Source organism: Apis cerana, linkage group LG16 (assembly GCF_029169275.1).
Source record: "Apis cerana isolate GH-2021 linkage group LG16, AcerK_1.0, whole genome shotgun sequence".
Taxonomy (NCBI): Eukaryota; Metazoa; Arthropoda; class Insecta; order Hymenoptera; family Apidae; genus Apis; species Apis cerana.
Genome location: NC_083867.1, coordinates 2,844,810 through 3,078,546, shown reverse-complemented (window position 1 = coordinate 3,078,546; position 233,737 = coordinate 2,844,810). Strand labels below are relative to the sequence as shown.

Genomic DNA, 233,737 nt, shown 5'->3' with positions numbered 1-233,737 from the left:
TAGAATTCAATAAGAAACAGATTTTTTTACTTCTATTTAATTTTATGAACTTTGATACTTGAATTAAATATACATATACTTACATTATATCTAAATATAATTCTAAAATCTTTGATTTTTTTCTTTTTGTACGATAATTTTGAACAAAGGATTTAAATTCTTCTATAAAATGATGGGCGATTTATTTCTACTATTTATGATATTATCATAATTTTATAATTTGAAATTAATAGTGTAACATAATATCAATTTTTTTCCAACACATTTACATTTCTTATAATTAAAAAAAATACTCTATAATCTATCTTTATGTATATTTATTTATATCCTTGATATTCCATAATATAATAATTTATCTCGTTCGTTAAACGTTACATAATTAATTTTTATAATAAAATGCACCTGCGTAATTGTAATCGTAAGAAAATATTTTATTACGTATTAGCTAAAATGTCAGGTCATCGAGCAGTAACCTGGATATCCGGTGATTGTAAGCACAAATGAAATTTTCTCATTAGATATACGAAAATATGAATTATATTATTAAAAGACATTTTACATCAGTCTCGGAATTCAATTTTAAATAATGTTATATAAATTGCAATATAATTATAATTATATAATTTTAAAACAATTTAAACAATAAACAATAAACAAAAAATATATTCATGCCCAACCAATAAATTAGATTAGAAAGATTGTTCTTCGTCTTTCGCGTGTAGAATTAACTAGCAAAAAAATTTGTCAAATATTAATTTCTAAATTAATATTTGATATAATTTTAATAAAAGATAAAAAGATAAAAAGATATCATCAAAAAAAGGAGAAAACAAATCTATTTTTAATAAATATTTACAATTCGTATTGTTTTGTAATCATGTATATGTATAAATGAAAATATGATATAAATACAAATAATTATTTAATGGAAGATTTGTTCACGATTTGTTTATCTAAGAGAACGTTAGAAAAATTATTCGAAAAAATTTCAATGATATTTAAATGATTATGTTATAAATTTTTTTCGAATGTGGCAATGATATGATATTCTGGCAATTATAAGCAAATAATTTCTGCGCAAGCAAACGAAAAAAAAAAAGAAAGCATTGTTTGTAAATGACAAAACCGCTGACAAGTGATAGGGGAGTAGGTCAAGGCGGAAATGTTCTTTACGTCTTCGATGACACGTAATTTCTTTTTATTCAATTCGAAATAAAATGCCTAACAATGGAAATAATTACTGATATGCAAAATTTAAAAAAAATGATTTTTCATATGATTATGAATTTTTTTTTTATTAATAAATATTACTAAATTCATTAAATAATTAAATATTCTTTGCTTTATTAATCATATCATTTACTTTTCTAATAAAAATCAATATTACAATATTATACCACACCTATTATAACGAATTACAAGAAATTTTTCTTCAACTTTCTTTTCATCATGCATCGATAAATATGATTATTCTCGCTGTTCCTTAATAAATCCTTGATATCTTTAAACAAATACACAAACATATGAAATATTACTATTTATAAAAATATCATATGTTAAATGACATTGAAATCAATAAAAAAAGTTATATTAAAAACTTGAAAAATAATGATTCTAATATTTTATATGATAAAAAAAATGATAAGAAAGTATAGTAATAAAGAATAAAACAAAGAATTATATACAAATTATATACATATAATTCAAATATTACAATTTCATTAAGAATAGAAATTGTCTTATATATTTTTCCAGCGAGTGATCAATATACAATGATCAATATACAATGTTAATGCGAACATTTTAAAATCATGCAAAAAAAAAAAATATGAAAATTCGAAATAAATTCTACAAAATAACAAAATAATAACCGATATAGAAAAGGTAATACATATAAAAGCATAACAAAAGTAATTATTCCAATTCCAATAAAAGCATTCGCACAGCTATTAATTAACATCGCGAATATCTGGCTGAGTAGGGGGTGACCGTAGAAAGGCCCGGTTATAAAAGAGATCGCACGAAGTTGGAAAACCAGTTCGGTGATGGTTCATCGACAAGAATCATAAGTGTCACATTTAGGTGGGTGGTGATTCTTTCTTCATAGAAGAGAAGATTCAATTATTTATTCGATAACGTTCCTCTATCTTTGAAAATATTATTGAAAAAGCATCGTGACATTACATCTTATGACAATAAGTGGTTCTCTCGTCAAGATTTATGAAAATATAATCTTTTTACTTTTAGATAATTTAACTGAACTATGTCTACGGCGGGACCGGAAATAGTAGCCGGGTCAATGGCGGCCGCCTCTGCCACTGGATTTTCCGCAAGCTCTGTGTTCTTGTCACTTCTCATTCCCGCTCTCGTTCTCTATTTTATTTACTTCCGGATCTCTAGGCGCCATTTACTTGAACTTGCGGATAAAATACCCGGCCCGCCTGCCTTGCCGTTGATCGGGAACGCTCTTGATTTATTTGGAAGTCACGATGGCAAGTAGACAGTTAATATTAACGGTATAAAATCAAATGTAGTTATTAACAATATTACTTTGAATTCATTAATTAATATATTATTCCGAGTTATATGTTAAACTCCCTAAGTTTTCACGATATCGATTTTTAAGATCTTAGGATTTTTATTCAGAGATTATTTTGTCGATTATTTACTTTGCAAAAGCAGGAAATAACACTGTTCAAATAAAATTTTCCCAACTCTGAATATACATCATTTATAATAGTAATTAAAATTTCGTCTTACATAACTTGAATCAATAAACTCAAATGATTCTTATGTCATGTATTGTATACACGAAGAAGAAGAAGAAGAAGGAGAAGAAGAAGAAGAAAAAGAAAGTTGAATAAGATTATGTTCCTTATCTCTTTTATTGCAGCCATATTCAGCACAGTGTTAAAGAAAGCAGAAAATTTTACGGATGTTGTTAAAATATGGATCGGTCCTAAATTAATAATCTGCCTGATTGATCCTCGTGACGTTGAGATAATCCTTTCAAGTAACGTGTACATCGATAAATCCACTGAATATAGATTCTTCAAACCATGGCTTGGCGACGGTCTTCTTATTTCCACTGGTAAGTTTCTTAATTAAAAAAAAAATTTTTTTTCCATATAACACCGTTTGATTATAAGAAATAATAATAATAATAATATAATAATGAAAATAAGATTTCCTTTGTGAACGATAAATTTTCACAAAGGATATTACATCCACACAGATAGAAAAATAAAATAAAGGACAATATTTTCGTAACAATAGATATTAATTGAATTTGCAAAAAATTAATTTCACAATGAAGATAAAACAATTTCACACTTGAGGAAAATATAATTTTATGATAAATTAATTCATAAGATAAAAGTGAGAACAGCGTACAGTGGAATACAAACGGTTTAAGAAAGAAAAAGGCAATCCTCAGTGAGAGCGAGAATAATCGGGTGAAAGAAACAAGATGCAGTTTCACGATTGAGTGCAGTTATCGTAACTTTCTCGCTGTCTAGATGACCTTTTTTTTCTCTCTTTTAACGAAACTCTTTAGGTCGTTTAATCGACTGCATAACAGGGCTCGACGAGCCCACGTAACAGCCTCGCGTGAAATAAACTCGCACAGTCGGCACGTGCATATTATGCGGTAGTATATTGCATCGACGTAATACTTTCTTCGTATCCTTTACTGCTTCCTCTTCAGCTTTTCATTTTTTTTTTTTTTTTATTTATTGAATTAGATTCACATGTACAGTCGATCACAAAATTCTTGATACGCGTGTTTTAAAGATTTAAAATTAAGATTTAATTTTTTTTTCGGCGAAAAATCTCATTGAGAAGATGAAATAAGAATTTTAAAATACAATGTTGCTTAGAGAATATTGGAATCTGAATATTTTATAGTTGCATTAAAATCGATGCGTCAAAAATTGAATTAAAAAAAATTGTTTCGTATGTAAAACATTATGTAAGTTCAAGTTAATCAAAAATAAAATTTTTATTAATTTGAGTAACACAACTTCGGGATATATAGAGACTTTTACGACTGGCAGTATGATATAATGATAATGATGTAATAAATACATGAAAAAATAAGACATGATAAAAGTTTTTATATCTTAATTTTCATATTTCAAAAAGATATTAATCGTTCGTTAATGCATAATATCAGCCAAAATTTTTAAATCATTTTTTTTTCTCTTCATATTGAATCTTCCTTTTAATTTTATTATCAATTTAACAGATTTTTAAAAAAAAAGAATTTTCTAAAATAATAAAATTCTAATTTATCTATTTAAATGCTTCTTCAAAACGAGTGATTTTAAATTTTTGACTGAATTGGCGTAACTATTATATTATATTTTCAAAAATTTCTAATTATAATATAATTAATATTTACTTAAAAGTTGATCATAAATACAGGTCAGAAATGGCGTAATCACCGCAAACTAATCGCACCAACTTTCCATTTGAACGTATTGAAAAGCTTTATCGATTTGTTCAATGCGAATGCGAGAAGTGTCGTCGAGAAGATGCGCAAAGAGAATGGGAAGGAATTCGATTGTCATAATTATATGTCTGAACTGACTGTTGACATCCTTCTGGAAACCGCTATGGGTGTCTCCAAGCCCACTCGGGACCATAATGCATTCGAATATGCCATGGCTGTAATGAAGTACGTATTCGTTTTTCCGACCCCCTCTTACGCAAACGTTTTCTTCCTCGGAGAAAGTTTGCTGATATTCCAATGTGCACGAGTTATAACCAGTATTACATAAGCACTGGAAATCGGATACATTTTTGTAATGTAAACGTAATGTATGTACATACGTATAATTCAAGCAAAGTTAAATTGCTTGTAGGATGTGCGACATTTTGCACCTCCGTCACACAAAAGTATGGCTTAGACCTGACTGGTTGTTCAATCTGACAAAATATGGCAGAAATCAAATCAAGTTACTTGAAATTATTCATGGATTAACCAAAAAAGTTATTCAACTCAAAAAGGAAGAATACAAAAGTGGAAAACGTAACATCATTGACAATAACGCCCAGAAATCAAATCAAACCGAATCAAAAGTAAGAATCAAACAAATTTTCATACATGTTTCGTATATTTAATTTTTATTCTAAAATAATTGATACCATTTTTTTGTAAATGTTAGACCAATAATATTGTAGTAGAAGGTGTTTCATTTGGACAATCGGTTGGTCTTAAAGATGATTTGGACATTGATGATGATGTCGGTGAAAAAAAAAGACAAGCTTTTCTTGATCTTTTAATGGAAGCCGGTCAAAATGGTGTTCTCCTTAGCGATAAAGAAGTCAAGGAACAAGTAGATACAATTATGTTTGAGGTAAGATTTTAACATAAATTGATATTCGACGTAATTATATAATATAATAATAAATTCTTATATAAAAATAAATGGAATATGTTTATGTTTTAAAGGGACACGATACCACCGCTTCCGGATCCAGTTTCTTCCTTGCAGTGATGGGTTGCCATCCTGATATTCAGGAAAAAGTAATTCAGGAACTCGATGAAATCTTTGGTGACAGTGATAGGCCAGCCACTTTCCAAGATACTTTAGAAATGAAATATCTTGAACGTTGTCTTTTGGAAACACTTCGAATGTATCCACCTGTACCCCTTATCGCTCGTGAAATCAAGACAGATTTGAAATTAGGTTAGTATCGTGAGATAAAATTTTTTTATATTTTCCACCGATTCGCATATTTTATCTTTTTACCAATATTAATATTAAACTCACGGTAATTTTAGCAAGCGGAGACTATACCATCCCAGCAGGTTGCACGGTTGTTATTGGAACCTTTAAACTGCACCGACAACCACATATTTATCCTAACCCAGATGTCTTCGATCCTGACAATTTCTTACCAGAAAAAACCGCGAATCGTCACTATTACGCATTTGTGCCATTCTCGGCTGGACCGCGATCATGTGTAGGCCGAAAATATGCAATGCTTAAACTCAAGATTGTTTTGTCAACAATTTTAAGAAACTTCCGCGTAAGATCCGATATCAAGGAATCTGAGTTCAGACTACAAGCTGACATTATTTTGAAAAGAGCTGACGGATTCAAGATCAGGCTCGAACCTAGGAAACAAGTAGCTAGTACTGCATAAAAGTACAAAGATAATATATGAATTATTATTTTAAATAAAAACACGATTGGTGGGCTTTTCATGCGGTGAATTGAACATATCATAATATATTTTATTATGCGTGTATATGGTTTTCGTTAAGCGCCATACTTTTTGCACATGCGTGAAATGCCATTTCGTAAAATATGGTTGTATTTATGTGTGTATATTTTTATCGGCCGTATAATGTGTATAGGCATATTTACTACTTATGTTAATATTTATCTTATGCAATAAATTAATTGCAGATATTGCATTGCGAAACCTGATCGCATAGTTATTACTATATTCCTAAATTCTTTTTATTTTCCTCTTATTCCATTCTGATTATTTACATTTTACATATGTTGTCAAGAGGTTAGAAGAAATATTTTTAACAATGACAGAATATGATGAAGAAAAAAAATACGATATCACGGAATTTTTAAAAAAGGATTATAAAGAATGGTCAAATACTTCGGAAAGTTATATTACAAATCCAAGATTAAAAACTTTGCCTCAAGCTCACGGAAAAGAAATATATAAGATTATGGACGATTTAAAAGCTGCATTACCGAACATAAGTCCCAGAGAATTAAGAAGGTTTTTATTATTGTTATTATTATTATTATATATACATTATTATTACTATTATTGTTATATTATATATAGATTAAAAATATAAAAATGAAAATAACATAAAGATATTTGTAAAGATGTTAACTGCAATAATTACAAATAGATTTTATACTCCGTTTCACGAGGCAATTCTTTGCGAACTTGAAGAAGAAGGATATCATATAGCATATAATTATATGAAAGAAATTTTAGATCTTGATGAAAAAATTGTAGAAAAGACAGTATTGATATCGTGGAAAAAACCATATTTGAAGGATCAAAAAGAATTTATACTTTTCTTGAAAGACGGATTAATCCAAACTGAAAAATGTAGAAGGGAAGGTACGAAAAAATATAATAAATAAAAATAAATTAATTCGTTTAAGCTTTTTTAAATAATAATTTTAAATAAATACTGATGATACAGTTTTAAATAAATACTACAGATGATTACATTGGACGAGCGATATCACTTTTAGATATGGCCCTATTTTTTCAAACAAAAACATGGGAATGGTGGTGGGTAACAGAACAACTATATCAAGCTGCTCTTTCAGCTGCAGAATGGATAGTCGATGATGATAATGAAACAATTACATTGATACGTTATTTATATGGTCGATTTCTCTTTTACGAATGTTAGTTAAACAGATCTTCTCATATTTCCAACTTCCTAAAAATATTATAAAAACTTTCTAAAAATATTTTCGATTGTATAATTAGTAGAAAAACCAAAAGAAGCTATAACTTACTTAGAAAAGGCGCGAAAAGATTCAAAAGATAAATATTGGAATGCGTCATATAAACTGCAAATAAAGCAATATTCCATCTTCGTAGAATGTAACATACTTCTATACAAAGGTCTGTTGATTTTAGTTCGCAAGATACGTCCTGAAAATCCTGAACGCGCTTTATCGTTTTGCATAAAAGCTGAAGAAAGAGCTTTAGATGGTAAATTTTATTAACTTTCATCGATTTCATATGATTATAAAATTAACAATAAATCATTTAAACGAAAATAAAAACAGCTCAAAACACTGAATATATGAACGAAGTTCTTTACGAGCTTGGTAAATGTTATGCTGCTGTAAATGACATGAAAAATGCGTTGCATAATTTTTCAAAATTATTGGCCCTTGCAAGAAGAATTTCAGATGCCGAAGGTGTTTGCAATGCGCACATGCAATTAGCTTTTACGTATAAGGTAATCAAATTGTTTTTTCCTTTTTATATTTCCACAAAAATATGATTGGCACTTATCTTAAACATATAGCAATTAAATGACGATAATTATACGGAAAAACATTTGCAAAAATGGCGAGAAAGCGCTGAGGATTTTGGTCTTATTGAAAAACTCGCCGATGCACATTATTACACTGGTGAACACTTTTTAAATCAGGTAAAAATAAACTGGAAAAAAATATGTTCTATTACTCTGCTTATGAATATTGTTACAATGATTCTACAAAAAGATACATATTCAAGAAATATATATACAAATCAAAAGATTATAATAATTATTTATGGTATTTGACTTTATCAAATAATAAAATTAACTAATATATTACATGGAATATAAAATATGGAATTAAAATAACAAAAATTTCATTGTTAATTTTTTCCCATAGAGAAAGTTACATCTATCTACTGGTCATTTAGAAACTGCTTTTAGCTTGTACAGTAGATTAGGCCTGTTTCACGAAGCTGATCGCGCAAGATGCATAGCAGGAATTTCTAAAGGTAATATTTTAAAAGATTATTTTTATATCTAGCATATAAACTCATATATAATGTTATGTTTACTTGATAAAAAATAACAAGTATGAAATGAAATTTTTCTTATGTTTTCACATATTGAAAATTATACACAATATTACTTAATTATATAGAAATACAATTATTATTTTCTTTTTATTTTACATATTTTAACATTTCTTAAATATTTATCTACACAAATCGTATCACGATATTGAGTACTTAATTACAAAGTATTGAAGTATAAGTTGTCTCTTATCTATTCTTAAATGAAATAGAAATTAAAAATCTCTAAAGTGTTCATTTATGTGTAAAAAAAATACATGTATGTTATATATATCTTTTTAAAGGGCAAGAAAAAATCGAGAAATATATCGATTTGTTATTACGATGTGGTGAATATGATCAAAACGCAACATTGGACCTTTGTCAATGGAAAAGTCACAGAAAACCTTTCTGGATTGAAGAAGAAAAAATAATCGGTAATCAAAATTGAACATTTACTATTAAATTATTATGTAATATTACAATGTATAACTATTTTTTTATACATATTTATGTTTTATTATTTATCAAAAAAATTTTTAATATATTCTGAATTTTTATAATTATTTTTATAATTATCATATTGATAATGTATCATATTAATGTATATTAATACATTATTGCATATATCAATATCAGATATCATATGAATCCTGATAAAATCAATTATAATATTTGAGAAATTTAAAATTTCATCCAAAAGCATACGACTTATATTTAGTTCGAAGTCTTTATTTTAATAAATTTTAATAATTATTGCATATTTATATTATGTACATATTTTTCTTCAAAAAACACTCCAATGACTGTCATACAATGGTTACCATTATACTTCTAAAATTTTTAATATGTAACAGATGTTTACATAAAATACTAAAATTAATTTCTTTTTTTTTTCTTATTTATGAAAAATCATACATTATTGATTAAATTTTGAATATGTGGATGATTGTTGAATATATATTATAAATGTATTATATTTCCACTCAAAAATCATAAGATATTTTATTTTTTGAAAAAACTTTAGTATTTGATAAAGATATACATTTTAAATTGCAGATTTTTTTTTATTATACTTTATATTTTCTTATTGTATAAAATATACTAGATTAAGTAATTTTTTTTCATACATTCTTTCTGTTTTTTACCAGTCTTGAACCGAATGTAAACTATTTTATGACTTTTGTGAGAGCATAAATTAAAATAATCTTATTTACTTTTGATTAAAGTTTTTTTATGATATTTTTTAGTATAGTTTTAATTAATAAAAAAAATAATGTGTACAAAATTTATATATATACTCGCTTAGATAATGAAAACATATATCTTGAAGAAATAATTAATTAAATACTCATAAAATTGTTTTTTTTATTGTCTTCTAAATTATTAATTATATCAAAAAATGTAATAGATGCAAATTTAAACAGAATGTATTTTTAATATCATATTATTTTGTATATAATAACATAACGATATAAATGATTTTGATAAATGATTTTTTGAAAAAAATAAAAAAAAATAAAAAATATCAAAATTTTTTTTTAATTTTGAAAATTAAAATGTTGATTATCTCATCGAATAATTAATCAATTATTAAAACAAGAGTACATTCTCTCGTTATTTGATTGAAAAAATTTTGTATAAATTATTTTTTTTTTATTAATTGCAACTATTCTGGGAACGTTTCGAAAATAAGAATCATCCTAATATATATATAAATAAAATCTTATTTACCTTGAAAAATATCATTTTATATATATATATTATAAATGTTTCAGATGTAAAGTCAGATTTGGAAATTGAATATGAAAACGCGGATACAATTTCATCTTCACTATCTTTTACAAAAGCTTAAAAATTTATATGTAACAATAATGCCAAATAAAATTTCTAATTATAGATTCATGTTGTACTTATCCAACTTTATATTTAAGTATAAAAACTTCATATCTTCTTTTGTGAATATGAATTGTCGCAATAATTTTTAAACAAGCAATTTGTGCACAGTCAAACTTATAAAAATATATATGTTATATTTTTCGAAAATTGATTTATATAATTAAACAAAAATAAATACAAAATGAAGATTAAGTTAAAGAAAATGTATTGCTTTAATGAACCCAATTTTTTTTTATAAAAAAAAAAAGTTTTAATAAATAGTTTTTTATAAAAAAAACTGTGTATTATAAAAAATTATTAAAATATATTATTATTAAAGTTATTAAAAATAAAATTTCAATCAATCAATTTGTTTAGTTCATTTTACATATGTATTAAAATTGTAACTTTCATGATGATTTTATATTGTAATAAGTTCATAGAATACAAAAAGTAAAATTTAATTATATCAATAATAATTATTAATAAATTAATTATTAATAAATTTCAAAAGATTTATTCCATGATTACATACTATATTTATGTGCAATATCTTATTTTTACTTTAAATTTTAAATATTTTACATGGTACTTATACCACTAAAAACAATTAATTATAAATTTTATCAGTTTTTAAAAATATATCAATTTTTAAAAAATAAATCAATATTTAATTTATAAACTTTTTAATAAAATTAAGAAATTATTAACGTTTAATATCTCCAATTATGAATAAGTAAACTTGTTTAGAATTTTCTATTCTATAAATATTTCTTAATAAAGAGATAATTAACATATAAAAATTTATTGCAAATATTTAGAAATGAGTTCAATTATTTTTATCTAAACTTTTAAACTATTTAATTATGTATGTAATATAACTTTCTTCCTAGCATAATGAAAATTATAAAAAATATTAAATATCAACATATATATGACATATTTACAACATATCAGATACGTCAACTTATAATCATTTATGTAATAATATGTTTTTAAATAATAATATATTTCTATGAAAAAATAAACTACGTATACAAAGGATATTAATGATTTGAAATAATTGAAAATTATTAAAAATGTATATTAAAATTGAATACTCTGTTTAAATTTAAAATAAGAATTGAATAATTATTCATTCTATTCTTTTTCTATTTATATAAATGTAAATTAAAAATATACAAGATATATTTACATATATATCAAACATCTAAATAAGAAAAACAAAAGAAAATGGATTTTTATATCAGAACTATACTTAATTTGTTATAGAAAAGTGGTAATAAATATACTTATGAAATTATCTCATCTATGGATATTACTCAAAATCGATTATATTGTCTACTTTGAGAGATGGCATATCAACAGTATTTTGTATTTCATGTGATATGTTTTCTAAAGTTTCCGTCTCGATAAAATTATTTCTTGCATCTATATCAATAGTTTCTTGCCGTTCTTCAACCTTTGCACTTGCTAAATCAAGTACTTCTTGCAATACTTCTGCTACAACATTAGCAGAATCGTTCATTAGCTCTTTTTGTGTTGAAATATTTAATTTAATTTTTGCTTCATCTATATGAAGATCGTTTTTATTTATTATGTTTTCTTCTTCCAATATTATGTTTGTTTCTAATTTTGATTCCTTTGAATTGAAATTATCTATTTTTGTATATATTTCACTTTCATCAGATTTTCTTTCTTGTATACATTCAAACAATTTCTGTTTTGTATTTTGTATTGAATCATTTCTATCATTTATTTCTTTTTTTTCAATACCATTTTGTTCAATCACTTTAAAAGGAGTCTGAATTTCATTTTCATTCATAGTAAATTCAACAAAATCTTCATTAGATTTACTTTCTTTATTCGTTTTAATTTCTTCTTCATTGTATTTCATTTCTTCTTGTTCTTTTTCTTTTTCAATGTGCATCATTTGTTCTTGCTCTTTTTCTTCTTCATTGTATATCATTTCCTCCTGTTCTTTTTCTTTTTCATTGTTTTTATTATTTATATTTTTCTTTACATTTTCTCCATCTTCAATATCATTTTCTTCTTCTCTTTCTTTAATGTCATTATTTTCTTTTTCTTTTTCTGTAATGTCATCATTTTTCTTTCTTTCCTCTATTTTAGTTCCATTATTTTTTTGGTCATTTATTTGTTTCTTTTCTTTATATTTTTCCTGTATATCTTCATTATTATTATATATTTTATTTGAATTTTTCTGTATTTCTTCTAATTTCATATTTTCATCAAATTCATAAATACTTTTATCAGTCTTATCATTATCAGTACAATTATTTTCAGTTTCTGTAATAATGTCTTTTTCAACTTCATTTTCATTTTGAATTGATGAAATATCAACATTTGTTTTAATTTCCATTTCCTTTTCATTCTCAATTTTTTGTATTTGATCATCGTCAAATTCTTTCATGACTAGTTTTACATCAACAACATCTTCTATTACTTCTTTTTTAGGAGAAAAAACATTTTCATGATTATTTTCATTTAAATTCTTTTCATCTTCCATTAATTCTTCTTCATCATCTTCTACTGAAATTATTATAGATTCAGATAGATCTTCTAAATCATTTACTGCTTCATTTGAGTTTGGTATTTCTTTTATGAAACTTTCGTCACTTAATTTTTGAATTTCTAATCTTAATTGTTTATAATGCGTCAATTTGTGTGTTAAACCTATCACTTTATTTTCATAACTGGCTCCACATTCATCACATACATATGTCTGAGTCTCAAATATATCTTTTTTATTATTTGATTCTGAAGATTGAAATTCATGAGACGTTAAATCGCTGAAATTCATGGAACGTTTTGCAAAGTTTTGGCTATTATTCCTTGTTTTTCGCAAAGATATACTCTCTGGTGGAGCGCTTGTAAGTCTTGTTCGCTTTTTCTTTGATACATCTTCGTTTGATAACGATTCGTCACTTTCATCTACATTTTTTACTATAGAAACAGTTTTAAAAATAGTTTTTAATCTTTTACGACTATGCTTATTGTCAACGTCGGCATCGGATAACGATAAACCAATTGCTCGTTTATGTCTTGTTAAGGTTCTTTGTTTTCTTTTTGCAGTTTTTGATACAGAAGAATCTGAATCTGAATTTTGAATACTATTTCGATTTCGATTCTTTTGCTTCAAATTTGACTCTTTTGAATTAATATTATTTATTTCTTTTGTATTAGATTTATGCTTTTTATTAGGTGTATATTCATTATTTGTGTTTTCATTTATATCTTTAATAGATCGCTTTTGACCTTGTTTTTCTATAGTATTTCCTATATTATCAAATTCTTTATTAGATTTATTTTCATTTTTTAAATCATTATCCATTATAATATATGTTTTATTACCTTTATCATCTTCATTAATTCTATACAGTTTTTTCGCTTTTATATCACTATCTTTTAATACATCTTTTAGAAAAACTGTACAAAGTTTGATTTCTGTAAGATTTTGTTGTTTTTGCTTTTCAATTTCATCCTTATGAATATTCATATTTTTCCAACAATTTTTACATACAATATTTCCTGTTTCATGAATCTTATACATATCATCATCAGTTTTAATAGAATCATGACATTTATTACAAGACTTTGATGTTATTTTTTTATTCAATTGATTTTGAGACCGTGTACGAGTCATATTGTCAGAATCAATTTCCCTTTCCCGTAATATGGATAAATTTACTCTCTTAGATTCAGTAATAGTAGTTTTGCGACTTATGACAGTTGTTTTTACCTATAAATAAACACAATAAAAATATCATGAACAATCTAAATTTAAAGGTATAATATAATTAATAAATTGATTTAATATTAAATAAAATACTTGTTTTTCTAGACTAGATTAAATATATCAAAAAGCAATAAAGATATAAAAAAAATGTTATTGTAAAAATTTTTTGCTATAATATATTAATAAATTTTATATAAATGAAAGTTTTCACAGATTATAAAATCATCTTTATTTTTTTTTTTTAAATAACATAACTATACCTTTATTTTTTAAGTAAAAAAATAATTTTGATAACACAAATCATTTATATATTTATATATACAAAAAATAAATTTTATTTTGTAATAGAAATTAATATTAATTAAACTTAAATATAAATCTTAAAAATAGATTATGAAATCTTTAAAATCCACCATTTACATAAAAAAAATTATTGCCATATTATGATTTCTTTTATATCAAAAAGCTTTTATAAAAATATTTTCTTAATATCTTTATCATTATAAAATATTTAATCAGATAAAACAAATATTATGTACATAATAAATCCAAATAAAACAAATATTATATATATGATAAAACATTACCTTATGAAAAATCAAATTATTTGTTTCCTTATTATTTGTATTATTGAATTTTATGGTATTTGCAGTTTCTTCACATATGTGTTGTAAATCCAACAACACATCTATTGTGTATCGACAAGATAAACATATAAATTTAAACTCTTCCCAAAATTTTTCAAACTGTCAAAAGATATAATTAAAAGATAAAAAATAATCATAATATATTACAATTAATAAATCAATATATTATTATTTCATACTTCATGATTGAAAAGCTTTCGTATTTTGAAAAATATACTTTGTTGCAAGTTTTTCTCTTTAACAAGATCAAAAATAAATTCGTTTTTTGCAGGTTCCCGACATAAATTGCAGCATTGTTTGCGGACATTTGTTTTTTGCTTTGTATTTCGTTTAAATTTTTTTATAAAAGCACTACATTGATTTAATTCATATGCACATTTATGACAAATTCTGGTTGGCAATTCATTTGCTTTTGGTACCTATGTAAATATGAATATTTAATATAACTAAAACATATAAAAATAAACTAAATTTTTAATTTAATAATTAAACAAATATATATATAAAAGATATATATATTATAAAAAAAAATAATAACAAAATATAAAAAATTACATAATAATATATTTAAAATATTCTAATTTGTAATTATTACTAGTATAGTTAGGAAATATTTTCATAAAATCAATATCACTTTTTGAATATAATTTAAATGTAAAATAAATATATAGAAGATTATAGTATTTATAAATATAGATTTACATAAATACATAATAACATAACATTGTAAAAAATTTAATATATAACAAAATTTATAAATTTTATAAAAAATATAGAAAATTTTAATTTATTATATAATATAAAATTATTTATATCTTGATAAATAGAATAATGTATAAATTTTTAAGTTATACATAAAATAGTATTCAATTTCATACTATAATAATATAAATTTTTTTTGTATAAAATAATTAAATGCTTTACTTAACCTCAATTATATTTGTAAATTAATAACTTTAAAAAATTAATATTACAATATGATTTTTTGTAATAGATTGGTTATAACAATAAGAATAGATTTTTTATTATATTTAAATATAATTATTGACAAATTAACTTAAAAATATCTCTTCGTATATTTACGTTATTTAATGTGCAAATATCGACGCACGCTCAGATTTGCTCCAGAAAATTTAATCAGATTTGAATATTCACTAGCAAATTAGTGATTTTAAGCACGCATTTTTTTATGTAAAACTACCTTAACAAGTGAGCAGATCTCAAATTGATCATAATATACTTGTTTATTATCCTCCGTAATATCCAAGAAAACACCACCATCACTTGCGCAAAGAAAACAGTATTGTTGTGACATATTAATATATAGAAATAAATGAACAAAAATAGATTATCTAAAAAATAAATACGTAATCATTAATTCCAAAAAAAAATATTAATTTTTAAGAATTCACAAAGTAACAAAATTTAGAGAAACGTAGTACATTGGCGGCAACCATACTCGAATTAAGATGGCGTACGGTGTAGATGCATCGTCGTCATATTATCAGCATTTAAATAATATACACGTACTCAACTGCAACATTTTAAATTTCAAGTATAAAATATATAATTAATGACATAATTAAATATTATATAAATTATTTTCTACTATTTGTTAATTAAAATATTCTAAAAATAAATAATTTTTTCATAATATTTTTTTTATTAATTTTACGATTTTAAATATACATAATGATTTTATTTCATCAAAAATGTGCGAACGTAAATATATATTTTGGTCAAGTTATTTATTTTATAATTATAAATTTTAAAAACATGTCTATCAAAAAACATCAATATTTTCATACTTCAAATTATTGTTCACGTTGGGATTGAGACCACTTTTGTAGTTGTGAAAGTGAAAATAGATCAAATATAGATTGATTTTGTTCATGAAATTCTTCAATACGAACTTTTATGTCATCTAATATTGACCTGAGAAATAAAAAAATATTGTTTAATATATTTCTCATTGAATAACAATTATATTATATTTTATCTATAATCACCTGAAAGATTCTGCCATGTCTTTAGAAAATTTGAAAAAATGTTGCATATACATATTTTTTATATCCATAAAACTTCTTCTAACAAGAACATTCATTTGTTCATTCTCTTGTTTTATTTTCTCTAAATCGGGTTGTTTAGTTGGATCTTTAATACCAGTCATTATACTTAATTGCTAAATGAAAAAAAATTGAATAAAAAAATAATTAATTTTTTGTTATAGAATAAAGAAGTGTCGCAATATAATTGCATTACAACAGAATATTTTCTTATTAAAATTACGCAATAATTTATAATGATGTTATCATAACAAATTCAAAAATCGCGCGTAAAACAGTATACATAAATACACGTGGTGGCGTGATGCGAATCAGACATATTGAGAATTTACAATAAACTTAATATATGATATGTATATATTATACATATTTTAAAAAATATTCAAGAACAATTATAATATATTTATATGAAAAGTGCATTATATAACATGAATAAATGATAAATAGTTTTAAAAGATTCATAGAAATCAAAGATTCATTTAATATTGTTAATTTACTGCATATATATACATACATATACACATACTGCATGTATATACATAACTAGGGCTTTTTTATACAAAACTGTCAAATATGAGCACCACTGCGATTGTATTTTTTTATAAATGATCAATTCAAATACGCACATGATACGCAATGCACACAATTGCCGATGGGCGCTCGTTTCTATTTTGCATGATCTGGACCATAAAGCCTAAATTATTACTGATTCAAGAAACGTAGATATCACTATAAAATCCGACAACGAACGCAGAACAACGCTTTTTGTCCTGCTTCGTGCGGTACTGATTTCTAAATTTAGTAATTACTCGTCTACAAATTATTGTTTTCGTCGATTTCGCCAGTCCAACATTAGGACTACTGATCGAACTCGGGGATAATGGTTTCTGCGCGTTCGCAAGTTTATTTATCGACGCGCGCAGTAAACGCGGGTAAAATTTTTAAATTTAAATAAAATAATGTTCGCATTAAATATTATAAAAATATAACTTATTCTTTTAACGATATTTCAATATAAAAATTAAATAAAATTATCTTAAAAATAACACATCTTAATAGATCTTAATTTTAATCACACATTCGACTCGTAAATAACTATTTGCATTATTTGTTTCTTCTTTGGTTGAATATTATTAGCGTTTACAGCAATGTCTCGAAGCATAGCTTCTACTGCTTCTTCCCAATCTTGTTCTTTCGTATCTCCTCGATTGAGAGAAGTTGACCATTTTAGACGTGGCATTGATATTACTGTTAAGACTTTTCTAAAATTAATAATAATATGACAAAATGTTTATTATTATAACAAATAATTTATATAAAATGATAATTACCTAAGATCTGAATGAAGCGCCGACATATCTCCACCAGCTTGTTCGCCTAACCTGCGAATAGTTTCTGCCAATGGTCCACTAAGCCTCTGCAATCTTCTCCATGATTGAGCATATTGACGTCTTACAAGTTCAATAATAGTGCTTGTCAATGCCAAACCAATCAAGATATAGAGAGTACATAATAATGTATACTTCGGTTTTTCTGTATATAAGTGACAATAGAAAACATAACTTGTAAATATATAATATTTCATAAACATACTACGCGTATACAAATATTAATATATGTAAAAAATATATAATAAAAATTATATGATATTCTAAAAACTGTTCAAAGTGATTATATGATTTAAGTAATATATATTTTAATACTTACTTGGTACCAAATCACCAAATCCTATCGTAGTCATCGTCACGAAACAAAAATAAAATCCATCAAAAAAATTCCAGTCATCTTCCCATAACATAAACATACCTGCCCCACAGGCGAGATACAAAAAAAGCAAGACAATTGCAGTAAACGCTCCTATATAAAGATCACATACGATAAAATATATATAAAATATATAATATCGATTATAAATATTTTCTTTTGATGCAAATATTTATAAATTAATTTATATTATAGAAAATATGAAAATAATACAATTGTATTATTTCGGATATTTGAATCATGAATATTTAAATATAAAATTAATTACAATTTCGAATATATTAATTTTATGTAATCGAACAAGTTGATCAAACTAACCGAGCGATCGTCTTCCAGCTAAATTTGTCGGAATGCAAGAGAAGGAAAAGTATAACGGAAGTTTTGATTTCATTGCCAAAGCGATCTTAACTACACCTCTGGCAAACAGTTTTCCCAAATCAGCTATTACTATTAAAGTCAAAGGTATACCAACGAAAGCAAACAAAATACAGAACATCCTTCCTCCATTAGTAGATGGAACAACATTCCCATATCCTTAAAATAACAAAAAGAGAAAAGAAAATAAATATCAAAATATTAAATACGTATTAAGAAATCATAACATGCACAATCTTAATCTTAATAGATATAAATTTAAATCTAAAAATTAGATATTTAATCATTATCCATTATTATTTTTTATTATTTATTTACCAATTGTAGTGAGAACAGTGCTTGCAAAAAAAACAGCTTGAAGAATACTCCATCTTTCAATTACAATAGGAGGCAAATCCGTCGTATCTCGATTTTCTTGATCGATCGTATCAGATACGAAAGTGATCAACAAACCGCTTTGTGCTGCCTCCTGGACCACTTGTTCATATTCACGTAATTTCACGCTAACCTGTAAACATTCTTTGTCATCGCATTCTTTGTAATTATTCAAAAACTGTTGGTATATTTCCAAAGATCGATTCGATTTTAGTCATATTCGTAAGATGAGTATTATTTTGAACCAAATTCAAGGATACCATTGATTGCTCAAGATATTGACTTACCAGCTTGCGCAAATTTGATACATCACTATTGTTGGAAACCGAATCAACGAATGAATATCTATGAACGCGTAAATTGGCGCGCAAAGCTTCCAAACGTGATAATTCTGCAGGAAGTTCAATATATCGAAAAACCTGTCAATGAAGATTAATATAATAATAATAATAATAATATAATCAAATTTAAACGAACTCATATAATATTTTTGTATTCTGATATTATCTTAATTCTAAACTTTAGAAATGACGTTATTTACTACTAATGACATTTAATACGCGTGTTTGTAAACCTCTTGAATCTCAAGTTTGATTGAATTGTTTTTCAATTTCATTTTATGTATTCTGGATGCTTAGTTTACAATTCAATAATATCGTTATTTTATTTCTATAAAAAAAGAATTATTTTATATTAATATATTTTTAATGATAATATATTTCTAACGAGTCAATTAATTTAAAAGAATATAAATTAATAATATAATATATATATATATATATACACACGCACACACAAATATTTAACAAAAAAAGTTCTGTACGATTATTTTAACAAAAAATCATACTGTACGATTGGTCAATTGCTAAAAATAAAGATACCACATGGAAATACAGATTCGCGTTGTTATTTCTATAAATATTACGTTCCATTTAAAGTTGCGTAAATAAATGGAAAATAAATGGAAATTTGAATTCAGATAGATGGTATTTAATAATAATTAACTAAATAACGTTCTTCATGCAAATCTATTTGAATATATTTTTAAATTATTTATAAGATTTTAACGCGCAATTTTCTCATCAATTGAAAAAAATTGTTATCCATCAACTTATATCTTTTAAATTTAATATGAAAAAAAATAGTGAAAAGTAAAATAAGTACATGTAATTTATTTATTTTTTTTTTTTTATTTTAAAAATATATTTAAAATTTAATTTACCAAACCACCAATTGCTGTATAAAGCATTAATGCAATTAAAAGTCCAGCATGACCAGCAATTGATTTAATATTTTGTAAATATTCCTTTCGAGAAAATCTTTTTTCTTCTATAACTCGTTCAACGTTTTCTTGGGTAAATCCCACAGATAAATTTGACTTTTTGATCGACATACTAAACTTAAATGCACACGTTTAGAGAACACGTAACTGCCTCCTATACTCAAGAAGAACTGATTGGTTTCGCCTGAATCTTCTACAATCACTTCGGTTATTTCGGTATAGAAGAGCGAAGAAACTGTAGTCGTAAAATTTCAGCCAGAATTCATTTTTGTCAAATGAGATAATTATTATATTTCATTAAGTGACATCTAAAATTTGCTCATTATCACATCTTCTTTTTTCATACTTGCATTGTATTTATTAAATTCATTCTAATTTATTATAAATTTTATTATATTATCTATAATATTTTATTTTTTAGACAAACATTTTACAAAAAAAATATTTCAATTATTTAATTTAATTTTTGATATTTCGAAATCTTAATTTTTTTATATCATTTATAATAATTTATTATAATATATTAAGAATTATTTCTTAAGATTAAAAATATTTTCTAATTTAAGTTGAATTATTGATAATATAATATTATAAACATTATTTTTTAATTACATGTAAATGAAAATTATATAAATTATGTATAATTAGGAAGTAAGTATAAAGAATATAGATTTTTATAAGAAAGCAATTGCACCCTCGATGCACAGTCGGTAATGAAGTATTATGATCAGACTACGATTACACTCAAATAAAATTTACAATAACAAAAAAGAATAAAAATTTATATACGAATAATAGTGAATACTAGATAATTGAAATAATATTTACGATGTTATTTGAAAATAAATATTAAGAGTTGAATAATTAGTTTTTGTGAGTATATCTTATAAATTGTATGTGACAGGTTATAAAATGTTATCAATAACAGTAAAATAAATTTAAAACAAATCAACTATTAAATAAAAAAAATATGAAAGTGCATAATTTTTAATATTGAGTAACAATATAACAAAAATGTTAAAATTTATAGTTAAAACGTAACGAAAAAATGTGTCATTTATTACATTAATGAAGCAGTATGCTATTTTATTTTTATTAATTATTATTTAATTGACTATAGTAAATTTTTTATTATTTAATTACATTTTTTTAATAATATATTGATATTTATAATCATATTGTTTTGATGAATACTTTTGAAAACAAATTTTTATATTTATCTTAATGTTAATGTATTTATGTATTTATGTATAATATATTTATTATTAATACATGTATATATAATTTTAGATCATGACAGCAGTGAAAGTTCATGGTGGAATTGATATCTTAAGACTTCCTGTAAATCAAGAGGAACATGTATTTCCACCATGGCATATTAAATATACACAATCGCATATACTCCATTCTAAATGTTCCAAAAATGAAAGTGGTTGTGGTGATAAAGATGCTGATGCCTGTCAATTTTGCATGTATATTAAATAAATTTGGTTATTTATAAAATTATAATAAATTCATATTACATAATAAATACTTTTGTAGTTTTAGCCATACTTTAGAACTACCACACATGCCGGATATGGTATTTCCAAACAATATATTGACTTTAAAACATCAGGATGGTGCATTCATACAATTTAATGCATTAGATGCATTAAAAACTGTATCAAATGGAAAAATTAATGTTCAATTAGCATGTGCAGAAGCTTGGAAAGAATCCAGGTAAAAATATATGTATATATTACATTTAATTTACACAAATTTATATATTAAAAATATTATTTTACAAGTAGATCTGATGTTAGTGAATATCTAGAAGAAAAAGTGAAACCATTTGATTGGACATTTACAACCACTTACACTGGTACAATATCTAATTTTGAAATTCAAGAAACTAATGAACGAATTGATGTAGATAAATTAAAAAGAAGGGATAAGATCTTATTTTATCATGATTTAACATTATTTGAAGATGAACTTCATGATAATGGTATTGCAGTTTGTTCTGTAAAAATTGTAAGTTTATGATAATATAAAACAAAAATAAATAATTGAATTCATTCTAATTTCATTTACTGATGTCAATAGCGAGTTATGCCAAATAGTTTTTTCATTTTATTGAGATATTTTCTGAGAATTGATGGTGTAATGTTAAGGATAAATGATACGCGACTTTATCATGAATTTGGTCAAGATTATTTGTTGCGAGAATATACATCAAGAGAAGCGAAGATTGAAGAAATACGTGTAAGCAATTTAATATTGTTGTATAATAATTTAAATTAAATTTTAGTAAATACTGATCATAATATTCATTTTCTCAAGTTAAGATATTAAAATAATTAATATGATTTTATTTTTTTTTTTTAGGCTCCACCATCACTTTTTATAGAACCAAGTGAAATAGCTCCATATTTGCCTTTAATTGGATATCATTATCATAAATTAATAATTATTTCACATAAACCAGAACTAGTCACAAATAATAAATTGATTAATGACACAGTAGCTGATAATACTACTGCTACAACTAACATAAATGATATAAATAATTCTGTTACTTAAAATTTGCACTTATATGTAAATATATTACAATTTGAAATAATCTACAATTGAGCATTTATTAAAAGAAGAAAATCCTTATACTTTAAATACAATACAATAATGCAAAAGTTGCTATATAACCACTAGAATAATATAAAACATTAAAAAAACATAAATTTCTTATTCAATTAACAGATAAAATTTTTTTAATACTAAACATATGAATGAAGCATTCATCAATTTTAAATAAACGCTTTTTGATAACATATTGAATATCATATTAATTTTTCCTTACTCTACCTCTTAAAAAATATATAATATTGTAATATTAAATTTCTAAATTTATATCATATTTTTCTATGATTTGGAAAAGGATTCATTTAGATGTTCATCATACCGTTTTCTGACATTATTATAAATCCATGAAAGCAACTTTTTATTATATTGTTGTTCAGTTAAACACATAATTTTAGTTGCAATGAAATTTATTTTTGCATGGGATATGTCTGTAAATGTAATTTCTGTCTTTGGTTTATTTTTATGCAAAAAGTCAAGTGTACAATAACCTAATGCATGTATATAATTACAACGTTGTATCTCTTCACCCAATGTCCCATTATTTGTTTCCAATGACCAGTTATATTCAAAAATCTATATAATAAAAAAATATATGTTAATATCTTCTTTTTTTCATGTATTGTGCTTCAAAACAAATTTTTCTTACTTACAGCTATATCATGTATACTTGTATTAGGAGGATAAAAAAATTTTGGTCTTGGATTTGGAAATTTTTTTGGGCATTTTTGATTTTTTAATATTTTTATGTTTTCTTTTACATTATTTGATAAATTATAATATTTTTTATCAATTTTTCTTCTTAACGCAACACTTTTTGCAAAAAACTTTTTATCATAAAAAATAGTAATGGTTCCTGTTCCATCATCAACTAAAAAATATTTCTTACAAATATTTACATTTACATGACAAAGTTTTTAAAATTATATATGTTACAAGAGAATATTAAATAATACTAAAAATTTTGATATTTAGAGTCAGAGTTATTTTACATTACCTTGATATCGGTAACATTTAGCATCTTCAGAATTACATACTACAAATCCCATAATATTAATTTTTCCTATTCTAATATAAGGCATATTAAGAGGATGAAATTTTATATTTTTACCTTCTAAATAAGGTACGAATCTATTCAATTCACATATTAAAAAGGGTCCATAAACTTTTATTTTATCTAAAATAATTTTTTGCATTTATATAATAAATATGTAATTATATATTTAAATTTTAATATATATTGTATTATTTAAATATATTTAAACATTATATTATTTATTATAATTTTTAATGTTTTTACATACTTTCTTTGTTTTCAATATTTTTATAATTGATCCATTCTTCTTTTTCGGATAAATATAATGGATAATCATAATCTCCTCTGATTGAAATAAAATCATCTTCAATTTCTTTTGGTAAATCTGTCCAATTAAATAAATCTTCTTCTGACATTTATAAAATATTTTTTAATATAAATATTTTTGATATTAGTTTGTTATAAATATAAAATTTTTAAAATATTCGTTGCATAATATGTAAATTAATAATACTTTTATTTCACTATATCTAATTATCATTTACAAAATTTAACATTAATAGATGTTTTTCTTCGCATAAAAATTTAATACGTTTTTACGGATTTGGCGGGAGAATTTTATCTGTTACCAATAAGAAAACATTCCACTTATTAAGATTGAATCTTTAGTAAATTTCAATATTCGACACTAGCGGGCGTTGTTAGTACAATTTAAAAATGTGAAAAATCTAAGCACTTCAATTTTAAGATATATGAAATATATTTAAATATTTAATTAAATGTTAATTTAAAAAAAAAATAAAATATAGTATAAATTGAAATAAAAAAATTAATTCTTCGAATTGTTATTAAATAAAAATAATGTAAAGAAAAGATAAAAAATTAACTATGTAATTTATAATCAAATACATAATGAATCTATAAATGAATAAATAATATAAATAATATAAATTGAAAAATAAATTATAAATTGAAAAATATAAAATTATAAGAAATGTGAAAAATTATAAATATCTTATTACTAAAACAATAATATTCTTAAATTATTCTATAAAAAAAAATTTAATTTTTTTATTTTTAAACTTTTTATCTTAAAGTTATATTAATGAAAATTTTTCAAATGATAGTAACAAATGATATTAAGTATTTATGAATAGCTGAATAATCAAAGAAACAAATTACACATATTTATTATTTCCTTCGATTGCAACCGTAATTGCTATTGCTAGTATTGTATCGTAGACTACCACGGATCAAGTCCCATGTGCATTGTTCCTTTACACATCGTCTGACCTTGGGAAGGTCACGCCTGTTATACGCACCTCACATTCCTCGAATCCCCCGCGTTCCATTCTTCACGAAGGCAAGGTTACTTCGTTAAGCAATAAAGACTGATTTCATATAGTAATATTTAATTTTTGTGAATTAAATTAAGTAAAAGTTAATTTCATTCTTAGTTTGAAACTAATTAAAATATGAAATAAAAATTGAATATTTTTATAGAAAAACAAAAAAAATTATTTAAGAGTAATTTCCTTGAAATAAATTAAAAATTTATTATTTTTGTTCTTAAAATAATTTATATATATAAATTAACAGAGAAAAATATATTATAATATTGGAATAGATTATAATTTTTAAAAATTATCAATTTTATTTTTATGCAAATATATATTATATATATATATATAAATAATTACATGCATTATTAAATATATTCTTATTGTTTTAATTTTTATATAATAAACATTAAAAATAAAGATATTGCTTTATATACAAAGTATAATAATGCGTGAAGATAACGCCAATTAACCCTTTCCTCGTGAAAAATTTAAAATATTTTAAAGTTTCCATCATAGATGGAAATCATTTGAAAATGTTTCCATTATAATCATTTGAAATTCGTCTTTTTAAAATAATTTACAAGAAATAAGTGCTTTATATATAAAATAATAAAATAAAAATATATAAAAAAATTATATTATAAAATATAAAATAATAAAAATTTCTTTGAATTTATTTAATTAATAATATTGAAAAAATCAATTGAAAAAAACATCATAGTTTCTAAACATGGCAAAGACAGTCTTTTCTAATTAAAATAAGAAAATAGAAAAAAAAGAAGCGAATCAATGATTGGTTTGCATCGTGACAATCGTATATTTATGCCTGTAAAAGAAACTTGTGCAAAAATTATTCAATTTTATAGCATAAGAAAAAATAAAAAAATTTAGACAGAACTAGTGACGGTGTTGAGATTCTCTCGAAATAATAATTCTTAATTAGCTTCGAACAAATTATGAATGATTTAAGTTGAATAAATATATATATATATATATCTATTTTTAAAGTAATTTCTATTTATATAACATTAAATTTTTTTCATACAATTACTTTTATAATTACTTTCATTTTTCTATTCATTATAAATTTAAAATATTATTCATATACAAAATTTTATCTATAATTGTATTATTATTATTATTAAATTATTAAATTATATAAGATAATGTAAAATAATGTTTATTTTTTATTTTTATACAATTATTTAAAAAAAGAATGGAAATAAATTCTTTTAGTCTTCTTTTATCTATACAGTTTGTCTAATTCTCATTAGTGATGAAGCAACATCCGTTTGCATGCAATTCATTATAGCATTTATTACAAATTCAATACCATTAATTCACGAATAATAATATTGAATTATTGCATATAAGATTGCAATCAATTAACAATGTGGTATGTATTAGATCGAAACAATATAATTTTACTGAATTTTCAATGAATTTTTTTTTCAGAATCTCAGAAAAAAATCAAGGAAATTAAAATACAAATGAATAAATTTATGATATTTAAAATAATTTATGTCTTATAAAAATGAATATCAAGTTTTTATTTATAAAATAATGTTTTTATTTAACAGAAAACAATGCATGACTTAATTACTTGATAAGTAAATAATTCTTAATTATAAAAGACTTCGTTTAACTTTTTTTTATTTTATAACATATACTTAATGAATACAAACAAAATACACCGATAATTAAATAATTTGTTAATTCATCTATTCTTAAACTTAAAATTTTATAAATGTTTAAAACATTTTTATTAATAATTAAATCATTAGATTGTTATCATTTTGACAAAAGAAATAATATATAATAAATATTTACGTAATCGATTTTCAAATTCATCACAAAATTTCTCATTCAAGAAAAGATGCCAGGATGCCAATACGATATTAATCTATTAACTTATGCTAAGAATAATTAAATTTTAAATATGCATAATATGTTTTCAAATCAATTCATATTCTAACAGTCAAAACGGTATATTTCATCAGTATTCATCGAATATCATCTAAAAATATAAAAAGATATATAGAAAAAAGTTCAAAGATACTTCAAAGTTTAACCTAAATAATTGTAAAATCAAACTTTAATAACTTTAATAATGATTTCATAGAAAATTGAATATCAATTAATATCGATACATTTATCGGCAAGAAACGAGAATTATATTTTTTAATTCTGTTGAAAGAAGTCTCGTGAGATGGTCGTTCCCATCACTGAGCATCACCTCGCACGCTACCATGATGCGTAGGTGTTTCCGGCCGGCTGAAGCACGGGCATCTACCCGATCTCTTACAAGCCCAAGAACGAAGAAATAGTAAGAGAGAGAATAGAAAGAGAGGAGAAAGAAAAGAAGAAAAGGAAGAAAAAAGAGAGAAAGAGAACGATCAGACGAGAGCAGTGTGAAGCGAGAGAAGAGCGAGTTGGCGAATAAGAGAACTAGCGAGCAAAGCGAGAAAAATAGAGTCTGCCAGCGGGTGAGCGAGTGGAAAAGCAGGATGCGAGTGGAAGGACGCCCATCGTATACAGAGGGACTGAGAGGAAGGGAGCAAGAGAAAGAGAGAGAAAGAGAGAGAGGGAATAGTCGGCCGGAAGCAGTTACTCGTGCGATGTAACGAAAATATCAGCCGTCCGTTTCGCAATCGGCCTACCAGCGTTCGCCGAGTTTAATATAGAACACTCGCACACCCTGTCGCGAAAACATCACGCTAACCCCGCTAACTGCATGCTATCGCATTTATCGCATCAGATCAAATAAAAACCCGTTTCGACTCTTTTTTATATGCGAATTCAATTAAAACTTCATCCACTATTAGTAATTAGACATTCGCATAAATTATTACACAACAATTTTTTAGGTTAGGGATGTAAGTTGTCAATCTACTCACATATATCTTCAATATTTTTTTTCGAAGTCGAAATAGATCGAACATTCGAATGTATCAATGAAATTTGATCGATTCCATCGTACGAAGCAATCCAGATTAATTTTATATCGAAATATTCTTTTTTTCGTGATTTAAATAAGAATCTGTAATAAGAAGTTTTTATGCATTTGTCATTTTAAATTCATTTTATTTTTCAATGAATCGTGAAATAAATGCTAATAAATTTCTATAAACTATCTCTGTGTAAAATAATTTGCTACGTTAAATCAGATTTGTATAACGATGCCTAAATTTTTTTCTAGTTTTTTCATAACTTTGATTTTTCTATCTACTATCCTGACATTTTTCCTATGAAAAATTTTATATTCTTCATTTAATTTTTTAGTTTTATTTTATCTCTAATCCTAGTCATTTAATTTTTATAAGAAATCGTATAGATTATATAAATTCGTGCAAATTTACCTCAAGAATTCTACGGTGAACGTTTCGAATGCTTCCGTTTTAATCTTCTATCTTCAATAAATCTAATTGATCATAAAAATATCTGGTTATTTCAAATATTATGATCGAAACGTCATATTTAAAATTTCTTGAAATTCTCTCTCCATCGATTTTCTTGAAAAGTTTATTGATGATTTGTTCGTGAGTATCATGCACATACTCATTCCATTCTCTTTTCCACCTACTTACCACATACACGAATAATGATCAATATGATGTTGATAGAAACGACACTAGAAATATCATGCAATTCTTGGAATATCGCAAGCATTCCACGAACACCTCTCTATCAGTCTCAATTCTTTCTTCGACCGCATTATTGGTTAAGATTTTTACGTTTCCGCGACGATGCGCTTCGAACGCATTCGTACAATGGCTGCTTCTATTTGACTCTCGTTGAGTGGCGCGTTCGACTGGCTACTCTAGTATTCCACGATTTGGTATATTTCCGCGAAAAAACTATCATAAGAGAATCGGATTTAGCATAAGTTTGACTATTGTTTATTCGCAAATGAATGGTATGAATAGAGACACTTTCTCGTCTCTCGTGTAGAAGTTTATGGAGTCACGTGATAAGTTTGTTTTCTTGTATTTAGGTCCATCTTTGTATCACGTGACAAGTTTATCTTTCGTTTGTTTCTTTTTAATGGTATTGTCATCGTGTCACAAAATCAAATTGAACCATAGACATTATCGTCCCGTTTATATTTATCGTTATCGGAATGCAATTGAAAATTTCTCTGAGAAAAGCTTTCTAAAATGCTCTCTATTATCCTTTCGTATTTTTTTTATTGGTCTTTATGTAAAGCAATGTGATAAATACTACGTAATATATCTAACGTAAATATTTTTAAATTGATTCATACATTATAAAATTATTGTTTCATATATACGCTTATCCTTGATATAATAATCAAAGGATAAAATTAATTCTTCTTAATTATAAAATATTATTTTTTATATTTTTTATTTCTATTTTTTAATATATAGTGAAATATTTTAATTTTCTGCGTTTTTAAATTTTAACAGTATTATATTTTTTTAAATCATTTTCACTTCAATTGTGTTCAATACTATCGATATTATTTAATTTTTCTTATCTATTATTGTCTATTATTCTTGTCACTAATATATATCAAAATTTTTCTGAATTATATATAAGATATAAAAAGATTATTTATTATTTAAAGAAAAGAAGATATAAAAATTAAGATATAAAAATTCAAGGATTGTAGTAGAATGAATAAGATTAGAAAGCCCTCTATATTTTAGATTTTATCTACAATTTCAATCAGATTAAATTTTTTATTTATCAAATAAAGATATCAAAAAGAAAATCCTAAATTTAATTTTTATATATATATATTGAAACATAAGATATTTCAATTAAGAATGGATAACATAAGATATTTCAATTAAGAAGGATAAACTAATTTTATAAAAAGGAAGTGAAAGGGTTAAAAGATATTTCCAATTTTGACTTCTTCGAACGTGATCGAATCATTCGTAAAGGTAAAGCAAAAGGAAGCCAGACCAATCTTTTCTCGTTAATGTGTTCGTTCGTGCGGAGAAGAAGGGATAAATAACTGGAGATAGTGATGGATTCAACACGTTCTGAATCTCTTTGAATCATTAACAAAGTTTTCATCGTTTTAAACGTTAAACAAAATCGATTTAGTTATCAATGTAATTTATTATTTATAAGTATTAATCATTAATTTCAATTCAATGTATAAATTTCATTAACCAATTTTAAAAAAATAAAAATTAAAAAATTTTTTTTCATATTGTTAATAAAATTTTAATATTTCAAAAACAATTTTAATATTCTACCCAATTTTTACTTCTATTTGTATTAAAATTAAACTAAAGTAATAACATCTTTTTTTCTATTTGTAATAGTCCGTTTAATATTCTAAAAAATATCCCATATATTATATTCTGACAATTGCTCTCTTCTATAAATTATTAAAAAAACTTATGAATTTATAAATATATTAAAAAATTATTATTCATTACTGACTATTAAAAGGAGATTTTTATCGGAGTTTTTCATTCAAAAACTTACAGCGGACGGAATTTAATACCCATCGCTAACCGGATGAAGCCAGAGGAAGGAAAAAGGGGGGAACGCGTACAGGTCTCCACATCGAAGGTGGAGTTGAAGGGTGGGGAAGAGGCCACTTCCGGTCACGTGACAACACTGGACCAACCAGCCTGCCACTTTCTTCTTATTTTCGGCTCGTTCTTTTTTCTCTTTCTGTAGTCTCCTCTCATTGGCATCATCTTCTTCTTGATTAACTTGAATCGTCATGAATCGGCTAAGAGCAAATAAAACAGATGATAGAACGTATTTTCTTATTTTTCTTATTACCATAACGAAATGGAATTTTCAATTATACGTATATATGTTCCCATTCATAATCCATTTCTGATTCTCGTGATGATCATATTATTATAATAATATATACAAGAATTAATTTCCATCAAATAAATATTTAGAAATCTTGAATTTCACGAAATTTGTGTTATTTTTTGTTTTTGTTTTATAAAAATTATATATACAGGTTAAAAAAGAGAGCGAAATTCGTGTAAGAAAAAAAAAGGAAAATAAGAAAATATTTGCTTACTAACTTTATTAACAATTGCCGGTATAAACTTGAATCTACTAACAATTAGATAACAACATGTGCGTCAACGCATTCCTATGGACGTAACGAATTCGCATCAACCGGAAGTAATGGAATTTTTCGTTCTTTTCTATTCTGCTGTTTCTTTTTCTTTTTTTTTTTTTTTCATTTTCTTTTCCGTTTCTTTTCCCTTCGTTTTGCCATTTATTTTATAGCCATCGCGATATATTATTATCAAATGTAGAAAGATCGTTCAGTTTGAGGCGAATTTGTATCGATCGTCCATGAGATTTGGGGGGGGGGGGGTTAATACACCGAATTGATATCTTTCCTTCTGGTATTTTTATACCACGTTATTTTTTTTCGTTTTTAATATCGTACGTCCATGTACGTAAGATAATATTTATATCATAGTTATGTCGATGCTCTGCAATTACAATTTCCTGAAGATCAAGCTTCGTAAAGGAAACCACACGGTAACGATCCTAATGCGATGAAAGCTCGTTCATTGTAGAAGAGATTGATCAAATCTAAATACGCCGATTTATGTCTATTTCTGTTTTTTTTTTTTTTTATTTATGCGCATTGCTCGTTCTAATCTTATATATATATATATTTTTTTTTTTTTTTGTTCAATGATATTAATTCTGATCTCATGATAGACTGAATTGTCTTTCTCTCGATCGTTTTTTCCAATCAACGATATATATTACGTAAAATGTATTTGCGTGTATCACTTTTTTTTCTTTTTTTTTTCCTGCTAATCTAAAGACTAATTTGGAGCGATGAAAAAGAATGCAAAGGAAAAAAGAATATACTTCGATTCGTCGAAAGTATTTGCATTCGAATATATTTCGAAAATGACCGCTGCCTAAGTACAATTCGATACTGTGAAACGTCGAAAGAAAGACATAATAATGAACGATACAGAAAAAAAAAAAAGATAGAATGTAAAAGACAAGATGATAAAAACAGAATCGATCGGATTTCTTGTCCTGTTATAGCCTCTGCGCATTCGATAAAATGATATTGCAAAGAACGACAGACAAATTTCTAAATCATTCGGAGAATCGAAATAAATCGGAAAGAATTTTGACTGTCCTCAAACTACGGTTTCTAACATGTTAAACAGAAATGCATAAATATATATGTATACATATATATATATACAAGTATATATACGTATGTGTGTATATATAATATTTATGTGCATATATATAGATATACATATATGCATGTATATATATATATATTTACAAGACATATACACACACAGAGCATATAGAGTTAATATTAATAAAAACTTACATTTTTTTCTTTTCGCTTGGCGAGACGCGCGCGCGCACACACATCGAACCACACATATACATACAGACGTGTGCGTAGGTATATACAAACATCAATGGGATTGTCGCACATTACTTTCTAATTAACATTGTAGCAAACTTCTTTCCTCTTGCATCGATTCATTCAATCGAATCTTAATAAACATTCAAAAACATCCAATTGACTTTTCTCTGTGAAAACGTTTCTGTGAAACACTTTCATCGTTTCTTTTGTTACGTAAAATATATTCACAACATGAACGTAATACACTAGTCAGGCTCAAGAATTGACATTTGAAATATAGAACGTCCGTTATAAGATCGGAATATGAAATTCTAACCTTATTTTATTTTTGGCAACAATAATAAATGAGAACTAGCAAAAGACTAATTAAAAGCTTGTATATTTCAAAAAATTTGTAACGTATTATCTCGGTATGATATTATGCACTTCACTAGCAAAAAGAATTTGCAATGGTGGGGATAAGACTCGAGCATACAGTATCCGCAACAAAAGTTCGAGTATATAATAAATAAATGTATAGTTTACTCGCTTGCTCAGATGGTATTATACGATCTTATCTGTAGATGGTGACACTTTCGATCAGTATTCTTATTTTGTGTATAAAATCTATTAGAAACAACCAATCAAATTCGATTGTCTATTCTTGAGCTTTTAAACTAGTATTACTTATTTACGTAAACGATTCTTGGCTGGTGAAAGGGTAACCCGATCAATGAATTTAAAATTATGAATTATCGATCAATCTCCGTTCTTTATGTACCATGCGTTCTCTTATTCCCTCAACATGGAAGAATAAAGGTACGAATGTAGACGCGTCACGATTCGTTTGATGTTCGATCTTTGTCGCCATATTGACTTTTCGATGATGATAATAATTTCGTCTCACTTCTCGCTACTTCTTCGCGATGAGCGAAGCCGAACGAGTAGTTTGAAGAATCATTGCTTTCGAACAATCGCTTTTTTCGTGACATATTTTCGAACATTTTGATTCCTTTCTTCTCACTCGTACCTTATGAACTTCTAGCAATTTCCTTTCTCGCTGTCGACTTCGTATGCATTTGCGATCAATGATATATGTTCAATCACTCGTAACGCTTTCGATATTTAAATATGCAAAAATGAAAAATGATATAGTTTTATAGAATATTTGATTAAAAAAATAATTTCAGATAAAATTTCGACAACGAAACGATCGTACAGTCAAAACAACGACGATGTGTGTCCTCGTGGAACATCGACAGCGTGGTACATTCTTCAACGATCAAGCTGCTCGAGAATGGAAAGTTAACACACCTTCGTTCGGTGAATTCCGTCCGCGTGGGAAGCGCTGTTACCGTGCAATTAAACGCCGTTGCGGGCTGCAGTGGCAGCTCCAACACCAAAGAATCTCAAAGGCGTTAATTATTTTCTAAATCTTGCCTGAGAAGTAGACTTGAACTAATGAGGAAAACGATTATCCCTGTATATACGTTAAGTCAACATTTGTTAAGAGAGAAAAAAAAAGAAAAGAAAAGAAAAGGAAAAAAAGAAAAAAAGAAGAAAAAGATCCAGTTAACGCGAATTTCCTTCGTCCAAATCCATTCTCCTTGTAAAGCAGAGAGCGGAGCCAATAACAGCATCAGTTTAGCAACCACCACGCATGCATGTATCGCTTTTGTCATTCCCCCGTTCCCTAACGAAACGATATTTAATTAAACTCGCACGACTAGATAATACTGGAAAAAAAAAAAAAAGAGAAAATTAACAAAATGGAAACGACGCCCGAATGTGGTATACTATATACGTACGTAGAAGAGATTTCAGGCGTGCGTTGCTCTTTCTCCCCACTCCCTCCTCCTGATCTGTGTTTTCTTCTCCTCACGCTTATGCCCCCCACGCAATTGTCCTTTTTCCATCTGCCCGCATTCTCGTCGACCCCATGAAGCACACCCACATACGCATACATACTTAACATACACACATAAACGCAAACGTTCATTCTTACAGATTTACAGTTCTCTCGCTCTCATGCAACCCGAACGCGCGTGCATTATCTCGATCTCGTGTCATATCACGCTCTCTAACGCTCGACAGGGCCTCGCGCGCTCGATACAATTCCAGTGTTAACGAGTATAAAAGCGTATACATCATATGCCGAGGAAAACATTCGGAAATACGGACAATGCTTCTTTTCAGAGCTTTCCTTCCCCCTGCCCCGCCCTTTCCTGCTTTCTTTCCCTCTTTCTTCCTCTTTACGGCCGATATTCTTTATGCGTTTCCTATCGCAGTGGTAAGAGACTGGAAATAATTTTTGCAAATAATCCAGTCGCGGCCTTCTCGTCTCGCCTCTTCTCCGTGTCGTGCTCCTCTTACTGCGAAACTTTATATATGTGTTACTTGGCAATTCAGCCACGAATAAATTAACCGTAGAAAAGATTTTTCTTTATACAAATATAATATACAATATACATATCTATAATCTAGGTGTAGATGCGCATACACGCGCTTCAAGTAGTAACAGCAGAAACGCGTGTATACGCGCGTACACGTGCTCGCGTTTAATATACTTTAGTGGTTCTTCTATTCACTCTCTCACTCTCTCATTCACGTTCCGCACATTCGCTTGGTCACGCTCGCACTTGTTCTCTGTGTGTGCGCGGTACTATTTATATATTCTATCGTGTATAGACCTATCTATACGTAAGTGGTATGTTTCTGCGTTAATACGCAAGCTCGCGTACCTTGTCATCTTTCTCGCCCTTTCTCCCTTTATCCTTCTATCATCTTTCCTACGCCACTATATCCTTTAGCATCATCTCCCTCCCCCGTGACACGATCTCGCGTTCTTCCATTCGTTCTTTCTTTCTTGCTCTCTCAATCTCTCTCGCTCGCTTCGCATTTTCGCGCGCGCATGGAAGAATAATAAATAAAACACTCGCGACGTTAGACGTACAAATTCGTCATTCTCGATTATCGTTTCTCGACTTAAATGCAACTCTTGTACTTAATGCAATTTTCGTTTTGCTCCCTCTCCTGTCGGATAATCTCTGTGCGTAGAAGAGCAATTTTGTGTCCCCCCTCCTACGTGAGAGATAACACTGCGGGTGTTGGTGTTACTGTTGCTGTATCTCTTCCAATTAGAGTTCCGGCGTGACAGGGTCGAGTAACCTCTTTTCCGGATCTCTCGAATCCCCGATATCATTCGCGATCGGATGATGTCTGTTTCCGGCGTTCCCAGTCGTGTTCGGATTACATCTGCATCCCTGGGCTGCGTGCCGAGCATAACACACCTCACAGGCCGCGACACATCCTTTGAACGGCCAGTAGCACAATAAACAGGGCATGACGAGAGTCAAGGCGCCAAGGCAGGCCCACCTGGAGGCTCGCCTATTTCCCGTACAGGAGCACGGCTCGTCCGCACAACTAGCAGCCGCCTCCCCATCGATTCCACCTGATCCATTCCCGTCTACGCAATGATAAAACAGTCCTTTCACGCAGCACAGGCAAGAAGCGTAATCGAGAATCGTGTCGGCGGAACAGAAACACTTGTTGTCGCACAGCCATTTGCTGGGCAATGGAGGCGGTTCCCGACAAGACTCGCAACGACATCTACCGCAGAAATTGCACATTATCGACAAACCGGCCGGATCATAAGTCCTAGAAGCGAGGCTGTTGGCCGGTTCTTTGGTGAACGAGACCGGCTGCTTGGTCACCGCATTCGGTGTCGCGGTGTTCGCGGCGATCGAGCCTGCGGACGCGGTCGCATTCGTCCCACTGCTCGCGATCAATCCACGAAACGCTTGAGTCCTGCTCGCGTGCAGCCGATGCGTCGCCGCGACGGACGCATCACCACCTTTCTGTCGATGCCTCCTATCGATTTTCGGGCAATCGGCACCGATCCCCCGTTTGCTCTCATCCTCGAACACTCGTCGCTCCTGTTGGTTGCTATGTTTGAACGGTGCCTCGACGTACTCGTTGATGGCTCTCTCTCCGTCCGGCCTGGGCACGGTCAGACTCACTTCGCTTATAGGACTTCTAGGTGGCGTGTCGTTCGATACCAATCCTCGAGCATTCGTCTCGCTCGTCGAAGTATCCACGTTTCTCGGTCTGCTTCGGAAGGTGTTCGAGAGCGGACTGAGCGGCGCTGTGACCAATACTCTCGGATTCGACGATGCTGTGAGAGGGGGCGCTGTCGAGGCAGTGGCAACGTGCACGCTCGGCAATCTTGGCGGAGGAAACGGCCGATTGTGATCATGGACGCGACCAGTGGTGGTGACATTTTGCTGTTGAACGGAATGCGCTTCTCCATCGTCAACGTTGCTGTTCGCTACGGCATCGGTGGTGTCGTTTATATTCGTCTGCGAGGAGGGTGGCCGCGAGAGCGGCGCGATCGCATTGTTTTGCGACATCGGCCGACCTCTCAGTTCAAGATGCTCGGCTTGACAATGCGCCGCTGTGTCCACGCAACGCTTCCGGTGCTCCTCCTTCTTCTTCGCCTCCAGCTCTTCTTCCTCCTGCCAGTGATTCGTGAAATTGATACCGTTACCGATCTCTGTGCTTCTTTCTGCTCCTCTTCCGTCACCTCCACCTCCGCCTCCTGGCCTAACTCGACTCGACGACGAGAAAACTCTTCTAGACGATCCTGTTCCCGGTCTCCTTGCTGTTTCTGGCGAGGATGGTGATGCGGAACGACCAACCGACAAAACCGACGATGTTGCCCGCTCGCTAGCCCATTGTTCGACAGCTCTCGGTGTGCTTGGACTCGATGTATGCTGATTCTGGTGGTGGTGGTGGTGTTGTTGCTGCTGCTGATAGTGAATTGATTGACTCGGGGTAGTAAGTGTCGCCTCGTTGATCCGCACTGGCCAGCCCGCGCGAGGTGGTGACACTCTCGACAAGGGCGTTCCATTAGCGAGGATGAGGCTCGGTAATGCTCCGCGTCCGCTTCCTCTCGCCCTCGCGACACGCGCTTCATCCCCACCTGAAACGATACCAGATCCGTCAGTCTTTCTTTCCCGTCCCTTTCTTTATCCGAACAAATCGTTCTCGCTTTCGTACAAAAGCGAAAATCGAATCTGTAACGTGTAATTCAGGTTATGTAATGTAATATTATTTTACATCGAAGCTTTTAGCGGTAAAAAGTTCATTAAATGCATATAAGAATCATTTCGTAACGTTTATTGTGCAATACGAGGAAATACGACTCCCCAAACCTTTCCTACTTTACCGAAAAGAATAAGGAGTTTTAAAAAAATAGAAATTTTTCTATTTTGAAACGAGGATTGAATGTAATAAAATGTATTTCGAATGTAATTCGATCGATTGATATTACGATATTGATTTTATATCAAATTATTAAATATATTCGTATCAAAACTTGTCGTTTAATCGATTCAAGAGTATTTCTAAGTAACGATAAAGATATGTAATTATAATTCAATTATAATTCATAAGATATTAAGATTTTATACGTAACACTATCCATCAAACGTAACCTTTATCTTCCTATTCATTTCGCGTCGGATAGACGACAACAATCTCGTAAGTTAACCTAACTTTCAGTCCGAAAGTTCTTATGCTCAAGATACAAGGCATGATTGTTTCTATCCTGCGTAAACCACGGAGAATAGGTAAGTGGAAGAAGGGATTTGAATGAACAGAGTCGAAAACGATATTCGGATCACACTAAAAGAGACACGAAGAATGTACGCGGCACTACCTACGTAGCTTCGAGATAGGATTGGTCTACGTGGGCGAATGCGCCGCTCGTGGGCGCTCGTGGCCTGAGTGCACCGTGGTTCTTGATTCAGTGGTCGTCGGCCCACTCGAAGCGCCTACAGTTGTGGAAGAATCGAGCGTTTTGTTCGAGCCGAGATCAATCGTGTCCTCCACGCATCTACCGCTTTGTGACAGCACGATTTACATCCGATTAGCCGATTAATTATTTTCATAAGAACATTTAGGAATATCGAGTCAAGGAAAAGTAGGAAGCGAGTCAGAAAAATTTGTTTTTCAATAACGAGAGAAAATCTGAAACTGGTTTAGAATTAAAACGAGAATTTTTCGTTTCATCGAAATTAGATAGTGCTCTAATAACGACATCTAGTGATTTATAATGTAAGCACGATCACGTGACTTTTGTGATTCTCTATAGAATATTCTATCTAGAATATTCTTCCTTCTCATCGTTGCAACCAAATCGTACGGATATGCTGCTTAAATTTTCTGTGCAAATGAAGATTTAATACATTATATTGTTATCATCTTTATTCCTAAAGCTGATATTTTACCGTATACGCCCAAATAAAAACCGATGCATGGATTTGACTGTATAATCACGAACTAAAACAAACTGTTGAATTATCTTGAATTTAATAATATTAGATGTATATGATGATCGCAAATCGTATTTCTTACAAAGACACGTTTTATCCATTTCGCAGGTATTGTTCTATTTTTTTCATATTTTTCCTTATCCTCTTGAATTATATTCTCGAAAAATTATCGCGAAATAGCGGAAAGCTGATGATATTAGATCTGGCTGGATAATACGTTCAATGTGCTTCGACCCACTCTTGAGGGGCATACGGAATCGAAAGAAACGACGTTTGCTCGCGCAAGACCATTCTCGCGACCTACACGCATCTCTCAACGTGCAAGATATACAATACGTCTCGTGCAACGATGCTCTTTACCTTGCAATTTAATCCTTGCTGTATAAACATATTTATGGTATTTTTAAAGCGCAAACACGAGTCTTTCACGCTCGATGCATTTTTTAGTGATAATTTTTAGAAAAATCTGAAAAAATTCGTCCTCAAATATCAAACAATATTTTTATAAACAGGGAGACTTGTTAAGAAGTTTGTAAAAATATATCCTTCGGTCTTGTAAAATCTATATGATTTTTTTTTACTATTAAATATTTTTCATTTTGTAAAAGGATAATGAAAAATTAATAAACTACGTGTATAATTCTTATACGATGATTTCTTTTATAGTTGAAAAAAAAAAAGAAAGATCAAAAAATGGAGCTCACAGAAAGTTTAGTATATAAATAAAATCAAAAATAAAACGATAAAAATTACAATACAAAAAATAAAACAATCACTTCTCAACTTTATACCAAAAATTCACCGACTTTGAATATTTTCATATCGAAATATTTTCTCACAAAAATGCGTCAATCTTTAATCATCCTTTTTTCCTTTTTTAGAAGCAAAATTAAATGCCAAATTCAACGAACCAAGGTTATCTATTAATCTTCCGAATGTCAAATTGATGTGAGAAAAAAACGGAAAAGATTATCGCTAAACATTGTATCAATTAAAACGAACCCCCTCTAATGAAACTTTAATGAAACTTCTAATAATAATCCTCGCTCCGTATATAAAATCATACGCGCTCCCCGCGCGATAAGCCTCGCCTCACTCACCCATGGCCGTGTCTCGAACCGAGTATCACGATGTACAGAGATACCGAACAATCGGGAGGATTCGAGGAAACGTATTGTGCGCGACTCACACGTTTCGAGCACACGTGGTGCGAACACCCACGCACACGTACGCGGAAATGCGCCGCGACACCGAAGACGCGCGTTCGTAAAGAGAGAGAGAGATAGGTGGGCAGGACGATTCAGAGGGTGCACTCGAAGTGAGGAATGCGCGGGGCCTATCACCGACCGACTGGCATAGGTCAGAGCTTTTAGTCGCTCTATACGCTCGAAGCGAAGATAAGAGACGTTTTGTGCATACCCGGTCGCCTCTCTCCTTCTCTTCCTTCCTCTAACGCGACAAAAAGGCGTTCCTTTGGTCTTTTCCTTCGTACATACCTCGAGAGATAGAGACTCATCCGCTAATGGATTTCTGGAACCAGCCGAACTTGTACTGCTACCGTCAACGCGATGATAACGCGAGGCGAATTTTCATTGACGTGAGACGCGACGCGGGTTAAACCCGGATTAATAATAATTGGGCGCGTTTCGAGTAATGAAGAAAAAGTAAGTAAATTGTTTCGGGCAATATTAATCGTGATTACGATAATGATCAATGATTGATGATGTCCAACGATTTATCGTAGCAAACGATATTTGTTCGCAAATTCATTGGCCACGCGAGATGAGATATTAAAAAAAAAGTGTGTTTAATAATAATAATAATAATTGAATTTTGAATTTTAATAACAAAACCAAATTCCTATAAATATTCTAATAATGATAGTAATAAAGAATAAAATGACTTTTATCTTGTACATAATAATTTAAATGCGTCTCGAATTATTTGTATCTTCAACAGGATGTTAGAAACAATATGTTGGTATAAATAATAATAATAATAATTGAACTTTGAATTTTAATAACAAAACCAAATTCCTATAAATATTCTAATAATGATAGTAATAAAGAATAAAATGACTTTTATCTTGTACATAATAATTTAAATGCGTCTCGAATTATTTGTATCTTCAACAGGATGTTAGAAACAATATGTTGGTATAAATAATAATAATAATAATTGAATTTTGAATTTTAATAACAAAACCAAATTCCTATAAATATTCTAATAATGATAGTAATAAAGAATAAAATGACTTTTATCTTGTACATAATAATTTAAATGCGTCTCGAATTATTTGTATCTTCAACAGGATGTTAGAAACAATATGTTGGTATAAATAATAATAATAATAATTGAACTTTGAATTTTAATAACAAAACCAAATTCCTATAAATATTCTAATAATGATAGTAATAAAAAATAAAATGACTTTTGTATATAATAATTTAAATACGTCTGGAATTATTTGTATCTTCAACAGGATGTTAGAAACAATATGTTGGTATAAATATCATCCGTGAAAAAATTAGAATTTTTAAACGAGGTTCCGGTCCAGATATGTTTTAATAACGTGCCGGAAATGTCCGCGATAAGATCGGACGTATTTCCTCGCCATGCACGTATATGTATATTTCCGTCCAACAAAATTATTTTTCGCTTTATTCTTCGACATCATATACGAGACGACAAATTTTTTTTCAATTATATCATTTAGATGGATATTATCGTGCATATACGAAGCAAACATCTAATTTATAATCCCTTCACGATGATGCAATTGAAAAATAATGATAATAATAATAATAAAAAATAGAAGCGACGAAACGGAAATGACTTACTGAAAATTCATGGGACTAGTGAAAATCCAGAAAAGAAGGTGGGCTCGCCCACGCCAGGGCCGATAGAATCCTTCTAAAGCGCGTACGTTAGTCAGAATGACGCACGCGCACCAACACGATGCCTTCGGAAAGGCGATTCCGTTCGAATGGTCGAACGGATCTAGGAACGTCCTCGAATTCCACCGGACGGCAGCTGTTTATCACCCTCTCATCGGTCACGTCGTGCTGCTCTCATTTCCCGGTCGTTAATATTTCAACCGTGAGCCTCCTCGTCACTGATATTTAACGACGGGAGTGGAGCACACGTTGCGATCGCCAACAAATTTGGACGAAAAGCGATTTTCTATATTATAATACGTATAACACGTATCCATAACACGCCTTTCACTCAACGACACCGAGAAACGAGGATTTACTTTCTACGAAAAAGTTTTAGTTTCATCCGAATCGCAATCTTTCAATTTATCGATCGTTCGTCGAAGATATATTAAAATCCGTATAAATTAGTTTTAAATTGACTAAACACGCTTCTCTCGATATATATATATCGCGCTAGAAACAGGAAGTGGTTGTGACGCGCGAAGACCAGGATGAATGAATGTTGCTTGACACAGAGGCGAGGAGAAGAAACGGTAAAATGTCAAAACCCGAAACAAACACGAGAGCTGCTGGCGAACGACTGACAATGAGCTTGCCGTGAACGAGTCGAGTTGGCTGGCTGGCGAGGGAAGAAGAAGAGAAACGCGTCGGCGATTGGGCGCAGCGTAAGAAGACGGGGGAGGGGGGGGCAAACAAGTTAGAGGAACGGCGGATGAGAAAAAGACAAGGACAGAGCGGGAACGAGAGGAGAGGGAGTGCGGGGGGGAAGAGAGATATACGAGCAAGAGGCAGTAGGACGAAACGGATGGGGAGAGAGGGAAAGCAGGAAGGGAAAAGGTGGGAAAGAAGCCATGAATGGCGACAGCCAGGCGAGGGGGATAGAGGACACAAAAGTAGAGAGAGCGAGTGAGAGAGAGACATAGGGGGGCGAGGGCCGGTCGAGTTCCGTGCACGGTATGCCATCTGGCGATATCGTGGCCAACGACTCGTTCGCAACACGAAGCTTTTTATGAATGGGCGGAAGCTATCATTGAAGCTTTAGATTGAATGAAAACATTACCTATGTCGTCACCGTGTATACCACCGACAGCGTCGGCGCGGCGACAGTGACGGTCGTCGGTCGCCACGCTGGAGGTGGCAATGCTTGCGCGGTGATTTTTTTTTTTTTCGTCCCTGTCAAATGTGCTCTCTACACGTTGCACACGCCTCCTCCTTCCGCGCTGTGGGAAATTTTTTTGTCCGCGCCGGGGGTTCGATGCGCCGTTCCTCGCGTTATCGATCGAATTTAAGCGTACCTCTCTCGCGTTTACACTCGACATCGACAACCAGTCACATTGGATTAAGGATTCTAGCTGCGTCACTTTACACGCTCGACGTCTACCGGCTCTTATATTTTTTTTTATTTTCTATTTTTACTCTTTCCTCTTCTTCTTTTTTTTTTTTTTTACTTTCGCGCATTTTCGATCGATTCTACCTTTCGGAAGATACAAATGGAACGCGAAAGAGACAATAGATATGAAGAAACCGTTATGTTTTAATAACGATGCCATTTTTGAAAGGAATCTCTAAGACTTATTAAGTAACCGGATTGCATATCGGACCACATGCCTTCGATCTTTCACTTAGCATTTAAGGTATCTGTCCCATTATTTCAGACGGTCTCATTAATATTAATTACTCGAGGCAATAAATCCTCACGCGTATTCCGTTATAATCAACTCGAAAATTATCGTTGTATTTGTTATTAATATTATAATGTCGTTACGAAATAAAGAGAGATCGGTAAAAATAATCTATTTGAAAATATTTAATACCGTTAACTTTTCACGTATCTCGAATCAGTTCGTATCAGTCGTTTCGATGTTTCATCTTTTAATTTTATAGTGCAGCAGGAAAATTGATGAAACTCGAACGATTTGTGAGAACGCAAAGAAAGCGAGGAAGAGAAATAAATTATTGCAATGAAAAATTTAGATTATATACGAAATACATATATATAGAAAATTTACAGAAAATAATTCTAAAGATTAAAAACGAATTTAAAAATTGGTATCCAAGAATATCCATCGATGCTTACTTCTTAAATTATGAGCAATTTAATTTTACGATAGAAACGTCTCTATCTCCGTCTTGCTTCGTTTATTTAAAGTTACATTATTTATAAATTGCTCGTATTAATTTTTGAAATCACTTTCTAAATTTTCTATTTCGCTTGAACATATACTTTTACAAAGATTGTCGTTGAATTTGATTCCAGAATCGAATTCTAATTGAAAAAAAAGAAAAAAAAGAAAAACAAATGTTTCTACACGATTCAAGAATCGAACGCGAGACAGATCGAAAGATAATAAAAGATCGAGGATTATCGCTGAATGAGTTCCAAGCGTATTATATTATCAATAAGTTAGTCTAGCTAGTCGACGCTATAGCATCGATTCAGTTGGCACATATAATATGCATAAGTGTAGATCATAGTACGACAAAGAAGAATCCTCTCGTTCTATTTCGTTTGATATTGTATTTGAGGTTGCTTTCGAGCGAGTAAGCTATCTCGTTCGATCACACCGGCACACGGGATAGAGAACCGAAGTCGAGAAACGACCAACCAACGAAGCGAGCCGAACATCAACGAAAGAGAGAGGGCGAGGATAGAAAACGGAAGGAGAGGAAGAGATAGGCCGTCTCGTTCTACCGCGTTACACGCTTCTATATTTATCCCACTCATTAATTCTATCCTCGTCGTGCACCGTTCATTCATTCGAACATCTGTCTCGCTCTATCTCACCCTACCACGCGCACCCGTCGATGTCTCGTCTCTCTCTCTCTTTCTGTCACGTACGTACGTTCATTCATCTCCTCTCTGTCCTTCCCGCTGCCCGTGTACTTTCTACCCATCGTTCGTCTTTTCCTCTTTTCACCTTATGTTCCCCCTCTCAATCACTTCTTCCTGCGCTCCACTCTCTCGCTTCTTTTTCTTCTTCATCCTTCTCTAACCTTCGTCCTTCTAGTTCTGGTTCGTTCACTCAGTCGCGCAACTAGCCACGTCGCTCCCACTCACTCGTAGCCCCACTACCAACACACATCCGCACGACAGATACCAGTAGCGTAACAATCGATTTGCCCGGTTTGTAGACTTTCTAAACGTTCATCCTACGATTTTCTTTCTACTTCTTTCTTTGAAAATCTTTTTTCAAAGATTCTAAACTCTTTCTCATCTTTTTATTCTTCTTCCAAAGCACAAAATATCGATTAATTTTATCCCAGCATTTCGAAATACGTATGAAAACTGAAGTTTTTCTTTACGTGACGCTTGAAAAATTAGATTTGATTCTAATTCCAAAAGTGTACGTATAACTTTTTATTTTTTGAAAATTAAGAGACGTATAATTAAAATTGAATATATTTTCGAGATTAAAAAATTTATATTAAATTCTCACTCTAAAATTTACGTAATTTAGTTTAGATATTGAATAGACAAAATCAATATTAGATAGCGGATATACCGTGCACAACGTGTAAAGGAAACGATTCAAGTCTGGCACGTTCACGCTATCTTTTAGCAAATTATACCAAGTATTATCTATCCGCAGTGCAGACCTGCCCGATCGTGTGTCAACGTAGATCATAGTTGCGTAACAACGTATTTCCGGGTCGCGGTCCTTGCAGTGCCGCACGAAAACTAAATAGCGCAGATAAAACGATATCGAAGTGTAATGTTTCTTTGGTGTATCTCGAGTGTCGAGCCGGCAACGATACCATTCGAAACTACATACGATATTACGGTTTATCGCTCTCACTATGTGTCGATGATTTTCCATTGGAAAAATTTTATTGGAAAATTTTTAACCTATATTTTACTTTTACGAATTATATTCTATCTTAATAATCGAGAAATTAAATTAAATTGAAGAATTAGATTAATTTTTTTATATCGGTGTGTTGAGGTATTGAAAAATTTTCACACCTATTTGAGTAATTATTTATGCCATTGGTATTAATTTATATTTTAATTCATTAAAGAAATCATTCGAAACGTATTACGAATTTTTCAACGAACGAGAAATGAAATTACAAAAAAAGTCACATTACGCGAGGTCCCGCGAATTTGATGATACGCTACTGAAGCGTAGAAAGACAAGCGCGCAGGAACGTTAAGCGAAGCGGGCGAACATCGAGCAAGCGCACAGCCAAGTAAACTTTGACGAAGGCTTGGCTCGTTTTCGAGCAAACATCTGTGCTCTAAGAAATTTCTATATAAAATAAATTCCGATCCGCATCCCTACCATCGGAAACAGCCTTTAAACCAAAAGATCTGCAAATTAATTACATCTAAATATAATTTTCAATTTATTAGTTTCTAATATTTACAACTATTTATAACTTTCCTACGAATACGATCTACATGTAATAATGATCATCAATTCTTTCACTTACACGAGGTTACATTAACTTGAGGCCCTTTTCAAAAAATTAATATTTATTATCGATTCATGTTTCAAACTTGAAATTTTATTAATTATCGAAAGCAGAAACGTTGAGAATTAATTATTAAACTTAGCTATTAATATAAAGACAAGAAAGATCCAAGCGTACTAAACTGTTATTGTGTCCATCGAAAGTATGCGTCAATACGTTGAAAAAATGCGAGGTTGCTCTAACGACGAAGAAGAAAACTTTTCGAGGGAAAGGAATGGAGTGCACGGCAGCGTTAAGTTAGCAAGCGTCAAAGCAGCCAGTTTATTTCGAGCGTTTTCGATTTTGAGAAGGCAGACTCGCGTGCCACTGGCAAAGCCAATTACACAATGGCTCGTAAAGGAGGTTCGTGCGAATTTCGGTTGAGATAGAGGCGCGCGCAAACAGTGCGCGTTCTGGCTCGTTTCGTTTTCGCGCGTTCTCCGTACCTCGAAATGAAGCACGGAAAACGGTTAAAAGTTAACAGGAGCGGGCAAGTTGACGGTGATCCAAAATATTTTTCTTTCAACGGGCCGTGTCAGGGTGCGTCCGTTCATAACGCTGACAAAATTAGATCTCCGCTCCGTCAAGTTATTTTAATGAGAATTCTACTTCTCGCTGTGTCAAGATCGCGCGATTCAACACATTGCGTACAGCATGAAATGCATAAAGCTACCGTGTCTAAAGTAGAGTGGGATCTAAAGAAAAATGTTAAATAATTCAAAAAGTAGATGATATAGTTACAATAATCACAAATACATGATGAAAAATCATAATTAAAATATATCCATATTTTAGCAATACGGATACGTGATAGATATGTATATAAAGAAAAAAAAATTTTTCTAACTTTCTCAAGCTAACGACATATCACAAAACTTTAATTTTCTTTTTAGTACACCATAATTGCTACGATAGAAATTTTTTATTTACTCGAAATGATAATGTACTCGTAATTTTTTACAATTAGTTTTCACTGTTTTTGATAATAAATAATTTTTTTTATATTTTTTTCATATAATCAATATTTAAATAATATTTTACATTTCAAAAATTAAAAATATTTTTTAATAAAATTTCACAATGTTACCGAAAACTATTTGACAGGGATAGTATTTCTACGCTTGGGATACGATCGTGTTTGACGAGCCAACTGGTAAAGCCACCGGATCGATTCTTATCGGTTGCGTGTCTTTCTCTAGAGGTCGTAACTTGTACGAGTTATCTAATATCAGGCGCACACACTGCATCCCAAACAAAACAAGCTATATTTCGGAAGAAGCGATTAAACTCGTGCGTTTCGTATCGCAGAAAGAAGGCCGGATTCCATTAAAATCTTCAACAGTTCTCGAGCAATTATCGTACAACGTAATGATAAAACGTTTTCTTCCTATCCAATTATTCTGCTATGAAACACAAACTGTTCCAAGCAATAAATTAGCAATACTAGAGGGGCATTCCTCCTATCATATCGAAATCGTTTCTCAGTTCGACGTCCTTTCAGTTGTTCACTGAAAACAGAAAGCGAAATGGATTTCATTCTGCGATGGTAAAGTGCTGCCCACTTCACGCAATTTAGTAGCGACTTCAGATGCTTGTTGGATAAGTGACTTTTGTGCCGTCATCGATACATGCTTGAAATAATCAATAAAAATCGATATCGAGTTTTGTTTATCTCATTTAACACGCTCGAAGCTCGTTCCGAAGTTCCATTTTCAAGTATTGAAGAAGTTTAGAATTCCGTAAAATAGTAATTTAAGAAAAAGTTAGGTTATAATTTTGACAGGATAAAATATTTTCTTGTGTATAATAAATCTAGAATAAATATTAATACTCGTAGCATTAATTTCAAACAAATAACAAAATTGGTAGAAAATTCAATGAAGCTGTAACAGAAAAACTATAAAATTATAAAAAAAAAAACTATAAAACTATAAACTAATTTCAAATTTTTCGGCAGTGTTCTTATAACCGGTCTTATAATTATAACATGCTCATCATGAAAACGTTCTTTTTGTCGTCAGACTCTAAACAAACTGCACAATTCTTTGGCAAAGACTTTCGAAATCTTTATAACCTTTTCTGATAATAATCTTGATAACAATTTTAAAATAATTATAATGTTATGAATACCGAAGAAAGAATGAAAGAATGGAATTCGAATTCACGAAGAAATTAATAATAATTCAATTAATAATAAAACTATTATGTATATTTTTTTATATAATTCAAAAATATATATATTGAAAAGATTACATAATTATAGATTGAAAGAATTATTGAAAATTGATCCGATTTTGAGAGATCAATAAAGTGGAAAGAAAGAAAAGTTAAGATTGTCTATTCCAAATTAATTATCTTTTTTATTTAAAATATATAAAATAATTATAATATATAAAATAAATAAATGAATGGTAATAGATTAACGATAAATCATGTAATCTTGCATCCCGATCAGAATTCTATCTCATAAGTTGGTCATCATTATCCATATTTTTTAGAAGTGGAATTATCAAATATAGTTTTTAACAAGCTTATCTAACAAAAACAAACGCGAGAAATATTGTCTCATTCTATCTTACCAATTTATTTCACGCCGAGACAGAATTCTTGGTTAAGACCCTGTCTTGCAAGTTGATCAGTTTCGAACCTAACCTATTCTAGAATGCAAGATTACTGTACTGTAAAAAGAGTTCATTATAATAAATGATAATAATGATAATTCGTTGATCAGATAAAATAACAAAACGAAAGAAACAATATTAATAATTTTCACAATGATTACAATAACTGAACACTGTTTTTTTTTTTTATATTTTGATCAATGCTTGTTTAAACTTGGATGTATAACCTGAATCTAGAAAAAGAATATAGATGGCATTTTAAATACAATATTGTCTTTTTCAATTGTTAATTTAAACCAAACATATTTGATAACATCTAGTACCTATATATATGAGCATCAATCATCAATCAAATAATTATTATATCGATTATCATTTATCAATAATATATTTTTTTAATTATTATCTATTTATTTAATTAAATTTATTTTTATAATAATAATAAAGATAATTAATTTTAAACAAACAAAATTGGTTTTTCATTTATTTCTATTATTTTTCTTTTCTTCTCAAGATTAGATCACTTTTTTTTAAATTTTGGTAATATAGGTATTTTTCAAATCATAGAATCACAAAAATATTTCGATAATTTTCAAGCTTTATATTTCAAATAAATAATATATTTTTAATATATTTTTATATTTCAAATAAATCAGCAAGAAAAATTTATTATAACAAAATATAAATTAATTTCATCTATCTTTTATAACTTCTCATAATGTTGGTAATACGAATAATCGAAACAAGGTTGGCAATCGTTGAAAGAACTATTCCGGGCCAATGATTGGTTAAAAAGCAACGGTTGTGTAACAAAAACAATCAATATTAATCTTTCCTTGTATTTTTCTTCTCTTTCCCTTTCATATAAAACAAGAAACATACGTTTAAATATTTAAATCAAAATATCATTGATTTATTCAACTCACGCAAACTCACGTTTCAAGAAATAATAACTCAAAGAGATTTAAACAAACACGATAATAATCTTTCGTATTTTTTGCGAAAGGAAGTTACAAAGTATTAAAAGCTTATCTTATTCAAAATTGAACATCGATCATTCAAGTTACACGAGAAGAGAAACAGAGAAAAGCCGAGGCGACAGCAAAATAACAAACAACCAGGGACAATAAGGAAATGAAGAAGCATACTTGCACCGCCGTTTTCCAGGATGTTGCAGCTTTTTGTCATAACTGACAGGGAACGCGCGCCCCATGCAGCGAAGACGTTACGACAGATGTTTGCCGGCCTCTGTTCAACTTCCCTTGCGAGCCAAACGGAGAGAGAGTTGGTCGTCGGAAGCTGTTTTGACTTCGCATGCAAAGTAGTAGCGGCGCGGAGAAACTTCTTGCTAACGTAGGAATTAATCGTTATATAGTACCTTAATACGATCGTAAATCTCAGATAACAAATCGGCTATAAATCGACCGTCACTATAAATTCTTATCGCGACGACAGCTTATCCGGATTATTAAATTTTAATTTTGCGCCAGACACGTTTTTTTTTTTACGATTTGTACGATTCCCAGGGAATTTAATTGTAAAGAGGCGATCTATCTATCGGCTAGGATCTTTTATTTTTTCCTCTAGATAACTTTTCCATAATATACATAGCAATTTCATTACCGTGCCGTAGCAATTTGATAATTTCACATTAATATAGCAATTTGATAAATAATATTTAAAATAATTTTTTGAATATATCTTGTGTTTCTTTTCATAACACGAAACATTTTTTAATTGAATTTTAAATCTATAATGGAATTATTGTTATTTGCCATATTTGTTATCGATTTACAATTTCATTGAAAATAGAAAGACAAATGATAAAAAAAAAGAGAGAGAGAGATTCCAATTAAAAAAATTTTTCAATAGTACGAAATAGATTAATTTCTAATGGAATACGAGAAAATTCTATGATATAAAAAAAATGATTTTATCAATATAAAAAAATGTAGAATAAAATTTATTCTAAATTTTCGAAATAACAAATTTTTTTTCTTCTTCAAACGCTTGAATTAAACTATCTCTTAATTCATTATGACTTGTTCTTCCAGAATAAATTACCTCAACATTTTAACAAACACGTAACAGAAATACTAGTAGATTGAAATCTAACCTAATAGTAAATTTTCAAAAACTTGATTTTCTTTTCAAAAAATGTATATACACACATACATATATATTTTAAAATCAAAAATTGAATGCCAAAAATTTTATCGATATTGATACAAGGAAACTATTAATAATTAACAAACGATGAGAAAATCTCGAAATGATGTTTCAAGAACAGAAATAAACAAGAGAGAGAGAGAGAGAGAGAGAGAGAGAGAGAGAGAGAGAGAGAGAGAGAGAGAGAGAAAGGAAGGAGCGAGAGCAACACCGGATATCCTTCAGACTGCGCCCACGCAACATGCATGCATGCACGTGTGCATACACTCGTATATTCAAGATGCACCAGAGCATCTCTCCGCGATTCAGTGCTGGCATATTTTTAAGCGTCGCTCGGCAAACTCGCCGCATCCGATTATTTATTCCCCCTTGGTGGCATTCCCGCTCGATTATCTCCCATCTTTTTGCCCACGGGAGCGTCGAACAACACTTTCGAAATTGATTACGAAAGGAAATAGCCCGAAAATATGACCAGAGTATGGGAGGGGGGAGGAGAAGAGGGGGAGGAAGGCCACGACGAGGGTTTTTCGGAGGGGGGGAGAGGCGAGGAATCGACTATGGGCCCAGCCACGAGGAGACAGATGCATCCGGTTTTCCCTGAAACGTATTACACGTTTGCTTCGCCCTAAAAACTCGGCAAACTTTCCTTTTTCCGATTCAACGAAATTCACCCATCTAGGGACTTTTTTTTTTGGACTGTTACGCTCTGCTCGCAACTGTTTTACCTTCGGAATAAAATCTATTCTTTCGTGCCGAGCAATTGCAATTAATCGTAATTTCTTATCGGAGTTAGGTGATATTGTTTAACGTATAAGTTAATCGTATTAAATTGAATTAAATTACGACGTGTTAATTGTATTACACCGATTGGACTTAATAAATTAACAATCGATTGATACTAAAGAAAAAGTTCCCACGAACAGTTGCTTAGTTTAATAGATAACGTTCTACTTTTTTTTTGCATTTTAATTTGTTGGTAATACAGATTGATCGATATATCGATCAAGTAACCGTAATAGACTTGGCGTGTAAGTTTTACCAAGAGAAAAATTCCCGAGAGTTGTTCGGTATCTCGTTCTAATTTCATTAGTACAGTTACTTTTAGTCGTTTATAATTTGAAATTATTATCATCCGTCGACAAGAAAATCGTCCTTGTTCCAAATTATAACAGATAAGTTGGACAGTTTCGTTTTTTACATAATTTGATAATAAATTTTCGATCGTAGAATATTGCTCGATATATGACGTTATTTCGCTTTTCGAATTTCCCGCCAATTAGAAATATCTGAATTTTCAATGTTTCCGTCTGAAAACAGTTTCAAATTTTCCCCAACTCTTACTTGGTCCCATTACTACTCTCTACCTCAGAGGTGAATATACAACAAGGGTCGTTTACAGTGACACCAGGTTACAGAAAGAAATTTCGAGGAACCCGAGAAACGAGTCATTTTCTTACAAAAGGCAAGGGAAGGACGAGAAGGGAGGATGGCAAGGGAGAAGGGAATGGAAGACAATGGATCGCTACGATCCCCTTCTTTCTCTCGTTCCCTTTGCTTTTCTGCCACCTTGTGTTACCTGTTCCTGTACCTGCAAACACCAGCGCCGGTCTCTGTTACCTTTATACCCGGGATCGGTTTCAAATTTAAAGCGCAATAAAATCATTGAGGGAAAGGTATCCCGGGTTGTATAGAAAAAGCACCAGGTTGGATGATTTACGACGGTGATTAACCCTCGAGTACCTCAGATCGCTAGAGAAAGATAATCAATCACCTGCTCTCGACTACGTTGCTTCCCGCTACCGAGTGTTAAATTATCATCTTCCTCTCGTCCTAATTTGCATAACCTTCCTGTATTTTCTTTGACTTTTCGTTGATTGATTTGCACTCGAACATTTAAAGGAAAATTGTAATAAACGTAGTAATGCGATATCAAATTCTGGAGCAACATAATTGACGGATAATGAAATTAATATTGAATATATTACAGAAAAATTTGTATAAACGTGACACGGAACGGTAGAACGAATAATAAAGATAGTCTTTTTCTGAAAAAAAAAAAAAAAAAAAATATTTACAAATCTGGGAATGATTTATGCGAATAATAATATTTAAGATACTTATCGATCGATGCATTATTTGATTTTCCATTGGTTGGAATCATAAACTCTGTCGATAAATACTTCTATTAAGAAACGTTCCAAGATATAGGGGATCGATTCTATTCTATGATCAAACGATGGAGAATCATACGAGGTAAAATATTATCGACGTTGAAAAGAGAGGGAAGAATGCAAGAAGCAAAATTTTTTTCAATTACAAAGATATTCGCAAGGCGGGAGGTAAGCTGGCTGTCGGCAGAACGAGAGAGCAAACACGCAGATATCGTCGGTGCAGGAGAAATGGAATGTGGACACCATATGGCCGGGATCTTCGCCCAACCACCCACTCGCTGTCGCCATCGTCGTCGTCGTCGTGATAGTTGTCGTGGATCCGATTCGTTTGCTCTCACCACGTCAGGGCGCGAATAACATTTGAGAGTAAAACTTTCGAGAGTTGCTGTCGAGACTATTCTCCGCAAGTGGCTGGTATCGAGAGTGACAAAGTTACCGTCAGACAATGAAAATTACCATCGGACAGTCATTCTTAATGCAGTATTCACGCAAAATAGAATTTTTTTATCTTTAAGAAATCTCTCAAATTCTATTATCTAAATAAATAAAGTTTTTAATAACAAAAAAATAACTTTGGATTCTACACCTAACCTAACTTTCACTGCCCGATAAATTTACCGTTGAATGAATTCCCTCTCAACACAATGTCCATTTATACGAGAAACACACCTTTGAGAATTTTACGCTCAAATATATTCGTCTAACCTCACTTTCAAATATAATCTTTTACACCGAAATATAACCTAATCGAACTTTCACTATTCAATTTCTCAAATAGTCGTTCAAAACGCAGTTACAAGAAATATTTTTAAAAATTTTACACTCAAATGTATTCGCTTATCTCCAAATGTAAGTTTAATCTAACCTTTACCGCGGGGATAACTATTCCCGATGTTGCGTCTCCACCGGTGAAGTACTAGATTCACGAATGTATTTGCACCCTTAACGCGTTTCTTCACTTCAACTTTATTCGAGAAGAGTTCGTTAGCAATTCCAGCGTAATTGTACGGCCTGCGGAATGGAAATTTATAGCCGGTATTACCACATTCGCTTTACGTGAAATCACCCGCTAGCCGGGAATTCTGATTGTGCATCTGTTTGCGAACTCGCGTCGTCCGCTACCATTTTACAACGCTTTGCTCGTTCGCTATTTGCCAATGGTTTCTTCGATTTCTCGACTCACGTATCGATTACGTTCAACGACACGTTCGATAAGAAATAATACGAATAAATTTATAAATGATCGTCAATACGTAACAGTTTTTGGCACAAAAATGATCGATTTATTAATGCAGATACAAATTTATTTAACTTTTATTGTCAACAGTGTGAATTGAGGTTATGTCGATCGCTGACTCGATTCGATCAAAAATGACCTAGTCAGAGATTGGTAGTTCAAGGAAGGAATACGCGCTTTTTACTAATTTGAAAAATATATAAAAACGAATGATTGAATTATTTAACTGAGATCCACAAAGATCAGTATCAAATCAAATATACGTATAACATACGTAAGTTTACATTTTTCACCATTTATCATTTCGCATATATCTATCTATCCAAATAATATAAACATTGTTTCTCTCTCTCTCTCTCTCTCTATATATATATATATATATATATACGTAGCATAAATTAAGGACTTTCCCTATTTATATTCTCGCCACTGTATATACAATATACTATGTACATAGAAACCTACGCACTGGCGACCCACACTCTGCCACATGTCGTGAAACGCGGACCCTCGTGTACGTTGAAAAACTATTTTCGACGCAAGCATTGTGTATAAGCACGGACTCCGGACTCCGCCGGAAACCTGTGTTTTACGTATGTAAACATATTGCCGCGGCCTACATGCGTTTCTCGATATTTATCCAACCGGCAGAAATTCTTCTCGTTAAGGGAATCGGTAAACGCCGATCTTGTATAATTTCCGTCCAACGCAACGTTATATAACAAAATCGTAAGAAATATCAATCTTTCGATCGAATTTGAAAAACGGAATCTTTGTGACGAGAATATATACTTAAAAAAAGTATGTGCACGTAATAAATAAATATTAATTGGGACCATGGCCATGCCAACTAAAAAAACAAGATAGAGATTCGTTATCGCATTTTTATTCCTTGGCGAGAGTGAGAGACAATAAGTTTGAGTGTAACAAAAAAGGACATCGACGTTCGACCGTTTTCTCACGCGATGTGCAAAAAACGCAGAGGCTCGCTCGACCGAAGCAATTTCAGGAAATGGTGGGGATGACCGCGTCTATCGAAGCTACCGTATTTGCCTTGCAATAGGATATCGTCGAACAAATTTACTAAATATTTCTCCTTCAGCTCCCGTAACGGAAAAAGTCGCTATTCCAACGAATCAAAAAGAAGATTAAACAAGACTAGAGAATTTAACAAATAATTTCCCAATCGTTTCGGTCAGATGGATTCATATATCCAAGATGACAGTTAAACATTGTGACTCGCTTATCGATATTAATATCGAATCGAATGTTTTTTCGAGTGACGAGGAATTATTCGTATCTACGTAGTTGACCAAGCTATCTAGGGAACGATATACGAACGATCGAAGGGGGAAAAAATGCAGAGTACAACAGTGTTAGTGTTGTTCTCTGTTGTGCAGCATCATTCCTCATCCAGTATATATCAACGTCGATCTTGGCTGGCATAGCATTCTGAATGAAACCACGTTCGAAACGAGCGTACGTACGAACGAACGAACGAACGAACGAACGAACGAACGAACGGACGAACGAACGGACGAACGAACGAACGGACGGACGGACAGATGGACGTTCTCGTGAGGGTCAACGTTCCCTTCCCTTCAAGGACGGCCAGAGAAAAGTCAAAGAACAGTCTCGAGCGTAGGAGCGAGACTAACCACGAGAAACGGTGAAAGGGAGAGAAAGAGAGGTAGGAGAGAGAGAGAGAAAGAGAAAGGATGGCATTTATTTCGGGAGGATGAATTTTCACGGAACTAATAATAGTTCGTAAAGTGGAATAGATTGCCCTAAATATTTTGTGATGTCCACTTTTAGACGGGCTGTTTAAACGTGGCGCGTTAGAATTTTATAGGCATTCGAGGCGAACACTTGTTGCTCTGCGAGTACGAGTACGAGAGATGATAAATTTTTCTCCCCATCTTTTTTTAGAACAAGCTTTGCGAAGGAAATTTTAATAACGTTTGATATATAATAATAGTAATATCAATAACAATATTGATTAACGAATCGGTTAAATATTTGAAACAGAATCCTACGACATCTAGAGAGAAGTTAGGTTAGGTTAGGTTATTGATATTTATAGCACCTCGAATTAATAATAAAATTAGAAAAACTCGAAGAACGGAATTTCTAATTTACTATTAATTTTTACAAATATAAAAAAGAGATTCAACGAAACAATAACGAAAATTTAACCGCTATTAATTAGAACGTAAAATAATAGCTTCGAGTTTAAGAAATTATTTCGACGCCATGTTATTTTCAAAACGAAGAATTTCGTTGGTAGAGGAGGCGATCTTGAAAATTTAACGGCGACACCTTAGCACTTAATACACGCGTACGTCGAGAGAAGTAGAGAGAAGAGGCAGATAAAGTGAAAACACTGAAATGCTTGCTTCTCGTTCTTAACTCGACAGAGGTCGCGCATCTCGATTCCAGCTCGTATTACACGGCTGTCATAGTGAACTGCTTTTATCGTGCTAATTCGTAAAAGTGTCTTCGAGATAAGGGCACGTCGTTCTCCACGATAGAGGGACGCAGCCATTTGGGTCAGATGAAGAGAAGTACGGAAAAACTCTTTCGAAACTCATTTCTTTCCAAATATATATACTATGTATAGATATAATCGGGACTTGAAATACGTAAAATGAAAGGCGTGTATAATTTCAATATACGAGATTATGATGTTATAATATATGATAATACTTTTTATTATTACCAATAATATATCTTTTCGATGAAACAGATCTCAAAAAAAAAAAAAAAAGAATTTTCGCTTAACAAAAATTTTATCCCAGGAGAGGAGATTAAGTAGCAATTGGAAAGCATGACTTTACTTAATGAATTTTAAACACGACTATCGACTACGAAGAGGATCGTAAAGATGCAGCATGGCAATCACTTACTAATTTATACGATAGATGGTACGGAATACGAATAATATAAATACGTACAAGACGAGTAAGAAAAAAGAAGAAGAAGAAGAAGAAAAAATCGGTATCGTAAGTAGAAATTGACGGGCTGTAAACGTTTACTTTATCGTCGTATTACGTAACCGATCGTTCACGGTTCGTTTATTCGTATAGCACGTATAATTCGTGGTCGCAATAAAAGTCCGTGCATCCGTGTATCATAACGTTGGCCCCGTGACAGTGACAATAAATTAATTCGCCGAGAGGCCAATTCGTTGAACCCTGAACCGAATCGAATACTCTAGTCGCCAATTAAAGCGGCAGCCTGCCTCGTATCTTCGTCCCTGCGACTTCCGGTCAATCTCCGCGAGCTGATCGCGACACACGATATCTTCGTGGCAATAAACTGCGTCAATCCTGTCCCTGCGCCGCTGCTGTAATTTTCGATGCGTCGCCGGGAAAAGAAAAAGGGGATGTCTCTCTATTTTTTGTATCAAAAATAATCAAATATATACTAAATATACACTAATCGGAAAAAAGAGAAATCAAGAGATCCCTTTCCTCTATGCTTCGAGATATTTTAATATTGTTTCAAAAATACTCATGTAATTAAGAAAAAAAGAAATCACACTTTAATTTTTCAATTCTTTAGCACGCTTGGAGAAAATAAGAAATATTTTTCGACGGAAAAAAAGGGGGAGAAAGATCGTTATAAATACAGCATTAAAACACCGAAGGAGGAAGGAGACCGAATCTCTGCAAGCAGACGCATAGATCGAGGGAAGCAGCGACCCAGCAAGAAGGCCGAAAAGAGAAGCATTAAGAGCAGAGAACGGGGAGAAGGCGAGCGATCAGCCAGACCGGATATGACGCGACAGCACATAACGATGATCGTAGATTGCGTTCAGTGCTTGTGCAAAAGCAGGCGAGCAGGAGCGAGTTGATGAAACGATGACGAACAGGGAGGGTAGAGCGCCGACGACGGAGGGACGAGGACGGAACAAAGGAAGGGGAAGAGAGAGAGGGACAGATGCCGGCGATGGGCGGGAGCGACGGAGACAGGGATAGAGAGAGAGGCGCGGCAGAGCGAGAAAGGAGATGAAAGACGGAGGAACGAGAGATAACGGGGTTGGCAAACACGAAGATAGCGGCTCGCGTTACGAAGAGACACAGGGAGAGGAGAGAATCTTATTTCAGCAAAGGATGATCCAAACAGTATCCAGTGAAAATATCCTTCTCCATATTGAACACGGAATGAAAAAGGACCCGCCTTGAAACTGTTTATTTCAACAATAATACGCAACCGTGTCCACGAACTCGTAATCGAATCGGGCTACGATTTGAAGAATCGTAATTCTTCGTTGTTGAAGATTCGTCGAGCCGTTGTTGTATCAGCGTTCTGCGAATATTTCAACGAGAGGGAAATCTAACAAAATAAACGTGCCGTTTAAAACCAATTTCGATGGTTATCGCGTTACACGCGTTATACGGAACTTCAATTGCAGGAACTTAGAGGCACTTGCGGTTAGCTGCGGATCGTACGCGGATGATTTGTCACGTACGTCGAAACGCGTGGAATGCGGCAACATTGTCGACGTCGCGTTCTTTTTCTCTTTTCCGACAAATTTTCCCTCTCTCTCTCTCTCTCTCTGACCGAAAATATCATCCATCGAGCTAATAATTTTTTCTTCTTAACAAACCGGAAACAATGGTTCGAGGGAACGCCTTTTCGGGAGGATGAGCGCAATTTAAATGGCCCGTTGATGGGTTAAACGCGCACGCGCGAGAACGTGCAGCGCGCGCCGCTCCTTTTATGACTTTGTTCATATTTCTTCGATTCGTTATTCTGGACACATGTCACCCAAGGACACGGCGCTTCGCGCCAACGTCGTCAAACGCATTTGCAACGTGTTACCGCATCGCGTCCTTTCTCCTCTTTCTTTTTTCCCTTCCTTTTCGGAATTGCGACACATAAGCGAGGTATTACGTAAGTAAAGGAGTAGCTCTCGAAAAACGGTAGCCTCTCCCCCTAAGAAGAAGTTTGAAAAGATTTTAGGGGGGAAGGAAATCACTTTGCCGTTTTCGATCGATTTTTACGCGCGAGTAAATAAGTAAATAATCTTTCAAAACTCGTGTTTTCGCGCGCCTCTTTCGAAATTTTGTAATTTTGTTGTATAAACGTTCGTTCATATCGTGGAATTTGATGCTATCGTTCGATTTGGTTTCTACATGTTTTTTGAAATAAGCTTCTGGATTTTCCAGCAATATATCGGAGATATAATGAATATCTTTGTCGCGTATCTCGAACGTACGTCGAATTATTCAGTAAGCGATGCAATCGTTGGAGAATATCGGAAAACCGCATTTCTGCGTCCCTTCTATCGAAAGAATGACAAACGCGAGCGGAATAACGATAGAGCCCTTCGAAGAGAACGACGGTTAAACGGGGGAAAAATTTAATTTCTCCCTTCTTCGTTCTTCGCCCGCAGTTTGGATGAATTGTTAATCTCAAAAACACGAATATGAACGTGGAAAGATGAATATTTCGTATTTTTTTAAACTTATTAAAAAAAAAAAAAAGAAGAAGAAGGAGAAAAGAAAAAGAAAAAATATTGCGTAAATATTCTCGTTAATTTAGTTTCACGATAAAAATGAAATTAAAAAAGTTCGAAAAGTTTAAAGTTAATATAAACAGATTATTACGTAAGACTACGATGTACTAGTTGTCATTCAAAAAGTTCCTGAATGAGAAATCTTATCGATTCATATGCCAGTTGAATGAAAAAGAAACGAAAGCAAAACGAGACAAAATTAGTTTCAATATCTCTGTCACAGATATAGCATATTAATCTTTCTCATCGATGAGTCGAGCATAGCGCCAGACAAGTCACCTACCTATGCGCCATGCGTGGAAATCATGGTTTCATTCATGCCAGACCGACGCTGCGCGCGTGTGTGCTCGTAAACGTGTGTATCTGTGTCACGATGCGCGTGAGCGTGCCGATATCTCGCAAGTCGCCGTGCGAACTGCCTCTACAAGTTGGCCTGAAAGTCTAGCACACCTTTTCGCTACACTCGTGCCAAGTTCGAACAACGAACTTACGCGGATGACAGACTACTATTCTTCAATTTTCCGTCATCGATTCCTCGATATCTCGAATCGATCGATACACTTCCGTCTTTCGACGGAGAAATATCAAATCGATTCGAAAAAATCACAATCTCACCCGCGATCATACGATTTCGAATTACGCATTCGTCTATTCGATAGATACCTAATCTACGATACCTAATCTAACGATATCAAAATTACGTGTCAGATCTTATAACCCAGTGTTCTGACTAAGCCGTTCTCGATCGAGAATTTTTTCCCCAAATATATTATTCGTAATCTCGATTCACAACTCACGATTGATCACGCGTTTTCTGCGGAAAAGAATCGTTCAACTCGGAGGAATAACCAACATGTGTTTGGAAATACGCAAGATTCTTCGAGCACCCGATAAATCGGAATATTTATATGCGAAAACCTTGCGTGAAACGTTCGCGCAAACACGCGGACGCATGCGCACCAACTCACCAGGTACGTCAAACGAGTGGCATTCATTCCTATTGCCATTCGAAGCGAATGACGCGGCTGTGTTAGTCGGTGTGAATGCGCGGCTCTGCGCATGCGCGTGTATTCCGATCGTATTCCGCACGAAGAGAGAGGAAACTAGCAATGAAACTAATTCAATTACAATCTCCAAGTTTTCGATCGATGCTAACTTTGATAAATCGTGCATACGTAATGTAAATGCGTTTAACTTTATGACAAGTTTAGAGAGAGAGAGAGAGGAGAGAAAGAGAAAAATTTAACAAGGCGTAAAGGTGTGTATAATCGAAAGAAGAGATAAATAATATCCAGTTAACGTAGGTCTGCGAATCAACTCCGGTAGAGATAACGCAAGATAAAGACCGATGTTTACTCCGAGTCAGATTTTTATTTTAACGTTCTACAAAAGTCATTTGACACGTCCACCTTCTCTTTCATCATTCCTTATCACCATTATCCAATTCATTCGAGAAGAATATCGACTCATTAGTGGATACGAGAACGATAAATAAATTGCAATACAAAATAACTGAAATTATCGAGAAATTTCACCGAGAAATTCATCATTCACGCCCGATGCGTTCGTAAATAGTTACGATAAGCTTTCTATAAAAGCATCTGCGGCTTGCCTACGAGATCGGCATTCCCATCAACGGAAGGAAAGCAAGTAACGAAGCCGAGTGCTCGAAGGAAGAAATACGAAGAATGTGTCGGGTGTTACGGACGGAATGGTGGCAGCGACTTTCTCGCAAACTTTCTACATCGGTAAATTTCATTCACTAGTCGGCTCGTGCCTTCTGGCTTGGCCTCTATGAAAGCGTAATGTGACTCAATCCACGGCGAGTCACGCTCGCTCGCTTCGATCGTCGATGAAATTACCACGAAGAAATCGTGTGACCTCGCTTGTTCTCGATCGCCGAGTCGATCGAACGGAAACAAGTTCATATTATATTAACTGGGAAAAGTGTTAAATTCTTTAAAAAATTCTGAAAAACGCATAACCAAGATACCTGATGCAGAATATTTCGTCGAACGAATTTTTAAAATGTCATTAAACAAATTTCAATAATCGTTCATTATTATATATTCTCCGTTTTTTTCCTTTTTTCTTTATATAATCCATTGATCGTGGAAAAGATTGTTAAACTCGATTCAAATGGCCATTAAAAATAAAATTTTCAGGATTCTAGCGTGCTGATATACGTATATATCAGCTCCTGAACCGGGATTAGAAATGGAACGAACAATAAACGAATAAGAGCGAGATCCGTATGATCTTTTCGAGATCGATTCTCGTGAAAGTAGAACGGATAATCGAGTGAGAATAAAAAAGTCGAATAACGGTACAAAGTTATAGACTTACCGTTTCGACTAGGGGGCCGTGGAGGCGCAGGATACTGGGGCGGCGTCAAGGGTGGCGGCTGCGGCGACACTCGCGCAGACGAGGAGGTCGTTGAGCCTTGGGAGGCGGACAGCGCCGATACTAGCGTCGTTGTCAGTGGCGTCGTCGACGTGGTAGTCGTCGTAGCCGCCGTCGGTGTCAACGGGGACGTGGTGGCGATGGTGATGGTGCGCTGCCCGATGTACCTCGAGGCGGTGCTGCTCGGGCTGTTGAACGGCCAGGGCGGGCGCCGCGGTGGCAGCACCGGGGGCGGCTCGTAGTCCAAGGTATCCACACTTTCGGCACTTCCGTTTCACCTGTATCCTTCACAGAACCGCAAATCTTCCGCTTTAGCTTTATCCCTTGCTCCAATCCCCGTGGCACGTGTACGAGCACGAACTCATCGGAGAAGCGAGCCGAGAAACTCGTTTTTTCTCTCTTTCAGTAGTCTCTTTCACTGTTTTTCGCGTCGTCGAATCCGCGAGCACACAACACGCGGTTCGAAAAGGAAGGGAAACGAGAAAGAAAGATGGGAAGTGAAGCGCGCGCACCGTGAAATCTCGAAAAATTGTTCACTTCTCTTCGCACTGGTCACGTCACAGCACGTAAACACATGCTCCGGTACGGATGTATACGTGTGGTAAAACGTATGAGAGGAACGAGAAACTTGCGAAAGCTACGGATTATCGGTACATTTCCATGGTTAGGAACGAAAGCGGCGAACGCGGCACAGTGACTCCGGCGTAGAGCTCTGTCAAGAAAAACATAAGCACGGGAAGAGGAGACGAGAACCGAACCGAGTCGAGTCGAGTCGTGGCGAGGCGAGACGAGACGAAGTGAGACGAGGCGAACTGAGGCGAGGCGACGCGAGGCGATGCGAGGTAAAGCTAGCCAAGACGAGGTGGGGCGAGGCGAGGCAAAGCGAGACGGGACGAGAGATGAGGTGAGGCGGCGAGGTTACGTGGAGAGAAGCGGAGGAACACGAGAAGAGGAAGCAAGCCGAAGCGAGACAAAGTGAGGCAAAGGGCGGAGTGTCGATGGAGTACTAAGGTGCGTGATGAGGTGAAGGAGGTGAGGAGAGGTAGAGCGAGGTGTGGTGAGGTAGGAGGAAGGGGTGGCGAGACGAGTCGAGACGAGGCAAGACAGGACAAGACCGGTGAATACACTGCGGACTCTTCTCGCGCACTGGGAACACACACGGCTCTCTCTCGTGGCAACGATGCGCGTCCGTCTCTCTTTCTTTCTTTTTCCCTTTCTCTTTCCGCTACGGGACGCCTGCTCGAGCGAGAGCGAGAGCGAAAATCAGAGAGAGAGAGAAGGCACGAGGGAACGACGATTAGCGTGCGCGGCCGAGAGAGAGAGAGCGCGAGAGAAAGAGAGTCGACGACTGAATCTCGCGTAGGCCGTCTGCCAGTAAACAGGCTCCTTCATTCACTGCTTATTTTATACGAGCGGCCCCCTATGCTCCACAGAAATAGCCACTTCACTCTGTCCTTGTCGTGCGCACATGCCACGGCCGGATATGCCTTCGCTGTTGGGTAGATCTCCTTCCTCTCTCTCTCTCTCCCCCTCGTTCCTGCCTCTCCTTTCTCTCACACTCTCGCATTCGTGTCACGCGGCTCGCACCTCGAACAACAGTACTACTGCTCGTCGTCGTGGAAAAGCAACGAGTAGGAGGTCCTCACCGACGTTTTCCTTCTCGCGCATCCTTCTTTCCTCTTCCTCGAAGCGTTTCTTCTTCCTCCGTGTGTCTTCTCTTCTCTCTCGTGTACGTCCTCGTGCGTAAACTTCACCGAGCTGGATGCTTGCCCTTTATTCTACCCTCCGTTATTCTTCCGTCTTCTGCTGCCGGCATACGAGACACTGCCACACTCTCTGCCACTGCTAGCCAGCACCCCGACGACGACGATGCCGACAGGTGCGTCACGATTGATTGCGTCGCCCCGTACTTTGACGACTGACTGACTGACTGATTGACTGATCGACTGTCAACGGGAATTTCACTGTTCTCGCGTGTTATAAAATTTCAAAGTCAACCAACCATTTATCGCGTCGTGTTTGTGCCTGAACGATCTAATTGTAGATATAGCGATCAACTTGATCGAACAACGTCGCAATCATCGCAATACAGTATTTTTCTCTTTCGCGCACATTACACTCATTCCTCTGAATGATACACGTTATTTCCTTCGTTATTTATGCGAGAAAATTAATTTCCATCGGTGATTCAAATAAAACAACTTTTACGTTGAATCACACACGCACATCACGATATCAGTTATGAAGACCACTGCCGCGATAAATCTGACGCATGTGTCCGTGGTTAAATAGCAGTAGTTGTAAGGGGTTCGCTTGCGTTCACTGATTTTCTCGAATGGCAAGCCTCCACTCGATTTCCCCGCGATGGCTGGCAAACTGCGCGTATACACACATAAGCGAACGCATACACAAGGAGTCTGGGTATTCGTGGCGCACGGTCCTCTCTTGCGTTAAGCAAAGAACGGAAGAGAAAGAGAGTCAGAACGAGTTGGATGGAAGAAAGAAAAAAAGAGACGAAATGACGAGACAGTCAAGAAGTGGGAGAAGCGTGAACGAAGACGAAGAAGGATTGACAGAACGAGAAAGAGAGAGAAATGAGACAGAAAAGAAGGAAGGGAGGAAGAAAGATGCATAAAGTGGGTGGGAGCAACGATCGTCGTGCAAGAGAGAGAGAAGAAAAAGTTCAGCTGGCCTCGGCGGCCATGCCGGTGTAGATCGTGCGAGCGCAGCCCAGGCACGTACTGTCCGGCTCGCAGGCCCACCACTCAACACCTCTATTTTCTCGCCTTTTCCTTCTTGCTCTCTCTTCTTCTTTTATTCTCTCTTTCTTCGGCACTTTTTTCGCTTTTTGCTTCGACCACGTATTCCTTCGGGCTTCGCAATCACGTACACGACACAATCTTTACTCTTACTTGTCTTTTCTAACCTCTCTTCCAACTTTTTTCACGTTCGCTCGTATTGCCGTGCCGGTCGATAGTCGAATCGATCTTCGAACCGCCGAGTTTCCATCGATTCTTTTCGTTTCGCCACTTCAAATTACACTCAATTTTCAATATAAAGTGTACACGTTTATGTTCTCGGTGAATATCGCACACAATCCAAATATGCAACCAATCGTGCAGAGATATGATTGTATACCGACAACTCTCGAACAGAAAGGTGAACGAACCTTTTTTCCTGTTTTTCACAGAAAATCTTTGCGAACACTCATCATTTGGTCTGCTTGACGAGAAACAACGAAATATAATATATAATAACGCGCACGCGTACACTACCGATCTCTTTTATTTTCCTCTTTTCCTTCTTACGTATAATATCGTCCGTTCTTTTTTCTCAATACCGTATACCGTTCGTTTTCACAGCAGGAGTATAATCGTGTCTTGTTTGAAGCCGAGGCCGGTTGCGCTCGACGCTGGTGTGGCGTTCTAGACTCTCTGCTTGTTACAAACAGCGGAGCAGCGGCCTGTCTGTCTGTGGGTGGGGTGCGCGCGATGCGCATGCGCATTCGATCATACCGAAAGTTGCATATGCGCGCGTTCACTCATACGTGCGTGATCGTTTACACGTAAACGCGTATACATACGTCGCAACAACCTCACCGCCACGAAAGCACAGTGACGCCTGCGATCCCCCTCGTCGCTTCACCCTGTTTCATCCGAGTATACCGTACCCCGCGAGCCAGCCGCGATACTTCATTCATGCTCGTATTGTGCGACCAGGGCTGCTTCTGTTCATCCAGGTTCCACGTACTTTTCGTCGTACTTTCGTACACGTGTACCGCGTCTAATCTACGATATATGATTACATTCTACTCTTTTTTTTTTAATGATATTCCACTATGCTCTACTCCTTCTATTTTTTCGATACGCCAATTATTAAAATAACTTTTGTTTCGCTATTGTCATTTTTTTCAATCAATTAATTGATAATTAATCTTACTAATGGAATATAATTTAAAAATTGAGAATTTTTGCGTAAATATAATCGAATGTATTATGTAAAAAAAAATGTAATTAATTAATTAAAGTAACAAATTCATCGTGGTATAAATTTTCGAAAACGAAATATTATTTGCGGAGAAACGACGAGTTAGAACATACTTAGGAACAATCGTTTATTAATCGAAGGATATCGAAGAGAATGATAATTCCGCTTGTTCGAATTTTCTCTTTGCTCCATGATTAAAAAATCTTCGTTCAGGTGATCGAACGTCGTAAAACCGATACCTTTCTCTGTACTACGGGGCTCTCCCACATGTCGGGGATACTCGGTTCTCTTCGTAAATGTCCGCCGACTACATCCTCTTTCGTCTTCGTCGTTCTTGTTTTACAACCTGTATAACCATCCTCTTTCCTCTGTTTGTCTCACTCTCTTCGTTTACACGTAAGTCCGCACCGTATCTCTGTGTTTGTGTCACGTTATTTATGCGGCCGTGTGTGCGTGTTCCTCCTCCCACTCCCTGTTGTAAGGCAGACAGTGAGCATAAACCAGGCTGTCCTTGTCGTTTCCATATCGGTTCTCTTTGTTTCACTCATAGTTGGGACAGCAGGCAGCGCAGCAGTTCGGGTATTAATCGGACACGCATGTTTCAAATCACGAGCGGAATATTGTCAAGATAAATCGACCGAACTCCTGTAAATAAAATTACCATAAATACACCAGGTTGCATCACGTCGCGCTCTTTCCCCTCTAGTGGACGATTTTTGTGGCTTGTTCCTGTACGTTCCAAAATCGACGCTTTTGTCCTCGAGTTTTAACTACGTTATCTGCCAAACGTTCCAGCGTTATTTGATCCATGCTTATATCAATGATTGGAGAAGAACGGTAAAAGGACAAGACATCCCATTTAATATATATATATCATTTTACGTGTAGAATGCAAGATCATAATAAAAATCGGAATAATAATAGAAACGGGAACGTACACAAGGATTGGTATAGAATTTTATGAAACGCATCGATAGTGACGACTCTTGGTACTTGGCATTAAATACAGTGAACCGGTTTCCATGCAAAAATGCCACTGTTCTAATCTTGAATGCGTGAAGCGGGACGTATTGAATGTGAACATATCGATTGATTTGCAAATCGCGTTTTTCGAAATTTACGACAGGGAATCGAGAATGAAACGCAGTACGACGAATAAATAAAGGACAAATTTTGAAAAAGTTGAGAAAAGAGACGACATTGAAGGGAGCAATGAAACGTGATCTAGAAACGCGACTTGCCAGACTCGTCTAATAATGCGGTATGCACCGACGTTGCTGCAAATCATGCTCTCCGCGCATGCATACGAACAGCTAGCCGAGAAGACGGTTCAAGGTTTCCACGAAATTATTCGTTTATTTCGCTGTTTAACGTCTAATCTGATCCATTTTGGAACGGTCAGAATCTGGAAGTGAGAACGAACCCTAATTTTTAATATCATTGAAATGTCAATGGAATATTCTCGTATTAATATTTCGTCGAAACAAAACATTGCTCTGTTCTCCAAAGTTCCGCGAAATTATTCTTTCTGCAAGTGGTATCTCGAGAGAGTTATAGATGCCATAAAAATGGAATGAAAATTAAAATCTTTGCGGTAAACATCAAGATAAACATCAAGATAAGACGAGTCGATCTTGACACCGATATATACATGTCTACATCTCTTGTGCAATATTCGACTTTTTGAGATGCAATTAATTTAAGCAAATCAGATCTAACCAATTAATCCAATAATTTTTTCATATTTTTTCATTGTCACTTTTTTTCACTAAATTTATAATAACATATATATATATATATATAATAAGGAAGGCGAATTTTTAATAATAATATAAATATATATTCTCTGTATGACGGGCGTGGCGATGCGAATCGTGTGCACTACTTCCCTCGGATTCGAGGATATCCGGTGTGGAAACGCTTCGTCCTACCTCCCCCTCTCGTTCCAACCGACGAATCCCCTCTCTTCCCTCTTACGTTCGATGATCACCTTTCCTAGCGTGGTAATAGGACGTTCTGACGTATCTCCCAACGGAGACACATTCGTCTCGTAATTTTCATCATGTTGAAAAATATTTACTTCATTTTAGCTTAATCAAATTTAACAAATATCGAGAAAATTAGAATACTTTTGAATCTATTACTTTACATTTAATTTTTGTCAGTATAAATTTTTAATGAACCGATATAAATAAGGATCAGGATCGTCTATCGTTATATTATTTTTTCAACCGTTCCAAAATGAACAAAAGTAGACGATATTTATGAAATGAAATATATAAATTCATCTGTGTAAAATTTTTGATATGTTCAAAAATAATCCACGATTTATTCGTCAAAGACTAAAGGGAAGTCGACAGAAGTAATAAATCTGTATATTTTGTTCTGAAATATCGTGTAAAACTTCTAATAAAATAACTTCTAATAAAATAGAAGCGTTACTTTTCTATATAAACAGGAACGAGAACAAATTAAGAATATAATGGTATTTTCGCATTGCTCCGATTTTGGTTATTTTTCGATTTCAACGATCGTAAAAAATTAATTATCTAATTAATCTTGAATCGTGAAGCTGAACATCAAACGACGGCGAAAGTTATCCTCATTCTCGCAATTTTATTCCTCCGCATTCTTATCTTTGCTCCATATTGTTGCCCGTCTCGTGACAGTTCGGTTGTTCCGTTCCCTTTACTAATCGTTCCGTTGCGAGCATGAGCTCGAACAAAAAAACATTATCCAGAGATTTTTTCCTCCGTGAAAACATAAAACCAGCATGTATGAATTATAACGAGTCACTGCTAACAATGAATAATTGAAAATGACAATGTGTTTGAAGATTAAATTAAGAATTGACCCTAGTAGATCTCATGAAAAAATTTTCATTGTAAAATACCTTGTTTTAGCTTTCTTTCATATACTAATTTATATTCTCAAATACAAACTTAAGTTTGAGAAAATCCAGCACAGGTTGCTTCGTTTCATTGCTCACAAAATAAATTAACCTAAAACCTTCACTATAATTATAACCTATATACTCTTCCTTACGATTATAACCTAAAATTCTCACTACGGTTATAAACCACCAATGTAAAGATTTAAGATTACACTCATTCGAAATTGAAAAAGTTATATAGCCAATCTTTTTTGCCTCGTATTCAAAATTACATAACCTTAATATCGTCTTGCAATATTGTGTATGTTTTACGATAGCTTATTGTGTACTTATTTTTGTATAAATTGGAAATTGGAATATCGATTAATTAAATTAGATCGAATTATATCAAACTTTCTTTGTGCATCTCTCGAGATATCAAATCGCGAACTGAGTTAGTTACTTTCAAGTTTGTCGCACGAAGGATCGAGCGCTTCGTTCTCACGATATCGTTTACACGGCAAGCATCAGCGCGATATAGTCGTGACGTAAAAGTCTTGAACCTTCAAATGGGGCTACATTAACGAATAGGCTGAGAAACACTGGTTTAGCCTATATTTAAACGGCGGCACGCCGCGTATCTTAAGCGCGTTCATTAATGCACTTAAGTGTGTACCACCCGTTTAACCTTACGCCTGTTTACAGTTCTCTCGCCTGGACGATTTGTAACCTACGACATACTAAGACACATTTCTGTCGTTCCTTCTCTCGTCTCGCTTGCTGGCTGACCTTGATCGAGTTGTTCCTACGAAAGAATGCCGCTATTGAAAGCACTGCGATATATCGTTGCAATTTTATCGAACGGTCATGGTAAATGACTCGGTACTCTTATCGAATTTAAAAATCTTGCAAATAAAAAAAAATCGAAATCGATGCAATGATTCTTCTTCGATTCACGAATTCTGCGATCAAAGGTAAAGCAAATTTTGGTTAAAAGCGTAAAAATTAGATCGAGATCGAATTCTTAACCTAACTTAATCGAAAAACTTTTTTTCTAAAGTTAAATTTGGAGAATTATTTAATTCTTTATTTATATCTTATTAAATGATAAATTTACTATAGTATAGTGTTTTTAATAGATTAACGCCAGAATTCCGTTATTAAACGAGAAATCAAAGAAATAGAATGATTGTAAAACCACATCAACGGAAATCAATTAGATTTGAAATGACATATGATTTTCGGTTACCAATATGTCAAGAAATATATCAATTCGAATTGAAAATGTATTGTTGAATCAAAACGAAGTCACGTGAAGAGAAATGAAACGGAAAGAACCCGGAGTCAAAGACACGAGCGAAGGGTGAAGTGAGACAAATGATAACGATACGACATTTTTCTGAGCACATGTAAAACTATCTACGCGATCTTTCGTGACCTAAGCTACGGATAAATACACGCCGTACATCAGTGAATAGTACTTACGTGCGCTAGCTAGACTGACTATACGGCAATCTACACTCACATTCAAAAATCATTAACAATCATTAATGGTAATATTTTAATTTCTTGGATATACATATTTTTATTTATAACGTATTAGTACATATTAAATAGTTTTATAAAATATTGATAAAATTTTCGCAACATACCTGAATTATTCTTGCGGTACAATCTTTTTACCGCAATAATTTCAATTTGTTTTGCTAAGATTTGTGAAAAATTGACTCTTTTTCTTTTATCATTATTTTTCATTCTCTTTTTTTCTCTGGACCAATTGCTTTAAAAAATGAAAGAAAAATTAATTGAAATCTTTGTTCGTATGATGAATCTTTCTATATATATTTGATGACAAATTTTATTTACTTATTTTTAATTTTTTATAATATTAAAAAGAAACTTAATATTTTTAACAGTCGTAATTTTTTTTCAACCATTGTTTTCTCTTTCTCATACCTTTTATTACGCAAAATATCAATACACATACCGTTTATAACCGTTTTTATTAATCTTGCTATTTTAGCTATTAATTTTTTCATTACCTTGCGGTTATTATTTTTCCAATTAGTTTGTAAAAGTATTCATAAATGTTTTTATGATTTTCTATATTCTTCTCGGATTGGTCTGATTACATGATCACATAAAGCAACATCCCACATCGTAAATAAACTTTTAATTATTTTAAGAATGTTTTAAATTTATCAACAAACGTCATTTTATGTAATAATAATTTGTATATCAATCGTTCTATTTATGAAGAGAAGTGTACATAATTCTGAAATGTTTCTTCGATGATTATAAAAATATCAATTTTCTTTTTCTAACCTTAAAAGAAATTGATTATTTCCGCGGAAAGGTCAATATTCGATCAAATTTAGTAAAAAATTAAATGTTGTATTTAAGATAATTTATTCGCGCAAAAATATAGGCTTTAAAAAAACCGAGAGCGACCTTGAAATTACCAAGTTAAAAGAGATAAATAATTCGATCGGCACGAGTCTCGAAGCTTTTCTATCAATTCCACATTTTTTTTTTTTACACATGTCAAGAATTTTTTTCTCTTTTTCAAATGAATATTCATAAAGCATAAAAAAAAAATAACAATTTGTCCGTCGAGGAAGCTAGTAAACAAACATCCCGCGATCACATGATATATGGTTAAATAGTACAGACCGAATTAATCAAGAATTATAAATATTACGTGAATGACGAATTTGAGGAAAACAAATTATATAATACTTTTCACAGACGATACGTAATACGCCATTATGATAACCACCGATAAATATATAGTAATGCAGTAGTATTCGCGACACTCGTGTTCGTTCGTCATTTTGGTGGGCTCGATATCTCGAAAGCTCCTTCCTATCGATTAAAGAACGATATATAGGTGGCGCTCGTTCTTAAAATATCGATACCGACGAGTTTAATATATTAATGCACTTCCAATGCGAAATCGGGGAACGCGATGCAATTATATTATATTTTTTACATCACAAAATTATCAATTATTTTGAGTATTTTTAATTTTAGAAAGAAACTTTGAGCAAATATAGTGTATCTTGTTTCGATTACTCGATTAAATTGTGAGAGGAGGAATTAGAAGAGAATCGAGAGAGGATTAAATATGCACTTTCCACGAAAGTATGATACATCACTTGCGAGGTCATCATTCCCATCGCTAACGCACACGCAGTCACGTGTATTGCGTATAGACGCGCGAGGACAACCTGCAGATGCATGAATGACTCGAAATGACGTGTGTTCATTGAGCGCCGCTTGGCGTGCCGACTTGGTGCTCTCGGTTGCTCCCAGCAAGGACACGACATATTTTCTGACTTGCGTAGGAAAAGATTCGAACCGACCGATTTCGATCGCGACTGCATTTTCGTAATCACGATCGATCTTTCACGATCATTTACGATCTATGTTTACAATTAAAAAATTCGATTAAGTTCATCTACGTCATTCTACAAAATATATTTAAATGTACACATAACCAAGAAATCTTTAAACTTTAATTTTCTCTAAAATATAATTTCATTTTATTTTATATTTCCGATTTATCTTTAAATCAAGAATTATTCCCTCGTGCTACGATTTCTTGTATAATCTTAATATCATATCTGATATATCTCTATACAATACTGACGAATTATTAAAAAGTTTTACATTAAAAACATTCTAGGACAACTGTTCAAATATTTTCATTAATCACTATTATATAATACATGTAAAATGAATGAAGCAAACTAATAACTAATAAAAAATTTGTTCCAAAGCTCGTGCCTATCATTGAACAAGTGTAACATCCAGTATCGATGATTCGGAGTATTAGCGAGGGATAGGCAAGGTAGGGCGGGTACGAGGGTGGGGGACGAGGAGAGGAGAGGAAGCGAAGGAAATGAGCGTGCACACTTACGCTTACGCATACGAGCGTGTAGTAAATGCGTACAGAGGCTGCATCGGTAAACCGATTAAACGACTTACATAAGTTCCAATTGGCAGAATCTCGAAGCACACGTAGATTCGATGAAAAGGAGATTCGTGTAAGGTCAAGAGGAGAAGCGAAGAAACGGAACGTCGGTAAGAGAGAATTCTGCTTGCCGTCTCGAAAATCGATGATACATACGGGCTGAAACGGAAAAAAAGGAATGTGAGTGCATTGCGCTCGGCGTTCGACGCGGATGCATTTCCTGTATGCATGGTGCACAAAATGACGATAGCCTCGTTTCGAGTTCCTTCGCTAATTATGTTTCAAATTTACCGATTTACTGGCGAAAAGGAAGTGGAACAGTTATACCTACCATTAAAAAATTAATGAGTCATGGTATCTCCTCGGAGAATTTTAAGTATTCGATGGTCATACATTGCTCGTCTTCCGGTATCTCATCATTTTTAACCTTTTTGAATTAAGAACGGAAATTATGTATATCGTTCTAATTTTTTTTTTCACAATTTTGCGATCCTTCCACTTTGAAATGTATATTATTAATCAAAAATTTAATAAAGAAAAGTAATATCAGAATCTATTATAAATGGAATTATTATAGATGCATATATAATAATACACTTGTTAATAATAAAATTGATAATAGATAAATGAAATTGGAAAAGGAATTCTATATTTTTAACCAATAATAATATATATGCATATTGTTGAAAATTATTCCACGTTCTTAAATAAATAACATTTGTTCCTTCTCGTTTCCTTAATAATCGATCAAGCGTTAAAATCAGTGTAATTGGAAAATGCAAGAGAATCTCATTGAATATCCGTTACGAACTTCTCTGGAACCTCGTGACACTGTAGGCAAAAACAAAAACAGGAAGAAGGTTAAACTGATACACTCGACCGCAAATGTCCGATCGATTATTATTTTTTTTTCTTGTGAAACTTGTGGTCTTTATTTTTATCGCGATAATTCGCTCGATTATCTTATACAAAGTGAATACATATACAAAACACGTGAGGCTCTCGTATATCTTTTTTTTCTCTTCTAATGTAACATCGTTTTACCTTTTTGCTCCTAGCTCTTATTTTTTCTTTCTCACATACATACGCTCTCTCTCTTTCTCTCGATCTCTCAGTCACTCTTTCATTCGCTGTTTTCCTTCTGTTCACGTATCTACACACCTACTCCCCTTTCTGTCTCTCTTTCTTCTTTTCCTCGCACGTGTGTTCTCGAACAGCGAAACCGGAAACACGTCGGAAACTGTATGCGAGACACGCTTCTGCTTCCACGAATCGATCGTGAGTACCGACACTCAGACGAGTTTGCCATTCGTGACAAAATTCGTCGTCATAACTATTATCGTATCATTCCTCCGCCTAACCTCCTAGAATGTATCTAGTTATAACTCATAATACAGTTGGAAGTTAAGATTACACGCACATTCATAATTTAATATACTAACATTGCAAAAAGTATTTGTTTAAACTTGTTTTTCAAATTATACGTATATTGCCACTACATTTATTATTGCACATTCTTCTTTTTGTCTCGTAATTAAATCTTCTCGATATAGAACTAATTATAGGGGAAAATTTGGTAACATACCTCTATTAACGAAACACACATTGTTTTAGTTGCGTAGATGGCGACACAATAAGTTCGAACATTTTTCAATCGTACACAAATATATGACAAGTATATGACAAGTGCAATTATTATTGAATTAGTGAGAAAGTTTCATTGGTTTTCGAATTTGACATGGATAAACAATTTCAATTTGTATATCATTAATAAATTCGTTTTATGAGAACGGTATTCTATATTTTATATTCAAAATATTCTATTATCTGAGGTTATAAATCAATGTTGATTAAACACAGGTGTAGTTTCAGATATAAGACAAGACAATATGTGTTTTGTTCATGTTATATAGATTAAAAGATATTGAAACACGAAAAAAAAAAAATATAATAAAATAATTAATTGTATTTGTTTTCTCATAATTTTCCTCTCGATGAATTTGAAAATAGAGTATATTATCCAATTTTCCCTTATTGTATAAAAGACTTTCATTCGATTTATATAAAGAAATATTGATTAAAACTTTAAATTCTTTTCAACAAATTCGAGAAAAAAATGAAGAAGAAAAAAAATAAGGAATATACATTATCGATCAAACGTTTGAAATCATTAACGTATTCCATAAAATCTAACTCGATATTTAAAGAATAGTTAGAATAGGTTAGAATTTTCTTATCTTGAAAAATTCTAAATGAACCGATATCTGTAAAATTAATTTCAATTTAACGATAAAATTAGAAGAAAGTGATTCCAAATTTTTGATCGATATTGTATAATCCTTGCTTGATCGCGATTTCATTTTAAACCAGCAAAGCAACTTTGCTAGAAACTAGCCCGAAAAAGACACGGCTTGAACACAGTAATCGGGTGCAAGGAAACCAGAGCGTGTGACGTAAGATCGATCGCAAAAACGGGAGGAATCGTTGCGGTCGAATCATCGCGGGAAGAGGAGAAAGAGAGAAGACGGAAGTTCCCTTTTCGTTCGAACAGCCACCGCCTTGTTCGCCTCGCGCAACCGCATGCGAGGTAGTATCGGACGAAACTCGTTCACTCGTCGACGGCTAGTTCAAGAGATCTAAGTGACCGGAAACTAGAAAACGCTAATAAGGACTTCTCTTACTTTTTTTCGATTTTTCTTCATCTTCTTCTTCCTTAGCTCTTGTCCGAGACTTTGTTGGGCACGAATCATATTTCGTATGTTCTCTATTATTTCGTTTTTCAAAACATTATATACGGGATGTCTCAGATTTTTCTGTACAAACATCGTCAGTAGATTTTATAATTAAAAATGAGATTAAAATCTAATGTAACAGACAATTCATTGATTCATTTCATTTAAAAATTGTATCAAAACTGAAATGAAAGATTAAGTACAATGATATTATTTCTTTCTTTCGGTTAATCGTAAGATATATGTAGACCGTTTGTATACTGGTTCGTTATATAACGGAAAACAATCAAGTTAACCTCACTTTTGTTTTGTTCCGTAAAGTAACACAAAAGACAACTTAACCTCTTCGATATGTTTGAACATTTCGTTATTTCTTAATTTCGATTACGCAGATACACATTTTTAAAATAAAATTACAAAATTAATTACAACATCGGATATAAAAAAAAAAAATTAGACAAAACGATTAATTAAAATTGCAACGATATTAAATTCAATAATACATCGATTACATAGATATATCTATAAAACATCTTGAAATGAAAATGTAGATATTGATAGTGTTGTACAACACATTTCATATTTTTCTTATAACTTATTAATAAAATATTTATAGATTACATTACGAAATATTTTTAAATATTGCTCTCTTATTTTTTTTTATTTTTTTATTTCTTTTTATTTTTTTTTATTTTTTTTAAGATTCATTAATAGCGAAGTTCGTACGGAAAAATCTGGGACCTGTAGACGTAATATTATTGGTTTCAAGGCCCCACTTTTCTCTCAGTTTTTTTAAATATCTTTAGGATATTATTAATTTCCATACATTACAAATTCTTGGATCCTAGATAAAAACAATTGCGATTTAGCTTTATTCTGTTTTTTTTTTTTTTTTTTTAGTTTCCTTTCTTTTCGTTCAGCTTTGTTTGACTCAATAGATAAATCTCGTCTTCTAATTTCAAAAATATTTTCCAACATATATATGCGATTTTTTTTTTATAACTACATGCAAACTATACGTATTTCTCGGTTGTGTGTTACACTATCGAATCTGCTATCGCGAAATCTAGTTTATTTTATTGTGACATCTCGATTTGTCATAATCGAGAGGTTACGTCCGGTTGATTAAGATGCGGTTAACTAACGACATTCAATTGTACGCGTTAAAAATAATTCAGTTATCTATGCACAACGATTCGCATTGATATTTAAACGGTATAACGTGATGAAAATTATTATTCCATATATTTGTTTCTTATTACACTATTATTGAATTAATTATTTTTTAATATATTTGGACATTTTTTTTTTTATAGGAACATAAACAGCATTTAATTAATGTATAAATTTACAATGCACAATAAGCGATAAAGGATTAAATAATGATCAAAGTTGAAAAAATATTTACCAAGTAAATTATAGGAATTTTTATATTTGCTTTATAAACACTAATAAGCTAATAATAATAATAATAATAATAATAATAATAAAATAAGTTAAACCCAAATATTTTTCGTTAAATTTCGCTATATAGTAGACAAGTGATTATAATGATATGATACAAATAAATAAAAATATATAATATTATAATATATAGTAATTATAATTATAACTACTATAATAATGTATATTACATATCATATTAATAATATAAGTAATGTATATTTATAATATAAGTAATTGTAAATAATTATAATAATAATAATAATAATAATAACAATAATAATAATAATATAATAGTACAATGGAAATAAATATAATTAAGTATTTTTGTTTCAGTGAAATTCCAAATGTCAAAAATATCCGTTATTTTTGCTAAAATAAAAACTCTGCGTACCGTTTGTATTTATCACGTATCGTGCACAAATCAGTTATACATATCATTAAAAATAAAAATTATGTTCCTATATAATAATGCTCAAATATATTAAAAACGATCAATGATATAAGAGACGAATATACACAGCAATAATGGCACGAGTCGTTCCAAATATTAATGCGAATCAGGTGGACAACATTTTGTATTTGTTGTTCCATGTTCGTTGCGTGTGTCAGCGGTGAAATCGGTGATTAAGTACTACAAAGCTTGAATCGTTCATCACTTGCTGCAAAGCTTTTCCCGAATAGAATCGCGCGGTCTCGTTCTCAACTGTTATCCACTATCTATATTAAAAAATAACCTTCGATGACTATATTATACGTGATTATATAAGATTTTTCCAACTGTTGATTTCGTATTTTCTATTGTAATATGGTACAGTGTCGCTGTACATTATTAAAACGGTATTAAAAATATCGACGAACATATATATATATATATATGTCTCGACAAGACAAAATAATTTTAAATACATCGAAATAATTCAAATCGAAATAAAAAAAAAAAAAAATACGGATGATAATCCCGCGTGATTTCTGGCTTTCAGCGAGTTTTCTCCAGCTTTATTTATCGAAAAAAAGAGGGATTTATCACGTGCAGGGGAACCTGAGAAAAACGTTTCGAGGGATCACAGGATGAAGAGAGACGTGCGCTGATTAATTGCGTAAGAGAAAGACAGAGAAATCAAAAAGTTCGACGTGTATATTACAATTCGTGTGAATGATCGACAACGAACAGATGGTACGTGTGCTTGATAATCGTAGCCCACATTTCTATGCTCATCACCCGGTGAACCCATCGATAATGGTTCGATTCTAGTTTTCATATCGTCCACCATGTCCTAGAGTATCTGGAAGAGCTTTTTCAGTTCGACCATCAATTGCCAATCCGTTTTCACCAGATCGTCCCTGAAGTATTCCTTGCAGGCGTCTATGCTCTGCCTGCTTATCTGTAACAGAGCCGATGGGCAACGTTTTTATTGATTAATCTCAACGATTTTTAATTTTTACGATCGAATTTTCTCAATTTCTGTAATTATGTATTTTTTTTAATCATCATGATCGAGATATTCCACACGTTATTTTGTAAAATTATAAAAAATAATTCGACCATTCGATTGTTAAATACTTTCAATCGTTAAAAAGAATTCTCTGTACATCGAATTTTTATTCATTAAACTTTTCTAAATTCGAATTAAAATCGATGTGTCTAAAATACGAACGAAAAGTTATCTTACGAAATACGGTTCGTAAGAGAAAATGAAATACTTTTTTTTTCGAATCTATATTATTATATCCTCGCGAGTGGATATAAAGAAAGAGCTGGGAGGTGCAAAGATATTTGTACAGGTTAGAAAATGGAAAGATCGTTTTAATCGTGTTCCTCTTCCTACGAATAATTTCCTTGAATCGGTTTTCGCGAGAACAGGCGCATGCTCGCGCACACGGTCCATTCACTAACGTAACGCTTTACAACTGTTTCCGCCCCCACTCCCGGCCGGAAGTCCCGTTTCATTCATGGATCGGTCACAATGGTGGTTTTACGCGGCTATTGAGGACGCCTGCCTCCCGCCACGCCCCTGCTGCTTCTCCCTCTCCACCTCGTTCTCACTCCCTCCCGCCCCTTTCGTTCCCTTACCTTTCCCTCTTTTTCTTTCCTCTCTCTCTTCTTCCTTCTCGTATTCGTCCGCTGCACGCTCTCCCTTTCTCTCTCTCACCCGTTCATCCCAGCTTTTCACTTCTCTTTCGCACGCGCGCACGCACACCGCGCAGCTCTTCCACCGTACAATTCTTTCCCTCTCTCTCTCGTTCCCATTCATGTTTCATAGCTTTGTCCTCGTCCACCGTTCTCCCATACGCCTCGCACCCTTTGTAACTAACCGTGCAACGTTGCACGAACGGCAAAGGGTCCTTCTCGTGAAACCTTTGCGCACGTTTTCCTATATTGCCTGACGATCGACGACGAGTTCGATACCTCAACACGTAAGTCGTATCTACGCTCCAGGTCAAAAATTTCGAATCATTTTTTTTTATATTAACTAGAAAGAATTTCTTTAATTTTTAATTCGATTATCCATCAAAAATTAGTACCATCGATAATAATAATTTTTAGTTAGATTTAAATGAAAGAATGTTTATTTCGATTGAAATTTTAATAACATTTGATTAAGTTTATGGACTCTTGGATGACACATTTCTTTCCAATTCTATAAAATCGATTCAAAGATACATACCACGATTATGTATTATCACATTAAATTTCGTAATCGAGGTTTTATATAACAGCGATTTTAAATTAGGAAAAATTCGGAACGGAGAATTCGAGAAGGAAAGAAACGTGGAAGCCGGGAAGGTCGAATTCATAAAATTGTCGCCCGACAAATCATCGTGGGAACAAGGTGATTCCGGGGAATCGATTCTACGAAGCAAACGGTAACGACGACTTCCGCTCGCCTTGGGAGCACACAAAGATGCCGAAGCCAGACCATGCTGTGCACGTATAGTGCTCGCACGGTTGTTGAATACGCGTGCGCGGCCGGAAAGTTCGTATAGAGATAGAGGAAACGAAATTGATGCTATTAAACACGGGAATTTTTGCTACGATACTCATCCTCGGCGATCAACTTTCTCGGAAAATCCTTTTTTTTTTTTTAATAATTGTGATATTTTTCATCCAATTGTACTAATTATCTTGAAATATTTCTGACGGAAAATATTATTAAGAATCATTTTTACGAATTGATTTACGAATTGAAGGGGACGCGATAATTTGACAATCGATTACGGAAAAATATATTTTTGAAAAGAATATGTTTAATCATTCAATAAAAATTATGTAATAAATTTCTAAATTTCATATAGAATACGAAGTTAGAAATTTAATTATTACTTTCTATCATTCACGAGAATAGATGTAAAAAGATGGGAAAAAAGTTAAAAAATTATATATTACTGCGCGAACACTCCCCCAAAATGTTTCTTCATTTATAGATTCCTTTTTACAATACTTATTTAATTTATTAATAATTATTCACGCGATAATAATATTCGAGGAGCAGAGAGAAACGCGACCGTCCTGCTCGGCGTCCGGAAAGCGACTTCGTTAAATCAATATTACGGATATCGATACAACCTTTCCCCGCGGTTCGAGACTATATAAAAGTAAATATTGAAAATATTATTTCACGGAACAGTATAATTCGTTCAGTATAAACCGATCTATGGGAACGGGACGCGTGTCGAGCACATTATATATCCGCTTCCATTAAAGTACGGCGATCGATTCGGTGCCGATATCCGAACCGGAAGGCGGAAAAGAAAGAAGGCGAGGGGAAGGAAGAAAGAGAAGGATGGGAAGTTCTGCGAAGGCCGGAAGTCGATGGTGGACGCCTGATCGCTGCCGGATGTGCATCTTCCTTTTTCGACCAAAGTCTTGCATACTAATAAGGATCGTTTCCGTCTCGCTCGTCTCTGATTTCGATGAAAATTGCAAAGCTGTACGGAATCGGCCGACACCAGGGGAAAAAAAAATATATATATATATGTACACTCTAGGGAATTTCATCAACGGCCGAGACCACCTGTCGATCGAATTCTTTCGAAGCAGCTGCTTCTCGAAAGCCTCGTAATCGGTCCTTCTTTCCTCGCGAGTAGCGATGGAATCAAGTATACGAATAAACGTACGATTTTTCGTTCGGAAAATTTTGCAATATGTGAAGCTATACGGAAATGGTAAGTTAGGTTAGATGTAAAAGGTGAAATATAAAGTATAAAATTGTTATTATTCAAAAGATTAAAAAATCAAGCATGTTATTGATTTATAAGAAAAACTTGTTGAATAATGAAATATATCAGAATTTCAAGTATATCTTATACAAATTTTTGCTTTGTTATAATTATTTTTGATTAATGCCCAATGTTAATAAAGATTTCTCATAAGCGATTAAATATTTTAAAATTATTAAATGGATTAGAAATTTTACGAATTTTATTAGACATTTGATCCCATTCGTCAAATCAATTTTCGTAAATAGTAAAATTGTAAAATCATAACTTTCCGATTTTTATAATTCGATTATAATTTGAAGTTCGATTTATTTTAATATCGAAATACTTGTGAGTATATTTTATTAGTAGTAATTCTATGAAATCTTTTGTTTCTCAAATTTAATTTAGATTTATAAGTATGTATTAAATTTTGATCCCATCACTACTCGTGACTAACCTCAACAGTGACTAACCTCTCATGCTTTCGCATTATTCCATACGATGTGCACAATTTAATCGCATAATAATTGATTATTTCAAAGTATCATCGAAATTTGCTAAGCGAACGATTTAGTTTGAAAGAAAAAGTCCAAAATTAACCTTTCTTTTTTTTTTTCGAATTAAGAAAACGAAAATTTTCGAATTATATCGAAGAGTTCGAAACAGTTTGTTCGATCATCGCATTCATATTAAGATTGTATTCCAAAACGAAAATGGTTCGTAAAAGTGAACATGTTTTAACGAAACAGCTTCTGTAAATGACGGATGAGAAATAAAGTTCTTTGAATTGAGCAATTGTCTATAATATTCGTGATGATATCTTATGTAAATCGTTGATTCACTCATATAAATATATTTGGTCGATGAATTAAAAAACATGAAAAGCTTACCTTGCTTACGACGAAATCCTTTTCATCGAAATGACGACCGAACATTTTAGGCGCTTCTCCGGGTATCGGCTCGATTTTCACGCACACTTCCTGACCTTTTCGCGCGGATTCCACAGGTTTGTGATTATATTCTATGCTCGTGACCACGCCCAAATCCACGAACTGTAAAATAAAACCAATACAAAGATTTAGAATTAGATACAAATATTTATAATCATTCTATAATTGGAGAGTTTAAAAGCCAATCGTATAACAGTACAAGTCATATTCTCTGAAAATAATTTAACAATTTCTTCATTGTTTTAACTTTCACTTGACAAATCAATCAACTATATTTCAGAAATGAATCAGAATTCAGAATTTCATTATTCGATAAAAATTTCGTATCGAACATTAAGAAAACAATTACGAAATTCCATAAAAATATTAAGTTATTAAAAAGATTACATTAAAGGTATAAATAACAAATAGTTTATTTGTAACAAAATTTAAATTGATAAATAAATAAGAAATGAATTAGTTATAACAAAATATACACTAGATACGTATAACGTCAATAGAATATTTCAATTATAATAATCTTAACCTAACTTTTCGGCGAGGAAGACGATATCGAAGTGTGACGAGCTGTTGTAATCCATAACAATAAAATCTAAGTTATTTAACTTTCGATGAATGCTTACAAAATATCTTTCAAAAATTTGCAGAATTTTCGATTTGCAATAGAAAGCGCGAAGCATACTGTGACAAGGTGAGAAGATTTCGAAAGGTTAGAATTTTTCACGCGCAGCTCTCCATACGCAGGCTGTTTCACAGCTTGTACCGGCGCTATCGCCGTGTCTTTTTTCCATCCTCGATCGGCGTGTGTCTCTTTGCGTGGGTATAGCTCCGCCTATGCATTCCTTTCTGCGACCGGAAGTCGAGAGAAAACCGAGTACCTGAGCATTGCGCGTCGTCAGGGCCGACTCGGACGTAGGTACGGTTTTCGTCGTGAATACCAGCGAGGATCGGTGTGGACCGAGTAGGTAGATACGCGGATACGTAGGTTGTTGGATACTGTGGGACGTTGTACACGCAGTGATCTACAAGTTTTGATTAAGCTTCGATTTGGGGTATCATCTCTTTTCTAAACTTTCTTTTTGCATTTTCCGATAATATTCAATGAATACAAATAAAACGATGATTTTGAATCTGGAAATAGATTGGTTCAAAGTTATCTAATCTAACCTAACCTAATTGGTATAACCTATTTAAGATATAATAAAAGACTCAAAAAATACGAATCGCTTTTGTTAATCGGATCGACGACGTCATAAGTATTCACATAATTAATCTTGAATTTCATCATTGTAAAAATAATCTTTTTTTCTTATTCAATTATTTGCAGGATACCTATAAGATGTCAATAATCTTATTTAATATAATCTCATTAAATCTAATCTAACATAATTTATACGATAGATTAAATATTGAATATTGAATATGAAATTTTAATCTTTAAATCAATTTTTAAATTCAAAATCAATATATTTTATCCTCTATTCATCGAGTATTAAAAGATATAAAATAAACTTTAAAAAAAAGTCTAATACCTTAACACGAAGTAGTGGAAATTTAGACAAAGTTTTTTCGTGAAACTTTATTTAATATCACGAAATCTTACGTGGAAGAAAATATATTTGTGAAAAAAAAATATGTATACGTATCTGGATATTGTTGAAACAAAACTAACCACCAGAGTGCACTAGTCTCGATACATGAAAAATAAAAGTGTATAGGTTACAGAAGAAAAGATTTTTATTTTTAATTACTTTTCTTATAAAATTGTCCTCATTCAAGTTATTTAGTGTTTATTTTTCCTATATATACATATATACAAATATATTTATATTACGTTCATTATAAAAGTGTTGTTTAACTGTTATTTTTTTTTTTTTTTTTTACATTACTATCTTCTAACCTCAACAAGAATGAATGTTCAAAAAGAAGATTCAAGGGGAAATATATATGTATGAAATAATAATAATATAAAATTATTATATTCGGATTTAAGAACACCGTATAGAATGGTAAGAAAGCTCGAGCATGTCGTTTAGAATCGCGTTATTGCCGTAACACACCTGCAGCTGCAAGAGCGCCAAGTGGGCGATAAACCCGGACGCAAGTTTGCTTGGGGACACGCGCAGATTGCCGCTTATCCTTTTTAAAGAATTGCGACTCTAATTACGGTAATTAATGATTACCTCCTCCGAAGGGTTTTAATCTATTCAAAAGCCTTCCTCGATGAAATTTTGTAACATCGAAAAGCTTATTTATAAAAGATGTTACTCTTATTGGAGAAATTTTATTGTAAAATGATAATATCTGGTAAGATAACCTTACTTTCTGTACAAATAATAATAAAAACAATAAGAACCGAAGAGATTTTTTTAAAGTTTTAAAAAATGATATTTTTGATATAGAAAAAGAACATCAAGGAGTAAAGGGATGAGACTGAAGCGAGGTCGAAAGAAGCAGAAGCAAGCATGGTATCAATCGATGGACAATGACCGGTCGTGTATTTCGAAACCCACGCCACGAAAGAGCAATATGCCCACACACACGCTTATAGTTCGAATCGAACCACGAGGTCTCTCGTTTCTTTATCCCTATAACATGCTCTCTCTCTCTCTCTTTTCTCCTATATTCTTCTCGTTCCTCCGTTCCTGGTTACTTTTATGGTGTTGTACGATCGTCCGATTTTCGACACCCTGCGCGTCCTACCGCATGCATTACCATATACAGAATATATATATATACATACAAATATGGTGCATCTTTAAAGAATTGATTTTAAACGTTGAAACAAATAAAAAAAATTGATATATATTGAAATATCGATTGAAGTTTATTTTTCAAATTATAACCAAGAATTTTATAAACTGAATATAATGATAATATTTAGGTAATATTAAGAAATTATTGCTCTATATGTATATTTTCTTTTTACTATAGTTATAGTTAGTTTGTTAAATTCATCGTTTCTTTTATACAATACAAAAACACTCTTTGTAATTAGTAAAACAAATTTAACACAACTTTTATTAAAGCTTTTATTCAAAGCAAGTGTATAAATATATCATATCACATATGTACAAAATTATAATGATATAATTGTATCTTTTTTTCTCTCTCTACCATTTTAATGATTCTTCGTATAAATCTTAATATATCAGATATTTTCTATTTTTTTTTTTCGATCCTGTTTATTTTCCATGCAAAAGTTCGAGTTTTTCTCAATCTCCTTTTATTTTATCTCAATGCAAGAATAGCATGTTAATTTGCCCAGCACCATCATCTTCAAGCTCCGTTAGCAATGCGACTGGAAGTAAACAGGTTTGGTCAATTGTTTTTTCAAGTTGGACTGGGAAATTGCCAAGCGTCTCGCGTATCGGGTAGAAGTGGAGGAAGATGGGAACACGTTTGGCGAGGATTCGCAATGTCTTCCTCGTCTTCGCGTGGGTTACCACGGATTCTTTTTCTTCTTTAAAGCGTTTCAGACTCTCTCGGGACACGTGGGAAGCCAGTCATGGGAAAACAAGAATTTCATAAAAATCAATTTATTTTCTTCTTAGGTCGGACTGGAACTTTGAATAGAAGAGATTTCACTCACAGTTAACGATATTATATATATTAAACAGTTTTTTTCGTCTTTTTATTATGCAAATCTCTTCCGTTTTCCTAACTTTTACGATCTTATTCTTTCAAAATATTTCAGATTAATAATTTTAACGATATACTTGTAATATTTATAAAATATATTTATATTTTTTAATTTTGTATATATTTAATATGTATCAAAATACTTAAGGTAACTTCTAATATCATTTATAAAGAACCGATTCTTTATAGAGATTGACCATTTTATTCCATTTAATTGTAAAATCTAATTTAAATTAATCAATTTAAAATTTTTAATTTTATCAAAACAAGAGGATACGTGTTTATTGGAAGAAAATTGAATAATATAAATGACTTTAATGAACGAATAATAAGAGATGCATTTCTTTAACATTGCTTGTAACATTGTAAATAATAATATTTTAAAAGCACAGTGTTGATTCGCTTTCTTTCTTTATTTTCTTTTCCTCTATCTATTCGTACTTTTCTTATATTATCTTCGTCTCATTTGTTATCGTTATGCCGGTCATGCATCGTGGAACGACACAAGATATATTCGGTACCGGTAACGAACTGTGCCACTGATTAATACGTTTGTCGCTTGATCTATCCGGTGATTAGCGTCATTCTTCCGGCCCGGAAATGACCGCTCGATGGCGTTAGGGCATACATATGTTGGTTTCGAAATATTTTCCTGTCGTAATAATTCGAAATTACCACGAAACATGCAAAAACGAATAACTTTTTTACTTATTTATCATATCAAATTTCCCAATTGAATCCCTATTTATTAATTTTTTAGATATATTTGATGAATCACTGTGCATTTCTCATTTCAGAATGATGAGTCTAACTTATCGATCGAAATGAAGTAATATATTTAACAAATTTAAATTTGCATTTGTTTATTTCGTAAAGTGACACTATCTCTGTATTAAATTTTTTAGTAAATTTAATTTCGTTCGTTTCATTGATTTCTTAACATTAGGATTTTTTTAAATTAAAATTGAAGAAATTAAAATTTATTTCAGTTTAGCATTTTCGCAATGAAATCGTAATTTATACTATTATTGCATCAATGCTCTTGACCGTGTGTGCGCTATAAGTATAAAATTAAAAGCGAGACTACCTGGCTATGTAAACAATGCCAAGTATCATTCCAAAACTATTATTAAATTATTTATATTCTATCATTGTTCTTCCTTTATTTAATTATTAATTAATTTATTTTATTTGGTAATATTTAATATATATTTTAACATCTGAAATCATTTTAATATTATATTATTCATTCTGTACAAATAAATTAATTTTTTCATAAAAAATTCAATGAAAAATACGACACGTGTCATCTGATGCGATCTCATTCAGCCAAATGTGCGTGATATTATATTAAAATAATTAATTTCTTTTCCAAAAGATTCAACGATGCAATAACAATATACAAAATTATTTTTGCTTTCATTCCACAACGTTACTTTCTTAGCTGCGCGCGCAACTTGATTCTCTTATTTACAATTGGTCAAGAAATGTGCCGCCGACAACGGTCCTAGTTCCTTGGACATACCGATTCGAAAGCCGGACATTCTCAATGAAATTAAGTTTAATAAAGTGATCAACTGGGGCCAACCCGACGTATGCCGAAGAACGTGTATCGCGGGCCAAATATGCACGTCACAATGTAAAACAGATTCAGAAACGTAAATCGACAATGCGCGCATGCGCCACGCGTGCGAAGGAAAGTAGGAAAATTTATGTCAGAACTAGAAGCGTGAATTTAACAATAATTATCAACGATTCTTCTTTCAGTTGTCGAACAGTTGTAAATGATTAACGGAGATAATCGAGATTAATCGTGAGTGCTAGACAAACGAGTTATATGTATCTCTATAGGTATGATTGATTTGATCGATTATAGTGTAAAAAAACTTGTCGAGCTATACGAGTTTTATTAAACATGAGAATTGTTTCGAAACTCTATTATGATAATTTTTACCTTTTTTTTTCGTTTTTTTTTTTTACGATTTTTTATTTAACTATCATTTTCCATTTCAATGAAAATATAGTACAAGATAAAAATATAGAGGTTATGTTTATATCTACGGTATAATTAGAAAATCTTTATAAAACTAGAATTATGATTATTTTTTTCCGTTTTGCTGTAAAAACTTTTACCAGTTGTTTTATTTATTATATGTTTAAAAACTTTTAGAGATTAAGCTAGATTACCACAAGTCGAATTCAGAATAATTCTACTATAAATTTATTTCTTTTTATTTAAATAAAAATTTCATCACAAATATCTTCGTAATAATGTTTTCCAATTTTTTTTTTAGGTTATGATCTTATAAAACATAAAAAAAAAATTTGTATTAAGTCTACAATTATACGATCATATCGTATGCATGATATTTGAAATAAAAATATTTTTTTAATTATTTTCATATTAATGTAAGTAAAAATATTTATTTGATTTTATAAAAATATATAATAAGTATTTCAGTTAAGCGTGTCTTCTAATATAAATTGAAACGATTAATTGAAATAGATATTTTCTTTAGTACACGTGTAAAATATTTGAATATTATTTTGATGAAATTTTATCCGCTTTACAGCAATTGCGATTATATCTTAAAATTCGTGTTTACATGTCGTGGAGTGAGTGATTAATATTTATCTAAGTTCATACGATAATCAAGAAATATAAAAATAAAAATATACTTTTCTATTTCATATTTTCCTTGTTAGATAATAATCAAAAAATATGATATTTAAAATAATTAAAATTTGGACACGAATTGAAATATTATTTCAATTTCATCCCGACAAAACTATTTCCAAAATGCTTATTCCGATAAAAATTATTTGAGCAACGAATCAAAACGCCCGTTTAAAAATTTGAAATAAATCGTATAAAATATTATTTCATTTAATCATATAAATTATATACAAATTATATCGTAAACATTTACATTATACAATTGAAATGGGTAAAACGAGTGTAAAATACAGCTATATTTTAAATTGTCAGAAAAAAAATTGTACATACAAACGAGTTTCAATTTTCAGGAGTTTCCTTCACGGAAGACGGATTTCCGTGAAAGATAATAGAATGGGAATGATGGAAAAGGAAAGAGAGCAGAGGAAAAATGAGACGAAAGGAGAATGGGTGTTGGCATCATACTCGGGAGCAGACGCAGCGCGGCGAGTGAACGCGTGAGACGGGAACCGGAAGTCTATTTTCGTGTCCCGCACCGATTTAGAAAGCTTTATAGTTTGTACGAGCCTGAACGGCTACAGCCAACGCATCGTTGATGTGGCTCGTTGCTTTGAGTGCATGCACAAATTGAGATTTGTGCGGCATTCTCTCTTTTCTCTCACTATGTAGATCCATCCCATCCAACTATTTACAAACATCAGCTCATTAAAGACAAAATAGTAAAATAATAACGAACACGTGTCAATTTAATAATCGCGATAACATCCTCAACATATCGATACCATTTTGTTTCATCTAATGGAAAAATTACGTTGTAGCTTGATAAATAAGTCTCGTATTTTTTTTTTTTTCATTTCTAGAACTAACTTTTCAAAAACGTTCTACTTTTATCCTTAATCTTGCGATATTAGGAAAAAGGGGCAGGAAAATTTAACGAATAGAAAAAAAAATAGAAAAAAATCGAATTAATATACGTCGTCCTCCATTCTCGTAGAATGTTCGATGAACGATAAAAAATTATCTCAAATTGGATCCACGCGTTATCGCATTCGTCACGGTTTCCTCGCCGCGAAATAGATATCTACGAACATGGACAATATATTTCAATGAACGCCTTGTCGATCAGTTGCGTAGATTGGCCACGTGCACGATACACCTTTGATCTATCGGCTGCTTAATGAGTGTCGGACGGATGAGTCGATGAATGAAATCCCCACTACGGCATCGATGTCCTTCCTTCATTCGCGACGAGCGCCATTCAATGAACAACCGTTTCTGAAAACCTTGACGGCTCTCTACTCCCCGTATCCGATAATACGATACAGTGCCGGCCAAAAATTTGTGCACACATACGGAACAATATGTAAAATATTTTTAAATTTTGATCGGTTAAACAACAAATACGGATTGCCACAGTTTTATTCACATTTTATATTATTTATTTGAATTGAATGTAAATTTTTCTTATTATTTCAAAATAAACAGAATTTTTGTAAAAGTATTCTTGATTCTTAGAATCTATAAAATTGTGTAAATTTGCGTTCAAATTCGTTTTTGATTAATAATGAAGATTAACAGAAATTGATAAAATTTTTGCGTTTTGATTTAATACATACAGTTATTTTTTTAGTATAAATAGTTCGAAATTAAATTATACGAATGAGAATAAAAATAAAGAACATACAATAATTTTATTTCTCGAAATAGAACAAATGGAAGCCACGAGACGCGCGGGACATTTAAATTCGATACATCGAGAAGGAATCCGGACATTGAAAACGATACGATAAGCATTCTTTTCTTAGCCCGTGGACGGGAAGAAGGAGGATCCGTACCGTTTCGTCAACTGGGCGATTATCGTCCAGTATTCGTCGTTAGCAAAATTAATCGCGAGCCCGGGTAAAATGATCTACTCGACATTGGAAACTCGACATCCGGCCAGACGCGTATCTCTCTCGGTCGTATCCTCGCTCTCTCTCGGCCGCCTTTCCTCCAACCTCTTTATCTCTCTTCCTCTCGCTTCTCTCTTTCCCAAGTTATTTCTTCTCTTTTTTTTTTTTCCTCCGTTCGCTACGATAGCAACGTTAACCAGCTGCCTACTTAGAGAAACAAGACAGAAAGAGGGAGAGGAAATGGGATGAAGGGAGAGGGAGAGAGCCGACAAGGAGAGAACGATAGAGCGAGAAGCGAGTGGGGATGGAGAGAGATGGAGAGAGTTGGAACGAGGCAGAACGCTCGCATACTAACGCATCGATGCCACTTACTCACCAACCACATCCCGTCTTTCGGCCTTCCGGCTTGTCTGTAACTTTCGTGGAAACGCCTCTGGCTTCCTTCCGGTCGTTTATCACTCGGTAGACGCTCTAAACGTAGATACGCTGTCCCACGTATGTTCATTTCACCCCCACCACGTTCATTTCTAGCTGTCTCATCACCCCCTCCCTTCGCACCAATTATTCTCTCTCTCTCTCGACGGTTCTCCTTTCTCTCTCTTTCTTCGTTTCTTTTCATTCCTGTTTTAAGATGGCGGCATCTCCTACGTTTACGTGCCCTTCTTCTTCACATTTTAACCTTTCCTCTAATATTAGGTCGCACGATTTTCGCCTTTTTCGCGCGTTCTATCGCGTTTAGAAGGTTATTTGAATGCCATACTTGGAAGGTAGGTGCAGTTGCACGGTTTATACGCTACGATATGTATTATAATTGCGCGTTAAATTTCTCTCGCGCGAACAGCTCATCATCTCGTCAACAAAATCGATAGATATTAGATACGAATAAATTTGTGAAAAAAATATTCTAGTGAATAAGAATTTACATTTTTTTTATCTCCCAAACCTAAAATCAATCATTTTACGTATCGGCAGAGAGGAGAATTACGCCTATTGATACGAATAAATAAAATCAAATCAAACGTAAGACCAATTTCATCGTTTCTCTCCCGTAAAATGAGAATTTTACGGGAACAGCTTGCATTATCTCGCTCGATAATGAAATCACGTTTCATATTCTATTTATTCGCGTTCATATTCGCGTGCTCGTTAATTAGCTTCCCTCGCGGTCCCGCTCGGCTAATCCGCTCCGACGTGTTAATTTTCCACTCGCAATCAACAAATTAACAAATATATTCTGGCGGTAACCAACAACCGGCGGAGAAGGGGGGGGGAGGAGAGAACATTACGAGGCCGGCCTTCCGCCGGAAGGGAACTCACACACCACGGAGTTTCTAGTTCCTGTCACTCCGTGGCGGGATATTATTCGTGGGGCGGCTCGAAAATCTTCCTCGCGTTTCCTTGATATAATTATCGTTGAACGTCGAACCCCGACGATCGAGCGGAAGTCGCGTTTAAATTCGTAATGCCGTTCCGCTAATTATGCTCTGACCGTAATCCCATTAAAATAATATCCAACGTTGCAACGTCCGTAAAATTTCGCGACCGCGATATTTTGATACTTTTGGAATTTTCTTTCCTTTTTATCGAAAAATTTGAATTCTTTCCACCGAGATTATGTTAAGAGGAGAAATTATCACTGCTCGAAAAAAGTTTTTTAACCGAAGGTGCAGTAAATTTGATGAGATTTAAAAATTTTTCCAAACGATCTTCAAAAATATCGATCAAAGGTATCGTAAAAAAAAAAAAAGTAACTTCAAATTCATAAATAAATACAGATAACGAGAGACTTGTGTTTCTTTTCGTATCGATCGATAATGAGGTAAAAATCTTTTTACGAAATGAAACTTTAAGCACCTAAGGTAGCATGTTGTCGAAGCTGTGATACGATAAAAGAGCCTTCCTCGTCTTTTTAGAGACCCTTCGGCTAGACAGCCTTCTTTTTTCACTCGTCTAGCGCTGTTCGAGTTTCCAGCTGTCGTGACACGACTTCGTGAAAGGGACTGAAGCATCGTCGACAAGGGGAGCGTGCTTTAACGAGACACGATCGATCTACCCTCGCCCGTATCTATTCAGCCGTACGAAAAAATACGATTCCAGGTAGACAGAATATGGCGAGATAACAGTATCACCCCTACATTTCGTCCTGCGATCGATATTGTCGAGCAAAAAAAATTCTGTCGTTCACTTTTCACGTGGAAAAATACGTCGAAATCTTTGGCTACTTTATCCACAATTCCAGACGATTATCATGAGATTTAAAATTCATTATATAATATTTAAAATCACGTATTATCATACCCAATTACAACGAAATTTCAAGAAAAAAATTTCTTTTTTATAACCTCGATAATTTGAATTTCCATAAGATTGGGAATCTTATCGCGGGGAAACTTTGGGTAAAAAAAACGTAGAACTCGAAATCCGTTGAAATTAGAACATTCTCCCCTTTTTTTTTTTTTTTGTGAACGAAAAATAAATGAGAAGAAGAGCGGAAAAATCTATGGAGAAAAAGCGTGGCGGGCATTAGGTTCGGGTCATCGAGCAAGAATACAGTGGCCGGCGAGAAGACGAAGAAAAGGAATGGCGGAACGGCAAGAAAACGGCAGGCTAAAAGAATCCGCCGGATTTCCGCTCGACGTTAAAGCGCCTATCGAGGCCGTTGCGCAACGCGCGTGTACGCCCGATAACGATGGAAGCCGTGGAAATGCCTTCTACGTTGTTCCACGGATTTTATCTACGGAAACCGATCAGATTTTCATCGATATATCGTTTAATACTCGTTAATTCCTAGAGATATCTCTTCTCTCCCTTTCTCTTCCCTGGAAATTTTGATCTAATGGTATCTTAATTACCGTCATTGGGATAACAATTTGTCGGTTAATTAACGATAGAAATTCGTTTGACGAAATTTCGAAAGATATAGGGAATATCTTTGGCAACGAAGCATTTTTACGATGCTCGTTTAATAAACATTTTAACTAATGTAAATAATGTAATGCTTAGACCAACGACGAAAATGTGTGTAATAAAATTTGTAGAAAATAAAAATATTGGAAGAAACCGTGGGAAAAATTGTGATTTCTTGTCTAGGTTTCATTTAAATAATAATTCAAACGAAATAATAATTGTTTTTAACTCAAAACAATTTTTTATATATATATACAATTTTATAAATAATAAAATATTATCGAAGCAACGATCATTATTTTTGAAATAATGTAAAACTTGAAAGAAAAAAAAAACGAAAAAAACCTTTCGAGTGATCTAATAATAATCATCGAAAGCGATTCAAACGAGTTCAGAACGTGCGAATCCGCTCGAATTCGCGCGATGCTTGCGGAATCACGTAGAAGGCGTGTCGTTCTTTTTCTAAAGCGAGCTTCGCATCTTCCTTTCACGGCACGCTGCTGTCCATCGTGTTCTTCTCGTTCGCGAATACACAGAGAAAGAGAGAGAGAGAGATTCGACACGGCGAGTTCAGAACTGACCTAAGCCAATGGCCACTCGTGATAGTCGACATCCGGTCCGGATCATCGTTCGTTAATAAAAAGTATAATAAAGACAAGCAGAGATACGGAACGAATCTGTTCGCCTATCATTTTATGCATATTCGGTATCTATGCCCGGTTATATAATCATATGTGAACGCCGAGATCGATTAGAACTCTGTTCTCTTGCTTTTGAAATGAAATGAAAATTGTCGATTATAAATAGACAATGGATTCTTTTTTTACATTTATAAATATATATATATATATATATATATATAGAAACGAGGGTGCGAACGAATCTGACGAAGGACAAAAATATTTAATCGTTATTACGTTTACGTAATTACAATGTAAATTAGAATGAAATAACTTCGAGTTGCTTGTCGTAAAATATCGAAAAAGAACTTGTCACGAGATGGACATGTATTGTCGATTTACTATTTGTTGAGCAATTAAATATCAATTCGTAGAAAAGTCGAAACGCAACGTCGAAAGAAGGGTAGGGCCGAAAGAAGCGTGTACGATTTGAAGTGGAGGACGCGTGGGCCAACAACGTGGTCGGAGCTGCTTTCTACGCGCGGGCGAGAAACGCTCGTTGCACACATAGGACGGGGTTACAGCTTACTTGCCACGAATTTTACGCGTTTCTATCACCCACATACGCTTCGATATTATTGGATCGAATAATTTATACTCCCATTTGAATTCGAAATCTAGACTCATAGGAGCAATGTCCGATCACTTCATCGCCTCTTTCTCTCTGCTCGGTTGATCGTTCTGCTACAACGATTTTGATTTTCAATCGATGTACTTCCGTTCGCAGAGAAGTTCACAGATATGTATCAAGAGTTTCGTATGTAGAGAATATGGAAATATATTGAAATAGATATGCAAAGTATATCTACTTAATTTTTGAAATATTATTTATTAATTGCACTTAGAGTAGAGATTTATTCAAAATTGTAATATTACGTGATACTTGTATAAAAACTATTTTTTCGTTTACGATTTCATCTTTGTAAAATGTTGGTACATATTTTGTCAAGTTTTTTTGAGGTTAGGGTATCAACTTAATGTATTTATAATGATTCGTGTCCAAAATAAGTGTTAAATTTTTAAAAATGAGATAAATTATGAATAAAATCTTTACAAATATCTCTATTAATTGTGGATATATAAAAAAGTGATCCATCTTCCTCAAAATTACTATTCTCTTCGTTAATTCATTTTTCAATTTTAGTAACTACCATTACTTACAAATCGATCAAAGTATCCAAAGACATTTAAGAATGGGAGTGTATGCTGATAAATTTCTCATCACTTATTCAAAACAATAAGAATGATTAGTGACGGAATATTATCGAAGATAGAATGGTAAGGTAACTCAATTTGACACAATATATATCGATCGGTAAAACATGTGTACACCGGTAAAACAGTTAGAGAATTGACGACAGAGATACAGTATGTATCACAATTCACAATAGATTGGCGTTCAAATTTGACGAAATAATTGAATGTTGTTGTCAAGTCAAATAATTGAATGTTTCTTAAACGAGCGCGGAGAATACTTATGTCCAGATAAATCAACTCGATTCCTACGCAACGAAAATTCGAAACGATTCTTGCGCAAAGAACGCGGCCATTCGGAGGGGCGAAAACCGTTTGCCTAATAAATCATTTCGGTTGGCGAGCACGGTCACCAGAAGGCGTGGGTGTACTTCACGAGAATATACTTGGAATTTTTGTTTACGGAGAATTTGCAGGCTGCTAATGGCATTGCTACGCCTACGAATTCGAGGCTAGGCAACCTGTAACGTTCACGTGCTACCGCGTAAGGCGAGGCAGCAAACGAAACTACCCACCAGTTTAACTCCTACGGGAAATGGAGAAGGAACTCGATCGTCGATGGGACCAGTTCGATAATTTCATCAAATTTTCCAAACGTTTGAAACATCCGCATCTCTCTATTACCTTTTAACTTTTTCACTGTGATATCTAGCTAAAACTGTTTGATATATACAATTTTTATTAATACGGAAACATATGCACGCGAAAGTTTAATCTTTTGGTGCGTTCTCTTAAAAAGAAATCGATATTTATAAGCGTCTACATTATCGACGTAACGCAAAGCAATTATTTAGCCGCCATATTGTTGTCAAATCACCTACTACAGCGACTGAGAAATCAAACAAAAGTTTATTTTCTTTCGAAAAAAAAAAAAGAAAAATGTCTTTTTAGAAAAAATATTATGGTCTATTTTATATTGACTCGGTACGAAAATTTGTCAATAATTCGAAATTTAGAAGAATTAATTTGGAAGTCATTGACGTTGGTCAATGAAAAAGAGAAAGAAACTGAAGAAAACTGGCTCGAGCGATTCGCGTGTTTGATCGAAATTCATCCATCTATCAACTGGATAAATGTATTTCCCTCGAACAAGTTCACCTACGCGCAGACAAATCGATCGTTCGACACAGAGAGCTCGAATCGCATGGCTCCTTAAGGATTCTGGCCCGAATTCACCGATAATCGTATTCAAAAGCGATGAGGAAAAGAAACATAGCATGTGGCAGAATTTTAAATTAATTCTCGAGACTGTCTCATGTGATCTCGCTCGGCGCGACAGAACTTCCTTTTCGATTTGTATGCTCGATACGACGCATTTCTAAGAATTTTTAATTCCAATTTCAGATTTTAACATACATTTTTCTCGCTTATGAAACGAATGAATTCTAATCGATCGTTATTTTTAGATTTTTAGAAGTGATAAATAAACAAATAAAAAAAAATTGAAAATATAGATAAGTACGCGTCTTCCAAGTCCCACGGTATTGTAGAGAATTAAAATGTTTTACGATATTTTTTATTGGAAATAAAATTTGTCGTTAAATATATTTTGTTTTTCTAAGACGTCGTATCGTTCTTTCGATATATCTCATTTTTCTCGATTTTGTCAAGTGTAGTAAAATGTATCGATTAAAAATTTAACATGCGTTAATCAAAATTTATGAAAAAAATAAAAAAAAAAAGTAGTACTCACATCTTTGCTGGGCACGCAAAGCGGTGTCCCTTCTTTCACGATCCCAGCCTCTACCATCACTCCCATTACGATAGGATCTCGAGAATTGAAGATGTACTAAAAAAGAAGAGGCGGATATTTTTCTTAAGAAAGAGAATATAAATAAAGGATTGATATAAATTATATATAAAAATAAAATATCTTGAAAAAAAAACTTTTATTTATGTTATTTGTATATTATTCAAAAGCTAAATTGATCACTTTCTCATTTATGAATTGATATTTAAAAAAAGTTTCCTCTGTAGATATATCCGTATATATTCTAATTTTATTGATTTTAAATTATATATATATGAATATGTTTTAAAACATTATCCATTATTTCCATTATTTACCTGAGGCAAAATACGAAGTTTGCAAGGGAACACAGCAATATGCTTGTTTTCGTCACGTTTGCGTTGCTTCAACTCCTCTCTATACGCCGTGAATTTATCAAAGAGATGGTAAATGATATCCGCTTGGAAAATTTTAACTCCAAGCGAGTCGGCCAATTCTTGAGCATCTCTTTCTATCTTTACATCGAATGCGAGGATTGTGGCATATCTGTAAATTGATCGGTACTACGTATTAGAGACGTGGAAAAATTCAAAAATTTCTTAATATATTTCTGGTAAAAATGAAACATTGCTGTTATCGTTTTTAACAAGAGTTTTAAAATTTATACCTTTTATTATATGTATATATATATATATATATATATAGACAAAATATGCATCATAAAAAGTACTAATCTTTTAAAAGAAACGTCTACTCACTGACTGTCATGCTCCAACATGATAGACGCCTTCATGACATCTTTTTTAACAACGGGACCAATACGAATTCCAGCATACTGCAATAGAAAAAATTGTAATTTTGAAATTAGATAGTCGAACTTAAAAAATCTACTAACAAAAAAAAAAGGGAAAACCAATTTGTAAGTACTCAAATATTATCCAATGATATGACATCACAATGGAGAAGATTACTATTAAATCCTTAAAACAAATTTCAACTCATCCTCTGATAAATTAGATTAATTTTTATTTCGTTGTTTTTAAAATTATCCCTATAGAAAACTAGATGTACGAATATTGTTTTGATCCAGTGTAACATCTTGCGTTTGCGTGGGCCACGTTTAAACGGGAACTCTCGATTCAGTCGCAACGGAGTTCCGTACTTGGAAGGAAAACAAAATATTAAGGTAAGGCATAAACCACTGTCACCGTAACATAAATACAGTGGAACGCTATGCGAATGTAAGCGCATGCGCGTGTGCGTGTCTGTTCGACCGCAAAAATAACTAGTGACGCATGCTGTCCGGATTCGGCTTCGCCGATGCGGCGAGACACGGCGACACAACGTAGAAATAAACGCACCGATACAAACAAACCGTCCCGCGGGATGTCCACGATTGTCGTGGAGAGGTCGAAACGAGTCCTTCAAATTCCCTAATAGATGTAAGTTGAAATTCGTTACATTTCTATTCTGACGATAATTTCTACGAGATATATTATTGACGTAAACATGCGAATTTCATTTCGAGGGAAAAATTATCACTCTCGAGTCTAATTCGAGAGAGAATATTTTTCTCTTTTTTCTTTTTTTAAGATAAAGTAATTAAAAATATTTTCTATTCTCTTTTTAACGAGTTATCGCCACGTTTATTGCGTTTGATGATCTCGTTTTTAATTAACGATATAATTGAGGCTTTCTAAAAAGTAAGCAGGATGAAATTGGAGGGAATTGGAGAAAGAGTAAATATTTATCACACCCTGTGTATCACACGTGTTGCTCCAAGACTTTCCTCTATTAAGATAGCACAACTTTCGAAAGATAATGTACGACTAATTGCTGGTGGATAAAACGATAAAATAAATAGCGTAACAGTAGCTACATTTACGAGCTAATTTTCGAGTTCAGACGAGCAACGGGTCGATAATCATTCATCGAAAGAAGGCGAGGAGGGGGTAGAGGAAGAGGCGGAGGAAACAGGACGAGTAGAAGAAGATGATACGTTGCCGAGAATTTTGTGAAGATAAGACGGGTTTTTAAGACTTCCGGTGCGTGGTCGCATTCCGATATTAGGACGAGATACCACTTTTTTCTTTTCCTTTTTTCTTTTCCTGGACCACCGAATAACCCATTAAGACGAGACCTCTTCTGACGTAAATATCCGTACATTCCGGCGTGCGTACGTCATTGTTTTTCACTTTTATTGTAAATAAACAACGTCATCTGCATTCTTATGCAATTCCGTGTAATTTAAATCCAATTCTTTTTTCCTTCTTAAATGATTAATCAACGAGATTTTGCTTGTGAACAATGATGAAATCCACGATGGATGAACCGACGAAAGAAAAACGCGGATCAATTAGAAGGCACCACCGCTCGATAAACGACCGAAATACCGGTAGCTAGTCATGTTTCATTGATGAATTGCGATACCATCCGGTGGAATAAAGCAAAAAGATCGGGTGCGGAGTAAAATCGATCAATAAGAGAGAGAGAGATGTAACGAGAATAAAAAGAGTAACCATGATGAAGAATCCAATATTAATGAAGTAATATAATTCGAAAGTAAGAAAGATTGTCGTTAAAAATGGTTACTAAAGAGAAAAATAATTTAGCAAAAACATTTCCGATCTTTTCTATCAATATTTTACACGATATTTTACACGAATTTATAAAGAAAATATATATATATGTGTATTATATATATTAAGAAAGTACTCGAAATTATTAATTATTAATATCTGTATAGCTTTTAAAGTATATATATAATCGTTATAATCGAGAAAGATTGGAATATAGAGAAGAAATACGCAAACAAGCATCGGAATTCGGAAATCGATTTTGGCAAGTAGGCCCCTGTTCGAACGGAACAGATGCTATCGAGAAAAGAGGAAAATAGAAAAAAGAACAAAACAAGAAAAAAAAAGGGAGAAAAGGCGGTGAATAAAAGGCGGAGGAACGAAGAAAGAGAAAGTGGCGGAGGGAAAGAGATAGAATTGACAGAGGAGAAAAGGCGGACGACAGATGTTGCCAACGAAAGAAAGCTAGTACAAACGAGAGGAAGTCGAGAGGAAGAGAGAGAGAGAAGTTAAAGAAGAAAGAAGGACGCTTCCGGCATTAAAAACCGGCTGACAGTGCACGGATCCTCTTCAGCCTCTTGTCACAACCGCGAAACGTTTGCCGAACAAGGAAACTCTAATTTATTAACCAACCCTTCGACAGTGAAATGAAATATCAAGGGAAGAAATTGAAACCGGGCAATTTAGAAACTGAAAATAACTTTTAACGTTCATCAATTCGAAGAATTTTCCCTTATATATAATTTTAGAGATTTTTGCGTTATTTTTAATCTTAAAATCGTTGCATTATATTATTAATTCATTAATTTATATTTATATTTTATGTATACCATTATCACTGTTATTACACGGTTATTCATTTGCCAAAATGAAAAATTTGTCTCGAGAAAGATAAGCAGCATCGAGTAATTTTCCACTTTCGTATATTAATTAAGCGGTAGAAATGAAATTCGATAAATATCTATCGCACGTAGCTAAGTGAAAGAAACGTGGGAACAACTGGTTGCTAATTGACATTGCTTTGCACTGCATTCTCCACTTTCATTTCACATTTTTCTCTCTCTCTTTTTTTTTTTTTTTACTTGTCCCTCAGTTAGTTCTTATTGTCATCGATTACCGGTTAGCTCGACGATAGATGACCCGTTCAACTTGTCGTTTCTTGTTTTAGAAGTCTTCCCCTCCCCCCAAAGAAAAGATAGTTGGTCGAACAACGTCGATTGTAAAATTTCTGTTTCAAATTTTTGCTATCTATTTTGAACTTTTGACTATTGTTTTTAAACAAATAAATAAAAAATTGTGATAAATATTCATAATATTTGACGACAATACTTGCGTTGACAAGAAACAAGTAAACCCTATCAATTAAGGATTTTGACATTTCGTTGGTCAACGTTGTTTATTTTCTCCTCTTTTCAGAGGCCGACTATAATCTTTGAACGGCTTCTCTCTTCATGAAAAACGTACGTATCGTAGGATGCCGGCACACGGCCGACAGAGCGTGCACTCGCGTGTCCGCGCTCCGCATATCCGCTCCCATGTCCTGGTATAGCTGCTTATATACCGCGGTTAAAAACAATGCGAGGAAACGAGCCATCTTTTCCTGCTATGGAAAAGGAGCGGAGAACTGCACCTCCGTCCGTCCGTCCGTCCGTCCGTCCGCTCATCACAAGTTCCATCGTGCAACGGAACGATCCGAACTACGCGAGAAATCGACGCGTTTCTATCAGGGATGAGTGGAAATTTGTGAATCCACGGCTTTATAAGATGTTAAAAACTCAAAATATTTAATTATTTCTTTTTTGATGAGATAATTGTGAATAATAATTAAGAAATAATTAATTTTTACATTTTCTTTTATAATATAATAATAAAATTATGAGATTAGGAATTATTAATTAAAATAAATTTTTTAAATATCTAAACATCGGATTGATGAATCGATTGAATTATTTATTTTTAATTAAATAAGAATAAATTTATATCATCATATTTCTTATAAATTATTCTTGTAAATTTCTAACAAACAAAAAGTTCAAGTAAAGAATCGGGAACTCGAAATCTTTTGAATTTCAAAAAATCTATAATATATATATATATATATATATACAAACATATTGCGATTTAAAACTTAAAGTAATGTTTTCTTATCCGAAAGATTTTTTTCGTTCGGGGAATAAAACATTAATTTCTACGTGGCTATATTACAAATAAGGTAAGTAATTATTAATCGATGCGCGTGGTATTGGCTTATTCCAAGAAGAATAGCGCGTGTCCCGGTTAAACTATTTAATTCGATCCTGCTTGCGCGCGCTTCTAAACAGGACGAGGACAGGAAGATACTGGACAAGAATTTTCAATTCGCCAACGTCAATCGAGCGGATATGCGTATAGTTCGAAGTTGAAACGAAATAATTCGCTTTTTAAATATTAAATATTTCGTTTCGATTGCAATATCGACTAAAACATTCGATTCAATTTAACATAACCTCAAATTCAATCACGATGAATTATGTTATTCGACTGTTTCGTTTCTTAATTTCGAAATTATTATATGTAATATCTAACAGAAATAAAGATGGAATTATTTTTCGTTACAGAATAATAAATATTTTATAGAAGAACGATACGATACGGTTCAAATGTAAATATTTCGATTTGTCGAATCGATTGATTGAAATATATTTCGAAACATCTGGCATAAGAAAAAAAAAATAAGAAGAAGAAGAAGAAGAAATCAATATTTGAATCAATAGAGGATTCCTTCAACGATATTTATGTCTCATCTCATAGAGACACAAACGTTTTATAAACCAACACACAGAGGACTACGATTCGAATCGTACGTCCGTCCGTTCGTCGATTCGTCCACCCACGGTGCTTTTGCTTCGAGTGTGGGCAGTTTCCTGTACGTTGGTCACGTATTCCTTTTTCCAGCCCACACGCGTTTGTATCTCTGTATTGAGAAGTCTCAGAGAAGAGAAGTCTTCTCAGAGAATCTCTATATGTTGTTAGTGAGTGAGGTTAGCCCCCCGTCAACCCCATGATTTTTCCATCTCTCATTGAGAAAGAGAGAACTTTTGAACGAGAAATACATAACGGATAAAGATATAAATAGAGAAAAAAGAAAGATAAAGAAAGAAAGAAGAAAAAAAAAATAAAAAGAAAAGAGAGGAAACTAGGCTACCTCTGGTCACTGCTACGGTCTACTCCCTCTTGCATGCCATATGTAAAAGCATACCCGCATTACCCGTAGAGTGACGAACCGTACTTACGACTGACTGCGTACGTGTATATGCGATAAACCTGACGTCACACGGCACGTGATCGTACGATATGGTGGGGGCAGCCCATTCATAATCCGCGGAAGGACAAGCTTAAGGCCGTTTCGGATGTTACCTCGAACTGAACCATCGTAACTATGTACCTACTATGTACTACTTTTTCTTTTTTTTTTTTAACGTGCAAACATTGAAGCACTGCTATTTGAGCTACAATCTAAATGCTCGAATAATATCAAACGAATTACGAGATTAGAATATACGCGTTAAATATTAAATATATTATCGTGCAAAAATTTAAAATTATTTTTCTACGTGCAATTACATTACACAATTTTTCATTAATTTTATCATTTGTTATTTAATTAAATATTAATATTACAAATATCATTAGTAATTTCACTTAATTTCATCGATAGATTTTTTATGAATAAATTTTTTAAAATTATAAAATTTTAATTTAATTTTTATTTAAGTTTTTAAGTTTAATTTAAATAAATTACTGATTCCAAATTTTTGAATAATAATACATTTAATTAATTGCTTCAACGAAAAAACTCCTTTTTCTTTCTATCTCATTATGATATTTTTTTTTTTAAAAATATTATCTTTTGTTTAATTATAATATGAATATTCACTTATATTTTATATCGCAATAAAAAAAATATTTAAAATGGATAATTCCTTAGAACTATTAATTCTATAAATTAAATCTATAAATTCAATTTTCTTTTTATCTGATTGAAAATTTTAATTATACTAATTGAAAACTAATAAACTAAATTAATGATATAATCATTAATTTTAAAATAGAATTTATATGATGAAAAATCGCGAATCATAAAAGACGCCCTATAGACCAGAAAATCTATAAGGCGTGCTCACGGATGTACAACACAGTTGATAGTACGATGGATCACGACTACAAGCATCATATGCGACCAATGAGTCGTATCCTGCTAAACTGTTAAGAAGGAAGTAGTTCGTTGTTGCTGTTCTCTCTTTTTCTCTCTCCTTTTCTATCTTATTCTTCCCTCTACACGTCTTTTTCTCTCTCATTTTTTACCGGTTGTACAGTTCGCTTTCTTTTTTATACTTTTAAAATTATTTTGCAATTCTTTCATTAAATGTGAAAATCTATTGAAAAATTATCAAACGAATACACGCGAATAGATGCAAGAATGTAATTATATAAATTTATAAAACAAATTTTTAATGCGTTTTAAGTTTTTTTCTTTTTTAAATTTCATTCAAAATTTTTAAATACGATTTAATTTATTTAATATTTATTAAATATTTTTGTTTCATTATATATTATATTCTTAATATTCTTAAATGATCTATAATAAAATAATATTGGATAAACAATAAATAAAACTCACCGGTATCTTGCTGCTTTTGAGAAAGTCCAATAATGCTTCAAGAGCACCCAACGTTGATGCTTGCACGTAAACACCACGTTCTGCAAGCCGAATATTACCGAGAGCACTTGACAACTCTTTTGCAATTTCTTCTTTTAAGACTTCCACTTCATCTGATTTTTCAGCCACTTGGAGATTCAATCCTATTTATAAAATATCAAATCATGTTTTATTTCTTCATATTACAAATATAGTAATACATGTATGTCAATATAATAAATTATTTACCTGCAATAGCTTTCTCTAAATCTTTTGCAGCAATTTTTACTCCTTGTGCGGCTTTTACTTCACGATGTTCAATATACGCATTCTATAATTCATCAATAAAAAAAAAAAAAGAAAAAATAAATAAATAAATAAATAAATAAAATAAAAATAAAAAATTAATATCATAGAATTATTTTTATATTAAAAATAATACAAAAAAGAAATTCAATCAACATTATTCATTGCAGAAAAAATTTCGAATATTTACTTTGACTCTCAATTCTTTAAGCGGTTGTGGCATAAGTAACGAACGAATTTGAGTTACTATAGGACCATCGGTACCCGCTACTATCATTGTTTCGCCTTCTTTCAACATTCCATTGACTAGAATACAGTCTATTGTAGTTCCAAGACCTGGTAATGCTTTCACTTCTAAAACCGTTGCTTGAAGCTCTTCACTATACATAAGTCTTTTAGCTAATGGACCTTGACAGGCATCAACTATTAATGATAGTAAATTGCCCATACCTTCACCTATATAAAAAATATTAAATAATATTTTAATGTTGAAAATTAAAATTTTTCATATTATATATCATTAAAAAAATTAATATATTGACTTACCCGTAATAGCACTAGTTGGTACAAGAGAAACGTAACTTCTAGGATCCGGATTTTCATAAAACAATGCAGCATTCAAACCTTGTTCCGCAAATTGTACAATAACATCCTTGGAACGTTTTTCAAATTCACGTTGTGTATTAATAGCTTGGCTTTTTACGATATCTTGAATATCTTTTCGATTCATAGTTTGCCAATCATACAATCTATAAAAATTATATTTATTTTATAAAATTTATTATAAAATATATATTTTTTATTATTATTATATATTTTATTATAAAAATTATCTTTATATTTATAACATTTAATTTATATATTATTATAGAATTGATTTTATATATTATACCTATCAATCTTGTTCAAAGCTACAATGAAAGGACATTTCTTCGTCTTCAGTAAATTAATACTTTCGATGGTTTGTGGCTCTAAACCATGCATAATATCAACGACTAATATCGCTATATCACACAAAGAAGATCCTCGATTTCTTAAATTACTAAAAGATTCGTGTCCTGGAGTATCTATTATCAAAAGTCCAGGTATTCTGAATTTCTTTTCGTCGAACTAAACAAAAATTATCAATCTTTTTATCAATCTTTTATTTATTATTTTTTATCTTTTATCCTGTATATAATATTTTAAAATAATTTTAAAAAATAACGTACTCCTTTCACGTGTTTCGTTGACTCTCGAATAGCATCGATAGGTACATTTGTGGCGCCAATTTGCTGAGTTATACCACCTGCTTCACCATCTTGTACATTCGTTCTTCTTAATTTATCAAGAATTTTTGTTTTTCCAGTATCTACATGACCTAGAACACATACTACGGCAGCTCTAAGATTATCTAAGGATCTTTTTTTTTCTGCTTCTATTCTTCGAACTTGTATTCGTTCCCTAACTCGTTCTTTTTTCCTTGCTGCATCTGATACTTTATCTTCTAATCCACTATCATCTTCACTTTCCTCAGTTTCTGATTCACTTCCACTCTCACTTTCTGATTCGCTTTCTGAAGATTCTTTTCTGGTTTCTTCAATTTGAGATTGCTTTTCTTTTTCAAATGAAAGAATTGTTTGTTGAATTTTTTCAGGAGTTTTTGACACATCATCTAATTTGTCTATAAAATTAAATATTCATTCATTAAAAATACATTTCATTATATACGTTTGAAAATATTATTTATAATTATATATTAATACCTTCATCTTGTTCATCTTCACTAGTTTCAGCATCCCATGAATCTTTAACGTCATCTTCCTTTTCTTCAGATTCTTTTGATTGTTGATCTACTATTTCTACTTCAACTGTATCTGCTTCTGGTACATTTTCTTCAATCTTTTCATCATCTTTTTCATCGACACTCACTTGTTGTTTTATTTTGTTTGGTCTTATACGAGTTCCTGAAAAGATGTACATATATTTATATTTCTTGTATATATTATTTTTTTGCAAAAGAATATTATAATTACCTGGTCTAGTTTTCTTTTCTCCTGCACCTGGTAAATCTACTAGGCCTTGAGCTTTAAGTGCATTGATCATAGCTTGTGCCCTAGCCCTATCTTGTTTTTGTTTTGTTGTTAGAAGTTTCCCTTCTGCCTTTAATCTTTCTTTTCTTTGCTTTTCTTTAAGCTTTTTTCTTTCTTTCCTTTCCTGTTCAAGTCTTAATTGCTCTAATCGAGCTTGTTCCCGCAATTCTTCTTGTCGTAATCTTTCTTCCTCTTCTCGTTTCAATCTTTCTTCTTCTTCTTTTAATTTCTTTAAAGCTTCTTGCATTGCAGCTATAGTCTTCTTTCCAGGACCTTTGCCTATTGCACATATCTAATTATACTAAATGTAGACACAAATTAATGTTATATCCTAACAAATATAATTTGTATTAATTTGCTACTTTAAAAAAGACTATGAAATTATTTATTACCTTTTTCTTTTGTTTCTTCTTTTCCACCTTTCTTTTTTTTCTTTTTACTTTCATCATTTTCATTAGATACAGAAACATCTACTTCACTAATATCCTTCAATTCTGCTGTTTTTGTTTCTGGTATCTTTATTTCTAATTCTTTTTTCATTTCTTTTTCTGCAGGTTTTTCTTCTTTATTTTCTCCCTTCTTATTCATTTCCTATCAAGAAAATATAATTTAAATATAATGAAATAATATGATATTTAATATAAATGTACAATAAACATAATAATAATTTAAATTACATACTGCTTTTTTCTGAGCAAGTTTTTTTTGTTTCTCCCTTTCTTTCTTTTCTTTCTTCTTTTGTGCTGCAGTTTTTACAGTACCAACTTCCATCTCATCATCAATATCATTTTCTTCAAGAAGTATACCAGTTTTCAACTCTTCTTTAATATCAATAATTTCACTTTTTTCTTTTTTCTTATCTTTTTTTCCTTTCTTTTTTTTATCCTCATCTTCAGGTTTTTGTTCAATTGGTTCATCTTTGACTTCTTTTTTATTGCCAGAATATTCCAATTCCAATTCGGCCAAAACTTTTTCGATATCTTCATCACTATCATTACGCTTTCTTCTGGCTATTTAAAATATAAAATATAGAAATACATTTTAATTTCATTACAACTTCAAATTATAATTTAATATAATATAATTTCTTCTTATATAAAAATGGTTTTTATTATTCTTTATAAAATATAATTCTAAATATATTACAAAAGTTCATAAATTGATTAAATTATTATATATATATTTATATATATATATAAATATATATATATATTTATGATACATATTATGATACATATACATAATTAAATAAAATTAAATTAAAAATATCAAAATAAACTTTTATGATATAATTTAAATATTGTAATGAAAAGATAAGAAATGTAAATGTAGCAATAATATTGATAAAAGTATATGACATTTTATTAATAAACACTTGTAGCTTTCACTATCTAATTTATAATTAAACAACTTTCACTTTACATGGTTATTAATTATTACATTTTCTAAATGTTTTTATAACATAATATAATCATATCATTTATAATGAATTTATATTTTACAAGAATAAAATATTGTAAAATTTAATATTAATTTTAAATTATGAAATATATATAATAATGCTTTAAAATTATAATCATTTTAAATCACTTCATAAAAATTTAGGAGTTTTTATGAGTATAGAAAAAAAGCAAACAAGATAAACTTTAATTTATCAAATTATAAATATTATAAAAAAACTAAAAATATATTATTATCGTTTCCGTATGTAACTCAAGAACAGTTAAATAGAGGTTAAGTGAAAGCAGACGACATTTATCACAAGAAAAAAATGTTTAAAGTTTAATTAAAAAATAAGCTTATATACATATTTGAAATATTATTATTTTATTCTTATTTAATGATACATATTTATAAATTTTATAACTATTTTTTTACCTTTCTTGCCTTTCTTCGGTTGAGATTCCTGCATCTTGATCTACTTTTAAGATTTTCTCTATGTACGTTCAGTTTTTTAATAGGTTTTTTATCGTTTCAATAATAAAATTTTTTTGAAATAGTTCAAATTTCACTTTTAAATATATGTAATTTCGAGATAATTACAACAAATAAATCTTAGGAAATCTACAAACCCTTATATATCTTTTAATCCGGTCTGCACAACTAATATGTGCACAACTAAACCATATATCATTACTTTCTTGTAAGATGCACATTACACAAAGATTAAAGTCAATTTCATACATATAACTAATAATTTACAAAAATAATTATTAATAAGTAAATATTCATTTCGTATTGTATTTTTCAATTTTTATTTATTAAAATATGTAATTTTTGAAAATATATTATTATATATAATGTAAATATAAAATAACATGAAAAATAAAATAAAACGTAGTTTACATGAGATTTTCAATAGCCAATCATATTGTTTTATTATTTTTTAGATTTATCTATTATTTATGTTTTAAAATAAATTATTTATCGTATTTATAATTAACAATTTAATCTAATAAAACTTAAACTTTATATTTTATATATAAATTATATTAATAATAATATTTTTGTTATTTTTTGTAATAGTTATTTTATGCTCAAATGCTAGTTAAGTATACACACGCCATCTATACAATATCTAATAATTTTGATAAAAAACGGTTTCGTTCTTCACGTCGCGACTAAAATGGTAAGTTAGTTATAAATGTAATCTGAAATACTTGAAAACATCTTTATATAAATAAAATATTAAAAATTATAGTTTTATTAAAAATTTATTAAATATAATTTTATGATTATTATTTTTTTTAAATAATTAAGTAGTAATCATAAATATTGTTAATATGATAGATTCATGTTAATAAATGTTCGAACATAACCTTCATGATAAAACATTAAAATCTTGTGGGATCGAATCAATAATTTTATAGCATGATTTTAATATTTTTTTTTTAAATAATTCATTAAATAAACATAAATATTATATATGTTTAATATATATGTGTCATGTTAATATTCGAATATAATTTTTATAATAAAATAAATTAAAATCTTTAGTAAAATCAAATAAATAATTTTTTAATATGATTTTGTTTTTTAATTTATAGTCTACACATAAAAAAAAGACCAGGAAACTTCGTGGTCATGTAAGCCATGGTCATGGACGTATAGGTATGATATTACAATATTCACTATAAAATTAAAAATTTATTTTAATAAAAATAAATTAAAAATTATATAACATTATATAACAAAATTAAATAATAAAACAATATTATATTATATTCAAGGTAAACATAGAAAACATCCTGGTGGACGAGGTAATGCCGGTGGTTTACACCATCATCGTATCAACTTTGATAAGTACCATCCTGGTTATTTTGGAAAGGTAAATATTTTTATTTTGTATTTTTATTATAATTAAATTATTTCAAATATTAAATGATGATATTGAACTTTATTTTTCACTGGCGAACTGAAATACTTTGATTGATATTTAATATTCTGATGTATTCTATCAGTATCAAATCAGTTTCTAATTAAAAATAATTTAGTAAATTTTTAATTAATCTTTATAGCTTGGTATGAGGAATTATCATTTAAGACGTAATACAAAATGGTGTCCAACTTTAAATTTGGATAAATTATGGACATTAGTTTCTGAACAAACTAGGCTTAAATATAAAGATTCAGAAAATAAAGTTCCAGTAATTGATCTTGTTAAAGCGGTAAGTTTAAAATAATAATTATTTCATTATTTATTTCATATATATATATAAATATATATTTATGAAATAAAAATTATATGCCCTAAAATTATTTACTATATTGCATTTACATTTTTATCATAAATTTAATTTTGTAGGGATATTACAAACTTTTAGGAAAAGGTCGACTTCCTAAGCAACCAGTTATTGTTAAAGCCAAATTTTTCAGTAAACTTGCAGAAGATAAAATTAAAGCTGTTGGTGGAGTTTGTGTTCTTTCTGCCTAAATATGCAAGTAAATTATATCACAATGAAACTTTTATAATATTTTATATTTATTTGTATATTTCTATAATTTTATAAATTAAAATTATATATTAAATTATAATTATAAATATAATTATAATATATAATTTATAATATAATTATAAATTAAAATATTTAGTGATGATAATATGAACGGGCGGTCGAAAAAGTGCGTACAACACTTAACGCTATGTTGATTGTTCTTTTTAACTGATAATGAAACTAATCTAATTTAGTGATATTTAAGATTTTTTTTAAATTAATGAAGATTTTTTTTATTTTTAGGAGCTCAAGTCTTGATTGTCTTAATTGGTGTGGTCACTGTGTATTCCAATAAATTTATATTCTTAATAAAATTTAATAACGAAAAAAGAAAGATCTTATAATATTTTTTAATTTTTTTTTTACATAATGTTTTTATATAATATTTTTATATAATATTTTTATTAAATGTAATTTTCACAAAATTCTTGTATTTAAAATTTAAATATTTATAGCTTGATTAATAGTAGTAGTAGTGATAATGATTTGATGCAAGTGAATAAATTTTATTGCATCTCTTAAAATTGCTTTCACAAGTGGCTGTTATTCGGATTAAGCCCTGTTAATTATAGAAACAATATTCAACTTTCAATCAGTTTTGCAATTTCAACTTTAATAATTCGTTTGCTTTTTAATTTTGTCGAATACAATTTTTCTTTGAATTAATTAAATATATTTAAATACATTTAAATACTAGCAAAAATATCGAATTATACGATTCCAATATCTTCTCTATGTTGTCCAATATCTGTTAATTATGTATCATTTATGTAAATATATTTTATATATTATATATATATATATATATATGAAGGAATTATAAACGAATACGTATGTAATATTTCTCATTTTCAATTAAATGAAAAAATTATTAATTTATATCGAATATATAGTAAATTAGCAAAAAAGAAAATGAAAAAATTAAATAAACTATTGCAATGTTTTTAGTTTTATTTACAAAAAAATAATATATTTAAAAAAGAAATTTAATATTCATTGATACTTTTTTATTTTATTTTATTATTGATCAAAAGATTATGCTATATGAGGAGGTGGTGGAGGTATTTGCATGCCTGTTGCTAAAAGAGCTGGTGGTGGTGGTACTGGATTAAACATAGGTGGTCTTGGTGGTGGTGGAACTGGTACCATAGGTGGTCCTAATCCAGGCCTTATTAAAGGAACTGGAGGAGGTGGTACTTTGCCAACTGAAGGTTTTTCATTTTTAAATGCAAATTGTAAAAAAAATTGTTTTGTATCTTTGTTCCAATGTGTCCAAAACTTGCCTTCTGCTTTTTCAACTTCTCTACTAGGAACCTAATATTATATTTTTATAATAATATAAAACATATAAAACGATAAATATTTAATTTATATTTATATTATAAAATAAACTTACTTTGAAAGCTATAGTTTCATAAGGCTCAGCAGCAAATAATAAATATTGCCATTTACGATCTGGTGGTTCAACTCTTTGTTCATATGCTGACATAAATCTATGTCTTGGAATAACATTATCTGCAACTTCTGGATAATCAACTTGAAATAATAAACTTTGCTGTCCTGATTCTGGATCTCGTTGTTTAGTTACTCTGTAACCAGGTCTTCCAATTTTTACAAATTTTTTTGGTTCTACACGAGGTTTTTCAGGTGCAAGTGTTTGAGGTGCTTCCTTTGCTTCTTTAGCAGCTCTTCTAGCTAAATTTGCTTGATGCTTTTTACCCTGTGTATGAGCCAAATAACTACCTTCATTATTGTGAAGAGTTAAACATAATTTACATTCATATGATCCTAAATGATTTTTCATAAAATATGGATCTTTGTTAAGATCAATAGTTTCCAATGCAAGTTGTCGTAAACGTTCTCTTCTATCTCGATTACTTTCTGACCAAGATGCAACACCTCCACCACCAGTTTTGCCTCCTGGACGATTTTGAAAATCCATTTTCGATTTTTATTTATGTTACTTTACTTATTTATGTTTAATATATATAAATAATAGTCACGATTATAAACAGTACAAAATCTTAACTGAATAGTTTACTACTAGATAATGCTACATTAACCTTTACTTATAATATATCAAGGCTGTTGGAACGTCAGGATAGGCAATATAAAGAATGTAATTAAATTACTAGAAAAAAATGGTTTTTTTTATCCTTTCATTATTTTTATTATTTTAAATAAAAATTTTTAATATTTAATATTTTTTATTTACATTTTAATTAAGCAATTTACAGAACTTTACTAATTTTTAAAGATTTCATTATTTGATTTTATTATATAATGGTAACTTTAATGGAATTGTTTTGTTATAATAAATATTATATAATTTAAATATAAATATAGAATGTAACAATTAATAAACAGCATGTTTCATACATATATTAATATTTATATAATAAGCATATTTTACGGAATCACAGATTGTATTTTACTAATGTTGGTAGAGAAATGTAATATATATATATATAACTATTTTTATATCGTCATAATATAGATAAAAATTAATTTTGCTCTTATTTACATCATATTTATGAAAATACAAAAATATAATACCTGAGAAATATAAATATATTGATATTTGTTAATATTTACACTATTTCAATGAAAAGGAATGAACATAATACTTCAGTAGTATTATGTATAATAATCTTCTAATGTTTAATAATATTGTAGACTGTAATTTCTGGAAGACTTTTTTTAACTATTGCATATATTTTTTTTAGAATTTGATAATCTCGTAAACTTTCATTAATGTATTAGCTGGAACATTTTCTTTCATTTCATTCTGTAGAAAACATTAAATATATATGTCATTTCAATTTTAAAGATTTCAACTTTTTAAGAAATAAAGGAAAAGAAAAATGGTTATGAAAATTAAACGTACAAATAAACAATATACATCTGAAAATAAAGTTAAATTTCAACATATAGAACAATATATAGAAATATTTTATGAATAATATATAAATATTTCATTCTAAAATATGAAATTATTTTTTTCATGTTTAAATAAATATTCTAAGTTAAATAATATTTTAATTTTAACTTTAAAAAAATAGATATTCATTACTTTTTTATCATTTTTCAAATATCACTTCATTGCATATAAAAATAAATAAATTGTAGAAATTATATTTGCTTAAGCACTATCAAAAAGAAACTAAATCTTGATAGTTTAGTTTTAAGCAAAGCACATTTGAAGAAATGTTTCATGTTTTTTCTCAAATCAAATTGTTTGTTGAATTATATAACAGAAATATATCAATTAGATTCTTCTTTCAAAAATTCAATATATATTGAATATGATGCAGCCTGTGCTTCTTTCAATTCTCTTATTTTATTTTCTAAATTTTTTTATTTGTTGGCATTGTGCATAGCATACACCTTTTATTAATTTACATTAATATTTTTCTTTTTCTAGTTTTCTTATTTTTATATGATTCTGCAAAGATGTTATTATATATAAAATTATTTTTATATAAAAGCCTATGCTCCTTCCAATTCTCTTACTTTATCTTCTAAATTTTTTATTTGTCGACATCGTGCACGGCATATATCTTTTATTAATTCTTTTTCTTTTTCTAATTTTCTTATTTTTATATGATTCTGCAAGGATGTAAAATGATTTTTATGTAAAATTACTATATTATTATTATTATATATTCTTACTTACTTCAATTATTTCGTTATTCGTAGTAAAAAGTTGCGGCGCATTATTAAATATTGTTTGACATGCTTGATCTCTTTTATTAATACGCCATCGTCTACATATGTCACATTCCCATGTATTAATATCATATAAAGTCCTTTGAAGCTTTCTTACTTCAGAATTAAGTTCAGTATTCTATAAAAATATTTTATTATTAATTTTAATTAATTTGATCAATTGTGTTTTTTAAGATTAGAAAAATAATATTATACCTACCTTTTTGCGAAACATAAGTAAAAGTTCTTCTAATTCTTTACATTTTTGTTGATAAGGAAAATTTTCACTTTGAATTTGAATTTCTAATGCTGCAATTTGTCCATTTTTTGATACTAATTGTAATTCTAATTCTTGAATTTTTTTTCTTAATATTTGACATATTTCCTCATTTTCAGTGGAATCAATATCAATCATTACATTTTCTAATTGTCTTCTTTGATTAAATATTTCATTTCTGCTACGTCTTCTTCTATTATTTTCAAAAGCAGGACTAGTAGATCTTGAACTGTTATTACTGTTGGTTTTTATTTCTAGTTCATTTTGATAATCATTATATTTCATTTGTAATTCCAAATTTTTTTTTAAAGTATAAAGAGTTTTTTCATTGTGTAATTTTGTATCTTCTATCTGTTTCATATTAGTTTCTATTTTTATTTTAAATGTCTCAAGTTGACATGTGAGATTTTTATTTTCTTCTTCTAAAATCTTTAATTTTTTCTCTAATTCATTAATCAATTTAGTTTTAGTTTGCTGGGTACATACTTCATCTTTCAAATTTGATATTTCTATATTGCATTTACATAAAGTAGTACTATATTCTATTAACTGATTATCAAATTGTTTCTTTTTAATAACAAAGTCTTTTATTTGATTCATATATTCGTTAATTTCTTTTTCTTTTTGTATTAATAATAATTTTTTATCTTCTAATTCTAATGCAATTTTATTTTTTTCTTGAAGAAGTACATCATATTTACTATCTTCTTGAGATAAATATAAAGTAGTTTGTTTAAATTTATATAATGATAAAGATTTTTTTATTTCTACATTTTCTTGAGATAGCAATTCATATTGATTTTTTAAATTAACTAATTCTTTAAAAGTTTTATTTTTACTTTCTTGTAATTCAATTATACGATTACTTGCTCCTTCCAAATTATTTTGTAATCTTTTATTCATATCCTTTAATTCTTCCATCTCTGTTTCAGCTTTTATTTTACTTGTACTATTTCTAATTTTTCTTTCTAATTTTGCATTTACTTGTTGTAATTCTTCATACTTTTCTTTCAAATTATCTAATTCATCTATTAAATTAATATTTTTGCTATTCAATTCATTTAATTGCTTATTTAATCCAATATTTTTTATTTCTTCCGAATTTAATTTATCTTCAATTATTTCAATTTTTTTTCTCTTTTCCATTTCCAATTTTTCTATTTCTTCTTTGTAGCGTTCTATATTTTCTTTTCTTTCTTTACTTTGTTTTTGTAGCATTTCATAATCTGGTATCATATTTTCAAGTTTAGCTTTATATTCAGATAATAAATCACATTTATTTTTTAAAAGTGTTGTAATATTCTCAATTTGGATTGTTTTTTGTTCTACTTCATTAGTTAGTTCATTATAAGCTTCTGTGAGTTGTTCAAAATCAAAAGACATTTTTTGAATAGATTGATTATTTATTTTGAGTTCAGAGGAATTTATTTCTATAATATTTTTTAATTGTTTCTCATTAGCTTCAAGTCCTTCAATATTATTTTTCAATTCTATATTTTTTGTTTTATAAATTTCTATAGAAGAAATTAATTCTTCTATTTTTTTTTTATATTGCTCTTCTTCAAATTTTATTTTAGACTGAAGTTCAATTTCTTTATGTTTAAAAGCTTCTTGCACTTCCTTTTCTCGTTTTTGTGCAATGATATCTGCTTCTCCTTTTTGTTGGATATCTACTTTGCATCGTTTGTCAAATTCGCTCTGCAAATTATTAAAATCAATTTCCATTACTTCTATTTTTTCTTTAAGTATTTCTTTTTCATAATTATTTTCTTTTAGAAGATATTCTAATTGATAAATTTTATCTTGTTGTTCCGTACATAAACGCTCCGTTTTTGTTAAATCAGTATGCAATTTTTCATTTTCATTTTCTAATTCTTTAGACCATAATATTACACGTTTTTCAGCATCTGCACTTTGTTGTCTTTTATCATCTAATTCTTGTTTTTCTTTTTCAAATAATTCTCTCATTTCTTTAATTACTTCTTCTTCTTTTAACATAAGTGTTTGCAAAAAAATAATGAAAATTTCGTTTGCAGTTTTATTTGAAAAGTTTAAAGAATGTATTTTACATTTAAGTGACGTTAATTCTCTAATCATACATTCTTTGACAGTATTTAACTCTTTTTGTAATCTCTTATTTGTATTAATTTCAGATTCTTTAATTATTGAATTATCTTTGGAATTGATTAATTGTGTTTCAAGTACTTTAAGTTTTTCTTTATATGTTTCTTTCTCATTTTCATTTTCTTGTAAAAAATTTTCCAATTTGAAAATTTTTTTCTCAAATTCTTTATGTAAATTTTCTTCTTTCTCTAAATCTGTCTTAAGTTTTTCTATATTTGATTCTAATTCCTTAACCCATAATGTTGCACGTTTTTCTATTTCTATATTATTTTGTTTTTCTTGTTCTAATCTATCATATTGCTGTTTTAATAATTTTAATTCTTCTTTATATTTATATTCAATTTTTTCAATTGAAATAATTAATTCATTTTTTTGATTACTTATTGAATCTAATTCCTTTTTTAATGATGATACTACTTCATTTAATTCATTGATTGTTATATTCAATTTACTAATAAGAATATCTTTATTTCTTTGATCCATTTTGAGATCTTCTAATTCTACTTCTAACGTCAATTTTTCAGTTTGCATTAATTTCTCTTTCATAAAAAATTGTTCAATTTCTTTATTCATATTTGATAATTCAGTTTCAAAAATTTGAGCTTTTTCTGTAACTGTAATTACTGATATTTCTTTATCTGATATTTCTTGTTGTAATTTTTCATTAATGTTTTTTAACACATTGATTTTTTCTAAAAAGCTTTCTCTTTCTGTTCTAAATTCCTTTTTCAATTCACCTATATCCCCTTTCACTTGATCAACATGATTTTGTAATTCATCAAGTTTTCTTTTATTTTTGAATACACATTTTTTCAATTTACAACCATCATCTATATTTTTTGAATCACCTATATCATGAAGTTTTTCAAGTTCGTCGCATTTTTCTTCATATAAAACCCATAATTCATCATGGTTATTTTTTAAAACCTGTAATTCATTATTTAAATGCTGAATTTCTTCCTCTACAGAACTTACATTCATTCCACCTATACAATTTGTATTTAAAGATATATCAGTTAAAGTTAAATTTAAATCTTGATTAGCTTTACGTTTTAATGCATCAGCTTCTGCACATTTACGATCAAATTTTTTCTGTAAATTTTCCAATTTACAATTTAAAATTTTTTCTTTAATTTTATGAGCTGTACGATTCTCATTTACAGTTTTTAAATATATGCATTGACTACAAGATGACAATTTTAAATCACTTAATTTTTTATTTAAATGAGATAAATGTATATTCTCGTTTTGTAACTTTGTAACTTTATTTTTCAATAATTCATTATCTTCTTCCTGCAATGTTTTCTTTACAATTTGATTTTTCTCTTTTGAATTATCAAGTTCTATACATAAATACATATTACTATTTATTTTTTCATTACGTGAATAATCAAGATCGTTTATTGTTTTCAATAAATTATTAGAAAACTTAGTATTTTCATCAGTTAACATTGTTATTTTTATTTTTAATTCTGCAATTTCAGCTTTTAAAATATTGTTTTCCAATCTTAATTGATCTATGTCGCTTTCATCAGAATTCGCATTTTTCATCAAATAAATTTTACTTTCCAAAATATTGCATTGTTCTTTTAATGTTTCATTTTCCTCAATTTTATTTATTAAGTCAGTAGAAAATTCATTGTTTTCCATTATTAAACATTTGTTTTTTTCTGTAAGTAATGCAACTTCATCTTTGTAAATGCAATCATGATCATATAATAATGATTTACTTTCTTTAATATTTTCAAGTTCTTTATTTCTTTCGTCAATAATAGCTGACAATTCAATATTTTCTATTTTTAGAGTATCAATTTTATTCTGATATTTAATAATCAATTGTTCATCATTGTCTTCTTCTGTTTTTGAACGAAAATTTTGTAATTGATTATTCAACATTTCTATATCAGTTTCTAAATTAATTTTTTCATCTGTAACTTTCGAAATACGTCCATAAAGTTCATCAATTGTTTTTTGAAAATTTAATTCAGTTTGTTCTGAACGTTCTTTTTCAGCAGATAATTTATTTAACATTTCCATATTTTCATTTGTCAACAAATAAATAGTTTTTTGTAATTCTTTTATATCCAATTTAAGGCTTTGAAAATCGTTTTTTATTTCATCTGTTTTTTGAACTTTTAATTTCGAATCTTCGGATAATTTACTTTTTTCTTTTTGTAATTCTATTATTAAATTTGGAGAACATTCAATAATTTCGTCATTTTTAAAATCAGTCGTAATAATTTGTTTTTTTACTTGTTTTACATTCTTAAAAAATAGGATAATTATTAAGAAAAATACTAAAATATATAAATGTAAATCATTACTTACATGTTTACAATCTTCACACATCAATTGTTTTTCTAAAGTTGTAAATTCTCGAAGTTCATTAAGATCTGTTGTCAAATCTAGAATATATTTTCGTAAAACACTTTTTGGTGTAGAAGGAGATATTTCATTGCTATTGTAAATAAGAGAAAAGTATTAAGCTTCAATAACTAATATAAATATTATTTATTAGTAAATGATATATACCTAGAAGTTTGTACAGAAGAATCTTGTTTTTCTGATTTTAGAAAAAAGTCATCAGTTTTAAATTTTATATTAGATTCATTACTTATATATTCATTTTCAATACTATCAGTTTCTTTGATTTCATAATCTGCTTCACGATCAAGTAATTCTAATTCAAAATCTGTAAAAGCTGTATGAAATGCTAAAAATATAAAAACAGAAAATATAAATTCTTAAGTAAGAAAAAATAATATGAAAGATAAATTGTATAATATAATATAATAAATTTACTTTGATCTACAATATCAATTGATTGCACGTTTTTTTTATATGTTTTTTCAGGTGATATCTCATTTATTGTTGGTAAGCAATTTTGAATATGTAATATAGGTAAATATTGTTTAATCATTCCAGAATTACACCAAGTTTGTCTTTTTCTAGACTTATATTTAATTGGTTTTTCATAACTTTTTGTGCATCCAGAAATAATTTGATTCTTTAACAATTTTATACGTTCTTCTAATAAATAATCAATCTGATATCTTTGTTGCAGTTTATTATATTCTATTTCTTCTATAGATGAATCTTCATTTCTTATTTGCTAATGAAATAATTTCAATGTAATACATAATAGAAAAATTTTAATATAATAATTATATATTATACTATATTATAATATATAATAATATCATAAAAATATGTTAATTTTATACATTATATAATTATATTTATTTTCAGATAAAATCATTTTTTATACAAACCTCTAATTCTGTTTGAAGTTTTTTTAATTGTTTTGTATAACGTATTAGAAGTGATGCATTAGATGTAATTTCATTTTTTTGTGGCTTAGTTTTGATATTTTTTGCTTGAGTTGCAAACCTAAATATTAAGAAAATATATTCTAATATATAAAACTTTGAATAATACTGTAAAAATAGCATACTAACGATAGAGTGCAATATGTTTCCTCTAAAGCAACAGGTATTATTGTACATATCATAGCTATTAAAGCATTGCCACTTAATGATGATTGAAGTAATTCTGTTAATTTACTATGATAATCAGCATGTTTCTGGAAATTTTGTGACTTATTTATCTGTGTAATTATCGATTCTAAAGTAAAAAGAGATATATCTCTTTGACATTCTTCAACATTAGTTGTACAATAACCTTTCTCAAAACCAGCAAGATCTATTAAACTTAATTGTGATACTTGTATAATATTTTTTGGATCATCATCAATTTCTTGACTTTCAATTATCTAAAAAGATGAAAATTTATTGTATTGAATTCTAAAAACATATTGTAATAATATATTATATATATATAATCTTACAATTTTAAATATGCTATGACTATATATATGTTCATTTCTATTCTTTTCTTGAATTTTTTTATTTTTAATTCCTTCTTTCATTATAGATAACATATAATTTGCAGAATTTGCAATTTCTTCTTTACATTTAATAATTATTTGTCCATTGTCATCTTTATATAATTTTAAGTCAACTTGATTTTTATTTAATAAATCATTTATCTTTTCATTACAAATTTCTAAATAAGATACTCTGAAAAGAATATAATACACAATTTATCATAATTTTTTAAAAAGGTTTAAAATATATATAATCTTCATACAAACCTTAATATAAATACACGATTAATGATATTTGAAATAGCATTAAATATATATTCAATACTAAGTGGTATTATCCCTGGATCTTCTGAAGAACCTATCATTGTATATGTTTTACCAGAATTGATCTGACCATAACAAAATATTGTTCCATTAAAACCATTCATAACATCATCAACAATAGGTTTTATAATATTATCGAATACATTACAATTTTTTGTATTCATATCAAAATTATAATCTGTAAATAAATATAAAATATATAGATATTCAAAAGATATTCAAAATTGAAAATTATTTTCTTTTATTATTTATTATTTATATATTTATTTATTTATATATTATTTATATATTATTTATATATTTATGGTAATTCTTTAAATAAATTAAATAAATATAATTAATTTATTCATATAATTTAAGATTGTTAATATTTAATCATTAAATTACTAAATAATTTATTTTTAAATTTTGAATAAATTTGAATAAAATCAAAGGTCATTAATAGTACAGTGCATTTTATATATTTATTATTCTGTTTTCTATTTAAATACAAATAAATAATGACAATTATACAGTATAAATATTTAATAATATAATATATTGACAAGTATATATGTAATGAATAATTATTTAACAATTATAAAATCTTTATATTTTGACTAATTCTTATTAGTCAAAAATCAATAATATGTTACTTAATTTAAAAAAATAAGTAGGTTATATTTTATTATAATTTCATTATAAATATTTTACTTTTCTATCTGAATTTAAAAATAAAAATTGAGACAACATTAGACCTGGCACGTACCAAAATGAAATTCATTATCCTCCAATTTTTTAGTCTCTTGATTTAATGAAACAATTGAATTTTCTTTTACAATCCATTGTATTGATAAATTTTCATCTTGTTCCTGTTCAATTAACGGTCTCAATTTTATTGCCACTTTAACATCGCTTGACATTTTTCCTTAATATTCCTATAACATTAATATGTTCAACGAAGTAGCATACAAATTTTGATATATGACCACTTCGTTCTTAATTTTTCTAATCTTTTCGGCTTTATTACATACCGCTTCACAGATTGCAACTGCCATTTGAAATGACGACAGCTTCAATACATATTTAAATTCAAATTTTCAAAAGTCCGATTGGTTCATATAAGCATGCAGTGCAATGTACGCAAGAACGTGATAAGACTAAGAATATTTAAATTTTATATGACAAGAATATACATGATAATTGTATGTTCTGGAATTTACATTTATATATATATATATATTTAATATATTATTTAATGCTTTTTGATGATTTTTTTTAGGATAAAAGATATTAATAAAGATTTTTTATAAAAAAATTATTATCTTTATAAATAAGAAAAGACTAACGAAAGGAAAAAAGTAAAAAGAACAGAAAATTATTTATTATATTGTTAATTTTTGATATTACTTTTATTTTTTAATCTTTTAATTGTTATTCATTATTTCAATTTATTATTACTTTACTTAATTGATTATCAATTCGATTCTATCGAATCTTTAAGAAAATGATATCGATAGCGGTGTCTGCTACTGTTGTTGAATGATAACGTCTGTTTATAAAGCATTAATTTATTAACGTAAAATAATATTATTGCATCTATTTTTAATTACAGTAGATTATTTTATAGATCTAATGTTACTTGTCATGTACAGTATTAAATATATTTTCCAGAAGAGCAATTTCTGGAAATTCACTCTATAAATGTTGAATAGGTTAGGGCTCAACATAAGATATTTTTAAATATTTCATGATATTTTATTATACTTTCAAAAAATTTTGAAAAAAAGTATAAATCTGAAATAAATATTATTTATTATATATTTATTAATTCAAGAAATGAACAATAATTATTGATTATGCTTTTTATGTTTTTAAATTTTTTTAAGACAAAAATATCATAATGGATCGTGGCAAGGCAGGAATTGGTAGAGGTGCAAAAAATAAGATTGCTCAGCATCCTTCTGATCTATTTGCACTTGGATCCAAAAGTTCACGTAATGAAAATTCTGATGTTAAAAGACCAGGTGTTATTCATTCTAAAGCAAGTAGTAGTTCTTCAACTTCTGGTAAATAAAATATTATTTTTTGATTTAAAGATTTAAACAAAATTAAACAAATTATTTGATGAAATTTATTTATATAATTTTTAATTTATATTAATAATTAAATTTATATAATGTATAACAAATTATGTAGGAAATGATAGAAAAAAGGAGTCATCATCAGGATCACTTCAATCTTTTCAATACATTCCACAAAAAAAACCTAAACTTGCAGCGCATGTTTCTCATCAACGACCACCATTCTCAAGTGCTGAAGCTTGGGAATTAGTAGCCATAGATAGTGATCCAGCAGATTTTGTTCCTATGGTTCTGGAAGCTAATGATAATGATGAAGGTGACAAAGTTATAGGAATTATTTGCGGTGCCATAAAAACACTTAAAAATCAGAAATGGAAACCTGATACATTGGTTTATATGGGATTATTGTATTTGGCAAAAATTCGTCCTTCTATGTTTTCAAATGATTGTATATTACATGCATTATCATCTCTGTTAAAACGAGATCAAGGACATAATTATAAAACAAAAGGAAATCCATTGGTTCCTGTACTAGCAGCTAATTTATTAATGAAAGGATTTCATGATAAAAGAAATTGGCCAGAAATTTTTGTTAAGGTTATTCATGAATACACATGATTTATTTCAATATATGTGTATATTATATATATTATAATATACATATTATATATATATGTGTATATTATATATATTATAATATACATATTATATATATATATGTAATATTTAATTTAGAATTAATTTTTCTTATTTTTTTTAGTTGTATATTGAAGATGCTTTAGGTGAAAGAGTATGGGTTGATCATGAAGAATGTAAAGGTTTTGTAGATAATATTTTAACAGGATTTAATACAAGGCATCCACCAAAAAGTATTCTACAACCAGAACTATCTGTCTTAACACCACGAGATTGTCATAGTCCATCTACAGTTGATGATGAAGATCCAGGATCTTCATCTGTACAGTTTTCTGGAGATAAAGAAAAAATAGAATTTCCTATTACCCCTAGATATGCTCATTGTATAGAAAATATAGAATTTATTGTTCTTGAAGCTGTAAAAGAACAATTGAATAGGCGGCAACCAGAGTCAATTACCAAGAATTTTTTAAAGTTACTTTCTTCAGCCTGTGGTTTTGTAGAAATTAGGAATATTGCTGTTCCAAGATTAGAAGTATGGTTACATAATCCAAAATTAATGAGACCTGCTCAGGAATTATTGAGCTATATTTGTTACAATTGTACTTCTCATACACAAAGAGATGTTGAAGTTATAAGTCAATTAGTAAAGATGAGATTAAAAACCAAAGCTGTAATTAATCTATATCTAAATGGTGTAAAGGAATTAATTGGCTTGCATCCTGAAAATTTATCTACTATTTTAAAACATACTATTTATAACGAATTATCTAATGCAAGAAATCAAAACAATATGCCAATGTTAGGAGTAATGTTTCAAACGTTACCCGAACAAGCGGCTAAATTACTTGCAGAAATATTTCAGGATTTATTAATGAACCGAGAAGATTATCTTAGACCTTTACGTGCTTTACTCAGAGAAATAGTACGTGTTTGTCGACACGATATTAATTTACTTACTTTTGCACGTACATTGATGTCCGAAAGACAGGATATAGCGCAACAATTGCTTAATTTTGAATTCAAAGAACGAGTCTTCATTTCAATTGCAGATTTATTGTGCTTATGTATGTTACTAGCTATCAGTCCACAAGTTAAAGAAGCTGTGGCATTGGCACAAAGAGGTGATAAAAAAGATATAGCTTTATTACATCAATTTCAGAATATGGTAGCGACAATACAATTCGAAGCTGTATTATGGCTACAGAATTCGGCGCCACAAATGTACGCCATTGGAAAAAATGAACTTCTTCATGCCTTACATAAAATTTTACTGCTTGAACCACCAGAGCAGTATTATAAATTAGATAATTGGCCACCCGAATCTGATAGAGTGTTTTATTTACGTTTAATTTCGGATGTTCCATTATTACAAAATACATTGTTAAGACTACTTCTAATTGGTTTTTCAAAAGTACATATCTATAGAAATTATTTATTTATTTATAACATATTTGTAACAATTTAAGTATTTTAGATTTTATGTTTTAGGAAAATGGTATTACTCATTCAGAAACGTTAGATCTAGTAGATCAATTAATCAGACGAGCGGCAGCTAATTCAACTGAAAGTTTTCCAACATTACAAGCTGATAAATTAGATATAATTGAACTTATTTTTAATTTGTGCATTTATCAACCACCAGGAACTATAAATATACCATCAAAGTATTTACAAATTTTAATTATATTATAAATTTATCTATTTTATAGAATAAAATTCATATTATTTATTTGTTTTTTTTATTTAGCTATGTACCACCTACTTTGGCAATATCAAATTTATATTGGAAAGGATGGATAATGTTATTAATATTAGCTGCTCATAATCCTTCTACTATTGGTGCTGTTGCATGGAAACGGTATCCTATCTTACGAACTCTGATGGAAATGTGTATCACGAAGTATGTTTAAATTTTTAGAAAAAAATTTAAAAAAAAAAATATTTATATATATTTCAGTAAATTTCTTGTCATGTAAAATTTTTTTGTAGCCATTTTTCTTATCCACCACCAACAATGGCATTACCGGAGATTATAGAACAAGAACGCTCTAAAGAATTACAAGTTGAAGCTATTGAGAAGCAAGAAATATTAGAATATGAATCTCATTTAGCTGCTGCATCAACAAGAATACAAATATCAGAACAAAATAGTTTATTATTATCACAATTAATGACTATGGAACCAACTGGTATTGCAAGGAGACCACCTCCAGCAGTATTAGAACAAATTCAATCATTAAATATGTCTCACAGATTAGGGCATTTGCTTTGTCGATCTCGCAAACCAGATTTTTTATTAGATATAATACAAAGACAACAACAAAGTTCATCTCAGAGTATGCCATGGCTAGCAGATCTTGTACAAAATAGTGAAGGATCTCTTAGTCAATTACCTGTACAATGTCTTTGTGAATTTTTATTATCTACCAGTGCTCAAGCTGTGGAGAAACAACCAAGACAACAACAATTATTAGTCCATCTTCAAATGTTACTAACTGATCCAGAACAAGATCGACAACATGCTTATGAAGTATTAGAATATTTCTTAAGAAGACTAAGCAGCCAACAAACTGGTAGTCGTCTTCAAGCAATTACAGGTTTAAAAATGGTACTTGGATCTATACCTACTGAAGAAGAATCTATGGATATAGATGGAGAAAATGAAAGGTAATTTAATACATTTTTTATTTCTTTTTTTTAATAACTTTTCTTCAAATTAAAAATTAATATAAACTGTTTCTTGTAGAGAAATCTGGCTTCTTCGTAAATTACCATCCATACCTCATTTCTTATCAGTACGATCTTTAGTTTCTACTGCTCTTCGAGGTGCGTGTCAAGTCGAAAATAATCCAGATCTTGTACATGCATACATATCTTATCTTGCTGCACATACTACAGAAGATGATTTGCCTGATTTAACTGATTTGGCTAATGAAATATCTCAATTAGTGGTTGAACGAAGTACAATTATAGCAGCTATTTTACCGCAACCAGAAATTGATAGTTCACAAGCTAAACAAACTTTACATGCATTCATGGTAATTTTTTGTAATTATTTAGAAAAAGCTCGATCTCCACGAGCAGAAGAATATACGTGGTCTGAGAGTCAAGATCAAATATTAGTACAATGGAGTACAGGAGAAGAATGTACTATGCATATTCTAGTTGTACATGCTATGATAATTTTATTAACATATGATTCTGATGATGATGTATTATTCGATGTTTTACTAGAAACATGGTTTCCATTAAATACAGAACCACCAAAAGCATTCCTCGTTGATACAAGTGAAGAAGCTTTACTTATACCAGATTGGTTAAAATTAAGAATGATTAGGAGTAGTGTACCTCGTTTAATTGATGCAGCTCTCAAAGATTTAGAACCACAACAATTGGTTCTTTTTATTCAGAGTTTCGGTATTCCTGTACCTTCAATGACTAAATTATTACACACGTTAGATGCTGGTGTGCAAATCGATCCGAGTTCAGTTGGCGAAGCAGTACTCGATAAAACGTATATGGCACAATTAGTTGAAGTACAACATAGAAGAGGAGCAACAGGTGGATTAGTTTTTGTACAAGTTTTGCAATTGATGGAACCACAATTACCTGACGAAAATGCGATAACCATTGGACAATTACAAGAGCCTTTACCTTTAAGTGCTATGGTTCAAAAACAATCTGTTATACAATCTTCTGTTAAAACGGATGTTCCACATTTAATCAATAGATTATTCATTGAAAATATATCAATGAATCAAAAAATGGATGCATATCGTCGATTACATAAAACGTTAGCAAAAGACTTACAGAAATATGCCAAAGAAAGTGGAGCTGTTGTATTAGCAATACAACATATATGTAGTGTACTAAGTTCAATGCAGGTTAAACAATTTTTAGCTTCGCTTGTACATATGCCACAATATTCTTGTACTTTAATGCGAGTAATATTGTTGCCTTTAAAAAAATCATCGACTTCTAAACAAGTAATTGAATTAGCTCGTAATATGTGTTTAAACTTGATACAATTAATAGGTGATGTAAAAGCACCAGTTTTATCTATTTTACGAGATTTTGCAAATGTGCAATTAACTAAAACACCGAAAAGTATAGAATTAACTATGTTGATGCAAAATCGAGATCCCGGATCTATTTTGGAAAGCACAGATCCAGTAAATTTAGAAGCAGTCGGACGTAAATTATTAGATATTTGTCTTAAACAACAAAAAACCGATGTTCTTGTTGAAGCAATGGCAAGATTATTAGTAAATGATAGTAATGAAGGTATTTTAAAACCACGAACTGGTTTACTAATTGATTGGCTAGCATCTGTTGAGCCGGAATTGATTGGAACATGTCCTACTCTTCAAATGAAACTTTTATTTGGAAAAACTAAGATAGAAATGAAAATTGATAATAATATTATGAGCTCACATTCATTTAGACCTTATTTATTAACTTTATTAACACATAGGGCGAGTTGGGCAACTTTGTACAAATGTGTTGGACATTTATTAGATAAATGTGATAATGGGTAAATAAAAAATAATTTAAAAAATAATTTAAAAAAATAATGATTTAAAGATAATAAAATATTATTTTTATAGGTATGATCCAACAGCTGTTTTAGATTTTTTGTGGGCATTAACTTGTAATCCAAAACTTTGGCAAGGCAGAGATAAATTCACACCAAAACATTATGTTCCAGAAAATATTTTACTATTACATGATGAACAATTATTAACACTTGTTGCATATATAGTTGCAGAAGCTGTTATCATATATAATTGTCAAAATAGAAATACCGCACTTGCACGAATGGATTCTCGCCTTGACTTGTTATTACACTGTATTTCTACAGATGATCATTTAGTAGCTAGTGTTGTAAAATATTTGGCTGAACGTATGATGAATGATGCAAAGTATGTTTATTTCAATATAAGAATTTTCTATATATTTTTTCTTGTAAAATTGTATTGAATTTTTTTTAAATATTCTGGTTTTTTATTTTTAGTATTGATTCTGATATGGTTCATCAATTCTTGTTACATATGTATATGAAAATACCAAAAGTAATATGTTATTTAGATACATTTCAAAGTAAAAAATTTGTTGGAGAAGCAAAAATCACAGAATGGACAGGTTCTGTTTTAGATTGTATGAGTCATTCTTTGTTAACTGCTTTAGCAGCAACACCAAGACAAAAATCATGGAATTCTAGATCTCAAGACTTTGAATTATGTGCTCGAAAAATGGCTGCTGTACATCCTATTTTAGTGTTACGACAACTTCCAATGTTAGCATCATCACTAATGGGAAGATGTTATTTGGATTTTAGTCAGTTTAGAACAGGTCATCATTTAAATCTTTTTGTACAAATAATGGGATTACTAGAATTATTACAACCACATTTATTTAGTGATGAACATCAAATTGCTTTGGAAGATACCTTAGAAAATTATTTTCAATGTTTTCAAGTATGTAAAGAAATATTTATATATTATTAATATATATCAAATTAAAAATTATTGATCTATTTTATTTTCAGAATTATGGTCCAGTAAAAGATCTCATACCACTCTTAAATAGATTTATTACATTACTGCAAGCATATATTTCTTATGATCCACAAAGGGCATTAAAATATTTACAAAAACATGCTCAGGTTCTTCAGTAAGTAATACCTTTGATCTTTTCTAATATATTACAGATATTAACTTACACTTACATATAGTGAATTGCAGGTACATTATCCAAATTTAGTTACACTTAGAACACTTGTATCAGGCATTCCAGTGCCAAGAGAAGGAGAAGATATAGAAGAGGTTTTAATTACTGTACCTCCTACTCCACTTCCAATAGAACCTATTATTCCACAGCATTGGCCATCACTATTAACAACATTATCTAAACTGCAAGGTGAAGGTATGATTCTGAAATTTGCTTTGATTTCTATGAACTTTTATTGTGATATCAGAATATATAAATTTTAATATGTTTTAGATGTATTTAGTGCTCTTCAAGAAATTGAACATTTATCATCTCGAAAACCTTCAGTTTTAGAAACTATAACAGATAATATAGCAGAATTACTTGTATCTCCACAAAGTAACATAAGATCTCTTGCTCATACATTATTAGCAAGAGCGTTAAAACATCGTCCTGCATCAAATGCAAATATCTTATCTGCATTTCAGAGGTGTTTGGATAGTTCCAGGGCTGATATTTTAATGTCAGCTCTAGAAAAGTTACCGGAAATTGTATTATGTATGCAAGGTATAATTCTTTTTTCTTTATTTTAATATAATATATATATATATTATATATACATATATATACACATATATTATATATATATTATATTATAATATAAATATAAATATAAATATAAATATAATATAAATTTTATTTAATAAATTTAATTTTACATTATATATAAATTATATTTTATTTCAGAACATGCTTTACCATTGATGCAGAAAGTATTTGAATTAGGAGTAAATTCAAATGTGAATACTATACCATATATAAATAAAACTATTGCTCTGTTAAATACACAACAGGGTTGTTAATATCATAAAAATTGTAATTTTATATTTTGTATACAATGAAATCAAAAATTTTTTATAAAGAGACAATGAACAATCATTGCACTTATTGTATTTTCTTTAGGTAATAATACATTTTTTATAATAAAATTAATTTGATATTATACACAAATATACATTTATAGTACAAGTACATTATAAATAATAACATGTACATAAATATACAACAGATTACAAAAGATGTATATATTATAAAAAGGCTTCAGGTGGTACATTGTTAACTGTGTACATATTCATAAATGTAGCAATAGCAGTCCTAATATCCCAGTTGGCATCTTCAAGATACTGATGACAAAATTTCATGTTCATTGTAGTCAATTCATGTAAAAATGTAAGCAGTTGTTCTTTTTCAGAAACACTAAACACTGTTGGAATAAACTTTGGAACGTTTTTTAATTCAAATCTTATTTCATTGTTTCCTGATAGATTAGCTGGTGTTCCATCAAGATAACACTGATCATTAGTAATGCAATATTCATTATCTTCTTTCTTCATAATTATAAAAGTTCTGTTGAAAAACATTGGTGGACATTGATTGACATCTCGAAATGAAAACATTCCTTGCACAGAAATTGCAAGATGGATTTCTCCTTCATACAATAAATCCACATGAAATGATTTGAAATGATGTATTGTAGGTGGTTGATTTTTAAGTGCAGAAATAATTTTTTCTGGACCACGTAATAAAAATTCTTGACACTTAGCATAATCAACAAATTTTAGTAAATTTCTATTTGTTACAAATGTTTTAGTCAATTGTTTATGAACATAATTTGAAACAGGTCCTAAAGTCATAGAATAGAGTGCATCTCTATCATATAAACCATTTATCACTTGCCTATCATCTTGATCATATAATGTAAAATAATGCTTTACAAATTGCTTGATTAAACAAGTGTTTGTACCATCTCTTAAATAATTACTTTGAATATTGGGAACAAATTTTTGTTCCATACCTATTACAATTCCATCCAATTTTTGTAAATGAGGAAAAATATTTTTTACTGCTTGGATATAATCATGACACTTATTATATTTTATACATAATGGATTTCCATCCAACCAAAGCTCACTTATTTTAAATTCACTAAAATAGCGTAAGTACTCTACATCTGCAATTTGATTATGGCGCAAATCTAATTTGGTTAAATGATAATTAAAAAATTTTTCAAAAAAGATAATGCTTGTGATTTGATTATATCTTAAACTCAATTCTCTAACAGGTAATCGTGAATCACGATTATTGCTTAAAATTCCCATTTTAGTACATCTTAAAACAAAATGCAATACTTTGGGCAAAGATATGGGACAATATATAGAGCTTAATGATTTTTCATTTTCAAAATCATCAAGATTCAATATTTTTTTTGTAGGTTCATATCTATAATAAAGTGCTTGCGCTATAATTCTATTAGGATTTAATTGTAAATTTTGAGAATCTGTATATCCTAATATAATATCAATGTGTAATTCTTGTCCATTTGATAATGTTAGACATAAATCTTGTTTCACAAGATTTTCAATAGCATTACAACTACATTTTGTCAAGAAAGTGCTTTTGTTGGGATTTTCTTCTTTATACATAACAGGTAATATAATTTCTGGTTCACAAGCAATAATAATAGTTCGTAACACTTCTGCTGCTTTGAATTGTCCTATGCCAAATAAAATGAACTTGTGCCATAAATCTTGACGTGATGCCAAAGCTGATTCTTGAGCATTAAATGATGGTTTAATATGTGTCAGACGTAATGGTTCCCAACTTATAATATTTTCAGTCACTTCTACATTTGCCATTATTCTGATAATACATGTAAATAAAATTGATTTATAATAAAAATTTATAATTTCATAAAAAATATAATTAAAATTGATAAAATATGAAATCACTCCATAATACGATCGCTTAAATTTATAAGATTTATTTATAAAACATTTTTAGAATATTAAATATTAATTATAATAAAAAAATTATGTATTTGTAATAAATAAATAAATACTATTCATATACATATTTGTTTAAATATATAACAAATTGATTAAATAAATTATTCTAAGTAAGAAAAATTATTTAATGGAAAAAATCACTGATTTCAATGATATATTAATACTGAGATTAAATTTATTTTACAGTTACAAATTTTTTGTTTGTAATAATTTTTTACATGAAATAATTTATCAAAATCATATATTTTTAAAGTATATATTTAATATGAAAAAACATATAAATATTTATTAAAATTTTTAATTTTTTAAAAATTTAGAAAATATTTCTTATTATTTAAAAAAATCAACTTTAATTTAAATTTCATTTATATTTTTTTCATGAAACGTCATATTTTTTTATATTAATTTATTTTTATTAATATAATAATTACAGCTTATTATTAAAATTAACTATTATATTATTTAAATATAAAAGAATTCTTAATTTTTAATTTTAATTTTAATTTTAATACAAGTAGATAAAATACACAGATAAAATATAGAATAGATCTACCTATATTTTATGAAATTTTATAACTCATGTGTTCTGAATTATCGATTGTACAAGAAATCATTTAAATCATAGACTACACAAGAAATATAGAATAAATTTAATATTTAATGAAATTTTGTGTTTCATACTTTGAAATATTGATCAAGAAATCATTGGTACCGATAGATAAGATATATAATAGATATGATATATTATTTATGATAAATTATCATTCTATTTTGAATCGATAATATCACATATGAAAATAGCAATATGTAGTCCAATTATACAATGATATGAAAATGCATTAGATGATAAAGTCTATTTTATATTTAATTGGTAATATATTAATTTAATATATTAAGAAAATAGTTAATTTGAGATGGCAGCACATGTATGACTCACAAATGGGTTGGGCGTTAAGAATCATTTTTTCATATATACATTGTGAATATTAATTGTACATAAAATAAATTTTTTCTTTTTTGAAATTGTTAAATATAATTTAATGACAGAATGACAAAGCAATTGTACTTATTTTTATTCTCTTTATATTTTATGTGTCAAGGTAAAATTTATAAAATTACATGTGTTTTATTTATGTCTATAATGATTTTTACTTTAAAAAATAAAAATATTATTTAAAATCTTTTTAAGAAGATCTTTTATGAAGAAATATAAAATTAATAGAAACATATTTATTTAATATTTTTGTAAAATTATTTTATAAATATTATTTATTAATATTATAATTTTTTATAAATTTTATAATATACAAATTAATGTATGAACATAATTTCATATTTTTTTTTATATATATCTTTAGTTATATATTCCATTCAAGAATCAAATCCTTGTCAAATTCCATTAATTATTAGAGGATCTTGGTTTTCATGGGAAAATGGAAGAAACACATTAACAGAAATAAATGCAGAAACAATGACTAATCGTGGAAAATGTGTTAATATGTTGGAAGAATATCATGTTAATTATACATTTGTGTTTCAAAATGAAGCATGTTATCATTGTGTTAAATTAATTGTAAGAACAGTAAATGTATTGGAAAAACTTGAAGGTAAAATAATTATAATAAATTTAAAAAAATAAAAATATATATATAATATATAAAATATATAAAATATATAATATATAAAAACTAATATTATTACTCTTATTTATATTTAGCATATTGTGTGAATTTGCCTAATGATATTGAGCCAACAGTGGAAAATGTATGTAGAGGATTACGTCCTGATCAACAATTAATAACATTATTTTCAGAAAATTATGTTCCTGTAAATTGTAGGTCATCTCTTGAAGGTGTTTGGCAATTTGCATATCAGGTATTTATTTAATAGCTGAAATAATAAATATATACTATATATGAAGGAATTTATTTATTTTTTTTTATTGTCATAGAATCGATTCAGATTTACAGGAGAATGTAATCATCCAGATGCACAAATTAAATCATGTCAAACTGCAGGAACACAATTCCTAATAACTAATCAGAAATTTAATATAACATATAAACAATGTCCTGGTATGAAAAATACTTTTGATGGAGGTAATATTATTATTTTTTGATTATTTCATTTGATTAATTATTATTTTTATAAAATTATATTACTATTCTAATTACTATTCTATTTTGTTTTGTTTTTTTTATTCTATTATAGTTGTAGAATATAGTTGTTTGGGAGATTGGTTTGTTGATAAAAATCATTTTTTTGCCGTTGCAAATACAAAAGAATCTAGAAAAGATGAAAAATATCGATGTTTCCTAAAAAATCGTGATGATGACTTGTTTATTGGAGTATCTATTACTGCAGAATGTAATACATTAAAAACAGTTGAAAAAAGTCCAGAACGTTTAAGAGTAACACCTGTTAAAGCAGAAGTGGTAGAGCCTGGATGTAGATTACCAGAAGATATGAGTGGACAATGGATAAATACTGCTAATATTGATGCAGATATATTTATTAATGAAACACATATAATTGAAACTTGGTATCCTGATGAAGGTCGTTATAGACGCACAATTTATGTTTGTCGCGAATCAAGAGACACCAGAGTGATGATGGCTAGATTAACTGTTGATGGATGGTATTGATATTATAAGGTACTTAATATATAACATAATTTATCAATGCTTAATTAATTTTTATTTTCAGTCAAAAAGATTATGTTTGTTTTGATTTTGTACCCCGGCATCATAATATTATTAGATATCGACGTGGCATAGCAGTTATCAAAGATGATTTTCATACAGTTTGTTCTTGGGTTCAATTTCCAAACAAAGAAGCTTGGAAGTATGACTTATTTTTAGGTCAGCATTAAATTATTTTATTTTATTGTATACTAAAATTATGCTTACTAAAATTTTCCATTCATATTTATAATGTCTTTATATATATATATATAGCTAAAAATCCCGTACCTGTACGTTGTCCAGTAGCTGGCAAATATATGTTTACTCAAAAAGGAGATGTTTTATTTGAAACCAGAATTTTAGGAGGCGTTACATTATCTCCACGTCCAAACATATATTGCAAACAAAATATTTCAGATTTTTCTGTATGTGATACTGACCAAAAGGAAATTGCTATTGATGAAACCTATTGTTTATCAGTAGATCATTTAGGAAGACCTGTGGATATTTATAGTGAGTCCAATTATTATAGAAATAAAACGACATTTTATATTAATTTCTAAATTCCTAGGTTTACCGGATTACAAAATGAAATGTATTGGATTTTGGAAAGAAAATTTAAAATCATATTTAATAACCTATGACGAATTAGATCCTTTCAGTAAATATCGTTGTTGGGTATATCAAAGAGCTGATTTAAATAAAGTTCTTATGTCTCAAGCTATTGGACCGTTTTGTGATCTTAAACAGGATGTTACAAGCAGTAATTATACTGAAGGTGCTGCAGTTGCATTAGAATTACAGGTAACAAAATGTTCTTGTAAATTTATTTAATATAATTCTATAGATGTTTTGTAATTAAATTTAGGAATATGAAAGAGAACGTGATCAGTGTCCAATGTATTTTGATGATGGAAGTAATCCATGGATCATAACTGAGAATTATATAAAAATATTTCATTATGGTAATGGAAGTATAAGGACTTCAGTTTCATATTTATTTTTATTTTTGATAATCAGCATATTTTACATATCTTTAATAGAAACATAATATAACATATTTTATTAGGATAAGTTTCATTTACAGATATTATTGATAATAATAATAATAATTAATTAGATTTATAGTTTTAATTAATAATTTTTTATTTTCATAAATTCCGTCCATTTTTTTATGTACAAATAATTTGTTAAACTTAAATAACTATATATAATATAAATATATTATAAATAATTATATATATATATATATATATATATATATATATATATATATAAAATTATTTAAATGCACTTATTTATTGTAATTATCTATTATAAAAAGATGTTTTTTATAATATTGTAATATAATGTTTATTGTTAATATTAAGTGCATTTAAAAACGTGCCTTATATTTAAAAATGTTAATGAAAAAAAAAACAATAAATTTTAGAATTTCATCCATATTTTATAATTTTTTATAATGATCTGAAATTGTTTATAAATATTTACAATAAAGCATAAATTTATATAAAATTAAAAGCTTATTTTTTTATTATTTATTATATTATTTATACTTACATTTTATACTTTATATATGTATATGAATAAAGTAAAAACAAAAAATTATATAAAGAATTTATTTTGTCCAGCTGACTTTTGGTATATCAAAATGTTCTGTTAAACTGTCTAAATGCCTGTTAAATTCTTCTACTCGTTGTTTATGTGTCATTGAAGCTTTTTGTTTTATTCGTTCAGTTTGCTGCAGATATTATGCAGTTAAATGAAATTATTTTAAAATGTAAAATATTTATTTAAATAATTGCTTACCATTTTTTCTTGCATTTTTTGAAATGCTATTTCAGCTTTTGTTCGTTTAATTTCTACTATTTTGGGTTTTTCTTCTTCTATAATTTTCGTCACTTCTACCAATTTCTTTTTTTTACCTTCTTTATTTTTTTTTCTATTTTTAAATAGATAATAATAATATTAAAAAATTAAAAAATTTTTAAATATTAATATATAACTTTAAATTATTCGATAATCAACATTGACATTGAATTTAACCTATAAATAGAATTCATCAAATAAATACATACTTTTTACTCACGCTTTGATCATTTTTGAGTTTTAACAGTCCTTTTGCTACATGTGCATAAGGATCATCATCGGTTGTTGATGGCATATTAATTTTTTAAATAAATATTTATTATTTAATATCACTACCAAATATCGGTTTTCACGTTATACACGAAACTGTGTATTTTCTGGAGACAAATCGATTCTCGACAATATGTATAATCGATTATATGACGTCAAGCGTATGACCAATAACATTTTTAAATTGAACAACTGAACATAATTCAAAATTTCGTTATCTATTGTTTTAAAAACATACAATATTTTATTTTTTTTTATTTCATATTAATGATAATAAAAAATTTTTTAAAGGCAAGCTTCCATTTAAAAAATGGATTACATTGTTTTATTCTTTTATATATATATATATATATATATGTGTATGTATATATATATATATATAGATGTGTGTATATATACATAACACAACTGTTATATTTTAAGGATCATAATAAATTGGTATAATATTGTTAATAATTCTCCATTAATTATACAAGTTTACTTAGCATCATATTCGTGTACATATAGCAATCAATTGTTCATAATCTCTATGCCGTGATCTATTAATCTTAATTAAATAGTTTCAAAAATGTGTGTGTACTATATGATAATTAATATTATTTTGCGCTTGTATTCATACTAACTACCATTGTATCTAGATTAAATGCTATTTTTTCTTCATGAATTTAAGTTAGAATAACAGCACTGTTACTTAAATTGATTATCTGAAAACACAATATAAAAAATTGTTACTTATTTCTAAGGTGCTTGCAGGATGTACATGTCTTGTTATCATTTGCATGAGCATATTTGGTTTAAGCAAAATTTCTTTGTTTTTTTTTGAACTTTCTATAAATTTATATATGATTGAACAGATAACAGCTAAAGCTTAGATTTAAAAAAATTGTCTACAATAATCAATCATTCAATCCAGAATAAAATCATTACTGAACACTCCCTTGCACATTTGATCCCCATTCTATCAATATCTTGGGCTTTTCGATAAGGATGTGTAAGAACATAAAATTAGTTACACGTATTAACGAACACCACTTCTAGAATGTGCTATAAGCCACTGCAATGTTATATCAATATTGTCTTTTTCTTTGCATGAAATACTATAGCAACAGATTTCACGATCTTGAATAGCTGATAAATTCCTAAAAAAACACAAACTTATTATATATTTATTATTTGCTTATTATTATTATTTCTTTTTATAACAAACATACATTCTTTCTATGAGTCCATTTTCATCCAAAGCATGTGGTAAGTCCCTTTTATTACCTAGGACCAATACTGGTATACCAGATAATTGAGGTTTATCTAATAAATTATGTAGTTCATTGCGGCTTGCTTCAATTTTTTCAGAATCAGCTGCATCTACCATATATACTATTGCATTTACTCCTCTGCAATATCTCTCCCACATAGACCTAAACCTTGGTTGACCTCCAATATCCCAAACTTTTATAGTTACATTGCCTTTTGTTATTTTACGCATATTAAAACCAACTGTTGGAATCATATCTTCACTGAATTGTCCTGACTGAAAAAAAACATATTTAACAAGAAATATAAATATTTGTTTAATCATAAAAATTAAAATAAAATAATGATAAATACAACATAGACAAAAAACCTGCTGAAAACAATAAACCTGTCTCTCATAAAAAAAGATTTAATTTTTTTATTTTGTTTATAATTTTAATCTAATTATAATTTAAAAAGAAAAATATAATATTATTTTTTAGAAAATTATTGTAAAAATTTCTATGTTAAATTTCTATATTAGGGCGGATACAAGGTTTACATCGATGACAAAGTTATCTTAAATGAAATATGGAATCTAACCAAACGATGCACGATTCTTTTATTATACTGAATTATAATAATTTATTGATCAAGACATTTACATTCATATATATTTTACTTCGTTAGATAAAAAATAAGAATAATAATCATTAAATCACAGTAACAGAAGTAAGCTTTCGTACCGCTATAACATTCACGAAGGTGGTTTTTCCACTATATTGCAAGCCAACAAGGGTGAGTTCCATCTCTTCTTTCCAAAAGAGGGATTTAAACCAATCCAAAATTCGATTAATAAGAGCCAACATTTTTTATTCGATCGGAGGAAATCCAGCTCCACCGGTAGAAAGTGCACTTAAAGTACGCCGCTCACTGACTTTGACATGTAGTCATTTGCACTCGAATACGACGTCAGTCCGTCAGCTCCAAAGGTATGTACCGCGCTAGTCAGTGACTGGCGCTGACTAATTGCGGCACACTAGTTTATATGAGTCACAAGATACTATACACGAATTTATCTTATGAGAAAGTAATATCTTACATATTAAACAAGTTTATTGTACGTGATAGCAGATGATAGTCCAGTGATCTTGACAGTTCAGGCTTTGACATGCCAGCAGAAGATGTTACAGCGATTCTCAACTTGATGTTATTTACTTTCGATTAATTAATAATTTAGATGATCAGAATATTGGTGACTATTTTTTAATTTTTAAAATAAATATTAATAGATATTTATCGTATATATATATATATATATCGTATATATATGATGAATAAATATATATTATAAATGGTGGAATATATAGTTATTTGTAATTATATAAATTATCAATTTTTTGAAAATGGAGTTAATATAATAAAATATGCAATAAATAATTTTAAATTCATGAAATATTTTTTATATAATTAAAAGATTAATTACATAAGAATATATAAATTTATTTGATTCAATAAAATTTTCTATAATTTATATTTTTAATAAAAAAAAGATTATTTTATTGTGTGTATGAAATCATACAAAATATCATCACATTAGAACAATAACGAACAATAATTCGTTATTGTAAATATACGAAATGATTGCGACAAAATTAATTTGTGGCAATTTCTATGTAATTGTTGGTTCTTAATTTTCAATTCGATTTATTAAGAACAAAATATTATTTGATTATTATCTTAAAGATTTTTAATTTTTTTTCAGAAGTAATTATCAGATAATGCAATATAAGTTACGTTTTTATTTCTATACTATTGTTTCTAAATAACAATTTATTAATTGAAAATTGATTGAAAATTATTGTCTAAACAATAGAAATAAATATTAATTATGAATGTATCCTATATCTGTGCTACTATGCAAATGTTAAAAAGAAAAAATATTTTCTTTTATGTTGTGATAGTTTATACAATATATTATACATATATATATATATATATATATATATTTGAATCAATTTATATTTCACAATTTTTAATTTTATTAATATTATATTTATAATAATATCAATTCTTTTATTTAATTCTTTTATTTAATTATATAAAATCGTGATTTATGAAATTATATTAATTATTTAATAATTACACAGAGATTATTGTAATCTCTATTATTTATGCATGAGAAATAAGAATACAATAGAATTAAATCCGTTGTATATATATATATATATATATAGTACAATTGTTGTATATATAATTTTAATTATATATAATTCGAAAGGATTAGATAGATTTGAGTTCTAAAAATAGTATTTGCATTTTATTTCATATTTAATATGTTTATTTATTTGAATTTATATGTTATATTTCATTATTAAATTTAATTAATCTATAATTGATTTAATTCAATAATTGAAATTTGAATAAATAATAAACAATTTTCTTTATTTTTCACAAAAAAGATTAATTGCATGAGCACATGTTAAATTTAAATTGATAAATTTTCTTTTTTTCAAATTATAATATGGTTGATAAATGAAAAAGTACTCGTATTGTTCTCGAGTTCTTTAATCAAAAAATATTGATACGAGATTGCATAATTTTTCGTTGAATTAACGAAACATTTGTAGTAAAGTTTTAAATTATTCTTAACTCAAAAGGAATTATAATTTGTATTTTTGTATCGTTTGTTTAAAAAAAATGAACAATTTTCAAAAGTGAACAATTTTTCTTCAAAAAAAGAACTTGAGAATAATGATTATTGCTTAAATTTTCTAAAAATGTTATGTACATAGCCGCGATTACAAAACAATCATTAATCTCGAAGATTATTTTCATTCCTTTTTTTTAACATTTTATTCGTAATATCTAGATGTAGATTCGTATATAAATTATTATTATGCGCACGTTGATTCACGTTACCTGCCATTACATTTCTTCTCTTTCGAATTCTTCTTTGCTTATTCGATTTTTCTCGCGTGGCACAATACGTGATTATTTCAATTTTCTTCTTTTTCTTATGACAGTACAAAACTATCCTATCTATGTACAAGGTATACGAAACGTGCAAAGCGAACGAAACACAAAGTGAACATTTTGTGCGAACCAATCGTATCATTATACTATCCAATTATCTCTGTGATACAAAGTTCAATAATCATATCTTAATTGCTCTGTAATTTTATAGGTAAATATACAAATAATTTCTTAAACAAATTAATTTGAGGTTCTCTTTCAGAAAATGTGAGCAAGTATCGATGAAAATATTACATTGTGCAAATATGCGAGGCATGCAAAAAATTTTATATTCAGAAAACATTTGATATACGAGTGATCTTTGTCACAGATCTCTCGGATTACAAGCATTCGTTTAGAAAAATAGAAGTATGTGCTAGAATAAATTTGTGTGGAATTAGGAAACTTGATCTTTATACAAGAAAATATAAATACTCAATAGATTTTCTTAGTTCTAACAATAATTTCAACAACGATGACTTTGGAAAATTTGATTAACAATTTAACCCTATATAATATTATTTCATGTACAAAAAAAATGATAAAAAATCTCTTGATTAATTCGGCTTGTTTGATGACGCGTTCTGAGTTGAAACCTTAATGTCTAGATTACAAGTGATACGAAATATCTTGATAATCACAGCTTTAACATTAATGTGATCGTGTTACAATATAAAACGCGATTTCTTGCTTTTGATGAATTTTTGCTGACAGATCATTATCAGAACATTCTAGATATTAAGGCACATCAGTTTGCTCACAAGGCACGAATGACATTACTCTCTTGTTCTTTCAAAAATTGAACGTTCGGTAATTAATAATATGAGTTTCCTTAGCTTTGCGCGACTTCGCGATGCCTATAATAATATAGTCGGCATAAAAGCCAATCAGTGAAAAATCTTAAATATCTATAATATCGGTTAAGCATCTTCAATTAAATCATTATAATTATTTTCTTCGTTGATTAGTTTAATTTTTATAGCTTAAATGTTTCGTTTAATAATTTCTTAATTTATTCGCATATATTATTCTTTTTATTTTGTTTTTTGTTTTTTTTTGTTTTTTTTTTTTTAGTTCAATTTCAACTGAATGGCTTTTGAGTCGAACATATTAAATAGGTGATGTATTTTATGTACAATGAATATGTTACACTGTGTGTACTGCTACCGCGCAGATAAAATGTCTCTCAAAATCGAATGTGTACGCCAACGTCTTATATTGTAGTAAAAATAATAATTTTTAAGCAATAATTTATGATAAATACCCTTTATATGCGAAAATAAAAGATTCGCAAAATTTCGAATATTTAAAATATATTTAAAATCATAAGGCATGATGTATGATCAAAAAACTCAAATCAAAAATGTTTATAAAAATACACGTTGCATTAATTATCTTGTTATAATGTTCTTGCAATTTTTAATTATTTATAAAATTCCATTATATATATATATATATATAGGATGAGTCATTAACATTAAAATTTAAAATTTCTCCTATACTTTTAATATGAACAAATTTTTCTTTTTAACTTAATTACAATCCTGAACGAAAGATTTTTCTTTATTGCAAAGTTTGTTCCTTCATAATTGGCACATTTTTTTTTTTTTTTTTTACTTATAACAATTCAAATTAAAATCGGAGAAATTTTATATTCCAATATTAGACGATTCATTGTATACGGGTATGAATTTAAACCCAGTTTCCGCGGCATTTATATAACCATGAAACTTGGCATGAAAGTGCGTAGATTGTGTTTCATAGATCGGCCCAATTAAGGTCACGAGTTCTGGAATAAGTAATAAAGTATGAATTTTCTAATACTCGCGGGATCCTGGTAAAATGCAAAAGAGATCTTCCCGAATTATATAATAAAATACGGTCGCTGGCATTGTTACATAATTTAATCCAAGACTCACCGTTAACTCTCTTATATAATTCCTTGTTTTTATATAATCTTAGAACCGCGCGTAAACCGATGACAGTAAAAACATTTTGCGGATTGCTATCGTCTTGGTATATATATATATATATATATATATATTATATATATATATATATATATATTTGAACATTATGTAAATAGAAAAATGATTTTTAACAATGTTTATAATCTAATGAAAATATGAGATTACAATAAAGTCAGGTAATTTCACCCGAAAAACGTTCTCATTAATAAGAGTGAGAATTGTTCGTTATTTATGTAGATGTCGAAGATTGCATTTTACTATTGAATTTCATTATGGTCAATAAAAAAAAAAACAATTATCATTCTTCGATTATCGCTCTATATCGTAATATCTCTATAAATTATCACAACGATGTACATTATGAACACTTTATGTAATTTCCCCTATATTTTTGTCCAAAGATCTTATCAAAAGTTTGCAAGTCTATGCGAATTACAATTAGACGGCGGCTTTCTTTCTCGCATTCGAAGAGAGAGGCAGAGGATGATTCGACAACGAAATTATCTCTCGTCGGGCATGGTAAATGTACATACAGCGAACCGAAAAAGAATCACGAATACCTGAATCAGGAGGCCCAGGGATCCGTGACATTGGAGTCGTAACACATCCGGGACTACCTTTGTACATTGATTCGTATCACTCTTTCCCTCTTACTTTCTACCTCCTTTCACGAATACACGCAAACGCGATCGCAGAGTAATTTTGTACTCAATGTTTTCTCCACTCGAACCCGAAGGATCATTAGAATGGAAGGGCGAAGGAACGAAGCCCGGATGCGACTCGAGGAATCGATGAGAAAAGACGAGATGAATTTGATGATGGCTACAACGTAGCGTGATCGGGTCACTCGGTCGTTGTGTACGATTTCCTAAGATTGAGCTCCGAGGCGGCTAGGCTGTCGCCTTTCACGTAATAATCGGCCGCGTCTCTTCTTCCGGACGAATTGCCCATTGCTCCATTCGTCATGCCGTTCGTTTGATGATTCTGCTGATGATCTTTTTTCATGCCGTTCGTGATCGTTTGTTTCCTCTTCTTTTGCTGGTAGCTTTGCTGGTAGAATTCGTTGAACAGGAAGAAGAACATAGTTGCATGTAAGCCGATCCACCAGACGAATGCCTTCGGATAATTGCAGTCGATGAAGAGTAATTGGAACGCGTGGATCATTACCGCGACAAATTGGATCATTTGGAAGACGGTCAAATATTTTTTCCACCAAAGATATGGTTGTAATTTTGGACCCATCGCGGCCAACAGGTAATACGTATACATCACTATGTGAACGAATGTGTTCAAGAGTCCGAAGAAAGTAGAATGACCGCCTAGAAAAAAATAATTAAATGACAAGTTTGTGGCATTGAATGTTTATTACACGTACGATATAATATATATATATATATATATATAGAAAGGTTAAGTTTTCTTTTGAAAATTCTTTTCCAAGTTATTTTCTTTTTTCTAAATTCTAAAATCTTTGCCATAATATTTTGTTCATATATTTCAAAAGTTATACATAAATATTACTTCATATTTTTACATTCGATCAACTTTAAATTGTATAAGTTTGTTTGAATATTTAATCCAATCTGAGCTTCTTCAAACGTTTATTGTATTTATTTTTATTTGATCAGTGAAAAATTTTAGATAAAACTTTTGATGCAATTAATATTTTTATCGAGCTCTATTTATCGAGTACTATTGGAAAATAGTAAAAAAAAGGCTTACCTGGTGTGAATTTAACGCCAAACCACACTGACATTGGCATGCAACCATGGTGAATAACGTGCAATATTGACACATGATCGTTCTTCTTCCTTAATACAAAGAAGATCTACAAAGACGATGATCAGTGGATAAATTTAGAATGGGGGAATAAATTTTTATGAGACGAAGTATTCGATCTATTCCAATCTATAATTTTTACATACCGTGTCCATGAATTCCGTAAATTTGGAGAAATAATACCACCAACAAGCGTGCACCATCTGCGCTTTGAAAAATATCGATTAGATAATCACTTTAACGTTGCTCTTGACACGAATATGGTGAAAGATACAAATCCTTGGAGATATAGCGTTATCTTTTATATTCTATTTTTTTAATAGAAGATTTTTTCGTGATGATGAAAAATATGATATAATTATGATGAAAAATATGATATAATTATGAAAAAAAAAAAAAAAAAAAGAAAACTATAAAATTTTCCAAAGATTTGCCTTTGATAGGTTTGACGTCGATGAACAGTCGTAACTTTGTATTGTGCATCTGTGTAATCATGATAATCAATGTAATTGTCGTCGTGTAAGTGGTGTCTGTTTTTTTAAATCTTTGTTTTCTACTTGTTAAATGGCATTAATTGCACGAAGCATTTGTTTCAAAGTATGTTAGTTCAAATTAACTACAATATTTTCAAATACTACAGGAAATTTAGTGGCATATAGGCATGTGGCATAATGTTAAAAAATAAATAGAAATAGAGTAATACTAATAGAATAGAAACTACTAATAGAAAAGAAAATATAAAAATTTTCAATCATCCCAGAAATTTGTTAGAAAAATTCTCATAAAGGCAATGTTAAAAAATACATTGAATGATTATATTCGAAATATATATAACATTTGAATCATTAAATTTATGAATTAAACAAATTTTTAAATTTAGAATTTTGAAATATTTTTATATCTTCAAATTTTAATAATTATTTTATTTTAAATTATAGTTGAAATCTGATTTTTCGATTGGGAAACTATTTCTTTGATATTATAAATATTATTCGAAAAAAAAATTTATTCGCAGAATTTTCCCTTAAGAAATAAAAATATTTATCGCTATTTGTCCATTTCAGAAATCTTTTTCATTTTTTTCAAATTTATATTATCGAATTCTTTCCAAAATTTTCTTAATATCGTTATATAATTTTAATATTATAAAATTGCGAAAAATAGATGAAAATAGAAACGAATATTTTTATTTCTTAGAGTAATATAAAACGAAAATAAAGTTTTTTTTCTTGAATATTTACTACTTATGTAAAAGAAATAGCACTTTAAATATAAATTTTAAAACTAATTTCTCTAAGTACTAATTTTATAAACAAATATTTGATTGAAATGTAAGAAAATAATATTTCGAATAAATAATTTTTACCTTAGCATATTTTATAATAAAATATCGAAATCGTACATTATATAATATAAAAATATATGAAAAGCTTATAATTATAAGCTAAAAATGAAATTTCTGTTTTGAAATTTATTTTGAATTTTAATTATTTTTATTCAATAATTTTTATTCGATAACTTAACTATATTATTGATATATCGATATTTATCTCTAGTCTAGGGGCCGCACCTTTTGTATCCCCCACTAAGAACGATCCTAAAAATAATATTTTCAAGTAATATTCGATTCAAGTATTATTCAACGAAATAATATTTTTAAAATATATATATATATAACATTTGCTCTTAGAAACATTCTTTTTTTTTTTAATGCCTCAATTAAAATTTTCTTCCTAATCCTGTAATAATAAATAATTCATTCAGTTTAATCGTGTGCAGTTAATAGAATGCAGAGACTGTATTTAGTGTAATTTTTGCGTGTTAATGGGGAATTTCACCCACCCTTAGTACTTGGGGTCGATCACTGTAGTCTACGGGTTGGCACCTTAGAGAATAGTCGCCAGTCAGCCATCCGGACATTCCTATCTGCAACCACAACCGCCCAGAGGCCATTCTCCGATCAATGAAAAGAATAAATAAACGAAAGAGAAAGGCGCAGAAAAGAAAGGGGGCGTGCGCATGTGCATAATTCTCATAAGAAAAACTAATCGTGCTAAATGTTGTGATAAAATAATTGGACGATCGTGTGCGGTTAAGACAAAAGATTAAAAGTATTCCGTGAAGTTATCCTTTAATGCACCTGTTGCAACTCCAATATAATATTCTTACCTATTTTTATTTGTTTTTTTTTTTCTTTTTTTTTAATCTTTTTCCCCCCAAAAGATTTTCTCCTTAGAATCAAAGTGATTAATTCACCTGGATATCGAGCTCGTGTAAATCGTTTACCGATTGAACTCTCGATATCGATGGATTTGATGGAAAAAAAAAAAAAATTTGAAAATAGTGATATCTTTGTGCATGCAAACATGCTAAATTATACATATATTTCATTAGCACAAATGAAGGATGTGATTGTGTGCGATGAGGGAAAGGAAGAGACATGTACCAAAATAAATATATTTGTGGGATATTTTTGGAACATCGATTCCCAGACATTAAAATAAATACAAAAAATAATTTATTAATTAAGTTATAAACGATTTTTAAATTTTTACATTAGCAAGATAGAGGCAATGTGACGAAGAAGATAAAGTTGTCTCTATCTTATCTCATTTTATCCAACTTCGATTATTTGTAAGTTATAAAAATTGTAAGTTTAAAAAAATAAATAATCAAAATTTTTGTATATTAAATTTTTATATTCGTTTTGATCTCTAGAATCGATTTTCAAGAAATATATTCCAGAAATATATGTAATACCTTATATAAAGATATGAAAATAAAGATAAAAAAAAGCAACAAGCGGAATAGTATAATTTACTCTTCCTTCAAAGGCGGTTTCCTCCCTTGGTTGGCTGCCTACAAAGCATAAGATAATTTGCATCATAGCACAAATTCTTCAATTTCTACAATCCATGACCCTTAAAAATGTACTTCTAATCGTCGAAATATGCGTATACGTTGTTACTGTATTAATTTTAATTCATAATCAAACAAACCAACCATTGTTGGCAATCAATTAATCATACACGTAATATAAATTAGAATCATAACGGTGTAAGTTGTCAAATTATTTTCCAGAATCCAAGAAAGAAATTCAAGATACTTTAAATTTAGAAAAACGATTATTTTTACACACTAAATCTGGACAATTAAAAGCAATTAATTTTTTTTCTACTTAGAAAATTAAAAAATAGTCACATAACTTTATTTCTTTGTTTTACACTTATACGTATACGCATATAAAAATCGTTAAAGAATAAAATTTAGCATTTGTTGAGGTCCGTCTCGTTGAAATGGCGGTCCAATGATCCATCTGCCGAGGAAACTATAAATACCAAAACTTACCCTTATCGCGATTGGATTGTCGCTATAGTCCACAGGTTGGCAATGGAAACTATAATGGCCCCACCATCCGCCCATCAGACTCTGTTTTTTTTTCGGTTACACAATTAATGTTTTATCTTGCACCTTTTTTTTTCTGCGTTAATAGGAAATTAAACCGATCGAGTTCGAAATATATATATATGTATATATATCTTTATGAAATAAATACGAAATATCATTTTTCCAAAGGTATCTTCCAAGCAAAATTAATCGAGCAGTAAGAAGAGGAGGGCATATCTATTTTTTAATAATTTGTTACGTTTTGAATTACGTGTAATTCTGCCTCGTATCGTGCAAAGCAAGCGATTTATTATAAATTTTTGGATCATATTTGTTTAATAAGAACGTAGATTCGCATCTGTCCTCCTCTTGCATCTATTAATCCAATAACGAAACGATAATAAATCGATAAATCCGTATGTTCTATTGTTTATTATTAACAGAAAATAATCATTTCTTTGATGTTATGATAGAAATTAGAAGTAATTTCTAAAATTCAAAATTGAAATAAAAACTTATTTTGCATATAATAAACCTTTTGCAGAAGATGTATATTGGAAAAAAAAAAACATAAAAATTTAAACGCGATTATTTCTAAATTGATCAACTTCACATTTTGAGAAATTTTAAATTTTCATACCACAATGTATTACGATTTACAGTATTTAAATATTTAGAAAACAAATACAGTAGTGTCTGCATATATGATCATAAATTTGTCTGGTTATGTAGCTAAAAATATTCTCGTTAATTTCTAAAATCATAAAATTCGAGAGAGATATCAGTCATTGTTTATAATTTGCATCGAAATTTAATTAATAATTATTAAACTTGAATTATCAAAATAAAGAAAATATAATTTTTTAATATTTCCCATATTATATTAATTCAAAATAGCCTTAATCGAAGATTTGCTGTTAAAATAATATCAAACATAATTTTGTACCTCTGTTAATTTTAATTATTAAAAAATAATCCGACTTTGCACAATTATTATACTTACCTCATATTCCATTATTTCGCATTACTTATTTCTCACTTTTAGCCTTGATGCAGCAACTGAAGTGAAATAACGCCAATTCTGACAAGTCAAAGCTTCAATTCATAACTTCTTTATAATACATGGCTAAGCCTGGCTATATATAATCAGACACTATTGTAATTAATTTCATGATAGTGCTGATCAATTGGTTTCTAAATTCTGGTTCAATTATAAATTAAATTGATGCCATTGATCACGCGTGATTTCGAACTCGGTGGTCAAACCCGGACATTCGATGTTCTTGCAGAAATCATTCATGATACAACACATGAAACCTTCATTTCATGATTCCTCGTCTAACATTCCGATATACGAGCAAAATTTTATTCGTACGTGCTTATATACAAGTGGCATTTCAAAGCATGCAACACATTTTAAAATCGAGAAAAAACTTTCGTAAGACGTAAGTAATATTCAATATAACAGATATATTGAAAAAAGTGTAAAAATAGAAGAAAGAAAAGAAAGCAGGGAGGGAGGGAGGGAGGGAGAAAAGGTCGAAGCAGGAACCTTACCTCGTAGAAAAGCCACGCTGAGAACACCATTTGGAATAGATTATAAACTATTAGGACATTTTTTAATTGAAATGGTTTCCTATTCTCCATCAGCTTTGGCCCTAAAACTTTTACACCATATACGTAGCTCAAGCAGATAAACAGAGTAGGAAATGGTGAACTCATCATAAACCAATTCGTTGTTCTCTGATCTGAAAAAGATATTGTAGATACAGATTCCATCAGCATTAGATTCGATTAATAGAAATTGAATATAAAAAAAGATACTGCAAAATTTTAATAAAATTTGATCTTTTTATTACGTTTTATATCTCATATTTTATATCATATCAAATTTTCGTGTCAATTACGTGGAAAGATTAATAAATAATATGAATTTACTTTATTATTTAATTGATTAATATATAAATATCATAATAAATGTAACGTTGTGTATGTATTTTTTGTACTGTTATTTATTATTATCATCCTATCACAAATTATATAATAATTTTTTTAAGATATTAATTTATTTTTTTTAATTTAATATTATTGATTTAATATTCTTTATTTTATTTCAATTCTAGAAATTTATATAAAATTTATGATTATAGATAGAGGGTTATGGAAATATATTCATTCTGTTTTTATTTTTCTTTAAAAATGGAATATTATTTAATTTCCTTAAAACGAATTCATTATAACTATGAAGATTATGATGCTTTGAGTTGTTCATCAAGTATTCAAAGTTATTTATATTTAATATAATTTTAAAAGTGAATTTTAAAAGGAAAAAAATAATAATCATGTTACAATGGTAAAAATATAACAACCTCGACTTTTAGGCTTTTTTCCGTATCCTTTTTCATCCTTCAAATTTTAGTCAACTAACGTATTAAAAACCAGTTATAAAATCTCTCATATTAATTTACTCTCTTGTCGGTTTTAATGATCAATCGACCTTGATGCCATTTCGTCGTGTTTTTTAGATTCTTGTCGTGAAATGGAAAAAAAGTGAAATCAAAAACTAAGATGAAAATAAATACCATGAAAGTCTTGATGGCGAAATTCCATTAAATATTTTTCAAACTGTAACTAAATTCGATGAATTCAAGATTGAGATTTCGATTTCTGCGCATTTCTGCTTCGAAATATTTTTAAAAATTTACGATTAAAAAAAGAAAAATAAAAAATAACAATGCTTAATCTTATGCTTTTTTTAGCGAGCAATTTTTTGTACAAACAATCAGATTCATTCATGTCTCTAACAATTCTTTTTTTTAATATTTTAATATTTATTCGATTCTCAAAAAATCTGAAAAATTCTGAAATTTATTAAGGTTTTGATCGAATTAAAAGATTTTAATTCAGAAAAAATAATTTCTTTGAAAATATTCAGAAATGAAGATTAAAAAAAAAAATTAACAACCTTGATGATGATATTAAATATGGAAACTTTGCAAATTGAGATTAAATTCGGCGAATGAAGAATATGAGTTAGTATCTGCGCGTTTAATATTGGAGATGCTTTAAAAATCTTTCTCGAAATCGGCGACTGCTTCCATTGGCCACGTGAAATGAATAATTCATCTTCGATGTAGTCTACTGCTGCATCACGACGAATGACGTTTGCTTAACCATAATGAAATTCTAGGTAATTTTATCCTTCCTTTCTGCTCGTGTGTTCGTCGAAATCTCCGATCTCTACATTTATATCAACAATAAAATATTCTTGTTCATCTTTTTATAATGAAATCAAATAAAAAATATCTGGGCATAAAATATTAAGATAACTTATTCTTCAAATATTGTTATTTAAAATAAACATGACAAATAAAAAATAGAACAAAAATTTTATTTGAACAATTATATGGATACGAATTCACTTCAATAATCCAGTTTCATATGTATATAATCTCATATATGTGGGAGTATTTCTCAATTGCCTTTGGAAACGTTACGTGAGAAGAAAGTAAGTAAATAAATGCGAAATATTTGGAATTCCATAATTCCTTATCCTTCATATTAAGTTCCTATAAAATTGTGTATATGTGAAACTAATTTTTACATTAATTCCTAACGATTATTATACAAATATAAATCCCAAATTCGATAAAGTGATAATAAATGAATAACAATTAAGAACTTTCTATCGATCTAAATACGAAACTGTCGACAAAGACGAATTTAAAATCTATGCCATCTATGGAACGGAGATCGAAGTCCAAAAACGCGTAACTCAGAAATGGCGAAAGTCAAAGATGTTATAAAAGATATTGATATTTTAAGTTAAATGAGAAATGAATTTTTTTTTTAAAATCATGTGAAATTTGATTATTTCGCAATCAGATTATTTATATTTAGCAATAATTTTGTTGCTATTAATATAAATTTAAGAATAGTTTGCATTTTCTTTTTGCATTTTCTTTTATAAGATAATCTATTCGATTTAAAGATAATTTTACGTCAATGCTTGCGCAATTTCTGTGAAATTTCTACTATTAAGATTAGAAATTATAAATTGGTAAATATAATTTCTTTTTCTATTTTTAGAGAAAGAGAAAATTTTCCTTTTTGAAAAATTTATTATGAAAGATTTATTATTATTTTATTATTAATTCGAATACTTTAAAAGATATTTTTATTACTTTAAATTAAAAAAAAAAAAGAAATTAAGCTGATTTTAATCTTTATTCTTCTATTTCCATATTGTATTGCTTGTGTATACTATATGATTACGTCAAAGAACAATGTGCACATTTTATTCGTTTACTCTAAGTTTCATTTACTTTTATGATTTACATCGTATGAGAATAGTGAACATTTGTAATTTGTACATTTAATTACATATTATTTGTATAGTTTTTGCATTGCAGATGTATCTTTTTCTGTTGCAGACAAATATTAGTACATGATATTAAAATGCCATTATTATGGTAAATTTCAATTATATAATAATTATAATTATATATTATTAATTTTTAATTATACATATATTATTCATGTAATTTCTGCATTAATGATGTATCTTTTCTGTTGTAAGTAAATTTAATAGATAATATTAAATTTTTAATTTTAATTATATATTCATTAATTTAATTATATATTACTAATCTTTATTTATATATTTTTGTACAATTTTTGCATTTAGAAATATATATTTTATATATAAATGTATACAGGCAAATATTGATAAATGATTAAAATGCAATTTTTATATTTATATATTTAATTCTTTCTACATTATTTCTTGGAATTCGTTTATTCTTGTGGCAACCTAATTAATGTTAAATGTATATCGATATCTTATTTATCATTAACATTTTGTTATTGTTATGTTATTATATCCAAAACATTATTGTGAAATGTTTCAATTTAAATAATGTTTTTATATACGTTTTAAGTATACATGCTTGATGAAAGAAAAAAAAATAAGATTTTTAAGTTTCGAATAATATAATATTAAATAAAACTCAGAGGCAAATTATATAAAATTATTATTCTTATTAATTTCATAAATTTTTATTCGATAATTTATAGTATATAGAATTTAATTTTTGTTTTCAAAAAATGAAGAAATTTGGAATACAAATTAAAAATTATTATTTTTATTTTTAATAGAATATAATATTTTTATTTTATTATAAAAATCAAAGAATAACAATAAATAAAAAATTAAAACTTCGAAACTTTTAATATTATTTCAAAAATTATTTTTTATATGCAAAATCTGAAAGATAAGTTGATGAGTTTTCTTCATTATTCACAAAAATCATTCAATTTTAATTTTTTATAATTTACAAGCAATAAAAAAATCAAGTTGTTGTTGCCTTGGCAGTTTATAATTAGATCAAGGTGAAAAGTGAAACGAAAGCGGAAAGGCGAGAATTGAATAGAAAGGGAGAGGGCTGAATCTTTCCTGTTCCTGTTTAATAAAATTGTTCCCAGTCACTGGTCGGTGATCGTCCCTCGGACATTTCTCAATGTTTTAAGGTTCGTTCACCAGGCTTGAAAGATGAATGACAATGTTCTACATAAAAATAATGGTTGAAGGTTTACCTGCATGTTTGTCAAGTATCTCGTGGAATCGATCTACGTATTGCATTAGAATCGACATTTTTCTTGCTTTTTGTCGAGAAAACCTTTGCGATATATCTTCCTGAGATCGTAAGAATGTAAAGTTTCAGGACGAAATAAGTGAGTTCCTGAAATGAGAAAAAATGAAACGATTATTATTATTATAAAGAGAAGAGGTATAAAAAAAAGTTCTTTAAAAAAATCGGGCTTCAATTATTAAAATAAACATATATTATTTAAAAGAGTCTTAATGTAATAAATTTAAAAAAAATTAATCTTTTTAGAACGAAATATTTTTCAATTTGTATTATAATTTTGAAAGGAAATTTCAAAAAGCTTAATGTTTCTTGTATTATTGTTTCTTCTCTGTTTAGGTAATTAATAATGTAAAAAATTATATTATTTTAATTTTATATTATTTTATATTATGATAAAATAGATTTCATGGAGATATGTTATAAATTTTATTTCAGTAACATAAGATTTCAGAATTTGAAGAAATTTAAAAAAACATTATAATTATATATTTTTTAAAATATGAATAAATTGATTTAACTTAACTTAATAACTTAACATAATTTTAATATAAATTAAAAACAACCTAATAATAATCTAGAATTACATTTTGCAAGATTTAAAATATAAGATAACATTTTTATGTTACAAATTTAAACTTAATTTCGCAACGTTTTAAATCAATTAATTTTAATCTTTCATCTTAGATTAGAATGATATTATTAGAATTCACTAGAATTCAAATAAATTATTAATCTAGATAATTACATACAAATTTAATTGATTCAAAAATAGTTGGTTCTAAACCAAATATAGTCTTTTGTTTTGTTTTACGCGTGAACGGGGACGTATTACTTAACATTGATGTAAAGGTTAGGTTACATAAAATAATGTTGATTTATGTCATGATTTTCGGCATCGGCATTGAATTAGAGAAGCGATTTCGCGTTCACGACCAAGATTGTTCAAATCCCGATCCGAAATTCACTACGTATGTTCGATTACGAAAGTAGGGCCACATAATTTTTGTTATGGATTACACGATGCGTTCTCGCGCAATTCACGAGACGACCATGAATTCGGCACGGCCTTGAACCGCTATGTCCACGACTTGGTCGTTTCCAATAAGAATTCACTCGACTTCTCTTGCAATTATAATCAAAACATCATAATCAAAACATCTGATGATTCATGGCAATTACAATCGATCTCTGTAACTTCGACATCTATATTAACCAACTATTGGAAAAAAGCAATATCTATTAAAAATCCATTTGTACTTTTTTTTTAATATCAAAGCAAAGCAAAATTCATTTTCTTCTATTCTTCAGTGAAAATCTTTACTTATGTAGAAATATTAAATTTAATTAAACTTTAATTGCCATATGAAAATCGAAATAATTATGTATATTATAATCTAATATCAATAACCGAGCATTTGATATGTCTTTTTAAATTTTAATTATTAAAATTATTTTGGTTACTTGAAATACGAAATTTATTTACGAATTTTTCGAATTATTTTTTATTAAAAATATTCATTTTTATATAAATTCTATATATATTTCATTTAACAATTACAATTTTATTCCAAAAAATTTATTTTTTATATAAAATTTTACAATTTATTTGCAAATTTTTCATACATTTAATATCTTTTCAAAAGAAGAGATTTCTGATTAGAATTTTTTCTTCGAAATTTTGGATTAACTAATTTTCAAAAATCAACATTAAATGATGAATGATTCAAGCGTTCATCGAAGCGATTTTCTCGCGAAATGATTCACAGAAAAGAGGACACAGAAAAGAGAGGTAGATATAAGGAGATAATTGTTTGTTTCTGTGGGCGCCCAGAATGATTAATCACGTCCCTGAAATCGAGTGGTCAGCGTCGTATCTATATACTCATACTCTCTAAGCTGCGACGGATGGTTTGGTAACCCGTTGAATTTCGCTTTCAATACAACTCGGTTGACGAGAGAATTCTCGTCAAGGCCAATCGAGAACGAACTTGAATGGATGTCGTCATTTATCATCGAGCAGTTGATCACCGATTTGTACACGAACGCGGAATCTTCGAGACTGTCTAACTAACTTATTGTCTCATCTTTTTTGTTTCAAAGTCAAAGGAAAAAAACCAGAAATCAAGATTGTTTGCTTTGGAAAGAATTATGTCAAAAAATTGGCAAATATTGGCTAAGAAATTTCACATAATGTGAACTAAATATCCTCTCTATATATTAGAAGTGAATATATTCTTGGAAAATGATTAGAATAATGATTGACTTGATAATAAATATGTAATTATCAAATAAATTATATTCAGAGAGCAATGATATAAGATATGCAAAGTTGAAATGTAAAGTTGACTTCTTAATAAGTTTTTGTTTAAGGTAAAAATTTAAAGAACTATAAATGATACTGTATAATGACAATAGATACACGAATAATAATTTGTTTAATAAATCTATTTTTTCTACGAGTTTTGTTGAATGAATTCATTTATAAAATTTTTTTCTAATTATAATCTTTTAATAAAAGAAAACTTTATATTAAAATATCTCAAATATCTATTGATGATCTGCTTGTAAAATCAGATATAATTAACTTTAATATTACTTTGCAAAAGTTTATTTAAAAAAATTAGTATTATATTTGTTAAAGAAAGATTTGATGAAAATTATACAGATTAATAGAAAATATATTCGTACAAGCTTAAAATCTAATTTAACTTAACCTTGTTTCATTTATATCGACGATGATCACAAAAATGACAGCTAACGAAAAGATAAATATATTAGAGTTCAAACATTTAATGGAATACAAAGAATTTAAATATTTAAAGAAATTTATGATGTACATTAGTGTAAAATTGCTTATTTCCAGATTTACCAGATTCATAAGAAAAATTCTCCTCAATAGAATCCCGAGCATATTATTTACGTTAACAGCAAATATAATGATAAGTAACATACTCTTATTTTACATAGTCTTAATTTTTTATAATCATTGTGTAAAAATTCATTAAAAAATTAGTATTACACTTCGCTTTTTTTTATTAGAGATTTAACCTAACTTAGCGTTATTTTATTTTTCTCGATAATAACAGTTATAGAAAACAAGTAGCAAAAGACACAAAGTAAATTATGATGTATTATGTATGTTGGTGTGAAATTATTCACTTCACTTGCTTCAAAGTGGATTTCTTCTTAATAAAATTGACTAGGATCATATAATAATATATAACGAAAACACACTATATAACTTAATTCAACAATAAAAATATCAATTTTAATGGGAAATAGGGTTAAGTTACGGTGACGATTCCTTGGCTCCGCGATGGATCGCGATCGATTGTGGCGAGTCGTCTCTTGCAAAATAAAAAGTCGAAAACGCGTCGAGCAAGCGAAATACATCGCGAATATATTGCGAAAGCTGTATACATTATAATGGGCCGGGCACAGAAAACGGGCCAGCAACACAACTTCGATGGTTTTGTGAACTCTGCGACTCTCGATGACTCGATAGTATGGCATACAGCCGGAGTCTCCGTTTGTAGGTTACGCAAGGAATCGTTCGCTCGTGCTTGCTGTTCGAAGCTGTGTGTCTCGACACTGGAATCGTCATTAACGATAGGATGAACAAACCACTGACCTCAATATCCATGCCGACTAAATGTTTCGTTTCACTGACAAGAACCACAATAAGCACATACTATTGTAAATTAATGCACCGCGATGATTCGATCACGATTACATATATCTGTAAAATGTTATATCTTATCAATATCTTATCTTTTTATAGAATAAGTTCATAGAACAACGATCGATTTTATATCAAAATTATATAATATATACAATATCATTTTATAAGAATATTTGGATAATTTTAAGTTTCTGTCAAGTTGGAGATATCAGAAATATACAAGTACTTATTATTAATCTCTTGAATACTACAATTATATATTATTGAAAGTATATATTTCATAGACATAAATTTTCTATCACTATTATTATTATATTTTTATATTAATATAAAAAATATTATTTCATTATTCTTTTGTTCTTATTACGTATATATGTAGATTTTCTTAATCAATTCAATATTATTTCAAATTATTTGTAATGATTTTGGTTAATGACAAATATATATATATATATATAAAACATATATTTATATATATATATATATATATATATATATATATATATAAAACATATATTTATATATATATATATATATATAAAACATAGGATAACATATACATAGAACATAAAATCTTAAAACATATATAATTTATATATATAATTTATCATATTTTTGTGAATTAGGAAATCAAATTTTTTTAATTTATTTTTTTTCTTAATTTTATATAACATTTTTTAATATATTTCTTGAAATTTTTAAAAATATAAATTTTGTATTAAAAAAGAGATTGATTTATACAATCTACATTTATCTAATCATTTGTTAATATTTGTATATTTATATGTAATAAAATTTGTAAAATATTCAGATTCCAGAAAGTAATATATATTTAGTATTCTAATATTTCTTAATGGCATTTCTCAAGCATTCAGATTCATTCAAGTTACTTTTCATTTTACTTTTACTGAATTTAAAAGATTTGATATTATATTATACTAATATAAACTTGCTATTTATTTGATTTGAAATATTCTTTCAAATTTATTTATTTTTTTTTCTTTCATACTTATCAATTAGCTTGGTTTCATTCATATATAAATAACTTGAAACATTCTAGTAATAAACCTGTTATTTCAATTGACCTGAAGTAATCTTTGAAATAAAGTTGATATTTTTTCAATTTTTTTTTGATTTGAAGTTTTATATGATGTGAATTTTAATTAACTAACAAATGATACTAAAAGTTATTAATTAAAAAAAATGAATTAAAAATAAAATTGATAATAATAATGAGCCAATCTTGGATTATTTGTAGCCTTTGTTGCCACAATTTTAATTTTATAAATAATTTCCTCATCAAAATTATACATTAAAAAAATTATATTATAAAAGAATATTTAAAAAAAATAAAATAAATTAAAAAATATAATTAATCATTTTCTAATAATCTATAGTTTTAAGAACTATGCATTATTACTGAATTTATTAATTAAAAAGTTTATATTAAAGAACATATTAAAGAACTTTTATATTATTATTAAAGACATTTTAATAAACATCATTTTAGAAATTATTACTTTGAGTTATTTCAATAATTTACAAGTATAATACATTTGAATAATTTAAAGTTTGACTTAATTCTGTTTTAATTTACGATCAAAACAATATTTAAATATTCCATTATTGAAAATATTTAATTTCCCAATAAAATTAACTATGATTATTTACATTTGCATTTCATTTATGACGAGCAATGTGAATGATAATTTCCTTCGCGAAATGAAAACTGTACGTACAGAAATATTCGATTCGTCGTAAATATTGAAATATATATATGAAAATAAAAATTTTAATAATATCAATTGAATTTTTTGACAATATATTACGGTATCAGATTGTATAAATGATCGATATGAATATTATAACAGATTACGAAGTAGTTGCACAACCACACTATTGTAGTAAGTTTGATTAGTAGTAGATTGTTAATTGTTTGAAGATGTTGGTTGCGTCAAGGTTAAATAGTATAGATAAATATGAGGTAGAGAGGCGTATAAAATTAAAAAATGTTTACACATTGCCATTGAATAAATAAATCAAAAGAAATATAATAGTATTTATTTGGAAAAAGAATTCGCAATATAAGTACAATGTCAATAATTTAGTGAATTTAAGTTTTAAAAAGATGTTTTCGATATGTAAAACAAAATTTGAAAAATTTATTTTTTTTGTCCAGACAATTCAATCAATTGAAATAATAATCATTAATAGGTTAGGCATTGCTTGAAATATTATTTTAAATAATATGTTATTTATTTTATAATTTGAAATGATTATGTGAAATAATTATTTCAGATAATTTGAAATATTAAAATATTTTTAAATAATATCATTTCTATGTTAGCTCTGTTATAAAATAATTAATTTGATATATTTATTTGACATATTTAAATGTGCTAATTCACTTTTGCAATTTAAATTCATAATGACTTAACCTCTACAAGTTGAAGTTTACTATTATATATGATTTAAATTTTATTCAATTTTTCTTATAAATTCAATGTCAATATCAATATCCAAATGTTTCTATATAATTGTATATTAAATTAAATTTCTATTTAATCTTATTATTTAATTTCTTATTAATTTCTTATTAATTTCTTATATTATATATATTTTAAAAATTTCAATGAGATCATAACGAGAATTTTTTCTTTCCAAATTTCCATTATCAAACTTCAACTCCTTCAAATAAAAATTTTTCTATTAACTTTTCATTTATCGAGTTTCCACTTTCCACCGACTTTTGAACTTGTTACGATACTTTATCTACAATTTCTACTCTTTCACTTCATTATCATGCCACGCAAGATATCTATTACTGCTATAAAAACTTGAAGAAGCATGCAATAGAATGCTACGTTATTCTATAGAATCGATATAAGCTTTCTGCTTGCAATAACGAGAATTTCAATCATTCAAGCGGATTATTATCGGTCGGAAATGAGATTTGAAATCGGTTATTCTTTCTTGGAAATTCGTCAAAATTATTGATTAGAGGTTATAGAAAGTATAATTATTGGGAATAAAAGATTATCTTAGAAATTCCTGTATGCTATAATATTATATAAATATGATCTATTTTGTAATTTGAATGAGAGTTAATTTTTTTTAAGATTTATAAATGCATGATATAAATATAAAAAAATAATAAATAAATATAAATATAATAAATATAAATAAATATAATATAAAACTTAATAAATAAATATATTGCACTTTTGTATTTTTTATCCAAAATTGGCAATTTTTAAAAAAGATAATAAATACACAACGTTTTTTTAATTACTTTAATTTTCTAATCAATTTAATTTATTTTATTATAAGAATATACAATATCTAATATAAATATTACATAAAAATATTTATATTATTTCTAACTAATTTTTTTTATAAACAAACAGCTTAAAAAAACATTTTAATTTTAATTTTTTTCCTGATTATGATTAACATAGTAACATGTATATGCAATTTTATTTATAATATTCTTTGAGAAACAAAAATATAGATTTTTTATTTCTAACTTTGCAGGTCATTCTATAATATATACATGAATTAATATTGACACATGTTTCTTAACATGAAAAATATATGTATACAGCGCTTATTAATTCATTAATTTACATTATATATCATTTATGCTTTTATTAATCTTAACAGTACCAATCATTAACAATTCGATATCATTAGCAAAAGATTGCAAAATAACCTTCACTCAATTAAAAAAAAAAATATGTTAAAATAAATCTAATTTTCAAAATGTGATATACAATTTTACTTTTAATTAAATTATTATTATACTATAATATAGTTATTATATTATATTTTATGATTTACACATTCCATAAAAAAGAGGAATTTTAAAAATTAATAGTTTCATCGTTACAAGTTCATGATTCTTTTGTCATTTTAAATTTAAAAGATGATATGTTTAATTCATGAAAAATTGGAAATAAAAAAAAAATTTAATTTTAATTATATATATATATATATAAAATAACGACAAATAGTAGATAAATTTGCTTGCAGAGTATATCATCAATTTGGTTTTTCAAAAATTACTATATGATTTTTTTCATTTTTTAGTTCCATTTCTCGCATTTTAAATATTATTTTGTATTATCCTTCTATTATATAGTTTTGTAATACGAATTAGGAATTATTGTTTTAGAGAACCATATTTCACATAATTGAAAATATATATTCAATTTTTTTTTGTTATGAAAAAATTCACAAATGCAAAAAATTAAGTTTTATAAGTGAATTTAGTTTATGATAATAATCATCTGATTCGCATTTCCTAGAAGCTTTTAAGTACTACTATGAGATCACAGTTCACACCATTCAATGATACAATCTATATTTATATCAGTAATTCGCGATTCTATCTGTAGATAATTATGCGTGTGTAGGATTGTAGATGGGTCCTAAAATTACAAAACTCCTGCGATTGACGATATATATATATATATATATGAATCACAAGAAACTGAAGCTGACGAGCTGATATAAGAAAATTGCGATAATATATAATTTAATAATATGGTAAATCTCTAGTAAACAGAGATTTTTTTTGCATTCAATTACATTTTTGTTAATCTTGATTTTTAATTCCTTTTGATATATTGTAAAAAAATCTGAAAATATTTTATAATGCATTCTAAGTTGTTAAAAATAATTATTAATTAATATATTATTATATATATTTAATTATATATAAATATATAAAATAAATAAATATATATAAAAAATATATAAAATAGTTATATTAAAATATATAATAATTATAACATTTATATATATTTATATAATAATCTAAATTACATATTTCAAAAGCAATTAAATTTATTAAATTTATTAGATTTATGGGCTATGAAAATAATTTAAAACTTGTATTTTTTATATTTGATTCAAAAAATTTATAAAATAAAATTACTTTTTAAGTCTGTATTTGTTATTTTATTATACTTTATTATATTATATTTTTTACAATAATATTATACTTTATTATATAATATATTATACTATATTTTATATTATTATTATTATACTACGTATTATATTTTTTATTTTATAATTTTATATTATTATTTATTATATTTTATCGAATATTTTATTAACAAAGAATTAATCTTATATATCTTATACATAAATAATTGTATATAATAGATATAACAAAATAATTATAATAAAATTATAAAATAATATTTTTTTGCAATATTATTTATTTATATTTTTTAATTTTATTATTTTATACCTTACTATTTTTACTAATTTATATTTTACTAATTTTTTGTATGTTAATAGTAGTTAATTAATATTTAATGAAAAATAACATTAAATATATGTAAGGAAAAGTAAATTAAAGAGATCTACTTGTATAATGTAAAGATAAAACTCAAACATAAGAGGTTAAAATATATGACTATGTTCCATTGCGATAATGGAAGTGTTTATAGAGATCGTATATGCGATAACGATTATATGATACATCTTTATTTAACCGAAACCGCAACTAATGAAGTCTATTTGCACTTTAAGATATCTAAATATATTGCCACTTATTCAAAGTTTAACGAAATGAAGGAAGGAGAATCATTGAAATGTGTCCCATCATTTGTGTTAAAAACAATATTTATCAAATTGCAATACTATTGTGAGAATTTTGCAATTGACGTTATATCACGTTAATAACATGAAATGACATTATTGTAGTACTATATAATTTAAATTGCAAAACAAGCATATACATTGGTAATAAATTTTTATCAAGTTTGAGATTCAAACCAAATCAAACCAAAATACTATAAACATCGTAATTATTATCTCATGGAAAAATTAGCTTATATTAGATAATTAGATAATTATTTAAAAGAAAAATCAAAAAAATGTTTTTCTGTATTTTTTTCTTTTTTTTGGAAGTTATATTAAGTATTCTCCTTGTAGTACACTCCTTGTTATGTTTATAAATAGAAATTAAGAGGAAATAATAATTTTTAACATAGTATTTAGATAAAACATCATAAATAACTATGTAATATCTTGCCATAAATTTGCCAACAAAATATTGACGAAAGATTCAGACAAGATTTTTTTATATCTTTTAAAAAGAAATTTTATAATTTTCAAACATATGCGTGATTTTATTATATGACAAATATAATAAATAATTTAAAAAATAGAATTTCTTTATTATGAAATTATATTAGGAATTATTACATATTTACTTAGGAAACTTAATAATTGCACTTCTTATTCGGTATATTTAAGAATGTTATTAATTTATTTTTTATTAATTAATTGCGATATATTCATTGAGAAATATATTAAATATAATTCACACAATTAGGCATTTTGTTAAGAGAAAAGTATTATTTTGTTAAATATTAGGATGTTTTATCACATTTTAAAATATTATCATTTTTGATAAAATGAAAATGGTGTGCAAAATGAGAAGACTGTTCCAAATTAAATCGAATTTCAATCATAAAATCGAATTGTAATCATGAAAAATGAGACACAGATGTTTAGTTTATTTGATATGATTCTAATTTTATTAAAACCGATTTTTAATGCTTGTATTCGCGATGCATAAAGTCCGGTTCACACAGCTATATGGACCGTCGAAATTCGCGTTAATTCAAATAGACAGATTCTGGAACAGTTCGAGGTCTCTGAACCACTGGAATATATCCAATCCGAAGCAAGAACGATCGTGAAAGTGGTTTCACGCACGCGCATGTCTATCCTTGATACGCGTCATGATTGGCGATGGTGATTTGAGTAAGATCGAAATTTTGTTCGATCCGTTTCGTTCTTATTTAATCGCCTATTTTAAAAACATTAATCAAGTTTGCTATCATTCGATTTTGATCAAAAATTCTATTTCGATCGAAGATCAAAAATGATACAATATCCAATTTGTTTCGTATTTAAAATCAACTCATAATTTATTACAATTTATTCGAAAACATAAAATTTCAGTTATTTCTAGCATGTCACGTGAAAATGATAATATCGATTTATATGTCTCGTGACAAGTCTATATTTAGGGTGAAATTCTATCATCATAGATACTAATTCCATGTATCGACATTTTGCAATAGGAAATAACTTAATTTAAACATGCAGTCAATCTATTTTATTGGTTTTAATTTAATAATTTTGTTGATTTAATCCATAACTTATGTAGAAAATATAAATAAAACAGAATAAGAAAAATCTCAAAGTAATTAGATAGTGAATCAAAAAATTTTTCTATAATTTGATCTTCCGAGATAAGAAAAATATTATATATAAAATTGGATTGGCATTCGATTTTTATGTATTTTATTGTTGATATATGATTGGCGGGAAAGTTTAAGGCACGAGGTTCAGTAACGCCACGCCACGCCGTGAACCAGCTCGAAAGTGCAAGTGTAACTATTGTAAAGCAATGCAACTGGTCAATATTCTTAAGTAATACGCAACTGTTGCGTGTTAAATAACGAAACACCGTCGGAGATGCAAAGAAACTACTAGCGAAAGGAGAAAAAGAGAAGGTGCCGACATCGTGTGGGGAGAATGAAGGAAAAAGAGAAGGGGAAACGTATATTTTAGAGAAGAAAGGAAAGATACAAAAAGAAGAGAGAGAAGTAGAGAGAGAACGCTGGGAGAAAGGAGAGATAGAAAAAGAAAGAGAGAAATAGAGAGAGAACACTGAGAGAAAGGAGTGAGCTGCTGCTATGTCTCGTTGTTGACACTTGGCGAGAAATTGCGGCCGCGTATTTGCAAAGAAAAGTAGACGTGTTTTCAATGCACCTGATTATTGCATCTTACAAATAGAATCAGATGAAATTTTAATACTTTTATATTATTAAAATTATTCAACTCAATTTTCAAGCTCATACATTTTTAGTATTTATTCGTAATAAGCTTATTATAATTATTTGCAAATATTTAAGATTCTAACCTCATTTCATCTTTACAATAAGTTACAAGTTATAAAGAATGATAGTTAATAAAAAACAATGATAATTAATAAAAAGTATGAAAGTTTAAGCATGGAAAAAAGTTTTTTCAATGTGAAATTTTTCGTTTCATTAAATTTTAAAAGAATTCTCCATCGAGGTTAGAATGATTCTCGAATATATATTCGCAAGAAAGTGTTTAAGAGCTACGAATTAGAAAATAGATATATAAATTTTGTTTATTTTTAAAAATATTAAAAAATGTTTTAGATTAAAATTTCCATAAAAAATGCAAAATATTTCAGATAATAAAATTACATATGATATCAAGCATACATATTTTCTCTTAATATGATTGCATTTTGATAAATTTTATAAATTCATTTATTGAATTATCTTAACAATATTGGTAGAAATATATAATTTTAAATTTTATCTACACTATGGATATTATAACGAAAAAATACTGTATTATAATATAATGTTTATAACATAATCTCTCCATATGTCTACCTTGTGTTTTTCGTTCAGCCGCGACCTCGACCGTCTCTCGCTTCTGATGACTCTGACACTTCAAGGATACGACTTTGTTAATTAAACTCACGCTATTGTGTATCGAGTATTACAATATGTGTCGCTTGGTAATGATTATTAATAATGAATTAATCTATCGTGTTTGAATGTAATTAATAGCTGTGGTTTATACAATAGAATTTCATTATATTTATCGTTCAATTTTAATTGAGTTCGAAATATTTGAAAATTAGAAAATTCAAATTAATCATTTTGGTTAATTTTCATTTCAAGTTCTAGAAAGATCTAAAGTCTCCATTTATTTCCCTTCTCTTATTACATTTACGTTAAGAAATGTAGATTACAAAATTCTCCGTCTGCTAATTGCGAATTCTGATACTGAGATGAGTCTAATCTTCAGAAAGAAAGAAAAAAGTTGCTGAAACAGAAAACTATCTTGGAAATCATTTCAAAAATCATTTTCAAAATGATTATATATTCATTAATATAATCATGTTAAATCTAAATAATAAAAAAATAATCTTTTGTTAGAAATTATTATTAAATTTATATTATTAGAACCAAAGATAATTTTTTATTAAAAATAACATTCTTATAGAAATTTTCGTATAAAAAAAAATGCGCGCGATACATGCAGGCGAAACAATCGAATGATAAGTTGTCACAAAGAAAACGCATGTAGTCAAGGTCGTAGTATATCATATTGTATTTTTAACTTCCTTAAAAATACTTCTTGAAATTCTTAAGAAATTTTGATTAAAAAAAAATTGAAAATTTTTGTTTTTTAATTTTGTTTTTTAATTTTAAATAAAAAAAATTGAAGATCACAAAATGATATTCGTTTTTAAGAAATTCGAAGAAAGAAGAATGAAGAATATTAAAAACCCTTTCAGCGGAACAAATATTTTAATCGATGATCCATCATTATTGAATTTTCGTTAAAACGTGATGTCATGTTTTTCCATTGTCGACTTTGATTCCTTCGTAAAAATGTAAACATTAATGTAGCCTTCATGAATATCTTACGTAAATGACGTATAATTATTACGCTTTCAGATATTATGGAAAGATTATTCAATTGATTTCTATTATTATTTCTATTGATTTGAGAACATATATGATTTCAATTATATTGACAATATTGAATTGCGTCGTATTAAGCAATATTAAAATACAAGTAATTTTTATTTCAATTTTTTAAAGAATCTTTTCGATCGAAATTATTTTAAATTGCGCGCGATGAAGATGATTAGGAAAGATGATTACAACGCAGGCGTAGAATCACAGTTGTAATACATAGTTATTTTGTTTAACTCGCAATATTAAAATATTTTCTAAGAGATTTTTAAAATTATCAAAAAAATACTTTTACAAGAATTTAGTTTAAAATTTACATTATGCAATATTAATAGTTTTTCTGTATTTTTCTATATTTTTGTTTTCTATTTATCAATGCATAGAGATAAAATATCATTATATTATATAGTATAGAAAAGTAAAATATATTTTTTTAAGATAAAACTTATAATAATTTTTAATGCTTAAAATATGCATATATGTATCATATTTCTAATATCTTTTTCTTTATATTCAAGTTATTACATTTTGTCATCATCCAATAGGATGCGATTTTAGCTAGTGAATTCTGAAATCATCATTTCTTATTGGATTATAAATATAATAATATAATCTAAAATATTGAATTAAAATTCCTATTTAAAATCAGAATAGATTAATTAAATTATTCATTTTTTGTATTAAATTTTAACTCTTTTTTTGAAATTTAACTTACTAAAATTCGATTATAGAAATTTGAATGTATATTTAATTTACTTTTTTTACTTTCAGTTTTTTTTTTTTTTGATTACTTTTTGATCTGTTATGCAGTCTTGCTAATGTTATTGATTTTAATAGTAGTCTGGAAATATCAATTAATATTTTTTACTTATTTAGTTATCCAATTAAGCAATGATTTGCATTTTATAAACTTTTTAAATTTTAAAAAAATTCTTCATTCATAAAATTATTCCTATAAATTATTCCTCAAATTTTTAAAGAAAAGAATCATTTTTATTTTTCAGATTATTATTAAACAAATGTCGCGGATGTATTACAAATTACACGATAATATGTAAGCTTCACTATCCATTTTTGTAATTTTGAAGAAAAAAATATTGTCATTTCCTATATATATTTAATCAATTTTTTTTTTTAAATCAAAGTCCACTATGTTCATCAATCTTTTTATAGCGAATTTGAAGGCAAGGAAAATACATAACTATGAAGTTACTATTTGTTGAAAATTGCTACCTTAAAACCTTAAAATAATACCGCATGGCGCGATATTTGTTATGAAGAAGATGAAGAGAATCTTCTTATGTAACGATTATATCAAAGTCTTCTCTTCAAATCATTCGATACACATAACATGTGTATAATGAAATATACGTATCTAAATATGATATAAAATATAACATTTTATTATGTAATATAAAAAAATTTACATTTGCTTTAAATATATATATATCTTATTATTATATTATATTTTTTTTTATTTTTTAATATTGATAGTTTACTGCAAAAATATTATACGTCCAACTTTAATATTTGATACACGAAAAAATAGATTAAAAAAATTTAATAATATAAAATTCAGGAATAAGCAAAAAAAAAAATAATAATAATAATTTTATAAAATTTAAATTTTATTTAAATTAAAATAAATATAAATGTGATTTGTATATATAATATTGTATTATATAAAGAAACAAGAGAAACAAAAACTGATATTTTGTATATAAAAATTTTAAATTATACAAAAAGTATATATCAATGCAATTTATATTAAATTGATAATTAATTGAAAATATTATTTCGTCATTGTAAAAATATATAATTAGTAATAAATTATTTATTATTTATAATTATAATCTAATATTAAAATTTAAAATGATTTTTTTGTATATTGTACGTTAAAACACTTTTTTCTTTTTACTTTTTTATTTTTTTTAAATCTAATTATTTAAATTATTTTTTTTTTAAATAATTAACAACGTAAGTAAAAATATAAAAAAATATATAGCAAAATTGAATAATGCATTATAATAAATAAAATAAAATTATTTGTTAATAAAAATAAATATGCTGAGCATTTTATACTTGAAAAAGTATTTTTGTATTTCAATTACTATATTTCTGATTTATTTTTAATATAATAAATATTACTAAATAAAAGTTTTAAATAAATAAATTTTTTAAATAAATTCATTATAATTAAAAGTCTCAAATATTTATTTATTTTTTTACTTTAAAAATTTTGTAATACTTAATTTTTCTGTAAATCAACAAATTTATAAAAATAAGATATTTTTAATTTTTATTAAATGAAAATATATAAAATATGATTAATAAATGGAAAATAGATTGATTTGAAAATAAATTTAATAGTTTTATATCATTTTAAATAATCTATAAGTAAAATTTTATATCTACTTCTATTATTGTGCAATTTATGAAAAGCTAACCTAATTTTACTTTCTGTAAAAGTAAATAGTGTATGAAACATAATACATTTGTTATGATGTATTCAATAAAACACAGTAAGCTTTAAAACTTTTTATTTTCATTATTATTTTAATATTTAATATTTTTTATGAGAAAAATAGAAAAAAAATTAAATTATAGAAATATATAAAAATATTTATTGTCACAAAATCGTGAAAATGATGTTATGCACCAGTAAAAACATTCATTTCTTTCCTGTTATAAATTCTTATTATTCTATCTTACTATTATAATATCGGAAATAGTATTTATTTAGTTATTGCTTTGTATCGTTATATATAAAAATAGTCAACAATCTAGTGGGAAGTTTAAAAAACTACAGGGAGAAAGCAAAACTCGTTTCAATTTCTTTCAGAAAATTTGCCAGGTGTCGCAACGTCCTCTCACGTAATAACTAAGCAGATATATTGCCGCGTGATTGCTAGAGCATGCAGAAATCAGCATATCCAAATGTATCGAAGAAATCACCGATCTTTGATTATTTTCGATAATCAAATGTTTTGTAAGTATACTTTACGATATCGTTTATTATAAAAATGATCAAGTTTTTCATAATATACATCAATTGCTCGAAATCTAATCTAACCTAACCTAACTTTATGAAGTGTAGAATTATGTTATTTATAAATAACAAATAATTATACATTATTCATTTTCTCAATTTTTTTTTTAAAGGTAAAGTTAACAATCCATCTATTGAATTATATAAAAACCTAACCTTTATGAAATGTAGAATTATGTTATTTATAAATAACAAATAATTATATATTATTCATTTTCTCAATTTTTTTTCTAAAGATAAAATTAGCAATCCATCTATTGAATTATATAAAAACCTAAAAAAAAAATTCAAACGATTAATATTTTTATATCGATGATAAGTTATGCTTCTTTGACGCTATCTAAGCTTCAAACATCTTTTATCAACGATATGATATATTCTCGAAATATGATAAAATCGATATTCGACTATCGTCTATTTTATTAAGAGTAATTAAATCTTGCTGTTCATGTTCCGCTTTGATCAGCACGAAAGATATAACATTATGGTTTTGAACCAATCATTTCGAATTCATCGCCAACGATGAAGGAACGAATACTTCCGCATGTCATCAAGGATTTTAAACGCGTCAGACATTGAATTTGTTCTTTGGTGGTACATTTGATCGAGTATCATTCCACTCACGATGTTGCGTCTAGTGGAACAGTCTGACCACGAAAGTGTATTATTTTAAAAGTGTGTGAATCATTGGAAACAAACTTGTTTATTAACGATTAAAATTTATATATAAAAATAAAATATTAAAAAATATAAAATATTATATATGATTAATGTATGACTAATATAAAAATAATTTTTGTGCATTTGATATATGTTTCAAGGAATTATTTAAATAGAAAAATATATTATAAAAATAATGAAAAAGAAAAATGATCCTAACTATTTTTTAGATTGTTGTAATATTTATAATAATTTCAACTTTTCTTTTCATATAAAAATTTTTAAAAACTAATACTAATAGTTCTATCACTATAATGTATTCAAATTTTATCACGCCAAGGTAATTATATTAAAATATATAAATGTTAAATCTTCAATTAAAAATAATGGTAATCCAGAAAATATTTAGTGATTCTTTAATTTTATCTATGAAGGAATTATTGTTATAGATAAGTAATATATTATTATGTTATTAATTATTATAACAAGCAAATAACAAATTTTTATTATATCACATATGATAAAATTTCCTCAAGATTTAGAAATAATAATCAAAAATTTAAGAATTTGGAAACGATCGAAATTTGAATTTGCATATTTTATCGGCGAAAAATATATTTTAAATTAATAAGAATGAACGAAGAATCAAAAAGATTATCAAATTTTTTAAACAAAAATAAATTTTATATTCGTAATTTAAATTCAAGAAAAAAATTCAAAAAAATAAAATTTGAATTCATATATATCGTATGTAATTCAATATCATATATCGGTGAAAAATATATTTTAAATTAATAATTCATAAAAATAAAAATACTATTGTAATGAAGATAAAAATATTATTTATATATTTAAATCAGTTTTATTATTTGCAATGATTTAAATAATATGAAATCAATATGAATACAATAGATTTAACGAAAGAAATAGGCATATAAATGTAATTGAAATATAAGTTAAAGTTCATTATTCATTTCTACTTAATTGTATTTAAATAAGTAGGAAATGAATAATATAAATTTAAGTAGTAATTTAAATATCTTTTACATAATACCAATTTCGATTTCGAAAATAACCTTTTTCATATAATTGTACAAATGACTAATTTTTTATATAATAATAATAATAATTGTAAAAGTAATATAATAATAATAATAATTGTAAATGTAATATAATAATAATAATAATTGTAAATGTAATTTCTTTTTTTTATTTTAATTATAATGATTAATTATGTATTATTATTATTATGTATTATGTAATTATGTCTTTCATTATCGATTCATGATTACAATAATTAACAAAGTTGACGTCTAAACAAACATTTCATTAAAATAATTGTTAAAATGTGTGTTAAAAAAAAATCATTAATATTCTGACAAAAAAATTTATTAATATTCTGATATAATCTTTCGATGATTGACGTCCGTAAAAAAAAAAATTATTTAAATTCTGTTTCGGGAAATTTTTAAATAACAAATATTCTAATTAAATATTTTCCATTTTGAATATAGAATAAAAAGTTCTTTATACGTATATAATAATATATTTTTATATTTTTAATCAATATATAATTATTACTAATTTATTTTTATTTTCTTAAAATATTGAAGTATTTCATATTGAAAATTAAAAAATACATATAATTGAAATATTTTATATTGAAAAATAAAATATATAGTGAATGAAATATATTAACTGAGAAAGACAAAATAAAAAATTAAAAAAAAAAATAAATAAAAGTATAAAAAAAATACAAGATAAGGAATTAATATAAAGTTTTTGTAATTTTAGTGATAATAATATTTTCAAATCTTTTTAGATAATAAATTCATTTTGATATATTGATGTACATAGATTTTTATGCCATAATTTTTAAAATAAATATTTTTCTTTATCTTCTGATCTTATCTGATTTTTTTATATTCATTAATTTAAAAACAAGAAAAGTAAAAAAAAGATAAATATTTTAAATTAATTTTAAGCAAATTAATACAATAAAGAAAAATATTTTAAATACAATAGAATAAATATAATTGAATACAATAGAATAAACGAAATAAGAGAAAATATTTTGAAATTTCATTATTTTTGAAAATCATTGATATTAATTAATTCAACATACAATGAATTATAAATATTAATTATTTTTAATTTTTTTATATTCTTCTTTGATACATTTTTTATGACACGTATTGGATAATTTAAAATTAACATAAGTCATGACATATTTTAATCTTTGACGAATTTTTCAGGAAGCCTGTCGATCGTTCAAGGACATTGCATTTCAAGATTCGAATCGGCAATCAGGAGAAGGATCCAAGATTCGTTTCTTCCGGTTGTGAATATTCTCGAGAAACGATTGACATTAATATGCGTTTCGAATCGTGCATCGAATTAAAAGAATACAAAAAATGATCCTTTGTTTTAAATTTACTAGTTTCGGTGATAACATTTAATTTTAAAAAAATTATTTCCCAATTTAGAAACAAACTCATTTCTTTGATTCGATTTTATCGATGATGAATATTTAAATTCACGATAATTATTTTGTAAAATTAAGGACCAACTGTTATTTATTTCCTGATTTATTTCTATGACAATATTGAATTTTACGATTTTTAATTATTTATAAACTAAGAACCAATTTATTCCTTATTTTCCACTTTAATTTGATTTATCGATGATAATATTTAATTTCACGATGATTATTTAGTAATTTAAAGATCAACTTTTTTTTATTTTTCGACTCGATTTATTGATATTTAATTTTATAACAATTATTTAATAATTTAGAAACCAATTTAATTCTTAATTCTCTCTCTAGTTCGATTCCGTTTATCGCGTATCAAATAAAAAAAAAATACAAGAAATAATATTTCCTTCATTATAAGGATGTAATAAATATTCGATAATATTATTCAATCTCATGATAATTATTTCACAATATTAATTTTTTGCTTCATATTCATTTCTTATATTTTTTTTTTTTTATGTATATGAGAATACAAAAAAATTCTCTGTGACTTTTTACTTAATAACTTAGTAACTTTTTAACTTTATATACTCCATTTTATATATTTATATAGTTTTTGTATATTTTAAGTTGACGCAATTATACATTGATAATAATAAATTGTGTGGAAAGTGAAGAAAATAATTTTGAATGTAATCTATTTTTAATTATTTTGGGAATTGAATGAATACAATTACCAAATTATTTTTAATTAATATCTTGTTAATTTTTATCATTTGAAATACTGTTTTCAGCTTATTATTTAGCAAATCATCTAAATTGTTTTTGACCTCTGAAATTATCGTCCAAAACGTTAAAAAGTTCAAGAGAGATTATTATTGTTGTTATTTCAGATATTTAACAGTGAAACAAACAAAAACATAAACCTTTTCCAATTGAAAGTAAGTGATCTATAAACGAGCTAATATAAACGAGCAATATAAAAAAATTCTAAATAATAATTAAATATTATATATTATATTAAATAATATTAATATTATATATATTTTTTATATTTCAATTTCGTTTTTAGATACAATATAAAAAAAAACATGTATTATATATATTTATGTGTAATAATTAATTATATTTATGTAATTATGGGCTAAAAATTTGAAGTCATTTATCTTTTTCTTTTAATATTAAATCTTCTTCTATTTTTGTTATCATTTCGAAATTAGTTCTACAGATATTAATATTTTGATAGATTTTTTTATAAAAGAATTTTCTAATGAACTCTAACCTAGTTTTTTTTAATTCTGTAGCACGAGTTATTTCAAACTTTTTCTTAATATGTATATATATATATATATTTATTTATCTTTCATGTTCCTTAAACTGTCTAATTCCTAATCTAATCTTTTTTTCTATTTTAATTATAAATAGAAAGAGAAAGCAATTAATTTAAATCTACATATAAGATAAAGAAATTAAAAAATAAATTTTTTTGAAACGAAAAGAACAAAGATGATTTTCCAATTTTTGCCATTTAAAAATATTTCAATGACGGCAAGGAGACCGCCTAACCAGACAAACGTACGTCCCTTAAATAACTGCGACGCGATCGAGTGGAACGTGAATCGAAGTCAAATCGATTGCTCATGTGATTCGTGATTCATGGGACAAGCAGTGCACGCGGAGAAACGATCGAAAAACGACGCGTCAATATGGAAAGACGTTTCGGTGTTTACATCAACGAACTATGTTACGATTTGATCGTTCGTTTGCTATGGTCTTTCAACATTATCGGTTTTCCATTATTATCTCATTGACAGGAAAAAACATCGATATTATCGCGAATTTTTATATCATACTTTTTTGTAAGTAACTATGTTTTGTAGATAAAAATGTTCATTGTTATATGAATATGAATTTTATCCCGAGAATGTTAATGTTATATTTATGTTATTAATATAATAACGATAATTTACCGTTTCAGATATTTATATACGTTTAACTTTTTTAGTAAGATACTCGTTAAATGTATTATTATTTTTAATAAATAATAGAAATATATTTTGAAATTCAATTAAAAAAATAAAAATTATATTGCCGATATGAGCTTGTACGTACGCATTTCTTAACTACCGATTAAAATTCAATTTGTTCGATTCGTTCGTTGTCAAACTCCTATCGAAAAGGTTAGTTTTCTCTTTTCATAATATATCAAGATCAATTACTGTTTTAATCCATTAAAGTCCAGTTTGCATTAACGTATTATTGCATTTATAATTTCTTTCGGTTAACAAACAGAATTATATTATATTATAAATAATCGTATATTAAAAATTGTACACTATTTTATTGCTTCGTTCTTAATGAAATAAACGAAAAAATTCGAAGAAATTATTCGAAATAATAACGTAATTCCATATTAAAATCAATCTAATCTCTTATTTGTATGTAAGTATATACTTATCTTGATTTTCTACGATGATATTGACAATTGCTAATAAGTTTTAATATTTTCTACGTTAATAAATAAATAATAGTATCAAGAATCTCATATTTAGTATAATTTATTTATAAAGTTTTCATTCATGATTTATTTGTAATACATAATATAATATACCTATATTTATAATTTTTACGAATATCCAGGTATCCTAGTTGTTACGAACTATATAAATAAGATTAAACTATATTTATTTAAAATTTTCGTAACGTAAATTTTTTCTACAGATCGTTTCCAAATGTTTATCGATTATTTTCTAAAAATTTCAAATTTTTTCACTAATTAATGTTCTCACAGAATAGACACCTGTAATATCTTTACGATATTTTGTTAAGAAAATAAAAAATTATTAAAGGAAACATAGTAATGAATATCCAAGTTGCCAACACAAGGGTTAACGAATCCGTATAAGGTAAACACACGAAGCGCCACCTTGGTAGGCAATTTAAAGATAATATTACGCGCGTTCTGTCTATACATGTGTGTTTAATACACATATATTTTTTTGTATAAATATATATCTACATCGATATCGTATAGATATGGTTCGTATCACTTAGTTTATTACTGATGACACATTACCGAGTACAAAATAATTGTAAGATAATATACACTGACCCAGAAACGCGTAACAACGAAACATTTTCGTTTTCTATTCAGAACGATCGAATTACACAACTTCGTAATGTGAACAGAACGAAATAATTAAGGGAGCAAAAAGAAAAAAGGAAAAAGCGTAACGCATTTGTAAAACATTCTACTAATTGTGATATGAGCACAAAGCGTAAAAATGAACAAAACGGGTGAAATATATTATGGTTTCAGCGATTAAATCGAAAAAGAGGCGCGCGCGCACGAAATCGTTTCCGTGCATTTCTGTCGATTTGTTACGTCACATATAAGAAGGAAAAACAACCGCGCGAAGTGGTTGCGCTTCTATTGGAAGCGAGCGTGGCAACGTTATGTACTTTCAGCTCACTTACCGGACGATCGGCCGACGACAGGCAATTATGTATCTCACGTAATCGTCTTTCCTTAACAATCGAACACACACTGCTCTTTTTCCGTGCTGTCACTGCTGATCATCAAATTTCTTTGATGAAAAATTCTCTTTTCTCTCTTCAGGTGAATCACGTCTTTTTGCCAAGTTTCCTCGGATTTTAACGTCAATTGTTCGATAAAGTTAAACGAAGGATAATAATCAGGCACGACGAGTCGCTAATCACGACGATTTTTATGATCGGATCACAAAAACGCGATATTTTTTTGATCAAATTCTTAACGATCTTTCTTCTCAACGACTTTTACGAATTCGTATCAAATGATGTATCAAGGGAAATTGAATCGAATAAAACGAAATGTAAAACTAAAAAGAGAAATCGAAAAGAAAAAAAAAAAAAAAGAAAAATAAAAACGTTAAAGAAACCAAAGGGACGAAAGTCTGCTTCCGCTTATGCGATACCGATTATACTCGTACGAATAAACGCGCTACCGCCGTGCCAAGTTGCGGACTGACAGCAGTCACGCCGGTGGATTGCTTTTAACCGAGCCGCCATATTGGTATCGCATCCCTTCTACTTTTTGCGATCCTTCGACTCTTGACGCGAAATCGGACACCTTCATGGACAACGTTTACCGCGTCTTTTATCGCCCTTCACGATTCTTTTGCTCCTCTTTCCTTCTTATATTAACATTGAATTCTTTCTTTTTTTTTTAGATATTCAAAATATTATCTTACTAGTATTACTTATTATTAAATATTTAAGTGATAATAATTAATAATAATTATTCGATAACAAAATGATAATTAAACGATGATAAAGTTAATAATTTATATTAACTTGTTTTAAATATATATTATAATGATTTATTAAAAATATGCAAAATATATATGAGAAATTATCATACGAATTATGAATTTTTGAATTTTTATATAGAATGAATTTTTAAATAGATCGTAGAACGGCTGCAAATCTTATGAAATTGTACATTTATATCTTTTCAAACGATATATCTTAATTTTTGAATAATGCATTATAGTTGATAATGATTATATCATTTTTAAATCACTTGCTAATTTAGATTCTTGTTTTATTCGATAATTTGTTTCAAATCATTGACGATTCTTGTTTCTTTGAAATATTAAAATATAACATTCTGCATTTTTTTCATATTAATCATAATTATATATTTAAATTTAATTCCTAACCAAAAAAAGGAAAAATAATTAATAATAAATTAAAAATAAAAAATTATGAATACATCTGATTCCATTATATCATAAAAGAAAAAAAATAAGAAAAAATTTCTTTAAAATCTCAATATCGATAAATATTTGTAAATCTCGATATTACAATGCAAAAAGATAATGAACGGCATAATAACATATCTTTAGGAGGAAAATTTAAAATCGTAAAATATAACATTCCGCATTTTTTTTCATATTAGTCAATTATATATTTAAATTTGATTCCTAAATATTTAATTTAATATAATTCCTAATCAAAAAAGCAAAAAATAATTAGTAAATAATAAAAAAAATAATAAATTAATAATAAAAAATTATGAATATATCTGCTGATTCCATTATATCATAAAAAAAAAAAAAAAATAAGAAAAAATTTCTTTAAAATCTCAATATCGATAAATATTTGTAAATCTCGATATTACAATGCAAAAAGATAATGAACAGCATAATAACATATCTTTAGGAGGAAAATTTAAAATCTTCAATACGATTGGTCCGATGGTCAATAAGTTCGGACAAAGGTTTTTCGTTTCGTTTAACGAACGTGACTGATGTCGGATAACAATACGCAACAAAAAGTTTAGCGATTTGAAAAATGTATGTACGAACTCTGTTGAACTTAGTTGAAATACAAATATTCGTCTACGGCTTACGCCTCTATTAAAAATTGTTCACCTAAGTAAATTTTATTCGTGAACATTTTCTTAAAATACCAATTAGAATTCGTATTGTGAATTTTGACGAATTTGCGTTTTAAAATCGAAAAAACATTTTATTTCGAGAATCAAGATTCATCACTTTGAATGTTCATTGTCTTATTACAGGTCTGATTCGTTTCTCGACTGTGAAAACTTTCGACATCTCGTTCAGAATTCATTCCCTTCGTTTAGAATATTTCTTAGGAAAAAAAAAAAAAAGAAAAGAAAATTCGACATTCGACTCGATTTCGATATATCGATTTAATTTGTTTGTAAATTACATGTAATTTATAAATCGTAATGTGAAATTATATTGCAATTTCTCTGTTTATCAATTTTCTTATCTTTCATTAATATATAACCACAATTGTGAAGAATAAAGCTTGAGGGGAATATTATTAAAAGAAAAGAAAGAAAAGAAACAAAAATATCAAGAATATAAGGAAAATAGTTTTTTTCTATTTCAATTCCATTTTATTGAATATACAATTTTCAAAGTTACTTTCTTCTTCTGATCTACGATCTCATATTGAATATATGTTGGTGATATAAAAATTTCAAATTAATTTCAAAAATTTCAAAAATCAAAATTATTAAATACTTTCTAATATCAATGATTTTGAATTTTTTTTATTAGAAAAATAAAGAAGAAAATATATTTTATATTTGTTAATTTTGAAAGGATTTTTTGAAAATGTTAGAATTGAATTAAGAAAAAATACTATATTTCTTCTACATATTTACGTTCTAAGAAATTTTTAATAATTTCAAAATTAATTTAAAATTTTTTTTATTAGGAAAATTATTTCAGAAATTTTAAAAGTAAAATAGTTGTCATTGAAGTGTCATTTATTTATCATTTCAATTATAATTATATTATCGTCATACTATTATAGGCAAATTAAAATATTGTATGAAATTTAATTTTTTGCATTACGTAAAAATCAACAATTCAAAACGATTTTTCAATTTCATGATAATAAGTTTCTTATAATTAAATTTTCACGAATTAACATATAAGACTTTTATACATAAATATTTTATGTATTAATTTGCGTAATACTTTTAATGAGCTTAAGAATTTGAAACGATATTCTAAAAAAATCAAATATACATAAATATCATCGCCGTTCGAATTACCACATCAAATGATACCTAAAAGTCACTTCTCAAGTGCAGAAGATTAATATTCCAGAATAAAGAATTATATCATTAGAAAATCATATAAAAAATATTCATTCATTTTTCAAATTATGCTTCTTCAATTCATTCTAACGTAGTATTCATTTTAGCATATAATTTATCATTCGTTAAAATTCGTCTTAAACAATATTTTAAGAAATAATTTAATTAAAAGATATATATATATATATATAAAATATAATTTTTCTTGAGAATTATTCCTACAAAACGATGATTTTATATATATTCAAATTTTGTTCATTTTTATCATTTCAAAATATTGATTTAAAAAAACAAAGGAAATACTAAAATTTTAATAAATTTCACTCTTTCAAAAAAGTGCTGCTGTTCTATTATTAAAAATTACTTACATATATAACTTAGTCTTTATTAATTTCAAACTTTTGAACAAATAAGAATAACGTGTAAAGATTATAAGTAATTGTATACATAAGTATAGATACAGATTTATTATTTCTAGAAATTTTTCATAAAAAAATTTCTTAATTTAAATTTTTTCCTATCACAATTTAATTTTTTATTCATTTTAAATTCCGTAGAATATGTTTTATTGATTTCAAATTACTTATCAATATTTTATAAAAACTAACAATAAATAACAAGAAACAATATAATAATTGAATATTAATTACAAATAAAGTAAAAATAAGTTGACAGACAAATTTAGATAAATTTAATTTATTTCTATAGATCAAAAAAGAGAAAAAACATGATCTAATCTTTGTTATATTTTAAATCGTGTAGAAAATTAAACAATTTAGATAAATTTAAATAGTTTTATTTCAATGGAATTTCGTGATAAATATCTTCTAAAAAAATATCTAACCTAATCTTTTCTTATATTCTGCGAGACACATTTTTTATTAGTTTTAAATCTAAGTAAAAAAAACTTTATAAACTTATATACGATATAAATTATAATTTTAAATTAGAAATAAATTGAAATTATCAAATGTTTTTTTTTATAATTACTATTAGACTTTGTTCACAAACATAATATCTTATTTTTTTTTATTTCAATAATGTGAAATCATTGACTAATATTTATCCACAAGTATGCACAACGTCAATATATGAAGGCGTATTGCGGTTTAATTTCTGAAACAGTATTTTCGCCTGATTCCGTATATAGTAGAAAGTAAAAACGTAACGATTCGTACGTCCACTTTCCAGACTCGCAGTTTTACGGCTTATATAGATATATACCATAAACAACGTAATTAAGAATATTCGTATAAAGAATGCTCCTTCACAGTGCATAAATACAAGAACTTACATATATGTTATTTATTATATATATATAATATATATAATATATATATTATATATATATATATATGAAAAGTAACACAAGAAAGTATTTATATTTTGAAAGAGAAGAAACATTTTTGTTTTAAGGAAATACGAAAAGATAATATTTTTTAAGAATTGTGATTTCACAATATTCTGTCTAAAATTAATATTGATTCAACGCGAATAATTAATTTTCTTTTGTTATCCGATTTTTGCACATAAGATTATATACATATCCTCAATCTCAATTATAATTAATTAAATAATTTTTGAAAATTCACAACCAATTTTGAACTAAAATTCGAACTAAATATATATATATATATTTTTTCTCAATGCAATACGAGGGCAGTCAATTCTTATTCGTGTCTTACAAATAGCTTTTTTTCCTCTCGATCTCAGAAGCCGATAAGTAATAATTATAAAACTTGAATATATTTTTCGAACGTGAAATACTGAGATTATGATTCGAAATAGAAAAATTAAATATAGCATTTACATCTCGAACAATATAACGACATCATATATTTCTTTAGTGTACATTTTAAATCACAGTTTTTTACGAAAACATATAATCACTGACCCACAATTATGATTATGATGTTTGAGTATAATATTGTATATTGATTCATACATTTACATTTCATTGTAAAATCGTATTGTTATAGTTAGGTTCATAAATATCCGATTTCTTGACGCATAGTTGCCGTGCGATAAAACATTATGTAAGAAAAAATGTTTTCTACTCAAAATCGTTTTGCGATTCAAAAATAAAGGTATACTTATAATATATATATTATGCTACATTCAAAGTTTGATACACACATCTTTTTTCATATTATAAAAATTAGATCCAAGTAACATCTTGCATGCTTTTCTTCTTCTTCTTCTTTCTTGTGTGCTTTTAATCCTTATAAAGATAATATAAGATCATATGCAATGCGCATGTTCGACATTTTAGTGCACAGCGACTGCGCATTAACGTGTATAATGGACTCGAGAATCCTGTGATCATCAGAAAAGAGTCCATGTGTCATGCGATTTTCCGATCGCCAAATCCAGGGAATAGATATCCATCATCTTTCGTAACAAAGTAATTTTTGGCCGATGACGCAATTCATTGCTTACATCACTATCTGTATAAACGTTCTCAATATTATTTGGATAAATAGAGATCGGTGATTCGAAGTATTACTGTTTTCAAAGATTGGCCTACGTTCAATTTGCTTATAATTTTAAATAACAGTATTTAAAATAAAAAATAAAAATATAAACTATTTCTTCAAATGATTTAGATGTAATCGATTTACAATATTGTTTTTTTTTATATATTAATTAATATATTATTTGAAATTATTATTTAATTTTTCGAATGTGTAAGAGATTTCAATTATATATTTTTCGAATTTGAAATAATTAATGATAATGAAATAAATATTTTTTTCATTATACATGCAATATTTAATATTTTCCTTTTACAAAAATGTTTCCAAACTGCAATTGCAATTAATATGCAAAATTAATTTCATGTTTCTATCATAGAATAAATGAATAATTAATATTTATAATAATATTCATATTTCAAATGTATATTTATTAATTCTAAAAAATATAAAAAAATTATTTATTCATAATAAATTGTAGAATTTTTTAATTTTTTTAATAAAAGTAATTATTAATTATCATATTTATATGATATTTCAAAATATATTAATATTTACAGAAACATATGATGTATATGTATCATATCTTAGAAAATGTAAAATATTTATGTAAAATAATAATAAATTTTAAAGAATTATTATTTATTTACTCTAAATAAATTCATTTATTATATTTTAGACAAATAAATCTTCAAATTTTATTTCACTTTAATGAAATTATTTCAATTATTATTTCAAATATTTTTTTATAAAAATATTTTAAATATTATTCAAAATATAGCTTCTTATTTAAAATATATTTCCTTATTTAAAATTTAAGGATTCGAAGAAGAGACGTTTCAGAATATATTGAATCATTGACTGAAAGATGATATATGTTATCTTCGAAAGATGTAGTACTTTCGAGCAGAAATTATGACGAAATAAAACTCTATAAATTTGTATTTGAATGAAATCTAAATAGGATTGACAGTTCAAGTTCAAAATTACGATGTATATATTAATGTTAAATTTCTCATACATCTCGATTAAAAATTTCTATTTTATTTTAATATCTTTCTCACGAGTGCCCTTAGCCTTTTAACAATATTCAAATTCAAAACATATCACGATAGTCATTTATGGTCATAATGTGTCTTTGAACTTTTTTCTGACCTTCCTCCATGATGGTCCTCTCGATCGAGGACCAACTATTACACAAACTATTGGGCAACAATTTTAAATCGTTTCTAGTCAAAATGAATCGTAATGATTACGTGGAAGTTTTACGAATTGGGAATAAATAGTTTGATAATATACACTCTGCTAATATTCATTTGTTATTCTATTTGCAAATATACAAGATGAAATTAAATCAAGTTACAATCAAGCAAAGAATAATTTTGCATCCAAAAATGAAATCGAAAAAAATAATAGGATAAATTGGCTTACTTAATTATTTAGTGACTTAAATGATTTTAAAGTATTTTTCTATTTTTTTTTTGTATTAAGATAAAAGAGTTCATTTTCTTTTACATTCATTATTTCTTCTATCACTTAAGATAAAGTAATATAATAAATAATATATAAATATATAAAAATACAATAAAAATTTTACTCGAATAATTGTTTAAATAAATAAATATAATAAATAATCCTGACAAAAATAATAATAAAAAAAAATATTAATTAACAATAGATCATAATCTACAATTTTTTCGTATAATATATATATGAAAATGAAAATGAGATTTAAAAACATATCGATGGTCATGCATACTGTAATAATCATTTTTCAACCTGACATTTATTACAACAACATTTGATTATATTTAGTTTTCTATTGCTAATTGAAAGCGAATAGTTGCTTAAAATAAGCGAAAACTATAGCTGTAATTGATCCATTGAAAGAAATAAGAAGAAAATTACAGCAATGAATTATTGAGTAATAAAACGGAAGTTAATCTCAAAAGAAATGATCTTAACCACAACAAATCAAAAATTTATTTGAAGTGAGAAATAATTAACATAACCTATAACAAATATTTAACGAATGATGTAATTATTTAAAATAATTTATTTGCGATATTGAAATATAGATAATATTGATTTATTTGAAATAATAATTAATTATAAATAATTAATTATTTCTTCATTTTTTTATTTCAAATTTGAAATATATTAAAAAATATATTAAAAAAGAAATAATTATAAATAGTCACAAATATAAATTATATTACATTTTATAAATGAAAGTTATAGTGTATATATATATATATATATATATATATAAATTCTATTAACGTCATTTATATTAAAATTATAGAATGACATTATTTAAAATAATATATCAAATCATCTAAAATAATGATAAAATAAGACGTTGTCTAATAAGTAATATTTCAAATAACGTCATTGCAATTTAAAACTTAAAAACATATTCTATACCGAGAATATTTTTTTCGCATCAATAAATACAAGATTATATTTATATATTACGTAAAATGATGAATATGAAAATTATTTAAAAGAATTATTTAAAAACTAAAATCATATTCATGATCCATATATAAAAACATAATTTTAATTCTTAATCGTGTTATGTTCATATTCAGTGTATTATAAAATTAAAAATAAAAATAATAATAATTAATGATATTTCTACAAAACGTTCAACTGTAAATGCAACGCCTACTTCTAAATGTACAAAGGCATCAAATATTGATCGCTAGTGACATCTAAACGTCTCCGCGTTAGACATTACATTCCTAGTTAATAAAACTCCTTGTATAATTTATCAAACATCTAATGTATGTACTTACTAATTACAATATTTTCATGGAAAATAGAGTTGAAAGGATATGCTGCCTCCAATTTTGGAACAATCCATTTCCTTTCCCTAGCACAGTTAATCACAGAAAGGATGAATACACTGAATATACACAAATGAAACCACCTGTACAAATCGGTGAACGTGCAGCGGTATCTCGCTGCAGCAGTAGGCAGTGAATGGCTGTCGCACGCGGAGCAATTGCCCAGTTGAAGAAGAATTCAAGAGGAGTTCTCGCGTTTTCCACATGGCACACGACCCAATTCGTCGATCTTACATAACCGACAACATTGGATCATTCATGCTCAGCTGATCGTAATACATGCGCGCTGCCTCCAATTAAATGCGCGATCACCGGTAAAATATTTTTTAATTCGTTAAAACAGTGTCGAAATGTTTCAAAGATTAGTTCTTTGGGTTTTAAAAGTCAAGAATCAAAATTAGTATTTATGAAACTAAATTAAATCCAATACGAAAGATTCGTTGAAAAGACTATCGAGTACTATTAGTGATAAGATATGTATAATTTATTCTTGTTTATGAAATAATTTATTCATAGGTTATTATTTATAGGTTAGGTTCGAATTTTTAAATAAATACTTGTAAATCTATTTCAATATTAGAATCTTTTAATAAATAATAATTATGAAAGTAAAAAAATACATTTTATTTCATTTTTATAAAAAAAATTCTCATAATTTTAATTTTTCTTTTTATAACTGTTTAGAAATAATGTGATTTGGTTTATAAACTATTATAGTTTATTAAATTATATAATATATTAAAATATATAATTTTTAAAAAAACTAGAAAACTAGAAAATTATTATTTTATGAAATGGATGTATTTTTTAATGTATATTTTTTAATATTTTTAAAGAATTTAAATTCTGGTCTATCAATATTCGAATCTATTTAGAATATACTTGGTCTTGCCACTAATTTTAAATAATCAAGTGATAATAATTTAATAATAATAATAATAATAATAATTTAATAATTATTCGTTTACTTTATTAATATCGCAGAAACACACAATAGAATCAATATATAAATAAATAATTGTTGGAAAAGCAAAAATATTCTTTTTTTGAATTTTCAGTAAACAAATAATAAAGATTCGATAATTATTCGTTTCTTATTTCTTATTAGTGTCACCGATGCAGTTGGCATAAGATTTTACAAAGTAAACAGAATAAGCTTGAGACAAAGCGTATACAGTTCGATTTAGTCAATCGACCGATAACAGAGGACCCGATACAGAAAGAATTTGGCCTTGGCCTACTGTTTCACCATTTGTTCAGGACATGAAAGAACGAATCATCGTCGCAAAAGTCGAGCGTGAGCGTCGATAGTCCATTGCACAACGGTAGAAACGTGCCTACGAATGTTCTCTACCGGCTGGTAGGCTTTAATGGAGCGATTCGTACCATTTGTGAATCATGATTAACACGATTCGGTATGCTCGACATTGTGTCCCGTTTTTCCAACCAACTGATGGATCGCGTCTAGAGGCCTCCTGACCTACATTATTTTTCGCAACTCGACCCATCTTTTCGTCATTCAGTTATATATATTCGAGCGAAAGAATATCAGAGAAAAAAATGTGAAACAATGTAATTATAAGAAATAGAAAAAAATAACGAGATATGTTTGAGAGTAGAACTATCTAAAGTTATTTTTCGATAGAGGACACTATGTTAAGAGTGAAAGTTACAGTCAATTTCAACAGCTCTCGAGAGTTTTAATCTCTAATATAAGTATTTTTACATTGTCCTAAAAATACGAATCAATATAAAAATAAAACTCTCAAGAAAATTGTCAAAATTTATATTTTCCTAGTGATTATCCGATAGTAACTTTCACTCGCGCAATTCTCACTCACGAAAAATACTCTAGAGAGCAATTCTCGAGAATTTTATTTTTAACTGTATTTTCATTCCCAAAAAATATTTAAAAAATAAAGATTTGAAAGTATCTATTAGTATATCTCGATCACAAGGCATCGAAAAACAAGGTGATCGTAACTCGGAAAATAATAATTCGAACTGATTCAATGATCGAAGTTCCTTCTTCGGTTGTCTCGATTACGTGAAAACAGTTTATGGCGCAGGGACGGGGAGGGGAATTTCTCATCGAGCGGGCTACTGAAGCCCGGCCCATGACGCGGGAGAAAGTTTCGGTATGGACAAGAATTACAGACTATCGAAATAAATAATAATAATTCTTCCATATGTAGCAATCAATTGTCTAACTTTAGACTAACTAATTTTGCCCAATTATGATTATGAAATATAATTCATCTCGATAATTATTATCAATTAATTATCCAATATGATCAATCACAATGTAAAATTTTTGTACAAAATATCTATGTACAATTTTAAAATTATTAAATACGTTCAAATAAAATGATTCAATTCGAATATAACAATTTTTGATTGACTGACCGAATTTATGTAATTAAATATAGAAAAACGAAGAATCGAAATACGAAACGACTCGATAGCCACGAAATGTCGATTAATTCCGCCTTTCTAGTTGCCTAATTCTCGATTCGATTAAACGAAGGATCCCCATAAATTTGTTTTGTTCCGGTAATAAGCGAAGCGTGACTCCAAGGAGAAAAGGACGAAGAAGAGAGAGGAAGAGACAGAGAGAGAGAGAGAGAGAGAGAGAGAGAGAGAGAGAGAGAGAGAAGAATTTTAGTTTTCAGTTCTCTATTTGAAAGAATAAATCGAAGGTCTTGATGTGGAGAAATATCTATGGTTTTATATATATATATATGATCAAAATACTCGAAGAATCAATATTAATAATTAATCTACCATGCATATGATATTTGAAAATGATTAATTCGAAATCATCATTGTAGAATTGGGAAAAATAAATTTTTAAAATAGATAAATAAAAATAAATATTTTAATGATAAATAATGATATTTGAAATCTTTAACTTAAACATTATTATATAACGATATATTAAAATTATAATATTATATACATATAACATAATATACAAAAACTTAATTTACTTTATATATAATGAACATTTGATATTTATTGTATTTTAATTAAATGGAAAATAAATATTTTATTTGCATTGAATTCGAGTGTAAATAATATTTAAATAATGAATATATATATATATTGTTTATTTATATTTAAAATAATAAATAAAGTAGTATTTTAAAGTAATATTTATACAATATTTCAAATTTTCCTCAGTCTACTTTATTGTATATTCATTAAATATTTATATTTAGTAAGAAATAAAAAAATTTCATCATTTGACACAATTGATCAAATAATTTGATTATAACATTTTATTGCTTATATGTTAATCGATTTTCGATCTAAGTAAAACAACTTTAATGCCATATATCATCATTTATAATTAAATAGAATTGTTAAGTAAAATCTCAATTAAAATTTTAATTCGTGATTTCTGTTTTCACGGATATATGAAAATATGCATCATGATGCACTATCATTAAATATATTTTTTTTTTTAAACAAAAATTTCAACAAGATTTCAATCAATTTTGTCCTTGATTTGTTTGCTGATGATAAGTTATCAATCAGGAAATTTCCATTTTCTTATAATATCTCGAGATTAAATCATAAGGATTTTTATATAACTTTTAATGGAATTTTAATGGAATAAAATAAAAAATAATAAATTCTTATTCAAATAATTGTTTAAAAAAATGTTTATGTTTCTTACATACATTTTTATAGTGTTTTATACTTATTTTTATTTTTATTACAATATATTTTTATAGTGCTCTATATCTAATTTTCATGATATTAAATTTTTATAATACAAAAATTAATAAATAATACGAAATATGAATTTGAACTTAATTAATACATAAATAATATAAAAAATATAATATGACAAATTATTCACATTTTCTAAAATTATTATTATTTAAAATAATAAATTATTTGATAAATGATAAAAGTATTTGTTTTAGATAATTATTGAATTTATAGTGATTATTTATTTTTTTTATTTATTTCAAATAAAATATGCTTGATTCTAACATTTGATATTAATTTTATTTATTATAATATATATATGGAGATTGATTAAATTAACTCCTGAAAGGATTAATTTTAGTGTATTATATAATGATAACATTAATATTCACTTTATTATTATAAATTGAATTAATTTGTGTAATTGATTTATCTGCATTAAGAGTTAAAGATGAAAAGTTTTATCAAAAGTGTAGATACTAAAATATTTGAAAACTATTTACACAATTCGATCTAGGATAAGCGTGCTCGTCGGATTTCGTGACACTTTCATTTTTTATAAATGTCGAAATGTCCTCTATTGTCACGAAATTGGTCAATACCGTTCTACTCCTTATCGACTTTCCCCCTTTCGATTTTCCTAACGATTTACAACATACATGTGCTCGAGGCAACATAATGGAGTCTCCACAAAGTTTCTTGCAACAATCTTTGCTAATTTCAGTAAATACATAATTCATTTTGTAACGGAAATACATATGAATTTTTTTCAGATCTGCATATAATTAAAACATTAGCTATTGTATATCATTCACATGATAGAAGAATTTTAAAAAAGCACGACTTTATAGGTTAATCAATTCGTACAATTATAAAGTTCATCGCATCAAATAATCAAGGTACGATATTTTAAAATGTTAATTATCAAAAATTTTAATGAAGATGTCACTAAAATTTTTCCATACAATATATTAATTTAGTGTGAAATATTTTTGATATTATTCTTTTTTCTTGATGTATTCTTTAATTTCATATCATACGTATATATATATATATATATATGTATATAAACATAAATATGTATGTACTTTTTATACAACTCTGCGCGCCAAAGCACGTGCACCTAACCGATTTAAACCACTTCATCGAGATTGTCCAATGGATTGCCCGCTGAAGGGGCTCGATTCATGCGCAAAGTTGGTGCGCAGCATCGATCCCACGAGATGAGAGCACGCTTAGATCATGGTGCCTCAAACACCGGTATACTGAATATAATCAGCTGATCGAAAGGAACGTTACTTACCAGTGGCGTGCAGGCCGAACGAAAGGGATACAGACTTCCTCACTTGTTGCGTCGCCCGAATATGTCCTGTCCTGTGTTCCGTCCTTTTTGTCTCCTTTCTTTCTTTTTGCACGTCAATAGAAACTTCACTTGCCCGAACGAACAGTGTATGCCACGCCGGCCAGACTTTCGATGGATCCGGTTAAAAATATATACAGGGCGGGGCTCGGCGGAGATGCTCGAGCTTACTCGATGATTCTTCCTCCTTCTCGGTACGTTACACGGTAATCTCATGCCGCGTATTCACGACTGTACGATATCATCGTCATCATATACCGCGAAATCGTCGTACCTTTCTCGAATTCCCTTGACGTCTTGAAGTGTTCTATGAGTATCGTCGTTGCACTGAGAACCGCCGACAGGTCCGTAACTATCGGTTGGAGGAACCCACAAATACCGAAATTTTTGTTTCACTGAAGAATAACGAAGAAAATGTATCAATATGAATGTTTGAAGGATATAAACAATCAAGATGAACTTATTACAATGTGATTGTTGACTTTGCGCGTAGTGAAATCAAAAAAAAGTTTTAAATTTTATGTGATTACGTAATTAAGAAAATTGATCGATAATGATCTCAATATTTTGATTCCTATTTTACGTTTAAAGTTGCGAAATGTTGCAAATGAATGTGCATCATGATTATTACAGAAAATTCGATTATCGTTTTAATACAAGTATCTTATTTTATTGTAATTATATTTTTATTTTCGTTGCGGCGTGAACACTTTCTTTCTTAGAAATGATTGATTATATAAAAACTGTTTTATAAAGACGCGATCGACCAACTGAATGAACACGAGAGACATCTTAAAGAAACTACTATGATTTCTTATATCATGTTTTGGAAATTCTGTTCTGTTACAACTTTATCTTTTGAGATACGGATCTGTTGTCTGCGATTTGTTTGTTTTTTATTATCTATCATTAGCTAATCTATCCTTTTCGTATCATTCCATACGTGGACATGTGGAATGTATACTTATAAATTTTTTAACAATATATTTATTTATCCAGTCTTTGGTAGAGTTATAAATTAAAATGAAAAAAATATTCATAAATATTATCTTACTTTAAAATTTACAATAACAAATATATACTTACGTGTATCGAAGAACTGCAATATTTCCGTTATTGTAACAGTATTGATGACTATGAAATTTGGATTTTGGTAAAAATTAACATCACTGTACCACCATGTATTCATTCTGTGTTACACCGAAATTAAAAATCAGTAATAATAATTATTACTCACGTAAAATATATTAATTCTTTAAAAAATATAAATTGAATTGAAAAATATAAGTTGAATATCAAATTTTGTTCAATTAACACATATATGATAAAATAAAAATAGTCTAAATTAAAACAATTTTTTTCGATATCGCTCTGTATGACGCCGCAACGACATATTTCGTGTTCTGTTCAATCATAACATATAGATCGATAACTCGAAATTAAATCGATATCAAAATCGACATTAATTTTCAATTCAAATTTTTAAACCTAACCCGAAATACTTGTAATGATAATATCTATGTTAGACGAATTATTTATTTCATAATAAGAAATAAACAAATTTTAAATTAACATAACCTACCATTTCAATTGCTATCTTTAACATTTTGATTTCATTTCACGCGTTTAATTTTTTTTCTTGAAAATAACAAACTTTTTTACTATTTTTCTGCCATAGTGTAGTAATACTCTAACAATTGATTACAACTTCATATATATCAAATTTCACTACATTGTATATTTATTTGTATATTTATAACGATATTTAAGCTACGTATAGAAAATTTCAATGAATAAAATCTTATTCCATGGTACGTATTTTCTTTTTTTTTGTATTTTAATAAGTGGAAAGTGGAATAAACCCCCGATAAAAAATAAAATTTACAAGTCATTACACATTGTTTAAGCGAACAGGAAAAAAATGTAAATGTAAATGTTAAGTATTAAAATTTAAATATATCTTTTCATATTAATCTTAATCGACATTAACAGTACGAACTACTCGTGGATTGCTGACACATTCATTTTTTTAAATGTTTTTTATTTAATAATTTTATAGCAATGATAGTAGTAGTGCGAACCGTTTTCAAGGGTTTCGAATATCAAATAAACGGACACCGATTTCCCTGTGTTCATGGCTGAAGGCAACTCGCTCGTTTCAAATTCACTTTATTCTCGTGTAATTCTCCCCAATTATGTACAAAAATATAATGAGAATCAGTAATCATTACAGAGTTCGTAACATTAGGTGGTACATGACGATGGTATATGCTCTTGCCTTCTCGGCCTTGCGTGATCTTGACTTGTGACAACCTTCACGAAGTTGAATAGCTTTTTTCTTTTCTTTTTTCTGTTTTTTCTCCTTTTTCGTTTCTTTTTTTTTTTTTATTTTTTATTTTTTTTTGAAAGTGAAAGATGATCGACCATCTTGAATTATATTTTTTCATGCGCGTGTAATCTCTTTCTTTTCCTGTATAAGACTCAAATATCCTCCGAGATTAAATCTACGTGAAATTTGATGTTTTCTTTCCCCTTTTTTTTTTCATTCTTCTGTAATTTCATTTATAAAAATGAAAAATTAGTTCATTTAAGAAATATATATATTTTTTATTGTACTTGCAAAACATTGTATAAAAAGAATAGAAGAGAGAGAGAGAGAGAGAAAAAAAATATTAACAAACTAATCTCCATGATTACATTCATTACATTTGACAATTGATTTGAACAGAAATAAAGATTTTTATAATCAATATTATTGATTTTATAATCAATATATTGAAACTTTGTGACTTTTTCTCCATACTCAAATATCATTAGACATAATCATTAGACATAAATATCAAGAATACAAAGTTAAAATAAAATTAAATTAAAATCATTGGTTAAAACAATAAAACAAACTTCTGGTATGAATTACAAAAATCTTGATCATAAAGGATTTTTGAAAAGCTTCGCCGTTAAATTGGATAAGAAAAATCATTAAAATTCCATTAGAAAAGATTATGCAGAAAGGTATTACTCGCACACGCCTGATATATGATGAAACACGAAATTTGTATACTGACATGAAGAGTAGCCTTTCCTATATTTAAATCGAAAAGGAACACGGAGAATATTCTTAATAGATCATAATGGATTTATCGATTTTTCGAACCATAGAACACTCTTGTATATAAATGGCATGTTTATGAACTTCTATTAACCCTCTATAACCAGAATTTTTCTCACTTATCTTGTAAAGAAGAGTTCCGATCGATTACAATTTTTAAATTTAATCTAAAACTTAAAAATTAATAATCATTAATAAACAATATAACGACAAACTGATAATATATTGGTAAACCAATAAACAAAATTTGAAGAACATAAATATACGAAATATGTGTTATTCAAATTATATAGAGTGTTATATAGAGAGTTAAAATGTTCTATGATCGTGTCTCGATGTCGACGCGGCTTATTGTCCTCATTGACAGACACGAATCGGTTCGACAGAATTCTTTACTTTTTCTTTACATTTTCCAACACGCAGTGTGATATTTTTTGCAAGACTTTAACAGGTGCGAAATTGCTTTGTTTTCTATGCTAAAGTTATTTTTACAAGTATTTATAGTGAATTATAAAAAAAAAAAAAAGAAAAAACAAAAGAAAACAATTAAATAAATGCCTTTATGGTTCATATTGGTTGACACGACATTGCATAATTGAAAATGCATAATCACTGGGTAGAAATGATTTGATTTTAACCATAGCCGAGAATAATATTATGGGGATTTTATATAAACGGAAGAATTCAGTTAGAAGTTCAGTTATTGATATTTTGAGCGTTAAAGATATAAAATTATTTGCTAAATCGTAACTCGAAGATCAATTCCTTATACTTTGGAATGAGTGACAAAGGACTAAAGCAAAAGCCTCGTCGACTAAAGAAATGCATTCGTATATCATCGAAAGCTAATTTATAAAGAGAGAAAAAAATGTCTTTTCGAGATGTTGAAATGATATTTGCACGTACGTTTTACGATTATATTAACAGTCTTGTCGACGTTGGTTTCTCTTTTTTTTCTTTTTTTTTTTTTTTTACTTCTTTTATTATAAATCATTTCTCAAATATTTTTTCTAATACGTTATTAAAACTTGGCAATAATACATTTCCGTATATGAATACTTTCACAAGAAAGCACGTCTTTGACACCATTAACGTCAACGTTTCTTTTATTATGCGATTGATCTATTTCCTTGTAAAAATATACAACATTAAATTTATAGGATCGAATTGTTTTTTTCCTCAGATTTTTTTTTATTTCTGTGCGGTCATAAATAAAAACCTTCATCTTTCCGTAATAGGAAGAGTACAAAAGTTTGTAACCTTAACAAGAGATTTCATATGATTCCTAGATAAACGTTTTCTCTTTCCCTCCATGCATATTTATAACATATGTATATTCGAACGATTGGCATTCGACCTTCTTTTTACCAATATGACCAGTTCATCGGTGAACAAGAGATAAATTTCGCCGACAATTTTTTTTAAAACTCTTGAGAAGCTTGATTCTACGTCAACAGCTGATATATTCGTGAATATTTTATTTAAAAAAAAAAAAAAAAAGGTTGCGTGGCTTTGTTACGACTAATAAAAAAAGCTAATCGAATTTCTCATTCTCTAAGATACGATATATATATATATATAATTTTTGCCGATGCTGAGATATCGATGATGATCTTTCTTCAACAATAGAGGAGAAGAATCAAGCTTCAAGAGAGGAAGGATCGATACGATTTTCTCTCCTTCTTAAACGCGAATCGACAGACGCTTATTTCTACGACGAACACCAAAGCTTTGAACACAATCGGGGCAATAGAGAGACAGAGTCGGACGATAAGGAAATACGGTAAAGGGGGATCGTTTCAATGCGCCCCAATAAGAAATGCCTCGTAATCATATACAACTAACAAACGATCACACTCGTTCACGCATACAATAAACGCACGCAATGAAACACTCTCGACAATCGCGTGCGGAAAACATAATGTTCCGATGAGGATCGATTATTAATTTATACTCATCGTGTGCGCGTTTTAATTTTTGTCCGTTTATTCTCTCTGGTCTCTTCGCATTCCTCGGTCGTTCATCACGCTCCATTTTTGCTCTTTTTTTCCGTTCATAAAGCCATCGACGAGTCAACGACTTTCAGGATCATCCACAATCCGGTTGCGGATGGAATTATATATATTATAATTAATACATGTACACAACAATACGGGTAAAAGAGCCCTTTCCTTATTAATAATATATTATCAATAATTATTCTTATATAAACCCCGTTAAACTATTCCGATAAACATAATCGCCATCCCGTTGATACATTTTAATATGAAATAATTTAAAGCGTTAGCGGGAAAATCGAACGTATGCGCGACAGGTCTCTCTCGTCGACGACTCTACACGTGAACATGAACACAGACTCCACGGCGAATTACAACTAGTATATAGTTTTTTTTTTTTCTTTTTTTTTTGCGAATCGGCCACATTGGATCCAGGCGGAGTCGCGCGCAATCACTACTCGAATCGAAATCGTTCGACATGTTTTATATATGTTGTGTATAAAGTCACTGTACGACCGTCAATATGCCGGCAACGTGTAATTATACTGTATATCGTGTGATTTGGTATCTCGACGATTGTTTAAGAGCTTTTACCAAAATCAGAATGTCCTAAGCGAGCTTTTTCTCCGTGTTATTATTGGCGACATAACCGTTATTTGTTCCGTTGCTGTAACAGCTGTTATATTCCTTGTTGTATTCCTTATTGTAGATCGTCGTATATGACGAAACACCGTTTTGTCGTGGCGCCGAATCCTCGAGTACGGGCATGCAAAGACCAGTCGAGCCATTTTGTACACTGTTCTTTGCTGATTTTTCCGTTCTGTCTACATACTTCGCTTTGTAAAAGTCCGAAAAAAGACCTAAAAAGAGCACGCCGTGTAAACCGATCCAAATCATAAAGCTACGAGGGTAATCGCAGTCTATAAAAAGAAGCTGGAACTGGTGACACATGATTAACACGAATTGCACCTGAAAAATTGATTCCATTTATTTTCAATTACAGATATAATAATTCTAAACTTCATTATTGGATACCACTTTTATCTAAAGTTTTGTTTCTTTTGTATTTTATGTGCTCGATGGATAAAGACAAAATATCACTATTGTATACATCTGCGGTTTAGAATTAGGTTAATTTAACGTGCATATCAGCATCTTGCGAAAAATTGTATTAACAAGAAAATCTTATTTTCACTTTTGATTGAATTTGGAGATTGATTATACGAATATTTATAACATTAAACATTCGTTAAAGTGATATGACATACGTTCAATAGAATTATTTTTCTAATATTATTCGACGAATAAAGATTAGCTAGGTTAGGTAATTTTCGAACCGATGTATCTCATTATTTTAAAATTATTGTTACTTCTTACACTTATATTCTACTAATACATTCTACAAAATATAAAAAAAAAAGTGGTTTAGAAAAAAGTGGTAACAATTAAAACGAAACAGTAGAAATATAACCTATAGATTGGCGATCAATTATTATTCAATAAACTTACCATTTGCATAGTAGTCAGGTACTTTTTCCACCATATATACTTCTGATATTCAGGGCCCATTGCAGCCACCATATAGTAGAAATACATTATAATATGAACAAAAGTGTTTAAAAGGGCGAAGAAAGTGCTATGACCGCCTGGTGCGAACTTCAAGCCCATCCAAACTGAAAATGGCATTATGCCATGATGGATTACATGAAGCGTTGACACGTGCTGATTCTTTTTCCTCAGAATGAAAAAGAGCTGAAAAAAAAATATCGTTAACATTCTGCCATATAAACGATCATATCGTTAAATTTATTTTCAATTTTTATTAAATTTTTAAAAAGGAGGGGAAAAAATTGATCATTTATTTTTTAGAATTGTCTCGATTTCTAAAAAAGTTAAATTGTTTCAATTTAAATGAAGTTTTATTAGTAATTTTATTAGTTACAAGTACTTGATACTTGATCATCAATCTTTATAAACGGACTTTATAAATATTGTTCAATCATATTAGGAAAAAATGCAAACTTGATTAGTCATAAAATCGATTTTAATCTACTTCTAGCCACGAGCTAAAGTGATTTGTAAAAAAGTAAAAAAATTAAAGAGCAAATGTCAAAACTCAATATCTTATAAAGTTTTATGATATTTAAACAGTTTTGAATGCTCTGTTTCTCCGATATCTGCAATTAATGTCTATTGTAACTGTCGATTTCATTATCGCACAAAAATAGCACAAATTTCCATCCTACGTCGAATAGTAACAGATTAATGCCGGTGTTACCAGTAGTACAAACGTTCGTTCGAGCAGTATGCATATGTGGCTTCTCGCAACTGTAATTATGTGTGTTTTTTTATTTGCAATAAAAAAATCTTACAATATTGGTAAGTAATTTGCTTCGAATAGCTCGATAGTTTTAAATAAAATGATTTTTAAAATAACAAAATAAAATTACCAATTTATTTTTATGAATTTTTTTTTTAAAAACACGATGCTAAAACTGATCAGTATAAATGAACGAATAAATATCAATATTTATAATTATTCATTTAATTAGAAATTGAAACATCGAGAAATACAAATCTTTTGTATTCGTCGATATACGTCGCCACTTGATCGAAATATTACAGATTATCAAAGAAAAAAGTAATATTAAAATTCATAACAATTGTTACTAACAATTTCTTTCTTTACCTTTTTTCTATTTCATATTTTCAAAGTATCGTTCAATTTCAATTCTCCAACCTGTTTAAATAGACCAAATATCGATATTAACGAAATATTATTCGATTAAACATAATCCTACATAATCATTTATATTCTCGAATAATTTTACAGATTTTAAAAATTGGCCGTTTTCCTCCTAATTGTCACACCACGATGAAATACTTAGAAGAATGAAAAAAGGAATCTAATAAACTTTGGAAAGACGTATACGTGTATATATAAGTACTCACGGTATCGAAGAACTCGGTGAACTTGCTGATGTAATACCACCAACATGTGTTGGCCATTCGTAGCGCCATAGCGTTGTTGGAATAGTCGACCGGTTGGCACCGGAAACTGTATCCTTTCGCCCAGCCACTCATCAAGTACTAAAACAAGAAAATGGTGGAAAGTGAAGACAATAAAAGGGGGCGCATTCACCGGCACGGGGACGGCTGCGAGTTATACAGTTCCGACTGTACGACAATCAGCATATAGAGTGCGATCGCCCGCTTTTCACCGGGAAACTCTGTTCCTCCGCTCGCTTTGTTCGATCAAGAAGCCAGCCGAAGGGGCGGAGACAGGCAACAAAAGAGTCCTCTCGGTTTCAGTCTCTCTCTCTCTCTCTCTCTAGCAAGATTCTCTCCTCGCTGCTATCTCAAATTCTAAAAAGCCCGCGCGCTCCTTCGAGAATTACGAACAATAGTTTGTTTCCTGTATCATTTCGGCCGTTTTTGCAATTTCTTTCGAGGAAAAAAAAAATAAAAGGAGAGAGAAAAAAATCAGGCCATCATGCGTGGTGGGCGAAGCATTCGATTCTTACGTTCGCATGCTTTTCTTCGATTGTTTCATTACACGATTACGCAATTGCCTATGTTCTACAGAAGCAGAATTCCCCAATCTGGTTATTATTTTTTTCATTGATTCGACTTTTAACTTAACTCACTTATTGATCTTTTTACTTTTATTTTATTTTTAATCGTATCGTAGAGATGGAGCGAGGGTTATACGATTTTTTTTTTCTTTTTCTTCATTTCCATGCTTCAATTAAATTGTAAGACAAGAGCTTGGTTACAATAGACGATTATGGGAGATAATACGTGCTCAAAATCGTATATGTTACGTGTCGCGGAAGTAGAAGAAATCTCGCAAGGCCGAGGTAATTGGTTAAATAGCGATGGTTTTACTCAAATCATGCATGAAATAACATTAGGAATATCTACGATATAGCCTTCGCTCGTATCGTAGTCGAAACGAGCAATTTACTAGAAACGCGATCTACGTTACAATCATTTTAATATATTCGCTATCACGCATTACAAATAGATATTGTTCGTATTCTATAAGTATTCAAAAATTGAAAAAGTGACTTTTCGTGCTGAAATAGGATAAATATCCCTAGGCGCCTATACGAATTCCCTATACGAAAAATTCTCTATACGAATTCCCTATATATTGTAAACTTACATTAAAAAAAAAAAAGACATCGATATATTATATATATATATTTACATATATACGAATACTTATATGTAAATAAATATTTATATGTACATAAAATATATATATATATATATATACGATGTATAAAAGTTTCAGATATTTTCTTAAATAAAACTATAATTTTCTTTGGTAACTTTTTTATAGGTTTACATTCAATGTGCGTTCAAAAATATATATAATTCTACTCAGAGTGCATCTTGAAAGAAATATAATACAAGTTCGAAACAAAATTAATTCCGTTTGATGTATTTTTTCGAATAATGAAAAATTAAAGGTAAGATAATCGGGGAGAATTGTATTCGCATGTTAAAACGAATCACTTTGTACATATCTATACAAATTTTGTATTTAACGAAAATGCTTCTGTATAATATAAAGAGTAATGAGCATTATTATTACGAGTAATTTCATTCTATCTTTTGTTTCAATTTTTTTCTTTCCACGATTGAGTTATGAAATAGCGCATTACAAGTAAAAATAAATAAATAAATAAAAAAAAAAAGAAAATCAACAATTTTTTTCAATAACAAATTTAATTTATATTCTCAATTTGATCTCCGTTTAATGATATCGATCTTACATTCATACATTCGTCTATTGATATTTCTCAATAAGCTGTCTAATCTTTTTAATCGATAACATGAAACTCTCGTTACATAAACGAATAGGATAGAATCAATTTCACGTCAATGAAAAACATTACAATATAGTGCCTTGGAGGAGAAACGTAGTCGTATTACCATGGCTAATAATTGAAGGTTAAATTCAACTGGTTATCTCATAAAATTGAGAAAAAATAGACAAATGTTGACATTATTTAGATTTTTAGATACATTATTATGAGAACAAGATAATTGATAATATCGCTTGTTACAAAAGTGATAGACGGATAATCAACCTTTCTAAGGAAAAATTGTTTGAATGTTTCTAACCTCTAATTGAAGCGTATCCCACCAACTTTTTTTTTAAACACATAACTCATTTCTGTTGTAAACAAGTAAATTCCTTTCTTTTTTTTTTTCATAGTAATAATTTTTTTAATCGAGTAACATTTATTAAAATATCATTATAAAGTATACATTCGTTAAATATTTATCTTAATTTAATATTTTTATTGGAAATAATATTAAATAAAATTGGTTCATTAATTCAATATATTCTCATATCTCTATCAATGATTAGCAAGGCAATGAAATTGATAAATATATAATTTTACGAATAATTTTAGAATAATTTTATTATTCTTTACCAATTAAAATTTTTCAACATCAAAGATTATCATCAACATCAAAATTACGCTCTTAAATAAATTTAATTAGTTTCAACGATCTGAAATTGATATGCTATTTTTTAATGGTATATTTAAATCGTTAAATTCTGAATATTTATTAAATCAGTCACTTTACATACAACAATCTGATAAATATGATGGGGAAAATAATAAATTTAAGAAATTTCTTATTGATTATTATTCTATTTTGAAACTTGATTTATTATATATTTGTATAAAAAAAAATAAGGAACAAACTCAAGGAAAAAAAAACAACGTTTCAGATACTTTCATCAATTGTTTATAGAGTTCCATCTAATTAATTAAAATTAACAGCTATGATTCGTGAAACTTTATCGATAAGAAATGCAAATTAACGATTTTTTTTTTTAGTATTAAGAAGATGACAGATATATCGTATATTATACAATTCTTAAGCCATGTTTACAACAAACAACGAAGAATTATATATGAAACGATCGTGATTAGATACGTAGATTTGCGTTGTGAAAATATTTTTCGTTTTATCATTTTTTTATTAAATGTTTTTTTTTGATAGTTTTCTTTTGGTTGAATAAATAATGTTTTTTGCTAGACTTTTCTTTTATTCATTTGTACAATGTGAAGAAAAAAAATTTATGTCTCTTAATAATATACATGGTGGACAGACAAAAAAGATAACGATTATGATAAATACGATGCTTATACAAATATTTATTATCTTGTATTATGATCTCTGTATTTTTGTATTAATTTTTGTATTATGAATATTATTATTAAAATTAGATATTATTTATTTGAAATTTGTTAATTAATTAAATTTAAGTAACAAATGAAGTAATTAAAATTAATTCTTTCAAATATATTATTATTCAAATAATAATTCCATTCTCAAATATTCCTTTGAATATTTAGTTTGAAGAAGTTTTTAAAATTAGATTTTATATTTTATTCAAAAATAAATCAATCAGTTTTTATGTATAAATGCATTTATCTTTGAACGACAGGTAATATTAGGATAATCTCAAGTTGTTAAAATGTAATAGAAATTATAAAAGATGATAAATGAGTTAAATTAAGTAAGTAAATTTAATAATTATTACTGTAATTTGTAATTTTAAATTTGCCTCACCTTCGACAAATTAAATTTTTGCATCATAGTGCAAAAAAAAAAGAAAAAAAAATACAGAAAAAATAAATAGCTAATCCGACTTGTTCAACTGTATAATATTCAAGATGTTAATCTTTCTACTTATTTCTAGAACAACGTAGATACATCTGATTTAATATTCATTTTTCAATATATGAATATTAAATTTATGAATATAAATACATCGTAAATAATCATCATGATACTTTTTGAATTTATAAAACACTCGATTCTTAGAAAATTTTTATAATTAAAATTCTATACACGATTGATACGATTATTAATAATTGTATCGAATGTATTTGCAATTCATTCGATTTTTATTGTTAATAATAAAGCAAAGAATCTTTTCCCGGTTCATATATATAAAAAGAAAAAAAAAAAAAAAAGAAAATACGATCCTGAAAAAAACAACGATTATTTCGAGGGAAACATTTCTAGTTTTCGATTCGATTATTTATTATTAAAATATTTTTAATTTTTGTGAATAAATAAATAACAAGAGAAGAATAAATAAAATAACTAAAATTCTCGGGTGAAGATTTTTTTTATTATAATCAAAAATTTATAGTAAAAAATTTACATTACTTTATTAATTTATATTATCGAATGAAATATTCTTCAAATTTACTTGGTGATTTTTTTTCTATTAATCCAAACTATTTATTAATCAAGATATTCATCTTCCGAGAATTCAACGTTTCAAATTCAAATTTTGACTTAACGCTTTTTTTCTTTTATCATCATCTTCATCATAGAAATGCACACAAATATATTGTTAACAAATCTCAAGACTTTGCATAATTATGTAAAAATATTACGAACAAGATTGGAAATATACATACTAATTAAAATAAATGACTCACGATTGTCACTGGTTTCGTGAACTTCAGAATGTTTTACCGACGAATTTAGCCGCGACTTGGATAATCGCGTGACGCACGACATCCGATTCGTATGTAACTTGATTGGTATCATCGACTCTAGAACACGGAATTCCATTAAACTTGATTGTGTTAAGCAGAGTTAGGAAATAACTTGGGTGTAGTTTAAAGTATGGGTCGTCCGGTAACAAGAACACAACGCGTGTATGGCCGAGGTAGTTGTGTCAAGGCCACGCGGTGTGATCTCGCGTTAAACACGATACGCACGCCAGGATAATTTTTCAGCGCACGGCGTTACACGATGATTAGAATTTTCAGAGACAATCCCGTGCTCAACTCGGATATTCGGCTCGGATTTCGTCCGTTTGCTTGAAAAAAACAAAAGAGATAAATTTCATTTTAATGGGGCATTAATTAATTAATTTATTTATTATTTATTTTTTCTATCTTTCGACAATAATCGAAAAGTTTTTAACGACCGAATTTTTTCGAAACTTTCTCCGTCATTTTATGATTTGATTGACGCCATATTGATTTTATCTATCACGCGTTTTTTAACGAGATAAGTTTAAAAAAAATTAAGTTATCGATTACAAAGAAGAAGTATCTAATATTTATATTGTATTTATTACGATATGACGTTAAACAAATTTCTTATATTGATTTAATTTTTAATAACTTTTATATATATATATATATATTTCAAATGAGATAGATTAATCGCCAATAAAATTTTTATTTTTTGAAATTAATTATCTCGTTTACATCTATCCCATTTTACAATTATATATGTTTTATTACCTTCTTCATTCTTCAAGTACGACCTACCTAAGTAGATAGATTACTACGTGCAAATATTCCTATTTTCTGACACAATGTTTTCCCGACATTAAAATTAAGATTCACATTTTTCAATGACAATAGAATAAAATCTCTCTCCTTTTAAAATAAAATTTACTTAAAAAAAAAAAAGCTTTCCTTCGATTTATCCCGTTCATTGTTCCATGCACGTTTTATAGAACGAGATTTTCGAAGCTTTTCGGGCGTGCTCCCCCCTCCCCCTTCTCTCTCTCTCTCCCTTCCTCCCCCCTCCATCCAGGAAAGTGCTCTAGCGGCATTGCAGTTAGTTTGCAGTAACTCAGAAGTCTAAGGACACACCGATATCGTATGCAGGTTGGTGTGTGGTATATAACGTGGTAGTAGGGTTTCCGTGGAACCCTAATTAAGCCATTTGCAATATCAGTGAAACGTCAGAACGTTTATACGTTTGAAAGGATAGCTACTGTTTGTACAGGAAGTCTTGGACAATGATATCGACGCTATTTACAAGCACTTCTAAATTGGTTTCAAGTGATAGTTACAGTAATGCATCGTTAATAGCTGTATGTTGGAATTGTATTCAAAACTGGATGTATTCCAAAATAAAAAGTATTAAGAATTAAATTAAATAAAATCAAAACAATCATTTTATTGCGATAAAATCTAATGGTCAACGAATGGAAAATATTTAAGGTACAATAAATAAAATCAATTAATCAAGAGAATTTTTTAAAAGATATATTAGAAACGATTGTTCGATGCATCTAAATTTGCAATGATTATTTCACGTATGATTTTTTATGGTTACTTTTATTTATACAAAAATTCCTCCAATATTTTTTTTTACTAATAAATGAATTTATGTTATTATGAATATTAATCTAATCGTTGATTTTATGACATTTTAATATATGCAAACACGAACAGATATGTAAAGATACGATCAGGGAACAGAATTGAAAAAGAATGAATATATGAGAATAATATTAAAATATTTGTTACATCTTTTATAAAATAAATAATTACTTCAAATAGAGAATATTTTAATAACTATAACGATAAATTTTTAATTTCAACTTGAAATATTATTTCAACTTAATTGCATCATGTAACATAGTTGAAAAAATAATTCTTTCAAAATTTTTACTTTTATTTTTACTTTTTATTATTTTTATTTATTCAACGGTTGAGGTCATCAACCGATCTCGAAATTTTTGGCATTATAATATATTCGATTCGCTAGGTAGATAAAAAAAATGTAAACAATCGACGGTTCCTTGACTCGTTAAAAAAAAAAAAAATACAGAAACTCATTTGGCCGAAACGATTTCTGAAAATGGCTGGAATGACTCTATACCTGCTATCGAGATAAAAATATATTTACGACGTATATATACATATCATTATTATATAACTATAGAATTACCGTTAAATAAAATTAATTGGCTTCTGATTTTTTGTTTTCCAAATTTGTATCCTTTTGATAAAATTATAATAATTTAATCTCATATTAATTTCAAAAAATCAAAAAATTGTTACTTTTTATCTAAACAAAAATGTAATTGTATACGTACATCTAATTTTTCTTAGAATAATTATTTCAATTATCAACTTTTAATGTTAATTCCCGTGTTTCAAAATATACCAGTAACTTAGGAACAGTAATCGAAAGTATATTGAAATCGTAGCGAATTTCGCACCTGTTCCCTGCCCGAGATACGTGTCACACGGAATCGTGTCATCGTGTCATGAAAATTACGTCCTTGCTCATTATGATACTCTGCAGCTACGCTGCCTCTCAAATGGTAAAACTGAACGGTCGAGTAAGACCTTCACAGCGTACTAATAGCTTCTCCCCGACGACAAGGAAAGTTCTTCGATGCTCGGTCAGTGTGACTAATACGCTTCCTAAATTGACTGTTCGTCTCTTAAAAAAAAAAAAAAAAATTCGCTTCAAAGAATTGCCGTAAAAATAATGAAACTTTTTTTTCTCTCTCTCTCTCTCTCTAAGAAAATTAGCAATGAAAAATTAATGTTCGATCGGTCAAATAGTGTAATCGATTTATCGACATTTCAAGAAAATCTTGTTGCATTATTTATCGTTTTTATGATTAATTGATTTAAACTCATTTCAAAATGGTATTTGTATAAATTGATAATAAAATAGTTGTACGTTTGAAATATTATTTCTTAACTGTTATTTTTAGAAAAAATTTATTTATAAACATGTTGAATCATTAAGATAAATGATTTATTTGGTTCAATATTTCTTCTGATATTAAGTAACGATAAACCATTAATTTTTTTATCAATATTGAACGATATATTGAAAACGAGTAATATATGAAGATAAATATCAAAGATACGTTAAAGTAGCAAAAAAATATTTAATACAGTGCGATATTATTATCGAAACAATATTAATATGTAATTGGGTAAGAATATCTCAAAAATATGACAAAAATAAAGAAATAAAACGTAAATTTAAATTTTTTGATAGCCATATTATTACGTATAATTATATACTATAATATTAATTATATTTGCGTTCCAGTGGACAGAGTGGAGCCAATTATCTCTAATTATGATTTTAAACCAAAAGACTTGATAAGAGAGACATTTTTGTGTCTATAACAATATACAAATGATTGATTTTATGTTATCTTCAATAACGTTCCAATTAATTCAATCAAACAAATAAATATATCGAAATGCAAAATTTTTCAATTTTTATTAATCGAGTTAAGTGAGTTAGCCGATCGATAAGCCGATGGATTGTCATAGACGATTTACTTACCATAAGAGAAAAAAATAGATTTTGTCTAATCGATTCTGAATTACAGAAATATGAGAAAAAAGATATTTTCTTAAAAGTCCTTGATAGATTAATATCTTTTTACCTTATACATATAATTTTTTTCGAAAATAAAATAAAAAATTTTTATGATGCGACGACGAAAAGAAAAAGAAGAAGCCATCATCATAAATTCTGATTTTCAGTCTCAAATTCAATTCTCTGATAATCAGAATATTATTAATTTCTTGATTAATATATAGCAAGGCAAATAATAATAATTGGACGAGAAAAATGTGTAGAAAGTACAACGAGGACATTAGCTCTACGATTCGCTCAGGATAACTGTATCGAATTGTGTATATGACATACTAAGTGCAAACCAAATACGATAGGTATTTCACTAAATGCGTACGCGCATTAAATACCCTAGCCAGACGCAGGACCGGTTGGAAATGTATGGAGGATAGTTTCTATTTTCATAGCAAATCGATTATTTACAATGATTTCGAAGCATAAAAGAAGTGAGCATGTCGTATTAATTTTATTCAGCGGAGGATTGACGTATGATCGATTTGTCTTGTCATTGAAATACTTTTTTAGTTACTAAGTTTAGTAACTAAATAGTACTATATAGTTATTATTTATTTTGTACAGTATTTTTTTTTTCAAATGAATGAACGAACGAATAAATAAATAAAATACTACGCGTTACATATCCTTTAAATAAATCTCGCAGGATTTATTTGGAAATAAATTTAGAAATAAAAAATAGCGTTAAAAATCGAAACGAATGATACAAAATTAAAAAGATAATTGATTTACAAATGAGTAAAGATTTGTTCATGTAGAAATCCGATTTAGAGAAAAATAAATTTGAAAATTTATTGATTATACGTGTATTAGATGTAATCTTGATTAACAACTGTTTCTGTTCATCAGAAATGTCAAGACCTTTATAACATAGCTTATTTGCTGTTAAATAATAATGTTGAATAATGTATTTTAAAAAAATTCAAATTATCATAAATTAAAAGATAATGTCATTTAATGCATTTAAACAAATAAAAAACTTATAAATAATTAATTAATTAATACCAGTTAATGTTTTTCAACTGATTAAACAATAATGTTTCTAAATTTGCCATATCAAGAATGCCATTTCGTTTATTATTAAAATTTCTTATACATTTATATTTATATAAATATAAATCTATATAATCTATACAATATTCTCTAAAATTATGCTAAATACAATAAATTTTCTGGAAAGATTTGTAGAATTTACTTGTAGAGTAATAATTGTAAAAAAAAAAAAATAAATTTATTTAACTAATAATAATTTAATTCGTATTTAAATTAACTTATTTCAATTAATATAATATTCTACGGAAAATAACAAATTAATTTTCTGCGATCCAAAAAAGATGACAAGTTTTATTATTGAATAATTATGAAATAATAAATTAATAAGTTTGTAACAATTCATCGTCGATTTTTATATGTATCGATAATTAAATTTTCTATCTTATCGATGAATTTCTATCAATTTCCCTAGAAACATCAGAAAAGGCAGAGCTTCGAATAATTCTATCCGATGAACGATCTCGTTTCACACATGTACTTGACACGACATCGACATTCGTGAATGCAATGGAAAGTTGAAGAATGCAAATCGTGGGTGGGTTCGCCAACTCATGAGCTTTTCATCGACATGATGAATTTCATTGACTGGTCGAAGAAGGAATTGGCTTATGCAAGCCACGAAACCGACTCATCGTAAGCAAGGCAATAACTTTCACGAACGAGAGCCAGGTATGTATATCGTTGTCTCGAGACCGATTATTAATTATTATTCTGCACGGTATCTGAAATGGTACGTCTGAATAGGATTATTCAAACGAGTTTGACGGCGAGAAACAATCGCCAGCGTATATTTCTCCGCTGTGCGAGTCGTGAAGTTGGCTAGAGAACGAATTAAGCTACGTTTACATCGAGCCATATTAGACAACTTTTTTGATTGGTCAACCCGATAACAGGTCGACGCAATAAAATTATATGGTTTCCATTTAAATTTAACCTTCGTACGACTTCTAACAGTCAATCCATAGAAAAAGAAAAATTATTTTATCTGAAATATTCTTTCGTATCGTTTATATTTTTTCGAGATATTCGAACGATTCGATATAACTGGACTATTATTATATAAATAGAATTCGTATAAACAAACTTATACTATACTATAACTGCTGAACGTAAAATGATCATTTCTTTTTCTTTTTTATCATTTCCTCTCTTTTGCTCAAATCGAATTCATAAAGATCCATCTATCTAGATAAGGATTCGATCAAGATTGTAGATGCCAAACTAGGCACTAATGTGTAATATGAAGAGAAAAAGAAAAAATGCTGACGAACCTCGTAAAAGATCCACGTGGAGAATAGCGTTTGGATTAGGTTATAGCTAATTAGGATTCCTCGAAGCTTGTAAGGCTTTTTATTCTCCATTATCCTCGGTCCTAAAACTTTGCTGAAATACGCATAACACAGGCATATCACCATGGTAGGAAGAGGACTGCTCATCATCATCCAATGGTTCACTCTGGGATCTAAAATCAGAATAACAAACATCAGGATTAAGAATAACAACACATTAGAGATTCTTTTTTTCTTTTTTAAATATAACCTCAACGGTTATTTAAAATTAAATGATTTATTTGTTTACTATTACTTTTTTTTTTATCCGATTTCAATGAAAATAATTAATTTCTTCTAATATGTTATTATTTCTTGTCTTCTATTGTGTGCTCTTCCTTACTACGTTCCCTCTTTTCCACGTTCTCCGTCATCATTTTTGATTTTATTCTTCCATTATTAAAATATTTTTACGAATTAGAAAATACAAGAGTATTATTATTTTATTTTGACGTTTTTGTAAACAATTTTTTGAAAATATCAAAAATTGTTTCGTCGATTAACTGGAAAGAATTCAGAAAGAAACATAAAAATTCAAAGATTTTTTTTTTTTTGAAACGAATGCTAGTCATCAATGTATTCTCATCATATATTTGAGAAACGACTAGTTAAAGAAACATCAAGCTCACGAAGATTCAAGCGTTTCAAATGTTGTAACATAAAAAATAGATTTTAAATAACTTCTTACAAAACATACTATAAATTAAATTACAGAAAATGTATGTATTCATCAAAAATGGGTACATTATCTATACAAATTATATAAAATTGTATCTTATATAAGATGTTTGTTTATTATTATTATTATTATTATTTAAATAAATTACAAATAAACGAATATACATATATAAGAATGATTTAAAAAGCATAACGAGAGTCATTTTCGATAATAGATTGAATTGAAATTCTGGATATTTCGTTTATTTTTCATTCCACAACTGTCAATCGGATTATCAAATATGTTTTGAGTTATAGAACTTGAGTTTTTAACACGATATAAATAATATAAAAAAGACAACCTTGCTTAAGTAATGGGGTAATAAAACTACTAAAAACTTTTTTATATATCGAAACTTTTTGACTTTCGAAAAGTTTCGAGTATCACCCTCCCCCCAGTTTAGATTCATGAAAATTATTTCATTATGCAAACTACACTTTGCTTGAATATCGAAAGTTTCAGATCATAAAAATAATAAAAACTAATCGAAACTTTTTGACTCTCGAGAAGCGCGTCGAATTGTTCACAATAGTTTTACAATATTTATAATAAATCTAAAGAAAAATTTAGAACGAATAGAATAAAGAAAGAATATATTTTCTCGGGCAATTTCACTCGTAATCCGAACTTAAATTCGAAATCTTCTGTGATTCGTGGCTAATTAAATTTTGCTCGGTCGATAATAGCGTTATAGCCCAGATATTTAATTATCGGATCTTCCAACGATTCTTAATCGTCGTCGAATAAAGAAGTAAAGAATTGTCCGTTTTCATTATTTGTTCCTTTTATTTTTTTTTTCTTCTCTTTTTCTCCCCCTCCCCACCTCCCTCTCTCGCTGTTCTTTATTTTTCAATAACTTTATAAATCGCCGTTACGATACAATAAGTCTCGTTGTGATGATTTTCCTGTCGTTAAACGGCGATAAAGTTATAGGGTTCCCGGTTCGTTAACCTCTTTAACACCAGGATTATTTTTAGAACAATGACAAAGTAATCCAACTACTTTACTTTAACGCCCGATTGAACTCTTTTGTATGTATCGGGGAAAATTGAAACTTTTAGCAGGTCGATGCCACGCTGTGTAAACAGTAACACGAGCAACGTTTATCCAATGTTCCAACAACTTTATTATTTAAAAGAAGAACGTAATAGTATAGAATGTGTGTAGTATTTGGAAAAATACTAGTCACGATTTCGAATGATTTTTTAATGTTATAAAATATTTCTCTCTCTCTCTCTCTCTCTCTTCAACGTACTTTCTATTTTTAGAGATGATTTTCTATGTTTAATAAAGAATTATATAATGAGAGGAACGTCGGAAGAATGGTTACACAATCAGAAGAATAGGAATTAAAGAGAGAAATTTTTATTTACGAGTCCTATAATAAGTTTTTGTGAAAATGAAGTTTTTGAATTCATTGTAATTGTATAAGATGCGCATGCGCAAAGAAAATGCGCGATTCAAAGTATACGATATAATCGCAATTTTAAATCGCAACAATAATTTGTCGCTGTCGATAAAACAGTATTGCACGAATTATAAAGTAATTAATAGCTAATAGTGAATGATTATTTCTTTTTATAATAGAAAAGTATATACGATGAAATAAATAATCTTTTTTTTTTTTTCTATGATAGAAAAATATACGATAAAACAAAGACTCTTCCGATCATTTATATATACGTAACTCGTTGCCTTATAGAGAGAAAAAAGGAGCTTATCGTTGTTATCGATCGAAAAAATGTAGATAAAATCGTACTTTTGTAATTCGGTGTACCGTATTTAATTTTTACGACTATATTACCCTTTTAACGTTACTTTAACCCAAATTTTAAGTAACAATGGTGTAATTCGAAACATCGACCACGGTGGAAAACAATGGCCAATATAGCGAGGGAAAAGTGAGATAACGAACACGAGAAGAACGAGCTAATTATTCGAATATACGGATACATTGAAGTTTCTAAATGCAATAAAAGTGTATAGAACAACAACAACTGAATGCTAAATTTAAATATGAAACTACATTTGAAGAAAAATTATTAAGAATTACTAATAAAATTAAACTAAATTTATAACTTTATATATAATAATAATAAGAAATATTTTTTGAAAAGTAAAAATATACATTATTTCTAGGAAACATGTGATGAAATTAGATTTAAATTTGAAAATTACACAATTGTGTAATACATCTTGTGCGTAAAATCTTGAACAAACTAAACATGGACGAATGTTAACAACAAAAGTAAATTTAAAATTCTTTTTCCTTGAAATTATGCATTATAATTGTATTCTAATAATATTTCATAATATTTGGCGATAATAAATTTCAATCAAAATTGATGCAATAAAAATATTCACAAAAAAAAAAAACATTAATAATTTTCAAATAATTTTTTATTCGAGTTAATCGATTCAAATAAAATGACAAATAATTTGGCATAAATAAAAGATTGTTATGAAATTATTTGTTGTAAAAATTTACTTGTTCCTGCTTCAACATAAATAAAAAAAAAAAAATTTTCCGCAGAAGCGGAAGACCTGTTAAAAATAAAACAATATTTGGAAAATTATTTCCAAATTATCCATCGAAGTGAGAGATAAAAAAGCCAAATATAATAACAACGCGATAAATTAAAATTTATTTTACATAAATACCCAACGTATTCCTGTAAATTGGATAATAGAATCATATTACATTCATATAATAGGATTATCTCAATTAATTTTAATTTTTCTTTCAAATTTCAAGAATTCACATTCAGATTAATAAATTCATCGTAATTCGTCTGGCTCACTTTTCGAATTTCCTAGCGCATCTGTTAGCGCTACTGTACTTTATTTTCGTTCGTGTAATTGGAATAACTAGTTTAGATATAATAAAAGAGGCTCGGTTAAGAGTTCGCTTAATTGGACATTCTCGAAAATTTCCTTAAACGGAATATTATAAATTCACGATCATTACTTTGCACTTACATTTACCGATATATATCTGGAGAATTTTCTGAAGAAATTGGCCGACAAATTTCGTTCGTTTTTTTCGTTCAAGAGCGAGAACTGAATGGAGAATGAGAGAGAACAGGTAGGCAGTGTATCATTTTAATTGTATATAATTTCAATAATTCCTCAACTTTGGCTAAAAATTTTTCGTTTCCTCTTATTTCGATAATATTTCAATATATACCGGTCAAATACCTGAAAATAGGAATTAGAAATAACGATGAGCCATGTCTCGAGCCAGCAGTTCCAGAAATTAATAGAAATAGCTTATCGCTACATAAATGAAGAAATTCACGATTGTATAAATAATTTTCTATTTCCGATGCAAAATGACGTGCACTCTTGTTTTATTAATCATTTTTCTTTCGTTAATTTATTTTTGCCTCTCATTTCAATAATGACCAAACATGATTCTAATACTAATGATGATCAATGAGGAAATATTATCATCTTATTTAATTATGGATTGGATCTCTATTTTCTCTCTCTTTCTCTCTCTCTCGTCAATTTATTTTTATTCCACGAAATCTATCGGAAAAAATATCTCAGAAAAAAAGATATTTGACACAAAGTTTACATAATGATGGAAGTAAAAAGGAAATGACATTCATCGTTCAAGAAGGGGAATGGAAATTTATTAACAATGTGTTATTGCATGAAATTCAAATGTATGTATATTTATACGATTTGAAAAATGTTTTATTATAATTGTTGAATTCGATGAATGAATTTATCACTCGATAAATAGCACGATAACACGTGAATTAATTATAACTAAGCGTAATTATATAATTTGCAAATTGTATTCTCTGATCGATGATACATGGAATTGGTAAGTTTTAAATTTTGACTTTTAGACTTTTAGAAGAACGGATAAGGAATAACATTCTTTTTATATTATTTTCCAATCTTGAACTTGAGTTTTTTAAAGAAATTTTTTCGAATTATATTATTTTAAAATTATTTTTTAAAATTATTATTATTATTTTTTTTTTTTTTTTGCATAGGAAATATTTTTTTACTTCAGAGACACCATCTTGTTATTACGGACAACATTCTGAAAGGCTAAAACGTGAAAAAATTCGATGCCTGGTCCATGACAGAACTCGTTCCTGCTCGTCTCTATGAGCTACTTTCAAATATACATAATATAAATGTACATAGATATAGTAAGTTGAAGGAAAACTTGTCCCTATTCATCCGTCAAAATAACTAGGAAGAAAAATGTTCCTATTCTATAGTTACTAATTGACGAAATGGATGAAAAGCATATGCGGTGAAAACATTTTCTCGTAATTGTTACACGACATTTCGACCTCAATAATTGTGTGATGAATATATATCTGTTTATAATATTTTTCAAGATTGACATTACATCGAAAAATATATTTTTCGTGCGATACAGTTCGAAACGCTACGAAATTAAAAAAGTTTCGAGCTTCTCGAAATCTCGAAATGTTTCGAAAAAAATTTCGGAACTTTTTATTATTATTATTATTATTATTATTATTTTTTAATCATGATTTGAAACTTTCAAAACCCGAGTAAATAATAATAAACGAAATAATTTGCAGGGATCTCGAAACGATATTTCGAAACTCAACAAGTTTATCGAATTATTGTCGAAACTTTTTTATTATTTTCCTGGCTCTCCGAGTAAAAAATAATTTATACATGAATGAATAACACGTAAAAATTTTTTCTATCCAATTATTCTTCCATTGAAACTTTTCACTTTCGAAATATTTCGAAATGTCCCCCCCCCCCCCCTTCCCCTTAAACGGTTTCGATCCATATAAAATAAAAATCCTCTTCTATTACTTTTGGTCGGTCACCTTTTTCGATTAAACCCTCTCTAAAATTTTTCAATCGCAAGAATAAACAAAAAAAAAGAAAATAATAATAACAATAATAAAAATAAAAAATTCAAATTTTCCAAGAAAAATTCTTCGTCGCCGAAAAGCGCACGTATCCTCTCATTTTATCCATATTTGTCCTTCACAAGAACACGACGACAATAAATATGGCCGACGAATCGCGACAACAAACCGACAAAGCCGATTCGTTTTCACAACACAGAGAGAGTCCACCGGGACGAGAGAATTCTCGACCGAGGGAAAATCAGTCGACTCCACTCTTCCGACTGACGGTGTTAACCGTCGGCTTAGATAAATTTCTCAGCTTCATTTTTTATTCAACTCTTCGCGAAAAGCCATGAGAAAGAGAAAGAGAGAGAGAGAGAGAGAGAGAGAGAGAGAGAGAGAGAGAGAGATGGACACACGCTCTTCTCGCAAGGATACATTAAAGAAGATTTGTTGTCTTTTTCTTTTTTTTTATTATTGCAAGTTTTAATCAACGACCATTTATGAAGGATTTGATAATAAAAAGCGGTGAATCTTAAGTTTGAGAATGCTCGGCCACTTTGAGTATTTGAGATATAAAAATAAAAAAGCGTTCAATTAATCAGGTAATTAAGATCCCATTTCAGAGGATGTATTCGAGTGTTTCGATAACTCGATATAATTATACATACTTTAAAGATGATAAATATCTCGTCGATAATATACTTCACAAGTTTGAATCAATAAGACATTATCACATTGTATCATATTTAAAAATTTCTCGTATGTGTTGTTACTGTTACACGAATGGGAGGAACAGAGAGAGAAAGAAAGAAAAAGAGTGTGTGTGTGTGTGAGAGCGAGAGAGAGAGAGCAATCGTAGAGAAAAGCGAACGAGTATGGAAGAACGGATTCGATGTAATCAGGCAAAAGGCGTCTCTTGGTATACACTGGAGAGAATTAGCGGAAAACACGGCCTACTGGTCTACCTGATATTAAATCGATAACCCACGTACCGTGTAGCATGAAAAGAGAAATGGTCAATTTGAGCCCTCTTAAACGGCTCGTGAGTCTTGTAATGGTTACACACGTCAACCTTCTCACGAATCAATTCACGAAGGCGAAGAAACCCTAGCGAGTTAACGTAATCATTTAAACGATTGTCCAACTCTTTAACCTGGCGTATTACTTTCTCAGGATCCATTATATCCCACTTCTATCATCGTTATAACGAAGCGAAGATTTTTTTTCTTCTTTTTTTTTTGACCGACTTATGATAACTTTTGGAATACGAACGAAGGCGAAGAATAATTTGATTCTTTCAATTGCACTATTTGTATCTATTATAATGTAATGATTTTATATATGTGTGTGTGTGTGTGTGTGTGTATGATAAATTGATTTAATTATTACAATTACATAGATTATTATAATATTATATGATTTAATCAATTTGTTTAAATTTGGATTCAAATTTAAAGTAGCAAATTTAAAATAATAATCTCTTGTGATCTTGTGAAAGAGTTAAAAATTAGTGATTCGGATATCAAAGATCACTTATTATTATTATATCGGAATTTAAAACATAACCTCTCTACCAAAATGTCATAACATAATACAGATACGTTTTCCATTCTAGAAACAATTCAATAAGAAATAATTAAGAAAATCGTCATTCAATATAAATATAATGCTCACGAACAAAAATAGCAGCAAGACGAATCAAAGAAAACGGACGAAAAAAGACATATGAATCGGTATGGGAAAAGCTGATGCGTCGTTTCTTTTTTCCCTTTGGCCAATAACCACGGCTCAAGACTCCAGGAAGTTTGAATGGAGTTCAAGGATTTCGAGAGGATCAGTAGGGAAATTGGGAACGAGATGGAAACGACGTTACAACACTTTATTGACACACGCGTCTTCATGAAGCGAGAGGTCAATTTGAAAATATACACGACAAATACGCCATCTCTGAAACAACACGTCGCGTCTCCCTTCCAATCGCGGATATGTTATGTATATAGACCCGTGTCCCCGTTCGAAAGATATTACGAAAACAAATTATTCGATGCATTTCTTCGCTTTCATCACTCGCGAAAATGATTCGTTAAAGGGATATTATGATTTCGTTGAATTTTTTTTTTCTTCTATAAAAATTACACGATTATTATGCTTACACGTTTCCGAATATTTGTTTGTTGATTGCAACCGAGTGAAATTGGTATGTTTGGTATACATAGTATACTCGTTGAGGGGAATTAGGTTATTGTGTCAGTTTAAATGATTTAGCGATTAATGTTTTTCAATTAATATGCGTATACAAATTTTAACAAAGAGAAAAACTGTGAAATGAGAGAGGGAAAATAATAATAAATATTTATTGATCATTGTTTGATACTTGTACGCTAATTAATTATATGAAAGTGAAAATTGTGCGATTTAAATCGAGATCGAAAATAATATTACAATCAATAAGAAATATTTTTGTTTATATATAAATATAAAAATGGAAGCGATTTTTATATTTATGAATGTAAATGTAGCAAAAAATAATTTATATTCATGTATGAACATGATAAATAATTTTTACACATATTTTCATTTGATTTTTTTTTAATTTACTTCGATAAATATTCGAAATTTTTTTTAGAAATTTTATTCGATCGAATAGTATCAAATAAATTGTATTTTCTTTTACTAATTTAGTTTAAACGAAAGAGATAATTATATTTGTAAAATAGAGTGGCCATCGTGTGATTTAGAATTTTATTTGGCCATGTTTTCAATAATAAACTCATTCTCATTCATTTTCTCGTGCTTATACTAAGCTATACACGAGAAGGGAAACATGAGAAGTATATAGCACGAATAAGACAAGACAGAGTGCAATAACGGTACACAAGCAGATCATTTTACAATAAATTTGAAATCAATATGAAAATCAATACACAAATATAATCGTATTTCTATCATTTTAATCGAACCTCACTAATTCATCTGTGGCAATCATCTGTAACGAATCTAATTAAAAAATTATAACGAATTTTCGTTTCATAATTTATAAAAAAAAAAATTTTTTTTCAGATAAAATTGTTCTACCCTCTAATTTATTATATTCTAAAAATATATACAAAGTTTCATTAATAAATCACAATTTTCGAGTTGGATGAATTCTTCTGTAGCCCAATCCCGTTAATTTCTCGGAATTAGTCTTCCTTTCCAAAACCCATTCACCGTAATTTTACTAATCTTTTACGAAACGATTTCACACGAAAAAAAATCGAATCGAGGCCTCTTTACGTCCTATATGACTTTATTCGCATTCCCAGTATCGCTTACAATGGCGGGATCGTTGGGGAAAAAATGTTACCCTACTTGGTTTTGTCGCGGCTGCTCGTTTTTGATTTTTAGTACGTTCGCACCAGACTGACCCACTTGAATGTCATAGACCCCAGGGGAACCGATCGAGCCACGCTCTCTTACCCCTTTTAAAACCGCGAATCTGGTTAATATACCAAAAGGAAAAAATTCTCTTACCTGATTTGTTATCCATCAGATCCCTGTATCCGTGCACTAGATCTGTCACTATGGCTGTCATCTTGGCTGAGGTCTGCAATCACAACGGAAAACGTTTTACCGCTTTTATTCGCTCTTAATTATCAAAGAAGGAAAGATCTGAAGAATTTTTTTATCATTTTTATTTAATTATTTGAAAAATGAACGAATAATATTTTAGGATGAATATTATTTGAGAAATGATAATGCGAAGTAAAAGAGAAAGTGTAATAATAGCAGAGATGTTTAGACTTAAGCAGTTAAAAAAAATAAGGTATTCAAATATAAGTATGAATATGATATAATTTTCAAATCGAAAGATCGATATATTGAAATATTTGCGAATTCGAATTGTAGAACGTCGAAAAAATCTTGGAACATTTTCTATTTATATTGCGACAATAAATAAGTTTATTAATAGAATTATTAATATTATTTCCTGTCTATAAATTGTATGAATTATATATATTTATCGTCCACAATACGGCGTGTAGTCATCATCATGTAGTATCGTATTTTAAATGTAATAAATTATGAGCATTTAAATATATTTTATTTGCATAAAAATACCTTCAAAAAGTTTTCGTTAAATGAGTGCCTCTATTCTATGAATTACGGCCTCTTTACGAATCGTCGAACATAAATTTCTTCGAAAGATCACGAGAATCGTGCAAAGTAAACGTAGACAAATGCGCGCGAAATCCATTCGTTTTACGCAGCGCGTAAGTAACGTGGTTTCCACAGAGGCGCATCGATCGCTTAGCCTTTTAAACGCGCTCGTACGGATTTTCCAACGCGTTTCCGGGTCGTACGTCGGTTACTTTCGAGAAAGTAGCATCGGCGAAACGATAAATCGTTGGAGAAGTTATACGATTGTTGAAATTTCAGAATCTTCCTACCGTATCATTTCCCTCTTTTTTTCTCCTCTTCTCTTGCAATTCTAGCGAAAATGAAAATGAAAATGAAGACAAAATCGAAGTCGTGACCGCGATTACGACTATTGCTCAAGAAACAAGAACAGGTATGTTGTACTGCCGAATACTGACGAACGTGACGTAAGAACAGGTTAGGTTACTTAACTTCCTTTTCATTGGTTTCTCGTGAAATATAAAATATTCATTTATTTCCTTTGCATATTTACCATCGTATCATTATTGCGTATCATACATATAGTGATATGTGATATATAACAAAAAAAAAATATAACAAATAATTGTTATGTATATCATACCAATAATCGTTCGTAATTGCGATATAAAAGCTTATACAAAATTAAATTCTTGTAAATATGATTAAAAAAGTGAAACTTATAAATAAGAATGAACTTTAATCTATCTAAAAGAAATTTGAAATTATATAGCAAATTTTATATAAGTGTATAAATGTCTTTAATCTATTAACTGATATTATTTATATTACTTATAAGTATGTCTATATACGTGTAATAACGTTAAAATACATATATCATTAATATATTTAATTATATTCTCGCTATTCTATATTTAATATGTATAAAAAAAGAAATATTTACCTTAAATTGTTTATATATATATATGTATATATATTCTTATTATTAAAAAAATGGATTTTTAAAATTTTATATATAATCCAATACTCATAATTTCATCAAGTATAAGTATCAAAATAAAAATATTTATTATTAATTATTAAAAAAGTTAAGATATCCACGCAAAAATAGACAAAAGTAATGAAACGTTCTCTATTTAAATATGTTCAGCTATTAAATTCACCAGTATTTATATATTTGAGAATCCTACTATTGAAAAGAAATTTTCATGACCTAATGAAATAATGTCATGTATGTTATGAAACAATATGACATAAATTTCAATAATTGATTTTAATTCTTTTACTTTTTTACTAACTGTCATTCTCTATGTCAACCTTTGTATCAACAAATATAAAATCTTATATTTTCCAACTACTATGAAGTAGTTAAACAAACTTGTTGTGGTTATATTCTTGTGCCAACAAAAAACGTAAGTATTCTAAGAATCGCCTACGTTATCGCATTTTTGGTTTGCTTTTCACTTCTTAACCAGAGTGAGAAACAACAAGTCTGAAAAAGAACGTCGACGTTCGACGTATATATAAAAGAAAAAAAACAAATGCTAGCTCGCCTAAAGCAACTTTAAGAAATGGTAAGGACTACGACTCTTTACATTTACTAAGGTAGCACTACGCTTCTATTTAAAAACGATCCTTCGAAGATGTTCACATTTTATTTCTTAATCTTTCTATATCTATTCATAACTAAATTTATAAATTTCTAAATCAATGTACATACAGAATAAATACTATACATTTATTACATGATTTATTTAATGTGATATAACCGACATAATCATTGTATCTCTTCATATCCATATTTATGTTATAAAATTTTTGCATGCATCCAATGAAATATTCATTCGCACTGACATCTGATAAAGTAATAATAAAATGTACAAGAGAAACAATTATTTTCGATATTCGCTTAACGTAACGAAAAGAACGAAACGATAAATGCTGATCCATCGATTTAGGCATTAAATCTGCGGTGAATTAAGCCTCTTCGAATTAATGCATACTCAATTATCGTCTTTCGAAGACTGGAATCGGGTCATCGAATTTCACGCAATGATCGCGGATTCCGTTTTAATGAAATTGTCACGCTTGCAAGTTTTTTTTTAATCGGCCATTGTCGCGTCATCGCATTGAGAGTTGAGCATCGATAGAATGGATGGTTAATTGAAAATGAAAAAAAAAAACCAATGGACAAATAACAGGATGATGTACGATGACGGTTATCGGAAAAATTTATTTTATCAGGAGAAAAAGGCGCGAAGTAACAATTGATCAATTGCATAGAGCCACATGCGCGATAATATATAACCGTTATTAATACTGAGAATGTGCGAATATATATATATATATATATATAATATATATAAAGTAAGGAAAAAAATGAAGCATATTGGAAGCATATCTGACCCAGGAAAGAAACTATGTTATAATTATTCTCTCGTCCATTAATTGCAGACTTTTTTATATTTTGATGAAATAAAATAAAATAATAAGAATATATTTAAGATGCTTGATTATTTTTATAAGTAATACAAAAAAAAAATAATTTTATTTCTTATAACGTAGAAATAAATTGTTTTAAAAGAATTTTTTATTCGAGTTAATTTCTTCAAGTAAGATAACAAATAATCTTACATGAGAGATTACGTTAAATGTTAGAGTGAAATTATATGTTATTTTATAATACATTAATTTTCACTGAAGAAAAATTGAGGAAATTACTGAAATTTTTCAAATAATCGAGAACGTTCAAATCTTATTGCATATTAATTGGAATTGAATTTAGAAGTTTAAGAAAGAATTTTGGCCGATTAAAAATTATTTGGCACGTTAAAAAGTGTTGTCTCATTATACGATTCGATAATGGCTAAAGATTTGCCATTTTTCTCGAATCGACTTTACTAGCTCTGCGCATATAAACCAGTTTTGAATCGTGTTGATCTATTATGTACGAATATAAATGATATAAAAATCTTACAGATACTTTGAACTAAAATATACGTATATATGTGTAAGATTTCCTTTAACCTCTTATCTTAAATGGACATATTAAATACACTCGCCATTTAATCATTTATATATCATTTATATCATTGATATAATAATAAATTTAAGAATTATAAGAATTATATCTTATAACTGGATTTTCAACATTTTTTATCGTACGATACATACAAATTAATTATTCGAAAGAATCTATGTATTATATTTTTGTATTATTTTGTCGATCCGCAGGAAAGCTGTAATTGATTTAAAAGAAATAATATTTTTTCTATTTTTATTTTAAAGTAAAAATAATATGTAGCTATTAAAAATAATAATCAAAATTATTTTTCAATTTTTTTGTAAATAACATACCAAAATTTTTGATATATAAATTTATAGATCTCTTGCAGCACATAATAAATATATAGCTTATTAAGATGTATTACATCTGTTCTTATTGTTAATTTAATATTGAAACGTTTCAACAAAATTTCAGCAAAAAATATAAATAAATTTGCACACTTTTGAAATAAAAAAGCATTTTTTGTAATAATTCCGGTAGTAAAAACACACGGAGATAAAACTTGAGAATACAGTGTAAAATGTTGAATAACAAGAATGAAGTCAAATATACATTGTTTTTTATGCAAATTTAATGTTATAATATATTTATCTTCGATATTCGATATTTATTAAAGAAATGTATTAAATAAATCAATTGTTTGTAACAAATATATATATTCGATCAACATAAGAATATTTCAATCGAATGTCTTATATATTATTTTTAATTATATACATTTATTTGCATATTCATTTCGTAATACGTATTACGAGTCACCTTTGAACGTAACGAAATAAAATTCTAATCCCTTCGGTCATTTACGTCAATCATTATATAGAAAATAATTTCGTTAACGCGTAATTTCGTTGTTAGAGAATATTTAATCAGAGAAAAAGAAAGAGAATAAAGAAGAAAAGGAACAGAGAAGAAAGTGAGGAAAAAAAAGTTGATATAACGTTCAAAACCAGTTTTATAACGATTCATATTAATTTTGATAATTATGTTAATATGAAATAATTAAATTATTATCAAAAAAAATTATCAAAAAATATATAAATCGTCTATCTTTTTCAAATTCTATCCCTGGCTCAAGATTTTCGGACAGCCTTAGTTTTATTATTTGTATTTGACTATTCGAATGTATCCGGCCATCTGAAAATCTCGATTATACGAGAACTTTAGATATCCAGCCGAATCTATCCGATTTTTCCCGAGTTCATCCGAATGCTCGATACGTCACACATCCCTAGCAAAGATTATTTTGTTTATTATGTTACTATTGTATCGATCATTTTTTGAATATATTAATACATAGTTGGTAATAGTTGGTAAATTTATTTATTTAATACACAATTTATTAATTTAAAATTAATACAATATAATTTTAAATTATATCGTTGTTTTTTTTTTATCAAAAAAATATTTTGTCGGATAGTATTTATAAACATTTTTACGATGCTAATTTTCATCATTAATCAATTATGTTTATCGTGCGAATAACTGTATAAAATTTCTACTAATTATAAAGGATGTTTGAAAAAGAATGAATTCGGTAATACAATTATAACATAGAATAACAATATCTCAAATATTGCAATAACATGACTCACTATATACACGTATGTACATATCAACATCATTGATTCGAATTGTTCCGTGTTATTTGAGCACAAAAATATCCGAGACGGCTCAATGAAATGAAGTTCACTTAGCTCGAGTGTCGAATCGTAAGATATATGTTTTGATAATATCAAACATTATTACCTAATCTCTACATCAATACTTAAAATTTTACGATACTGTTCAACCTCTGATTTCAGAAATTTTCTGATAATAAAATTACGAATACAAATCGATGATAAGTTAAATAACAATGATTCGATTTAATAACATCGTAAGTGAAAAAATAACAAGAATTACGAAAAGTTTTAATTGGATGTATCAGTTATTTGGACTTGTCCTAAAATCGAGTCGAAAATTATGACTGTTTGATTACATTAAATCGCAAGAAATTTCTCTTCCGTTCTTTCTCCATCGGTTACGGATATTACATAAGTACATAATGTAAGATTTGTTAGGCATTCCAAAAGAAAGAGAGAAGTCTTAAAACTACGAAATGGAAAATACAAAAGCGAGATATATAGAGAGAAAGTAGGGGGACAGAGAGAGGAGAACGTGAAATAGACGGAGATATTAGAACCTGCGAGTAAGTGCAAGGTGGCCGGCGAGAAAGTATCTAAACATGTGGTTACGTCGCGTTGAGATCAATTACAGCAGATAGATTAACGGTCAAATTGAAAACTATAAATTGGATCGTTACGGTCAACTGATCTATTTTTTTTTTGTTTTTCCTTGGCATTCCTTTTATTCTGATTATTCTGATTATATCGGTCAGATTATATCATGTACATCGATCAAAATTAAGAGAAATGAAATATCAAACGATATGATTCGATTATACCTGAATAAATTTTTTGAGCAATTTTATTCGATTTAAGATTTTTAATTAGTTCGATCCGAGTTAAATTTCGTTTGAAGATGGAAAAAATTTTTATTTTTTTTTTTTTTTTGCATTTTTTCTGACGCAAAAAATATTTATTTGACGAGTAGAATTCGAAAGTATAAATTTTAGTTTTAATGTCAGAGAATCATCGATAAGTGAATAATATTTAAATAAATATAATTTAATTTAAGATTTTAGCCAAAGTGATAAAAACAGAATTCTCAACATTTCTAAAATCTAATATAAATAAAGTTTAATTTCAATGAATGATAAATAATAATTTGATTAACAAATTAATCTCACTTGAAATGAATACGAAGAATTAAAAATTTGCATTTATTCGATAAGTTATCTATATTGATATCAACACAGATAATATATCTCATTTGTAATGATACCGATTCATCTGATACAAAATAAAATATGCATTTTTTAAAAACCCAGACATTGAAATTTATATTTTTAAATTTTAATCGTCAAAAAGATGGAAATTAATCAAAAAATTTGTAATCCTGAAATTTATTTAAAATATTTATCAATGAATATATACGTTATTAATTAGAATTGCATAAGAAAAAAAAATATGATTAATCAAATAAAGAAGAATTCAAAGATACATCTTCAATTTCATTTATAGGATTCTGGGAAGGATCAGAATTTCATAATGTTCTAGTGATTTTATGCTAATTTTATGATTCCTTGAAGAAAAAAACTGTGTAACATTCTAGTAAAATACTTTCTAAAATAAGCTAATAAAGTTTGTCGAATGAAATTTTATATGCTCATATTCCCTTAAATTATCCTAAAAATTAACTTTTTTTTTTTAATTTTTATATAAAACGAAAATTTAAATTTAAAAGATTGAAAAAAAACTTTTACTTAATAGCAAGATTAATTTTTTCTAAGATTCGTAAATGAATGTTTTAATTCTTCGAATCAGTTATAAACATGTCTTTCTAAAAACAATCATTTCGACATTATTTGCATTCCAATTAACCAATACATGTTTCATATTTTGTCATAATATTCTCAAAATATATATATATATACAATCGATTTTGAAGATTTGGAAATTGATATAATTTAATTTTTATGTTATACATATTGTTTAAACATTTTAAAACGTATCAAGAAGAAATGAATTTCCATGTCACAAAAATATTCGAACACTTCATAAATTTAAGCCTAATTATATAAAAAATTACTACTTACTTCGATATTTTTTTTAATTCAATAATATATTTTAAACGACTCGTTAAAGATTATTTTTTCTCAATAATCCATGCCGTTTTTTCTTTAATTTGTTTGTTTATTGTTATCTTTTATTATTGTACATTTCCTAGAAAGACTTTCATAACCTTATAAAATATTTGTATGAATTGGAAATATGTATGTAATTAATCATTGAGTAAAAAATTAATCGTCATAAAATGAATTAAAAATAAAAATATTTCAAGTAGTAATTAATACATTCGATAAAAAAAAAAAAGAAAGAAAGAAAATATGAATATAAGAATGGCATTAATGTATTATATAATATAACGTTGGAAAATTACGATTAAATGTAAATATTAATTCTATTATAAATTAAAAAAATTATTTTACCAATAAAAAATTCATCGATGATTGTTACCCGAATATAGTCTAGATGAAAATAGACTTTCGACTTGACCATGAAATTTCTCTTCTCGAACGAGCGAGAAGCTATGAATAGGCTCATTTCGTGGAACGTTACATTTTACTATCATATAATTTTTTATAGCACCGCTAGCCATTGCATTAAAATGTCAAACTAGATATTTCTCTGAAAGGTTCAATTACTGGTCTCAAAAAGTCTACCAAAAGAGTCGATAACTGTGAATAGACATTACGTATTTAAGCATCGATAAACGCTACTCGATACTCAATGTTTATACATTATATAATGTATTATATAGAAATTTAGTATTTATTTATATTGAATGGAATATAGCAGTTCTTAAATACGAACGAATCTTATTTATTCGGATGGCGTATTTGTTGAATCAAAAATATGTATCAATGGATCCGAGCATCTATAATAAAATATCATCTTCTACTTATTTTTCATACTAAATTTTTAAATTTTAAAACTAAAGTTTAAGTTTGAATAACTCTTGGATAAATGGATTAATACTTTTCTATAGAGAATACGTAGGTAAATTAATTAATGGATTAAAAATTATATAATTTCATTTAAACAATTTTTGTTAAAATAATTCTTTCAATAATTCGAAACACTATGCAGATATCTTGTTTAGTTTTAACCGAGTAAAATAAAGAAACAAATGTATTATTATTCTAGAAAATCGATATATTAATCTATTAATATATAAAGAAATTAGTACATCGAGTCATAATAGAAAATAATTTAATCGCTTTCAGCCAAGAGTATAAACGAATGATGATTCATTTTCGAATGACATACACAATCAACATAAATAAATACATTGAAATATACCTGACACACCTGGACAAATATTACTCGATATTAAAATAAGAAATAATTATTTTTCTTTTATATTTCTTTGAAAAAAAAATTAGCAAGAATCATTTTTAAACACTTCGATTATTTCAAATAATAATATTTTAAATGTATCCATATATATATAGATTCACGATTTACCTCGATATAACGCGAGAAAATCGCGAAAAGATCCAACTTTGTATACAAGGCTAGCATAAAATTATGGGGAGACTGCTGCAACGAAGAATTATCATTGAAAAAACATAAAAGATATACGATTTTTTTTACAAGACTTTTACCATCGCGGGAGGAACATGTTCCCTTCGGGGACACGCATATGCATATAAATTTACACAGAAAGGTTTTCTTACATCGCGTGTATGACTTACACACAATCATATATGACGTGACCAAGCTTGGTCATTCTAGTATTGATTTTTTTTTTCTTTTTTTTTTTTCCCCCCTTCCATTCGATCAACAACCCTTGTATCCGAGGGCGAAATTCAAAGTGTGCATTACGCAGTCACGCAGGTGGACTTTATGCACATGTACACATATTACACGACTAGGATTACACCACAAATGCAGGCCCAAGATGGGAGAATCGTGATAACACGCATTATCACATTTATCGAACTGGCTGGTATCCATCCACTGGCCAATCCATGAATCATCGATTGCACATCAAGAAATTCATAAATTTCACCAGTTTAAAAAAATAAAATTCTATTTAAAAATAGAAATTTAAAAAAATATATATATACATTTTAATGAATAACGAATAAAATATAAACGTTCTTTCAAATGGCTATCCCGATAAAAAATAATAAAATCGGTGATTAAACCGGTGATTTTTGCCGGATCTAAAATTAAGAGACGAGTTCCGTGAATAAATAAAAATAAAAGCGCTAAATCCAATCTAATATTCGTGCGGAGGATCGATTGCTTGACTTATTAAGAAATTCGTATGAAGATCCTTTTTAAAAAACAGAAAAAAAATTTTTTTTCATTTTCATCGAGAAAATGTGCGCGAAATATTAAGTTTAAGATGGTACGCAACCAAAAATGAGAGGATCGATATTAAGCTGCCACGTAAGACCCATCGATTTCTCGTTGAACACGGAGACAATCTTCCCAAGCATCGGTTTTTCGCCCCTAAGATGCCACTTTCTTTCTCTTCCCCGCGCGTGACTGACTTCGTGTTGTCTTCGAGATATAAAGTAGGTCGGTCAACGAGGATGCAGTTCCTTGTGAGATGTGGAATACGAGAAAAAATTTAGTTATATATATATATATATATACCATTACCAACAGGACAAGTTTTATGGTGACGCGAAAGAATGAAGTTGATCGCGTGAAATTATCCAATTTGACAATGACGCACAGCTATTACGTATTACCATCCGTCGAGGACGGAGAAAGTAATTCTGTCCGACGGTTGTTGCTTAAGCACTTACTTTCGACCGGGATTCTTCTACAGGTATTTAGCGACCTATTTAGTCGTCTTACGAATTGGAGATGCTTTTGTGTCATTAAAAATGATAACACGAAAAATCAATATCTTATATTTATTAATTACGCGATTAATCCTTCGTGGATCATTTTTGCTTTCTACGAAATTTTTTCAGATTTTTTAAAAATATAAAACGATAAAGAAAAATATATAGCGGACATAAACGATTCGGACTTTCCATAAAGAGTTAAAAAATCACGATCGATAAATGGTGAGTATGTTTCGTTGAAGTAACGATAGTAGATATATATATATATGTATATCATATAAACTGAATGCCAAATGGCATTTCACGCGTCTTTATTGATTCTTTCAAATCTGTTGTGATCGTCTGGTATATATATATATAGAAACAATTTCACCATCGACTATCTCCGATTATACTTTTATTTTTCTTTTTCATGACCGAAATCGATGGGAATGGGCAATATTTCGACTACATAGCTATTTAGTTAAATGCACTTTAAGATATTCTCTGGAATATTTTAAAATGATTTTTATTTAATTTGGAATTTAGTCATTTTTGAGAGTTAAAATATTCTTTTTAAAGGGGAATAACTAAAGAGAGAAAAAAAGAAGAGAAAAAATAATCGGAGAAGACACTTTTATTTAGTATGTTAAGCTGTTCTTTTGACAGAATGGTTTTATAGGTTACTGTTATGCCTCATTGATACTTGAAAACGGATGTTATCTATAACTCAAGATTATATTCTATATTATGATTCAATACAGGAATTTCTTGAATTTTCTCTCTATTTGTTCGATGCTATTTTGTGTCTGAATCATGATTCGATCGAGGTCGAAGCTATGTCGAAACATTTGCTGGGCGAGTTTTGCATTCGTAAATAATAACGTGATAGACAGACGTCATAAGAGAAACGAAATTGGAAAGAGCGAATACAATTTTATTCAGCTTAGTCTGCTATGGAATGAATACATACATCTAACAGTATCGTTAATTTTCATATTATATGATTATTTAGAGAATTAAACACATGTTTAAAATAAGAAAGAAAGCATTCGAATAGAAGTTTATCCACGACTAACGAGAATCAATTGTACCGGAAATGAACGTAATGTCCCCGGTATAACACGTTTGTCGGCCGTATGCGAAAGAATTATTAATTTCTCGTATAAGAGTGCGTGAACCGGATGTAACGGCATTCGAAGAGAGTTGAGTCGAGTCGAGTTAAGCCGAGCTAGCTGTCAAATCATAGAGAATTGTATATATATTTTCACACGTAGTAACTATTGTTGTAACAATTCTCAAATTTTCTTGAGAATTATTTACAATGAAACTTTATATAATTCTATTCACTATTTTGATTTTAATTGAAAGCGAAAAAAGGATATAAAGTAGAATCTCACGTGTAAATGTATTCAGTGCAGAGAAAATATAAATATAATTTGCGAATCATAAATTTGAAAAAACATATTTTTCTCAATTTATATACATCATGAATAAAATAACAAATTAACGTTGCGTTCGATTTAATATAAATATCAGAGATTATATTTTTTAAAAATTATTAAAAAATAATTTCGATATCAATAAATTCGATATCGATGAAAAGATATCGAATGTTGTCAAAGGATCAATTGTTTCGTAAAAAATGAAATCAATGACATTCGTTTATAAAAGTTATTGGAGGTTAGACTAGATGATTGAACATTGGAACGGACGATTTCATTTTGAACATTTTACCGGGAAATATAACAAGATCATGAAAGCATAGTAATTAATTTAATATCCATTTTTTAAGTCAGTAATAATCATTTTAATATTTAAATGAACTGAGAATTTTCGACAAAAATCATATTTGTCAGTTGACGGTCATTTCGTATTATAGGAAGTACAGAATCGATTACAGACCGTCCTAACCTTAAAATTCGTACCGGCACGCCTCAAACGTATAGAACATAAATTTATTCAGAACAAAGTACAGTGTGTAAAATAATTACATTTACCTGTTTTTCGTTGTTGTTTTTTCCCCTTTTTTCTTTTGGTTATCTTTCTCTTTATCTTCCTAACGTTTTGTAGCACCGTGATTACCGGCTTCACCGATTCCTCAAATTCTGATACCGTCTCGTTTTCTTCTTGTCACCTGATCGATGATACATAAAATAAGCACGTTGATAATTCACGATAGCGAAGAATGAACGCGAAATTTTTTTCGTATATCCTCGTGAAGATTTTCTTGAGTATAGATGATTGATATTCCTTCTTTCTTAAATTTCTATCCGATGTCGTTTCGTTGGTAAAACGAACGAAAGCTTAGTTTGCTTCTTGCTGTTAGAAGCAAGCGAACGCGAATAAGAATGATAACTATTCGTCGTCAGTTTCATTCATCGACGTGTCGTGTTCCTCCTCTCCGTCGCGAGCGCGTATCACAGATGGAAAAATTAAAGGAAAAGAAAAAGAGAAGTAGGATGGGAAAGGGGCAGAAGAAGGAAAATAAAGGAGCAAAGATCAAAGAAAAAGAGGAGGGATAACAGCGTTATATCTGCACAATACTGTCTTGTGCACGCGGTCGCACTTGACTGACGGTACCCCGTTCCTTTTTGTATACTCTAACTGCTGGCCGTTTTCCGTTTACGCTATCTGCCACCTATTCACCTCACTATTGGTTTCTGTTGCCCTACCCTCGTCCACGATGCTTCATCCTACCAATATTTCTCCCTCCTTTTTTCCTTTCTTCCTTTCCGCCCTTTCTTTTTTTCTTCCTTCTGTATTTCCCTCCCACTTTCGACGAATTCGTAACCTGTCACTCTTCTGTGTGCTCGCATACGGATTTCCTACCTCGCCCCTGACAAATATCCATATGACTCGTTTTCTGCCAGTGTACCGTCGAACCAAACAGAATAAACGTAGAGTCTTTTTGAAACGACAAAAGGAAAAAACGATCGCGGCAAAGACGAGGATGACAACGAGAACGACAACGAGGACGACGCGACGAAAACGATGGAAACGAGGGCCGCCGTGCCGACGACGAAAACCACTGCCGCCAACTTGCCATCTTGCGGGCATTACTGTAAACATTTACAAATGGCTCTCAAATTGCGGATCTTTTTCATTTCAATTTTTTCTTGCAGCACATATTTTCTTCAACATATTTTTTAATATTAAGAAACAAACTGCAATTTATCAATAATATTTATATAATTTTATCTTATTTAAATTTTAATGTTTAAATATTTAAATTCATTCATTATTTAATTTTGTTTATTTATTTAATAGACATATAATTTTTTTATAGAATATCTTTTAATATTTTCGAAACAAAATAGATCAAATCTTTATAACATTAAAAATATTAAATACAGAATTTAATTACAAATAATTTATATATCAATATTATCTTAATATTTAGTAAATACTAAATATTTAACAAGTAAATTTAAATATGAGATAGACGAAGCACCAATGGGAGAACAGAACGAATCAGACTTATTTACGCGGGAAACAGTGTAGAATTTAGTAGGTTAGACGTTAAATTCGATACTTGTCATGTCCATTAGAAATTCTACGTTATATTAAATATTAAATTTTGTTGTTTATACAACATTCTAGTTTTTTTAATTTATGAATATAATTGAAAAATTTAGATTGTTTGTTGTAATTGAAGAATTTACAGGTATTTTTAAAATATATGTATATTAATTTTACATATTCTATTAACCTCTTAACTATAATTGTTAAGAGCATCATTAAAATAAATTGCATAAAATATAATATATATTTTCTTATACTGTTGATAAAATTATAATTAGGAAACAAAAATATTATTAAAAAAATAATTATAATTTTATCAACAATAAAGAAAATACATTTGCATATGATCGATCAAATGACCGAACATTTACGTTTTTGTAACAATAATATAATTTTATGTATAATAATGTTATGTATAAATTTCATATATAAAGCCGTGTATATATCATTTTTTATGATTATTTCATGTCTAGTGTAGAAAGAGATATCATTGATTGAATATTTATTAAGTTTTAAATAATTTAATTTTATGTTAAATTATGTTAAATAATAGAGATAAAGATAGAGATATCTCATTTTATTTCCGTTTTATTTAATGCAAACTTCAATTGTTTATAATATATTTAATAATAAATAAGATTCAACCAATAATTTTATTTAATTTTTGTTTTGTTCTTTAGAATCAATTCTCAAAAGATATCACTAAATATAATATATTTATAATGCATTTTGTTTTCTTCGCACAAATTTTTTGCTATCAGATGTAAATAAATTAAATCTGCTTTCGCTGCTAAAAATTACAATTTTTCAACTTTATTGATTTTTGATAAAATCAATATAGTTTGGTAAAATTTTTTTTTCCATTTAACATTTCTTTACGGATTGTTTTGATCATATATGATAG

At 28.6% G+C, this 233,737-nt stretch overlaps 18 protein-coding genes and 8 long non-coding RNA genes across 58 annotated transcripts; 14 read left to right on the top strand and 12 right to left on the bottom strand.

Moving 5' to 3' along the window:
- Positions 1-1,823: 1,823 nt before the first annotated feature.
- LOC108000423 (cytochrome P450 4g15) lies at positions 1,824-6,440 on the top strand. Its single transcript, XM_017060734.3, has 8 exons — positions 1,824-2,082; positions 2,248-2,492; positions 2,894-3,091; positions 4,426-4,678; positions 4,866-5,082; positions 5,169-5,360; positions 5,456-5,693; positions 5,789-6,440. The coding sequence occupies exons 2-8, from the start codon at positions 2,264-2,266 to the stop codon at positions 6,151-6,153; spliced, it is 1,692 nt and encodes a 563-aa protein (XP_016916223.1). The 5' UTR covers positions 1,824-2,082; positions 2,248-2,263; the 3' UTR covers positions 6,154-6,440.
- A 110-nt stretch (positions 6,441-6,550) lies between these two features.
- LOC108000424 (uncharacterized) lies at positions 6,551-10,486 on the top strand. The gene is made up of 9 exons (XM_017060735.3): positions 6,551-6,753; positions 6,893-7,110; positions 7,215-7,406; positions 7,492-7,719; positions 7,797-7,972; positions 8,042-8,167; positions 8,397-8,508; positions 8,874-9,005; positions 10,347-10,486. The coding sequence occupies exons 1-9, from the start codon at positions 6,551-6,553 to the stop codon at positions 10,421-10,423; spliced, it is 1,464 nt and encodes a 487-aa protein (XP_016916224.1). The 3' UTR covers positions 10,424-10,486.
- LOC108000473 (myb-like protein X) lies at positions 8,646-17,685 on the bottom strand. Of its 4 annotated transcripts, XM_062086408.1 has the most exons (9): positions 17,543-17,685; positions 16,860-17,032; positions 16,659-16,785; positions 16,293-16,384; positions 16,052-16,202; positions 15,030-15,269; positions 14,791-14,949; positions 13,819-14,206; positions 8,646-13,743 (listed from the first exon to the last, which is right to left on the bottom strand). In XM_062086408.1, exons 5-9 carry the CDS (start codon positions 16,163-16,165, stop codon positions 11,765-11,767), a joined length of 2,880 nt encoding a protein of 959 aa, XP_061942392.1. In that variant the 5' UTR covers positions 16,166-16,202; positions 16,293-16,384; positions 16,659-16,785; positions 16,860-17,032; positions 17,543-17,685; the 3' UTR covers positions 8,646-11,764. The 4 variants fall into 4 exon arrangements, with proteins under 4 accessions (XP_061942392.1, XP_016916314.2, XP_061942393.1 ...); XM_017060825.3 differs by having other exon boundaries at positions 8,646-14,206; XM_062086409.1 differs by having other exon boundaries at positions 8,646-14,206; positions 15,780-16,202; positions 16,310-16,384.
- LOC108000474 (TWiK family of potassium channels protein 7-like) lies at positions 17,364-20,999 on the bottom strand. Of its 2 annotated transcripts, XM_028667853.2 has the most exons (8): positions 20,653-20,790; positions 19,972-20,099; positions 19,718-19,849; positions 19,374-19,563; positions 18,999-19,214; positions 18,624-18,773; positions 18,248-18,449; positions 17,890-18,178 (listed from the first exon to the last, which is right to left on the bottom strand). In XM_028667853.2, exons 2-8 carry the CDS (start codon positions 19,981-19,983, stop codon positions 17,989-17,991), a joined length of 1,092 nt encoding a protein of 363 aa, XP_028523654.2. In that variant the 5' UTR covers positions 19,984-20,099; positions 20,653-20,790; the 3' UTR covers positions 17,890-17,988. The 2 variants fall into 2 exon arrangements, with proteins under 2 accessions (XP_016916317.2, XP_028523654.2); XM_017060828.3 differs by lacking the exon at positions 19,972-20,099 and having other exon boundaries at positions 17,364-18,178; positions 20,653-20,999.
- Positions 21,000-21,393: 394 nt separating this feature from the next.
- Positions 21,394-23,317, top strand: LOC108000268 (TIP41-like protein). Of its 3 annotated transcripts, none has more exons than XM_017060499.3 (6): positions 21,394-21,585; positions 22,003-22,184; positions 22,255-22,434; positions 22,506-22,728; positions 22,801-22,959; positions 23,083-23,317. In XM_017060499.3, exons 2-6 carry the CDS (start codon positions 22,006-22,008, stop codon positions 23,275-23,277), a joined length of 936 nt encoding a protein of 311 aa, XP_016915988.1. In that variant the 5' UTR covers positions 21,394-21,585; positions 22,003-22,005; the 3' UTR covers positions 23,278-23,317. The 3 variants fall into 3 exon arrangements, with proteins under 3 accessions (XP_016915988.1, XP_028523769.1, XP_028523770.1); XM_028667968.2 differs by having other exon boundaries at positions 21,398-21,585; positions 22,503-22,728; XM_028667969.2 differs by lacking the exon at positions 21,394-21,585 and adding an exon at positions 21,652-21,788 and having other exon boundaries at positions 22,503-22,728.
- LOC133667477 (uncharacterized) lies at positions 23,315-33,188 on the bottom strand. Of its 2 annotated transcripts, XM_062086419.1 has the most exons (7): positions 33,047-33,188; positions 29,298-31,429; positions 29,070-29,222; positions 24,636-28,750; positions 24,329-24,508; positions 23,985-24,202; positions 23,315-23,907 (listed from the first exon to the last, which is right to left on the bottom strand). In XM_062086419.1, the coding sequence occupies exons 4-7, from the start codon at positions 24,781-24,783 to the stop codon at positions 23,614-23,616; spliced, it is 840 nt and encodes a 279-aa protein (XP_061942403.1). In that variant the 5' UTR covers positions 24,784-28,750; positions 29,070-29,222; positions 29,298-31,429; positions 33,047-33,188; the 3' UTR covers positions 23,315-23,613. The 2 variants fall into 2 exon arrangements, with proteins under 2 accessions (XP_061942403.1, XP_061942404.1); XM_062086420.1 differs by having other exon boundaries at positions 24,329-24,367; positions 24,443-24,508; positions 24,636-31,429.
- LOC108000234 (protein sprouty) lies at positions 31,728-66,479 on the bottom strand. 3 transcript variants are annotated; one of them, XR_009833027.1, is made up of 4 exons: positions 62,865-66,479; positions 50,566-50,765; positions 34,876-38,048; positions 31,728-34,803 (listed from the first exon to the last, which is right to left on the bottom strand). XR_009833027.1 is itself a non-coding variant. In XM_062086411.1 (4 exons), exons 3-4 carry the CDS (start codon positions 50,603-50,605, stop codon positions 36,205-36,207), a joined length of 1,884 nt encoding a protein of 627 aa, XP_061942395.1. In that variant the 5' UTR covers positions 50,606-50,765; positions 62,865-63,206; positions 64,568-66,479; the 3' UTR covers positions 31,728-36,204. The 3 variants fall into 3 exon arrangements, 2 of the variants coding, with proteins under 2 accessions (XP_061942395.1, XP_061942394.1); XM_062086411.1 differs by having other exon boundaries at positions 31,728-38,048; positions 62,865-63,206; positions 64,568-66,479; XM_062086410.1 differs by having other exon boundaries at positions 31,728-38,048.
- A 3,743-nt stretch (positions 66,480-70,222) lies between these two features.
- On the top strand, positions 70,223-74,388 carry LOC133667482 (uncharacterized). Its single transcript, XR_009833033.1, has 2 exons — positions 70,223-70,754; positions 70,920-74,388. It is a non-coding gene; the product is annotated as an uncharacterized LOC133667482 (long non-coding RNA).
- Positions 73,336-109,635, bottom strand: LOC108000443 (eukaryotic translation initiation factor 5B). 3 transcript variants are annotated; one of them, XM_062086406.1, is made up of 16 exons: positions 109,376-109,635; positions 108,179-108,507; positions 107,890-108,088; positions 107,441-107,776; positions 107,171-107,371; positions 106,637-107,088; positions 106,318-106,535; positions 105,972-106,174; positions 105,616-105,881; positions 105,369-105,450; positions 105,102-105,283; positions 98,624-98,700; positions 98,204-98,411; positions 97,830-97,925; positions 83,025-83,186; positions 73,336-73,915 (listed from the first exon to the last, which is right to left on the bottom strand). In XM_062086406.1, the coding sequence occupies exons 1-16, from the start codon at positions 109,407-109,409 to the stop codon at positions 73,478-73,480; spliced, it is 3,483 nt and encodes a 1,160-aa protein (XP_061942390.1). In that variant the 5' UTR covers positions 109,410-109,635; the 3' UTR covers positions 73,336-73,477. The 3 variants fall into 3 exon arrangements, with proteins under 3 accessions (XP_061942390.1, XP_061942391.1, XP_016916246.2); XM_017060757.3 differs by lacking the exon at positions 73,336-73,915 and adding an exon at positions 74,660-79,316; XM_062086407.1 differs by lacking the exons at positions 108,179-108,507; positions 109,376-109,635 and having other exon boundaries at positions 107,441-107,798; positions 107,890-108,031.
- LOC133667478 (uncharacterized) lies at positions 79,585-81,454 on the top strand. Its single transcript, XR_009833029.1, has 2 exons — positions 79,585-80,349; positions 80,667-81,454. It is a non-coding gene; the product is annotated as an uncharacterized LOC133667478 (long non-coding RNA).
- LOC133667480 (uncharacterized) lies at positions 83,149-86,182 on the top strand. Its single transcript, XR_009833031.1, has 2 exons — positions 83,149-85,391; positions 85,487-86,182. It is a non-coding gene; the product is annotated as an uncharacterized LOC133667480 (long non-coding RNA).
- On the top strand, positions 87,996-90,134 carry LOC108000444 (uncharacterized). Its single transcript, XR_001766541.3, has 3 exons — positions 87,996-88,577; positions 89,021-89,135; positions 89,754-90,134. It is a non-coding gene; the product is annotated as an uncharacterized LOC108000444 (long non-coding RNA).
- Positions 99,168-102,363, top strand: LOC133667481 (uncharacterized). The gene is made up of 2 exons (XR_009833032.1): positions 99,168-99,307; positions 101,858-102,363. It is a non-coding gene; the product is annotated as an uncharacterized LOC133667481 (long non-coding RNA).
- A 393-nt stretch (positions 109,636-110,028) lies between the features above and the next one.
- LOC108000495 (large ribosomal subunit protein uL15) lies at positions 110,029-111,826 on the top strand. Of its 2 annotated transcripts, none has more exons than XM_017060867.3 (6): positions 110,029-110,126; positions 110,545-110,608; positions 110,728-110,825; positions 111,016-111,165; positions 111,303-111,439; positions 111,736-111,826. In XM_017060867.3, the coding sequence occupies exons 1-5, from the start codon at positions 110,124-110,126 to the stop codon at positions 111,429-111,431; spliced, it is 444 nt and encodes a 147-aa protein (XP_016916356.1). In that variant the 5' UTR covers positions 110,029-110,123; the 3' UTR covers positions 111,432-111,439; positions 111,736-111,826. The 2 variants fall into 2 exon arrangements, with proteins under 2 accessions (XP_016916356.1, XP_016916357.1); XM_017060868.3 differs by having other exon boundaries at positions 110,045-110,126; positions 111,303-111,435.
- A 599-nt stretch (positions 111,827-112,425) lies between these two features.
- LOC108000494 (splicing factor 3A subunit 2) lies at positions 112,426-113,599 on the bottom strand. The gene is made up of 2 exons (XM_017060866.3): positions 112,889-113,599; positions 112,426-112,806 (listed from the first exon to the last, which is right to left on the bottom strand). The coding sequence occupies exons 1-2, from the start codon at positions 113,432-113,434 to the stop codon at positions 112,528-112,530; spliced, it is 825 nt and encodes a 274-aa protein (XP_016916355.1). The 5' UTR covers positions 113,435-113,599; the 3' UTR covers positions 112,426-112,527.
- Positions 113,600-114,813: 1,214 nt separating this feature from the next.
- LOC108000233 (kinesin-related protein 4) lies at positions 114,814-123,027 on the bottom strand. 3 transcript variants are annotated; one of them, XM_062086403.1, is made up of 13 exons: positions 122,825-123,027; positions 122,560-122,728; positions 121,755-121,989; positions 121,449-121,680; positions 121,060-121,373; positions 120,874-120,991; positions 120,404-120,713; positions 120,134-120,314; positions 119,930-120,059; positions 115,421-119,866; positions 115,169-115,339; positions 115,006-115,101; positions 114,814-114,937 (listed from the first exon to the last, which is right to left on the bottom strand). In XM_062086403.1, exons 2-13 carry the CDS (start codon positions 122,711-122,713, stop codon positions 114,896-114,898), a joined length of 6,429 nt encoding a protein of 2,142 aa, XP_061942387.1. In that variant the 5' UTR covers positions 122,714-122,728; positions 122,825-123,027; the 3' UTR covers positions 114,814-114,895. The 3 variants fall into 3 exon arrangements, with proteins under 3 accessions (XP_061942387.1, XP_061942386.1, XP_061942388.1); XM_062086402.1 differs by having other exon boundaries at positions 122,560-123,025; XM_062086404.1 differs by having other exon boundaries at positions 114,814-115,101; positions 122,560-123,022.
- Positions 123,028-123,274: 247 nt separating this feature from the next.
- Positions 123,275-131,517, top strand: LOC108000410 (integrator complex subunit 1). 4 transcript variants are annotated; one of them, XR_003698205.2, is made up of 15 exons: positions 123,275-123,505; positions 123,680-123,859; positions 123,990-124,471; positions 124,635-125,924; positions 126,002-126,177; positions 126,261-126,413; positions 126,503-127,180; positions 127,260-129,047; positions 129,121-129,435; positions 129,528-129,990; positions 130,062-130,186; positions 130,248-130,438; positions 130,517-130,789; positions 130,970-131,185; positions 131,292-131,517. XR_003698205.2 is itself a non-coding variant. In XM_017060717.3 (14 exons), exons 2-14 carry the CDS (start codon positions 123,694-123,696, stop codon positions 131,083-131,085), a joined length of 6,216 nt encoding a protein of 2,071 aa, XP_016916206.1. In that variant the 5' UTR covers positions 123,275-123,505; positions 123,680-123,693; the 3' UTR covers positions 131,086-131,517. The 4 variants fall into 4 exon arrangements, 3 of the variants coding, with proteins under 3 accessions (XP_016916206.1, XP_016916207.1, XP_061942389.1); XM_017060717.3 differs by having other exon boundaries at positions 130,970-131,517; XM_062086405.1 differs by lacking the exon at positions 123,275-123,505 and adding an exon at positions 123,559-123,579 and having other exon boundaries at positions 130,970-131,517.
- On the bottom strand, positions 130,890-133,767 carry LOC108000413 (nuclear RNA export factor 2-like). 3 transcript variants are annotated; one of them, XM_028667875.2, is made up of 2 exons: positions 133,750-133,767; positions 130,890-132,922 (listed from the first exon to the last, which is right to left on the bottom strand). In XM_028667875.2, exon 2 carries the CDS (start codon positions 132,916-132,918, stop codon positions 131,311-131,313), a length of 1,608 nt encoding a protein of 535 aa, XP_028523676.1. In that variant the 5' UTR covers positions 132,919-132,922; positions 133,750-133,767; the 3' UTR covers positions 130,890-131,310. The 3 variants fall into 3 exon arrangements, with proteins under 3 accessions (XP_028523676.1, XP_016916209.1, XP_061942396.1); XM_017060720.3 differs by having other exon boundaries at positions 133,622-133,761; XM_062086412.1 differs by lacking the exon at positions 133,750-133,767 and adding an exon at positions 133,500-133,619.
- Positions 133,715-136,873, top strand: LOC108000412 (uncharacterized). The gene is made up of 9 exons (XM_017060719.3): positions 133,715-134,168; positions 134,427-134,675; positions 134,786-134,943; positions 135,020-135,167; positions 135,280-135,706; positions 135,775-135,929; positions 136,026-136,265; positions 136,324-136,556; positions 136,621-136,873. Exons 1-9 carry the CDS (start codon positions 134,117-134,119, stop codon positions 136,801-136,803), a joined length of 1,845 nt encoding a protein of 614 aa, XP_016916208.1. The 5' UTR covers positions 133,715-134,116; the 3' UTR covers positions 136,804-136,873.
- LOC114577870 (protein FAM32A-like) lies at positions 136,874-137,969 on the bottom strand. Of its 2 annotated transcripts, XR_009833028.1 has the most exons (4): positions 137,831-137,969; positions 137,562-137,694; positions 137,313-137,493; positions 136,874-137,219 (listed from the first exon to the last, which is right to left on the bottom strand). XR_009833028.1 is itself a non-coding variant. In XM_028667930.2 (3 exons), exons 1-3 carry the CDS (start codon positions 137,914-137,916, stop codon positions 137,371-137,373), a joined length of 342 nt encoding a protein of 113 aa, XP_028523731.1. In that variant the 5' UTR covers positions 137,917-137,969; the 3' UTR covers positions 137,179-137,370. The 2 variants fall into 2 exon arrangements, 1 of the variants encoding a protein (XP_028523731.1); XM_028667930.2 differs by having other exon boundaries at positions 137,179-137,493.
- Positions 137,831-140,406, bottom strand: LOC107993422 (ADP-ribosylation factor-like protein 8B-A). Of its 3 annotated transcripts, none has more exons than XM_028664622.2 (4): positions 140,224-140,322; positions 139,868-140,146; positions 139,103-139,419; positions 137,831-139,030 (listed from the first exon to the last, which is right to left on the bottom strand). In XM_028664622.2, the coding sequence occupies exons 2-4, from the start codon at positions 139,988-139,990 to the stop codon at positions 138,910-138,912; spliced, it is 561 nt and encodes a 186-aa protein (XP_028520423.1). In that variant the 5' UTR covers positions 139,991-140,146; positions 140,224-140,322; the 3' UTR covers positions 137,831-138,909. The 3 variants fall into 3 exon arrangements, with proteins under 3 accessions (XP_028520423.1, XP_028520422.1, XP_061942405.1); XM_028664621.2 differs by having other exon boundaries at positions 139,868-140,160; positions 140,224-140,320; XM_062086421.1 differs by having other exon boundaries at positions 139,868-140,406.
- A 1,657-nt stretch (positions 140,407-142,063) lies between these two features.
- LOC108000397 (elongation of very long chain fatty acids protein AAEL008004) lies at positions 142,064-192,957 on the bottom strand. Of its 11 annotated transcripts, none has more exons than XM_062086413.1 (9): positions 192,471-192,783; positions 191,328-191,779; positions 154,868-155,013; positions 150,830-151,020; positions 149,234-149,314; positions 147,728-147,811; positions 146,032-146,088; positions 145,829-145,934; positions 142,064-145,425 (listed from the first exon to the last, which is right to left on the bottom strand). In XM_062086413.1, exons 3-9 carry the CDS (start codon positions 154,923-154,925, stop codon positions 144,950-144,952), a joined length of 1,053 nt encoding a protein of 350 aa, XP_061942397.1. In that variant the 5' UTR covers positions 154,926-155,013; positions 191,328-191,779; positions 192,471-192,783; the 3' UTR covers positions 142,064-144,949. The 11 variants fall into 11 exon arrangements, with proteins under 11 accessions (XP_061942397.1, XP_061942398.1, XP_028523660.1 ...); XM_062086414.1 differs by lacking the exon at positions 192,471-192,783 and adding an exon at positions 191,852-192,002; XM_028667859.2 differs by having other exon boundaries at positions 191,328-192,957.
- Positions 170,837-175,034, top strand: LOC133667445 (uncharacterized). The gene is made up of 2 exons (XR_009832960.1): positions 170,837-171,157; positions 174,133-175,034. It is a non-coding gene; the product is annotated as an uncharacterized LOC133667445 (long non-coding RNA).
- Positions 186,476-188,686, top strand: LOC114577837 (uncharacterized). Its single transcript, XR_003698187.2, has 2 exons — positions 186,476-186,618; positions 187,413-188,686. It is a non-coding gene; the product is annotated as an uncharacterized LOC114577837 (long non-coding RNA).
- A 1,013-nt stretch (positions 192,958-193,970) lies between the features above and the next one.
- LOC108000352 (elongation of very long chain fatty acids protein AAEL008004) lies at positions 193,971-232,374 on the bottom strand. The gene is made up of 6 exons (XM_017060609.3): positions 231,309-232,374; positions 219,185-219,257; positions 210,029-210,219; positions 199,443-199,580; positions 198,000-198,242; positions 193,971-197,459 (listed from the first exon to the last, which is right to left on the bottom strand). Exons 2-6 carry the CDS (start codon positions 219,243-219,245, stop codon positions 197,100-197,102), a joined length of 993 nt encoding a protein of 330 aa, XP_016916098.1. The 5' UTR covers positions 219,246-219,257; positions 231,309-232,374; the 3' UTR covers positions 193,971-197,099.
- Positions 198,238-199,747, top strand: LOC133667479 (uncharacterized). Its single transcript, XR_009833030.1, has 2 exons — positions 198,238-198,869; positions 199,324-199,747. It is a non-coding gene; the product is annotated as an uncharacterized LOC133667479 (long non-coding RNA).
- Positions 232,375-233,737: the final 1,363 nt, after the last annotated feature.

Coding starts and splice junctions, on each gene's coding strand:
- LOC108000423 (XM_017060734.3), top strand. CDS start 2,264: ATGTCTACGGCGGGACCGGAAATAGTAGCCGGGTCAATGGCGGCCGCC. Junction 5,083..5,168: donor CAAATCAAACCGAATCAAAA/GTAAGAATCAAA, acceptor TGTAAATGTTAG/ACCAATAATATTGTAGTAGA. Junction 5,694..5,788: donor CAAGACAGATTTGAAATTAG/GTTAGTATCGTG, acceptor CGGTAATTTTAG/CAAGCGGAGACTATACCATC.
- LOC108000424 (XM_017060735.3), top strand. CDS start 6,551: ATGACAGAATATGATGAAGAAAAAAAATACGATATCACGGAATTTTTA. Junction 7,407..7,491: donor TCGATTTCTCTTTTACGAAT/GTTAGTTAAACA, acceptor TTGTATAATTAG/TAGAAAAACCAAAAGAAGCT. Junction 7,973..8,041: donor AATTAGCTTTTACGTATAAG/GTAATCAAATTG, acceptor TTAAACATATAG/CAATTAAATGACGATAATTA.
- LOC108000473 (XM_017060825.3), bottom strand. CDS start 16,165: ATGTCACAACAATACTGTTTTCTTTGCGCAAGTGATGGTGGTGTTTTC. Junction 15,270..16,051: donor AGATCTGCTCACTTGTTAAG/GTAGTTTTACAT, acceptor ATATTTACATAG/GTACCAAAAGCAAATGAATT. Junction 14,950..15,029: donor GAAAGCTTTTCAATCATGAA/GTATGAAATAAT, acceptor ATCTTTTGACAG/TTTGAAAAATTTTGGGAAGA.
- LOC108000474 (XM_017060828.3), bottom strand. CDS start 20,823: ATGTCGATCAAAAAGTCAAATTTATCTGTGGGATTTACCCAAGAAAAC. Junction 19,850..20,652: donor ATACAGCAATTGGTGGTTTG/GTAAATTAAATT, acceptor CTTCATTGACAG/GTTTTTCGATATATTGAACT. Junction 19,564..19,717: donor TATCAAATTTGCGCAAGCTG/GTAAGTCAATAT, acceptor GAATGTTTACAG/GTTAGCGTGAAATTACGTGA.
- LOC108000268 (XM_028667968.2), top strand. CDS start 22,006: ATGACAGCAGTGAAAGTTCATGGTGGAATTGATATCTTAAGACTTCCT. Junction 22,185..22,254: donor GATGCCTGTCAATTTTGCAT/GTATATTAAATA, acceptor ATACTTTTGTAG/TTTTAGCCATACTTTAGAAC. Junction 22,435..22,502: donor GAAGCTTGGAAAGAATCCAG/GTAAAAATATAT, acceptor TTATTTTACAAG/TAGATCTGATGTTAGTGAAT.
- LOC133667477 (XM_062086419.1), bottom strand. CDS start 24,783: ATGTCAGAAGAAGATTTATTTAATTGGACAGATTTACCAAAAGAAATT. Junction 24,509..24,635: donor AAATATTGAAAACAAAGAAA/GTATGTAAAAAC, acceptor AAATTATTTTAG/ATAAAATAAAAGTTTATGGA. Junction 23,908..23,984: donor CAAGTATACATGATATAGCT/GTAAGTAAGAAA, acceptor TTTATTATATAG/ATTTTTGAATATAACTGGTC.
- LOC108000234 (XM_062086410.1), bottom strand. CDS start 50,605: ATGACAAAAAGCTGCAACATCCTGGAAAACGGCGGTGCAA. Junction 38,049..50,565: donor CCTGGAAAACGGCGGTGCAA/GTATGCTTCTTC, acceptor GTATCGTTTCAG/GTGGGGATGAAGCGCGTGTC.
- LOC108000443 (XM_062086406.1), bottom strand. CDS start 109,409: ATGCAGGAATCTCAACCGAAGAAAGGCAAGAAAG. Junction 107,777..107,889: donor AGAAGAAACAAAAGAAAAAG/GTAATAAATAAT, acceptor TATGTGCAATAG/GCAAAGGTCCTGGAAAGAAG. Junction 98,701..105,101: donor TCAAAAGCAGCAAGATACCG/GTGAGTTTTATT, acceptor TTTCTATTGCAG/TATGCTGGAATTCGTATTGG.
- LOC108000495 (XM_017060867.3), top strand. Junction 110,609..110,727: donor CCATGGTCATGGACGTATAG/GTATGATATTAC, acceptor ATTATATTCAAG/GTAAACATAGAAAACATCCT. Junction 111,166..111,302: donor TAATTGATCTTGTTAAAGCG/GTAAGTTTAAAA, acceptor TTAATTTTGTAG/GGATATTACAAACTTTTAGG.
- LOC108000494 (XM_017060866.3), bottom strand. CDS start 113,434: ATGGATTTTCAAAATCGTCCAGGAGGCAAAACTGGTGGTGGAGGTGTT. Junction 112,807..112,888: donor ATGAAACTATAGCTTTCAAA/GTAAGTTTATTT, acceptor ATATAATATTAG/GTTCCTAGTAGAGAAGTTGA.
- LOC108000233 (XM_062086403.1), bottom strand. CDS start 122,713: ATGTCAAGCGATGTTAAAGTGGCAATAAAATTGAGACCGTTAATTGAA. Junction 120,060..120,133: donor TCTTCTGTACAAACTTCTAG/GTATATATCATT, acceptor TATTTACAATAG/CAATGAAATATCTCCTTCTA. Junction 114,938..115,005: donor TAAAAAATTTAGAAGATAAA/GTAAGAGAATTG, acceptor ACATCTTTGCAG/AATCATATAAAAATAAGAAA.
- LOC108000410 (XM_017060717.3), top strand. CDS start 123,694: ATGGATCGTGGCAAGGCAGGAATTGGTAGAGGTGCAAAAAATAAGATT. Junction 129,991..130,061: donor ATTATTTTCAATGTTTTCAA/GTATGTAAAGAA, acceptor TTTTATTTTCAG/AATTATGGTCCAGTAAAAGA. Junction 130,439..130,516: donor ATCTAAACTGCAAGGTGAAG/GTATGATTCTGA, acceptor AATATGTTTTAG/ATGTATTTAGTGCTCTTCAA.
- LOC108000413 (XM_028667875.2), bottom strand. CDS start 132,918: ATGGCAAATGTAGAAGTGACTGAAAATATTATAAGTTGGGAACCATTA.
- LOC108000412 (XM_017060719.3), top strand. CDS start 134,117: ATGACAAAGCAATTGTACTTATTTTTATTCTCTTTATATTTTATGTGT. Junction 135,168..135,279: donor GAAAAATACTTTTGATGGAG/GTAATATTATTA, acceptor ATTCTATTATAG/TTGTAGAATATAGTTGTTTG. Junction 135,707..135,774: donor AGATTAACTGTTGATGGATG/GTATTGATATTA, acceptor TTTTATTTTCAG/TCAAAAAGATTATGTTTGTT.
- LOC114577870 (XM_028667930.2), bottom strand. CDS start 137,916: ATGCCATCAACAACCGATGATGATCCTTATGCACATGTAGCAAAAGGA. Junction 137,695..137,830: donor GATCAAAGCGTGAGTAAAAA/GTATGTATTTAT, acceptor ATTTAAAAATAG/AAAAAAAAATAAAGAAGGTA. Junction 137,494..137,561: donor AAAAAATGCAAGAAAAAATG/GTAAGCAATTAT, acceptor TAATATCTGCAG/CAAACTGAACGAATAAAACA.
- LOC107993422 (XM_062086421.1), bottom strand. CDS start 139,990: ATGTTGGCTCTTATTAATCGAATTTTGGATTGGTTTAAATCCCTCTTT. Junction 139,420..139,867: donor CCTTCGTGAATGTTATAGCG/GTACGAAAGCTT, acceptor GTTTTTTTTCAG/TCAGGACAATTCAGTGAAGA. Junction 139,031..139,102: donor AATGGACTCATAGAAAGAAT/GTATGTTTGTTA, acceptor GTGTTTTTTTAG/GAATTTATCAGCTATTCAAG.
- LOC108000397 (XM_028667859.2), bottom strand. CDS start 154,925: ATGTCGATTCTAATGCAATACGTAGATCGATTCCACGAGATACTTGAC. Junction 151,021..154,867: donor GATACTTGACAAACATGCAG/GTAAACCTTCAA, acceptor TATCTTTTTCAG/ATCAGAGAACAACGAATTGG. Junction 149,315..150,829: donor CAGCGTGGCTTTTCTACGAG/GTAAGGTTCCTG, acceptor AAAAAAAAACAG/AGTCTGATGGGCGGATGGTG.
- LOC108000352 (XM_017060609.3), bottom strand. CDS start 219,245: ATGACAGCCATAGTGACAGATCTAGTGCACGGATACAGGGATCTGATG. Junction 199,581..210,028: donor CCACGTGGATCTTTTACGAG/GTTCGTCAGCAT, acceptor TTCTTGTTTTAG/TACTTGATGAGTGGCTGGGC. Junction 198,243..199,442: donor TCACCGAGTTCTTCGATACC/GTGAGTACTTAT, acceptor TTTTTTTTTCAG/CTCTTTTTCATTCTGAGGAA.